The 245,131-nt window shown below is 37.2% G+C and overlaps 37 protein-coding genes and 1 long non-coding RNA gene across 67 annotated transcripts in view; 13 read left to right on the top strand and 25 right to left on the bottom strand.

The window, feature by feature from the left end:
• Positions 1–1,580: 1,580 nt before the first annotated feature.
• On the top strand, positions 1,581–23,033 carry LOC140771934 (protein ENHANCED DOWNY MILDEW 2-like). Of its 4 annotated transcripts, none has more exons than XM_073113774.1 (19): positions 1,581–1,710; positions 2,034–2,465; positions 2,539–2,635; positions 8,447–8,491; positions 8,612–8,769; positions 9,434–9,530; positions 9,620–9,718; positions 13,770–14,017; positions 14,120–14,209; positions 14,307–14,753; positions 15,166–15,310; positions 15,407–15,508; positions 17,199–17,291; positions 17,877–17,918; positions 19,598–19,708; positions 20,821–20,892; positions 20,994–21,112; positions 21,281–21,344; positions 21,440–23,033. In XM_073113774.1, the coding sequence occupies exons 2-19, from the start codon at positions 2,056–2,058 to the stop codon at positions 22,583–22,585; spliced, it is 3,585 nt and encodes a 1,194-aa protein (XP_072969875.1). In that variant the 5' UTR covers positions 1,581–1,710; positions 2,034–2,055; the 3' UTR covers positions 22,586–23,033. The 4 variants fall into 4 exon arrangements, with proteins under 4 accessions (XP_072969875.1, XP_072969877.1, XP_072969876.1 ...); XM_073113776.1 differs by having other exon boundaries at positions 1,593–1,612; XM_073113775.1 differs by having other exon boundaries at positions 1,594–1,805.
• Positions 23,034–24,256: 1,223 nt separating this feature from the next.
• On the bottom strand, positions 24,257–29,838 carry LOC140772705 (protein FLUORESCENT IN BLUE LIGHT, chloroplastic-like). The gene is made up of 5 exons (XM_073114903.1): positions 29,720–29,838; positions 28,406–28,620; positions 26,871–27,030; positions 25,474–25,794; positions 24,257–24,653 (listed from the first exon to the last, which is right to left on the bottom strand). The coding sequence occupies exons 1-5, from the start codon at positions 29,826–29,828 to the stop codon at positions 24,451–24,453; spliced, it is 1,008 nt and encodes a 335-aa protein (XP_072971004.1). The 5' UTR covers positions 29,829–29,838; the 3' UTR covers positions 24,257–24,450.
• A 676-nt stretch (positions 29,839–30,514) lies between these two features.
• On the top strand, positions 30,515–33,895 carry LOC140772737 (cell division protein FtsZ homolog 1, chloroplastic-like). Of its 2 annotated transcripts, none has more exons than XM_073114949.1 (6): positions 30,515–30,867; positions 31,369–31,468; positions 31,714–31,943; positions 32,312–32,479; positions 32,554–32,861; positions 33,261–33,394. In XM_073114949.1, the coding sequence occupies exons 1-5, from the start codon at positions 30,592–30,594 to the stop codon at positions 32,857–32,859; spliced, it is 1,080 nt and encodes a 359-aa protein (XP_072971050.1). In that variant the 5' UTR covers positions 30,515–30,591; the 3' UTR covers positions 32,860–32,861; positions 33,261–33,394. The 2 variants fall into 2 exon arrangements, with proteins under 2 accessions (XP_072971050.1, XP_072971049.1); XM_073114948.1 differs by having other exon boundaries at positions 30,518–30,867; positions 32,554–32,787; positions 33,261–33,895.
• A 488-nt stretch (positions 33,896–34,383) lies between these two features.
• LOC140771873 (serine/threonine-protein phosphatase PP-X isozyme 2) lies at positions 34,384–40,907 on the top strand. 3 transcript variants are annotated; one of them, XR_012106230.1, is made up of 9 exons: positions 34,384–34,608; positions 35,369–35,521; positions 38,122–38,184; positions 38,252–38,337; positions 38,410–38,485; positions 38,566–38,834; positions 39,766–39,844; positions 39,925–40,390; positions 40,486–40,907. XR_012106230.1 is itself a non-coding variant. In XM_073113651.1 (8 exons), the coding sequence occupies exons 1-8, from the start codon at positions 34,468–34,470 to the stop codon at positions 39,973–39,975; spliced, it is 918 nt and encodes a 305-aa protein (XP_072969752.1). In that variant the 5' UTR covers positions 34,384–34,467; the 3' UTR covers positions 39,976–40,428. The 3 variants fall into 3 exon arrangements, 2 of the variants coding, with proteins under 2 accessions (XP_072969752.1, XP_072969753.1); XM_073113651.1 differs by lacking the exon at positions 40,486–40,907 and having other exon boundaries at positions 39,925–40,428; XM_073113652.1 differs by lacking the exon at positions 40,486–40,907 and having other exon boundaries at positions 34,472–34,612; positions 39,925–40,428.
• Positions 40,908–41,535: 628 nt separating this feature from the next.
• On the bottom strand, positions 41,536–43,109 carry LOC140772068 (umecyanin-like). Its single transcript, XM_073113953.1, has 3 exons — positions 42,929–43,109; positions 41,678–41,934; positions 41,536–41,568 (listed from the first exon to the last, which is right to left on the bottom strand). Exons 1-3 carry the CDS (start codon positions 43,107–43,109, stop codon positions 41,536–41,538), a joined length of 471 nt encoding a protein of 156 aa, XP_072970054.1.
• Positions 43,110–45,784: 2,675 nt separating this feature from the next.
• LOC140771876 (uncharacterized) lies at positions 45,785–49,454 on the bottom strand. Its single transcript, XM_073113658.1, has 6 exons — positions 47,556–49,454; positions 47,341–47,460; positions 46,770–46,886; positions 46,592–46,681; positions 46,368–46,475; positions 45,785–46,259 (listed from the first exon to the last, which is right to left on the bottom strand). The coding sequence occupies exons 1-6, from the start codon at positions 48,765–48,767 to the stop codon at positions 46,188–46,190; spliced, it is 1,719 nt and encodes a 572-aa protein (XP_072969759.1). The 5' UTR covers positions 48,768–49,454; the 3' UTR covers positions 45,785–46,187.
• A 115-nt stretch (positions 49,455–49,569) lies between these two features.
• Positions 49,570–58,846, bottom strand: LOC140771877 (sodium/hydrogen exchanger 6-like). 2 transcript variants are annotated; one of them, XM_073113659.1, is made up of 22 exons: positions 58,526–58,846; positions 57,442–57,493; positions 57,020–57,079; positions 56,874–56,898; positions 56,698–56,783; positions 56,500–56,611; positions 55,628–55,690; positions 55,513–55,532; positions 55,330–55,427; positions 54,521–54,549; positions 53,795–53,826; positions 53,652–53,699; positions 53,507–53,567; positions 53,307–53,404; positions 53,081–53,156; positions 52,957–52,976; positions 52,180–52,277; positions 51,993–52,102; positions 51,136–51,216; positions 50,838–50,935; positions 50,678–50,757; positions 49,570–49,868 (listed from the first exon to the last, which is right to left on the bottom strand). In XM_073113659.1, the coding sequence occupies exons 1-22, from the start codon at positions 58,710–58,712 to the stop codon at positions 49,822–49,824; spliced, it is 1,581 nt and encodes a 526-aa protein (XP_072969760.1). In that variant the 5' UTR covers positions 58,713–58,846; the 3' UTR covers positions 49,570–49,821. The 2 variants fall into 2 exon arrangements, with proteins under 2 accessions (XP_072969760.1, XP_072969761.1); XM_073113660.1 differs by having other exon boundaries at positions 49,570–49,865.
• A 701-nt stretch (positions 58,847–59,547) lies between these two features.
• Positions 59,548–63,324, top strand: LOC140771575 (grpE protein homolog 2, mitochondrial-like). Of its 4 annotated transcripts, none has more exons than XM_073113127.1 (6): positions 59,548–59,788; positions 60,940–61,153; positions 61,250–61,431; positions 61,537–61,704; positions 62,480–62,608; positions 62,852–63,324. In XM_073113127.1, exons 1-6 carry the CDS (start codon positions 59,642–59,644, stop codon positions 62,945–62,947), a joined length of 936 nt encoding a protein of 311 aa, XP_072969228.1. In that variant the 5' UTR covers positions 59,548–59,641; the 3' UTR covers positions 62,948–63,324. The 4 variants fall into 4 exon arrangements, with proteins under 4 accessions (XP_072969228.1, XP_072969227.1, XP_072969226.1 ...); XM_073113126.1 differs by having other exon boundaries at positions 61,244–61,431; XM_073113125.1 differs by having other exon boundaries at positions 60,952–61,431.
• Positions 63,325–64,001: 677 nt separating this feature from the next.
• LOC140771768 (uncharacterized) lies at positions 64,002–67,412 on the bottom strand. Its single transcript, XM_073113440.1, has 3 exons — positions 67,084–67,412; positions 65,391–65,531; positions 64,002–64,456 (listed from the first exon to the last, which is right to left on the bottom strand). Exons 1-3 carry the CDS (start codon positions 67,336–67,338, stop codon positions 64,208–64,210), a joined length of 645 nt encoding a protein of 214 aa, XP_072969541.1. The 5' UTR covers positions 67,339–67,412; the 3' UTR covers positions 64,002–64,207.
• Positions 67,413–67,793: 381 nt separating this feature from the next.
• LOC140771767 (uncharacterized) lies at positions 67,794–76,810 on the bottom strand. 3 transcript variants are annotated; one of them, XM_073113438.1, is made up of 13 exons: positions 76,441–76,810; positions 75,726–76,318; positions 75,392–75,552; positions 74,680–74,740; positions 74,443–74,508; positions 74,223–74,308; positions 72,962–73,001; positions 70,485–70,697; positions 69,512–69,577; positions 69,324–69,403; positions 69,122–69,244; positions 68,884–69,044; positions 67,794–68,210 (listed from the first exon to the last, which is right to left on the bottom strand). In XM_073113438.1, exons 1-11 carry the CDS (start codon positions 76,661–76,663, stop codon positions 69,142–69,144), a joined length of 1,692 nt encoding a protein of 563 aa, XP_072969539.1. In that variant the 5' UTR covers positions 76,664–76,810; the 3' UTR covers positions 67,794–68,210; positions 68,884–69,044; positions 69,122–69,141. The 3 variants fall into 3 exon arrangements, with proteins under 3 accessions (XP_072969539.1, XP_072969537.1, XP_072969540.1); XM_073113436.1 differs by having other exon boundaries at positions 67,795–68,210; positions 72,962–73,004; XM_073113439.1 differs by lacking the exons at positions 67,794–68,210; positions 68,884–69,044; positions 69,122–69,244 and adding an exon at positions 70,148–70,231 and having other exon boundaries at positions 69,339–69,403; positions 72,962–73,004.
• A 527-nt stretch (positions 76,811–77,337) lies between these two features.
• Positions 77,338–92,530, bottom strand: LOC140772142 (vacuolar protein sorting-associated protein 51 homolog). Its single transcript, XM_073114059.1, has 21 exons — positions 92,247–92,530; positions 90,026–90,165; positions 89,570–89,624; positions 89,385–89,492; positions 88,503–88,601; positions 88,300–88,377; positions 87,163–87,240; positions 86,497–86,571; positions 85,597–85,697; positions 85,412–85,479; positions 83,806–83,879; positions 82,373–82,439; positions 81,410–81,525; positions 80,818–81,084; positions 80,567–80,683; positions 80,274–80,345; positions 80,105–80,155; positions 79,708–79,938; positions 78,689–78,865; positions 77,960–78,075; positions 77,338–77,655 (listed from the first exon to the last, which is right to left on the bottom strand). Coding segments are annotated over exons 1-21 (2,268 nt in total). The 5' UTR covers positions 92,424–92,530; the 3' UTR covers positions 77,338–77,654.
• Positions 92,531–99,455: 6,925 nt separating this feature from the next.
• Positions 99,456–103,891, top strand: LOC140772468 (brassinosteroid LRR receptor kinase BRL1-like). 2 transcript variants are annotated; one of them, XM_073114556.1, is made up of 2 exons: positions 99,456–99,708; positions 99,946–103,891. In XM_073114556.1, exon 2 carries the CDS (start codon positions 100,056–100,058, stop codon positions 103,593–103,595), a length of 3,540 nt encoding a protein of 1,179 aa, XP_072970657.1. In that variant the 5' UTR covers positions 99,456–99,708; positions 99,946–100,055; the 3' UTR covers positions 103,596–103,891. The 2 variants fall into 2 exon arrangements, with proteins under 2 accessions (XP_072970657.1, XP_072970656.1); XM_073114555.1 differs by having other exon boundaries at positions 99,456–99,858.
• Positions 103,892–105,294: 1,403 nt separating this feature from the next.
• LOC140772239 (chlorophyll a-b binding protein 8, chloroplastic-like) lies at positions 105,295–106,646 on the bottom strand. Its single transcript, XM_073114213.1, has 3 exons — positions 106,420–106,646; positions 106,136–106,197; positions 105,295–106,021 (listed from the first exon to the last, which is right to left on the bottom strand). Exons 1-3 carry the CDS (start codon positions 106,570–106,572, stop codon positions 105,406–105,408), a joined length of 831 nt encoding a protein of 276 aa, XP_072970314.1. The 5' UTR covers positions 106,573–106,646; the 3' UTR covers positions 105,295–105,405.
• Positions 106,647–107,538: 892 nt separating this feature from the next.
• LOC140771883 (uncharacterized) lies at positions 107,539–108,856 on the top strand. Its single transcript, XM_073113674.1, has 2 exons — positions 107,539–107,780; positions 107,890–108,856. The coding sequence occupies exons 1-2, from the start codon at positions 107,745–107,747 to the stop codon at positions 108,472–108,474; spliced, it is 621 nt and encodes a 206-aa protein (XP_072969775.1). The 5' UTR covers positions 107,539–107,744; the 3' UTR covers positions 108,475–108,856.
• On the bottom strand, positions 108,738–111,236 carry LOC140771884 (ubiquitin-conjugating enzyme E2 28-like). The gene is made up of 3 exons (XM_073113675.1): positions 111,078–111,236; positions 109,902–110,125; positions 108,738–109,181 (listed from the first exon to the last, which is right to left on the bottom strand). The coding sequence occupies exons 2-3, from the start codon at positions 110,115–110,117 to the stop codon at positions 108,951–108,953; spliced, it is 447 nt and encodes a 148-aa protein (XP_072969776.1). The 5' UTR covers positions 110,118–110,125; positions 111,078–111,236; the 3' UTR covers positions 108,738–108,950.
• Positions 111,237–112,692: 1,456 nt separating this feature from the next.
• LOC140771674 (phosphatidylinositol/phosphatidylcholine transfer protein SFH13-like) lies at positions 112,693–119,862 on the bottom strand. Of its 3 annotated transcripts, none has more exons than XM_073113270.1 (14): positions 119,710–119,862; positions 119,088–119,148; positions 118,655–118,973; positions 118,323–118,422; positions 117,446–117,712; positions 117,247–117,324; positions 117,067–117,168; positions 116,941–116,990; positions 116,751–116,850; positions 116,016–116,114; positions 114,663–114,828; positions 113,683–114,053; positions 113,377–113,451; positions 112,693–112,994 (listed from the first exon to the last, which is right to left on the bottom strand). In XM_073113270.1, the coding sequence occupies exons 2-14, from the start codon at positions 119,092–119,094 to the stop codon at positions 112,971–112,973; spliced, it is 1,758 nt and encodes a 585-aa protein (XP_072969371.1). In that variant the 5' UTR covers positions 119,095–119,148; positions 119,710–119,862; the 3' UTR covers positions 112,693–112,970. The 3 variants fall into 3 exon arrangements, with proteins under 3 accessions (XP_072969371.1, XP_072969372.1, XP_072969374.1); XM_073113271.1 differs by having other exon boundaries at positions 119,088–119,165; positions 119,710–119,853; XM_073113273.1 differs by having other exon boundaries at positions 119,088–119,174; positions 119,710–119,843.
• Positions 119,863–120,880: 1,018 nt separating this feature from the next.
• Positions 120,881–123,982, top strand: LOC140772030 (uncharacterized protein At3g52155, chloroplastic). Of its 3 annotated transcripts, XR_012106246.1 has the most exons (6): positions 120,881–121,192; positions 121,775–121,874; positions 122,744–122,923; positions 123,094–123,211; positions 123,304–123,581; positions 123,757–123,982. XR_012106246.1 is itself a non-coding variant. In XM_073113911.1 (5 exons), exons 1-5 carry the CDS (start codon positions 120,925–120,927, stop codon positions 123,358–123,360), a joined length of 723 nt encoding a protein of 240 aa, XP_072970012.1. In that variant the 5' UTR covers positions 120,881–120,924; the 3' UTR covers positions 123,361–123,982. The 3 variants fall into 3 exon arrangements, 2 of the variants coding, with proteins under 2 accessions (XP_072970012.1, XP_072970015.1); XM_073113911.1 differs by having other exon boundaries at positions 123,304–123,982; XM_073113914.1 differs by lacking the exon at positions 120,881–121,192 and having other exon boundaries at positions 121,228–121,874; positions 123,304–123,982.
• A 1,032-nt stretch (positions 123,983–125,014) lies between these two features.
• On the bottom strand, positions 125,015–126,855 carry LOC140771676 (uncharacterized). Its single transcript, XM_073113275.1, has 4 exons — positions 126,719–126,855; positions 125,870–126,098; positions 125,473–125,683; positions 125,015–125,238 (listed from the first exon to the last, which is right to left on the bottom strand). The coding sequence occupies exons 2-4, from the start codon at positions 126,023–126,025 to the stop codon at positions 125,207–125,209; spliced, it is 399 nt and encodes a 132-aa protein (XP_072969376.1). The 5' UTR covers positions 126,026–126,098; positions 126,719–126,855; the 3' UTR covers positions 125,015–125,206.
• Positions 126,856–127,309: 454 nt separating this feature from the next.
• Positions 127,310–131,573, top strand: LOC140771675 (probable calcium-binding protein CML21). The gene is made up of 5 exons (XM_073113274.1): positions 127,310–127,529; positions 128,949–129,163; positions 129,711–129,910; positions 130,384–130,558; positions 131,232–131,573. Exons 2-5 carry the CDS (start codon positions 128,968–128,970, stop codon positions 131,333–131,335), a joined length of 675 nt encoding a protein of 224 aa, XP_072969375.1. The 5' UTR covers positions 127,310–127,529; positions 128,949–128,967; the 3' UTR covers positions 131,336–131,573.
• A 678-nt stretch (positions 131,574–132,251) lies between these two features.
• LOC140771753 (myb family transcription factor PHL7-like) lies at positions 132,252–137,651 on the bottom strand. Its single transcript, XM_073113409.1, has 7 exons — positions 137,389–137,651; positions 136,607–136,821; positions 135,411–135,487; positions 135,287–135,329; positions 135,103–135,160; positions 134,222–134,291; positions 132,252–132,931 (listed from the first exon to the last, which is right to left on the bottom strand). Exons 2-7 carry the CDS (start codon positions 136,809–136,811, stop codon positions 132,389–132,391), a joined length of 996 nt encoding a protein of 331 aa, XP_072969510.1. The 5' UTR covers positions 136,812–136,821; positions 137,389–137,651; the 3' UTR covers positions 132,252–132,388.
• A 924-nt stretch (positions 137,652–138,575) lies between these two features.
• Positions 138,576–143,280, bottom strand: LOC140771754 (protein PHR1-LIKE 2-like). Its single transcript, XM_073113410.1, has 7 exons — positions 143,124–143,280; positions 142,835–143,004; positions 141,164–141,240; positions 140,995–141,049; positions 140,289–140,358; positions 140,081–140,150; positions 138,576–139,124 (listed from the first exon to the last, which is right to left on the bottom strand). Coding segments are annotated over exons 1-7 (744 nt in total). The 5' UTR covers positions 143,126–143,280; the 3' UTR covers positions 138,576–138,824.
• A 2,353-nt stretch (positions 143,281–145,633) lies between these two features.
• LOC140772648 (APO protein 1, chloroplastic-like) lies at positions 145,634–150,329 on the top strand. Its single transcript, XM_073114815.1, has 3 exons — positions 145,634–146,096; positions 148,332–148,633; positions 149,328–150,329. Exons 1-3 carry the CDS (start codon positions 145,884–145,886, stop codon positions 150,160–150,162), a joined length of 1,350 nt encoding a protein of 449 aa, XP_072970916.1. The 5' UTR covers positions 145,634–145,883; the 3' UTR covers positions 150,163–150,329.
• A 205-nt stretch (positions 150,330–150,534) lies between these two features.
• On the bottom strand, positions 150,535–156,856 carry LOC140771629 (ADP-ribosylation factor GTPase-activating protein AGD12-like). 3 transcript variants are annotated; one of them, XM_073113191.1, is made up of 9 exons: positions 156,714–156,856; positions 156,063–156,130; positions 155,596–155,683; positions 153,406–153,481; positions 152,226–152,389; positions 152,019–152,148; positions 151,704–151,820; positions 151,483–151,578; positions 150,535–151,004 (listed from the first exon to the last, which is right to left on the bottom strand). In XM_073113191.1, the coding sequence occupies exons 2-9, from the start codon at positions 156,088–156,090 to the stop codon at positions 150,723–150,725; spliced, it is 981 nt and encodes a 326-aa protein (XP_072969292.1). In that variant the 5' UTR covers positions 156,091–156,130; positions 156,714–156,856; the 3' UTR covers positions 150,535–150,722. The 3 variants fall into 3 exon arrangements, with proteins under 3 accessions (XP_072969292.1, XP_072969293.1, XP_072969294.1); XM_073113192.1 differs by having other exon boundaries at positions 155,596–155,680; XM_073113193.1 differs by lacking the exons at positions 156,063–156,130; positions 156,714–156,856 and having other exon boundaries at positions 153,406–153,501; positions 155,596–155,680.
• A 1,689-nt stretch (positions 156,857–158,545) lies between these two features.
• Positions 158,546–161,846, top strand: LOC140771644 (E3 ubiquitin-protein ligase WAV3-like). 2 transcript variants are annotated; one of them, XM_073113215.1, is made up of 3 exons: positions 158,546–158,940; positions 159,509–159,592; positions 160,271–161,846. In XM_073113215.1, exons 1-3 carry the CDS (start codon positions 158,839–158,841, stop codon positions 161,645–161,647), a joined length of 1,563 nt encoding a protein of 520 aa, XP_072969316.1. In that variant the 5' UTR covers positions 158,546–158,838; the 3' UTR covers positions 161,648–161,846. The 2 variants fall into 2 exon arrangements, with proteins under 2 accessions (XP_072969316.1, XP_072969315.1); XM_073113214.1 differs by having other exon boundaries at positions 159,494–159,592.
• Positions 161,847–161,958: 112 nt separating this feature from the next.
• Positions 161,959–167,021, bottom strand: LOC140771645 (THO complex subunit 3). Its single transcript, XM_073113216.1, has 11 exons — positions 166,785–167,021; positions 166,524–166,619; positions 165,677–165,806; positions 164,986–165,077; positions 164,342–164,410; positions 163,834–163,891; positions 163,594–163,693; positions 162,985–163,071; positions 162,737–162,815; positions 162,505–162,637; positions 161,959–162,199 (listed from the first exon to the last, which is right to left on the bottom strand). The coding sequence occupies exons 1-11, from the start codon at positions 166,848–166,850 to the stop codon at positions 162,165–162,167; spliced, it is 945 nt and encodes a 314-aa protein (XP_072969317.1). The 5' UTR covers positions 166,851–167,021; the 3' UTR covers positions 161,959–162,164.
• Positions 167,022–167,560: 539 nt separating this feature from the next.
• On the top strand, positions 167,561–174,185 carry LOC140771646 (KH domain-containing protein At5g56140-like). 2 transcript variants are annotated; one of them, XM_073113217.1, is made up of 7 exons: positions 167,561–168,422; positions 168,969–169,054; positions 170,456–170,604; positions 171,263–171,382; positions 171,459–171,575; positions 173,245–173,388; positions 173,595–174,185. In XM_073113217.1, exons 1-7 carry the CDS (start codon positions 168,325–168,327, stop codon positions 173,739–173,741), a joined length of 861 nt encoding a protein of 286 aa, XP_072969318.1. In that variant the 5' UTR covers positions 167,561–168,324; the 3' UTR covers positions 173,742–174,185. The 2 variants fall into 2 exon arrangements, with proteins under 2 accessions (XP_072969318.1, XP_072969319.1); XM_073113218.1 differs by lacking the exon at positions 170,456–170,604 and having other exon boundaries at positions 167,563–168,422; positions 171,270–171,382.
• Positions 174,186–176,974: 2,789 nt separating this feature from the next.
• LOC140772687 (probable galactinol--sucrose galactosyltransferase 2) lies at positions 176,975–181,715 on the bottom strand. The gene is made up of 14 exons (XM_073114875.1): positions 181,326–181,715; positions 180,480–180,739; positions 180,222–180,312; positions 180,078–180,126; positions 179,873–179,964; positions 179,544–179,651; positions 179,313–179,438; positions 178,800–179,210; positions 178,567–178,708; positions 178,407–178,474; positions 178,174–178,308; positions 177,869–178,089; positions 177,541–177,629; positions 176,975–177,378 (listed from the first exon to the last, which is right to left on the bottom strand). The coding sequence occupies exons 1-14, from the start codon at positions 181,634–181,636 to the stop codon at positions 177,100–177,102; spliced, it is 2,382 nt and encodes a 793-aa protein (XP_072970976.1). The 5' UTR covers positions 181,637–181,715; the 3' UTR covers positions 176,975–177,099.
• Positions 181,716–182,012: 297 nt separating this feature from the next.
• LOC140772276 (subtilisin-like protease SBT5.3) lies at positions 182,013–185,911 on the bottom strand. Its single transcript, XM_073114265.1, has 11 exons — positions 185,710–185,911; positions 185,518–185,627; positions 185,325–185,422; positions 185,084–185,239; positions 184,887–184,995; positions 184,227–184,758; positions 184,033–184,130; positions 183,692–183,940; positions 182,981–183,095; positions 182,672–182,885; positions 182,013–182,591 (listed from the first exon to the last, which is right to left on the bottom strand). Exons 1-11 carry the CDS (start codon positions 185,788–185,790, stop codon positions 182,050–182,052), a joined length of 2,304 nt encoding a protein of 767 aa, XP_072970366.1. The 5' UTR covers positions 185,791–185,911; the 3' UTR covers positions 182,013–182,049.
• A 1,818-nt stretch (positions 185,912–187,729) lies between these two features.
• LOC140772084 (subtilisin-like protease SBT5.3) lies at positions 187,730–193,625 on the bottom strand. The gene is made up of 11 exons (XM_073113972.1): positions 193,476–193,625; positions 193,232–193,344; positions 193,031–193,128; positions 192,792–192,956; positions 191,847–191,955; positions 189,567–190,098; positions 189,397–189,494; positions 189,035–189,280; positions 188,832–188,946; positions 188,525–188,738; positions 187,730–188,433 (listed from the first exon to the last, which is right to left on the bottom strand). The coding sequence occupies exons 1-11, from the start codon at positions 193,557–193,559 to the stop codon at positions 187,880–187,882; spliced, it is 2,328 nt and encodes a 775-aa protein (XP_072970073.1). The 5' UTR covers positions 193,560–193,625; the 3' UTR covers positions 187,730–187,879.
• A 3,367-nt stretch (positions 193,626–196,992) lies between these two features.
• Positions 196,993–198,097, top strand: LOC140772666 (uncharacterized). Its single transcript, XR_012106323.1, has 2 exons — positions 196,993–197,528; positions 197,809–198,097. It is a non-coding gene; the product is annotated as an uncharacterized lncRNA (long non-coding RNA).
• A 2,022-nt stretch (positions 198,098–200,119) lies between these two features.
• Positions 200,120–203,320, bottom strand: LOC140772665 (glucan endo-1,3-beta-glucosidase 5). Of its 2 annotated transcripts, none has more exons than XM_073114840.1 (2): positions 202,843–203,320; positions 200,120–201,397 (listed from the first exon to the last, which is right to left on the bottom strand). In XM_073114840.1, exons 1-2 carry the CDS (start codon positions 203,184–203,186, stop codon positions 200,284–200,286), a joined length of 1,458 nt encoding a protein of 485 aa, XP_072970941.1. In that variant the 5' UTR covers positions 203,187–203,320; the 3' UTR covers positions 200,120–200,283. The 2 variants fall into 2 exon arrangements, with proteins under 2 accessions (XP_072970941.1, XP_072970942.1); XM_073114841.1 differs by having other exon boundaries at positions 200,120–201,383; positions 202,843–203,078.
• Positions 203,321–205,262: 1,942 nt separating this feature from the next.
• Positions 205,263–206,205, top strand: LOC140772384 (heavy metal-associated isoprenylated plant protein 16-like). 2 transcript variants are annotated; one of them, XM_073114436.1, is made up of 3 exons: positions 205,263–205,357; positions 205,440–205,527; positions 205,889–206,205. In XM_073114436.1, exons 1-3 carry the CDS (start codon positions 205,349–205,351, stop codon positions 206,143–206,145), a joined length of 354 nt encoding a protein of 117 aa, XP_072970537.1. In that variant the 5' UTR covers positions 205,263–205,348; the 3' UTR covers positions 206,146–206,205. The 2 variants fall into 2 exon arrangements, with proteins under 2 accessions (XP_072970537.1, XP_072970538.1); XM_073114437.1 differs by having other exon boundaries at positions 205,279–205,357; positions 205,440–205,518.
• Positions 206,206–209,805: 3,600 nt separating this feature from the next.
• On the bottom strand, positions 209,806–213,099 carry LOC140772551 (sufE-like protein 1, chloroplastic/mitochondrial). The gene is made up of 3 exons (XM_073114677.1): positions 211,877–213,099; positions 210,259–210,320; positions 209,806–210,140 (listed from the first exon to the last, which is right to left on the bottom strand). The coding sequence occupies exon 1, from the start codon at positions 213,004–213,006 to the stop codon at positions 211,909–211,911; it is 1,098 nt and encodes a 365-aa protein (XP_072970778.1). The 5' UTR covers positions 213,007–213,099; the 3' UTR covers positions 209,806–210,140; positions 210,259–210,320; positions 211,877–211,908.
• A 1,309-nt stretch (positions 213,100–214,408) lies between these two features.
• On the bottom strand, positions 214,409–216,385 carry LOC140772723 (fructose-bisphosphate aldolase, cytoplasmic isozyme 1). The gene is made up of 3 exons (XM_073114929.1): positions 216,232–216,385; positions 215,057–215,739; positions 214,409–214,945 (listed from the first exon to the last, which is right to left on the bottom strand). The coding sequence occupies exons 1-3, from the start codon at positions 216,257–216,259 to the stop codon at positions 214,583–214,585; spliced, it is 1,074 nt and encodes a 357-aa protein (XP_072971030.1). The 5' UTR covers positions 216,260–216,385; the 3' UTR covers positions 214,409–214,582.
• A 1,788-nt stretch (positions 216,386–218,173) lies between these two features.
• On the bottom strand, positions 218,174–224,840 carry LOC140772701 (disease resistance protein RPM1-like). Of its 3 annotated transcripts, none has more exons than XM_073114899.1 (5): positions 224,724–224,840; positions 224,567–224,651; positions 219,162–222,018; positions 218,548–218,604; positions 218,174–218,449 (listed from the first exon to the last, which is right to left on the bottom strand). In XM_073114899.1, the coding sequence occupies exon 3, from the start codon at positions 221,938–221,940 to the stop codon at positions 219,178–219,180; it is 2,763 nt and encodes a 920-aa protein (XP_072971000.1). In that variant the 5' UTR covers positions 221,941–222,018; positions 224,567–224,651; positions 224,724–224,840; the 3' UTR covers positions 218,174–218,449; positions 218,548–218,604; positions 219,162–219,177. The 3 variants fall into 3 exon arrangements, with proteins under 3 accessions (XP_072971000.1, XP_072970998.1, XP_072970999.1); XM_073114897.1 differs by having other exon boundaries at positions 218,548–218,589; positions 224,724–224,839; XM_073114898.1 differs by lacking the exons at positions 224,567–224,651; positions 224,724–224,840 and adding an exon at positions 222,438–222,815 and having other exon boundaries at positions 218,548–218,589.
• Positions 224,841–225,575: 735 nt separating this feature from the next.
• Positions 225,576–228,363, bottom strand: LOC140771672 (disease resistance protein RPM1-like). Its single transcript, XM_073113262.1, has 2 exons — positions 226,027–228,363; positions 225,576–225,844 (listed from the first exon to the last, which is right to left on the bottom strand). The coding sequence occupies exons 1-2, from the start codon at positions 228,337–228,339 to the stop codon at positions 225,842–225,844; spliced, it is 2,316 nt and encodes a 771-aa protein (XP_072969363.1). The 5' UTR covers positions 228,340–228,363; the 3' UTR covers positions 225,576–225,841.
• Positions 228,364–236,396: 8,033 nt separating this feature from the next.
• On the bottom strand, positions 236,397–240,242 carry LOC140771669 (disease resistance protein RPM1-like). 2 transcript variants are annotated; one of them, XM_073113256.1, is made up of 3 exons: positions 240,102–240,242; positions 236,842–239,696; positions 236,397–236,609 (listed from the first exon to the last, which is right to left on the bottom strand). In XM_073113256.1, the coding sequence occupies exon 2, from the start codon at positions 239,615–239,617 to the stop codon at positions 236,864–236,866; it is 2,754 nt and encodes a 917-aa protein (XP_072969357.1). In that variant the 5' UTR covers positions 239,618–239,696; positions 240,102–240,242; the 3' UTR covers positions 236,397–236,609; positions 236,842–236,863. The 2 variants fall into 2 exon arrangements, with proteins under 2 accessions (XP_072969357.1, XP_072969358.1); XM_073113257.1 differs by having other exon boundaries at positions 236,863–239,696.
• Positions 240,243–241,635: 1,393 nt separating this feature from the next.
• LOC140771677 (disease resistance protein RPM1-like) overlaps positions 241,636–245,131 on the bottom strand; it is a 3,873-nt gene continuing 377 nt past the window's right edge. Inside the window, exons 2-5 of one of the 4 annotated variants that reach the window (XM_073113279.1) lie at positions 243,093–244,974; positions 242,907–243,015; positions 242,120–242,800; positions 241,636–241,879 (exon numbers count right to left, since the gene is read on the bottom strand). In XM_073113279.1, coding sequence (XP_072969380.1) covers positions 242,142–242,800; positions 242,907–243,015; positions 243,093–244,892 — 2,568 coding nt within the window. In that variant the 5' untranslated portion in view covers positions 244,893–244,974 and the 3' untranslated portion in view covers positions 241,636–241,879; positions 242,120–242,141. Of the gene's footprint in view, positions 241,880–242,119; positions 245,028–245,131 lie in introns of all 4 variants that reach the window. The other 3 variants (XM_073113277.1, XM_073113276.1, XM_073113278.1) reach the window with 3 other exon arrangements.

Here is a 245,131-nt window from a genome sequence, read left to right as displayed (position 1 = left end):
ACTGCCTAGAAATGGACTCATACTTTGTAGTTTTCAGCATATTGAAACTTCCGGCAGTCAGGTCTAATGCCTTTGAGGTTGAAGATGTTGTTATTAGCATATTACTGATACTGCTTTTGGAATGTTAAACATGCACAAAAGGCCTTTTCTTTTGACAGGTGATGCCATTGCCCTATATGTACATCAAATTCCCTCATCCTGATGAAGGTCTAGAAATAATTGAGTTTGCCATTCTTGTCCTTAATTTTCTACAGAAATTTGAGACAAGTAAATTCTGAAATTATATTCCACTTTCTACGCTCACAATCAGCTCATGTTTTATTTTATTACGACTTGCGTGCTCTGATCGGTAGTACTTTTTGCATGTTAGGAATCTTTCGTGAATCTTAGACTATAAGATGTGTCCCGGTGAAGATTTAGAAATAATTGAATTTCCATTTTCCCTCTTCTTATGGAGAAAGTGCATTGCATCTTCTTTTACTCTTTGCTTTCATATTTCATTTTATTATGATATATGCATGTCCCTGAGAAAAAAGTTCTTCGACGGCATCTTGAATCCTTTCATTGATCTTACTGTATCATGTCTACTATCATCTATTTCCTCCAAGGCATGTTTGGAATCTTCAGTGTCTGTTCATTGAGTGGAGTTTCTCGTTACTAGAACTATTTGATATTTATCAAAAAGAAAGAACTATTTGATAGGTTTTCTGGTTGACTATTGGATGCGGAAGCCATAAAAAATCTGTACTAAATTTCCACTGCAATCAGGAGAATATCAACAGAGTGAAAGAATTTGATGTGTAGATTTTGATTTGTGGGCTTCCATGCTTTAATTCAGAAACAAATTTGATTTGCAGGACACAAATAATTTTCCCGGATTTTGTGATGTAGCAAAGCTAGAGAATGCCTTTTCTAGTGCAAAGTTGGAACATTTAAAAAAAAAAATAATTCCAGAAATGAAGTAAGCTTACTTGCTGGAGTAATATATCTTATTTCCAGATTGAGTTTTATGTTCGACATACTTTAACTATAAATTTAGTGTAGATTAATCACTTATGAAGGCATACATGATACCTATTGCTAAACCCGATCGAAGCCTAATATTAAAGGATACCTGATCGAAGCATAATATGAAAGAATATTTTAACTTACTAGGTTCGCTCCTTGTTGGAGTTTTTTTACAATTTAATTATATTTAGTTTTTTAATTTAGCATATAAAACTAGAGAGTATGTATTTTTTATATATACATATTTTATCATGAGTTACGTATGCGATGAGAAAATAATAATATTGTTTGCAAATTGCAAGCAATCTGGGTTGTGGTCCAAATTTAGAATGAGATTTATAAAGTAACTCACCCTGTTCAAACAAACCTATGTATTTTGGCCTAAATAATTGAAGTACGAGGTTCAAGCTGCAAAAGAGTGAGAATGTAATTTCTAGGTAGTTATATTGTTGAAATGCAGGGATTAGAATGTCATTATACTGGAAAAGTCTGCCAACTTCCCGAAGATCCGAAACCGAATCCTAATAATAAAATAGTCGAATAAATCCATTTTAAAGTACCCTCTCGAGTTCCCGCTGCAGAGTTTTTAGGGTTGGGGTGCCACGTAAACCCATTTCTATTGCTCTTGGTGTTAAGATTTATCCTTCGAATTTACTTTCCTTATTCCGGTTTCAAGATCTGGGCTAAGTGTTTTGGCGCTTGGTATGCTCCTTCTTGTTATTTTTGGTGGAGATATGTTCAATCTTTCTTTGTGCATCTCTTGGGGTTCTCGAATCGCTGTTATCGTTTTGCTTCAAGTATGCTCATTGTCGCCGTCCCTTTTCCAAGTTTGAATAATTTGAAATCATTTTCTTTGTGAAATTTTGTTTTCGTTTGGGCATTCTTAGCGCTGTTCGGGTTGCACAAATTTCCGTTTATGTTTAAAGGTTGCCCATTGATTCTAGGGATTGTAGGAAGTGAGCCTATTTTGAGTGACTTATTTGATGGTTTTGAGCGGTTCTTTAATGTTTTTTTTTTTTCGTCAGGTTCTTGATTACAGGGTAAACAATGGCGATGTCAGATGATGAGGCGGAGGTTATGCCGCAAGCGGTGACAAATTACTATTTTGTTGATAGAGAAGAGTCACCCATCTCATTCGCCGTCTTGCCCATCCTCTTGGATGGAGAGGAGAAACTGGGTGATCCCAAGAAAAATGTTTTCTTGCATGGAACCGCTGATGGAGGCCTCCAGAAAGTTTATAAGGAGGTTACCGCGTGGAAGTTGGAGTTTCAAGGTGAGCAGCCTGAAATCGCTGCGCTCTCGAAGGACAACAAATGGATAGGTCTACTGAAGCCCCGGAAGAGCTATGAGGACACAATTTGGACGATTATGATCACGGTGCATATGCTTCACTTTCTGAAGAGGAATCCAGAAGCATCAGAAAAGAGATTATGGGATCATCTCCGCAGAGTTCGCAGGTGGGAATCTATTTTCCTTTTTCAAATGTCATGTGATTCTTTGAAGTTCATGAAGTTGTTGCTAATTTTGCAGTAAATTTGAAATTGGACCTTCAGAGGATGACTTAAGGGATCATCTCTCACTCATTAGGCTGTTTGTGGACAGAGATGAGACTTTAACAAAATGCCAGGTATGAATGATCTTACAAGTTTGGAAGTTTCTGATGCAATATTTATTTTGCGAATACACGTTAGCAATTGATTATCTCAATAACTGATGCCATAAGCAAGAAAACAGAAAAAGTAAAAAATAGTAAACAACATTCCTTTTAAGTTATAACAGGTGGGTGCTGATTAGAGATTATACAGCAGCAACACTGGAAGAATCTCTTTCGGTTGCTCAAGAACTATAATTTGTTGACCTATTTAGATCTAGAACACTTGTCAAGTGCCCTTTCTTGTTGCCATCAAAACCTCACTTTTGATGAACTTTGCCCCACTAGCATAACAATTTTCATTTGAATCTATACTTTTAAGAGTAGACAGAAGACAAAATGTCTTCTTTAGGTGAGCACGTTATCACAAACTAAGTCTTTGAGATGGACCAAGACTGCGCGACACCCAACTTTCAGATTGTAAAGTTAAGTAAGCCATTCGCTTTACAAGTGTTGCATTTGTTTGGATTGCGACAAAGCAAAGACAAGCAAAATATATGATTCGATGGAAATGTTGCGATTTTGTATTAATAGGAAAGGAAGTCATAAGATTTGCTAATGACAAGAAATTTAAATGGGCATGGCAGCCTTCAGGAGCGTAATGAACACCATTGAACCGGTGACACTTTGGTTGTGAAGCTAGCTCATTTAATGTTTCTCGATAGTTCTCCTATACTACTAAGTATAAGTATCCCTAGTTCTATGACTCGGGGAAGGGGAGATCAAATGTTTTGTGGGGCGTTGCATTTTGAAAGTAAGTCTTATTTGAGTTTTGACCCATGGTTTTGAAAGACATGTGCGGGGCGGCATATGGGCACACCCAAAACTAGTGTTGCGATCCCAAGGTGACTTCACAAGGTGCTCTTGAAGGAAGCATAAGACACTCAAAAATAGGCAAAAGACATGGGGTTGGCAACCTATTTACATAATTAAAAGCAGTAATACAATCGGACCTACATTACGAACAAAACGGTCCTAACAAACTCCCCACTTAAATCTCGACATCCTCGTCGAGGTCTTCTTTGGTTGCTACCAAGTGACGCTCAAATATCATCTTGACGTGCTTATTGCCTTGCTAAGTTATTCTTTTTGTATGCTTGAACTTTGTCTTTTTCATGCCGCTGAGCTTCTTCAAATTCCTAACTAGTTTCAGACATTGGAAGTTTCTTCCATTTGACCAAGTATTCGGTCCCTTTGGCTCCATTGGGCAAAGTCCGCTCTTTGTCCGCTAAGATGGTGTCAATATGCTTATCAAGCGACGCTGTAGTAGGGTTTGGCTAGTTCGACGCATTACGGAGAAGGATCTTTGCAATCGGCACGAAATGGTTTTAGGCAACTCACATAAATGATCGAATAGATTTTAAGCCAAGCCGGGAGTTGCACTAGGTAGAACACATTGCATACTTTATTGATGATAGGAAAGGGGCCTTCATATTTGCAAGCAAGTCCGTTATGCACTTTGCTAAAGAACTTGAGTAATGCTGGTTGGAGCTCGACCAGCACCAAATCACCTTTTTTAAAGTCTCAAGGCCTTCGATTCTTGTCCGCTCACTTCATCTTTTGTGTTGTTCTCTCAAGATAGGCTTTCACAGTCAACGTATTCTGATGCCACTCTTTGACAAGGTGATATGCTAAAGGGCTGCTGCCTCTGTAATCCACCACCAAAGTATGCGGTGTGGAAGGTTGTTGTCCCGTTATAACTTTGAAGGGGCTTTTGGTGGATGCAAATTTCCGCTGCAAGTTGTATGAGAATTGGGCGATGTCAAGTAACTTGACCCAATCTTGTGATTGGCACTGGCAAAGTGCTACAAGTATTGCTCAAGAATAGCGTTTATTCTTTCGGTTTGGCCATCGATTTAGTGATGAAGGCTTGTGGAGAAGAATTGTTTTGATCCTAAGAGTTCGAACAACTCCGGTCCAAAATCAACCTAAGAATTGAGAATCCCTATCGCTCACAATGTTTTGTTGAACTTCCCTATACTTGACCACATGCCTTAGGAATAAACGAGCTGCTTCTTCAGCGGTGCAATGCAGCGGAGCTAGTATAAATGTCGAATACTTCGAAAACCGATCCACCGCAACCAAAATTTGAGCCAATGTCTCTCACTTTTGGCAAGCTCGCGATGAAATCCAAAGAGACTTTCCCATGGCCTCTTAGGAATGGGGAACGACTCCAACAACCCACAAGGCTTCGTATGCTCCACTTTGTCTTGTTGGCAAATGAGACAAGTGCGCACATAATTTTTGACATCTTCCCCTATCTTTGGCCAACAATAAGCTCTTTCCATAAGAGCTAAGGTACGATTTATGCCTAGGTGACCCACCTATAAGGTGTCATGACACTTTTTGAGCAGTTCTCTTTGCAGATTGTTTGCCCGTGGCACATACACATGGTTTCTTTTTGTTATGATGAGTCCTTCTTGGATCCAAAACTGTTGCGTATTCCCTTTGTCTATAAGCTTCTTGAGGGTCTTTGCCATTAGATTGCTTCACATTCCCTCGTGAATCTTTTTCTGAAGTGATGCTTGTACTTGGCTTACACTCTCGTTTGCTACCGCTTTGAGAGCAGCAAGTTCGGCCTTGCGGTTTAATGCATCTACAACTTGGTTGGTTCATCCTAGTTTGTATTTAAGATCATGTCAAATTTCGACAAAGAGTCTTACCATCTTGCTTGCTTTGGAGAGAGCTTCTTTTGAGTTTGAAAAATGCTCAAGGCAACATTATTGGTTTTCATAACAATTTAGACCCAGGGAGATAATGCCTCAAAACACCAAGGCAATGAATGATTGCCATCATCTCCTTTTCGTGCATTGTATATCTTTGCTCCATATTGTTTAGCTTGTGACTTTCATAAGCAATCGGATGTCCTTGCACAAGAACTTCTTCAACGGCGCAACTCTCTGCGGTGCACGAGTTGGTGGCTTTGTCCTCGGCTCTTATTCGATCTTATGGTCCATCGCTCACCGATGAGGCAAGGTCTTTAGCAACTCAAGTGGCATCATGTGCCCAAGTTCTTTTAAAACCTTTCGGACCCCAAAAGGAATTAGACTGTTCTCCAAAGGATCCGCCTCAAGCTTCAATGCTGCCAAAAATGTTTGTTCACCCTTCACCCTTCTTGACACCCTTCTTCAATTGAAGTGTTGAAAGTTGCTTTGCCTCCTTCGCCATCAGAACGACATAAGGGAACTCATCCCTTATCATGCAAAGAGCATTAAGGAAAGGCATCAGCACTCTTCTTGCCGTCTGTAGAAATTCCACACCAAGAATGACTTGGAATTTGCTTTGCCTCTCTAAGACCCAACCGTAATTTAAACTCTTTTCACTTGCCTGACAACCGATTGAGACTTTGAATTCACCACCTTCATTCAACTTGAGTCCTTTGCAAGGGCCAACTCAAGGCGACGTGCTTCATGGTCAACGATAAAGTTGTGAGTGGCACCAATGTCAACCAATGCATTGGTCGAATTTCAATTGAGCTCGATGTTGATGAACATTAGCTTAGTAGGTTTTTGGTCTTTTGGAGGTAGGGGGTCTTTACTTCTCCCCTACTTGAGCCTTGATGATTATTTAGAAGTTGCAATGCCCCAACTTGAGGGCCATTTGTTGACTTCTCGTCATCGCTATCCGAACTTTGCTCTTGAGCTTGCACCACAAGCCCTTTTTGGGACTTGTTCAATATCACACTCTTTTGCGTCGATCCTTTCTTGTTACTTTGCATTTCCCCTTTACCTTTTGACCTCTTGGGTTTTGCATTGTTCGTTGAAGGTTTCCTTTTGGGGTTTTCGGGGGTTAAATAATCTATCAAGTACTCCGCTGCAGCTTGGGCCGCCACTAAGTCTGGAATGTCCTAACATGGCAACTCCGTTTGTGCCCAAGCTTGTCTTTTTTCAACTTGTTCCTGATGTCCAACATGAGCGTCGAGAATTGCTTGGCATACTCTTGAATTGAACCTGTCTGCATGAGGTGTTGCAAACTTCGTCTTGCGATGAACTCCATGTTTTTGGGGAGAAATTGTACATTCAGCTCATATTTCAAATTCCAAGTGTTGATGTTGTAGCGGCCACCTTGGATGTCCTTGTTACGAGTCTACAACCAAAGCTTGGCATCTCCATCAAGGTACATCATTGCAAAAGTGACTTTGGTTTCTTTTGAGTTCTTTCGCGTTACTTAGAAGTTTTGCTCAACATCGAAAAGGAAGTTCTCCAACTCTTTGGCATCCATTGCACTCTTGTAGCAGCACGGTTCCTACACTCCAACTATTCTAGAATGACCCTTTGCTTGTGTAGCAAGTTGCATGGTGCTCATGGCTCGCGTGAGCACCGTCACCTTTGCGGAGAGGTCTGCTAGCTGCTCTTTTAGATGCTGGATAGCTTTCTTCATGCTGTTTGCAACGTTTCGATCCTGTCGTCCATGTGCTGATAGTTTTCCAAGTGATCTAGCCTATCACCAAGAGTGTATATTGATGCAACATTGGCATCAAGTTGCAAAATTTGTGCCTCCATATCATCAAGTTGTTTCCTATTGCTTTGATGCCTATCACAATTGCTCAAATATGGCTCGGTGATCAACACTGGCACTGCTGCTGCTCTTTTGCTCAAATCTTATGCATTTGCCATTTGACTTGTCTTTCCATCTTGCTTATGTCGCCCCATTTCGCAAGGGTGTCGCTCTTGTCAATCTGCTCTGATATTACTTGTCATGGACTAAGTCTTTGAGATGGACCAAGATCACGCGATACCCAACTTTCAAGTTGTAAAGTTAAGTCAGTCGTTCACTTTTTGTACATATATATAGAAGTTTAAGCAGATGTTTGCAAGGCCAAGATTTGAAGTTTGTTCTGAAATTTATTTGAACCCCTTAAATTTGTCTTTTCAACATTAAATATAAAACAATATCAAGTGCAAATCAAAGTGTACAGTTGGACGTGCTGGTGGAACTTTATGCTTTATCTTGATAGTTCCTGAACAGTGTTGTACAGTTTGCATTTATAAATGAAATAACATGTTTGCCACCTCCTTTCTTCTTGATATTTCTTGGTAAATCAAAATTTTAAATCAGCAATCCTCTAAAGTTAATATACAAAAATTGCTTCTCACTTTCTTGCAATGTTGTCAGTTACTGCAACTTTTACTATTTTTTAGATTTCTTGGATATTTTTGAAGTAATATTTGTTTGAAACTGGAAGTTTCTTAAACAATGTAACTGAAACTAGATCCAATCTATACTCGTAAATTTTAACTTCTCTCTCATCCTCTATTTGTGCAGCTTTCTTACTGACATCTGTTGATGTATCACTTGTTCTTTTAATTTGCAATAGTAGATGAATACATAATTTGATTATTGGAAAAGGAAAAATGGAAACACAACTTTGTCCTTGTTCTGGACCTTATTTGTTGTTTCACTTTTTGTAATTATCCATGTTTTCAATTTTTTAGTCTTTGGTAGTTTTATGCTTAAATAATATTTAGTTATTTCCAGTGGTTCTTCACTCTTAAATGACATGCATGACATTTTCTTAACAATTAAAGGATGCCTCTGATCTTATCATGCTTGGTACACAATTTTTGTGATTGATTTTCACACATTTTGAGCAAGGGATGATTAATTATTATTTTGGTATGTTGTGATCATTACTCTATTGGTTATATATCACCTACCTTTTTTACTTTGACTTTGGCTAGCGAGTCCTGATTCTGTACAATACCATTTTGACATAACTTTGGTAATATAATATTGGGTATGATCAGTAGGCTCAATACAATTTTACTTCTGACTGTTGTTTGGCAGCTTTTGTTGGGTTTTCTTGAGAAGCCAAGGAGGAAATTTGTTGAGGTCAGAGTTACTGTTTCCAATTGCTTAAGAGAGATGTTCTCGGAAGATTTCAAATAAGATATATCTAATATATTAAACTTCTGGTAGTTATCTAGAATTCACTGAAGTGATGTTTATCAGGCTACTTCAAATCTTCTCGACATAAAACAATCATTTATTGCTGATGAGAATGAAGTGGATGACATAGTGGAAGATGATGCTGGGGATGAATCTGAGGAAGAGTCTGATTTGTTTGATTCAGTTTGTGCTATTTGCGACAATGGTGGGGAGATTTTATGGTATGTTCTTTTATTCTGGACTAAACTGCCCAAACTATTACTCTGCCTCTTTGTCTCTCTCTCTCCCTTCCCCTAGTGATCTCCCCTGTTTCCATATTTGCATGTACAAGCCATTTAGCTAGAGCTAGTGAGGCTTATATCAATTTTATCCATGGAAATTCAAGATGGTTCGAGGTAAATAGAGTTTGAATATCCGATATAGCTTGGTTTTAGTAGTTTTGGCTGAAACAACCAAAAACATTGAAGCCACCAAAAATGGTGGCTGTTACCACTGAAAACATATGTTGGAAAGCACTGAAACTGACTGAAACCAATAGGAACACAGCACAAACCAGTGAGTTTACCAGTTTCAGAGTGGATTTTCAGAACCATGATTTTATACTTCAGTAGTGTGATCTGTTAATCTGAGCCTCCACCCTCGTCCTCTGAATTACCAATTTTTGACGTTTGAAGGTGCAGGATTTACAGGTGTCTGGTGCATATTTTCTTTTGCATGCTGATCTGCTGATCTCAGTACGGTAAATTGTTGATAATGAGTGGGAAATAGCTATCCTAACCCTAATCATGCAAAGTTGGTTATGATAATTGTCATGATATAGTAATATATGTCTTCTCTAATCTCTATTTCCTTTAATGAGGTCTTTATTCATGAAATTGTATGTAGCTGCGAGGGGATGTGCATGAGGTCATTCCACGCAACCAGAAGGGCTGGTGAGGAATCAGATTGTAGGTCCCTTGGTTACACTAACTCACAAGTAGAGGTACTTTCTAATTAACCTGAGCAACCTTGGTACATGCTGTCATATCTTTTTTTTAGATTTACTTATCCTTGTACTGTAATGTTTTGCAGGTAATGCAAACCTTTCTCTGTAAGAATTGTGAATATAAACAGCATCAATGCTTTGCCTGTGGAAAGATGGGCTCATCTGATAAGTCAGCTGGTGCTGAGGTATGATAGCTTGGTGCAAATTTGCATTGCCAATAGCTCTGTTTCATATTAGCTCTTCTATATTTTTTTCCCCATCTTGCGACTGTTCTTATTGAGATGGTTGTGCACTATAATGCTTACCCAACAAAGAGGACACAATCATTTCATATGCATGCTAGTGCTAGTTAGATGAAAAATAGGATTATGAACTTTTGATTAGAGTGGAAAGTGATTTTAGATTTGTCGGCTGTTATTAACAAATGTTTGTAAATTGAAACCAATCTAGCAATTTTTGGTGTTTGTTTTTTTTTTCTTATTGATCATGATCCCAATGGCTATAAGGCTAGATAAATGGGTTAGTCATCTCTGATATATAGGTTGAACAATTGGACTAATTGTCACAAAAAATAAGTAACAACGAGCTAACCATGCATAATAAGCATGCCAATAAAAAATCCACCAAGTCTCAACTCCAATATGTGGGGGTACCAATGTTTTGAAAAGCGGCTATAGGTGGCGTGCGGTTACCCTAGTGCCTAGTGCCTAGGTGGAAGGAGAGCGCCAAGGTGGATGACAAGACGGTATAGTATTTTTAATATAAAAAATTAAAAATAATTATGTATGATATAATATATATTAGATGTCAATTTTATTAGACTAATTGTCTAGTTCACATTTATCAAATTAATTAGTTTCACACTATTAAGCTTTTATACAACAAATAAGTTTAGATAGCATCCTATTAGGATAGCAAGCTCAGTAATTAGAGAAGAATGTGAGGGCCTTTTCTCTAATGGCAAGATAGAATGGACCATCAATCACTTACTCACTCAACATCATTTCTCTCTCCTCAGCCTAGCTAAAGAAATTGGAGATTAGACCAAGAGCTCAAGCTTGAGAGAGAGAGACACCGGTGAGCCAACCACCCCACCCCTAGCCTTGCCCTTGTGTGCTACTCTCCTTAGTGTAGCCCTCGTGCATCGCTCGCTGTCATGTGACACAAGCTATCATGCCACACATGTCGTCATGCGTTAGTCACCATCATGTGATGCTCGCCGACATATGCTGCTTGTTGCCCGTCGTTTGCGGTCCATCGATGAGAGAGGAAGGATGGAGAGAGATCAGAGATTTAGGGCTTGTTGGAGATTGAATGCAGAAGAAAGGTATTCTTTTTGTTAACTAGTTTTGCCCGATCCGTTCTCTCCATGCGACTTGCAAATCCCACCAAGTCATCCTGCCATGTGAAATAAGCTCACTAGGTGACAAATTGATCCGCCAAGGAACAATAAATGCCTAGTATGGGAGCATACTAGGAGGTTAGCGGGGCGGCCCGTGTGTTGCTCCACCAAGGCAGCCGCTAAAAATGCTTTTTAAAACTCCAGAAGAAATCAAACTCATGACCTCTGCTATAAGTTAATAATATTTGGGTAAGATTTTTCTTTTTTGTTTGTGGGGGGCGAGGGGTTGTAAGGAATGACATTTCTTTTTGTGAACGAGAAAAGTTCTCTATCATTTTCTTACAGATTAGGGTGGCACTTGAATATCCCATCTCCTTAAACCTAAGGAGATGGAAAATGGAAAAAGACAACTAGTTTGATGCTATTAATTTTTAGTTTTTGACTAAACTAGCCATATATATTTTACTTGTCTAGTATAGTTCAAAACTTAAATAGGAGACTAGGTATATTTAGAAATCACTAGTCCAGTCAGGGACTTTCAAATGTAAGTCGCTGACTGGATTAATGATTTGTATGAAAATTTTAAATCCTCTAAAAAAATTACTTAGCGTGAGAAATTTTTTTACATAAATCAACGATTCAGTCATTCTTATATTTGGAAGTTGCTGTATTGGAAAACGATTTATATAGAAATTTCTCTCCAAAATTTTGGCAAAATTTTTAAAAGATTTGAAATTTCTATACAAGTCACTTACCTAGTTAACTTATATTTGGAAATTGCTGATTGGATCACCTGTTTTCAAACACATATAATTTCGTATTTAAGTTTTGGAATGAAGTAAACGTGTAAAATAAATTAGGGGTAGACATAAAATAGTCAGAAACTTATTATTGTTATTTTTGGCATCTTTCTTGTCTTTGAACACTATGAATATAGACATATAGTGAGTAAAATGCTAAAAAAGACTTACATAGGGATGTGGAGAAATATTAATATGGAGTCATCTATTGAAAGCTGACACTGCCAAACTCACTTGTTTTATATTATTTTTAAACCCAACCTATTAAAATAAAATTTCTTATTGATAGGTTTGTAAATGAGCTAAGCCTAAGCAAGTTGTCTTCTGCTCGAGCTTTTGAAACCAATTTCAAGCCTAGAATTTTGTCTCGGCTTGGGTTAGCTGTATTCAAGTTGAGTCCACTGCAATCGAGTTCGACCCAAGCCTGAACCCATTTTGAAGCTTTAAACAAGGCTACCATTTGGGTCATCAGTACTACCCCTTTCTTGTTGACCTCCAAAGGGGACACATCACAGTCGGTGGCTCAGTCAACTCCTTTATCGCCGGCCTCTTCTAGTTCAATACCAATGAGCTCCACTTTTATAGTCCTTGATCATTATCATTGTATCTCCCTCTCAACTTCAACCAGAAATATAATGGAAGATAGGACCACACACAAAATTGCAAGGCCCTAGTGATGGGATCCATCAAGGAAATCATCATAAAATAAGGCTACTAATAAGGATTGGGAGCCGCTTAGGAGGCGGTGACTGTGGAGGTGGTGATAGACGAAGGTGGTGGCTGCAGATTGTAGGTGTGGAGATGGCCCGCTATAGAGGTGGTAGCTACGGAGGTGGTTGCTGTAGTGGTGGTGGCTGATGGAGGTGGTAGTTGCAGAGGTGGTGGAGGATTTAGGGTGACTATGGATTTGGGATAAGGGTGCTTGCCAGAGAGGATTTAGGAAAGGGGTGGCTTTGGGACATTTAGATTGGGGTTTGTTTATATTTATATAAATTAATATAAACATATACAGATATTTGAGCTTATTGAGTTGAGCTTGAGAGAGCCGACTTGAGCTCAAGCTTGGCTCGAAATCAATTTCGAGCCTCAGTTGAGCGAGCTTGAGCTGCTCGCTTATTTTGATAGGCCTAGTTCACCAGAACCTATACCTCTCTGTCATATTCCTCCTTCCCCTTGTAACTTCCGGCCTCAACTGTGGCTTAGACTCAGCTCAACTATATTCAAGCGGAGCCCAAGCCTTAGTTGAGTGAGCTTGTGCTGCTCGTTTATTTTGACAGGCTTAGTTATTCGTTTTCAGCTCTCTTTCTAACTCCTTTATTCGTTCACCAGAACCTATTCTTCTGTCATATTCCTCCTTCCCCTTGTAACTTCCGGCCCAATGTAGGTGGCCACCGAAAGGACCAAGAGGGAAGAGAACTTAGGTAACACAAGGTGTGTATAGTTTTTCTTATTCCAGCGTTTTTCTCTTGATCTCCTTCAATCTTCTACTTTTAATTTTTTGTGACTATAGAGCATATAAAATGATCCTCATTGTCAGTATAATCATGCTAAGGGAGTAAGGTAACTGCTATTTTCCTGATCTTTCTCTGAATTTTCCAGAATACTTATTCAGTTATTCTTATTTTGTACATTTTAAAAGATCAGAACCTGGAACCACTGAAAGCAGAAGCAACAACTGAAATTTTAGAACTTTTGATTTTTCTGGGATCAGAACAAAAATAAAGAAACGAAAGTTTGCACCTTGAAAACAGTATGCATAATTTTGAAAGGCACTTTTCTTTGGATGAATGGTGTATGTAACACGTGCAAGATTATTTCTTTTCAGATTCCTTGGTTGTGTGGAATTTCAACTGGGCTTTCACTTTTGAGACTGTGCCTCTGTATCTGAATACTTCAGTATTTGCTCCACACAAATAGGGAACTTGATGCATTGACCTTGAAGTATGATAAAGTGGAATGGCATCTATTTCTCACCTTAAAATATAATATTTTAATTTAGTGTTGACTTTTGGTATTTGTAGTAAGTTTCCAGTTTGTAACTCACTTTTCTTTTGCCTTGATCTTTATGGTATTTTCACCATCTTGTCTTTTTAGGTATTTCGATGCGTCAATGCCACTTGTGGCCATTTTTACCACCCGAAGTGTGTTGCAGAACTACTCTACCCTGACAATAAAAATGAAGAATCAGAATATGAGAAAAAGATCTCTTCTGGGATGCCCTTTACTTGTCCTGTACATAAATGTGTTATATGTAAAAGGGGAGAGGACAAAGAGGTATTTGACTTACAGTTTGCAATGTGTAGAAGGTGTCCCAAGTCATACCACAGAAAATGCCTGCCGAGGTACTTCCTAGTTCTAAACATCTAAGAAGCATTCTCTTTTTTTTTACTTTCACAAATCTATATGGCTTCTCTAACTATTTACCTTTATTCTGAATTACAAAGGAGGATTTCCTTCAAAGAGATAGAAGATGAAGGTATTGTACAAAGAGCTTGGGAAGATCTACTTCCCAATCGTATTTTGATATACTGCCTGTATGTTTCATCCTCTACTTCTTATTTGTTGGCTTCATAATTCATCTATGTTTAAATTAATTCTTATTCTTTAGTAACTTCTTGATAATTTTGCCAGGAAACATAAAATTGATGAAGATCTTGGTACTCCAACTAGAAACCATATTGTCTTTCCTGGCGTTCCTGAAAAGAATAATGCTTTACATGAACAGAAAAAGAAAATTAAGACTTTGGTGAATAAGAGAAGACAAGTTTCTGATGACTTGCCTAGTGATCGCACCTCGATTAAATCAGTGAAGGAAGGAAAACTTAGCTGTGTAGAAGAAAGTCAACTAATGGAAAGAAGTTTCAGAGGTGTACCTGAAGAGATGGTTGCCTTATGGAATAAAGTAAAGCCTTTTAAGGAGAAGCTACCTTCTGTGCATAAAACTGAAAGAACTGTTGCTGAAAGTTATAGAAAGCCTATGAAAGAAAAAGGGAAACCTTTAACACACACTGTTTCTTCTTCTGTGGGGAAGATGTTGTGCAGCTCATTTCCTATTATAGATGCTGAAACAGAAAAGAGGTAAGGGATTCTTCTTTCCAGTGTTGGTTTGTTGCACATGCATTTCTTTAGATGCTTACTATGCTGATTGAAGCTGTTGGCATCTAACCTGAATATCCTTTGTTTCCTTTCCTTTTACATGAATTTTTGTATGAGCTGCATGACTTTTCTTTTCAAGGATACTCTATATCTCTATTCATAGCAAGAGGAAATTTTAATTATGTGTAAGTTGTCTACTGGATTTTAACTATTAATGAAGCCCTTTGCAAGTTGAGGAAAAATTTGTGTCATAGTGCGCTAAGGTAATGAAGCTTGTTTAAGATTTAGATTGGACTTCTGTTGCTTCTTTGTTTGTTTTGAATGCTATGGCACTGTTATATTTGGTTAGATTCATGACACTGGTTGAATTTTTCATGTTTGTGTTGGGTTGCAGAATCATTTCTTTAATGGAAAAGGAATCATCTTCTTTGACCTTAGAAGACATCACGAAAAATCACACAATACCCTCAACGCATGCATACTCAGCAAAGCATATTGACAAGGCTATCACACGTGGAAAGATTGAGGGTTCTGTTGAGGTACTAAATCAATAACAATTGTGATACACAGCTGTATTTGATTAAAACAAAGTGAAGTGAAATTGTTGGACCAAACCTAATTGAATGTTTTCTTAGGCTGTACAAACAGCTTTGCAGAAAGTAGATGATGGGGCCACTGTTGAGGATGCCAAAGCGGTCTGTGAACCTGAGATTTTGAAGCAGTTGATCAAGTGGAGTGTAAGGACAAATATTTATTCCCTAAGTTAGAGCTTTTGTTTGACTTTTTTCTTGATCTTTCTTTTAAAGTTGTCTTTTACATTTCTTATAGCTCTTTTCCTTCCCGTGTTAAGTTATTCTGGGCAAGTGGTGAAGTTATTTTCTGCTGTCTGATTCTGTTTACAATTTGCAAAAGGTTGGAATGATTGTTGAATAGTTTTTTTTTCCATACACAATAGTTTAAATTTGAATGCCTACATAGGTTTGAGCAACTCTGTTAATGCTTATTGCTTGGCAGTTTGTCATACAGGCTCTCATTGCCCAACCAAAAATTATTTAATTAGAGGTCTCTAAATGGACAATGTTATTTTGAGGGGAGAAGTAATTTTTTTGAGCAACTTCAGAGTGTGGGTTTCGGTTAGGCTAGGTTGTGGACCTCTCCTTTCAGTAATTTGTATACTTGTAAAGTATCAGAGACCAAAGTTTTAAGTGCCATAGCACTGTTCCTTGCCACCGAAGAGCTTACAAGGTATGTCTTGCAGCGCTCTGCCAAAGTATGGCTGGCCAGGTTGAGTTATCTACATGCGTGACTGAGAGGGAGACATGAGGGAGGGAGGGAGGGAGAGAAACTATAGATGGATTGTCTGGTCTGGAAGAGAACCTATAGATGGATTGTCTGGTCTGGGGTCATAGCAAATTAGATATGATGTCAGGCAGCATGGCCCTATCCAGTTAAGAGTAACATATTAAGTGGTACTGCAACGCATTAATACCCAATTATAGGATGCTAAGTTGAGTTTGTTCTTGGCTAGAACTTCATGGTCAGCCCATAGCAGCCAAATTGCTGAAGTTTCTAACCTAAACCTAGTCCTCAAATGAAACCATTTGAAACTCTAGCCAGGAGTAGATAAGAGTCTAAAGTGGTTGGTAGGGGTGGGACATAGATGGCAGAAAATTGGTTGGCCAGCAATAGACAGCAGATCTGATGCTTGATGGGATGGATTTTCTTCTCTAGTTACTTAATGTGCAGAGGAACAAAGAGGATTTCATTTTGGGTAGGCACATTATATGTTAGGTCAGCACATCCTTGTTGTCTGACAATTAAATCACTGGCCAGTTAAACCACTGGCAGAGATTCCTCACCCATGTCAATGTCGCTGTGCCGCTATTTCACTAGTATGATCTGCCTCTAGCCTTACCAGTTGGTGAGGCCAGCACAATCAATCCTTGTTTTAAAGCTTGAAATATGGCAAGCTAGTTTGGCCATCTTCTTCAAAGTAGACTTTATAGTTTATATAATGATGTAAGGGACTGTAAGGCTTTGCTTTGCACCTAAGTAGTGATGTTTCAGTCCATGCAAATAGCTTATCTACTAATAAGGGTAATCTGTATACAGTTTGTCCTCGCAATACTTCTGCATCGGCAGTAGCCTCGTGCACTACTATGCATTCGTCTATGATAAAAGTACTTCAATAACGTGTAATTTTATATTTGTAATTTTAATATACATGATCTCCCTATCTTACTTTCTTTTCCAGAATCAAAAGTTACTTTTTGAGGTAAACTGAAAAACTGATATATATATTTATATATTAAATTCAAATTAAGTAGCAAATTTACTGCAAAAAGAACATGTTTTGTATTTTTTTTCTTTTTACTCTACCTAGAGCATCAGCGGTTAGTACTCTCATTAATTGAATTAAATTTGTAGAATAAGCTGAGAGTGTATCTTGCACCTTTCCTCCATGGCATGCGCTATACTTCCTTTGGTCGCCATTTCACAAAGGTGGACAAGCTTACGGAGGTAATCAGCATGTGTAACAATGCAGATTCACATTTGCATTTACTATAAAAGTTTATTTGCATGTTCTGCAGTTATTTAGCATTTTTATTGTCATTCCATTTTCTTCATTTTGATCTGACATTGTTGATAATTTTTTTTAAATGTAATAAATGAACTTGATAATTCATGGTTCTTACATACATAAGTTGAAGAAATTTTTGTTATTCTTCTGCTGATAAAAACATTTTATTATGAAAAGTTCTTTAATTGGGAAAAAACATATTCCAAATAATTTATAAGCAACATAGCTGAGAGCATAATGCTCTCTTTTTGATCATTGTGGCCTCATGGGTATGAAAGAAATTAGAAGTTTGTCATGGTCTTATTTAGCACAAAATTACTTATTTGCTGATTTTGGGAGTTCTCTGAGATAAGGTAGACCGGCTTTAAAGAGACTATGCCAGCTAAATTTATGGTTGATGAATACTCCATAATTTCTGGGGTCTGTAGACATCCTGTCTTTCATTATAAAATACAGTCTACTTATATCATCATATATCACTGCTTCACCAATAGGTCACTAATATCACTTAATCGACTGTGTAGATTGTCAATAAGCTCCAGTGGTACGTGCAAGCAGGTGACACGGTGAGGACCTTCTATTACTCTCTTTAATTTGATGAGCATGGTTATACTTCTAGATGCTTCACCGTTAGATATTAGCGTATTTTCTAATGTCCATCTTGTTGAAATATACTTGTGTAATGGGACTCACCTATCATGTAAATGCTGCATATTATCAAGCTTATCCAAGTACAGGTAGCTGGGGAATATAATAACGGGTCACTTTCTTAATTATCATGCCAGCTATTTCATGTGTATCTATGGATATCTTTCTCAACTTAAAATAGTTTTTGAAAATGGTATACAATTGTAGAGTAACTTGGCATCATTAACCATTTAGCATATGTTTAATCATACTGCTAAGGTGTGATTTGCTTAGTTGTAAGTAAATCTTTCTATAACATGTTTCCTGGGAGATCTAATACAGTAGGCTATAAAGATGTTTAAGTTGTGACTTCAGCTCTCACCAGAAACTAAGCCAGACATATTTAGTACTGTTTGTGTTTTGACCAGTTATATAAAATTTTAGAGTTAAGAAGATTCTGGATCCAATACATGCATTTAAAATATTACCTGATCGAGACCTGCTGTGACCTGATTTTTTTTTGAATTAATGCAAAAAATTATGTTTATGTTCTTATACCAAGATATCAACACTCTGATCCAGTAACTGTTGTATTACATACATTTTGTCAATACACTGTCTCTTTTATACAGAATCATCCATTATATATATGATGCATATTGAGTTGACTATTTTTTAAATCCTTCATGTGTACAATTATAGATTCACAAACTCATTCACTAGTCATTGAATTTGAAATTTGATTATATGGTATTTTCTTGGACAATATTTTGGCAACAATGCTGCTTATTGTATTTGGCAAGTTCACAATCAGTTAGAATCAAACAATATGCGATAATATTTCTCCTAGTTCCTTATAATAGGCACTTGAAGTGATTAAGGACATTAGTCTGAAGTAAGGATTTTCGTGCCAGTGGCACGGGATATGCCGACCTTGGTTCGACATGGTACGTATTGCTCACATGTGTTGTTGGCACACCTAATATGCTTGATATATTAAAGAACAATTTCTAAACCTTTTTAGAGCTTTAAAATAAGTTTCAAAGGCTATATATTATTGTAACATATGCAATTAAACTGTAGTCTCAAGCTTTCCTCAATTTTTCTTGGGACCTTTTTGTTGGGACAAATAATTTGGGGAAAACCGAAACTGTCTTTTTTTTTCTAAAATTTGAAGCATAATTTATGTAGATCAAGCACCAAAAATGTGAAGAGGTATCAAAAGGGATGATAGAGAAATCCAAAATTAGGTTTATTTAAAATAAGATATGCTTAATTCTAATGGCACACATCAATGAGTGGCCATGAATGAATATCGAGATACTACCCCCATATTAGTGCTGATAATTCACCAGCATGATATTAAAATATAAATTTACACCTCTAAGCTTGCTCATTCACTGTTTTATACCTCTAATTATTTCTGTTAGTTTTTCTATGCAGTATTTTATGCTTCAACCATAGCAGAATATTAGTTCAAGTTTTCTAACCCTTCTAGTTTTATATGTTATATATCCCTTGATAGTGAACAGGCTTTTAGTGAGGACTTTAAAATTGTTTTTCTTGCTTCATATCTCAGACTCAGTTCTTTACTACTAATATTTATATTTATTTTCAGATAGTTGACTTCTGTTGTGGTGCCAATGATTTTAGTCAAATAATGAAAGAAACACTTGATGCCGCTGGAAAGAGAACCAATTTTAAGAATTATGATCTCATTCAGCCGAAGGTAACATTTGCGGCATATAAGAGCAATTTAATTCATAATTCTTTTTCTTCAAATCATCTTTTCCCACAATTATTCAATTGTTGCCATGTTGCAAAGTAAGTTGGTAGAAGCAGCCCGCCTCATTCCAAGAGCAATAATGTCAAGGCAATGAAAGACGTGTCCGGTTGTGGGCCTTCTGGATAGAGTTGTTCCCGTAGTGCAATAATCTATCTATCTATCTATCTGTAGAGATCTTTCCCATTTTCTTGCTGTTGTGCAATCTCACTTCCCCACAGTCTAGATGTTCCTTGTTCAGTTATTATTAGATCAAACATATAGTTGGTGTGGCCATGTTGGCAGTGATGATGACAACAGATGCATATTCAAGTTGTTTATGCTGGTTCCACTCATTTACATTTACCAGAAGTATACATCTATTTCTTTCTAAAATATTACCTGGTCTCTCCTGTTTTTTGGTTCTGCTGTGCTCATTTCAATGTACTGGAAGTGTACACATATTTCTTTCTAAAATGTTACCTGCTCTGTTCCAATTTTCTGTTTTAGATAATTGTATATTGAAGCTTAGACCTATATGAAAATGAGTTAAATTTTAAAGCAGAGCAGAATGATTAGAGGACAAAAACAATATACTTAATATTGACAACTCTGAGAAATGCCAGCAACAATCACCTTGAATATTTTGTCTAGCCTGCTTCAGGCTTCAGATACTGTCGGATAACAGTCAGCTGTTATTGTCGTGTTTGCTCTACCATACTCTGTATTTGACTATTTGTTCAACTAGTTAAAAATATCTGAGACAGAGCTCTGATAACAACACTGAAAGGGTTCTTGCAGTAGCACCATTTCAGAGAAAGCTGTGCCACATGTAAGTATTCCAGATATAAATCATAGTCTTCCAATGTCTCAAGTTCTGTGGTAACCCAAGCACTTGGTTTTAGAGAGTCAGGAAATGAAGTCATGGATAATTACTTTTAGTTACTGAACTTTCAGACAGGTTGCTTTCTATGTTAACTTCTTTCTGGTTCCATAAAGAGAACTTGCTCTGGTATTTGCATTTGTTCAGTTATGCGAGCATTAACATTTAGACATGAGTTAAGTGTAATCTTTTGCAGAATGATTTCAATTTTGAAAAGAGAGACTGGATGAAGGTTCAGCCCAAGGAACTACCTACAGGATCACAACTTGTATGAATCCGAGGCTGATTGTGATCTTTAAATTTTTTCGCATTTAAAACCCTGTGCTGGGATCTCATTTATCTTGTTAATCTGATAATTTTCTTGGGCAGATCATGGGCCTCAATCCACCATTTGGTGTCAAAGCAGCTCTTGCAAACAAGTTTATTGACAAAGCTTTAACATTTAAGCCAAAGCTAATTATTCTTATTGTTCCCAAGGAGACTCAAAGGTATAATCGTTGCTTATCTATGTAAATTCTGACCTTTCATTTTATAGATGTGGATCTTTTCTTTGATTCCTTGTTTCTTAGAATGTGGCACATTAGAAGTCTTAATTGTTGCTTTACCCTTTATCTCGTTTCTTGTATAAAATTGTCCTGTTTCCGGTGTCCTACCAGACTAGACAAGAAGAGGCAACCGTATGATTTAATCTGGGAGGATGGCGAAAGCCTCTCAGGAAAGGTAAAATAATTTAAAATTTTTATGCAATTCTGATCAGTCTTTGTCAAAGAATCTCGGTTACTGGAGGCTAATAAGTTTCTTTTTTCTGCCTCCAGTCCTTTTACTTACCTGGTTCTATCGATGTCGATGACAAGCAAATGGAGCAGTGGAATTTGAAGCCTCCACTGCTGTATCTGTGGAGCCGGTCTGACTGGACATCGAGGCACAAGGCCATAGCTGCGAAACATGGTCATATTTCCATGAAGCAGAGTGATCAAACCCAAGAAGATGCTCTTCCTAGAGAGGAACATATGAAGATGGATTATGAGCAAAGAGATGCCACTCTGAAAGAGAGTAGGAAGGAGGATAACAAGAATGCTGAGCCTCATAAGAAGAGAAAAGCCCCAGAAATTCTGAAGTTTAGGTCCCATAAGAGAATCAAATCTAAGGGAACAACAGAGTCATCCGAAATAAGAAGAGCTGATTCATCATCCGACATGAGCATCTCTTCATCTGATACTAGGGATCCTAGAGACCAGTCTATGGGTCATCCCGTATCAGAACCAATTGAAAAACCATTGGAGAGTGTGGGCTACCAAGGTAGCTATTCAAGGTTTGGCACAGAATCAGGGCTGATTCCAATAATCAGGCCTAGTGGTCTTAGGGAGGGCATTGATGAGATGGACAGGAGCTACAACGCTCCCTCGATCCGAGAAGACTACATCAGCAATCCCCACGACTGGTCTGCTGGAGGAAGTAACAGCAGAGATAACACAGTGTTGAGCTTGGAGCCACGACACTCAGATGACATAAGAGGCGGAAGCATTGACCCTTTCCGCAGGAGCCCCTATTTTGATGATTCAGATGCGTATGGGAGACCATCGAGACCAGATCTGCTAATGGAACAAAGATTATATAGTGCACAAGGCGAAGAAGATGGTTACGTACGAAGAAACAGTTATTCAGTTGAAGTTCCTGATACTAGATTTAGGCAGCCTAGTAGTATTCCTTCATCGTCCTATGGATTACCAACTTCAAGCGCAGGAACATCAGCCATTGACAGGTATGCTCCACGTCTTGACGAAACCAACTATACAGGAGCTGCAAATCTTGCTCCAGGTGCACCTCATCAAGGAGCAAGTGGCATGTATGACATGCCTGGGATGAGAAGAGATATGCCTCCTGAAACCATGGGCTTTGGACCCAGGCTGCCACATCCGTATCCACGTCCTGGCTCATCTGGTGGATGGCTCAATCAGTGACTCGTTGACTGGTGAAGTTGCATCTCTATGATGTCAATATCACACCATCCCCGGTACATCGAATTGGTCAATCTGCTGAGTAGTGTAATTGAGCTGCTCATTGTTGAGAATGAATGATCACGGTGCAGTGCAAGGAAGAGCAAGCTTGTACTAGCTGATATCATATGTTATCTTGCTGGCCAGCATGAATAGGTGGATGGAAGTTGTCTCGATTACCTTCGTCTGTCCTCTTCCATGTGTAAATAATCTCCAGGCTTGGATGGATTACTCTAGCCCTTAACTGGCCTTTTGCATGTAATATTTGCATATCATCCACCTGAAAGTTTGCCTTAAAGAATATCTAGACGTTACTTCAGAGGAATGTTAACAAGTCGATTGTTGGTTGTATAGAGTTGTCATTTCTCTCTCGCTGTCTTAATTTAGTTGCTTTTCAGTTTATCCAAAATTTTTTGAGGAAAAGTTTGGATGATAAGGTGATGTTTTGGTTGCTTTTTCCATTTTTCTTGGAAGCTGTTCCAATTAAATCTGTTTTTAGATTCGAATTCGGTAATCCTCATACAAAATACTCGTCCAAGATGAGCCCTTCATCAGCGCTCATTATATTTTGGCCCAAAGTAGAAGGCCTATAGTATCCGAAGGCCAATTCTTAGTTGTAATATTGGAAGGACACAAAGTATTGCTTGGAAGACACTCTATTTTGTGGGATAGAGTGCTGCAGAATTGCTAATAGAGCTAGGGACTCAAGCAACCCTCGTTGAGCAAGCTGGAGTCTCAACCTGTTGATGGAGCTGCTTGCAACCTTCTTTCACCTCTGAGCAGCCTTAAGACCTGCCAATGACTGGTGCTACCCACCATGCTCTGTGTGCAGCTTTATGGGAGCTATTGGAGTGTTGCTTGAAACCTGTGAGCAAGCTTGTGAAACTGCTGGCAGACCAGCAACTTGCTAAGACTGGAGTGCAGCCTTACAGACTTTTGAGACATCCCACAGTGCCTTGGGTAGTTCTCTACTCATTACCCCCTTTTACAACTTATATTACACTGCTGCTCATGTGATAATCAACCTAATGCCAGCTTTGAATGAGCTGAGAGCTAGACTAGGAGTGACCGAAGAGCAAACTTAGTGTAGGCATTGTGTAAGCTAAAAATTGAATAGTAGAAAGAGTGTGATATTCTCCACTTTCGCTGTCTCTATATTCTCTATTATTGCTGCTGCACCTTGGTTCAGGAGAAGGCACAGAGAAGCTCAGTGTTGTTCTTTTAGAAATATGGTGCTAATTGAGGACTCCCTGCCGCAGTGGGAAACACGTGAGCCGTATACATAGCTTTTACAGTGGTGCTACCAAAGCTTTGTAACCCTTTTAGGGATGCTTGTTTCCAGGACTTAGGAATTTCAAATGCCAACTCAATAGGTGACATAACTGAGCTCCGTGAAGCACATTAACATGATAACTAGAGTAACTTACAGTGAGAACTTCATTTTCAGCGAGTATATGACAATATAAAGCTAGGTAGATCAGAGGCTGGATAAAAGAACATTTGAATGGTTGCCTGCTTTTAAGGAAAATAGCTATGAAACGGCCGATGCATGCAGAGCTTTTTTTTGCTAGAGACTCGATTGTAAGTCAAGACAGTTCAAGCATGTTGAGCCATATGACGATACAATTGTGAAAATTACTCAGAACAGGGGATTATTTCATGCAAAGAAATAGAATTGAAGAGATTCGGAAGAGTTTACATACAAAAAAATCTATCTTTATGCATATCCGTCAGTTTCTTAAGTCCAAGTAGGAACCCCAATGCTGCACTAACTTCTAACAAATAGATGACACAGAGATAAAAAGAAACACAGGAGATCTTGAATTCTGTCAGTCACTTTCTAATCGCGCTATGTATTCGTCGTAAAACTTTCCTGCTTGCTCAAGTTCGCCGAGCTCAGTGTAGCAGTCAGCGATTGCTCCATAAGCTTCTGTCATGCCAGAATCCTCATCAACCCTTTTGGATATTTTCAACACCATAGAGTGGTATTTTATGGCTTCCCTGTACTTACCCTGTCTCTGTAGAGATGCCCCTGAAAAAATTTGAAAAGCAGTTATCAATGAAGGCTTCTCATATTTGTAAATCAGCTCCTTTGTTGTGTGAAGCAATGGTTGCTGATCTCCTGACTCCAGGAAACTAATCAAATCTTATCACAGTGAGCTGATAATTTTTCTCTATGCATTTCTTAATTGTATATCCTTGTAAGTGGCTTAGCGAAACAGGTCTCTTATAGCTGTTTTATTGATGCCAAATGTACCCATTATTCAAAACTCAGATGGCACCAAAAAGGATCCCATAATCTGATTGAAGTGGAACATTAGGAGATAGATCATCAGATGCAAGAGATTAGTTCAACTGCAGTTACAATTTACAAATGAAGATTGACATAATGTTTCCCATCATCTAAAAGTAAAAGGCATGTGTCATGTATCATAAGTTTCTACAATTGTAAAATTTTTTTGGCCTTAATAATGCAACAACTAAACCATATGTAACTTAATCATGTTAGTGAACATGTGAATGTTCATCTAGGCAAGATCAGCGATGCATGATGAGTCAAATTCAGTCCCCTCATGTTGAGGATGATCCGCAAGTGTATCTTATAGCTTGTTAACAATTCTACAGAGAAACAAGTGCATGACTATAGGCTTTAAAGGGCCTTGGGAATACCAGTGTCTCCGAGAAAAACAAAAACTTCGAGGAGATTATAAATAACATAGTTAATCTGAAATAGGAGAGAAATCAACTAATTAATTTGAAATATGAAAGAATTCAACCAGTACTTTCAGTGTCAGATTCAATTTAGTAGGACTTCATAAGAATGAAGCACTGCATAAAGAGAGGAAACCGACCTAATCCTCGTGCTGCCTTCTTCTCCTCAACATGATCTCCCAAAGCTTTTGCGAGCTCAAGAGCTGCCTTAAACTCTGGATGTGCTTTTTCTGGTGCTTGGTTTCTCAGATGATTTTTCCCAGTTCTCAAGTATGTCATTAGTTGCTCCTTCCTAGGATCAACAATGACTTCTGATTCTGTTGTCTGACTGCCAATAGGTGCATAGCTCAAATTAGGAGCATAAGACTCTATCTTGGCTTGTCTTCTTAATGCAGCATTTATCTGGCGTAGCTGCTCATTCAGCCGTTTAAGTTCCCCTCTTCTTTGTCGTGCAAGCAGCCCTATTAATGAAAAAACAGTTGATATTGCAGTCACTTGGCGGGGATCAAAGAGTAACAACAAAAAAAAAAAAAACAATAATTTTGCAAATCATGAAAAAAAAAAGTTAAGAGGAAATGAAAGGAACATTGACAGATCACATGGAAGCAACAGCAGTATATAGAACACCATATTGACTGCCAAATACGAAATAAGTGCAGGAAAGATCTGAAAATTTTTATTAGAAAATCAAAAAGAAAGTGTACAACCAACTAATAACATTCAAGCAGATTGTCTTCTAATCGACTAGGAAAAGGAAAAAATAAACTGAAGTCATACCTAAGTTCAACAAGTATGCATAAAAGGGAAAGAAAATTCATTGCGAGTTAAAGCAGTTGGGTCTAACCTTTTATTAGAAAATGAGTGTAAGGGCCTTGTAATTGCTTGCATTAGCAAGAAAGCGCACAGAGTATAATGAAATGAATCTAGAACCAGGTCTTTTTGTATTGAAGTGGTTAGGATAAAGACATGAAGTCATGCTATGGGAAAGCACATTCATGCATCTGAATCTTAGAAACTCATCAACTGCATGTTTAATTGCAAGTCAAAGAAAAGAATTGTATTTAACAACTAGAGAAGAAATAGGAGTTGTGATTCCATCATAGGATATGCCTGTCTAGCATTACAGCCATTCTAAAAAGGAGAAAGGATATATATCTACTACCATTTGCAACGGCAACTATCATTCTTGATTGCAACTAAATTACCACAAATAAATGGTCACAGTATTCCAGGAATAGGGGAAGAATGGTCTAGAAAGTGGGAATTAATGAACTTGTTCTTTGAAATGCTATGTGAAGTTAGAAACACTCTACAGATGGCCAGAGAATGTAAGCTCCCTGGCCCAGTCCACATAAGATGCAATCCGATGCATTTATTCCATAAAAGCCCTCTTCGTAGAATTTTCATTGCTAGCATTGACAACCTCAATTTGTTAACTTACAAAGAATAAAAAAAGTGGGAGAGTTTCTAATTTTTCATGTAGTGTAAATCTATCTTGACTAGTAACAGATGGTATTGACAGTGACAGTCATTTTACCCCCAACAGTAGCTCCTATCATCGCAATTGTGAACAACAACGGCATGTTGCCTAATGAGTTATCAGATTCACATGTCTCTGCCAGTGCTTTAGAAGGTAGACTCAGCATCCATAAATATGCAAGAATAGATGCTTTCTCAAAGTTGATTGACACCGATTTCTGCAGGAAACATAGAAACGAAATTAAACATTTTATAACTTCACAAATTGAGGTCACAAAAGACCTGCATTATCTAAACGAGATTAGACATCTGAATTCAAAGTGCAAATGGAAAGTCAAGTCACCAGAAAAATGCAATAATTAGAAATTATTCTTAAAGGGCACCAGTTTTCATTCTAAAGAGTGCCATTTTTGGTTGTCATGGTTTCTTGAAACAATCTATCTAGCAGTTGAGCTAATCAGCTAAGTCCATGTGCATCTTGGAGTTCCCAGATCTGCATTGGTGGGCGGATCTCATGCACTATAATGTCCATTTTAATTCTCCATAAAGTTGAAAATTAGGATTTTGGGGATCTTTATCTATGATAAATTTGGTATTATGTGCAAAATTGTGTTCATATTGCTGCATTATGTAGAATTATCATTCCTATTATCTTATGTTTCTACCTTTTGTCAAATAACACAAACTGGTAAGTTATGCTACCTGGATGTAGGTTAAATTCAAGTGATAGATCTATCAATGATTCCAAGTTTGGAAGGAACCCAAATTCCTCTACTCAGGAGTCAAGTTAGAGTTTAACTAAAAAGGCCTTTAACTAGTCAAACAACGTGGTTACATGCAGGTTTCAACTCAATTGAAGTACTAGTGTGCAGCGAAGGGTGGCCCCTGTTTCCTTTTTTCTTTTCCCTTTTTGTCTGGTAGACTTATTTGATCAAGGGCTAATCATCAGTTTGAATGCTCTGCACCACTTATATTTTGCAATGCAAATTTTTATTACATAGCAATATCAATTGCATTTTTATTGCACCTTAAACGTTAAAAAGAGGTTCTCTATTGCCCTTATGAATCATATAAACTTGTGACTAGGCTTATTGACTTTTAAGTCAGTCACAAGGAAATTTGCAAACTTAATCTCTGTTCATATCCCTAGAAACATACAGCAGATTGGTACTTCAATGTAGGTCCAGCATTATGTAGACAATAATGTCCTGTATAAATTAAGGAACCAAAATCCATCTCCTTGATTTGAGGTCCAAATCTCCAGTGTGTTGCATGACATGGTTACTCACCGTATCAATCTCTAAGGACCTTCTTGGTTTTCAATTTTGAGAACAAATAAATACAAAAAGGAATTAGCATATGGATTAAATGGGTAAAGGTTTTACTTACATGCTATTTATGAGAAAACTATTAAAAGTTACAAGAAAAAAATTGAATGACTTAGGAAGCTTCTTCTTGGAAATTTTTAAGCTTTATCTCTAAATTGCAAAAAGGAATTCATAAACACAAGAAAAGGATGAAAGATTTCAAGTATCAACTTCTTTGTCCAAGAAGCACCACAATGAAAATGGAACAAGGGACTCACCATCATACCTGATGATCAGATAAACATTCAATGAGGGTATGCCAATATTCAGGTGGCTCCTCAACTTTGTTGCGAGTCCCATCTGAATTATCTGTCTGGAATTCATCACTCTTATGACTACTAAAGTCAGCCATTGACAATTTGCATCTTTTGGATGAAGGCTGTGGACAATTTGAAAATCTTGCAGCTCTTTCCAATATTAACGCAGAAAGCACCACCTTATCTGCCAATTGACATCCCTGACATTAGATTAAGAATGACTTTTCTGTTCCTATATAATAAACTATCAAGATCAGTCCAAATTATGAAGAATGAAGTCAGAGATACTCAATAAAAGATATCAGCAGACAGCTTTATAGTATGTAAAAGACTCTATACTTGGATTCTAAATATAAGTAAATACTAAGACGATATACAGATATACATGGTTTCAAAATAAAACCAGCATGGTCCTAATTCCAAGTACTTCAAAACTTGAGAAATTACTTATAAAAAACTAGAAGGGCTGAAATTTGATATTAGTCTGTTAGTAACTTCTCATACTTGTGTATGTAGTTTGAGGTGCAAACTTATTCTCATAAGAGCAAACAGATTTCAATTTGTTACTTCCTGATCTTCTGAATAAAAATAATATCAGTCTTCATCACCATAAAGTTAGACTAATAACACTCTTTGTTCCTTTTCTCTTTGGACCTTGATCCAAATGTGCCAAAATAAGGTTACATCACTTCACTCATATCCCTTAGCAGGCGGAAGACAACAAAATTTAATATTTTGCAACTTCAACAATGTGGAAGAAAATAACTAAATTGACACTTCAGCTCAGGGACATGGGAAGAATTAGGCCAAAAAAGTAATCCATTAAAATTATAACTCTATTAACGAGTACAAGGTAGATGCATTTCGAGATAGTTCACGTATGGAAACTTAGGTCCAAAATTGGGAAACTATATGTAGATGACCATGTATATGTGTGAACGTACACAAAGCATAGTAAAACCCAAATGCAAGTAAACATATCAGCAAAGAGAGCCCAAACACGAAAAAAGAGTAATACTTCCTAAGAGCTTCTTTAAGATTTACCAACATAGATAGGGGGGATGCACAACAGTATCTTGAGCTAAAAACCAGATAAAGAACAAATTTTTACTCATAAAAGAGCTCTCCAACACATAATTTTGCTAAAAGAAATTTCACCTTCAGTATTTGAACTTTGGACACGAAATAAAACATTACTGGGTTTTACTATTCTCACCATCTTGCCAAAAAACCGAAGAATTAAGCGTGAAAAGAAGACCAGAAACTCCCCAAAAGCCACCTACCTGAGGCCCGAACTCTGCCATAATCTCGCCGGAGAACCTCGCTGGAACTTGGCCGCATCGACAGCGCCGTCGCCGGCGCCGTCGCGGAACAATGAAGTGGAATCGCCATGACATCCAACGAAAGGATAGAGTTGTGGATTGATTTCTCCACTTTATACTATACGGGCTATGCACCTCGAAAATTTCAAAATACCCCTCGAAGAACAGAAAATTGCACCGGTGTAAAGCTGTAGAGAAAGAATATTACAATATATTAATTGCATATTTTTACCGGTGCATATGACTTAATATCAATTACACCCCAATAATAGAAAACGTACAATATAAAGATAATTCAGGGGGCAATTAATATGATTAAAATTTAATATGCTATGAAATTATGAATCATAATTTAGGGGTGAAAATCTAGTTAGCCTATAATACTAAGTTTAATTATTAAATAAATATAAATTTTAATGAAAAGGGTGATATAGGTAGTAAAATTTAAATAGGAGAGCTCTGTTTTGCTTCCTTTGACTAGAAATATATTGTCACATTATATTATTATTGCTTCCATCATGTTGTTAGCATTATAATAAGAGAGCCCTAATCCCATTAAACTAATATGAAACTATCGAAAGATTTAAATTAAGCAACTTTAAACCTCATCATTAGATAAATTATTTTGAACATAGATATGAGTTTTGGAGGAGTGAGATAAGAATAATGAAAATGTAGGGTGTAAAACGCAATAAAGAAGTAACGGCGTTAGGAGGAGGACGAACCCTCTGAGAGAGAGGACGAATCCTAAAAGAGACAGATAAAGGTAAAGCCCTTCCAAAACCCTAATAAAGAACACTTCAGATCCCTCATTTTTTCTTTTGTTCGCAGCAATGGCTTCCTATTCTTCTCCTTATCCACCTTCTTCTTCCCTCCAGCTTTCGAGCTCGACTCGTTTGAGCTCTCCTCTCTCAGCCGGAACCCATTTATCCTTATGTCGGTTCTCGTCGGCCGGCAGGAGGACGGCTTCTCGTCGGCGGTGGGGCCGCGTGTCGGTCCATTGCTCCTTCTCGCCCTTCGCGCCGATAGATTCGGCCAAAATTAAGGTGGTGGGAGTCGGCGGCGGCGGCAACAATGCCGTCAATCGAATGATCGGGAGCGGGCTGCAGGTTGGTTGGGGTTGAGAAAATTCGATTTGGTTTTGTTTTTCTTATTCTCGTTTGTTCTGTTCTTGCTGTCAAAATGCGATCTTTCGTGTTTTCTTTTCTCTTTCTAGGTTTAATGGTATAGTAAGTAATGATAACGAAGAATGCTAGTCAATGTAGAGTTGATTCCGTCAAATAGTTCTGTTTGGCTTGTTGTTTTTATTGAGAAATAGATGTGGCTAGTCCTTAATCATGTCTTTTATCTCCTTTTTTTCTTGTCTCCTTGCTCTAGAGCAGAGACAAGCGCAGGTAAATAGATTTAGGCAGTTCAATTCTCCGCTCCACGAGATAGTAAGATGAGTATTTACAGGAATGGAGGATTTGCTCAGTTTATATTTTGGTGGATCAAAGAAGTCGCTCTGTTGTCTTTGAACCATGGCGTAGCTTTTCTCTGGTTTCAATTGCTGTAGTGATAATGTTTTTCTCGATTAATCAAATAATAATGTTGATGGTGTTTATTATTAGGGTGTCGAGTTTTATGCAATAAACACGGATTCTCAGGCATTGCTGCATTCACAAGCAGAACACCCTCTACAAATTGGAGAACTTTTGACTCGTGGGCTTGGTCAGGCATTCCTTACCTTATCTTTGATATTTAATAGATGACATGGTAGGTTAATTGCATATAACTTGGCTGTTCTTATCATTTCACTTGAGTAGTAATAGCTATTACAAAGCACATAAGCAGGTGACAAGGGCAGTATAACAAGTGAATACCCTTCAGTGCGGGGAGACAATACGAACATGTTTTACTTACAGAGTTCATGCTCCTTGATTAGATTCGTTGAATTTTTTTTCTTAGCAATGCAGGTACTGGTGGAAATCCTCTTCTTGGTGAACAAGCTGCTGAGGAATCAAAAGAAGCTATATCAAATGCACTCAAGGATTCAGATCTCGTCTTTATAACAGCTGGTATGGGTGGAGGTACGGGTTCTGGTGCTGCTCCAGTTGTTGCCCAGATATCAAGGGAAGCTGGTTATCTGACTGTTGGTGTGGTCACCTACCCCTTCAGCTTTGAAGGTCGTAAACGATCTTTACAGGCAGGTGTCACTATGTTTATATTATTTCTTAATTGTCCAAATAATTGATCATAAGTTGTATGAGTTATAGTAAACATTGACCGGATGGTGCCAAGAACGATGACTAATTCCCTTGCTTATGGATAAGTGCACAAATATGAAATATTGTTTTCGCTAATAGAGGCCAGACTATAGAATGACATATTTAGTTTTATGAATTACATAAGCTAATCTCGATCTATATGTTCAGACATATACGTCGAAAGAAATTCAACTGATTGAGGAGATTTTAAATGTCTTAATCTAAGTTGGAACCTTGTTCTGCCTCATGCCACGAATATACTTTTATGTCCTTTTATTAACTTCATTTTATACTTTTTCTGTTGCAGGCACTAGAAGCAATAGAAAAGTTGCAAAAGAATGTTGATACTCTTATAGTGATTCCAAATGATCGATTGTTGGATGTTGTTGATGAACACACACCTCTTCAGGATGCATTTCTCTTTGCTGATGATGTCCTACGCCAGGGGGTGCAAGGAATATCAGATATCATAACAGTGAGTGGTGTTCCACAACTTATTTCTTGGTTCGGGATAATTATTTAAACAAAGTTGATGGTTATGTTTGGCAGATTCCTGGACTTGTAAATGTGGATTTTGCTGATGTTAAAGCTGTTATGAAAAACTCTGGAACTGCCATGCTTGGAGTCGGTGTTTCTTCCAGCAAGAACCGCGCACAAGAAGCTGCTGAACAAGCTACACTTGCGCCTCTGATTGGATCTTCCATTGAGTCAGCTACTGGAGTTGTCTACAATATAACTGGTGGAAAGGATATTACCTTGCAAGAAGTAAACAAGGTGTCACAGGTGCAATACTTTAACACTTCAAAATTGGGGCTTTGGGATGACAGTTTCTTTTTCTTATTTCTGTGGATATAAAGGTAGTTAAAAAAAACTAAATCAATCCTTGTGGTATGCAATTTTTAGAATCCTGTGATTTCATTTCTGTCATAGAGAAACATGTTGCTTTACGACTTTTGAGAACTGCATGGTTTTATTCTAGTTGTAGATAGCTAATTAGAAGAGCAAAATTGCTGACCAAAAGGACCTATTTGATTTCATAGCAAACCACAGTGATCCCAATTAAAAACAAAAACAATGAAACTTTAGGACATATTTCTACAAGATTGCATAAAACAGGGATCTCTGGTAATAATGGAAGAACGGGAAGTACTGAAAAATTGCAAACCACAGGAACTGTTTTAATATGTCTCTTACTACTAGGTATCATCTTGAGACCATGCATAATAGGAACTTGCACCTGTTCATTGTATTTGCAGGTTGTGACAAGCCTCGCAGATCCTTCTGCAAACATAATCTTCGGAGCTGTTGTGGATGATCGCTACACCGGCGAGATTCATGTGACGATCATTGCGACAGGCTTCTCTCAGTCGTTTCAGAAGATCCTCTTGACAGACCCAAAGGCAAGCAAGATTGTGGAAGCCCAAGAAACCAAAGCTGGTAGTTCGGCGGCCTCTTCTAGGCCCCGAAGGCTGTTCTTCTGATCACATCAGCTGACGACCCACGCCCTTTTCGCATCACACTGTTTCTGACTATCTCTTTAGGTGTTCCATTCTTCTGTTCTTACACTTGGAAGAGTAAAAGAACAAAAGAACTCCACTATTCTGTCAATTTTCTTTTCATATTGTTCCTCCCTATATATCTGTCAGTTGGTTCATTGATTGCATCCTTCTTGTTAATATCAGGTGATCTAGAGTACAATTTGCCACTTTAAGACCATGGATTGGAGATTGTAATATACAAAATCTGGTGATCTGAATTGCCTACACAAAAAAAGAAATTCTAAGCCCAGATCTTTGTTGCCCTTATAATTTACTAGTGGTGGTGTGGAATGATTTGATGGATTGGAAGACGAAGTTTTGTAATTTCTCTCCTAGTGCTGCGAACTCCGAGCCACATACTTTTCGTAGATAATGTAACAGTAGCGAGGACTTGGATCTTTCACGAATCTTTCTATACGTATGATGAAATTGGCAAGCCCCATGATTAATAAGAGGCTATTTCGCTTGAAACCTAATATTTTCCATAATTTATGGGTGTGTTTATTGGATTCAATCGTTCTCCAAATGATTCGATCGAGGTCTTTAAAATTATTATTGATGACTAAGATTTTTTATATATTGAAATATATATATATATATAAAATTAGAACTTAAACCATCGGAGAAAATAATATCAATTTTGATTTATTTCATGCTATTAATCACATTGGGTGGGTTCAAATGCAAAAGAATAAATAAATAAATAAAAGAAAAGAAAAGAATCTATAATAAAGAAAAGAAGCGGCGGTGGGTATGATCACCGCTTCTAAATTGGATACCGTTACCTCCCCGTAAGCATACCTTACAAGCCCCGGTATATGTTCCCCTGCACCTCCCGTAGGCGGAGAGGTGCACTGGTATAGTGGTATCTCCTCTCTGCCTTTCGAGCTCGAGAGAGAGGAAGGAGGGAGAGGGAGGGAGGGAGATGTCGGATTTGGACCGTCAGATCGAGCAGCTGAAGCGATGCGAGCCGTTAAAGGAGTCGGAGGTGAAGGCTCTCTGCCTCAAGGCTATGGAGATCTTGGTCGAGGAGAGCAACGTCCAAAGAGTCGATGCCCCCGTCACCGTAAGTACGGCCGAACCCATTTTCGATAATTTCTGATGGATTTCCCTCTCTCTCTCTCTCTCTCTCTTTCTCGGTCTTGTGACCTCGTGATTTAGGTTCTAGTTGGAACCCCTTCAAATCGGTTAGATTCCTCTGAGTTCTGTTCGTCGAGTACGATTTGCTTGAAAAGGTTGTACTTTTTTCTGGTTTTCGACTATTTGATGGGGTTATCTTTCTACCTTGGGAGGTTGAGAAGTTCTTTCATTTGAAGTGTCTGCCCTAATTTTGCTTTGCCTTTATCTTTGCCTAATTTAGGGTTTAGGTGCTCCTCACTCAGGATCCCCAAGGAAGGGTTTTCAAGTTTTAGTGGTACGGAAGGTACTGGATTTGTTGATCTAGTTAGTAACAGGAAGATGGTCTAGAGGATGATCTTTTCGTCCATAATAGATAGCCCCATCCATATGTTGTTATAGTGAATAACTTAATGTTATTTATGACTCCTGGTTATTAGCTTTTTTGCTATTGTATATTTTGCTTTTCTTTTTGTGATCAAGGTATGCCAACCATTTTAACCTTTTATTGCTTGAACTTTGAATCCGAAAATGTGTGGATAACTCCCAACTGACCCTAAAATTTGCTTAGAAACCTGAACTGGTAATCTGGGGGAATTAAATCAACTAATGTGATATTTAATCAACATATATATATTTTTTTCTAGTATGATTATGAAATGAAGATTAGCATCTTCACTGCTAATGAGTCTTTGACCTGTTATATTCAGATATGTGGAGACATTCACGGGCAATTCTATGACATGAAAGAGTTGTTCAAAGTTGGAGGCGACTGTCCAAAGACTAATTACTTGTTTCTAGGGGATTTTGTAGACCGCGGATTTTATTCAGTCGAAACATTTTTGCTTCTATTAGCCTTGAAGGTAAACGCCCTTAAAACATTGTGTTTCTTTTGCCTTTTCATGTCTTTCAGATTACTGGTAGGTATTTTCTTCCATGGAGGTTGACATCAGACTTTATTTTCTTGTATATCATTGGTGCAAATTGATGAATGTTATACCGACTGGTATCCTTGCTTATTTGCTGATGAGTTTTATCTTATTCTTTACATGTGAATATAGTCCCTTTTCAAATCCCAACATATTTAATAAGTTGTATAGTTTAAGACAATTTTGGCACTGAATACTGATGAAGGAATTAAAAATATTGTTTATTTAGGAAACACTGGGATAACCTAGAGAACCCAAAATAACTATAAGAAGAGTACTTCTTGCAGTGCAAACATGGATAAGGCACTCAATGACTCAACTCTTTAAGGTTTTGTATTCTTACCAATAAAAGGATATTGTTATGCGATGCATGATATATTTCTGGTACTATTGTAAGGCATCTCAACTTATCAAGGACTTAAATTCTCATCAGCAAAACAAAAAAAAAAAAGTGTTGATCAAATTCACCAACAAAGAATGTGTTGATCAAATAAAAGGCCGGTGCCCTATTGCACACTTGCTAGTGCAGGGTTTGGTATGGAAGATGCCTGCATCTTACCCATATTACTGAAAAGGTAAAATTCATTGATCAAATGCATAATAGAATTATGATGCTCATATTATACAAGTTAAATATCTCTTAGATGCATTAGTAACTCTGCAGTGTACATAAGTTTTCTTCTTTAGGTTTCTAAATGGAGTTACAAAATCCAATTAAATCTTCTAAGAAACTTAAACATTATTAGGTAGAGCAGCCTTAAACTAAATGAAGAGAAGTTTAGCTCAATATTAAATTGACTGTTCAAACAATCAATTTTGGTTGTCCTTGGAGAATAGAGAAGGCTGAAATGTTGCTATTATTTTGGTTTGAATGTGATATTTTCAACCACACTATTTCTTTAATAAAAAAACATTCAAAGTAATTTAAAAATAAAAAAAAAACTGGAATTTAGAAAATGATGTTACAAGATCATAAATAACTTTATTACTCACCTGGGATGGCGGAGACATCCTCATCAACCTGCCCTTCATTGTTGATAGTAGATGCTACTCCCACAACATTCTACTTTTGGTTGAAGATTTGTTAAAAGTTTCTCTGGCAGAGCCTTTCCGGAAGTTAGAAGAAAGCTTTTTGAGCGTATTTTCTGAATTTCCCTTCATTCTAAGTTTGTTTGATCATCGTAATCGCTTCTTCCACTTTGTCATATCTTCCATCGTGGACTTCTGCTTTGTCTTTAATTTCAGTGATTTGCTATACGATTCACATACTATGGTAAGGTGCTTAATTTGATGATCAAGATGTATATATTTGATGAATGAAGCCTTGAGTAAAATACCAGATCTTCTTTTAGGAGAGTCAGAGTTCTGCAGTGGTAAGTATGAATCCTTTTCCACATATTGACATTTATATACAGCAAGTTGGTTAATTAATAATTATTATTGATTCTTATTAAGGCCTTTGAGCTTTTATTAATTTTAGCTAGTGACATCTTAGATTATCAACACTGGCAAGTAGATTCTCATCAAGTTCGTTTTTAAATTAACGTCAGCATATCCACTTAAATGCATACATTGTAAAGAACTGTTCCCTTTTAATTGATTATGCTTGTATTAATATTCAAAAGAATTTGTTAGTGACATCAATTTAACTATTTAAGTTTGAGAAGATATTCTCTTCAAGGTCTTTAGTTTCGGCTGATCTCGATCCCACCCTAAAACTAGTCTATTGATTTGTTTATGTGGAATATCTTGAAACTCTTGCTTTTAAGAAATATAGAAAGAGAGGGAGAGAGAAAGAGAGAATAGAAGGGAGGAGAGTAAAAAAGAAAGGGAGAGAGTGAGGAGAGTGAGAGAGAGTGCTACAGAGAGAGGGAGGGAGGGAGGGAGGGAGAGGGAGCCGGATTCGCGTCGAAGGAGTTTGCTGAATGTCAACAGAGGCTGGATTTGCTTTGGAGAAAGGAAGAGAGATGTTAGTGTGTTAGTACAGAGAGAGAGAGAGAGAGAGAGAGAGAGAGAGAGGTGTTAGTGGGGTGACTCAAGTTCTCAAAGGGGAAAGAGAGTAAAGGATAATTACTTTTTATTCCTCTTAATGTTCAAATGTGTGGGTGCCATTTTTCTGTTTTATCTACTATTTTTTTCCTGAAATTTGAGAAATTTTTCTACATTTTCTAATATTTTGTGAAGTTATAATTAGAAAAGTCTGATAGCGAAACAGCCGACTAATCCCACCGACATGGCCTATATATGCCTCTTTTTCTTGATGGCCAATCCCGATACAGGAACTCAAAACCTTGTTTCTCTTTTGCTTGAAGTCCCGTTCATTTAGCCCTTATATGTCATAAACCACTGATTGATATTGGATGGACTTTGTTCCAGTCCCACATAGTACATTCAATTTTCTATTGTTTATTCATGGACAACATGCTATTTTTTGTGAAAGCAAACCTTACTAAATTACCCGGGTTGATGTTTATGTTTGTACCAGCATCTATTTCCTATTCGCTTAAGTCAGCTCCTACGATTAAATTTTGCAGGTTAGATATCCAGATCGTATAACTTTAATACGAGGAAACCATGAGAGCAGGCAGATCACACAGGTCAGGATCATAAAGTTAGTGTGTTGGGGATTTGATCTTTCCTAGATAATTATGTGCTTTTTACCAGGTTTATGGATTCTATGATGAGTGTCTTCGCAAATATGGCTCAGTCAATGTCTGGAGATACTGCACAGATATATTTGATTATTTAAGGTATTTTCTTGTAGTTAATTTTGTGTGAATCTCTCTTTTGAAAAGTGTACATGATTCTATGTTTCCTTGCAGTTTGTCAGCACTCATAGAGAACAAAATCTTTAGTGTCCATGGGGGTCTATCTCCTAATATTACTACACTGGATCAGGCAAGTTGTGTTGTTACCTTATTTTTGGTAAATAACTTTCTACTTCTTCATAATCAGTATGGATACAATATATCCAACAGATTAGATTTATAGATCGCAAGCAAGAGGTACCTCATGATGGGCCCATGTGTGACCTACTATGGTCTGATCCTGAAGATGTTGTTGATGGTTGGGGTCTAAGTCCTCGTGGTGCGGGCTACCTCTTTGGTGGTAATGTGGTTACCTCATTTAACCACTCAAATAACATAGATTACATATGCCGTGCTCATCAGCTAGTTATGGAGGGATACAAGTGGATGTTTAACAACCAAATAGTTACTGTCTGGTCTGCCCCAAATTATTGCTACAGGTACTTTGTACATCCTTGAAAATTATGTACTGCTATTTCTGGTAAATGTTGAAGTGCAGCTACTTCATAGTTTTGTACACAAAATTGAAGCAGTCGTTTGTCTTTGTAGGCAATTGGTCAAACATGATTTGGGTACCTTGTGAATCTTTTATTTAATGACCGACCACATTTTGTAGTTTAAATGGGCCCCCCTAATGCAGGTCACACTGTTTTACAGTTCTTGTGATCCATCTGGTCCTATGCATTGGCATACATGATTGAATAGATGGAACATATGCCAATTGCCAAGTCCTCTCTCAAAACACTACATCCTACTCTGGAGCTACAGATTTATTCCCTTTAAGTTATATAGTGATAAGCCTGCAGAAACCTAGAGAGGATCTTTTCACATTGATGTGACTCTATGTCTAATCATCCATATACCTGCTGCATTTTTATCAATTTAGCACTTAGAATATAGTCGTACAAAACATTTAAATTGATTGAGATGGAAGAATCTAAAAATTATTCAATACTCAGTGAAGGTTGGTACTATCAATTTGAAAGCTATATGATTTTGCTAGTTAGTTTGCTTCATTCCTTGCATGTGTAAGTCTTTCCATCCAAATCTTGCATTGGTGTCAGCCTTATTGGCCAGCACATCCTTGAAGACTGTAACCTATTGGCATTTTTGCTTACTATGGTAGGTAAATTAAAATCAAGCATCACTTGCTTGAGATGTCGTGCTGAGGGATACAGCTCTATACTTGGATAGTTCCATAAATATCATATAAGTTTACTATAGGCAGGGTCTATGTTTGAATGTAGCATATGGTAGCAAATGATATGCCTGATTTGAATGTACATCAGTGGTGAGATTATATCTCTTTATTCATTTGCACTTCTGCTGAAATAATCTCATTCCTTTTTCAAAATTGTGACCGAGTTTCAGATGTGGTAATGTGGCTGCTATCCTTGAGCTGGATGAGAACCTGAATAAGCAATTCCGAGTGTTTGAAGCAGCACCACATGTTAGTAATTGCTTCTCCTTTGCAACCTTAGTTATTTCCTTCTGTGATCATGTCGACAGCCATTCCTTTTTTTATTGCAGGAAGCAAGAGGTGTTCCTGCAAAGAGGCCACCCCCTGATTACTTCCTCTGAGATCAACCATTGGACATCTACGCCTATCCTTATGTTTGCACTCGGTGGGACACGAACTCCTCAGATTTTGGCACGACAAAATTAAGCACATGGAAGCATCTTTGGAGTATGGCAACATGTGATTTTGGGATGTAAATTTGTTTGGATTGGTATTTGTTCATCACCTTCCTTGATCTGCTAAGGAGGTGATTATAGTATATTACCTCTCTGATAGCTCCCATTCTGTGCGTATGCACTTATCCGAAGGAAAGTGAGGAAGTGTTTAAGAGGAAGCCATATTTGTTTACACTGGAAGTCGACACTACATGCTGTAAAGTTCGGATTGGCATTATTAGTGTTACTTGCAACATTGCAGACATTTGCAACCAATGACTGTTGAGATTGGGCATGAGAAGTTATCATCCTTGTAGAAGCTGTAAGTTGATTTGTAGCCTGTGACAACATCTGTCCATCCTCAAATGCATCTGTATCTTATTTTTCCATGGGTCTAAAAGTAAAAAAATGGTGCAGATGCGATGCTGAGGAGTGCTCAATGCCTTCCAAGATCTTCCTCAAGAAACAATCTTGAAATCATTATATGGACTATAAGCTTTTTCTCATTGATAAAAAATAGTCGTACCGTCTCTTATAGATTTCAGTTATTAGGTAGCATACTTTTCTCTGCTGTTTGTTCTGATGATGGAAAGTGGAAGCTAAACTGTGAGAAGATCATTTAGCTTTGCAACATTCAAATTTAGCGTTCATCATGCACATATACTTTCTTTAGACAGATTGCATTAGTATGTTCTACAGATTGCAGAGGTAGTTTATGGTCTTCATGAGCTTCTAGTTACTAGCTAGCATATCTGTATAATTGACTGAAACAAACCTCTACTTTGTATGGGCCTTCACATTTTTGTAATACTAATTTCTGTTCTTAATGACAATGGTTATCATTTTTTAAATCAAGTTTTGAGTATTGAAGTCTTGTTCATGTGTCATTCAAATGGATAGAATTTATATTGTATAACGGCACCTGGGTTCGAATATTAGTGGGATATGATCAAGTTCAAAGCTCTCTCTCTCCCAAAAAGAAAAAAAAGTTGTCTGGTTTTGTGTGGAAACACTCATCATTCAAATTAACTGAAACAATGGTTGAAATGGCTTAAAAAGTATTAACTCCATGAACCATTATATAGGACAATTCCGTGCTGAAAAAGAAATAAATCTTGATGCATTATAGAACACCTCTACCATGTCTGCAGAACATAAATATATAAAGATAATTTCATTTTGGTAAATGTCATTCTCGGCCTGGCATAGTATGGTCAGGTAGGTGTAAATTTTGGAGTCTGGCATGCCCACATTCACACAATTTCATATCTTGCTGGAAGCCATCACTATTGCACACATAATTTTCAACCAACACAATATATCTTGTCTACAAGGCATTGAGTAGCAAACAACTGAAGCTATACTTTTATCAACTCAAATTTTCGAACAAGGTGCATTTGCGAGTTCTCTAATATGATAAAATGCAAATATTTTTTTTATATTTTACAACCCATAGAGCTAAAAAGTTCAGAAAGACATGGAATGGAAGTTGCTAGGAAACTGAGAAATGCAACAAAGAAGGTGATTCCATAAGCTAAAGTGGTCGCGAGCTGATGAAACAAATCAAAGCTACAATGAGCCAGATCAAGCAAGATGACTCGAGACGAACTGAGATCGAAGGCATAGGCCCAGTTGCCACCACTTGATCAACCTTGATCTTTCTGTTCCCTGCACCGTGGCCAGCCACTTCCACATGTAATCTGAGTCCATTTCGGCAATTTTCGAGCCTACTGCTTGCAAAATAACGTGTTCCCTCTGCATCAAGTTTCACCTTATCAAGCCCTCCAGTGTACATCCTGATCGGATTGCTTAGATCACATGACTGTAACTCCTCCTTGCTTCGAAGCTCAATTATTCCCTCATTTGCTGCAGAATATGCAAACCCTTCCAAAAGAAACTAAATGATAAGGAAGAGTTGAAGCCTCATTTTGGAGAATCTACTGAATTATACATCTGATAAAACTTTGTTTAGGAGAAAAAGATCAGGTGTGGCTCAAAATTGACATAAAAAATATGAGTCTTAGCATGAGAACTTGACATATTCTCAGATTTTAGTTTATGAACTGATCTAATGCTCAAGTACTAATAATGTACTTAAACTACGGAAATAGGGTATATTTAGAAACTAGATTGAGCATGGCTAGACTTGATCAATGAGCCTTAGCATGAGAACTTGACGTGATATCGATTTTAGCTCATGAACTATTGAACTCAAGCTGATCTGAAGCTCATGGTTTACAATAGTAGCCAAGATCAACTAATTGACCACTTCAACCAAGACGAAGCATCTAAATCGAGCAAAGTACAGCTCAACTCAGTATTACAAAGAAGGATTTTGAGCCAAGTCCTCAGTTAACATGAATCAATGATATATAAACAATTTTAGGGTAATGATATTTAGTTATTTACAGAGAATAAATACAGAGTAAAACATCCCTCCAAGGAAAATCTTATGGGGATAAATCAAAGGCATAAATAGTCAATTAACTTATAAGGGCTATGTATTAGCTCTGCTGTAATTAAAAAAAAAACAAACATTTTGCAAAGACTTCTTTTCTTTTTCCCTTTCTTTCTTGGAATTAGAATTTAATCAAACTGAGATGATAAGGTCATCATCTGAAAGATCTACAGCCAGCTCAAGTTTTGCCAAGCACATCCAGCAAAAATAGTCACTTGAACTTTCACATAGATATAGTTAGCAACATGACTCTGTTCAGCCCAAATTAACTAGATACAATCTAAACTCATCCTATCCACATTAATATATCACTCTAAAAAGAAATGCTATGCAAGCTTTCAAAAGCAAGAAATACTAAGAAGTTGCAGAGAGTTAAAAGAAGAAATATAAAAGAAATCTCACAGATGCTATCTCCCACCCTGAAGACCCTGCCCATGGCCCAAGCAGCAACATTGGAAGAAGCATCCCAACCTTGATCACCACCAACCACATGGTGCACTACTTTTGATTCTCCAAATGCCCCACTAGCTAATAGCATTAGACCAACAAGAGCACCAACAAAGGTTCCTAAGAAACTAGCCATATTCTATTCTATAGAGTGGTGAGTATGCCAACTGAGATAGAATGTGGAGGAAAGAATGAAGAGAAAACAACCTCTTCTCCTATCTCCCTTACTCCAACCCTTCTAACCAAACAGTCCTTAAATAAGAAGAGGGAAGGAATGGTAGTTCACTGTTTGTTATGGCAAACCAAACCCTAGTAGATGTCCAAGAAGTTTGTGGGTTAGGTAGGAGCAGTGCCAGTACTAATTAGTGTACTCCCTTTTGATGTAGTTATGTATTCACATTTATATTATGAAAAAGCTTGTTGCTAAAAAGAGACTCCATCACTTTCCATTTATTTTCTTTTGTTTAACCTATAAAATTTAGCCAACAAACTCAAACTATTTCTCTTTATACTTGTCCAAGGAAATAGAATCCAAGGCTTGATGATGAAAAATAGAAGCTAAAACTATGTGTACACCATTAGATTTAGGGTTTCTTCCTGAATAAATGATCTTAAAGAGGAGTATATCTTGTAGTTTCATGCTGAAACTTCTCTATCAGTACAAAACAAAGTTCCTTACATTGTCTCTGAATAAAATAAGAAGCTACAATCCGACAAGAACATCGTAGAATGCACATGAAAAATGTATAGTGGAAGAATCTTATCTTACATTAAGGAAAATATGTGTACTACTACTATATTTCACCTAATCCTCAACAGTTTTAAGTTCTTCCACCAATGTGTTGTGAGTGAACCAGTCCGATTATTTAAACCAAAATTAATTTGATTCTGGTAAAATTTGACATTCTGTTTTCTTCTATATGGATTATTTATAGTTTGTAGATTATTTTTTACTCTGAACCCGTAGTCTAAGTGTGAAAAAAAAGGTTGTGCAGATTGAATAGTAGTAAAATCATATTTATATCCTTTTTTCTTTCATTTAAATATGGATTCGGATACAAATAGTATATCGAGTTTATCTCTATTCGTTTTCTAAATGCATAAAAATCTGTGATATAATTACTGAAGTTTATAGGCAATTAGTTAATTTATGTGGAAATTAGATTAGAGATTTATATAAAAGAATAAAAAATATTTCATATTATTATTTTTATAATATTCTAAACTAAATGATATATAGATATTGAACCGAATATTTTAAACTAATTTAATCTGGCCTGTTCTCACTTCTACTGTATGATACCGATAGATAGTAAAATTAGCCTCTTAGATAATTAAGTTCGATAAGTAGGCCAACTCTCTCAATTCGCCATGTTCATTCTCGAAAGAAAATTCTTTAGAAATTCAAAATCTTAACCTCTTAATTAGTAAGATAGAACTCTAACTACTCGGTGATAGCGGAATGCAGTGACAGAGCTGGAGTGAGGAAGAGTGAATACTCACATTGTTATTAGGAAAATTACATCATATAAGTGGAAGATCTCATCCATATTGTTTGACTCTTAATCACTATATAATTTAGTCTAATCTTCCATTGCCTTATTATCTACATGATACATCTCAAAATCCAACAACTTCACTATGATTGCAGAGATTTCCTACTCATAAATGACTCGGAACCAAGGCTAAAACAACACCTAAACCAGTCCATTGGCATTCCTAGGCATTTGTTAAATTTAACAATGCACAAGTGAAGCTCATGGAGAAGCTTTTGCAATTTAATTGTATTTGATATTCGATTTAACATATAAATTCAGTGCATATATTTTTTATACTCGATGCGCATTTTGTTATAATAGAGTTCATATAATTTACGTATTTAATACGTCAGAGTATATTATTATAAAAAAAATCAAATGTACTTAAATTACAAAAGTTTTGGCGCATGAACCTCAAAGGGAGGATGCATGATTATTTAATATTTATTTGTCCAAAATTAAGCATAATATACATATCAGTTGCACAAAAGAATGAGAAGAAGAAAGAAACAAAAGGCACCTCATAATTCCTTAATTCATTAAGAACTAACTGTGTTAGGTTAATAAAAGAAAAAAACAATCTCTAGGTCTTATTTTTGTACCAAATTATAATACAGTCATAGGTGCAGTTATTAATACAAATTATTAATACTGTTATAGACAATGCATATGAATGCCATACTCCTTATGTATGCATCATTATCATTTTACATTTTGTGCAAAATTATAACCAAGGAGAGGTTGCACCAAAAAAAGAGTGGGCATTCTTCTCATGGCAAATTATTATCTGACACACACCTAGCAAATTATTATTGAATTATTGGCAAAAATGAACATTCAAAACAAAATTTCTAAACAAGCATTATAGAGCATAATCAGCAGTATATGAATTATTGACAAATTAGAGGTTGCTCCAAAAAAAATATCTAAACAAGCATTATAGAGCATTATAGAGCATAACCAAGGAGAGGTTGCTCCAAGAAAAGTGGGCAATCTTCTCATGGCAAATTATTATCTGACACACACCTAGCAAATCATTATTGAATTATTGGCAAAGATGAACATTCAAAACAAATAAACAAGCATTATATATGACAAAAGTCATGTATTCATAATAGAATTCTCTATTTGACATGATTCCATAATTCCTTCATCTCCATTGAATAGAAACTTCTGTAATCATCAATGAAAGATTTTGATCATCAGGGATGAAAAATATTTTCCAAGTTATTTGAACTCATCTAGTCCAGATCCAACAGTAGTGAACAGAGGATGGAGCAACATCACAGATATTCTCAGTAAGATAGGAACTATTTATACAAGAATACTGATTAGTAGCATTATCTTCTTTTATTTTCTGTGGAAGAAGCTGCTCATGAGAAATAAATCTGAACAAAAAAGTAGCAGCATCCTACAAAGAATTTTCAATCTCAACTTGCAACTGCCACTTTCTATAAATTTTACTGAAATGAGGAAAAGGATGTTAAAGAATGATTTCACTTCTTCGCTGCTCAGATAATTCAGCATGCTGAAGAGACTCATATCTTTCTGTAAATTTTACTGAAATGAGGAAAAGGATGTCAAAGAATGATTCACTTCTTCACTGCTCAGATAATTCAGCATGTGAATCAGAATGATTCACTGATTCACTTCTTCCCTTTATTTCATGCTGCTTCTCAATTTTGGCTTCCTGTTTCCTGCTGTTTTTTAATTTGGATTAGCTGGCTTCTTAAACTGCACTCCTTCACCTATAGGATCAAAAAATTGCAGTAATTAGTTTGAATGATGGTAAAGAGTCAAAAATAGTGATTTTTTTAAAAAAAAGAGAGTATATATGATTCAAGTGAAAAAATTACCTGCAAATTTTGTGCCTCAGACAAGAGATTTCCGCATTCTTCAATCAGAGCTCTTTCTCTAGTAACAGTTCTTGCAAGATCGGTGGCTCTATCTTCAATTCCTTCAGCCTTCATAACAAGATGATCAGTGGATTTAGTATGATATTTGACAAGTTACATAGTTGTTCATTATAAATATGCCCATTTGATAACGTGCATATTTCATGTATCCACACTGTTCTCACCGTTGGTAAGAAAGGTTGAACAGAAGACGACAATGACTCCAGCATATGGACGGCAGAATCAAGAACTACTTTGATCTCCCTGACATCTGCCTGCAAATAAAATTTGTATATTTTCTATATTTTAGCATCGCATGCAAAAGAAAAACCATATAGTGTATAGATTGAAGACGAGTCTTACCTTTACATTCCCAATTATTGGAAGACGAAGAGAAGCATCTTGTAGAGCCTTTGTCGCCCCAGAAAGAGAACTTGAATAGTCCCCCTCAAGAATGGTCCATTCATCCAAATATGGCATCTACAATAAAAATATATAAGTTCATCTAACTGAATTTTTCTGGGCACATAAACCTCCAAAATGAGAATATCGCAAACAATCTCAAAGTATAAACATTTGCCAACACGTCTCGTATATATTTGTGATACGCTACTGAAATCTTGCAATTTAGAGAAACTTTAAAGTACTTCCAGGACCCATTGAATTTCGTTATTAACTAATCCCTCTAAACTCTTATTTGTTTCACATTGTGGTTCCAGTCCTTCAGAATAATTCAGTTAGCCATTGATCCAGTTAGGTGCTTTTTACAACAGAAATTGCTGAATCATATCCTATCTAGAACTTAAGAGATCAGATAGAATTCGGTAAAAGAAGAGCTCAATATAATTCAACAGACGGAACTCACTGATGCATTTTCACTAAATTACAAGAATAAGAATGAACAAATAAAAATAAATAAAAGAATCATCCTTACTTGCACATCAAGGATTGAACATAATCTCTCTCTTCTTTTCCACTGCTCAAGTTCAATTCTCTTCTCTTTAACAGACTCGCGCAATTCTGGAAGTTTATCTGAGAGGCCATATAGTGATTTCTGGAGACGACACGAGTTATTATGCTTAATTCAAGAATGATATCCAAAACTAAATTATTTGTTTCAGTTACTAAAGAGTCCATGGGAATACTAACCTCAGCAGCAAGGCTCCGAGCTTTCTCTGCTGCCTGTGCTTTTGCATTCACAAATCTCCATTGAACATAGCAATTATCCAGCAGTCTGAGCATATGAATATCCTCTTGCCGGCTTGGTGCCTTCTTTCCCTTCTTCACATCCACACCTGACTTGGCAGCATTTGGCGGTTGTGGAGGCCTTGAAAAGGCAAGGGGCTTATTTACAGCCTTGTTCGGATTAAGCAAATGCGGTTGGCAATTCAATAAGGCCGAGTTCAAAGAGCGGTAGCATAAAGGATTAGATGCTCTAGAAGAGGAACAAGAGTCATCACTGCCATCAGCTACCCGTCTCGCCGACATCGTTGGCAGGAGCTCTGCTGCTGGCATTGATGAACGAACATCCAAAGCCGGTCGCCCCCTGGAACTGGACGGACCCAGAAGTGGAGGGCTATCGCAGAGCCTGCCCTGACCACTGACAGTACAAGTCTCCACATCAGAGAACTCTGCTGCCGCCGAAGAGCACTCCGACGCAGCATCTGTACACTCTTCCGACTGAAAGGAATTAACTCGGGCAGGTGTTGCGGGTCTCGCACGCCCTCTTCGTAAACCTATTGGTCTTGGCGTACTCCCAATTCTATAAGAGTTAGTCCTATCCACGATAGAATTCATCGGAGTCCCGGGCCTTGGCCTCCGTTTGACGTCAAAAACCGATTTTGGGTCCTCCGGTAGCTGCGATTGTTCCCCGGTATTTTCACCAAACAGCTTGAGGGCAGCTCTCCGCCGCTGAGTTGCAGCAGGATTAGGCCGAATCCCAATTGATCCAGGGGTCTCCAAGACGCGACGGACTGAACCAACATGATGGTTCTCGTCAGCGAAGGATTCACTCTCAGAGTCGGTGGCGTCCGGCGACGAAGGGACAGAGGGGGTGCGGCGTGGCTTTGGGTGGGAATTCTTGGGAAGAGAAGGGAGAGCTGAGAATCTTGGAGAAGAGGAGGAGGAGGTGAATTGGTTTTCGGGATGGAAAGAGGGGGAAGAAGAAGGAGAAGAAATGGGTGTGGAGAGGTAGCGGGAGCTGACCTCCCTGGCCCGGCGGCGAAGGCGCTTCGATGCGGTGGTTGGAATGGGAGGAGGCGGAGGAGGAGGAAATGGGGTAGATGCCGGCGCCGTTGGAGCGAGGCTTTCCGGCGGTAGATGTGGTGATGGAGGAGGCGAGGAGAAGGGTTTGGTTTCCATTAGGGGTTTTGGTGGAATCGTGATGAAGGAGAGATGGGAGACGAGAATGGTGTTTGGAGAAGAGGGGAGAGAGAGAGAGAGAGAAGTAGCCGTTGGGGGGAGGGGGAGGCGAGGGTCGCGCAACGGCTAGTTTTCCTGTTAGGACAGGGGTTTAAAGAGGGGAGGGAGTTCGGGATAACTAACGGTCGAAAAATAGAGTCGGGAAACCGACAGGAATAGTAGGATTCTGGATTTGTGATGGATCGGGTTAACTTGGGCCCGGATCCGTTTCAATTTTAGCGAGTTTTGCTCTGATTGGATGATGCTCATTAGGATCCGATCCATGACCATTAATGATCCACGAGCTTATTGGTCAGATTTTAAAATCAACAGTAAAGAATAAATAATCATGCAGCGATGTTTTTTTTTCGTTTTTCTTTTCCCACTGAGAAAAGATTGGGAATTAAACCCAGATTGAAATCAATTGAGCTAATAAAAATTGGAGTACAAAAGATTAGAGATGATAAGAGAGGCGTATTACTGTTTTTTTTTCCACTGAGGGAGTGGATCTAACTATAAACTTATTGCAGCAAAAAATTGACCTGAAACAAAGCACTTCATCTATTGGCACTGTAGAAAAGATCGAATATGACCCTAATCGTTCTTCTCGGATCACTCTAGTACGATGGATCGATGGGGTGCAGCTACGCCGCCAGAGGAAATGCAAGATGATGTGGAGGACACGTTCAGAGTCAGACAACAAGGTAAAGATAATATGAGAACTGAAGAAAAATGCATTTTATGGTAACAAGAAAATGATTCGTATAGGCTGATATCATGATATATATATATATATATACAGAAGATGGATGTCCAATAGTCTCAACAGTCCATGCTGATGGCTGTAATCATCTCTAAAGCAAATTCCATGTAATATACAATCTACCATCCTACCACATTGATCTGTGTGACTAGAATTAGGTATATGTCTAATTACGGTTTTATATTCCATGAAGAGGCTGATGAACTTAAGGTGACTCTGGAGATCCCCTGATGGTTTAGTCAAGGCATCTCCTTAATGCCGGAATCCTCCTCTCCTGCTATTTTGAGGTAGATCATCTGCTATATAAAAGAGAGAGAGAGAGAGTTTAGAATTACGATAATCTGCAAAGGAAATAACGAAATGCAATCCAAAAGAGCCCATGTCCATATTAACAAGCCTTCTTTTGTAAGAGTAAAAGATTGTAATCATCCAATCTTTTCTCAACAATGAGGGTCAGCTAGAGCATGACTCAATGATGATAATGGGCAATGGAAAGAATTGATGGAATTTTACAGCCAGGCATCAGCCTTCTATAAATTGGTTGTTGGAGCAAAACGATACAATTTGTCTAAAAAGCTACAAAGACAACTGATGGATATATAAAATGACATCTTCTAAACATGGAAACATTGTGGCAAGGGAAAAATATGACATTTAGTCCCCAACTGTTTCGAGCCTGCTTAAGAAAATGTTAGTCGTGATGTAGCAATCAATGCAAGCATAGATTGATGTACTAGTTGGTCATGAAGTGAATGCAATGGCACTTCAACATATCCCTCCAATAAATGGTCACAAATGTCTTATATGAAATTAAAAAAAAAAACTGAAGAAAACTGCCAAAAGAGTATTGGACTATGATGCACCACATAAGAACCCAGTCAAACGTTGTTATGTTTCCCTTCAATTAAGGGATATCTACATTGGCATGGCATAGGAGCTGGGATTGTCTATATACATTGATCAGTGCCAGCCATGATAAATGCATCTTCAGAGTGTAACCAAACTAGAAGCAAACAGGTATATAAGGGACAAATCAAATCCATGTTAGGATCCATTACATGGCATCATGAATAAGTTGAAAGCATGAGTAAAAAGTATAGTTCCTTACCAAAATCCTCTTCATCCTCATTTTGACTAGTGAAAAATGGAGTCAAATAATTTTTATCCAATGCAGTGAAAGATGAAGTGCTGCACCATTAATAAGAAAAATTAAGCAATTATAAGAAAATGAAGTATATGGAGCCAGAAATGAGACTGTTGAATAAAACCTTTTGTGGAACTCTTTAAGTTTCATCTTTAATCTGCTCCCAGATGAAGTGCCCACTTCATATGATGGGGCAATGTAGCCATTATTTTCTTCATAGTTCTGCAAGCATGTGAAATGATATGAAAATTACAGGCTAAATTCTTCACACAAGTACCTATAGAAGATCACCCCACTGACATGTAAAGATAGAAGCAAAGAATACAATATAAACATATGACAACAAAACTCTATAATTTGTCAAAAAACAGAAGAATATAAATAGAAAAATAATAAATTTGTTCCATCTTCTCAGGACTTACATCAATTGGGATATTTTGGTTATCACCAACAACTTCGAGAGCTTCGAGCATGGTACCTGTCGAGCCTCCAATTAATAGCACCTGTATGGCCATTGAATGAAAAGAAAATACTTCAAGCAATGGAATTTTTTTTTCTAATAGTAAATGTCAGCAGTCAGCTCATCTTACTAAACAAGTTGCCCGATAAAATTTCTTTAGTGGTAGATATCTAGATTGGATGATCAATATCATTATCTCATTCAACATGTATAAAGCACCTCACGTACTAATATTATGACATGAATCAAAATAATTTTTTGTGTTACAGAAATATTCCATAAGTCCCTGTGTCCTTAGATAATAATGAATGGAAATACAATTTCGATGTCCTATCACATCCTTCACGAATAAAATACAAGAAACCAGAAAATACTAACCCATCTCTCCCTTCCTCCATACAGGTTTAAAAAACCTCGCATACTAATATTTTCCTATAGCCCTCCTCCCCCTCTCATTCCAGCAGTTAAAGCCATCTGACACCACTCATAATGCTATAAAAAGTAGAAACCAAATAATAAACCAGATCTTAAGCCTGAACAACACTTGCTACACTTGCTAGCTTTCCCAGTCCTTTTTTAATCAGGACCACTATGTGTGCCAGGAGTTCACAGCAATGCAAATTTGCTATAAGTGATATACATTTTTACATTAATAAATCCACTAAACAAATATATTTCACAAGTAGGGCTTCGAGAAGGAAAATGTAGGACCACTATATGTGGCAAGAAAAATGTGATGATGTTACCTTATTATGTGTTTTTGCATTTTTGGGTGTTTATAAACAACTAAAATCAAACATCAATAGTAAGACGACCAACCGTTAGGACAACTATTGCTGTGGTAGCTGTGAATATAGTCTTTCCATGCCCTTCAGGAAGTTCATGTACTGATTGGAGAGCAAGAGCAAAAGCCATTGCCCCTCTAAGTCCTGTTAGCACATAAAATAACAATTAAAAAAGTTATTTAACCATGATCCTTCAGTTAAGAGTAGTCAAATGTACTCACCACTGTACCAAAGTGCCTTCTGATGTTTTAGAGGTATCTTGCGGTTTGCTGGTCGAACCAAATTGACCAAGTAAGCACAGGAAAACACATTCGCTGCCCTATAAAGTGAAAAAGAAAACAAACCAACGCAAGCATAAATGTTAATAGGAAATTCATAAGCAACAAAAGTTTCTTTACAGAGAGAGAAGAAATCAAAACCATACACACAATGAAACTGAAACACGTCTTTTGTAGCAAAGTAAAAGATGTCACAGAAGAAGGTGTCATATGCTAGTAATATTCTAACTCACATAAGTTATGCACACAATCAAAATCATAAACACAATGAAGTATGTCTTTTGTAGGAAAGTAAAAGAAGTCACAAAACGAAAAAAGGTGTCATATGCTTGTAATATTCTAACTCACATAAGTCATGCACATATTCTTTTTTTCCTAAATGCAGAATACAAAAGGTAATTCCTACTTGAGTAGATTGAGTATAATTTCAAACTAATACTCCTAAATTTCAACAAGACATCTTTCAAAACCCAAAATGTAAAAACTCATAATAAAACTCATTTTCTAGGGCAGTGCCCAAAGTTCCTAACTCCTAAACATATAGAAAGTTGGAAAGGCAAGTCTTTCCTGATGAGTTTGTATAATAAACCAACTTAGAGAAAACTCACTAAGCCAAAATAATGATAACTATGATGGCCTCTGTATATCAAGACATGAAAAGGATAATGTAGCTTGACAAGCAACAAACACTAGAAAAGTTATAGGGGAAAATGTGCATACCTCGCAACTACTATGAACAGCTGTTTTTCAATTAAAAAATTGAGTCAAGGAACAATTCTAATGCCATAATGCAATTTTAAAAGCTTAAAACAATGTCTACAAAATTAAAGATTTCAAAGGATACAATTGAGAAGAAGATAAAGCCGATGTGTGACCAGCTATGCTGTTCCATGGCAATATCGAAACCCATATATATAAACCTGCAAGTAAAATAACATAGTGAGAACAAGGAATAATGAAGGTGGCAGCTAAGTAAACTATTGTCGCTGACTAAGAGGAAATAATTAAAGTGTTAATACATGAATTTAGAAATCATGAATGAATGATTCAAGATGTACATGTTAGCTTACACAAATGTTTCTGCCAACGACGATATTAAGTGGAAAAAAGCAGCAGCAAACCGCTGAGAATTTTCTGACAAATTGGAGAAAGTGTAATGCTTCATGACCTGAAAACAACAAAAGGAAAAGAATACGAGGATATGAACTGACAAAGGACTTTAATGAAATACCATTATCTATAGCAGTATCAAGTACACAGATGAACTTACAATCCCAGTGAATAATATAGAAACAATTCCAGATAAGCCAAGTCCTTCTGCTAACATGTACCTACAAAGAAGATAGAGTGATGAATAAGTCATGACTGCCCATTTAAACTAAATGCAGGAGGTACTAATCCAGAATTTTTCTTACGAGAAGTAAGGAAAGAGAACAAACAAGCAGCACTCCAAGTTCTGAAGACTGAAAGAAAAAATCACGTCAGAAATTTTAGCAGTTCCACTATCATATCAGTCAGTAAAGAAATTAAGGTTAGGAGACAAGTTAATAATACTTACTTATCAACATCCAATCCAGCATACTTAAAAAGGTATGAAGTGGTTAAGGATTCTCAGGATGTATGAAGGGTGGCAAAAAATGCAAGCTCAGCAGTACACAAGCAACAAAACCAAAGCATACAGAAAAGAATTACAAATTGAAAACATCATCCACATGTTGAGACATGTCTACTTTACACATGGTATTTCCATCCTCTTGACACAAAACAATCCAGTGGTTAGGTTAAATCTGTCTGAAGAATGTATAACAAGAACATGGTAACACATAAAAATAAAACATCTGAAGTTCACAGCCTATGGCCTCCCTACATACAAAACACAAGAAGGTCAATTGGTTATGTTAAAATACTTCAGGTTAGGAACTTATAGCTATGACAAAATTTCTTCCATCAAAAGCATCTTATGACTAAGAGGACTGCACAAAAAAAATCTAAAAAAGGTGACTTCCTCTTAAGACTAAATATTGTAGATTGCAAGTAACTATTTAAATATTTAATCTTTTCAGATGTCTACAGAATCCAGCACCTTTATGAATTCAGTCTACTTTCTTTCTAGGTCAATTGTGCACCTTCGTATCGAAAGAAATCCAGTTGGAAAAAAAAAAGAAGATCAGCAAGGTCTATAATAAAATAGTTTTCCTTCCAGAACAGCAGAAAAGAATGCTCATGGAATAAACAGATTCCTTCAAATTGAAATTATGACAAGAGATGACTTTCAAAAGGATATCAAAGCAGAAATGAATCCAACTCCAACACCTGTAAAATAGGAAATTACATAGCTTTAGTCACACATAAGATCAAGGCAAGTCCTTTGAGTGCAATATTTCAGAAACATAGCTAACTAAGGTGCAGAAGATAAAAATAGCTTGAGGTAAATCTATCACATTTAAATTGAAACATATCAGATTATCTTGACACACTATTATACAGAAAAGATAATCACTAAATGTAAAATGCATAAAAGAAACTGCTTCTGTCATGAACGAATAACAAAGTAAACAAAAATCATTTGCAAATAAAGAATAATAGTTAAATGTTTACCAATATCTACCAATAATTAAATTTGGCAGCATATAATTCTGAATATGTTGTAACTTGTAACCTCATTGTTATATTTGTATATATCCTACAAGCTTGGACGGATGCCAAGGGAAGCTCAATGAAAGTAATCATAACATTCTTAGCAATGACAGGTTCGAGTTTCCTAATAACACATATATTTGATAAAAGATGACTGTGTTGGCCACGACCTCTATGTCTAATGACAGCAGCCTAGCATAAAATTATTGCACATGTTCATCACACATCACTTACCAGAGGTTCTTTTCTTTTATTTATACAACAAGTAATGCAGCAAAAAAAAAGAGAGTATATACTGGCAATTGATTAAAAAGCGTTATGTGATCATGTAAAAAATGAAAATATCATTTCCAAGAATCCGATTCATCTCCAAATTGAGGAGGAAGATTTAGCTCATGATGAAACTGAATTGCAAATTCCATTCATGACAAATTTCAGTTAAAGTTAGGCACCAACCTGAAGACAACGAGCCAACAAATGTCTCAAGAAATTGTACAATAACCATAAAAAAATTCTCTCCAGATGAAGCATGACTTCTCACTGATGACATTGTCCTGGAGTAAAACATTAATGTATCTTAAGAGAAAAGACAATGTGGAGCATCGAAGAGCAAGCTCAAGCAGATAAGCACAAACAAACCTGTACAAGGAAATTGCCATCTGCATTTGCCAACAAGGAAAAAAGGCAAATGATTAGCATCTAATATCAACGGAGTTCAGAATTTGCTGGTTTTTCTAAAAGAAAATATACATACAGCATCATTTAAGACAGATTCACCAAACACCAAAGCATACAGGTTCATGTCACTTCCAAGTTCCTGCATAAGCAAGGGTGAGAAATCTATTGTCCAAACAATTAAGTAGAATTAGGCTTCTCAATGACTACCATAATAACAATGGATAGGCATAGAAAGGCTACAAAACTAATCTATGAAGGATACTGCATTATACGGTTGCATCAGGCATGGGCGCATGGCAAATCAAGTTAGATTCAGCAAGTCCTTTAAATAAATACAATATATTACAATACATGGGTTTGAAGAGAGATGAGAAACAAAGGTGATAACCAGGCAGCATTAACAAGAACAACTAGAGTTCAAAATCTTTATCTTCAATGGAATACAAGAAATTCTAAAAAATTGCAACTGGATAAGCTGCCTAGTTAGCAATTGCCAAGGTGATAATCTAGAGCTAGTCCTACAAAGTTTCATCATTTCTATGCTGACTTTGCATCAAAGAATTTACAGACATTTAAACTTTGAGCCAACAGAAAATGTCTTCCCACTAATGAGGCTCCTGGGCCAGGGCAAATATGGAGTCTAAGGAGGGTACATGTAGACAACCTAACCCATTGCCAAAAAGGTTGCTTCATTGTCTTGACTGCACACCAAAGTTGATGTTCACAGTCTTTGCCAGAATACTAAGTTACAAACTCTAAATCTAAACTATGGGACCTATTTAGTATAAGAAATTTTGGTATAACAATCGTGTAGGTAAATGTTGGTGAAAAAAAAAAATCTTATTTGCGAAATGTAAAAGGAAATAATGTACTCTAGTTGAATCAATGAATCAAATCATTATGCCCTTGCAAACAATTAGACAATATAAGGGGAGAATATATGCACACCTGGAAAATGGATAATACTGTTACAGGATCAGTTGCTGAAATAAGAGCGCCAAACATAAGGCATTCAAACAGAGGCAGTTTATACATGAGAAATGTCAAACCACCAAGGTACCTGCAACAGTATTAAAAATTATTTGATACAAGGATTTTCTTTTTCTGTTTGCAATTAACCGGGGAAAACATATAGAGCATGCTTACACTAGAAGGCCTGTCACAATTGAAGCAATAAATGTCCCAAAAATAGCAAATGTGACAATTGCTCCAAAGTTTGAAAAAAATGGTTTCTGAAAAAAAAATTTGGAGAATATGTTAAGTGGAAACCCATTGCAAGAAGAACAACTTAGAGGAAAGTGATTCATATCTGGAGTACTTACCGGTGCTAAGCTAAATCCTGACTGGGTAAGGTAAAGTTAAGAAAAGCAAATCAAATACAACACATCTCCACTAAAGGGTCAATAATATAATAGCTGAATGATGTAAATATGATAGCTTAGACATGTAAAAGACTAAAAGAGGATATAATATGATTGGAGGTAACAAGAATAGGAAGAAGAACTCTTCATGGAAATTGAACCACGTCCTGAAGAAAAAGAAAAGAATCAAGGTCAGAAGACAAATCATCAGGGCAGGTGTTAAATATATAGAGTCATTTCATTTACATTTTACAATTCACGAAATTCAAAAATAAGTTCATCGTTCTCTAATATCACAATTTTCCAGGGAAGTTTCTATTTCTTATGTATGCAAGCAAGTTAGGTCAGGAGGCAATATGCCCTATAATTTCCAAAAGTTTACACATTTATTAATCAAAAAGTATATTTCAGTATGAAAATAAAAGTCATCATCCACTGGCTTGAGCTCTTTCGATAAATAGATTACGATATCAGTCCTATATCAGAAACACGCATCCACATAAAGAAAGGAGGTTTAAGCAATACAAACCTAGTACTTGTTTCTGTATTTGAAATGTTAGCAAGGCCACCAACAATTAGACCTGCAATATAAAACCAATGAGTCTTTCATGTTTATCTTTCTTTTTTACAAAATTACTTGTGCTTTTCCAAGTTTACAAAACTCCAGCATATTGATTGTGGTACAACCTTAAAAACATGAAGAAGTTATCTCATGATTTGCCAACTAAAAGTTGGAATTTACAAAAAGATGCAAACACGTTCTCTAGCACACATTTCAAAGAATTAAAGAATTAGTCATGAAAAGGCATTTTCCAAAGTTGTAAGTATGACGGATCATTAAAAGTATGTGCCGCAACCATTCTTTTTGGATGCCCCATTAAGTCGCAACCTCTGAATCCAGAACTGATCAAGCTTTAATAATTACACTTGTAAATTAGACATAATCGACCAAGAGAGAGACCTGACAATTGTTAAGAAGATAATGGGTCTTTCATATTCTCATTTGGGGTTGTTGATTCACCTAAAAGCTCCTGTTAGTTACGCTATATTGAACCCCCTAACCTACCAGTCCTAAGAAGACATACTGCCTTTACATCTTCATGAATCTATATGAAAAAGGGTGCACCGTTACTATGTTAAAGTCCACATTTAAAAGCTTCCAATATCTCCTACTATCCTGGACTGATAAAGATGTCGTAACTGTCAGATACCCAAAAGGACTTTCCGATCAAAATTATTAGGTTATGTACAAACGGAAAAGAATAATGAAATAAGGAATGGCAAAGCGATGCATACGATCGCATCATCATTTACCTTCCGTTTAAAAAGACGCTTTTTCCTTCTTAAAGTTCCATAATTCACCAGAGAATACTTTCAAGACTAATTTGTAAATGAAATGATATAAGAAAACTACTAATTGCACAACTTCTTCCAACTCTCTCATGTCAGAGACCACACAAAAAAGAAGTAACCGTGCGCGATCTTGCACTCATCCACCAGATATTTCGCCTTCGATCAAACAAATCGATGGCTCCAATGATCCACACCTCAACAAGCAGGATCAAGAACAAAACTAGTCAACGAACAATCGCGATGATGAGGGGATTATTTACCGATGAGGAGGGAGGCACTGGCCTCGGGGAGGTAGTAGAACTTGTGGCGGCGGAGCACGTGTCCAAGGACGAAGGAGAGAACGAGCATAGAGATCTGTAGCAGGACCCCCACCCCCGCCGCCTGCTGCTCCTTCCCCGGCGGTGGTGCCACCATCTCCGGAGGCGGTGCCGTCATGTTAAACTCCATCTCCTCCCCTCTCCCCCGCCCTCGAAACCCTAATCCTCTCCTCTCTTGTGCTTCTTCTGCTACTTCTTCCTCTATTCCTCTATTCTTCTTCTTATTCGAGGAGCCTTCCAGACCCTCTCGTTTCGCCTTCGGAAATGCCTAAGAATTGAAGCAAAACGGACGATCCTATACGAGCGCGGTAGTTGATTTTACCTGACGAGGTAGCGCATAGAAAAGTCCTATGCGTGCATTTTGACCTCAACAGTGCATCTCAACCGTCCAACTATATCAAAATCTTGATCTCGCCTTTAATTATGTATGTATTTATGGAGTTTTTGACCAAACTACACCCTTTAAATTTATTACCAAATGAGAACTAATTAACTGTAGCCCTAAGAAAAATATTAAATTAATTAATATTTTTAAAAATATTAATTAGTTCAGTATATTATTGCTAGATAATTATTTTTCTTAACTATTAAAAAATTAAATTAAAAAAATTTATATACATAAAATACTGGGCTACAGTAAATTAAACTATTTGATAATAAATTAATGGTATGGTGTGTTTAAAATACGGGAAAAAGGGGAAAAGGAGTCAAATTTTGGGATTTGACCTAGCCCAACAAAATTGAAGGCCAGATTGGAATTTTTCCAACCCTGGCTCAAACCTAGCAATTCTATAAACCCCTTTCACCCTTAAACCCTTATTCGCAAGACAAAATTACCCTCATATTTTGCTGCAGTATACACGAAAACCATACTTATTCACCATCATCTCTGAGGGCAAAATGGTCTTTATGTAAGAAATTTCTCCGTGATGGGTTTCTATTTCTCCTCTTCCAGAAGCTCCTTTCTCGCCTCTTCTATTCGTTCTTCTCACCACTGCTTAAGCCTGTGTTCGATTTCTCTCTCTATTCCTTAATCTTTTCTGGTTTCGATCGAAGAAGATGATAGGTTCTAGGGTTTTCTCTCGCATTTCGAGGAGCGGCATCACCAGCCGCTTGCTCTCGGCTTCGTCTCGGCCGGAGGCGTTCGGGAATCTCTCGAGTGGCTTCCGTTCGCTGACCGAGTCCACTCCATGCTTCCCAATCAAGGTGAGATTTTTACGGTACCTTTGGGTTTTTAATGTCGTATTGGGAACTGGGTGTTGATAAAAATCTGTTTTTTCTTTTTATTTTTTATGTACTTTATATGGTATTTATCGACTGTTGATAGGCTTGATGCTGAATTCTAGTTGTCCGACGTGAAGTTGGCTTATTCTTCAAACTCTCCTGGAGGCGCTTATTGGATTTCTGTAGCATTTTGTTTAGGTTATATGGGTTTATAAATTGGGGCTACAGTTTTTCCTATGCAAGTGGAAAAAATAAACTCACGTTTTAAATTAAGTATCAGATGTTAGCTTTATAGCAGTTTTATTGGCCAAGAATTAAATGAGTTTGTGCTTTTGCTTTTATTTTTATCCCAAAGCTAAACATAGTTCGACTGTTATTATTCGTGTGCACATAAATTTTCCTGTCTCTGTATTGAACGGATTAACTCCGTAGTTGTTCTATTAGACTGTTTTTTTCTGTTGTGCATATGAATACATTTATTTTCTTCTCAATTCGATAGTTTCTACTAGGCCTATGGGAAAACAAATTGATTGGGTATCAAGAAAGCATGAGCTTCTTACAAAGGAAACCATATTGAATCATAAGAAATCTGATCGCAAGCTTTAAGTATTTAGCAGATTCTTGTATCTAGTGTATCTCTATCTGAAATAAGATCAAAATCTGATGAATGTGCTACATGAGATTAACAGAAGGAGGACGCTGGATATAGAAAAGAGGAACTAACCATTTGCCTTTTCATTTTCTCAGTTGATTTTGTCCTAAAAGCATAAGGGAAGTGTTTCCACCAATTCTGCAAAGATGCCCAATAAGTTTTTCTTTACTGTCCTGCTGGCTTGCTCAATGTAAGTAGTTGGATCCCGAAAGGCAAAGGAATTGAAAATAGTAGTAAAAGAGGCAAAATTTAAGAGAGGGATAAGAAGGGAATGGTATATATATATAAACACACACACACATACAGCCAGTCTTACATTAGTTCTCTTGTTGACATAAATGCTTCACCAATTCATTGTTTCAATTGCCTTCACATCAGACAATTTGGTTGTTTTCCTTATGTTTTGGATTGGGTGGGTATGGTGAAAGTGCATGCCAATTATTTTTCTTCTTATTATTATCATTTCTTTCTGATTAAGCAGGTCCCTTGTCAGTCAAACCAGGTTTTCGGACAATTAGGTCTAGCAAATACTTCCTTTCAAAGATTTGGGTTCTCATCTTCAGCATCTCCTCAACCGACTGAAAAGGAAGGGAACCAATCCGTGGAGCATGAAACTTGCTCGGAAGAAGGAACTGGCACTGAATCTTCCAAGACCAGTAGTAGTTCTACTGGTTCAGACAACGTACCAGATGCAGGTCATTTTTCAGAATCCAAGGATTCCAAGACCCACTCTGATAAAAGGAGGAGGAGAAGAGGTACTAAACGAACTGCATTTTCTGATTCAGATACAGAGGCTGAGCTATCAATGGAGGATCTGGTGAAACTAGTTGCTGAGAAGGAAGAATTACTGAAGTTGAAGCACAAGGAGATTGAAAAAATGCAAGATAAGGTTCTCCGCAGCTATGCAGAAATGGAGAATGTTATAGACAGGACTAGACGTGAGGCAGAAAACTCGAAAAAGTATGCAATACAGGTACAATCATCAAGTCTTCTCTTTTCTGCATCAGGTTTTCATCTACGTATTTCCTTCTCTTCTTCTAATAAGTTCACATCTTATGGATTTCTCCATTGCTTACAGAGCTTTGCTAAGAACTTGCTAGATGTTGCTGATAATCTGGGAAGAGCTTCATCTGTAGTCAAGGAAAGCTTTTCAAAAATTGATGCATCTAAAGACTCTGTCGGAGCTGTGCCACTTCTAAAGACTCTACTTGAGGGTGTTGAAATGACCGAAAAGCAACTTGCAGAGGTAATTTTTATTTCTCTCTGTTTAAGGCATGGTTTAGATTTTTAAAATTGTGAGAAGAATTACTTTCATAGTGAAATTAATATGATTCCATAAGTAGAAGTTTGATATGTGTTTTATTATATGTCATGCCAATTTCCTTTCTTTAAGTATGATAGTTAGTAGTTGGAGTAATGCTGTTGGTCACATCCACAAAGTTGACTGTTGGTGATGATCCATGCTTACACATATAAAGAGTAAGTTAGAGCCCTTGGCATGTAATAGATGAAACATGAATTGTACGAGATAAATAGGCAATTAATTGGTTGATTGTTGGAGATGCAACAAGAGGTTTTTCAGTTGGAATTAAGTTGGTGTTACATTTGGTATGTTAGTCTGGAACTGTAGAACTTCCCATTTGGTGTTTGTAATGCCTATTTTCTGTGCTGACTCTATCCTGTTACCATTTGGCCAATCACAAATGTAGGTGGCATAGAGGATGTGTGCTCAAAAATCCTAATGAATTGAATGAAATGGCTATTGAAGTGTTAAATCTTGTTTCACAGTTTTAACACAATTTTTTTAGTCTAGCCTTGTATGTGTAGTGTGTGAATTTATTGGTCAAATTGTGACCTTCCTCAGAAAATAATGATGATAAAAGAATTAAGAATATCGACTGTAATGAGACACATTCTTTCTATTTCATCTCAGCAGCTGTGGCCTTTTATTGCCTGTCTTCATCTTTCAAGGAATCATTGGTGTTGTCTATAATCCTAGAACTGTTTCTTTCTTCTTTCAGGTATTTAGGAAGTTTGGGGTGGAAAAGTTTGACCCTATGAATGAGAATTTTGATCCGCATAGGCATCATGCAGTTTTCCAAATTCCTGATGCTTCAAAACCTCCTGGTACTGTAGCAGCTGTTGTTAAGGTACATATTTGCTGATTTTCTTCTTCTTCTCTTTTTTTAAATTGATAAAGGAACTTATATATCTTTTTGGTTCTTTCTTTCCCAAAACCTTGCATATGCAACTCTGCTCTCCTCATCCTAGATATTATCTGAAACGACTTCCAAGTTCTAACTTAGTTTTAAACCCACTATCAAAATCGCACCTTTGTTTTGAGGTGTAAACATCGTGTAAATCCCGATCGTTATGGTCTCCTTGCATTGCAGGTGGGGTATATGCTTTATGACCGCGTCCTGCGACCAGCGGAAGTTGGTGTAACTGAAGGTCTAAACAATGATGCAGATCAAAACTCTACCAAATGAGTTGTAGATGGGCAGCAAAGTTTTCCTAGAACATGCTAATGATGGTTTCTGCAATAGGGGTTGAATTGGTTGTAGTTCAACTTCACATGACCACTTGGACAGCCTGGGAAAAAAAAATCTTGGTCCTTCTGTTCCAAGAATACTTGATTGACATTGTCATTGACAAAGATGCTACAAATGTTGCAGCTGATATGATATTATTTTTTTGCTGGAAATGGATCTAGAAAATGAGTTGTATGTTTGAATATATTCACATTGAGAAGAACCATTACATTTGGGTTGATTATTCACTTTTATTCGGTATATAACAAACTTCCCTGATGGGTATCGGTACTTGAAATAATAATAATCTGTCAGCAAACATGCTTCTATTGAAACTAGAATCAATGCAAGCTCCATACTCTGGCTTGATACTAACAGCTTGCCAGAAATAGGTAAAAAGTACTATGTATGTTATGTCTCTTTAATTCAGTAGCCTATCTCCCTTCATTGGTGCGAACTAAATAGGTTTACTTTTTGAATTAATATTAATTGTCTCTTTGTGAAGCAATAGAATTCTATTTTTATCCTTTGGTACAGAAGAATATTTGGCACAAGTTATGTAAAAGTAGAAATTATCAGGTTAAATTTATGCTTTCCGGCCATGTAATGTGTTTAAGAACACGATTATGTTAGTGATACTTGAATATTATATTTGAATAATCATGCCAAGCAAAGCAAACTGAATCGCTTATTAGCGTCTCAAGAGGTTTAGAGAATATATGTTCTTAAACTTTTACATTTGAATATTTCTCAATTATGGGATCTAATGTCGTCAGACAGCTGAAATTGATTAAGGGGTTAAAAGAGAAGGATGAGACAGCTAAGAGGGAAGTGAAATGGACGTGGCTTACTCAAGCTTTCACTCAACAACAATTTAAGACATCCCAAACCACAAGCAACTTGCAATCTACATAGTTTGACAAAAAACAAATATGCTAATAGATCAGAAAAACACTACCTTCCAGTTGGGGCCTACTTCTGAAACATTCTGCAACAACTGGTCTCCCCAAAATAAAAAGAACTGAATGGAGACTATGAATTGGTCTTACAAAAATTTGAGAAAAGGTCAATACATTGCTTGAATGCATTAATATGAGATAATGCTCAATCTTGAGGTTTTCCCAAATATGCAGAACAGATTATAGAGCATCAATCAAGTTACACCAATATGCCTCTTGGAAGAGGTTAAAAAATTAAAACAAAGATGAAACAGTTTGATTACATTCTCATTTCAAGGTCAGGGGTTACGGCTTTCCTCTTCAATCTATTTTCAGTTTCCGAGTTTGTCGAATTATTCATTTCTACGTTCTCAACTGAACCTACTTTGTCCAATTGACCACTGCCTTCGCCTTGCTTTCCCATATTAAGATCACCATCAGCGTCACCATCAGGATCTTTCAAACCCAAGTTCAAATTTAACTCAGTTCCATTGCCATCTTTGTCGGGATCTCTTGCCATGCTTGAAACCTGCAAAAGGAACGATCTTAAGGTTTCACTCAGATTTCAGAAAAATGGATAGCTCAGGATTGCATGTGCTTGAAAGACAAATTCAAAGAAATGATATCAGATCATCACAAGTTTCGGTTAGTTGTACAAATAACAAAAAGAGCTTGCCAAGCAAAAGCAAATCTTGTCTAACAATACAAAACATCCAGGAATGGAACTAATCAGACAGTTCCAGGACTGTACAAAAAACAGTGGCAGTTAGGAGATTACTAAAGATTGTAAAAGAAAATGAACAAGCAGATATTGAAGGTCTATGGAAGGAGCACAATTTAGGTCCAAGTAAAATCTGTGCCGGTTCATCTGGACAATTGCCAACACATAAAAATTGTGTCGCACAGATCGCATAATATTGGGAGATATGGGCCCTCTTTACTAATGGCACATGCAATGCTGATTGTCTGAGCAATGTCCATGATATGCTGGGGAGTATTTGAAGGTCCCAGACCAATCATTATCAGTTTCACTTTCACCTGGATCGAAACCAGAAACCTATGAAAGTGTTCTCAGAAGAGCAATATAAGCTGATGCTGATGTTTAAGAGACACTCATATCATCAATGCTCCATTATGGATGAGAAAAGTAGTGAAACAATAAGTAGGCAAAGAATGCCAAATATAAATGACAACATGTTGGGTGAAGTCAACAACCATACCATCTTTGTCTTTTACATTAATGTCCAGCAACCAAACGGATACCCATAAAGTCCCCTAATTAAAATTTGTTAGCTCTGGTAGTCCTTTTTAAGACTATTCAATCAAGAAGAATATACTGAAATTAAATTAAATAGAAATAACTGCTGATGTAAAGAAAAGGATGAATAGAACATATGTTTGATCGTTGCAAATTCAACAAGTAGATCAAAAGGCAGAGTTTCTGTAGAGAGAAATTCAATTACCTGAACTTCTTCCATTAAGACATCATCCTTTTTACCATTAGAAGACTCAGTTGGAGTGGAAGATGGATCAGCATCATTAGGCTTACTCTCGTCTTCAGTCTTGACAGCAGCCTCTTGATTTTGCTCTTCGATAACAGAAACCTGTTTTGACAATAAGAACAGCAAACATGTAAAAAGATTGATACAAAAAAAGATAAGGAAATCTGACTCAATGACAAAACGTGATTGTTTTTACTGTACTCGTTACTTAGGGGGAGGGGGGACTATGAATATCTTAAATCGCTTCAGCTACAAAGATGGATTTCCCTTGTCTACTTCCTATGTCACAAAGAATAGATACTTATACTGGGTCAAAAACATCCACACAAGATTTAGATGTTTGTATCTATCTTCTATCCCACATCTTTAACTACAATCAATTATCTGCATCATCATTCAATCCTTTTCCTGCATATATAATTAAGCTAATACAGCGGGATTCTTTGACAGGAAAATAACAAGGAGCGTTAAAAAAATTCTGAAAAACTGGAGGGCATTGGAAAATTGCATATAAGGCAAGAAAAAGGGCAGCAATAAAAAACTTGTGAACAAGTTTTTCCATATAGGGAATCATTCTACCTGAAAAAAAAAATTACTTCATAATGTAAAGTCGCAACATTAATCTAGAACTAAACAAACTCTACATCCAAGTGACATTATAAGTTCTGATGACAGAAGTTATAAACACAAGTTCTGCAAGAACCAAACAATACTGGAATGAGGAGAGGAGGCTAAATATAAAAGCACACATCTAGAACACAAAGAAAAAAATACCTAATTTTCTGTAAGAAAAACTATAATCAATCAAAATTAGGTAATGAGGTGTCCAGCCTATATTTTAGTAAAGATTGGGAAGTGCAAAAGACATTATACATCATAAAAGCCCTAAACTAATGAGTCCCCCCTTCCATCTTTGTTGAATCTTGGCAATCTATTGTTGTCAGGACAAACTTGATCTTTATAGATTCCACAAATATCATACTACATAATTATTCTCATCAACCTAGATATCAATAACAAACAAGTCAGATCCCAAAATGAACTCAGCAGTGAAATACCGGAATGAATGAGAAAACCAGCAAACTTCCCGCAAGCCAATAATACCACCAAAATCCAAACATATATTTACTAGAAAATGACAACATTTCACCGGAAATAGTTATATATCCACTATTTAACCATTTCCGAAAAGCGAATAGATCAAAACCCTAAGAACACTACAAAATTAACCACCAGACAAGACCCAGAGTGCTGAGACACTCATTTGCCAGATGCCTATCAGAAGAGAACAAAATAAATAAGCGAACTTTCCGATCCAATTCAAGAGAAAAGAGAAAAGGGAGAGATTGATCATGAAGAGGTTGCTGTAACGGGTAGGCTAAAACCAAAATTAAATCCGCGCACAAATATCCTCCGGTAAGTGAGAAAAAAACAAAACAAAACCTAACATTCAAACTCCCCGACCATAAGCCAGCCAAATAAAAATCAGATCTTTACACCAAAATCATACATTAACCACCAAACAAGACCCAAATCAGAAGAATGTAACACACTCACTTACCCAATATCCCCCAAAAATCTATCTCTCCAAAACCAAGTCAAGAACAAAAAAAGAAAAAGAAAAGAGAGAGCAAAGCAAGAATGTCTCACTTACCGGGATGTAGCGGTACTTTCTCTTCTGGGGTTCCTCGGAATTTGCGGCTCCGTTGCCGTTCTCCGGCGCCCACTTGTAGAGCAGGAGGTGGGAGCGATTGTTATTGGTCGAGTTGGAGTTTGTGGTGTTGTTGTTCGAGTTGGGGTTCGAGAGGGGTACCCACGTCTTTTTCCACTTCCTCACCGGCCCCGTAAAGACGGTGGCCGGGCCATACCGGGTCGACGACCGGCCCAGCCGGGCGCCGACTCCCTCCATGGGGGAACGATGTAGGAGAAACAGTGAGGAGAGAAAGAAGAGAGAAAAAGAGACCAACTTTGCTTTGGGTATCTCCAGTCGAGGATCTACTTGTAAAATAATTGCTAATTTTATATATTTGCGCATAACACCCTATTTAAGCGAATTTGCGATTCAAGTCCTACACCTTCACCCAATTTCTTTTTTGCCAACCTTTTCTTGTAGTTTTTGTAAAAAAGATTCACTAACTTTAGTTTTTTTTTTTTTTCTTGCATTTTTAAACTTATTGGAAGATCCGAGTTCCTTTTCAGGTAAGTGTATTAAATTAAAAATGATCTCATTATATTTAAAAGCAAAACTGTCAAATAGTTCTAACTAGATATATGGATGAGTCTTGTATTCATAACCAAACATAACAATCTCATAGGTAGATGCTACATTCACATATGACATCACTGCTGTTCATATATGTAAGAACCTATCCATCATCCAGTTTGGAGAAGCTATAAGTATACATTAACCAAAACAACAGTTAGAATGATTCAATCACTTAAATACAAATCCCAATCTTGTAGCTTCGCACTTAAATGGCGAAAACAATTAATTGCAATGTCTGCATCTCTAGAAATTTATGTTGTCATTACCTATAAATGCTAAAACACAAACCTAATGGCACATCACAAAGTACAATAACTGATTCACAAAAAAATTGACAGAAAAAATATTCAAATAAATCACAAATATTCCAATGGGCTTAGTGTTCAAGTTTCGTGATCCATCCTGCTGTCATGCTCATCCTAGAGCAACAGTGTTGCGCTATTATTTGGTTAGCAGTCACATGCATATCTGCAGCGGAAATAATTCGAAGCATGATGCTCCATGGAACACAGATGCTGCAAATTGTGTAATATATACATGTCAGTCATTATTAAGTATTAGTACTAGAAGGATGAAACAGATTGAAATTTTTTTCTCAAGTAAGCGATCAAAACTATGCATCTAAGCAGTAGTTTTACTAAGAATAAAAAAGTTCGCTAAATATCTTGTGATTCTCTGGAAATAGGAAGCTGGTCAACTTGAACGAATGAAGATAAGGAGATAACGTGGTAGTGCCCAAATTGAATTCAATAAGCAAATACTTTTAAAATTATTTTAATATGAAGAGCTAATATGGAACAGGATATAGCTTTTGAACCCGAACAGTGGCAAAATTCCATGAGGAGGCATGGAGAACATGGTTAAGCTAACTTAGCATCTAATAGTAATACAACATACAAATCAATATTCTACATTTTGTAACTTGGTGTTACATTTTTAGATCAATCAATTGGGATGATTGGTTAAGAAAATATGAAATCGTATTTTAAGTCAAGCAAGTTTTTATCAAAGTGCCCAATGAGGACACAAATGATAGTTGCTGGCCTCTCAGTTGCCCGCCGATCACTGAAATTTGCTTTGATAATAAAGAAGGCTACAGTAGTTGATCTACACTATCATGATCGGGAAGATGAACAATACTTAATCTACAACACCACCATAACATGTAAAGATGCACTAAGAACTTACATAGCCTGGATAGAAAGTCAGCAACATAATCTTAGGCTATAGTACTGAAATCTGCATATTGATATCCATATAAATGTAATGTAGCGGCAGCAGCACGGGAAAATATACTTGAGTTCAAGATTATGAACAACTGCAAAAAAGCTGTCTTGCTTGAATATAACCTGAAATTAAGTGACTGATTAATGAAACATGTATACAGGAAAAACGGAAAAGATGTTTCTGAAAACTAGTTTTGTACCTCTTCAGTCTATTTATAGCCTATTTTTTCATCAAGTGACGATAGCTTCGCCCACGTATTATTCGTTGCCATATATATGATATAGATTCTGGAAGGCTCATCTGCATCTTTTGCTGAACAAGCCTAGAGACAAGCAGAAAATTGTAAATGAACACAATCTGGAACCATAGAGAGCATAGCTTTAGCAAACATAGTAACTAACCATCTGACAAGACATCTCTCAATACCACGAGTGACCGGCCGAATATAGGATGGATCTCGTTGTGCGTAAAGCAAACCAACCTAACAGAGAAATAACCTGTAACTTTATCTAAAATTCTAAAAGTACATTTAGTAAAAGGAATGGTCCAGAGAAAAATAACACATGCAACTGATTAAAACAAATGGTACCTCCAACATTGCTACTGCTGCAGGATCATCCAGTATTTCAAGGCTATAATCAGCTAGATAATTTACCTAGACAATAAATAGGTATAAGTTATGAGATCTTGGGTCCACAATTAATTTGTAGAACGTACCAAGTTAATAGTTAGTTGATCGTTTCTCTCTCAAGTATCAACTACATAATTTCTATATAATTTCTATATAATAGGATGAAAGGCGAACATGATCTTTTATCCAGTATGAAAGTTGGTACTAATCAATGCAAACTAAAAAAGTATAGGTCAGCTACAAATTAGAGCACCTGTAAAAGCTTAAGATCCTATTAATGATGGTTCAGGATTATTCTAGATTGATTGGACAATGACAACCCTTCACCTTGACATATTATATAAAATAATAAATAACATGCTTTCTAGCAACTTGGCTGCTATTTCTACAAGCCTGAGGCAGAATACTTCAAATCCTTAATCTTAATCATATGTAAAAAAAAAAACATTTAGAAAACACAACTTCAAAGAAAGTAAGAGGAAAACAAGCGACCCGAGGAGCATAATCTGCTAAATGAACAACCCAAAATACATGCCAGCAGAAACAAAAGCTACAAAAGTTTTGCCAATCATATAGGATTTGTTTTACTCCTACCTTTAAAGATATGGATGTTCTCAGTAGAAGGGAGGGGCATCATGAGTTCATGGAAGCACTACCCAATAGTCCTGATAAAGTAGCCTGAACATAAATTCCCAAAGTATGGCCTACTGAGTACCACTTGATAGTTACTTCTTTCCTCATGTTCTCCAAATAAAGAAGGAAAAAAAGGAAAATCTATGCTAGGACATAGACACTAGCTCTAGAAAATTAAAGCACAAGAAGAAAGCTTATTGACCAAATCTTAGCTATGTCATAATAAGACCATCATAATGCCACCTAGTTGGACAGTAGAAATGAAATACAATGAAATTATGAGAAGAATAACTATTACCCCAAACTCAGTATTTATGAAAGATTGAACAAAGTCCATGAGTTGAAATTTTGCCCACTTTAGAGATGAAACAGGGCTGTCAGAATGAGGCGGGTGTCTCCAAGGAGCACCAAAATGTAATCGACCTTCTGGAATTTTCCTCTCACGCGCATCAGAAGCAAACTTTTCCAAAATAGCTAATGCTGACTCCATAGCAGGGTTCAACACGGCCACCTAAAGAAGAAGAAAGAATGGGAAATATATGAAGTTTCTTTTTCTTTTGCATCTGGAACGTGCATATAACCAATTAAGAGTATTGGAGAACTAGTATCTTCCTCCAGAAGCACAAAATTATGAGCATGATATTTTCCACTGTTGATCACGACTTTGTTTGACTATTAACATGCAAGTACTCCATGACAACAAAGAAATGACAATACTTGATCAGGGAACTTGTTTTACTAATAAGAAATTCTTAGGCCAACAAAAGCTTCAGCAATAAAGGTCAAACCTTTCATCTAAAGTTCTAACAGTTCAAGTTTATATTATTAAGTGGTAACTAGGTGCAACAAATCAAATCGTAGCCTCAAAAAGAGAATTGATAAAAGTTAACAGAGCATTAGCTTTCTTTTGATGTAATTAAACTATGAAGAGTCGCTATGATCCGAGAAAAAAAAAACGTCAATTGTCAAATGTGGCTTATCTGATGTAAAAGCATTTATTAGAACATGTACTTTTACAAACTTCAATTTAATACCAAATAAAACCAACTTTTCAAAGATATAGATCCGATACAAACTGGAATAGATTGGATCGTATCATGAGGATACTGAGCTCGACGAATCAAGTCTATTTATTTTTTAATTGATTTATGTTTATCTTTTATGTAAACTCTTAAGACAAATTTAGTTAAGTCATGTAAGCTATTTAGGCAAGTTTAATTAAAAAATATAAGCCACTAAGATAAATCCAATTAAATCGTGTAAATCTCTAAAGCAAATCTTAGTTCGAGTCGTATAAGCGTTTAAAACTAAGTCTGAATAAAACTCATTAAACTCAGCCTCTATATACAGAGGGGCTGTGCTTCTTTGTTTAATAATCTAACTATCCAATGAAGAATTAAAAATCATATTTTAGCCTTGAGTTTATTTTAGAAATAAGAATGAGATGCAAAATTAATTATGACCGTTTATTTTCCTAGAAGTATATCTAACTTAGAATCCTAATTCTACCTTCAAACCATAGCCGTCATTCTCCACCATGAGCCACCTACCATACGACCGTTCACCACCACTCTTAGTTGTCCGCTACCCTCCAACGACCGCCACAACATCGAATATTTATCAATCTGCACTGTTCTAATCTTTCTCCACTATTTTAATTATATCTTTTTATTCAGACCTCCGATTTACGTGAAATTAAAACTATTAGAACCATACCTTCTGAGACTACTACCACATAATTATTTTTAATTTTCTCATGCTCAGATCGGTCCAGATTTGGTTCATAACAGTGGTAACAGAGCCGACATTTCTCGAACGATGGTGAACACATGATCCAAAGCTAACTCAGGAGAGATCGCGGCCATAGAGGACCAGAAACTTATCTCCATCCCTTTGGAGATTTCCTATAGCACTACCAGCAATTGCCGTCAACGAGCCACCGACATAGGCAAAGACAATATTTAAAAAAAATTGATCGAATTGAAGGAGAATCAAAGGAGATACAAACTGCCATCAAGCACTCAATCCATACCTTAGCTGAGGTTTGGCTAGCCACCCTCTACCCTCTGCACTACTAGTGTTGTCGGCCATAGCGAAACCAACCTCCCTACGGCATGAAAATCCAAACAATGAGGAAGGAAAAGTGTTGGACCAAACTACAATCAAAGCACCACCTCCAGCTACAGCGGAGCTCCTGCCATCTCTACAAACCGTTTCCACCACCAACGCACAACACCAGAGCATCCCCTGCAACAGCCCCATTGTCATCTTTCCATAACCACAATCCTCTACCACAGATCATCCTATTATACGATTGTCCACCACCACCCTTGGCTGTCAGCAACCCTCCAACGACCACCGCAACGCCGATATTTACCAATCTGCCCCATTATGACTTTCCTCCACTATTTTATTTATATATTTTCATCTCGACTTTTGATTTACGGAAACTAAAACCGTTAGAACTCTAACTTCTAAACTACTACCATATAAATGTTTATTATTTTTTACGTTCAGATCGGTCCAAATCTAGTTCGTAACAAGATCAGAGCATCAAAGTCGATCAAATGACAAAAGAAGGTTGCATAAACCTAAACAAAAATTAAGAAAGTATACTATTCCAATAATCCAAGAATAACATTTTTCTTACCATATTGGACGGCAAAGGTAAAAATATTTAATCCAAGTAATCAGACCTGATAGTCCTCATTAATAAAGAAGAGACTATTTCAAATATAAACAATATTAAAGTACTTTGTTTATGTGAAAACTTACTTGCAAATATGCAAGGTAGGCATCAATAGTGTCCTCAAAGCTACTGTGACACAAAGAGAGAATTTTAACATATTGCAAGTAGCATTAAATACAGGTTACAAAGCAAAATATAATGGACATCAAATTGGAAGATAGAAAACTTGATTAAAAAATTTATTATATTAAATATAACTTTATATCACAAGAACATCAAGTGGATACCTAAACTCACAAAGTTCTATGCAAATTCAGGGTAGCATTGATTGAACTTTTACGAGGTCCATCAAATCAAATGAACCAAAAATTAACCACAATGAGCCCACATCCTATTCTAATAAATGGTAAATTTTGAAAGAAAATTGAAACATCAAGTGGGCACACATACTCAAAGTAGTCTCATACAAACTTGGAAAGCCTGAAAGAACTTTTATGAGATAATCAGGTGGTCTCACTTAAGAATAAACAAGATTCAAATCCCCACTAACTCACTTGTCATTGAAGATTGTAATCAGATTCACTACCAAACAGGATTTGTAATTGAGATAAGTTGGGCTTCTTGATCCTCATCCAACTCTTTCTTATCCATGAGAGCAACACTAGTGGGCAGATGGAGGGAATACCTCATTTGTGAATCCATTGATGAAACAGAAAGTATCTCCTAACAGATGATGGCAACTTGGAATACAAAACGGCTACAACTAATACTGCTTACTGTATCCAACTGGTGTTAACTTGAATGCTTTAGCATTCTTTCATTACCTTACAACACCTTACAACAGAAAATATCTTCCATTGAAAAAGAATAGATAAGCTAACTTAAGGTTCCAAATTCATTAACACTATCATTAGCATATTACAGATTTACAGATAGTAATGTTTTGTGCATAAAATAGAGACATATACCTATTACATTAAGAGATGCCGCTTATGACTAAAGTCACTAAACACATGGAATGAAAACAAAAATTTAATGCAGAATAAAGAAAAGTGATTTCTCTACCTTTCTCCCATCAGGTGGTTTACAACAATCAGAAATTAGAAATAAGTAGAATTTCACAGTATCAATTATTTGTCCTTCCATAATTTTGAAGCTTTTGTTCATTAAAAAAAAGAAGCAAGTTTCCCGCAACCACATTTTTGCTGCTCCATGTACTACTAAATCTAAATAAGAATGAAGTGAGGCCCAATATTTTAGGAACTTATAAAGGGCATTCATATTGAAAAGTCAAAAACTCAGCAGTGACAAAAATATGAGGGAGAGAACAGTGGAAAAGCTACTTACTCCGCATAATTCTTGCTTTGCTTAAGCATATAGAGCTCAGAGAGTTGTCGAGGGTTAGGGCCAAGAACCTCATCTATAACTTTCCACTACAACTTCAATAAACATCATCACAAAATTATTGCATGGAAGTTTGCAAATAAAAAATGCCTAGGACGAGCATCAATTACTACACGCTGACTCAGAAAAGGGAAAAACATCAAAAAGTGATTAACAAGAGTACCTCTTGCTCACTGAACAGATCAGGAACCATATGCAGTTTAGCTTCCTGATGTGTCCAACCAAATGTCTTCAAACCATCAAGTTAAGAAGAAAAAGAATGATCATTAGTGCTATTTTGCACAAATGCAATAAAAGGTCAATTACCCAACTACTAGGTCAAGAAAGTATGAAAGTATCATCTGCTCTAATGAAAGTACCTAAGAAATATAAAAGTTCAAAAATATTATAACAAGTATACCTCCCGTGAGATAAAAATATCTGGAAACCCAAAATCAACAAATGCCTGATAAGAGTAGTAACTGCAAAAGTTCGAACAAGCAGAATTAGTTCATCCAAAGGTAAGGAAGCTCCACAAACGCACAAAGAAACCTAGTGCATTAACAGAAAGTTTTGCTCCTTACAGGAACACATTAGAAAATGATACCGGATTTCAAGCAAATACTAAATAATATCAAATCTTGGAATACAAATGCAATATCAGCTACTCTTTCTGATTTCTGATGGTGGAAAGGCAAGACAGGTTACAGCAGTCTAATAGGGATCCAATATGCAATGAACATGTAAATACATCATCATTGCAACCAAGTCAATGTAAAAGACTATTCAATAAAGTATGATGGACAGCACCCCAGTTCCTCCGGGACATCAATTAATTCTCATTATCAGACGATGAGTGGCATACAAACAATTAAGGAATATGGGAAACAACGCAAATCCATGTTTTACACATCATTGACCTTGATTTGAACTTTAAGCAGGGAAAATATGCACAGGTTTGAATAAACATTTAACCTCAGAGTAACTTGTCACATGATCAACCAAACCTCAAAAGCAGTGGTGGGTAAGGCAGATCATTTTGACTCTTCCCAAAAGGCAAACATGCATATCAATTGCATGAAAAAGAAAATATGTAATCCGCATGAATGATACAAACCACCTACAGAAGTTACCTGTCTGAAGTTGCAAGAATGACAGGCAAGCATTTTTCATTCGCACCAAGAGCTATCACTCTCCATATCAAACTGTCATGGTACACTGCAGCAGGCACAATCGAATCATCTGCTGAAGTTGCTTTCCGCAAGACATCAATGTTATTCAAAATCAGCTTTGGCTGCAAAAATTAATCAAACAGTATTTGATCATCATCCTTTTTAATAGGAGAGCCACAAATTGGTGACTTTTACGATGATGACTAGAAGCAGATCGATAAATCAAGCTGCAAGAACAAACCTATACATAATGGAAACAAACAAAGGCTAATTTAGTTTATTTTCTTCAAGAGACCTGAAAGAAGTCGATCTGTGCGGCCTCTGAGAGGATCTCGAGCAAGAGGCAGGGCCAATCAGTAGCCAAATTGGCCAAAGACCTCGAGAACCCTCCCGTCCTATTCAGATGCCTCACCGCCTCCTTCCTCCACTCCTGCTGCATCCCAAGGACATCCTTTGCGAGCCTCAGCGCCACAGCGGCCTCCCTCATGTATGCCACCTCCTCCCTGGAGTACTTCTTCTCATCAATCTCCACACCAGGGACGTGGCTCAAGCGGGAGACCACAGCCTTGACCCAGAGGGAGCTCGCTGGAGCCTTCTCGTCCCTCCTCGAGAGGCGGCCAGAGCCGATGACCCGGCGGAGGGCAGTGTCGAGGCCAGACCATTTGTTCAGGGCGGTAAAGACGTCACGAGAGCCGATGGCGCCAAGGCGGACGGCGTGGTCGACAAGGGCCTCAAGAGAAAGCTCGAGGCGATTGCGGAGAGTGGCAAGGTCGGCAGTGGCGCAGGAGGAGGAGGAAACGAAGGACCAGGGAGGCGTGGCCGAGGGGTCGGCGGCGAAGTCGACGTAAGCGGTGACGTGGGGACCCTTGTTCCACTCCGGAAGAAGACCTAGGAAGCAGACAGAAGGAGGTCACGAAGTGCCACTGTCTTAGGTTGATATGAAACTAGCAGTATTATAGAGAGAGAGAGAGAGAGAGAGAGAGAGAGAGAGAGAGAGAGAGAGGACGAACGGTGGAGGAGAATGGAAGTCTTTCCGACGCCGCGGGGGCCGTGGAAGAGGAGGGGCTGGTGGACGCGGTGGTGATGCGCGTGATTATTGAGTACAGTCTCCAGGAGCGGACGCGGGATGATCCGCCAAGTAGAGACGGAGGAGGCCGCGACGGCGCCGTCCACCACCGTTGTTCTCGCCGCCCTGGCAGCCGCCGCCACCGCCACCGCCGCAGGGCGGGGCATCACCCTGGTGGGAAGGAAAACCCTAGACGTTTGATTCGATCGAGCTGCGGAGAGTGGGAATGGGGAGGAGTGTAGGCGAATTGTTACCCATTCGGAGAAGGGGAGAGTTCGTTTCGTCGAGAGAGATTTTTATCTGGGGTTTAGGGGCCGCCGTTAATAAGTTATTAGGAAGGAGAGCCTTTTTAGTAAAAAGCCACGTCCCAATCAAACGCATGTATGTTTCTAACTCCCGTTAAACGAACCCATCTATCACTTTAGTAATTTATTTATAACACGAATAAATGTGTTGTTCATAAGATAAAATAAATACATTTATAATCCGAATAAATTTACTTATATAAAACTGAATAATATATATATATATATCTCGATAAACCCGATTATGATCTGAATGATCTATTTAAATAGATAGATTCGTGTTTAATCTATTAACTTAAACTTAACCTGATTGCCCCTCAAGATGCATCTGAATCTTTATAATCTACAAGTGGTCACTCCTCTGTACTTTATTAGTTGGAGAAGAATAAGGTGGGAAAATGGATTAAGAAGCCCTCTGACCATCATCTCTAGGAGAGATAAGTCTGCCAACTTGATAGCAGAGCTGAAGTGGCCCAGCCTAACAGGATTTTTCTTAGCACAATCATTCTTTTCTAAATCTAAAAAGATTGTAAAAGAGTTTGTTGTTTCCACGAATGCTAGGCAAATCTCTGCTGAGCTAAAGAATGATACATCTTATTATGGTGTTGGTTGCAATTAAAGTAGCAAAATGGAGAGTACATAAATGTGATAATATACAACATTAAAACCTCCCTATCCCTTAACAACAAAGATCCAGTCTCTGCAGGTTTAATAATCCTCTAGCTCTCTGCTCCTCAAGAAGCTCGATATTCTCTGTTTAAGATGCAGAAAACAATGAAATCGATAAGGTAATGTGACATGTTTCAGATGACAAATGAACCGAAAGCCGTCAGATCCCCATCAGATCCACATGTCTGCAAAACAACAGCAGAATGCTGTTAGCTACTCAGAAATAAAAACCAAGAATATTGTTATATAAGTATCTCCGTGAGGGGTAAAACTATGAGCGATTACTGTTACACTGAGTATGTGAAGATATTTGGAGGTATCTTCATCTGGAGAGGAGCTATACTAGAATTATTGAATAGATGCCGCTCATGTTTCACGTTCAGTTTAGCTGAGCTAGATTTTACTTATTGCAGCATAAGCTATAAATAAGTTAAGTTTGAAAACGTGAACAGTAATTGATAATGTGTAGAGCATATTGGTCCTAGTTACCATGGATTTGTATTCTGCTCCTTGTTCCTGGCTAGCTTAGCATTGATGAGCTTGTCTAGTATTGGAGGCTCCAAGGGAATTGGATCAAGACACCTCTCATGAGCAGCACTGTTCACCTGCAGCAGACAACAGAGCATTTAATCCAATCCCAGATATCTTTAAAGATACAATTACTCATCGATCTAAAGAAGTGAAGTATTTCAAGTTTTTAACATGTCAAAAAGAAGAAGAAAATCAATGGTGCAATAAAAACCATCCCGAAGTTAATTAACCGCCACATTGACAATATGCAAAGAAGAAAGATAAACCTAAAATATATTTGGGATGTCTTGAGGTTAGACAGAAGAATATATCATAGCCAGGAATGCTTAGGTAAAGAGAGTAACAGGGTTCTGATTGACTGAAGCCTAAAGCTAGAATATTTAAGACCCCGGATCCAGTTAAAACTATCAAAATATTCAAAATTAAATAATCAGCAAAAAATATAAACAAGGTCTGGTAGATTCCTAGTAGTAAGTAATAACAACTATATCTGATAGTAGACCTATTCTGAACTTGGGCCTTATATTTTCAGGAAGAACGAAAACTACCTTTGAATAAACAAACTGACAAGAAAAACCAGAAAACAATTTGCCATCCAGTTCTTAAGAAGTAAAATAATATTTTTACAAGGTAGGTAGATCAAACAAAATAGTGGATGCTCAATACGGAGAAAATAGTGTCCTCTACCTCTTTTAGTAAGAAGTCTATTGCTGCTTCATCATCAACAAACTCTTTCAAGGGGCCTTTCAGGAACTCAATATCCAACTGAATCTGCTGGAATCCACTTCGGTTGAAAGTCTGGAGACGTACAAATTCTTGCAAGCTTTTTAAGCAGAGTTTTAATATGGTTGATATAACAGACTCCTGTAAGTCATGAATGAAGAATATATTAACATAACTCTAACTTGCATCTTGTAAACCAACTCTACTTTTGGAAAAGCTTTAAGTATCATTCAAGCGATCTATTCTTGGAACATGTTACATCAATTTGATTTTGCTAATAAAACGATAGTAATACCTGTTGGCCTTGGTTATATCTAACATTATATCAATTATTAAATAGCAAAAGCTTGCATTTTCCAGAAGAGCCAAAAAGGTTAACACATCTTTCGCTGATGACATTCACAGGATTGGGTCATCAACCATAAAAAAAGCAATTAAAAGGAGAAACAACTAATGGATTCTGAACACAATCTGTCAAGTGTTTCCTTCTATAGAAGATTTATATTAATTATGAGGCTCCTTTTTCCATGGAAACCACCTCTCTAATTACAGGTTAAGATTACTTTCATCTTGCCTTCCCCAGACATTGACAGTAGCCTAAGACGCATCAGGACACTCTTTAAGTTTCTTTTATTAAGCAATGCAACAATATAAACCTTTTTCTTTAATTCACTATGAGTAGTAGGTTGCCAGAAGTAGTAAATTACATTTGAATTCCTGGTAGTGAAACAATTGCTACTCTTCCTCACTCCACTACCAGCCAATTTCTGATTAAATTTGAAGAAGGAATACCTTTTCTAAAGAGTACACCTAATGCTCTCGTGTTCATATTAAAATAGGATGAAAAAAAGCAAAAAACTTTTCATTGAGTCCAGGTTTTATCGTATCATTACAGAGTGTAAAAGGACTTGCATTACTACATTTCTTTTGTTATCTCATGTATACCAAAAAAAAAGTTGTAGGGAGGGGCACAAAATTTTCACCTGTGTGTATTCAACTTTTGTGAATATCTCCATTTTCTGCTCAAACAACTTAGCCAGATGGCTTTCTAGAAATTGACTTCTAGCACGCTGTGTATTCGACCGGCTTAATTTATCTTCACGCATTGGATTGCTACGAGAAGAACCAGTGCTACCTGTGCTGTCAGAGTGGCGATGCCTCCTAACTAAACCACGAGGTAGAATCTGTCTTGCTTCAATTCCTACAGCTTCCAACTGTGAAACAGAAATCAAATGGGATTGGTAGGGAAACACATGCATCTGCTAATAACCAGTGTGTGGCTGCATTGCACTTCCTTGCAGTGCCATGACAATATGGCATACTGTAACTAATTGCAAGAAAAAGTAATAATTCAAAGATAAATAACATTGGTGAACAAACCTCTTGAAGAAGAAGGTCAACGAACATGTGAACTTCTCGTGGCTCCTTGTGCTATTTTTAGTGCAAATGATTAAAAGAATTGCATGAGCTTAACTGGAAAAGGAAAATCACCAGCACCAATAGACTTAGGAGACTATAAAATTACTTATGGCAGAAAAAAGCTGCACACCTTTATCCAGTTTGGTGTAGTGAACCTTTTCTTGAGGATTACAGATATCTTTTGAGTCCTCATATTAATGTACTGTTCCAAGAAATATAAGGCCAATCAGATATAAATATAAACCTGGCTTATTTACTATAGAAACATTTTCTCAAGACTACTTCCATATCAAACAAACAAAGCAGCAAGAGAAGTTCCTTCAAAATTCATTTAAAGCAAAGAGAACCATAGCTACTACTAAATTTGAGTCAGATATATCAATGGGAGAACAAAGCAAAGAAACAGGTACAAATTATACATACAAGATGCAAGAAATTCTCCCCAGCTGAACGAAATAGTCGGCAGATTTCTCCAGGTACAAATGCCGGTCCATTTTCATAGCCACGAACACTGCCTCCAGAAAAGGAAGCAGCTATTTCCTGACAAAATTAATGTAAATTAACAAATCGCAATTTCTTCTCAAGTCATTTGCTTAAGATGAAATTAAAGTAGGACTAAGATATTTAGAATTCATTGAGAATTCCTAAACATGAAACAGAATGTTTTCTTGTACCTCTGTGATTCTAGGAATCGCACTTTGCTCTATGAATACTGAAAGTTGGGCCAGAACAAGAGCAAGTCCTGTTGGCACTTTGTCCATTTGTACCGAGTCTAATGTGATTGAATCCTGATTGACAGCGCCTGTTTTCCCAGAAAGCAGACGAAAATGCCCATCGAGTTTCTGAAAGAAGTCTTGGAAACCTTCTTGTACCCAATCAGTAATCAAGTCTTTCAGTTTTGCAAGCAACTCTAGATTGTTCTCAAGTAGTTGACGGAAATCCTATAAAGAAACATCAACCATAAATTAAGACCAATGAGAGAAGGAAGAACCATAATAAAGTTAAAACTGATGTAGTAGGTTTGGTGGCTCTAGGTATGAGAATAGTCATGAATGCGAGGATAACCCAATAGTAAGTCAAAAAATCTGATCTCATCATTTTTTAGCTCAAATCAAAATTTTGCTAGCCACAAATCAAACAAAATTCAAGAAAAGATAATTCTTTAATATGCATCATGTATATGATCTTGTGAAAAGAAGATTCTATCAGCATTCAGCAATGAGAGAATAAAATTTTGACCACAACCAAATTAAATCTTTGTCTTACCAACAAGAGATCCATGCTGCCCTCAATAACCATTTTTTTGCTGGTTTCCAAGGTGATTTGTAATGGCGACTCTTCTATCCCTTCATTTGACTGAGGTTGGATCCTGACAAGTGCATCTGATAATTCAAATGGTGTTAGTCAGTAAACAAAGAACATTAACTAATAAAATATCACTCCCTCCTTGGTCATGCTACTGGTGGCACAACAACCTATAGCATGTGGTACAGGTTCTATCTGTATGGAATCTATGGATGTTGTGCCAAACCTGGAGGTAAGAATTATAAATTTGCTTTCACAGGTACAAAGAGTAATATATGATGACTTAGATTCTTTCGGTATTTGTCATGGGGTTCTCTCCATGGGCACAATGGAACTTAAGTTAAACGGGAAGTGTGCAAAAATATCAAGTGAAACTGGAGTGAAATGTAAAAGTGTTCTTAAGGATTCAACAACAAAACAAGGAAAGCTATATTAAGACTTTTGTTTGAAACTTGCGAACCTATATTCATTTGCGACATTATTAACTCTTTAACGGAAGATTGAAAATTCAATGTCAACGAAATGCTTCAATGTGCACTCAATCATTAGTCCCTATTAAATGGCATAATTGTTCGGTACTACTAAAGTTCTTCTCCAATGTTTAAATACTCAATCTTGAAAAATTCATTGGCACTAGACCAAGGACAATGCTGGAGTTTATGCCCAATTGACATTTTTTTCTTTTCCAAAATATGCACATTTATCCCAAATGAAAAGTCCACAACATCAGTAAGAGAAAATAATGACCCATTTTAAATCCACAAAAAGAAACTTAATAATCTACAAATATCCAGCCTCTCCAGTATGGTACACATGAAAAAAGGTAACATTAGCAGTCAACAGGGCAGTATACCTTCAGTAGTATGTTTTTGTTAGCCAACAACTTGTAGATAAATTGATGCATTAATGTAGTACAAAATTTACCTGAGATTTCAAGCTGAAGATGAGAAAAAGCATTTGAGATATATTGCCTGATAATGCTTCTAGTGGCCTGGAGAGCATATAAGATATATTAGCATAACAAGATCAGAGTTTAGCCTTTTGTATAAAAGTAAGAAATCGAAGAGATTAGTTTCTGCAATGGATGTAAGAGGAAGAAATCTGGGTCTTATAATTACCTAAGTACACAAGGTTTACAATTTCAGTGGTACGTTTGACCTTAGATATTGGTGTGTTGTCTAAAAAGTTGAAAACCAAAAGACATTTGAGCACAGGATAACTCCCCCAGCCCTTGAACTTTCGTTCTCACTCACCCAACAACATGCATATCTTGCCTCATAATCATTGAACTAATTTTCAGGCTTTTGCTGCTCCAATTCAATGATAATCTATAGACATCTTAAACCAGTAAAAGATGACTTTACTTTCCTAAATAAATCCTAAGAAAAAGATATTTTAGAGGACAATTTGGTGCATACAGAGCAAGTTCCATCCTGTTACTCTGCCCAAGGGGCCTACCTTTGGAGTTAAGTAGAGAAAACCATAGAGAATCAGAAACTGTAAGTATGAAAATGTTGATCAAACTCTTAGTAAAGGACAAGTAAATATTCATTAATCATATACACAGTTGTATATGGGATAAGAACGTTCATATGTAAAACCAAGCTATAAGATGAGAAAACAGAATTGCTAAAAGCATCATCTCTTGCAAAAATTTAAAAAAAAAAAAAGCCTTTCAGTTTATTATGTGCACCTTTGCTTGCAAAAGCTATATAATCTGAAAAAATTATTCTAGATGTAAGTTTGCTAAAAAGACATAAAGCTTGCAGTTTCTCTGGATGATTCCTAATATCATCATGCATCTAAATAAAGAACCACTTTTTCTTAGATTCAATGAAATATAACTTGTTATTCTGATTCTATAGAACAAAGTAACATAGTCTAAAATAACCCTAATATTGACATCCAGTAATTATATTCACAATCTGATCTGATATTACACATTATAAATCTATGATGCGACCCCGATCTTACTGATATGGACTGAGACTAATTAAGTTAGACAAGTGAATAACATTTTATATAGAGCCCATCTTTCTTTTCAACAATGAACCCTTTCTTGAAGTACTTTGTAGTTTGTACCACAAATGTTAACTAAAATTGACATCATTCATGAAGGATGCAAATGAGGTAACACTTCTATAAATTTCCCTGATTGGTTAAACCTATCAAGATTTGAGAACATACCAAAAAGATAAAATAACTCAGTAAGATCTTAAAGAGTAATTAAAAGAAGTTTTATAACTTAAGATAATTGCAAGGTTACTTCAGAACAAAACAATAATAAGTCTATTCTTTGGGTCATGGTATAACAATTCATATCATTATGAATTAAAGAAGAAAAGTGTAAATAGAACCTCCAAAGAAAGAACCGGCAGAGCAGCCTCCGCAAGAACTTCATCCAAGGTGGTTATGTCTTCCCAAATTAGACCTGAAACCAGCAATTTCATAAGAGTGTGGCTTATAGCAAGAGGCACCCACTTTCCATTATGAAAATTAAAGAGTTTAAATAGCCCTTATAATCTTACACGATGAGACAATATTTCCATAATTTTACAGGTCAAAGACTACAGTAGCGCTTAGGCACTTTCATACTTCTTAGTTCTTACTTGTAATCTCACACAACAAAAAGGTCAACCAAGTAGGGAAATTTTGTTACATGATTTACACCTCTAGGTCTCTAACTACATTTCATTTAATTCTTCAGTTCTAGATCATTTTCCACCAGGACAGCTTCAATTATGCTTTCAACTCCACCTAAATCAGAAATTCGGATTATAATTACTATCTTATGCTTGATTTATCTAAGGTTCCTGGTATTCTAGCCTTTAAGTTTAGCAAGTGAAGAATCCTGGTCCTGCTCTTTTGACTTCTAAACGTATCTGCATTGAACTCATCAACTATGAAGTCATAAATTTGAATTACTTTCTAAATACTATTCTATCATTATTTAGTAACCATAGTTACCGATCTTCCTGTTCAGTGTTTAATTGGCTTTCCTTCAGGTACTCCATAGCCACAGGATTGAAAAAAAAGTCAACATAAAAAAGACTTGGGGCTAATACAACTTGACAATAGTGTTTTAGGTCATTTAAAATCTAAAAATATGCCAGTAGAAGGATCATTTTCAATGCTTGAACAACAAATGTTCTATGACAATTCATTAGCTCATAGAATTAGAATTCTGAAAAATTGAAGGAAATATATATTAGTTTTAGCATATTAATGTTAATAAAATACTTTAGAGTATTTTTTTCCTAACATTTCAATGCTTATTACTCCAATGACATTGAATTTTCCCAGTGCTATTTAATCCTAGTCTGGATTCTGAAAGTTTGAGTGCTTAATCCAGCCCAAGGATTTCACAAGTAAACTTAGAAGACTTAACAGACTAAAAGTATAGAGATATATTTCCAGAGTACTATCATCATCCCCCTCTCATTAATAAAAAAAATGGAAAAAAAAGAAGGGGAAAGAAAAAGAAGAACTCTATCTATAGTGATCACCATTTTCTTGACCAAGGTACATAAAAGAAGTTCAGCAATTACTTGGGGCTAGGTTATGTATCCACTCTAGTTCAGACATTCTAAATTTCTATTGGAGGTTACAGTTCAGCTCAGACTATTATAAGGGAAGAAGTATTTGTTGGGTTTAGTGACACAGACTTTGACACAATCAGCTTTTTAACGGATTAAACTTTGGAAAAGGCTGGAAGGTCATTTGTATGGTAGCATGTATCTAGACTCTAGAGTAACCTTACCAAAGCTGGGGATGGCAATACTCAAAAGAAAATATAATTAACCAGTAAACAGTAGTTAAAAGAATCTTGGCAAGAGGAAACAGGAATATATTAAGAGTATCTCTTTGCATTTCAGAAGCATGTTATCAATAAAACAAGCGAAACAATAGTAAAAAAGCAAAAACATAATATAATACAACTGTCATTATATGTGAAGTTCTTACGCAGCATCATCAGTAGATCAGCTGATGGCATTCTTTTCTTCAAATTCTGTCGGATAGTTTCATAACGCCTTCAAATACATTGATCGTCAGAAGATAAACTCTACTAATGAATAGGAAAAAAACAAGAGAACTCTTCTGAAGGTGAATTTGAAGTTAAATATCTGCCAAATAACAATTTGATTTACCTGGAAAACAAGGCCTGTGCAAGTTCAACGAGTCGCTTTTCCGAATCAGGAAATATTATAAGATAAGAACGGAAGGTCTTTGAAATATCACCAATGGAAGCCTAAGTTCAAAAGCCATTCATGGAAACTAGATCACTAAGAAGACCTCAGCCAAGAAAAGGAGAAAAAGAAAGAAACATAAAAGGAGTCGATGCATCGTGAAGTATCATGGACCAACTTCTTCAGGAAATCAGGACAAGCTTAGTAACAATTTATTACTGAATCTGAAGTACAAGATTGAACATTGATCATAAAGAACAATAGGTGCAACCAAAACAGATTAGCAGACAAAAGATGAAAACTTCACTGCAATATGGCAAAAGAATGGAGCACCCATGACGTCATAACAAAGAACTTTGACATAGCCTAGAATCATATCTTAATTTAATACTTGATGCCAAAGACAAACTAACAATCAGAACATGCAATACATATAGAGGAGGAGGAGGAAGGAGAGGGAATTTGTCAAGAAAAAACTGTTGTTTTGGTTATATAATAAAGTTTTGTGTGATCACTCTTCAAAATATTAAAAAGATTTATCATCCATCCAAACAAACTAAAACATGAGTTCAATGCAGGTACCTGAAAACCACCAAAGAAAACCTTCTCTATTTTTCTATTGAGATTCTGGAAAAATATAATAGGATACCAGAAAAATTCAGCATATAAGCATCTCTAAGTACCAAAGGGTTTGTACTTGAGAATGATAGCAGCAAAGAAAGTAAAGCATCAAGCAAATGAATTTCAAAAACATAGATGAAAATTTAATGCATGTTTGCCGCAGGATGTAAAGAATATATAGAGTTTGATAGGTTTCCTATATAGATAGATGGTTGCTTGCGGGCTCATTCTGAAGCTTACCTCTTTAGATTCATCCTGGTATTTCAATAGACAGTCCTCTAACTTCTCAAGTAGGTTTGTCTTTAGGTTGTCAACCTGTCAAGATGTTTAAAAAAAAAAAAAAAGAATTCAGTACAGAATGGAAGGAGTAATTCTACTTGAAGAGCTTTCGACTGTGCTGAGTTATTCTATTATATGTGATGCAGGACGACCAAGAGAGCACATCATAATCCATGGAAATGTAAGCACATTTATGTGCTATATAGTTGTAATCATCTTTTTGTCATGCCCAGCAGCCCATGATTACGTATCCATCATATGTTCCGTGATTTAATCTAAAGCTCTAGATGCCCAAAGCATTACATATTTAAATTTACTTAAAACCGTACCTTGTCCAGACCTTTATAACAGGAGTTATAGTTAAAATGGTTCTCTTGTATTATTCACTTTAGGCGACAACCTACTTGATTTTGATTCTCAAAGAGACTATTTTGCAGAAAGATAATATGCTACCTATATTGGAGAGAGCATAGACTCGGATAAATCTTTACAGTCCTGTATGAACAGCTCACAGGCAATGGCATATCATTTCACATAACTCAAAAGGCAAAAATTTATAAAAAAAATTATATAGTTTCAACTGAACTAATTAAAGAAATCAATTGTGAAAAAGGGTAAAATACCAACAGGGAAGTTCAGTTGTTTCAGAAGCACCACAGCTTCAGCTCTTGCTTCGATGTGTTCAGAATCTGAATAGAGCTTTGCCTGAAGAATCAATTGAGTTCAGTCATGCAAGAATATCTAACACAAACTTTAATTTCACATTAATAAAGGAACATGTATCCAGAGATGAAAAGCTCTTCCACTGAAAAAGAAAAATGCTACATAAATGAAAGCCAGCAGCAACAATAAAGAACAAACTTTAGGTAGCGGTACAAGATAAGCTCCCTGAAGAACAAGCTGCTGAACTCAGCTCTATTCTGGCTGGATTTGAGCTTGCTTGTTTTAGAGCCAAGCTCAAACTAACCTCGGCTTGCTCAAGCCAACCTCTGCTTCAAAGGGAAATTCACTGAACTCAATATCATTTAAGATGAACTAGCATGCTACATTACTGATTTCCTTTGCCGGAGAAAGATTTCGTCATAAGGATCATCATAAAGCAGGCAATATTATTGTGATTGACTTTGTCAAGAAAGGAAAAAATATGTTAGTCTAATAGAGGGTGCAGCCGATTATTTCCAGTAGTCGAGGGAGTCAAATTGTGGTGAAAACTGAAAACTTCTGAGGATTGTTGAGTGACACTAAGGGGGCAATATAGTGTTATCCTTATCTTCCTATGATTTATATATCTTCATCAACAAGAATCTCTCTGAACTAGTTCAGTAGTGTGTGGAGGTTTTACACTTACAGCTGCAATAGAAATCCTATTTCTTGTGGCAACTAAGCTGAGTATGAGCTCAGCTCTGAATAGCACAAGCTCAAGGCCCTTGACTAACTAGCTCAACCTTGCTTTTTATTATTATCAAGATGTCCAGACCCTAGCTTAGCCCGATTGGCTCGGCTCAATTACACCCCTATCTTCAGATCCTGAATTTTCATGTGTAGCATAGCTGGAAATTATTGTACAACTAAATGTCACATTAGCAACATATGAGCATAACAAGACTGCAGCAAAAAAGGAAAGATGCAAACCAAGTAGAACCATTAAAAAAAAAAGTGGATATAATACAATATATTGCAGATGGCTAGTGATGCATAGAAAATGATAATAGAAGTGTAGCCAAAATTGCCCAAGTAAATAAGAACCCAGTTAAATAGAATTACCTGAAGGTTCTGAATGACTATATTTATTGCCTCTTCAGATGCTCTCTTACAATCTTGGAAAGACGAATCACCATATGCCTATTAAATAAAATGCAAATTTGACTCCACGTGAAATTATATTAAGCTATTAGGCACAAGGAATTAAGTGAGTGATCATAAAAATCAAAGGGGGCAAATTAGAAAAAAAGAAACAAGATATTCACCTCAAAAATTGGCTTAGCTCCAGTAAAAAACCTCACTGCATCTGCATATGCTTCTGCCTTGATGCATTTGTTAAGTCTAGTAGGAAGATCATAAATGAACTACAGTTCGCAAAATCACAATTCACTAGATTAGAATAAGAATGCATGAAGGGCTGTAAATTCTTCTGATAGACCAAAAGATATGAGAAAATAATTAACCACCAGTAAATTATATTAAACTATAAAAATAAAAAACTTGAATACTTCAGTAATGCTAGCCTCTCAATAAATAACTCAAAATCAAAATAGAAGCAAGTGAAGGGCAACAGGATAAATCTTACAAAAGCAATTCATAGTAGTAAACAAGGAAATAATGGAGTTAATCAAGCATTTGTGTGTCTATAATCAATGGAAAAGATGATAATCTTAAATTGCTTCCTGAAGCTACAGTAAAAACGAGAAATTAGGAGCAATACTGCTGTACTATGCCATGCAACTCTGGAAAATGAATAGTGGTGTTTGTGGCAAGAGAATAAGCTAGCCTCAATGCAATGAGATTTAAAGAAAGGTGATTTAAGTCATATCTAGAGTGCTAATCCCTCTGTTCTAACCCAAGTGCAAAAACATTTCCAAGAATGAAATTTTGTAAATCATAAACAAAGAAAGTTAATTCAAGGTTGCCTTTACCACTTAGTTGAATACAGATACATCAATTAATTCAAAAAAAACTTGGGAGATATCAAAATGATTCACTTTCTAAACATAACATAAATTTGGTCAAATAAAGTAGGTCAAATAAAGTAGGTCAAATAAGGTAGTAAAAATGACAGATTTAACAAGTTTGCCACAAAATGAAGGCAAAAGTATCACAATAAAGCAACATCAAAAGGTTAACTTTCTTACTTGAACTTTCCGTAGAAGATTTCGAGTACGATGCAGTTTCTCTATATGATCCCTTTTCTCAAATAAAGATGTATTTACTGTGTCGCTTTTGGATTGGACAGATGTTATCTGTGGCAAGCATGAAAATTGGGATGAGCAAAACGGAAGCAGTTGACAACAGAGCAGGAAGTTAAAATTAGGCATACCTTGGCAAGAAGTTGCTCCATGTTTGTCTCCATTCCAACAATGTTATTTTTCATCCTACAACAAATGCAGAAGACTAGCATTTTCAGATTTTCTAAATCCATTTTCTTCATATATGGAAAGATAAATTTGATCGCATTGGAATATATTTTAAAGCAAAGAAATATTATATCCCAGAAACAGTAGCCATTTATGGGTGGGAGGGTGGGGACATCTAAATCTAAACTATTCAGAATTACTAGTCATCAACTCATTAGCTATGAGAACAATCAGGTTTCACACTAGATTTTCGGTACTAAGAAAGAGGGTTACCATTTTCATTAGGTCTGGAATATGAGTTCTGTATTTGTATACTCAGTTCTAAGAAGCAAAGACACAATTATAAACTATGAAGTATGTGCCAGATAATGGTAAATATGAAGGAATTATAGTGTCATTTGTGGAAAATATAATAACACCTTTTAATTGTATCTGTGGCACTGATAAACTTGTTATAATTTTCATAGACAAGCATTTGCAAATCAGTATCAAGGTTCTTGATCTCAGCTGCCATTTGAACATGTTTTTGGAGGAGCCCCTCTAGATTTGACTTTTGAATCTACAAAATTGCAAATAGAATCATACTCCTGCTCAAACACAACTTTCAGATTACCAAATTTGGGGCACAATCACAAACAAAGTAAAGCACATTACTGTGTATGTAAAGAAGTAAGCAAAGATACAAATGAACTTGTAAAGTTGTAATACCCGGCAAACTTTCTTATATGGCTTTTGACCAAGTAAATGATTTTCAAAAAAAAAAAAAGCGTCAAAAGAACACAATTAATAAAATAATGTCAGCAGCAGGCAATGTAGTGCAGCAGCTACCAATAAATTCCTACAAAAGTATTCAAGTCAGCAAAGTCATAAAAAATATCACAATTCTTTTCCTAAAAAAAACAGTGTTCTGGTGTATTACAGTCCCCAAATTGACCAAAGAAACAAACCGTTGAAAATGATACTTCTACTAATGCTGCCAAGGTTTGGGCTAGGCTCGACGGGTCATTGCCAATGAATCTTGAATTCACCTATTCCCTATGTGTTCAATTAGACATCTTGAGAACATTGGGTCTCTAATCGCGCACCTCTGTTGCTTTCTCTATTTGGTGATTGTGGTAAAATCAGAAGACCATTTCGTTATATTGATATGAACAAAGATGAGTAAAAGCATGACTAGAAATCACACTGCTTTTGTAATATTTAATTTCTCCTTTAATCATCTCATACAACACTAGTAACAATGAAAAAATGACAACTGGAGTTGGTTAATTAGGGACCCAGTATATAATTGATTTTCCTAAATATAACAAATAGATCTAATATTGTTGCCATGGAAATAATTTTGGTATAACACTTCTCTAAAACATTTGGTTCTATATGCTTTTTCAAGTTAGCCATTTTTAGGAGCACACTATATCATTAAACTTAATCTCTCTATCAAAGTACTGACTCATTGGATCTAGTGTGGGCATATGTCAAATAGAGTCAATTCAACGATAGAAGTGCACAAGTCCAAAATCTGTCAAAAACCTACTTGTAGGAGTGCATGACACTTAGGCTATTTTCATCCTTAATTTGAATCATTAACAATCTTCATTCTTAGAGCACAGTTTTTGCTGGTGATTTAGTGTCACAATTAGATGGACTCTAGAGATAAAATAATACAATAATGATGAATTTGGGTTGCAATGAAACTTACTTTTATCTTATACTTCTAATTATCTCCATCCAATAAAATTCCTTGTTTAGAGAATAGTGAAGGTAAGTGTTAACATGACTTACATGACTTCAATCTTACTTGACCAACTATGAGTGGTTCACTTTAACTTGTTCAAGATCTAGGGCTTGAAACCCGTCATGTTCAAACAGTGATACTTGGGAAGAAATTTTCCAAATCTGAATGCAAGGCATACACAACAATGTAAAACTCAAGACATCTGAGTATACACAATGATAACTCCTTCAAAATAAGTTAATAACAATGGCATGACCGACCTAACCAAGAACCTAATGAAAACGGCACAAAGAATTCAAAAACTCATCACTGCTCCAATAGAATCTTAAGGTCGGTTCCTTTAAATGTCCCCTTCATACTAGTAAATTGGCATACATAGCTCTACACAATATAACACATTAGAAATTAAGGTGATCTTTTCATTGTATTTATTATTGTAATTCTAGTCTGCATTAATAAATCGGCCTTTGTTGCTTGCAAAATGTACACTGATGAACTAAATAATCAGTCTTGCCAGTTGCCACATAATGGAGGAATGAAATTTTAGATGGCTGCGACGCCCCCTGTTACTTTCTCTTAACAGCTATGCTCGTCATAAACTACTTTCTTTTCTCTCTCTTTAAGCTATCAAAATGGAAACTGTAAACAAAAATCCTTAACAATCAGGTGACTGATTACATCACGGTCGCTAACCCTCGCATGATGATGCTCCAAGATTCAATCGCCAAACAAGAAAAGGATGATACTCGAAATAAGAATATCAGATTTAACGAATCTAGAAGAAGGAGCCTGACGAGATCTCGATGATTTCGTGTTGGCTAGATTAAGAAACGGCGAGATGAGCAAAGATCCGATCCAAATCTAACAAAATAGGAGAGAGAAAGTAGAGAATAGAGATCTCGCACCAGGAGGCTCATGTAGACATCTGAATCGAATGAGGGAGAGTTGATGGAATCGAGCGAGGCGCCGCCGCCACCACCTCCGCCGCCGCCGGCGGAGGCGTCGGTGTTGTAAAAGCTGGCCAGGAGATCGCGTGTCCTCCTCGCCTTCTCATCTAGATGAGTGACTCCGGCCGCCGCCATTGCCTTCTGCTTCTCTCCTCCTCGTTGTTGTTCTTCCCCTCCCTCTCTCGCCTCTTTCGCCTCCTGAGCTCTACGGTGAGACGGCGAACGGAAATTTCTTTTCAACGGTTTTTTTGCAGATATATCCTTCAGATAAAATATTTTTCACATAAGTCTTGAACTAAGTTAAAATAGCATAAATGCCCATAAAGGACCTTTTCTTATTTAGCACCCTACATTATATGTGTATCTCTTCTTACACCCTATCCTGTCTTTCCAATATTATTTTTTCTCTTTTTTCGAAAAATCATCTCTTTTTATTATTTACAAATAGAGCCCTATCTTTCCTAACCAACTGTTTAAGAGGTATAATTTCATCTCCAAAATAACTTGGAGACAAAATAAAATACTAATTTCTCATAAAATAATATCAATCAAGCGTCTAAAACACCAAAATTATATTTAAGACAAATTCAAAATTAAAAAGATGAAACATGAGTAATCTAGGAAACCTAAAAAAAATATTATTCAAAATTAATAAAATAAGATTTGTCTTTATTAGTAATGACAAAAGAGGGGCTTTATTTATATATAGTCAAAATGTACGGTGTTAACGGTGATTCCCTTTTTTTATTTTTAACTCCACGGTAATTTAATTTTTCAAATAACACCTTCCGGTGGAGTGCTTTAAGATGCTTATTAGTGAATATGAATTGCTAAAAGACTTCTCACACCAATCAAATGGGCTTATCATTGAGCCATTAGAGGCCCAGATGCAGGCCCATGGCAACATTAATGGGCTGGGTTGGATCGGGCTCAATTCAGGCCCACGATTTGGAGCGTAAGCCCAATCCGGTCGAATCGATCCAACCGAAGCTAGCCCAAAGTCATTTTGCAACATTTCTAAAAACCGACCGGATACATAATAGGTTGGACAACTGAGCGAACTATCTCATAGAAGCAGCTCAAATCCGATCACAGGACACCCAGCGCAATTCAGACACTCCGAACTCCTTTGTTTAAGACTGTGATTTAGTATATATAACTGGGTTCAACCCAAATAGATCTGCCGGGTCCTCTGTTCCTTTGTATTGGCACACATCTGACGGCAACCATTATTCTAAACAAATTTGTAGTTAAAAAAAAAGCCTTATCAAATCAATCTCTCTTTAGAAGAAGAAGATGAAGGAGAGAAAAATCTACTTTGAATGGTGGGTCCCATTGAATACTTTTTGAGGATTTCAAACATTGAAGCTTTTACGCAACAAAATAGCAAGCATGTGGATGTACATATATTGTCTTATAACGACTTTATGTTAGTGTGCAAAGAAATTGATGGACACTTTGCTGACTAAGGCTAAAGAAAGCCTTCCAAGAACTTTAGTACAACTGCCACCCCTTTTTTTCCTTGCACAAAAATGACAACAAATCCAAGAAGAAATCTAAGTGAAGCTCTCTAATAATCTCTCTTAGGCTCCATTTGGTTGAAGAGATAAGATAGAGATCCCTTATTTTATAGTTTGTGCCAAAACAACATCAATTCTAATATAATTAATACTATATAGTTAGCATTCCCATAGTACTTAGTTTAACTTCTTGTGTTCTTATTCCAACTTAGAGTTTGATAAAAAATGAGTAAAACACTATATATGAATTACCTTATTCTCCGACTAAATGAATCAAATATTAAATTATCATATTTTCAAAATTTTTAGGTATATTTAGAAAATTATCATCTCTAATTAGTTCATAAAAAGTACTTTTCTACGGTTTATATATTTAACTAAAATGCTCTTTTTTTCGTTAACAAACTATGTAAAATAAATTATACCTCTTCTTGGCGGGGATTCTGCTCAACAAATTGAATAATTTTAATTACGCTGGAGAAGCGAATAAAAGGCTATAGAATTAGACCTAATTTTATTAGGACGATCGAATGTACATTATTGATATATTACTCTCGAGAGCTGGCTCAATGCAATAAAATTAAGTTTTTAATTGGTGAGGAAAAAAAATTATGCTACCAAAAAATTTGTATATACTACTATCATCATCACTTGACCTTAAAAAGACATAGTATATGATAACAAATTAATACAACGAAAGTAAGTGACTAGGTATTTGACTTTCTAAGTACTAAGTATTAAGTATTAATACTTAGTCCTAGTAGACTAATAACCAAAAGACTACATGGAGTAGAGCAACAAAACTTTAGCATTAAGTAATGATATTATTATTAATTAAACAACTTCCTAATCCACTCTGCCGTCCGTGAACCCATGCGACACCAATGAACGGCCCAGAGAATTCGATTGAAAATATTAAATTAATTAGTCACTTTCATTTGTTTAATTAATACTCCATTAGTAGTTAATTGCAACAATGTTATCCAAATTGGAATAAGATTAGGATATTTATAAGACTATCTATACAAGCAACAAGCAACTACTAAGCTTAGTTGCTTCCCACTCTTTCTACCTATTTCTCTTTGGACTTCATAAGTCATGACCCCCCACCTCTACCCTCCTTAGAGATTTTAATTTTAATCTTCTAGTTGATATAATGCCATCATCTATTCATATAGATAGGCTAGAAATTTTAAAAAATAATCAAAAAATCAATATGAAAAATAATCAAAAAATAAGGACAAAATTTGCCGTCGGATTCGATAATTCTTTTTTTTTCCTTTTAAATTATGGTCTAATTATTCTTGTGAGAAAATAGCATTAGTATTCAACATTACTATCTAAATTGATTGGCTAGCTAATAATCTTTTGATACCTTCCATGAAGCATCTTCCATGAAAAATGTAGTAAAATATTTGATCACAGAGGAGTAGCAAAGGGGAAAAGTTAATCCCTAATACTAGCCATTGGAGAAACCAAGAACCCTAATTAATAAACAAACAACAAATTATTATTATTTTTATTAATTTGGATTTTTACCCACTTATTCTATTAAGTTAAAATAGAGGTAGATTGGCCCATGCCCTAAACTCATTCAAGCAAGAGCTCAAACATTCATGCCCATATTCATTTACTTTCATGGAAATGTCATGAGAAGCACCAACATTTATGCCAACCTCACACAAGTACATCCTACCCAAGAAGGGGAAAATAAAATATATTAATATGTATACAAAGCCATATTGCATGCATTTATGCACTTTGGTGCTAGACCTAATAAGATACATTTGTACATCTCATTGGGAAATCCCCTCCCTTTAATTCACATATCCACTCTTCTATAGTCTTGTCTACCTTATTAAAACAAAGCTCATAGGTTAATGTGATTCTAGGGTTTATAAAAACTTTTAAAAAAAAAAACCTCTAGTAGAGGATCCTCGTCTGTAAAACCATGGTTCCAAGTATCAGAGTCGTAATATGCTGTTCAAATCTCTAACCCAGTTATAAGGGGTCTGTCTTCGTGGCCGGGAAGCTGGATGTTATAACCTCGAGAATATTAGCTAAGGATTAAATGATATATATGGACTTTTAAGGGGAATAATAGTGAGTGTGAGTGGTTAAGCATGCATTCCTAATTACAAAAATAAAAATTAATTAAGGATGGAAGGTGTAGATAATTACAGTATTAATTCTTGAGTCTAATCATGCACACGAATACTGGCGTTGGTCGCCATCGATCTCGTCCTACGAGGACGACGTGGAGACCAAAATTTATTTATTTATTATATATAATTTTTTAATAAAGAGAAATAAAAAATTATTTATCAATTGATGGTTGGTGAGAGGGATTACGGATCTAAGCGTGGAGTGCTCGATTAGCTTTGTGAGATCATATTTCTCTTCGTTGAATATTTGATGAAAAAATAAAAAGGTTTTTTAATTAAATTCCATAGTTTAATAATTTTATGATCAATAATATTTTTGCGTTAGTTTGACCAAGAATTCTTTGTTTATTTTATATATGCGGATAAAATTATTAAAATATCCTTCAGAGATGATATTAATTATAAGATTTGAAAAAAAGAAAAATAAAAGACGGTATGAAATTTCTCTAATTTAAAAAAAAAAGAAAAGAAATTAACGAGCTTAATCAGAGAAATTAGGGTTAGATTTATTTTTATTATTATTATTAATTATGGGTGAGAGAGGATGCTTTAAAAGTTTTGCACGTATATATATATAAAGAGAGAGGTTGGATGAGAATTAGTTGGGGGAGTTAAAAACTCGAAAGGAGGAGACGACACGTGTGCATCTGACAGGTTCGTTACACACGGCCGGCTCGCTTGGATACGCGCTCGTGCGGGGATGCCGGACCCACACGTGCCGTACCGTCCGGGGCCTATTTCCCTTTCTTTTTCTTTTTTCTTTTCTGTGACCAAAATGCCCTTCACTTAAAAGATTACTTCTAGATCCATCTTTTTCTTTCTCTTTTCTAAAAAAAATATTAATTATCCGCCATAGTTACAAAGAGTGCTACTAACTAACGATAGCTGCCAAAAGAGTAACCAACGGGGTGATAGGTATGATCCCATCCTAGGTAACCCGAAGCCCATATTTCTACCTGAGCTAGCAAGCCAATCCGCAGAAGTTTTGACTTCAAGATAAATATGAAAAATAGAAATGAAGTCACCGACAATAGAGGATATACGCTAGGGGTGCTGGTTGAACCCCATTGAATATATTAACTAGAAGCTGAAAGTCACTTTCGATTTAAAGATGTCATATATAAAGCAAACGGACATAAAGAGTCTCTCTGAGAGCGAAGGTTTCAGCAGTAAGCGAAGAACTATCTTCAAACTATCACTATTTTCTTCGTACTTTTTTTAATAATTAAAATTATTTCCTTTTTTTCATTCATAAATCATCGTGTGTAAGTTACTTGTGTAACTAATTACTATTTTTAATAATTCAAGAAGTATAAGTGTTATAAAAAAAATATTAAAAGAGGAAAGTGAAAAATTGTGATAGTTCAAAACGTTTAGTTAAGAAAAAAATAATTATTGCAATTTATTCTAGACCATAGAAAAGTTAAGTAGAAATTAAATTTGAAATATATGAGAAAAAAATTAAAATTGGATCAAATATTATAAGGATAAACTGTAATTTGTCCATTTATTTTACAAAAGTAAATTAATCGACTACCAACCAATGTACCTCAAAGAATAAATAAAGAGGATTTATATGAGAAAGGAGCTAATAATTCAAGGGCCTACATGCACCTAATATTTAATAAGAAAAAAAGAAGATTTGATCTATCTAATTACTAACCACCCTCTTAAATTGCTTGCTTTTTAGAATTATTTGATGTATATTGTGAGGATAATTTAAGATACAATTTTCCAATTTTCTTGTTTGTTTATTATTGTTGGTTAAGTGTCATTAGCTCATTATAGCTATCTTTATCAGCTTAATATCAATTGACTTAGTCCAAGTATGAGCCACCATTTTATGTAGCAATGAATATGTTGGATATTGTATTGATATATATATATACATATTATTTATATAAGTATTCTATTGTTTTTAAATGTTAGTAGTTATAAAAGGCTTGTAGAAGAATGATACTAAAGTGTGCACAAAATATTAGTAATAGTATTATTTTACATTTGTGCTAAAAAAAAGTCTCCTTCAACTATAAATCAGATTATATTTTATGGGGATAGTTAAGGTTTTTCACGTCCTAGTTAATGATTCGCTATCGGTTACAACTTGAATCTGAATCAAATATCCGTACTTCGTCATCTGACTTATCCTCTTCGCGTAGCATTCAGACCAAATATCTCTATAAAATTATAATATAAGGATAGTTAAGTTTTTTGGCGTCCTAATTAATAGTTGCTACCGGTTATAATTTGATGAGAGCTGTTTAATATCTAAATTATAATTTTCTCTAAAAAGTATTTTCCTTAAATCCAATATACTAGGGGAAGAGGACAGCAAGGGCATTATCTAATTAACCCGGGGTATATTCGGAATATAGAAAATCCAACGCACGAACTCCCGTGAGGGTGAGGATAACCACTACGGGACGATTTGAACGGGGCCCCTATTCAAAATCGGCGGTTTATTTCCGAGGATTCCGCTATTTGTCGGCTAGCAATGAAACAAAAATAATTAAATAAATCCTTTTTTCATATATAATTTCCAATTTTTTTTAAAAAAATTGGAATTATTATTTTAATTTGCTAAATACCAAGAAATATCCAAAATAATTCAAATTAGGCCAATATCTCCCCCCCTCCCAACTCAAATTCCAAATTCAAAAAATATTTTAAAATCACATCATATTTGGAGAAGGTATTCTATCTTATTAGTAAAGGCTACAAGCTATCATGCACACCAGTTCAAATAATACCCTTGACTTCTTACCTCCTCTTTGTAGTCAAAAGTGACTTCCCTAGATCAAGCTCTAGGGCATGTTTATATCTATCAACCTTCTAAAAATTCAAGCTTATTAGTGTAGTTGGAATAAAACATCAGTTTAATAATGACATTAATTTTTCTTGTCAAATATGCATATTGGGAAAGATGCTTGCTTCCTTCTAAGTACAATGTAATCAGTACATCTGAGAACATGAAGGCAAGTATGAAACGCAATGAGAACATGAAAGGGGAAATAAGTTTGGCGTTTGGGTGATGGATAAATAGTTCTTATTCTATGAAATTATGCAATTTGTAAACCCTAATCTGCTCTTATTGCTTGAGAACTAAGTTAGTACTCTAATCAACATGATTTAGATTAATATTTCTTGGGGTACATGCCAAGGAATTGTTGCAATTAAAAATTCATTAGGAAAAGGGGGAAAATATATAAATATATAAATTGAGGAGGGTTAGAAAAGGGGGAGAGGTGTGGGAAGAAGAGATTTGATTTTTAATTTTAATTTTGGGAAGGGAGAGGCCAAAAAGGTCGACTCGGGAGAATCAAATCCCGAGTTTGACTGGACTCGGGAATTGAGACAGAGAGGAGAAAAGGAAAAGTTGGGAGTTTTTTTTTTTACTTTTTTTTTCTTGTAATTAAACTACTAAAATTCGTCCTTTTTGGTTAATCGAAGTAAGATGCAAACAAACCCCTCCAAACCCCGATAATTAATTAATTGGAGCAAAAAGAAATCGCAGTCACTCTCCATTTCTTCTTCTTCTTCTTCTCCTTCTTCTTCTTCTTCCACTTGGGCTTTTGGTCTGCACTTACCTCGCCTCCACGGCTCCACCTCCTCCAATCTCTCTCTCTAAATCCCTTCTTCCTTCAAACCCACCTCGAAAAATCTCTTTTGGAGAAGATATAGGAGGTACCCTCTTGGCTTTTCTTCACAAAGATCGTCCGGGATGGTAGCCCAAAGGTTGGAAAGTTAATTTTGGATTCGAAGCTACTGGCTTTGGTTTGGTTTCCTTCGAAAAATTTGATCTTTTGATCTGGGTCTTCCTTGGTTTTTATCTCTGGTTTGGGATTAGCTCAGCTGGGTTTCGAGCACAATTTAGCGAACTATTTTGTCAGTAATCTCTAATTCTTTTTCTTCTTATCCTTCGATATGTGTATGATGTCTAGGAATTCATAGGAGACTACGTTTTCATTTCAGGTGTTCGAAATGTGAAAACCGTGAAGAAAAAAGATAGTGGAGAGCGGTGGTTCTAAAAGCGACTCATTTGATCCCCCTCTGTTCTTGGATTCCTTTACAAGCTTGAAGCAATGGAGAACTTCTTTCTAAACTTCTTGCTATTGGTGATGCTCTTATCTTCTTCTCTTCCTCCTTTTATGGCGGCAACGGCCGACGAGGCTTCGGCCTTGATCTCCTTCAAGCGCTCGTCGGTGGACGTCGATCCGAAGGGCTTCTTGGAGAGCTGGGGAAGTAATTCCAGCAGCCCGTGCTCGTGGCCAGGGGTCATCTGCTCGTCCGCCGACGGCCAAGTTCGCAGCTTGAATCTAAGCAACATGAGCCTAGTTGGCCGCCTCCGGCTTGACGATCTCATGTCGTTGCCCAATCTTCGGGAAGTTGATCTCCATGGCAACTTCTTCTACGGCAATCTATCATATAGTAGCCAGGCGGCCGCCTCTGCTAGTTGCGGCTTCCAGACTTTGGACTTGTCGGCCAACCGCTTCAATGAGACCATCCCCCAAGAGTTCTTGGCGTCCTGCGCGAACTTGGTCTCGCTCAATTTGTCGAGGAATTCGATCCCCGGTGGAATTTTCCCTTTTGGGTCATCTCTCCAGGTGCTCGATTTGTCCCGCAACCAGTTGATGGATTACGGGCTGCTGAATTACTCACTGTCAAATTGCCACAGCTTGACTTACCTCAACTTCTCCACTAACATGCTCACAGGGAGGTTGGGAGAAGTTTCATCCTGTATTAATCTCATGGTTCTTGATCTTTCCCACAATAACCTCTCCGGTGATTTCTCGGGCTATGGTTTCGGGGTTTGCAGGAATATGACGGCGCTCGACTTGTCCTACAATGGCCTCTATGGCCGTGGGTTACCTCCAAGCTTGGCCAACTGCTGGCGGTTGGAGAGTATTGACCTCGGGGGCAATAAATTCACTGGCGAGATCCCGTTATTTTGGCGCAGCTTCAGCAATTTGAAGAGCCTATCTTTGGCTAACAACCAGTTTTCTGGCGCAATCCCACCGGAATTAGGCCAGACATGTGGGACCATCAGCAAGCTTGACCTCTCCGGCAATGAACTCACCGGTGGACTGCCATCGACTTTTATCTCGTGCTCCTCTCTTCAGATTCTTGACCTTGGAGATAACCAGCTCTCGGGCGATTTTATCAAGCAGGTCGCTAGTACTCTTCCTTCTCTGAGAGTTCTGCAACTTCCTTTCAATAATATCAGTGGTCCGAATCCATTAACAGTGCTGACCAACTGCACGTTGCTCGAAGTGATTGATCTTAGCTCCAATGAGTTAACCGGCAATATTCCTGCTAGTTTATGCTCGTCTTTGCCTTCCCTTCAGAAACTTCTGCTGCCCAACAATTTTCTGTCAGGTTCAGTGCCTCCGGAGCTTAGCAACTGTTCTAATCTCCAATCAATTGATCTTAGTTTCAATTACTTGGGTGGCTCTATACCCACGAAAATCTGGTTGCTGCCGAAGCTAGTAGATTTGGTCATTTGGGCTAATAATCTCTCAGGTGAGATACCTGATATCCTGTGTTCAAATGGTGCAAGCTTAGAAACACTTGTTATCAGCTACAACATTATTGGTGGAAGCATCCCTGCTTCATTGACCAAGTGTGTGAATCTTATATGGGTGTCTCTCGCTGGCAACCATTTTGTTGGGAATATTCCCAGGGGGTTTGCCAATCTTGAGAGCCTTGCGATCCTCCAGTTGCACAAAAATTCGCTCTCTGGTGAGATCCCAGCAGAGCTTGGCAGCTGCAAGAGTCTTATTTGGCTTGATCTCAACAGCAATAACTTCACAGGTCCCTTACCTCCGTCACTCGCCTCTCAGGCTGGATTAGTACCTCCTGGCATTGTGTCAGGAAAGCAATTTGCATTCTTGAGGAACGAGGCTGGGAACATTTGCCCTGGAGCTGGTGTGCTATTTGAATTCTTTGGCATCCGTCCGGAGAGGCTAGCGAACTTTCCATTGGTGCATTCATGCCCCTCCACAAGAATATACACTGGCACTACAGTCTACACATTTGTGAGTAATGGAAGCATGATCTTCTTGGACCTCTCCTATAATGGTCTCTCAGGGACAATTCCAGATACCTTCGGATACATGGCTTACCTCCAAGTTCTGAACTTGGGGCACAATGAACTCTCAGGGATGATACCTGATAGCTTTGGTGGATTGAAATCAATTGGGGCACTTGATCTCTCCCACAATCATCTCACTGGTTTTATCCCTGGGGCTCTTGGAACACTCAATTTTCTTGCTGACTTTGATGTCTCTAACAACAACCTCACTGGCCCAATCCCGACCACAGGTCAGCTTACAACTTTCTCTGCATCACGATATGAGAACAACTCCGGCCTCTGTGGTGTCCCTCTTCCCCCTTGTGGGCGTAATTCTGGCAACAGCGGCTCCAATTATATTGCCAATAGAAGAAGGAAGTTTGTTGGTTGGAGCATACTGATTGGTGTAGCTCTTTCTCTAATCATCATATTATCACTCATATTAGCTCTCTACAAAATGAAAAAGAATCAAAAGACTGTAGAACTGAGAGCTGGATATGTTGAGAGCCTTCCGACCTCTGGAACTGCTAGTTGGAAGCTATCAGGTGTTCTTGAGCCACTCAGTATTAATGTTGCTACATTTGAGAAGCCATTGAGGAAGCTGACATTCGCCCATCTCCTTGAGGCCACTAATGGTTTCAGTGCAGAAAGTTTGATAGGATCTGGTGGATTTGGAGATGTATACAAGGCTCGACTCAAGGATGGAAGCGTAGTGGCTATCAAGAAGCTGATCCATGTCACGGGCCAAGGGGATAGGGAATTCACCGCTGAGATGGAAACAATTGGCAAGATCAAGCACCGTAATCTTGTACCACTGTTGGGCTACTGCAAGATTGGTGATGAAAGGCTCCTTGTGTATGAATACATGAAATTCGGAAGCTTGGATATAATCCTTCATGACAAAGGCAAAACAACTGGCACAAAGCTAGACTGGGCAGCGAGGAAAAAGATTGCAATTGGGTCGGCAAGAGGGCTCGCTTTCCTTCACCACAGCTGTATTCCGCACATCATACACAGGGACATGAAATCAAGCAATGTTCTTCTGGACGAGAATCTAGAGGCCCGAGTTTCTGACTTTGGAATGGCAAGACTCATGAATGCTCTTGACACCCATCTCAGTGTCAGTACTCTTGCAGGTACACCAGGATATGTGCCACCTGAGTACTACCAGAGCTTCCGTTGCACAACAAAGGGTGATGTATATAGCTATGGAGTCGTTTTGTTGGAGCTTCTCTCAGGGAAGAAGCCCATTGACCCACAAGAGTTTGGTGACAACAACCTTGTTGGTTGGGCGAAGCAAATGGTGAAGGAGAACAGAAGTAATGAGATTTTTGACCCTGAGCTGATGTGGAATATATCAGGCGATGCAGAGGTATTCCAGTATCTCAAGATTGCGTTTGAGTGCTTGGATGACCGACCCCTCCGAAGGCCAACCATGATTCAGGTGATGGCAATGTTTAAAGAGCTTCAGATCGACTCGGATAGTGATTTTCTTGATGGCTTCTCAATAGGCCGTTCTGTCATTGATGAATCAGTGGAGAAAGCACCTTAATGTTTCAACTTCGTACAGATTTTGTTGCAATAGACTGAGGAGCGATGGGTCACTACCATCTCATCTCAACGAGTTGTAGTAGCTTTACTGCATCGGAAAACAGCATTTTGTTTACTGTAAATAGCACACCAATGTTTAGGAAAAAGCCTTTCTTTTCCATGGAAGAGATCGGAAGGTATCTTAGCATTGAGTTCTTGAGCCATCATACTCAAACTTCTCTTCTGTGTTGTAATACACCACACTTTTTCTGTTGCTTGTAATGAGTTCATCATCTTGTTGACTGATGAAATTTTGTATTTCTTCTCTTCTGTTTCTTTTTCAATCAAAGCTGAATGTTGTCATTCACCTCTTTTATTCTTGTAGAAGGTCTACAAGAAAAAGATTCTACACTTGTCCCGAAACAGTTCCATTGCATCATTGCTTAGTGTCATCTACAATGGTGAATTATCTTAATTTTGAAAGTTACAGTCATAACTGAAGATTCACTTCCACTGTTTTTCTGAAACATTCTTTTTTTATTTAATCAATGATCTCTTGAACTGCATCAAAATTTTATATCTATTGTTAGAAGAAGATAGTAATATTTGTTATTCTTCTCTGATTCTCTCAGCTCATGGACAAGCAGAACCTCTGTTAAGCAGGCCCAACAAGAAAGTGCCCTCACATCTGTAAGTTTTTTCATTTTTTTTTTCCTAACTGCTTCTTTCTGTAGGCAAACATTACACCAACCATAGCACTCAGCAAACACTAGTTTTGTCTTGTGTAGTTGTAGAATCTACCCACTGAAGTACAAACAACATAAAACATAGCTACTAACTCATAGACTATGTGAGTCACCTGGTTGTTGTAATTGACATGATTTTCTTAAGATTCAAGCAAGGAGTAGGAAGAGGAACTATCACCTGTCTTGAATTTCTTGCATGATGACAGGATAATGATTTAGTCGAAGAAATTCGACATCAGGTAGCTAAGCTGTTTACGCTGCCCTGACGACGACGACGACTATGCCATTGCGCACGTGTGCTCACGACGTACGTGCGATTGCAGAGGATCCAAAAAGAAAAAAGACAAGAATGAGGTACCTTTCTTGTTTCAACCCTCAAAAAGGGTATCCCAGTGCTTGGTCATGCAAGTGGTTAGTTGGCAATTTAACAAGATTAGATTGCAAATCTATACACGTCTAGAGGAGGCAGTTTGTGGGGGTTGACAGGAACTTTTAAAGGCTAAGAACACTGCTTTCAAATGGTCCCCATCTTAGACTAAGTCTACATCTTTTCATCCATCCTATGTGAAAAAATAATGAGTTCAAAGAGAAAGAGACCTCCTCAATGAGAAAGAAATGATAAGGACTTGTCATCTCCTGAAGAGTCTCTTTTCTCATCAAACCTAATCTTCTATGTGAAAAAGGAAGTAATCCTTTAAAATGTTTCCCACATTATTGGTGCTTCATTTTGTGGGTCTTAGGATTGAACTATAGGTAAGTGCTGTCATATTGATGACACTTTTAAGGAACTCCACTTCTCTAGCTGCAATCAGGCCTACTTGTTATTTGCTTATTATACTTTTATTTGAAAAATCTTTGTTAATTCCTACTTTGTTAGAGAAATGTGGTTTTATTTATTTTTACATTCTAATATTCCTCTTAGCTTCGGACATTTATTTTTACATTGTAACACACTCACTTCTGTAAAAACTTAAGTTATTATAGAACGATAGTTTTATTTATTTTTATATTTTTTTCAAATCTTCACAAAATGTTAGAAAAGGGAGATGAGATGACACCACCATCAAACCACAAAGAACCCTAACCCTAGTGGAACTTGAGGCTTGTCATGATGTTGTTACTCACTGGGTCAGCCAAGTGGTCCAACAAGTTCTGGAATGGCCCTACACCAGTCACCAATCCTTGGATGAAATACCCCAAGATGGCCAACATGGCCAACCTCCCATTCTTCACCTCTTTTAGCTTCAACTCCTTCATGGACTTCTCATCCTTGCCAAACCCTAGTGGGTTAAAGAATGGCCCACCAGGGTAAGCAGGATCCCCTGATCCACCTAAGAACTTCTCCAGCCCAAGAAAGTATTGCTGGCCCATGGACCCAGGCTTGGCCCAATCCTGATACCTCCGGTGCTCGGCGAAGCCCATTAGGGCTAATTCTAGCACAAATAGAGTGTATGAATCAGCCCAGTAGTTGTAAGTCCCTGCAGGGGGGATCACACCAGTTTTGAACCATGGAAGTGCAGTCTCAGATGGAATTAGGCCAAGTTTGCCGAAGATCTCAGGGGCGATCGCACCGGCTGCGCCGAGCATCGCGAACCGACCGTTGATGATCTCGCCGTAGGCCAGCCATTTGGGCTCAATGAAGCCTCCAGTGCCCTCAGGGTCTGAGAGGCCCAAGGGATCAAAGCCATAATCACCAGGCAAGCTGTAATTGATTAATATTATAATTAGCATGAGATATATGAATTTTGCATGGCAATGCTGTATACTTTTTATATAATTCTTTTGTGGTTTTATTATGATTACTATTATTTATTACCTTCCATCTAAGTAGGAGAGGGACTGTTTGGATGCAAACCATAGCTGCCTCTCTGCTCCTTGCTGAGAAGAAACAAAAATTTGAGATATATAAACTTGGAATAATGCAATTTTATGTTCAAGATATATATATATATATATATATATATATATATACAAATAAGTGAAACCAAGAAAAGTTACATACTCCCAAGTTCAAAACTATTTTCAAAACACCCTCCATTCAGAAAATGAAACATAGTTATATATATATATATATATTGAAAAGAAAAAAGAAAGACAAACCTTGACAGGGGGTGTGGAGGAGGCTGCTCTGACTACAAATGAAGCCTTTCTTGTTGATCCAAAAGATCTAGCAGCAGTAGAAGAATGGAATGGCCTCCCTCCTAAGAGTTGCCTCCCTGCCTCCATTGATGAGAGAAGAGCTTGGGTTGCCATTTGCTTTCCCAACTCTTCCTCTCTCTCCCCCTTTGGTTGCTTGTGTGTTCTCCTCCAACAAAGTTAGTTTGAAGATCTTGTAATGAGAGTGTTAGGGGGAGAGTGGGGACAAGGAAATCTAAATCACTTGTGAGATAGATCCTTGGAAGGTTGGCACCCAGTTAAAGTGTGACACATGGCAATGTTTGGCTAGATAAGAATGACCCAATACTTGTGGCCTTAGATTGGAGCACATCTACAGCCATGAGGTTTAATTTTTAGGTGGTCAGAAACTATATAATAGATTTTATTTTCTATCTATGTATATCTCTCTAAGGTTTTTTTATTTTTATTTTTTTATTTATCATTTTAGATTTTAGATTTATATGTATATCCTTGAGGTTACTTCTCCACAACTATAAGTTTAAAGAAATTTGTAGTTTAACATATGAAAAAAAAAACATATATATCCATTACAGAAAATATATAGGTAAATTAAAACATAAGGTATTTATATCTTGTTATAGTTAATGTAATAAAATCTGTTTGAAAGATATCTAAGTAAAAAATAATGGGGCTGATGCTGTTTAAGAGTTCTAATATTTGATTCTAATTTAGGGCACCGTTAAGGTTACACTTCCCTCTCTTCGAAAAAAAAAATTTTGAGACGTAATATTTAACAAAACTAAATATTTTAAAAGATATAAGCAATATCATATTTAGGATGTATACATGTAAATAATAAATGTTAGAAGGATATAGATGCAAAAATAATCCTATATATAACCTCCATTTGCTTGTATATACATCTCTAAAATTTGTATTTGTGTGAATACTCTTCAAATTCTATCATTTTTGCATAAATGTCCTACTTATTTTCTGATAACTATAATTATATATATATCAAGAATGTAAAAGGTATATACATAAATAAGAGATCTTAGAAAGGTATACATGTAAAAAACCCCCCAAATAAATTATTTACAACGACGTGTTACGGTTATAGAAGAAAGGTAAAAAAAAAGAGAGAGAGAGAAAAAGGACAAGCACTATATGGAAAGGAGAAATCTACGTTCCATATGTGACTCTTTACCTTATTCGAATCGGTTTCCTCGATTTCTTTTTCTTTTATATCGAGAGATTGGTGCAGATTGATGCTTTGGCTACAAAGGCAGTACGTTTGATCTTTGGACATGGATGAATTTTCTTCTTCTTGGAGTTACCATGAGGTACTCTCTCTCTCTCTCTCTCTCTAAATATCATAATGTTTCATGATTGTATTATAAACTATAATGCTATTATCTAACTATGATTACGAATCTCCCTTCAAATTTGAAGGAAAATATTGAGTTGAAGCAGAAGCTTCTCAGCCTTTCCGTGGAGTTAGAAACCTTGCGAGCCAATGCAGATCGTGAGATTAGCAAGAAGGAGCAGTTAATAGATGAGTTAGTCAACCTTCTAAGAACAACCATGCAGGAAAGAGACGAAGCTAAGTTTTGCTTGCAGCTCTTACAGTCATACTACCAACCTGATCAAAGTTCATCAGTGTATCAACCAGGCAGTTATTGCTCACATATTTGCTCTCCAGAGATGTCCTCCATTGTTGACATTATTGCTTTGCCGGAGCTGCCAAGCATGACCATGGCTGGTTCCGTCAGTTTGATTGCTTCGCAGCAGCCACCGGGACCGGTAGGGTTGGCGTTGGGCACTGTGGGAGATGTTTTTGATCAACTGGCTGCTAGAAAACCTCTGGCAGAAAGAGGGAAGTTGTTGCAGGCTGTGATGGAAGCAGGGCCACTACTGGAGAGTGTTATGATAGCTGGGCCACTCCCGAGATGGCATAATCCACCGCCGGCGTTGATCGGAGGTGGCAGCTATCAAACATTGCCACAGGAACCTAGAGGGTTTGGTTGTATGAACTGAGCTTTAAATTGGATAAAGCTTGATCACCTGTGAACAGACTGATAGTTCTCTAAACTGGAAAATTCTTTGTTTTTCTTCTGTTTGAATATACTGCCTTGATATGTAGCAATTCAGATTACAGCAGGTTGAATGTTTAGAAGTCTTAATGCTTCACTAATTTCAGAGCAAAACACAAACCACCAAAAACTTGGGCCTCTTGGAGGCAAACTTAACAACAAATGCATGCAAAATTTTCCTAGTGTTCATGTGTTGAAGAGGCAAAATTCCAAAGCTTGATGGCAAATATAACTGCTTAGAGAAGGAACAAAATCTAGGTTTCACACCAAGTTCACAGTGCTCCAGTCCCAAGGTAGTATACATAAATAAGACATGCCATGACAAATTTTCACCTCATCAGGCAAGAGTAAGCTATTGTGCCTTAGTACTTAAAATACCACGCTCTCTACATTGCATTGCAGTTTCAGAACAGGGGATTGTCAACCCATGGCATACTTCTGAGTCCAAGCTCGGGCTGTCTCCTCATAGCGGGATCTCTGCGTCTTGTAGACATGGGCAATCTCGGGGACAAGTGGGTCATCTGGGTTGGGGTCGGTGAGGAGAGAGCAGATGGAGAGCAGGACCTTTGAGATGGTCAATGCTGGACTCCATTGCTCCTTGAGAATGTCGAGGCAGATGCTACCATTGGAGTTAATGTTGGGATGGTAAACCTACATGGTTCAACATTGCAATGTCACTATTCATAATTAAGAAAGCATATTACTTTACATTGTACTATGTTTTAATAACTTTTATAGACACTATTTATAAGTAAGAAAGCAGATCACCGTAAATTGCACTAAAAGCAACAGTACAGCCGGTCCTTTTCTCCATTATGAATGGGTGTAATCCATCTCGAAAGCATGTAAATCCCCTATGAACTTACCATGTCTTGAGACTGCATCTCAGAGGATGAAACTCAATAATAGTCACCATCACATTGAATTAGAAGATAAAAATGTCGATCCAGCTCTAGGCTAACACAGATGGAAAAACTTATCGCACAGTCTTCATCATTGCATTTTTGATAAGAGGTACTTTTGGGGCAGGATAAATATGCATTCGTAGTTCGGTTTATGTTTCCTCACTCAGATTTATGTAATACAGCTATTCTCTATCTCTACCACTGTCATGGGAAACAGTATAACCATCAAAAGTGGGACTTTTCGTGGAAGTTTACTAAAACTAGACTGTTGTACTACTCTTTTAGAATTCGGTTTAATTCTTCTTAGTGATTTGCTATTCAAAAGGCATCCCAGATTTCAAATCAATTTAAAGATTGAAGATACTAGTTTACTGTTGTGTTCGGGTGCTTACAATTGAAGACAATGGTTGGTCGATAAAGATAACTATAAAATAAAATAGAAGACAAGATCTGTTTGTCCTCGTACCTTAGTCTGGAAGTTGACCTTAGGAGGCTTAAATGGATAGTCAGGAGGAAAATGAATTTTCACAAAGAACAATCCTCCAGTATAAGGGCTGTCAGAAGGACCCATGATCGTTGCTTGCCAGTGAAATAAATCTTCCCCAACAGGTCCAGCACTGCATGAGGTAGGTGGATCTTTTTGCAAATCCAAGAGTTCCTTTTGAATTCGTTTGCTTGCCATATCACCTCCTGATTAAAACACAACGACAGCGTAATAAGGAAGATTAAAAGAGGTCATGGAGAACACATTAACAATGAATAAATCAGAATAATATCAAAGCAAAGAACTTTCTGAGCATCCAAAATATATATTTTGTTAGATGGCATGCTAAAACAGCTAAAATAAAGATGAACAAAGAATCATGCAAAGGACATATAGAGATACACCAAAAAGGATAAACGATCATTGTGAAAGTACAGTGATAAGGAAATTCCTAAGTCCTAATGTGATACCTTGGCACCTTTTTGATGGTACATATCTAAATTTCCAAATAATGACTACTAATACCAATAATTACAGAACTAGATTGCAATCTATAGTTCAACAACCCTTCTTTTGCCTAAAATTCACTCCTTTGACTATATCCTAATTCAGACCCTAGCGAAACATCCTAAGTAAATACATCATCAAAGATATAATTTACTCAGTCAAATATATCAACTAAATTTAGGATCAATCCAAACATGATCTTATCCAATTAATGCCTTTATATGGGTAGGTCCAGTTAAAAAAAGAAACATATACGAATATCTCAAAAGCCAAAACCTTTAAGAGACGTGAAAAATCTGGAACCCCATTAGAATCTCCCAAAAAAGTGATCGAATTCTACCTACAAATTTTAAATCCAAATAATGCAAAGAGAAAGGGTTGCACCCAAATAATAACACATATCATAAAAAGCTCCCACCTTTACGCCCAAATCCATCACAAAACAAACAGTAAATAGAAGGACACCAATCTAACACTGGCTCCTCTACAAACACCCAAGATCTTAACCAAATCCAAACAAAATGAGTGCGATCCCCAAGAAAAACAACCTGATCTAAGCAAAAGCTCATCAAACCATACAAAATAAGAAATATTCCAAAAAAAATCGAGAAAAAAGCCTAAGAACCCCATCGAAGGGTGTTATTAGCTTACAAATCGCAAGAATCCAGTCGAGGAGACCGCGGATGGAGCGAGATCTCTCTCCCCCGAAGAGAGAGAGAGAGTGGTTTACCCAAAACTAGAAGACTAGTAGAGTGGTAGAGAAAGAGAGGAGGGTAGAATTGGAAGCGGGAAAAGATATATAGAGAAGACCCTGGATCCGGTCACCTCCCGGTACGTAAATAAAGGAAACGGTGACCACCAAGCCACCAAGTTTGACCGTTGACTTTTTTTGTGGCTATCAAATTATCAATATATATATATATATATATGTAAATATAATTTGTGGTCGATCAATAAATAAATAAATAAATTATGTGGTCAGAAAATTTATGCCTGATTTAATTAATATAATCTTGATGCCATTCACACCTGCTGTGTATCAGGAGCTTTTTTCACCAAACTGCTGCTGCAATATAAAATTATTTTCTAATTAATTAATTATAATAAACTAAAATATACAAAATTTAAATTACAATAATATGAAAATATAAAATATATAAATATATAATTAAATAACATAATAATTCGAATTTTTATATAAGTTTTTATAAATCAATATCTTTAAAAGTGTTTTATACATAAATAATGATTAAAAAAATTCATTGTCTTAAATAAGAAATTAATTAATCTAACAACGATTTTATAGTATATATATATGATCAGTTTGGTAAAAAAAACCCTATATCAAGAGTAATATTTTTTAAAAATAAATAATAATTATAAATATAAAAATATTGGATAGAAAATAAGAGGAGAGAGAGAGAGAGGAGATACTACTTAGACTAGTATTAATTAAATTTATGGAATTAATTCAACATTTCAGAAGATCACATGAAAATCTATCACCGATCTCTCAAGCAAAAATCATAACATCTCTCTATCTACTATATTTTTCAAACTATTTGTTACAAAGTTCTTCCCAACTACATACTTCATTAGTACATTGCGTGGAGAATTAATAATAATTTTGGCCGAGATTGGTCAAAAATTCCAGGAGAAGTCTATAATAAAACAATCTAATAGGAATTCTTGTTTGCTGGGCAATTGGGAGTTTTGACCAAAATGATATATTTTAAAACTTATTTATTAAAGCGTTTTTTAAATAAGGAGCTCCCGAGGCTACATATATTTTAATTTTAAGTTTGAATAATCTATTCTAATAGATAAATTAAACAATTAGAATTATTCCCGTGTGTCAGACGTGCAAACTAGTCTGGAAGACTTCAAACTTTGGCTACCATTCCTTCTCCTCCTTGTTTCACTCCAAAAATTCTACTTTTCTTATAATATGTCCTTATTATCATGTGGAATTATAAAAAGATTTTACGACTTTTCTAATTATAATGCAAAGAAAATTAGTATAAATACGAGGAAAAATATTTATATATAAATTAATTATTCTCCTGACAGAGTTATCAGTCTACCTGAAACTTTTTTCTCCATACTTGGCTACTTTGTTAGCAATAATTAAATTTCTAACTCTCGTTTGGAGATGAATTAGCCAGCCCAGCCCACAGACTATCAATAAGAGAAGAAATGTTTCCTTTTTCTATCTTTACCACTATAAACTTCATACAAATGAATATAAAGAGAGAACAAAAGCAAATAAAATATTGAAATAATATGATTCTTTTCTTTCTTTCTTTATATATATATGTGTATGTATATGTATATATAATGATCTCAATGCTCATCGGGGATCTAAACTTATGACCACTGTCATAGATTAGCAGAATATAAATCTTTAGATTTGAGATATGCATTTTAAAAGATATTTTCTCTTTGAAAAAGAGAGAGAAGCTAAAAGGAAAATAGTACTCTGCAGTGACACTGCTCTGCATCTCGTCTATCTACAGCAGCGACAGCTTGACATACTTCGCATAATTAGCTGCAACAAAATCTTCGTCTCTGGAAAAAGAGAAAAAAGAAAAGTTATTGGGTTAGGCAATAAAAATTGAAGGCGAAGTAAATGTATTCTTCAAGGAAGCCAGGAGAAGAGCACAAGCATGAATCTACTTGAATAATGAGAAGGTACAATTAGTCTCTTAAAGAATGAAAGTAGAGGAAGAACATCATGTGAGCTATAATGAGCTGAGAAGAAGATATCAAAGTGTAGTTTAGCACCTCAAATGTAGTAGAATTAGCATCATGTTCTTGCAGAGTTTCAAAGGCAACAGATACTTATATTACGAAGATCATGAAACTAGCTTTCTTGTTAGTTGATAGAATAAGAGAACTCTTTAATTTTTGAGAACAACTTTTCTACTTGAATAAAAGAGTAGGGAATTACATTGAAATTTAAAAAGCGTAGTGATTCTAATGACTCTCCAATTTCCAATTGCTTCTTCACCATAGCTTGCAACACCTGAAACACAAAAATAAAAGAAAGATAAACTCGACGGTAGATACAATAAATCTACAAGACCGGTGAAATATTATACTGAAGTTTTGATCAAGAGCGGGAAGCATATTTCTTTATGTTTTGCTTCTACTGAACTTGTGATTTTGTGATACATAAATTAATGCCGAAACTGCCTCATGATGGCTTACAGTCCTTCAATATCACAGAGGTCAAATGTAAGCAGAAGAACATTACCTCCTTAGTCTTCTCAAGATCACGGTCAATAGCTTTTATCCTACTCCAAGATTCCAAGAGCATACGCTCTTTCTCAATAGGAATGTCCACAGGCCTAACACTCAACTCATCTAGCTTCATCTCAAGACTTTGGAGGCGCTCTAGAACAGGACTGAGATTAGTTTCATTGATAGTTTCTACAGATGGATGCTCATTGAAATTAGGAACAAGCGTATCTGAGCGTCGGATGTCGCATATCTTTTCCTCTTGTCTGTAGCTTGGAATGTGAAAGAAGGTTAGTACTCCAGCCAGAAGAAAATTTAATACTCTCGCAAGAAGCCAAAAAAATCCTTTTTCTGAATCCTCCTTATGACCTCCAGTTAGCAAAGTACCTGGAAAGAGTAAAATTCTATAATAATTTATTATGGAAACTGCATGACAAATGGGGGGATAATAACTGTAGAATGAATCTACCTACTTGAAAACATATGAGCAGCCCCTTTTCTTTACAGATATGAAACGAGCGCATATACTATTATCTTACCGAAGTAGTAATATATAGAGCAGCAAGAGGACCATTGTGATATGAAAAGTCCAGAATAAAAGAAAAGGATGTTCTTTTATTCAATTTCCATCTGGAATAAGTTTAATTAGCTAATAACAAGTCTATAAATAATTTCTGATGACCACAAGACACTAGTATGGGTGCAACGGTTGTTATATGCAAAAACAAACACATAAAAATGCCAAACTACAGTTAAATTTCTAGTCATTAAATGTGCACTTCCAGAGAAATGAATATTTGCGATTGACAATCAGTTCAAGCTTAGAAAAGATGCAACAAGTACAAAGTCCTCTAACAAACGATTTAGCTTAAGCAGCGATCAGTTGTCTACACTTAATGAGAATAGGGAAGTGAACGTTAAAAATGCAAGTCGAACCAATGTATCTGGATCAAATCTGTTTAGAAAGAAGCTTTATGAGTACACATAAAAATGTACCCGATGAATTTGCTGTTGTACTGCCATGCAAAGGCTGCACTTGATCTATGATATCGGAACATGTGCTATTAGATCTCAGTTCTCTACTTCCATAATCAACAGTCTTGTCAACCACAACAAAATGATCATCACAACTGCAGTCAAGCGTAGAATCTTTTGCTCTAACCTGTATAAATGGTAAAATCAGTAGTCAGTCATTAAGGTACACTCATGATATCAAATCTTGTACCTTGTCTCTTCAGAATTATCCTCATTTAAATTTCTCTCAACCTATTATAGTACTATCTGTAGGGGGTGACAACTGTAAACAGACCCTTATGGCGGCCACCTCCACTGACTGGATGAAGGCAGCAGCACTAGTGACTTAGCGAGAGCCAATTTGCAGATGGTCACCCCTTTATGACTAGTGATATTAATTGATAGGTTCCGACCCGACAAAACCCTATCAATCAATACCACAACAAGATAATAGTGAAAACGAAGAAGAAAACAAAACCTAGCCCCCTGGCTAAACTTGAGGGAGAAGAGCTAAGAGAAGAAAATACTTTTATTGCTTTCACATAAAACAACTTATATATAGTCTCTCAATCAAACTAGTCACCTAAGGAAAAAAATAAGTCAAACCCTAATTAAACTTTGAAATAAATCAACTAGGCGTCTAGCGGGCATTTAAACGGCCTGGGAATGCATTCGAACATATCGAAAATTTTCCTAGGCGAACTGGACCGGCGTTCGAATGCAAGGATGGTCGTTAGAATGCTTCTAGTGGCCTTTTTGCTCTCAAACATTGGCATTTGAATGCCAGGAAGGCCGTTCAAACGCTCGGTTCAAGATTTGTCCGCTTTGACAAATCTTCTCCTGCGGCTAGACATCGTCTCCTTTGATACTTAGACTAGAATGGAGTGATTAGACATCTATTTCTATCATAAGCCTATTATTAGTTAGCCAAATGCAGCTGCCTATTACTAGGTAGCCAAATGCAGAATCCATGATAAGAAAGCGATAAGCCCTCAAAAGAACAAAATAGTTTGCGACTTAAGTGGATCCACAAAGGATTAATCTTCTTCACTTTATTTGCTTGCTTCCTATTAGCTCATGAATGTGTCACTTTTGATATGGTTATCTTTAATTTTAAAAAATATTTTATTCCCTGACCTACCACAGTCAAGAATACTATATCTTAAAAAGTGACTCTGCCTAACCATATATTCATCTTAAATCAATGAGATGATGAAAGATCAAAGGTGAGCGTGGTTCCAAAATTCTTCCCATGTCCATATGTCACCAGGAAGGAAAAGGGAAAATAATCTAAATTCAGATTTACAATAAGAAAGAAAGTAAGAAAAAACTCACTTCTTTTTGAATTGGAGCTGAGTGACTATGTTCAACTGTCCCTTTAATATCACAAGTTCCTTGTCCAGATTCAATTCTTAATATATCGCTGCTTCTTATCTGTCATTCCAGAGCAGGAAAAATATCAAAACATGCTATTAAGCAAAGACGACATAATTATATAGGTGCAAAAGTAGAAAGATGAACAAAGATTGGCAGTAAAGCAAGGGCCAAAATTATGAACCTTGCCTTCAAAAGGTGTGGACTCAAGAATGTATTCCTTCTTTCTTCTATATTTGATAGTCATGTAGCATGCCTCAGAGTTTTTGCTTGAGAATCATGTGCAAGTTATAAATGAAGAAAATGAAGGACAATAGAAGTATGAATTCTACTGCTTGTTTTATTTGGTCAAAAGAAAGTCTAAATATATTTGACTGTAGGAACTACTTTGTGACTGCACATATCCTCCATCAAACTGTAATTAAATGAACCTCTCTGGATACATTATGTTAAGCATTGCTATACGCTACTTACGCATTATCGATGACTAATTTATCTAGTTTGAACCATATTATGCTCCTTTGTTATATCCCCTAATTTCTTAAACTGAACCACCATTTGGTATTGCCAGAATTCTTGATTAAACCTCACTTAGTAAAAAGTAGGGATGCAATGAGATGAAAATTATTATATGATCAACTTTTGTATGCAATGAGATGAAAATTATTATATGATCAATTTAGGAAGAAATTTTACCTTCATGATATTAGGATCTTTCCATGGTCCTTTATCGGACATGAGACAACCTCCCTCGGCAGCACAGGTGCATGAGCCACCCAAGAAGTCTGGAAGTTGGCTGAAATACTTAAAAGAATCATTCTGAGAATTCTGACAACAAGAAACTGACTGATAGTATGTTTGAGATGGAAAAGGGAAAAAAAGAGACCTTGAGTCTATGGCTTCAAGAAGTCTTTTGTGAAATTTTGTTCCTAATACCTGCATAATGATATCTCATATAAACCTATCATATGACTCTGGAAGGTAAGTAATCATTCTTATAGAGTGCACTCACATGAATTTTTGATGTGGTCTTTGGGTCTAGAAAACCCTTTACGGTGTTCCAAAGTAGCTTGAAACCACTACCAGAATTAACAATGAACATCTGATGTAGAGTCTGCATAGATACAGTTGTGAGCTGTCACATGATTACACACATGAACAGAAGAATAAGTGATTAGTTAAACTTAAGCACCTCAGGGTAATAATTGCTATCTATCTTCTGCATGGCAAGCAACAACTCTCTAGCTGTCTTGCTGAAGTTCTTCAGACCCTGCATTATGATTGACATGAGAAACAAGCGACATTGTAAATTGCATAATAAAAGGCTAATCTGATTTGGATTCCTCATTGCATTGGAAAATTTTTGGGTAAGATTAGGGGCAATATTCTACCACACCATCCACATCCAGAATTGTGGTTGTTGAATCAATGTGTCTTTTCGCTGCAATTGAACATGCAGGAAACCTGTCACGAAGGGATCTCTCAAACTCCTGCACATGATACTTTATGTAGCGCTCCACTGTAGTGATTTTTGCAAGCTTATCTGGTTCAACCTTCCCAAGCCTCTCTATGTACACAGGTCTTCCTTCTTTGTCAACTCCATGGTAACCCTGAGGATAGTAGCGCAACACTTCTTCCAACTCTTCGAACTTAAAATCCTGGTAATCAATAGCATTGTCTCTCTCATTGATGATATTTGATCTCCATCTAAGGCGGAATAACATTCTCTAGAAAAGTTATAAGATGCACATAATCTAGCAATCAAACTCTAGTGAACCTAAGAACTAGACAACATGTTGAAGAGGTCAAGGGTAAAAAAACTTTGATTCAAGTCATTCGTTTTACCAGTTTACTTTGACACATATCTAAGATACCTAAATTGGAAACAAAAAATGTTCTTATTCTAGCATAGAGCTCATGGAGTGCCGAGATAGGCAAATGTAAACAAGATAAATTTCCCTCAAAAAATGCATGAAGGCCATAGAGATAAAGGTCTTCCTCAAAAACCAATAAGGAAATGATAGTGGATGCTGTTACTAGGAATTAATTCAAGACAATTGATAAAAATTTTGATGCATCTCAGCAACTGCCTTGGTTGGAAATATTTAACCATTCTTCTTACTACCATTGTAAAATCATTAATTACCATGATATTTGCTCTACAACCATTTTTTATAAGTGTTATAACTTTTCACCTTTGAAATGTACCAGACTAGTCTTCCTCTATGCATGTAAAATTAATCAACCAGTATGATTAGATAGCCTCACCTCCAAAATTGTATCAATTCCAAATTCTTTTCTCCATTGCAGCATCTCAGCCCACATCTGAGTTGCTCTATCAATATCAAATTCCCTAGCTTTTAGAAACCTGAAGAAATAGATCAATTGACAGGAAAGTTTAAGTGATCTATTATCCATATGACTAAAGGCTAAAAACAAGTAGGAAAGTACAGAAAAGGATTTCCATCCATCTAGTGATGAAGAAAACCTAGATACCCTTCAATGTAGCAACTAGAATATTTCACATTGAACTCCTTGCTTGAAATCAAATATTGACAATAAGCTTGACAGAGTAGTAAATACAACATAACTATACAAACCTGAGCAGCATATGGTAATCATTGTGCTTATCAGGCAACAAGTTCCAAGAGATGAGCTCTTGCTGGAAGGTATATACTGCCCTCTCTTCTTCCTCATCCCTTACATCTTCAATTGAAGCAAAAGAAGTCATATAATCTACTTTCCTCTTCCCACATTTCTTAAGAGAACGGGTTAGCTTGCTAGACGCATTCAACGCCTTCTTCTTGAGAGACCCAATTGACAATCTTCTCTTTTCGTCCTCCGAATCCTCCATATATGTCGCATCTTTCCACTCATCATATGCAACCATCCCTTGCAGACTCTTTGAACGGCGACGGACTTTGTTAAGGCAAAGGATCACCAAGACACACAGCATCTGTTAAGCTTATGCATGGACAGCACTAACAACAACAAAAGTGCAGCAAAATTGAAAATATTAAGCAAATAACCTACCTGACATCTCCTCTCAGCACAAACCAGAGCTTGTAAGATGTCAACCTTCAAAAGAGACTAACTGCAGTGGAGACCAATCTACAAAAGCTTTAATGATACAACATACAACAGGATTAAAAGGAAAAAGGAAGGTGCAAAAGCTTCAATTATTGCTTCCACAATACAATAAGAACAATACAAAAATTGCTATAAGATCAAAACTTTAGTTACAACAAGTACTGCTTTCGTCATAGAATAAGCACCAACGAGACAATGGACAGTGCATCAAACTTCTAGTTTGTTGATACATTCAATTCTATTCTTTTTAATTAATAAATCAGCACTCCCCATCTCCAAAAACCTATTGCATGGAGAAATATTTCCATACAAACCTCCACAATCAAAATTTTAATCCTACAGTAGGGTAAAGATCAATAAAACAATCTTCTAAAGGACTAGCTTCCAAATATCTCAAACAATAATATGCATGAATTCTATCAAATATCTCTGAAAGCCACTCCAAACCTAGCTCTGTATCGCTCCAAAAGCACAAGAAATGGAATCAATAAGCGATTTTAACGCCACCCACAGCTCAAATACTCATCGCAGATAAAAAAACGAGATCATCTCTTAAGAAATTTACCCTCGTTTCCGATCCTATCCGAAAAAATCTGCTATCAGAGAGACAACAAGAGGAAAGAAAAGGGAGGAAGAGTAGAAGAGAGGAGAAGCTTCAAAGATGCGAACGAGAAGGGCGAGGGGCAACGACATCATGGCAGAATCTCTCGTCGGAAATTTGACACGTGTCTCGACACAGAATACGAGCGGTTCGACTGCTATTCTTATTCTACTCAATCCGAGTAGAGTAGAATTACGGTTAATTACGCTGAAACCCCTCGATTTTATTTAGACAAAGTGAGTGTAACTAACGTGGCATAGTTACGCAGTGACCGACTATACTCATATAAGTTAACGAAGTCATTAATTTACCCATAACGATCAAAATAAAATAAAATAAAATAAAATAAAATAATTAAATTAAAATCATCCATCTCCTCCACCAAATCCGAATTTATTCTTTTATCTCCAACTTACTCGCATTCTACGCCCTCTCGGCAATGCAACGGTTGAGGCCATTCATAAGCCTCGAGACTAGTTTGCTAAAAGGCAAACTCATCGCCTCGGCTCTTGCCCTCACCCTCATCATCATGCTCTTGTCCTCGACCCTCACTCTCACCGTAACAGTGAAGCTCGATTGGTGCAAAATTGTTATAATTCGACAGCAGGGAGGAGATGTCGACAACAATGATATCAGCAATGTCAGCTTATGGGGGGATGTCGGTGATGGTGAAGGAGGGGTTTAGCGAGGAAGATGATAAATTAATCTTAATTATATATATATATATAATCTTAATTTAATAATATGATAATATAAAATTATATTTAATCTCTATTAATTTGGTTGAAATGACATCTAAGTCATTTTGAAATTAATTAACTGCTATATAAGCTTCCTCGAATTTTTTTACGGTACACTAACAGAAGAATAATATTAAAATTTTTCTAAAGTTTATAAGTGATATTGTAATTTAAAAAAATTTAGGAGATTCGAGTGTATTTAAGCGGTGTCAGAGTAATTAATCCGGAGAATTATAAATAAAAAGTTTTGTTTGCATATCACCAATAACATTCTAATATTATTGCAACAACGTTTTTTTTTCTTTTTTTCTTGTTTTCATGAAAATAAAAATAAAGGACTTAGGTGAGGGTATAAATGCAAAATAGAACCTTAAAAATAAGCCTTACATCTCATCCCCTCTCGGAGTACTAAACCGAGCTCCTCCTCTCTGGTGTGGAGATGAGATCTCCTCTCTGCTGCTGTGGAGCCCCCCAAATCTCCACTCCTTCCTCCTCCTCCTCCTCCTCCCACTTCTCTCTCTTCCCCTGTCCGAACCCTCGAAGACGCATGGCATCCCCTTCTCACTTCTCCGTCTCCGTCTCCGTCTCCACCGCCTCCACCTCCGCCGTCGAGGCCGACGCCAAAGCCTCCGCCGCTGTCGTCCCCCGCCGCCGCCTCATACTCCTCCGCCACGCAGACAGCACCTTTCCAGACCGCTTCACGAAGGGTACTCGTCGCATTCCCTTGTCACTTCATCATGTGGGTCCGATCTCCTTCTAGTGTTTGAGATTTAGTCATTCATGAAATCGCGATGAAGTTACCAGGCCAGTTATGTGCTTTTATGTGGTATTCTTGGTTCCTTTGGAGCAATTCGAATTCGGTTTGCGTCAAAATTTGATCTTTTTCGATGTTTTCTTAGCAGATTGGAAGTGTATATGTTGAGTGTTTTCTATTTAGTTTGTTCCTTCGTGGAAATAAAATATGGTCGTCAGATCGAGTCGGTATCCTTAGGTAGTGTTATTTCTTCATTTGATCTCTGTTCAATTGTTGTGATTTCCTGGTACAACCTTTGCTTGCATTTTGTTTTAGGCATGGAACAGATTTGACTCGGTTAGTGTTAAAGTTGTGGAACAGATTTGGTTTGGTTAGTTCACGAGGAATGCTCCTCGCATTAGTGGGTTTCTTGTTAGTCTCGTTTCCCAACCCCTGAGAATTCGCTGTGATGCTGTTTTAGTAAATCAAGTAAAAGAGTTATGCAAAGGAGAAAGTTTTGTTCATCCCATGGTGATTTTCTTGATTGTTATGTTAGATCATGATCGACCATTGAGCAAAGTTGGGCGAAATGATGCAATTAATGTTTCTCGCAAGCTTCAACAGATGGGCTGGATACCTGAGATAATCCTATCCAGGTTCGGATCTGAGATTTTAATTTATGGAAGTTTACAGTCACCCTTTGCTTTGGTAAAATAGGAACCATGGTCCAGTTTTGATGGATCTGACTCACAAATTGTTTATACTAAATGATGGGCATAACCTAACTTCTTTTACAGTATTTATGATTGATGACCTGAAATTTCAAATACAAAAAACAATCTCTTTGCAAGGTTAATAGCATATAGTAAAGAATTACTCAAAATGAATGACTTCTCTTCTTTGTTGGCAAAAAATACCATTTATTGTTATATGTACCTTTCCTTAGAAAGGCAATTAAAAGAGAACAGATATTGGGTACATTCTGCAATTTTTAAGTGAAGGCGTGCCTGTAGTTAGTAATCAGAATGTAGGAAAAAATGGAAAAAACCACAGGTGTAGGAAGTGAAGTATCACTTTCGTCGTTCAGTTTGTAGTATTGTTGATTCCTTGCTATACTGAAATCCAATATTTGTTATCTAGGAGTGTGTTTCACCAATACAAAGAGTAACATTTTGAATGAAGTTATTGTTGTGTTGCCTTGGAGTTCCCTTTTCTATTTCTCATACGAACTGTTATAGACATTTATTAAATATCTATAGATTCATTCTACGTACTATATCAATTCAGAAGAAAAAACTGACATGCAATGATGCATTGGTAGAATTGACAAATGTACTAGACAGTGAGATACAGTTCTAATGACATTCCAAATCAACAGAGATTGCACAGACTAATGGCCAGTAATACAAACTGTTTAGTACCCTACATCACATACTTGACGGTGTGCCCTCTCCCAGATAATCAAGGATAAGTAGGAAGAAGGATCTTGAGAGCCTCAAGTTTTTTTACTCTTTAATTATTGCAGTGATGCCACTCGGACAAAGGAAACTCTTCTTATTCTGCAAGAACACGCACAAGGATTTTCTCAAGCTGAGGTATATTTTATCCCTAGCTTCTACTCGATCGCAGCAATGGATGGCCAGACTGCTGATCACTTGCAAAAGGCAATTTGTGAGTATTCAAGGGACGATGTCCTTACTGTGATGTAAGTGCTATACTAGCTCTATGGTTGGTCATCTGACTAAGCCAACCTATTTCCTACACCTATAATTTGCTTTCTTCACAATACTTCCAACTGCTGTTCTTTGAAAGTCTAAATGATGTGCTTATTTTTTCATCAGCTTCTTATGTCTTATGGTTATGGTAATTGTACAGGTGCATGGGACATAACAGGGGCTGGGAGGAAGCAGCCTCTATGTTCTCTGGTGCTACAATAGAATTGAAGACATGCAATGCTGCATTGCTTGAAGCTGCAGGAAAATCATGGGATGAGGTTAGTTGTAATTTGTGAACCTCTCGTATAGAAGTTAGTTCCTTGACTACTCCCATCACCATTGTAAAAGTAAAACTTGTTTATCTGTGCAGGCCTTCTCCTTGGCTGGTCATGGAGGTTGGAAGCTCCACGGGATCCTGAAGCCTTGATTCTCTAAACTGAAACCAGTTTCAATTTTGGTTTGCTGAGGTTTTTTTGTTACCTTTGCTGTCTTCATTTAGATTATGAATATGGACAATCGTTCATAGTTCATAGGAGGCTGATGCCTTAGCCTACAAATTCTCATACCAAAATGTTGCCACCTCCTGAGTCTTGTCTCTGACGACGAGACATGCATACGACAATGCCCAAGTTGGAGAATGTGCACTAGGTAATTGGCTGCACTGCCGAGCCTTGTCTAATTTTCTACAAAGTAATTGTTATGAAAGCAAAAAAATTTTACTTAGATTATATGCTACAACCCTGCAGATTTTAGATATGTAGTATTTATTTACTTGAATATCAAGACCAACAATACCAGAGTACCTGAATTATTTTGTATGCAGCTTGATCAACCAAACCATATGATGGCAATCGCACTAGATAATTACTTCGATTGATATATTTAATATCTTGAGTAGAGTCCACTGGATGAAATATAGCAGTTTATGAAGTTCGTCATCCTATCATCAGCTAGTGCCCCTTGACCTGCACGTTGAATATTTTGTTAATTGTCAGAGACCAGACCTATTGCAAGATCGACAGGGAGAAGAAGTGAAGCATATACTTTTGAACCAATTTCTACGAGGTTCTTAAGCATCAAATTTCAAGGAATCTCATTTATGCGTACATCTTCTCCGGGAACACCTTCAACAATGAATGCCAATGTGTTTGTCCCTTGACTGCATTAGTAAAACTTGTTTCCAATCCTGATCTGAGAAGTATAATTTGTAACTCTCAAATAATGAGAACTTGTAGTTTTAATTATAGCTCATGAAACATGATCTTAAAACAGTGAAAACGCTGCCCTCTAACCCATTCAGCATGTTCAAATTCTTTTCTATTGATGTGTCTTGCAAATTGCACCTTAATTTTCTTTAACCAAGTTCACTTATGGAATAAGAATATATTTACAATAAATTTTTTTATATTGGTATAGCAAAATAAATAACTACTTGGGTCTATACTAATATAATGATACATATTTTTGTCTCCTCTCATTTTTATCTAATATTTTATATTTATTGATTATTTATTGTACTCTTAACAAGTCATTGCTTTAATTAACTATCATTTCAATCTCTTTTTTCTTTTTTTCTCCTCTCTTTTCCTTATCCATTCATTATAAATAGTATTTTAATCGTTTGCTAAATTATTGTTTTAATTTCATGCCACGTCAACTATAATTATTACATATTATATTAATATATAACTATACACTAGAATAATTTATATTGGTATAAGTTCTCTTATGCTATATGAAAAATTAAAATAAATATATTAGTATTGGTTTTATTCCACAGGTGAAGCTAGGTCTCCAACATGACTCAGTTAAGAAGTTATAAGATTTATTTAATTGAGTGAAGTAAAGCCTAGGAACTTGAATTTTCTTTTGCTTACTAATGACCATTTATAAATTGGAAATCATTAGGTTTTATGACTTTGACAGGAGCAAAATACTTAGAAAAAAAAATTCCTTACCACCTTGTGCAAATAATTGTTTTACCAGATCTGTACACTAGGTTCACATCTCTAGTCGCAAAGCTTAAATTCCACAAAGAGTTCAAGAAATGGTACTTGTTCTTGCAGCCAAGGGCAAGAAAATGCCTAGATGAAGGAAATCAACATTGATTACTACAATAGTTTTACAAGACAGTCTAAGCACTGTTTAGGGACTAAGCATCAGAAGGGCAATGAGTTCAATAACTTGGTCTTAATAACAGCCGCTAGTACGCTTGTTACTTGTTATACCAAACAGGGTGAAGACATCATGATCTCAAGTAAATCAATTGACTTTTACTTAACACTCTTATCCTTTACTTGTGGCCCTGCAAAAGAAAAAGAAAAGTTCAAGAAGTCAAATTGAAGCAGAAAGGTTTTAACTATGAATCTATGATGCTTGATTGATTCAACTACCAAGTAATCAACTTCAGTAGGGTTTTATTGTGCAAAAACAGGCAAGAAATAGAGAGCTTGAATGAAGAGTATTTTGAGACAGGAAGGTGGTGGTGGAAAAATAAATTAAACTTCGACGAAAAGGCTACTTAGGATGCAATCCATACTTGATATAAGGGCTTTGGGCCTATCCTTGAACAGGATCTTGTGGCGAATAACACCTATTACTTCCAATTCTACTCCACTGGAAACTCTGGAATTAGAAACAATCTCCTGCCCATCCACTGCTTTCTTTTTCTTTAGCACCAACAAAGGTTTCTTCAAGGCCACTTTTGTGCCGGAGAGTTCATGGTAGCCAACAGTGAAAGTATAGTTTACCTGAAGAACACCAAATCAACCAAATGAGGCTACTCTCAGTAAGAAAAGGAACTGAGCGAAAAACTTAAAGCATACAAATTATGCTAAGAATGTAGCATAAAACAAATATCAACTGCACAGTAGATTATCAAATGGGGGGATCCTGGAATCTCTCAGCGTGGTGTTGATTTGTGAGGATGTACCAACCTGCGAAGAGGAAGAGGAGCAGCAAAGCTGGCCGATTTCAAGACCCTGGATCTGATTCCCGATGGCCGCCTGAGATTCTACAACACCCTGGAGCTCAACAATTGCCCATTCCGGGCATTTCCCCTCACTGCAGTTACACTTGATCTTAATCTGCATAACTTCCTTATCTGCCCAGAGATAGTATGATGCTACACAACCAGGATTCCAATCCCCAACCTTTTATGGTGTTCTGCTCATAATAGAAATGGAATAGCGGTATATTTTAGTCTTAAGGAAACAAATAAGAAAGGGATTAATGCCCCGTACTCTTCTTATTCTTATGTTTGATTAAAGGACACCACTAATTTTCCATCAATTCTATCCAATAAATCAGATCCAAGAAGATATACCCATCGGAAAATTGTTGACAAAATGACCAACAAAAGTGGTCTGCTCCATTTCACAAGCATAGCATGCTGGCTTCCAGATCATTACATCAGATTATGTTACTAGTTTGCAAATTCATATGCTAGAATTGAATTTAAACTGCGAATGTAGTACCAACTAGTAAATCTTGCCCTAGAACATGATAACTAATTTAGCTTCTTATCTATGCACGCATCTGGAAATGATCAAACTGTGAGCTTTGCATGTATAGCTCTCAAAATGAAATCTTTTTTCTTTATTTCAAGCACGAAAACTGGTAGCGGCGTTGCAATGATCACACACGAGTGTGTATAAAAACCCTAGAGATGGAAGCAGAAATGTCACGAAGAAGAGCGAGAAATCCACAAATTTCCAAGTCGATAGACTAAAGATTTGGCACGGAATCGAGTAAGGAAGCAATTAACTGGAAAAACGAAAATGTACCAAGACGATCGAGGAGAGGATCAAAGGCAGCAATCGCAACTCTCTCTCTCTCTCTCTCTCTCTCTCTCTCTTTCGGTGATAAATTGGCGGCGAGAGAGAATACTTTACTATAGTCGCATTTAGATACGTTTTAATGAACCCAAATTTAGTTGATATAAGATTAGATTAAAAAGGTTCTCAAGGGTATTTTAGTAACATCGTACATGACAAAACAGAGAAGTCGGGTACAAATAACTTAAAGTCAGGGTGTTAACCGAAAAAATATTAAAGGCAAGGTGTTATTTGCAAATTTCTCTTATGGCAAGCAAAAGAAAATTCCTTTATAAATAAATATAATGTGATTAACTAACACAGATGCGATATCTATTAAATATCTATTAAATATTTTTATTAACAAATAAAAAAATGAGGAGCATTTAACCGATGTTTCTATATCGCCAAGAAATATCCTAAAAGTCGGGGGGGTGTACATGCTTTAAGATTGGTGCTCCTACGTGGTGAGAAACCCACCGTTCATCGACGTGGGGCCCCACCACCTCAACGTGGGGAAGTTTTGAAAACGAAGCCATCCCCACCGTCCCCACTTCTCGCCAGCTTTAGCCTGAGAAAGCGATCACCATCCCCCCCCCTCTTCCTCTTTCATCCCGTCCCTCACAGCCTTCTCGCAAACCTAGACTTCGTCTTTCCGATCGAATCGGAGAGCTTGAAGAAAACCCGTTCCGCCGACTGTTAGCATCTCCTTCTCTAACCATCTATTCGCGCGGCTTCTCGGGTTTCTTTGATGCCTGCCTGAGGCGCCGGGGAGGACCAGGCAAGTGTCCCCTTTTGCCTCCTTTTGGGCTCAGATGGGATCTTTGCGATCCAAATTTTCGTGGGTCTTTCTTGGTTTGCGATTTCTAAGCATGAAGATGTTTGGGTTTTCATGTCCTCGTTTTGCTGTTGCTAACCGTGTCGCTCTAGATCACAAAGGGATTTCTTGAAGGGCTCACGATTGGGATTTTTTTTTTTTTTGGCCTAGAGTTCTGTTCCAAACAATTGATGCTTTATTTGTATTGTCGGGCATTTAATAGAACGCGTTTATGGCAATTTCTCGGAAATATGGAAATTTCTCGGCTATCGCACCTCCCTATCGCCTGCCTCCAACTGCCTTTCTATTGCACCTGCCGTTAACTCCTGTTTACCTTCCTTTCGGAGAGTGCCTTACTCAAAAGTAATAGACTGATTAGATGTTTGGGAGGAGATATCTTTCATATGAGATGTTACCATTGAGTAGGCTATTTTTCCCCCCTTACATCAATATTTGGTGTTTTAGTTTTTCTTCTTGTTTATTACCTGAATGCAATATAGTACTGAATGCTTTATATTACCTTCAATTTTGGGTTGGATGAACATGGTGAACTATTTTGCGTACGTAGCATAACAAGAACTTCAGTATTTCTGTCTCTTCTTTGTATATCAGATGGTTGAGGCAATTTACTTTCCCTTTTTATGCTTTAAGAAGTTTCTGTTTTTATCTACAAACAATGACTTCCCTCCCCCTGCTCTTAGTATTATTTTTTTTGTCAAATATGTTCTTTTTAATTGAGCCTGCGTGGTTTACCAGGACTGACTCAATACCAGAAGTCAGTAGAAGAATATATGTATAATATTTAATTATTCATACTTGTTTAATTTGCTAGGGACTGCATAGTAGCTTGTGAAAGCTAGCTTTCTTAGCCATTGTATGAATTCTTGTCTGCAAAGAGCTTCAGGACTTGACAGACTGTTGCACATGTGCCTTTTAAGTTTTAAAAGTTGAGATTTTATTTACTTATTTTCCTTTTTCTTTCTTATGTCAATTAATTTGATGTCCCTTCTTGGAACTAACTACTATACTCTGATAAAGAGAACAATATTGAAGGCAACTGGATATTATATTATTCACTTTGTGCACTGATGAAGATCAATGTTGGAAGTAAACTAACTTTACTTGGTTTTTACATGTTAGACTTATTTAGGTACACAAAGTTAATCTATTCCCTTTAATGTGGTCTAATAGTTTTTTTCAAAAAATTCATTTCTTGGCTTTTCAATCTTGTAGGCAAAGTTCAGTTTACATTGACTGTTTGATAACATATATCTACATTTTCATGTTATACTAGGAATAGCTCTAAATAAGTATATCTATTTCCCTTGCTCATTACTTTTGTTAATTTTGAGAAAGTATATTTGGTTGGCATCCTGTGTGCAGTGTTTCTTGATCCACTAAAATGGGTGGTGCACTTGGGAGGAGTGAGACACTGAAACGTAGCTCACCAGAGTCAAAGCTTGAGGCAAAGATGGTTGAAGCTATGCAGAAAAGGGCCTCCCGAGGAACTTCCATGAAATCATTCAATAGCATTATCATGAAGTTTCCTAAAATTGACGAGAGCTTAAGAAATTGCAAGACAATCTTTGAGCAATTTGGTTAGTCATCTTTCCAATTTTATACTACCTGATCTGAAGCAAGAAAGGAATTACCTCTTGTAGGCTATCTACTTGTAAACTAGGGAGCTCTGTTTAGAAAAAAAAAAGCTGATGTGGAGCTAAACATGCTATCCCTAGGGAGAAGGTTGCCTATATATTTTCAAAGAATGTTCTTGCGAACTGTAGGCAGGTGAAAGTAGTTTGTATTTTTGAATTGTGGTATACTTATACTGGCACGTGCTGGACTAATTTTAAATTTTAAGTGCTGTTACAAGTCATGGTTGGAGAACTTTTCAGACAATTAGACAATACAGTGAATCATTTAGAGAAAAATAATTGCCTATGGTATCAACCATATTCTGAAACAGGGTCAGATTAAATCCCAGCATTGACTTTCATAATCTGATTGATATAAAAGATTTAGTTTCATTAACTGAGTAGAGAATATCAATTAAATTCCAATGGTCCACGTCTGATCTTCTCTTTGTGATGCATGAGCCATGTTATTTCATGTTTCAGCTGACTTCTTACTCTCTTACCTCTCCAGATGAAGATTCCAATGGTGCAATAGACCCAGAAGAACTGAAACGGTGCTTCCAGAAGCTTGAAATTTCATTTACAGAGGATGAGATCCATGATCTCTTTGAGGCATGTGATATAAATGAGAGCATGGGAATGAAATTCAATGAATTTATCGTACTTCTTTGCCTTGTATATCTTCTCAAGGAACCAGCTTCTGGACAAGCAGTATCCTTCTGGATTTACATCTTGATGTACTATATTACAGCATTAACCAACAATATAGAAGTTCTGAGACAGATAATTTAGAACCTAAAATAAAAACTATTTTGTGTATTAATAATTTCAAGAAAATGGCTAAGTAACGATATTTCACCTCAGCTTAATTATCTGAAAAGTACACCAGTGGGTTATGTGCTTTAAGTTCTCACGTAAACGGAGAGCAATTTTCCACAAACAGAACTCATCAGAATATTGGTTTATATGCTGAATTCCACAAAGGAAAATTGCTGTTCGATTGAAGTTTACGCTGGATTGAGAATTAAAATTGGAAGGGTGTTATCTTTGCCTTGACTTTTCTATGCATCTTGATGTTTTGAGTCAATTTGAATTGGTCATGTCATTCTTTCTTCTTTTATTCTTTATATGAGAGTTTTTTCTTTTTTGGTATCTTTTTTTGCATTTCCATGATGTACTTCTAGAGATCACAGATGGGATTGCCAAATCTTGAGTCAACTTTTGAGACACTGGTTGACGCGTTTGTCTTCTTGGACAAGAATAAGGATGGATACGTAAGTAAGAGTGAGATGGTGCATGCAATAAATGAGACTACTTCAGGGGAGCGCTCTTCGGGACGCATCGCAATGAAAAGATTCGGTCAGTTGTTTCCTTATTCTCTTTTTTCATAGATGTAAGCCAAAAGTTGTGACAGAAAGAAAAGCTCCTGTGTTGAAAGCATATATGCATCCACATTAAAGTGATTGTCAATTTTTGTTATGAGCTTATGATAATGCTGTAGTGTAATTAATCTACCTGCCAAGCTGTGGTCACTAAGGATCATCAGAAGCTCTTTTCATGAAAAAGTTCTTCTCTTGCCTGATTTTGATTTAGTCAAGAATGCTCAACAGTTTCTGTAAAAGTTAATGCTGATGAATAGTTACCTATTATCCTGTGGGGCCTTCTGAACTTGGGCTCCAGCAAACCTTAATCATTTGAAAAAGCTTGGAGTAGGATGCTCATGATTGTTGAAGTCTCATTAATGTCTCAATTCTAATTAATGTTTGCCAATGATAATGTCACTTAATAGCCTGAATGTTGGCCTGCCAAATATTAATTTCGTACATGATATCTACTATAGGATTGTGAAATTGGAAATTACTACTTAATCAAGCTTCATTTAAAAGTGTAATACCTTTCAAACTTAAAAGGTTCACCCCATCTTGCCTGCCCTTTTGATTATTGAAGCTAATTTAACAAGTCGATGAACTGAGTATTTTCTGTTATATTGTTTAATAAAATAACCCAGTTTTTCTTTCCTTCATTGCAATAGAGGAGATGGACTGGGACAAGAATGGAACAGTGACCTTCAAGGAGTTCCTTTTTGCTTTTACTCGCTGGGTGGGGATCGATGATATTGAAGACGATGAGGAATGAGGTCCTGTCACAAATATTTGGTGCTTGGCGAAACGACAACCCCATGAACCAAATTGTGCCTGTGAATGTATTCTGTATCACTTGTCAAATAATGGCGTCTGGAGATCCAAAAATTTAGATCACCTTGTTGGCCTTGGTTATGTATACATCAATAGAGTGAGCTAAGCTATAATTTTCATGTTGTAAGAACTGGAAAGAACAAAATACTAATGAAAGATCTCCTGCTCATACAAGTGCACTTTTCTCTGATCAAATGCTCCAGTCGCATGAATAATACCTGACAGAGGGTTGTAAAGATGAAACTTCTGGTGTTTTATTTTTCTCCATCTTAGCTTAATTTGTACCGTGTACAGCATATAGGTACTTCAAAATATGCTTGTAGTAATGCTAGGATTTTAGCCACAAGGGCAGCTCAGCTGCTGGCTCAGGAACTACTGGATTTTGTGCCAGAGTTTTTAAGGTAGCATCTGCTTCTCGTAATGGACATTAATTACTCTATAAAAAGTTAATTGCCACTTTCTTATATGAAGGTAAAAACAGGGGCTCTAATAGCTAAATATCATTTATACTTCAAGCTTTTCCTTGCTTACTCTTTGATTTGAGTTCAGTTCTGCGATCAGTAATTTAAAAAGAATCTCAAATGACAGAGCCTTCAGCCCACCCATCCATCTATCGTATCTAAACCTAGATCTTCATATCACCTAGCCAAGTCCTTCCACAACTACCTGGTTTTCAATCACCACCAATACCTAAAATCTAGCTTAGATCAGCCGATCTAGTCTCTCAATCATGTGTCCTTGTGCACCCCATGATCCCAGCAGCGAAAGCAACCGAGGGAAGCCCAATTTGTGCAAGACAGACTAATGAGGAAAAAGTTTACTTCATACATGTGAATGCATACATGCATTTCATGATATGGGTCTTTAAAACCTTTACAGAAATAAATATAATGTGACAATCTTTTGTAACTCCTCTTCCTGACAGCATTTATTTGCAAGGAAGGTTAGCAGGCCATCCTCTAATGACAACTACGTGTAAATCATGTAAATCTGATCATATATTTTTCTCTGAACCATTTTCAAAACTATCACTGTCTAACGAATTAAGGTGACCCCTACCAGTGGGAAACATTGAGTACTGCTGCTTAAAATCAGAACCTGAGCTTGACTCCAGGATATGATTGGCAAGAACCAAATCAGTCATTCCATTCCCTGCACCGCTTGTGGCACGCAACCTCTTGCTTGCCCTTTCATGCTTTGGGCTCTCAGAAGGGGAGCCGGCACGACAGCTGGAGTCCGGTGTTAGCGGCTCGCAGTGGGAAGAGAAAGAGTCATCATGAGAAAGGCTTTTAAATAGTCCACTTGTGCCTTCATTGTCACCATTGATGTGCTTGTCTTGGATAGGAGACTCAGACGCTGGAGCTGGTGTAGCAGGATCAGTCTTTTCGGAATTAGCACAATGTTCACCTGATGTTGGACCAGAATTTCCTGTTCCAGGTGTCTCAGTTGCTACCCCGTCAGTGCGCTGCTGCTCTTCAATTATCTTTTTCAGATACTTGCCTTGGGCTTCTATCCTCAACTGCAGCTGCCTTTGCACCTGCAAAACAGATTTGAAAGCTCATATCATGTGTAGATACTTCATTGCAAACTCTCATGATACTCTTAGAGACCCCGATATAGAATGCACATTGCAGTAACACACAGGTTACTGAGAAGCATTTTGCAGAAGATTAAAAGCGATTATCATTTATTAATATGATAAAGTGGTAATGTAATATTGTTTCCATGCAGTCTTGTTGACAAGAACATGCAGCCCTTTAGGGAAAATGAAGTTCTCACTCTATCCAAGTGTTGATAAATGAGAATACCAATGATGAATAATTATCTTGATAGAGAATTAAAAAGCTTATGAGAGATATTGCTTGTTGATTTATTAATAAATATCAACTACATCCAGAAAAGGAAAAGTAAAAATATGAAACAGAAAAATAAAGGATAAAACTGCCAAAAACTAGCTTGACAGGAAAAGACTCCTTCGAGCAATTCAAAGTTTCTGGTTTCATTTGAGCTTGGGACACCACAGCAAAAAACACAAACATGAAGCTATATTTGCTAAACTGTCATGGTAAGACAATTGCATATCTTTTTCTCAATGAGTTCCACCTTACTAGGCAATCATGGAGCAACGCAGGTGGATGAACCACCTGTTCACAAAAGCAGGGAAGTATATTGGGCATGAGGCAAACCGCAAATGAGAGCTGTGACTGTTGGCCCATGAAAAAAGGTAATTTAGGAGGTAGATAACAGCCCAACCATTCAAATGCTGATTTTTGGCTTCAAGTTACATGCTATCCTATGTAACAATCCATGCTCTATGCATACTGTGAGTCCAAGGAGTTGGCTAATGTTTCTCTATCCCAATGTTTTTGTCCTAGGTGGGTGAAAAGTGTTCAAAAGTTGAGTGCAGTTAAGCAACCTTCCCTAGCTCTGCCCCCCTCCGCACTAAGGGAAGTGATAATATTGCACTATTAGTATCTCGCAGTTCTTGCCAACAGCTTTGAGACTCCTCTTCAGCAGTGGAATTTGGGAGCTCAGTTGCCAGTAAAACTCAATCATCTATCTTTCTCCTGAGTGACACTATTTACCACTTACCAGTCCACAAGTGATTAATATTTCATTTCAAGATTATTATGCTTGAGCAACCTCCAGACAGTTCTCTCAAGCTAGTCCTTTTCAAGAGTAAGCCTGGCACATCTTGATGATGATTCCCACGGTTTATTGTTGTTGATATTGTAATTGTTCATAGATTATCACATTTAAGTAGCAAATGTAAGAATTTAAGATTGCCGTCTAATTAGGAAGTGCTAAAGCACAATAGTGAACTTGCCTCTAATTGTTCACATAGACGCTTTTGCACCTCCATCTGCAATTTTAGAGCTTCGCTAATCTGCATTCCACTGGTACAAAGAAAAAAATAAGGATAATGTTGTAACGGAAAATTGAAGAAAGAACCAAATCACCGGTTCATTTATGGTTGTGCTAGCATTAATGGTGAAAAGATACTAAGGCAATTTAAATGGGGAAAAGAGAACCTAGTAAAAGCCAAATTACAAACACAAGCATATGTACACTAAATATATAATAAAAAATATTAGGTACACCATACACAGTGTAAGTTCATGACATAAACAAGGAGCTGACAAATTTCAAGAAGAAATCAGTGCTTTAGATAGGTATAAGCATATGCATAAATACACTAATATATAGTTAAAAAAAAATTAGGTCCACACTGTAAGTTCATGACATAGAAAACAAGGAGCTGAAAATTTTCAAGAAGAAACCAGCGCTTTAGATAAGTAAACATATATTTAAAAAAAATTATACCTACCAAATGCAAAATGTGAAATAGAAATGGACAGCGAATGTAAGTGCTAAATACCAATAAAGAAATGCTTGTCATGTTTTATGGAAAATTAATCCTAAATGTCAGGATGTCATATAAGAGAAACTACATTTTAACAGAATATTAGTAATGTTGCAAGCACAATGAAAGAAAATAGAAGCATGGCAAAGAGAAGTAAATAATAGCTTGTAACATGATGCAGATTCCAAATATTATGTGAGCAAAGGTAGTGACATCAAATATTGTAACAATCGGAACCATAATAAAGTAAATATGAAGTCCTATCGGGAGTTAGAAAATTTATGCAAATCTGAGTACTTTATCATCCAAAATGATGTAATAAGGAGATAATACTTAATACTTACGAAGAGCTTTCAAGTCCCGAGAGCATATCCTTAGAATCTTTCTTTTCACCATTTGTTCCTATAAGGTTGAAACCCTAATCAGTTTGAAGCTTCCCCTTCTATCCTCATATAAAAGAGGAAGATCTATCTATTTACCAAATTAATTGTTCAAATTTTCATGTAGTAAGACATCTAATGATCTTACCTTCAGTTAAAGACTCGGGAATGCATTTCGCAAGCCGATATTTCTGGATAGAGAAGAAACTGGATTACCTGTAGGAAGAATATTGTGATGGAAATATTAAAACAGGATATGTCAATTCAAGTACCTGTAAGTGGCTTTTGACATGGTATATTGTCAGTCCTGGTACACCCATGATTCTGAGAACTCCTTTGGGAGTAGCTCCTGTGAAATTCAATGACATTAAGTGACAATGATACTATTCTTATAGCAATTTTGCTAACTACTGACCGAGTCGTTAGATAAAATCTGAAGTTCATATACTTGAAAGGAAATCAGTCAAGCATCATAAGGAGCTCTCGTGCTTAATTACTTTGTCATTGGTACGGGTTACTTGTGGATTCTTCAGGTAGGAAAAAGTATTTCTCAAACAGATGCAGCCCTTAAAGTGAAGAGCATTAGAAGGTAGCTGCAAATACAGAATCTGGGATATTGTTTTGAAGCCAAAGGAGTTTGCTTCCAACTATTATGGCCAGCTCTAATAATTTGTTACTAACAGATATAGAATTGCATAGTGTTTTCTAATATGGCATAGGTGCTTCAAGCCCTTCTATAGGAATGAATTACTTCAAATATAATAAGCATCTACTTTACGTACATAAGTAAAGCTTGACTTTATACAGAATAAATCAAATGTAACATCAAGTGAAAATATCAAGCAATTATTTACTCATTACACCATCTGTTTTAATTCTACAAATATCAAAACCCCAACTACTTGATCTTGGCTTTGTGAGCCTTACTCAGTTATTCCCTCTCATAATCTAGGTCACAGAAGTCAGAGAAAAAGTGGAAATCAAAATCAAACACGGCAAAAGTAATAGTATACTTGGTTCTTCTCAAAGGATACAAGGGGGAAGGGTCCCCATAAAAACCAGAAACATCACATTGACCCCATTATCTGAAATCCTACATATTGAGAATTATGTGCCATCTTATTTCCCTTGCGACGTACTTGTAATATCCTATAGCTCCTACTTCCTAGCTTTATATGCATTTGCATTGCATTATTATTATCTTATTATTTTAGATTCTTCTATTGTCAAAGTTCTGAATAATGCCATAAGCCCGTGAACATGCCATCTCGACCATTCTTTTGAAACATCTCCTGTTCCAAGACATCATACGCAAACCTACAAGTACCTCTCTCCTTTCTTTACTTAATAACATAGAAATTTAAGTAATTTAGGAACATAGGAAAAAGAACACATAAAAGATTGTCCGCACAAGCACTTTGACTATTCAAAAATAAACTGTATAAGCAACTACTGGTTAAGAACTTACTATCAGGTCCGCCAAGTTGTGTTACAGCATCAACAAATTGTTCATGAAGCTCATCAGTCCACCGTAAACGCTGCCTTGCAGCCAAATTATTGCTCCCTCCATTATTTGGGCCCATACAATTATCAGTTAATTCTATTTGCTGATTATGAGAAATGGAATTGCTCTGATTTGGGGCTAGAGTAGAAATAGGTTTCGGTTGATACATTTGTCACGACCTGAGAATAGATGCTATCAGTTAAGCATCAATCAAAAGATCGAGAAAACAGAATGATTTTTGCCAAAGAGAAGCACTATATCTAATTACAAGAAGACTGATATAAGATAAAAGCTTATGGAGTTACGGATAAGTTTCCAGAGTACTGCTCCTTTGGATTATTAATAACTAATTAAACTGCCATACAGAGTATCCAATAACTAATTAAACTGCCATCAGAGTATCCTAAAACTAATATTAATTACCAGTGCAAAACCTAGTCTTGATCAGGCCTTCAATTATAAGTACCCAGGTTCTCTCATTACTACATCATACAAATCTTTTAGCGCGAGTTGATCAAAGAATTCTCATAAAACCTAAAAAAGTAGACAGAATTCCAACACTCCACAAAATGAAACACCAGGAATCAAACTCCCCAAAACCTTTCCAATAAAGTCCCTTTTTGTAATCAATTAACTAAGAAATGACACCTGGGTTTTGTTCCAAACTAATCGTATCCCATTCCCCAAACCCAATAAATCAACAGATTCACTCCAACGACGAAATAATCGAGCAAAAGGAGACATACCCAGATCGGGAAAACGGCGAAATCCTCCGAATCCAACTCGCCGGAGGACGAAGGATCCAGAAGCTCGAATTCCGGCCTTCTACTGTGAGGAAAAGGCCGGATTTTGACTAGCCCCCCGACTGTAAAAATCCGATCTTTTCGCAGAAAATTGACTAGCTATCGCAATTCAATTTTGGATTTCGCTTCTTTTAATCTCTCACGCCTCAAAGATTCGTCGCCCTTTTGGCCAATTAACCTTTTCCAAATCGTTTCTCTCGAAGTACACGGAAATGGGGAAAGCTTGTCGTTGAAGTGATTATATCCAATGCCTTTCTTACTCTAGGCTGTCTAACTGGGGTACGTGGCACCTTCTTATTTGCCTAAAAAATACACGAGTTACAGTTTGTGGCTTGACCATCGCCACGTTTTCCATTTGTAACTAGTCTCCCTTCCAAGTTTGAAATTAATCACCTCTTGCATGTGAATAGACGCTTCTATGTGCGGGCATTTGGTACGTCTAAATATCAAATCCTAAGTACGAATAAATTCTAACTCAAATAAGAATCTGGCAAGGTTTAATTTAATAACCCAAAAGTTTTACTAACACATACTTATATATTCATCACATTTATTACAAATCAAAACCCTTCTATTCAATCTAACTCGGAAGCATGTTAGGATGCATTAGCTTGGATCTTTAGCGGAATATTCTTGTGAGGGCGAGAAACCCATTAGGACAAACATGGAGAAAAATCAAGATTTGGCTGGTAGTGGTGGGTTAATTGGTGGATTGAGAATTAATTAATTGGGATTAAGGTGGTGGATCGGCCTTTTTTAACTATAGTTTCCCTTTTAAAGATGAAGGAATCTTTCGGTTAGTATCAGTGTGGTCCTTGTGCCCCAACTACTAGTACTTTAATAGAGTTTCTGACTTGTTAACTGAAGGTTGTTAGTGAGATTAATTTTTTCGGATCGCGATATTCACAATAATTGAATTGGGGAAAATATTTGGTCTTCATGATTCTAAGTTCAATATCTCATGAGTGACTTCCATTTAGTTGAAGAGTTATCCATCCCTATCTTGATGTTTTAATCAGCAAGAATCTGTTCATCATTCCCTGTCTTCAGTGTAAGATTATGTCAGATGATACTTAGCAAGTAAAGAAACTCTGATCTCGTGATAAAAACTCATACAATAAGAATGCAAATTGATCAGACTCAATCTATTAGATATCCTTCATATCCATATATTCAGAGCTTAATCAGTAGAGTGTGAGATTACATTCAAAGGTCAAGGTAACTGAAAGAGGCCTAAGAATAAAAACACCATGTTCACCAAAATATATTACAGGAGAATGCGCGAGGCCCTAAGAGATGGTTCTTTTCCTGATTTTGATCATTAGCAAGCTTGCTTCTTCTTTGAGTTTGTGTCCAATTCTAGTTTTTACCAAGATTGTTCAGCATGACTTGCGCTTTAGTTCGGGTGGTTTGAAGAATTGGTTATGAACAGCTAAAGAAGATTTGCCTCCTGGACTATGCAAGCTGATTGATCCCACAGATAGCTGGTGGAAGATAGATGGGCTCAGGGGATCCGAGGGGGAGCACATTACCCCAGATGCCATGTCAGAAAAGCTGTGATCAGGCATGTCGAGACCACTTGATGCAATTTGCTCCGAAGCAATTTTATATGCCTTCTCCAACAAAGAATCAATGTACTTGTGGAATGCTTCCATCCTAATCTGAACATGCTTCTGAACCTGATGAAAAAAGGAGAAGAAAGTTTTAGTCGAGTCTGAGTAATGATTTTTTGGAGGAACGAGAGTGGAAAATGAGTTGATAGAAGTCAGAAACTAAGCACCTCCAGTTGTAATATTTAATTCAAATTGTAACTTTGGCAAAAAGCCCAAATATCAGTTCTTTACCAAAAGTTTGTTGGCCGTCTCTAGTGCTAGGACTAGTGCAAAATTACTTCAACTTGTTTACGGATGGCTTCTATGAGGTTCATCTGAAACCCACTCTGTGCAACTCTTACTGTCATCATAAATCACTGAGTCCACAAGTTAACCTTTGTTATTGGAAGCCAACTCAATAGATAATAGGGAAAAGCTACCTAGAGTTTCAAATGTTCAACATGAATAACCATTATTTATCATCCAAGTATCTTTTCCGAAACACATGGTTTCAGCTGGAGCACAAATCAAAGATAAGAAACGTCCACAAATTTGAGATTTTCATGCGTGACCATCTAAGTGAACTAACTATAAATTGGTGCTAAATTCTGAATAAAATAAAAACCAGGAATCAATGGTCCTTATCATAAAACATATAAATCTATTTGCAGATAGAATGATATACCTTCTTCACTGCAAGTTAGGTTCTTTCAACCCATGAATAAGCACTCCAAAAGGTCCTCTAGACATTAAACTAGTCTATATAAGAGAGAAAGATGGCAACTTCTGATTTAGGGTTTTATCTTCAGTTCTTCAGTTCAAAGGTGAGCAAAAATAAGATAACCCCTATCACTTTATATAACAATGAAAGAATATTAAATTATCACACGGAATGATTTTGTCTTAGGACAACATTAAATTAGTAGGAAACTTTAAATTTGTAGGAAACTTGGATGATACTACATCATAATGTCATGCGGAACTAAAAGAAGATTGAGAATGAAACAGCAAAGAACAAATGATAATTGAAAAAGGTAAGTTACCTCCACTTGTTCATGCAGTCTTCGTTGCACTTCCATTTGGGCTCTCAGTGCCTCTTTGACTTCTTGACCTCTACAACAGCATCCCATGACGAGTTAATATTTCTTTTACCATATATTTGTATATAGGAGAATATGGCCCCTAAAATTACTTTTCCATGTTGAAATTTTTATTATGAAAGATGTGAACTAGCTAAAAATATTGTCTTACTCATTTGCATCAGTAGAAGGGACTCTTGGAGACAAATTTGTGCCACTTTGTCCTTCTAACATGTAAGGAGCTGAAATTCCAACACATAAATCAACAGGAAAGGATTAATAGAATGTTTAAGAAAGAACTCCAGTACATTTTATCATACAGAGTGAGAAAAACATAGTACTTCTATAGTACGTTTTAATAGAAGGAAAACAATTGGTCAAGCTCACAATCTCAGTAGATGGTTATATGATTTAATTCAGCTGATTCTGACTGGTCAACCAAGCAAAGAGATTATTGAGTGGCACGAATGTACTATATCTCGACACACTACATCGAACCTTATCTTCAGTTATAAACATAGAATACAGAACATGAACACTGTTGACCGATGTATCTACTGAATCAAGAATTACGGTTTGCTTAATAGATGGTTGCTATGTGATCCAGTCCTTGAAACACAGGAGCCCAATCATGTGGCCCTGCCAGTGCATTGAAAGTGATTAAGCAGCCAGCCTTATATCACCCATCATGCACTGGTGAGATTATGACTATATAGTATATAGTTATGTACTGCTCAAATGGAACTGGATCATCCAGCTCCTGCCTTGAAATAAACATACTTTAATATCTTTCAGGTAAATTACTAAATTTAGGAATATAAGAAAGCAAGTAAAGGGATTTCCATTAACAAGGAGAGGGTAAGTTTTGTTAAATTTACCATCTTTAGATTGCTCTATCATCTCTTTGCCCGATTGCTTGCCTAATCTGTATTTCTGAGAAAAATACCACAAATGATAGATTAAGCACACAATATGATAAAAGCTTGCCATGTGAGAACAAATTAAGAGGTCTAACACATTTATAGATTGCAAAGGAATCATATATACCTGAAGATGACTCTTCAAGTGAAAAAGAGTGAGTCCCTTTACGCCCATTGTTCGCATGATAGTTTTTGGTGTTGCTTCTGCAAGACAAAGTAGATTAATAATCCACAAGCCACAAAGCAACGAGTTGCTTATAAAGTCAATCATGCAAGTGGATATTCCAACATAGACATATGAAATGAAAAATGCTGCCTGAATAATTGGAAAACAGACAAGTAAATGACAATGCAAACTTGTAGGAGACAAAAGTTTGAGCATATCACTCTAGTATAAGACAGTAGAATGAAATTTATGAGTTCCTCATGGAAAAGAAGTTGCCTTTACAGCTTGGAGATTAAGACAAAGAACTGTCAATGACAAATTCAACATATAAGTAGGAACAGATCCATGTGATTTTATCAAACAATAATATTTGTTTCTAGCTGTTTGCTCATGTATAAAGTTAAACAACTATTTTGAGATACACAGAAAATGATGAAACACATACAATAAAAAGAAAAGAAATCTTTCTTGATTAGCATATAATCAAACTCTAAAAAGTAATAGATTCATGCACGAGGTTAGCTTGAATGGGCTATTATTTATAGAGAAATTATATCAGATAAAAAAGATAATGACAGTAAGACTTAATTCTTATTCCCCTAAACTTTTCTCATAAGCAAATATTTTGGTCCTATTTAACAAGTTTTTTTTTCCCATAAAATAGTTACTTGAGTCCTACTTAACAATAAGGTAAGTAGCACATTGACTGTCATCCTCAATTATAAATCCACCAGAAGAAAGAAATAATTGCTACTTCTGCACATTGGAGAGACCAATTTCTATGTGATGGGTGACATGAATGACGAGCTTTGCAAGTGTATTGGAGTTAATGCATGATCAATTGGATATTTGTAATGCCACCATAACAAGCAAAAAATAAAGTCTGATGATTCCCATAGAAAAGGATATCAAATGGTGCATTAGAAGAAAAGCATATCCTGGGTTAAGCAAGTAGCCACTGTATTTGCATATGGGATATAGCGATAATTTGTGTTCACTTGGAAGGAAAGAAGATTAATTTTGACTGGTAAAATCAGCTGATTGTTATATGTATTCAAGACGAGGATGCCATTAAAAACAATAGCATGAAATAGTTTCTAGCCTGCAAATCTTGAGATCTCTACTAAATAAACAATTGGATCTGAGACCTTTCATCCAATGGCAACTTGTTTTCAGGAGGAACCAATCAGCAGCTGGTCATGCCAAAAATTCTTCCTATTTATGGATAAATATTTAATAGTGGGTATTACTCAAAATATTGCTAAATGCGAGAATGAATATGATTACTACACACCTTCAATAGACAAATACTACCAAATAAAAGAGTTAAATACGAAATCAACAACCAGGGAAGATCAGTAATGTCATCAGAGATACACTTCGTTAATTATAATCGAACTATAGATATATCCACAAAGATCCTCATATTACGACAGAACTAGAGCATAATACTTAAAAATCAACTTCAATTCAAAGACCCAAATGAATAAACAATCCCAAAACAAATCCAAGTTACCAAATTTACAAAAAGACAAGAATTAGCACCACAAAACCACCAACAAATCACAAAGCAAGAACTACTAAATTCACAAAACCGAGGATTAATGGCGAGGAGTGCCAAAAGGGACGAACTTTCCGGGCCCCCGAGCTGCGCGACAGCGTCGACGAAGCGATCATGGAGGTCGGCGGTCCACCGGAGGCGTGGCTTTGGGTCCGCCGTGAGTACGAGGCTCGGCCCATGAGAGTCCTCCCCGGGAGGAATGGAAGCTTCTTGGCGATGGATCAAGCCCGAGAACATCCTCCTTTTGAGGAAAAGGTGGAGACCCAGAACCCAAAAGGCGGCGATCGATTGGAAAGGAAGGATTAGAAGGAAAAAAAAGGAAAAAGAAAAGGAAGTAGGCCCAAACGAAACACAACTCACATGAGCTGGGAGCACAACCAAGTGGGTTTCTGTTAATAATATCTTTCTTTAATTCCTCCCTCCATTCTCCACCTCCTCTCTTGAGTTTGAGTCTTCTTGACCCATGAGGGGAGAGAGAGAAGGGAAAGGTAGTGGCTGTTTGGCCCTTAGCTTTCTATAATGTGAGGTTGGGATTTGGCTCTTCCTGTGGAACTACAGCAGAGAAAAAGTTGAGACTGTTGGAATTTCCTTTTTTTCTTTTAAAAAAAAAGAAATTATATATACCGTGCTATATTAATAAATTAAATCTTATAATTTAAGGAATATGTACATAAAATATCCTCCTATTATTAGATCTATTATAAAATTAGCTAAAGATTTATACTATACTAACTAAATTCAACTCAATTAAATCTAACTAAACTAAATCTAACTTAAAGAGCATGTTAGTTATTTAGAAATAAATATATCTAATTACGAAATATTTTTGCAGTGTTAGCTTAGGATATTTTCTATATGTATTCATTATAATTGGCTCGATTTGCAAATATAAGACGTAAATCATAATCTTATTAATAAGTTTCTTTTTTTTAAATAATTTTTATGGTGTTTTAAGGTTTATTTTGATATATTATTTATTTAATAGGTTATTTTTTTCTTTCATGAAATACTAAATAGGTTTTCACATTGCAAATTATCCTCATTTGTATTTTTTTTATTATAGAATTACTTAATCACACTGTTTTTAGATTAAAATACCTTTGCCTTAGTTTTCTTTGGTAGATAGTAAAGAGGGTTAATTTTTCATTCAATATATTAGGACTTCTACCTATGTCTAAAACCCGTATATTTTAATATATTAAAAATAATACCGATCAAAATTCAAATTAAAAAGATACCCATAAATCACACTGACATAATGCATTTTCATTATTTACAAAATGTGCCTTTTGTTCTTAGATTTTACCTCGGTTAATAAATGTATTGTACAACTCTCTCAACTTGGGATGAGAAAAAAGGATAAAAACTTATGGGTATTTTATGCAAATCATCTAATGGCAGATGCATAATTCAAAACATTGAGACATAGTGAATGATTCATGTCTGTATATATATATCAGTTCCATAAAATGAATGAGAAGGAAAACATATATATATATATATATGATGATGATGATAAGCCTCCTCTCCTGTAGGTTGGAGAGCTTTCAAGGTCAATGAGACATCATCTCAGAACCTGCATAAAGAGCTTTTTTTCTCAGAAAAATGGTTGAATGAAGCAAAGAATATGATTGATTAAAATCCCCATTTGAAGGTAAAACAGAAAACACAGAGATATAATAGGAATTGATTGATCCTCTCAATGTCTTGTTAGATGCAATCATGCAATGCATCACTCGAGTAGGGACTCTCTAATGGCCGTCACTGTGATTCTTCTTCTATGCCAAATATGACCCATGATCATTAGGATCATGATTATTATTTTTCTGATGTCTTGTCAAGATAGACAGGTAGATTTGGATGCCTTTTTAGCTACTGGTAAGATGCTTTTCTTATGATTTTTAATATTTCTTCAGATTGATATCTTCAATATGCTCTCTTAATCTCCTCGGTAAAGAATGAATGTTGAGGTTGGATGAGGATACGAGTATTTTAATGAGGGATTGTTTGGTTAAAGGATAAATTATTAACGCCATAGTTAACTAATACTATAGTTAACATTCCCGAATACCTCACTTCTTAATTGTTATTTCTCTATTTTAATTTAGACTTGGAATAAGAGAGAACTCCCTCTATTCTAGTATTATAGTCAAACACAAACAATATAACTCTCTCTTTTAAATTATAAATAAAAAAATAAAAGAATTTTATAAATTAGACTTTGTGTTTTAACTATTTTATGATTCATATATCTGAAAATTTTATAACTCGACTCCTTATTTTTTATAATAATTTTTATTTAATATTTTGAGTTAATTTGGATGGTATCGGCAAAGAAATATTATGTTATAATATACTAAATAATTTAGTAAATACCTAAAATAACCTGTGTCTTCTTCATCATTTCCTATCCTTCCGTCTCCGTTATTTTCACCACCTCATTATGCTCGAGCCCGAGGTTTTGATTCATAAATTAGGACTCGGTCAGGACCCTCGGTTTGCTCGATTTACTCTGGCGAACTCTTGGTCAAACAAAGATAGGCAGAAAAGGAGGAGAAAGAAGAAGAGTGAAAAGTTAAGGAAATGTGACGATGAGAATGACGACGAGAGAAGGTGATTAAAAGAATATGATTGATGGGTAAAAAGGACAGGAGATAATGATAGAATATTTTAGTAATTTAGTTAATATTAGTTAGTTAAAATAATACTAAAATATTAAAATAAAAATTATAGAAAAATATAAGAGTTCGAATAACAAAATATTCAAAGACTAGAGCGTATGATTTATAATTTTTTTTAAAAAATAAATAAATAAATATAACACTATCCATGAATTATGATATTCTAACCCAAAAATCACTGTTTGGCTTAGCGCACCATTTCGATCCCAACCCCGACTCATCGTAGATCCCAACCCAAATGAATCTCTCCTCTCCTTTCATCTCGATTAAATCTCTTCTTCTATTCTTCTCTTGTCTCCTCCACCGTCGCCGTTCTATCTTCGTCGTCGCCGCATCGGCGAGTGCTTAGCCTTCTCTTCTTCGCCTACCCTAACTTTATGTGGCTGTGTGTCCCCCTTCTCAAAGGTGGAAGCCACTCCCATCACTTGAATCGAGAGCAATGGCAGCTGCTTGCAATGGAGTAATCGCGCACTTCTCCTCCTCTGCTCCCCGTTCCCGTCCTCACTTAAGAAATCCGCGCGGCTTCGATCCGGAGCACGTAAGCCGCTCTTTCCTTGGTTTTTCCAAGAGAAATTTGACGGCAAGCGTGCCCTTCTCCTTGAAGCGCGACGGGCAATCAGAGGAAACCAGCAAGGATGCACTTCTCTCTTCGGTCAGCATCCAGTTCTCCTTTTCGTTCTTCAAGTTTCCTTTTCTTTTCAATTTGTTGTATTTGTTTATGTTCATAGTTTTCTGGTGTGAATTTCTTAATGATTTATTGTGAAGCACCGGAAGAAGTCACCTGGGAAAGTTCCCAGAAAGAAGGGAAAAGCCACTTGAGTGTTCGCGAATTTGTCACAACTATATTTATATATACTTATTGATTCAATATCTGTGCTTGGAATTTGACCTGGACCCATCTAACGAAATGGGGAGTTACTGCATCTGGGTTCAAAATCAGGATTTGTTAGTTCACCAACAAGCTTTAATTTTGACATGCACTTTCCGTAAGGTTGATAATTCTTGGTTTTGAAACCAGATTGTGTTTTGATCAAGTTTTCAGCTTATAATCTATTATTTTAATGTTACGAAACAAGATTGAAATAAGAAAATGTCATGGTGGTTTACCTCCTTAAATCTTTTTTATATTTCAGGGTGATAACTGTATCTCCTCTGTTTGCCTTTTTCTCCTTGTCAATTTCTTTGTTTTGAACTTATAAGTGATAATCTTTGTGTTATTCTAGAGAGCTCACTGCATAATGCAATATTTCTAATCACCATATTCAACTTTTGTCGTAGAATATTGAAGTTGTGTCAATTTATGCACAACTTCTTCAGATTAATTTTGACAAGTATGAATCTATCTTATGCAGAGTGGCCATTGACGGTCCTCAGTGGTTTGCTAGTTCCTATTTGATTTGAGAATTATCAGGAAATATGGTTAATCTTAACTATAGTTGCATGTACAAGTCCCTGCAATCCTCCTCCTTCAAGATGTCATTTCTTTATTGTTCTTAATTTGCTTATCTTAACCAATCATCTTGGGATTTTTCTTCTTGTTTTCAGGATAGAAGATGTTAAGCACATGTCTTTCTTATACTTTTCTATATTTCACATATTAATTATATGTAATCAGATGTATTATTTTCTTTTTCTTTTCCATTTACTATAGTACAATGTCCTGTTTAAAGACCTACCTTATAAGTTAAGACTGCATCCTTGGGCTTATAAGAAGATGAACTTGTGATTACCAACGGAAAACCGCACATACATTGCACATGTCGACTTGCAGTGTTACTGCTTGATACTAGGAGTCTATGATTGTTCAACTCAATCATCTTAGTAAAGCAAGGCTCTTAGCCTCTTACTAGTTCTTCAACACAAGTAATCTATCTTAGCTACAAGCAGCTCTGATGATGTTACAATTTCCAAGCAAAGGGAGGACGACCTTCAAAACCAGCTTCATGGTCTTGGGGTTGCAGTTGCAATACTGAAGCAAATAAAACATATTCTTATAGTGTCTTCCCTGTTGCTAAGTCGCTTCTAGTTTTGGTTGACAAATTAATTCCAAGTGCAGCATCATAAGTCGTGAATTTAGTATGTTGATTTGGACAGCAATCTGCATGCCCTGTATAAACATCTATGTGAATATATGGTTTCCAAATTATGGTTCTCTCGTTTTGTTTATTGAATTAAGAGAAATGATCCTTAAGAAGTGAATTACACTTATCCTTTCGTCAGTTGTAATAGCCTAAATGCTAATAGACATTCTGATTGTCTATGGTTCTGTGACTTACTTTGCTTTGCTGATTTCCGAATTATTTTGACATATTTTCGTTGTCTTTGGTACTGGTAACGTGTCTTTAGATTTGTAGATCCACTCTTTTAGTGTACTTGCATCTACTTTATTTTCTCTATAACTTTGTAAGTAATAAATAAATGGTACATAGAAACCAAGGGCATTTTTTGTCATTGTTGTGAACAATTCACAATCTACACTTCATTTCTACCAACTATACAGTTTTCAATTTCTTTTTTTTTAATTTCTTATCTATGATACTTATCACAATACAATATTATGCAATATTATGAAATACAACTAACCGAACACTTATTTATCAAATACATCATTATGAAATACAACCAACCAAATATGTGTTATCAAATACAATGTTATGAAATACAATCAATCAAATAATCTATTTATTTATCTAGATATAATATCTAGAGAAACATGTATCTCTAAAAACAGAAAACCAAAAGGCCCCTTAGCTATCTTGGCTAGCTTGTATTGGCATTTATTATTTATCTACTATGCTTTCTCTTTCTCATTCATTGCAGTCAGGATATCAACCTCTTCAATATGTTGGAGGAGCAAACACTAAGAATTTCTTTTTGTGTTTGTTAGGATACTTCTCATTCTTCTGTGATCAAAAAGTATGAAAGGCACACCCAAAATGTTGACCTCCCACCTATACTGCCCAAAAACAAAAAGAAGCCTTATGCTATTCCACTGAAGAAGATGCAGCGAGCTGCAAAGCGAGACAAAAAGCTTGCAGAAATGGGAATAGAGAAACCCCTTGAACCCCCAAAGAATGGTTTGCTGGTACCTGATCTCGTTCCTGTTGCTTATGAGGTGATGGACTACTGGAAAGTGCTGATTAGAGGCCTCTCACAGCTCCTTAATGTTGTTACAGTTCATGGTTGCAGGTAACTGGAAATAATCTTAAAATAAGTTGTATCCTACTTGTTTTGTTCAGCATTCCCTTCTTTAGCTTAACATGTCAAAAGTTGTGTGTCATGTAATGAGGCAAGTTAAAGTTGAGTTACTTCATGTAGGATAACTTCGAGATAATTTTTTTTTCTCTCTCAAGGACTAGTCAAGCAATCAGCAACTTTATTTCCCCTCATATTGAAACTCAATGCTTTAAAGCATACGTAAGTGAAACAGTTTTGACTTTAGAGTTGATTAATAAATATCTTCCTTCATTACATATATGTAAGCTGAATCTTCAACTTCCCTTTTTCTTCAAGTTACAATTTGTTTCTAGTTACATGGAACTTTTGTTTGATCACCACCTTATGCATTTATATGGAAGTTGAACTGATAAATTTTGATTACTTGTTTCATTGGTTTTTTATGGTAACACGTGTCAAATAACTAATATCAAATGTGACAACTTGCAAAACTACAAACTTCATAACTGTTGAACTGATAATTACAAATGTATATAAAATATTTAAACATGGTATACTACATTTTATTACATAGGTAAATAACTGTAAGTGAAAAAAAAGAAAAGGCTAAGGTGGTCTTACTTAGAGACATATTTTCTCTGCACATCAATTTGTTGCATTGAACTTGGATTCTACTGTTATTTGCTGACTGGTTTATAATTTACAGCAAATGCCCTGAAATCCATGTTGGTCCTGTTGGCCATGAGATTCAGGACTGTCATGGAACTGGAAGCGAGCAACGCAGAAGCTACCACTCCTGGGTTAGAGGTTCTATCAATGATGTCCTCATCCCCATTGAATCATACCACGTTTTCGATCCATTTGGTCGACGCGTCAAGCATGAGACTCGGTTCAACTATGACAGAATCCCAGCAGTTGTAGAGCTATGCATTCAAGCAGGTGTTGATTTGCCAGAATACCCTTCAAGACGAAGGACGGCCCCCATCCGCATGCTAGGGAAGAAGGTGATTGACAGAGGTGGATTTGTAGAGGAGCCTAAGCCATATCGATCAGAAGATTGCATGGCCCTTCTCGCTGAGCTTGACACCTTTGAAGTCTTAAAAGGTCAGTCACCTCAACCATCAGACAGGAGGAGGCTTGCAGAGAGGACTCTCAAAGCATACAGCACTGTAAGGCGTGGTGTGAGGCAGCTAATGAGGAAGTATACAGTGAAGGCCTGTGGTTATTGTTCGGAGGTCCACGTTGGCCCATGGGGGCATGATGTAAAACTCTGCGGGGCTTTCAAGCACCAATGGAGAGATGGTAAGCATGGGTGGCAGGATGCTACCATCGATGAGGTGATTCCCCCGAACTACGTGTGGCACGTCAGGGATCCAAATGGACCACCCCTTACATCTTCCCTCAAGAGTTTCTATGGTAAGGCTCCTGCAGTTGTGGAGTTGTGTGTTCAGGCAGGGGCTGAGATACCTGAGAGCTACAAACCTATGATGCGAATGGATATTGTGGTTCCTGACTGCGACGAAACTCGTTTGGTAGCATAAGATGGATTGTATATTTCAGCTTCTCATGGCTTTATAGCTCAACAAAAATTTGATCATTTCAAATGGCAAATGTAAAAGACCTGAGAATATATACATTGCCAAATTTGAATATTACTGCTGTACATACTTCTTTCCTACTACTGTAAGTGATCATTCTGTTATAATCGAATTTCCTTGTTCTTCTACCTTTTTAGTTCACTTATAAAATTCACTAGTTATTAAGAGCCAAGACAGTAGTGATAAGTAGCTCCCCATATCCGATGCCGCCAAAAATTTATTTAAGCTATCATAGGTTTCATTAAAGCAAAGAGCAATGAAAGAACCTTTTCTTAGAAAAAAGAGAGATGAGAAAACCAACAAGTCAAAACAATATAAACTCATCAACAAACTCTAGGATCCATTGCAAAAACATAGTCATCGTAGAGAAATAAGGACACTACATTAATAACATGAAACAACAAAGGATAAAACTAGAAAGAGCATCCAATTTCAGGAGGCTCCCACCAGACAAAAAAGATCCGAGTCTAACAAATCACAACAGAGAAAACGTTTGGAACTTTTCACTGATTCAGAGGAATCCATTCCAGTTCCAAGTCTACTTCCCCGGACTCGACATTCTGTAGCTTTAAGGATACCTCTTGTCTAACTTTGCCATCAACGATGTTGATGGGGCTATCTTCGATTAGGGCATTGTCGTGCGACTGCAACCATTTCCCAATCTGCATATTAGCAAGAAGTTCTGGGTCACCGAATGCCATTGCAGATGTGATCATCGGTTGGAGATCAACCTCAGCTTCACCCATTATATCATCTGCCGAGAGCATATCATGATCAAATACTTCCTGCTTGAGGGCAAAAGGAAAATGAGATACTATCACACCATATATACTCCATAAAATAATTAAAGAGAAATAGCAAGTTATTATATGACCAATGAAATCTGATAAGCACTACAAATTAATCTTCAATTACCTTGCAATCAAGGACCCAATCTGCATTTCTACCCTTTCACCTACTAAATCATGGCCACCAGTTCAACTGAGTATATACTAGATTCATTCTAAAATAATGGTGATTGTTATTTTGCATCGAAAGAACTTTCAATAAACACTGAATATTATTATCCTTCTGTCACAGTAAATTTTATCAAGAGTAAGATATGTAGGTATCAATAGGAATCAACTAATTTCTCACCCTTAGACCAAACTAATCAAAACATTGCATTTAAGTCGGTTATACAGCACCATAGCATCTCTCAATGAAAAGTATCTCATGCATGTAATATGTATAATTATATAAAAAGTGTTCATATAGACTCACCAATTTGAGAGGGCCATATTGTTCAGGAACTGATAGCTTAAGCACCTCATTCCAAACTGGATTTAAATTGCTTTTAATAACAGCAGTCCGTGCTCTCTGCGCAAAGCTAATCTTACCAAAGTTAAAGCACAAAGATAACAAAGTGAAGAATGGATCCAAGTGCCACCTTCTCAAGAAACTCAATTCCCTGAAGAAAAAAGATGTTAAAAAAATTTACTTACCTGTTGACCAAGAGTCAGTACGACATAAGGATCACTTGTTAGCATGTCCCTGACAGCTAATTTTTTTCCTTTTACCACTTTGACCTCAAGTATTCCAATAAATTCTACCATTCCGGCCTGTGGAGAAAACATCATATGGTCTAACACCTAAGGAAATATTATGGTGAAATAGTAATTCACCTAAGACTCACTAAGCACTTTCAGCCAACAGATCAATAAGTTGCATCAGAGAAATTACTCTATAACAAGAACAAGTAGAAACTTTTGAAACAAGTCAGTATAATAAAACTTCAATAAGAAGGGAAATTATCTTACTGCACTCTTGAAACTGCATGAATCTAAAGAGCTGTCCATATCCTTTCCAGAATCACAAGACTGGAAAGGGCTCTTTGAAGAAACAATGCGTAGACTTGGTTTTAGAAACTCTTGCAATTCGTACTTTGACCTATGGAATTGTAAAAGTTGCTCTTCATGAGTAATCAATTTATCATGTGAGATGAATGATGTGTAGATCAAAGATACCTGATGAACATTGCTCGCACCTCATGACTTGAGTCTGCATTAGGCTTGTAATATCCTTCTGGAAGAAAGGCCTCATAAATTGCATTGGCATAAGAGTTTCCACCAACCTCTACCATTGAGTCAATTTCTTCATCAGTCCATTCATCTAATGTCACTGACAGAACCTGAAGTTGGACAGTAGTTAACGAGATTCTTCAGAGTGATTAGTTCAAGGCTTTTAACAATCATCAGCACCGTCATCATCTAGTCTTGTCATATGAAGTATACCTAAAAAGAGAGATGATGTTGTCTAAAACCACAGAAAATTTCCAAACAGTTGCCTGCAGAAACCATCTATATATTGGACTCATACAGGACCAGGAGAAATTTATGTGATGCAGCATTGTAGGGTCTTGCTTAAATGTGTTAGGTCAGTTATAGGAGAGAATCCTATTTTATTGGTCGCAAAGAACAGAGAAACAACATTTCAGATTCCACTTGAAATTGAAAGAGAAGGAAGAAGATCCAAACTTTGAGGCAGTTTGTGCATTCATCTCCAAAGAGAATGAAAGTGAAAGAATCCAATGAAACACAGCCAGCATACAAGTACATACTTGGTTGCCTTCTTGAATTATAGTTGGACAAAGTTGGAGAAAGAATAATATATCGAAAGCGGCAAATGACATGATTGAAGGACAGTCCTAGATACCAAACTGTGATCATGTTCTTAACTTGACACTACTTCCATAGAAGATAATGTAAGCTTGACCAAGGTTTGTACAGACTTACAAGATTAAGAAAGACAGGTATAGACTATAGACCATAGTTCATTATATTTTCATCTATGTAAAATGTACATGCATAAATCAAATATAGGCATGTTCACTGGTCAAGTTCTTATGCTTGCAATTTTAACGCTTGGACCGTGATACAGCCATGTCACATGTGTGTGAGCAAATACTGGTCTTTTGGTTTAACGAAAGCATATATGTGAGAAAAGATTTTACACTGGGAGGAGATACAAGGTTGTATCCTATATAACAAGCTTCTGAAAAATTCAAAACTGGATAATTTCAACTCTTACTAGCAGAAAATCAACATGAAGAGAAGAAGCATGCATTTTCAATGATCTATCTAATGAATGATAGCCGGACAAGAACATAAAAATTAAAGATGGTGACATAAGTTGAAACAAAATGACCTTTGAGATATGTGTACCAAGACTTCTGTGAACACCACAACATTTTAAGCATATAAATACCCCAATATTAGCTGACCTGTAAAGATAAACAACAAACTGTTCACAAGATAAGATATTTAATATAAACCTGTGGGTTCGCTATGAAAAGCAAAGTCTACTACTTCTGATAAAGTGTTCAGGTATATACATAAATCAAAGAAATGCAATATCAAATTCTGGGACGAAAATAAATCATGGAGTAGAAAGGAACCGGTGCTACTGACTCAAACTCAAAGTTTCAAGCTGAGTGGGATCTAATTGCTATGAGCATTTCTGCATTTTCTGTCCTATTCCATGCTTTATGGGTATACTTACTACATTGTTGTTCTGTCGATATTTTTCTACAAATTCAGATAGTACCCCAGAATAAAGGGAAGCTATAATTGGTAAGATGAAGACTAAACAAAAAATCTCCTTAAGCAGATGAAGCTAAAATTGTTATTGCCATGATTCAAATTACTAAATAATAAATCCTGGTTTCATATTTCTGAAGTTACTAATGCCAAGCTCACATGACTTTAGTTATAGTTCGAGGTTTCTATGAGCAATATGGCATATTCTACCAGGCATGGCAAATGACATTTATTTCTTGACGAGGTCCCTAAAAGAAGTATTTGCACTACAGTACTTGACAACACAAGTTATGCCCATGAGTTTTGATGATAATCTTCCTGAATGTTCTATGCTTTAGGAATTTCGATGTTTCAGGTTAGGTTATCTTAGTAAACCAAAATCATAGACTTACGTCCTTATAGGGACCAAAGAATGAACTTTACCTAGTCAACTTCTATACTGCTGTCATATGCCTTTTGAAAAAAGAAATACTTACTAGAAGATGTATTTCAATTAGAACGACAAGCAATAACTAAATATAATATGCAAGAGCACATACAAACACTAAGTTTTTACATAGATTAACTCCTTATCAAACAAGGATAAAAATAACCAAAGATTCCCTCTCCAATATCAAACTAAGCACTAAAATGATCGGTTGTTACAAAACACTTATAGATAGTCTGTTATTACCCACAACAATCTCTAAAATGATTTACTTGACTCCCTCTTAGTGCATTGTTTTCCGTGTTTAGTATCTAATCTTAGTAACCTTTAAGATTGAAGGCCTGTCTCTATGACTCTTCATAAAAGTAGCATACATAATCAAAGTAGTAGAATTCCACCATGATGTGGATTGACCTCACGATTTCCTTCTCCCCAGCTTCTCTCTGAATATCCACCAAGATGTTTAATAGCCTCTAGGAGTGGTGCCCTATTTCCATCAAGATATCCATTTTCTAGTCCCAAAAGATAGGTTGCAGGAAATCCTAAACTAGATCAGAAAAGGTCAACTTTCGCTGCTGCATTCGGATAACCCAAATCTCATTTGAATGCTTGAGTGATCTATCTTTCATTGTGCATGCTACATTCCGACAATTAACCTATTGGTCATCTTTGCTCCCAAAAAAATTTGTTCCTTCATCGTGCATGTGACATTAGGACAATATTCCTACGCTCAAAGATTTTAAAATCCACACGAAAACAGAATCTCCAAGGCACATGCCGTTCGAAGGCCATCAAGGTTGTTTGAACACGTGACCTATAACTCACTTATTAAACTAAATCTTCTACAGTTTGATTGCCAACAAGGAGGATGTTGTGCTGCAGTTCTAACAATATAAGTCTAGAAACATTACATCACGATTCACAAAAAACTGTCTTATGACAAATTTGTCAATTACAAAAACTACCGGTCCACCACCTTTCATGTATTCTTGTCATCAACCAATACTGCAATTCTCAGAAAAAGGAAGTTGATACATTTAACAAGGAAGAAATGTTGATTGATAAACAACCATGGCTTCGGGAAGGAATTGGACCATTGGAATAGTTGTCTCATATATCCGAAAGTACCAAACTGTATTCTCCATGTTGCATAGGCAACAGAAAGTAATCATGAGAAACCAGAGCAGGTCACGAACATTAATGCAGTCTTGTTAGATAAGTTTTCATACATACAGAATAAAAAATAATCTGCAAATATGAGAACGAAGAAGAAAATGCATCCATTAATCCATTATAGACATGGTGATAATTTTAAATCTGAAGTTTGCAAACTATGAATCTGTATCAAGTTGGCAATAGGTGTGCACTTACGCCCATTTGGGATCTGGGGCACCACAGTCTGCACAAATTCGGTTATCACTTTTTGACAATAGCTCCTTCAATTTTCTTGTCTTACCTGCTAGAAGAGCAAAAGAATTTGTCAGAAGGGCATCTGAAAATGTAAGAATCTAAGAGAGCCACAAACCTTATGAGAAGATGCATTTGCTTTAAGGGTATTCTATGTAAGCCAAATATATCTTAAGTATATATATTCATACTCTGTACTCTGTAGAAGTACTTTTTTATATGCTTAAACATATTACTTGCTTCTTTTGTGCTGAAAAGAAGTTCAAACAAGCTTTTAATCCTGATTCTGCTCGTTGGAAAAAAGAATTGCTTCCTAAAACTTTGCAATTTCAATCGAGTTTTCACTTGTTTTCTATTAACATTTGATATAACAACATAACAATAACCGCTAGCAGGAAAACATTAAATGACGAGAAAGACCCCTCTTTTACCTGAGGAAGACAGTTCATGACGACTCATATTTTCTCACAACACTCTGATCATCCAAGAAAATCTTTATCTGCATAAGAAAATGCCAAACAAGTGCGTTATAAGTACCTAAACTAATGTGCTTTCTAATCCCTAATGGTGAACTCACCAGCTAAATATGGGAGGAAAGGAAAAGGAAAAAGAAAATGATGGTAAAATTCTATTGTCCCAGGATGCTCAAGAACCCTAACTACAAAAAATAATCTTCATGAACAAAGCACAGCCATTTAAATTGCTTAAAAGAAACCAAATCTCAAGCACTGACATGAAATAAATTTGATTGAAACAGCATACCTTACTAGGTACATTTGAACATATCTTCAAGAATGATTAGTTAAATGCATTTCAATCTATGTAACTAAGAACTTATAATCGGCAAATAGATGGATTTCTCAAATTGGAACTACCAAAATTTAATCGACAAAATCTGCCCAAAACTACTGGGATCAACCAAAAATTGAATCTTTACTAAATACAGGAGAATCCTATCAAGGAAGGGGTGTCTAAATCACAACAATTGCACTCTCGACTTCAAAAGATTAACTGAATACAATCAAAAGACTCAAATCTTTTTGGTATGAGAGAATAAATAATTGAGTCGAATCGGATCTTACCACGATTTCGTTTCTCGTTCTCAGATCCAAAGAAGCGATTTGGGGCGTCGATTGTTCATTAAAAGCTAATATCCGAGGTTTAATGCGAGAGATTAACCCCACGCATGTATGCAAGCTCGTACGCGTTGTCTTAGCTAACATATATGCGGCTATCCGCATATTTATCTGTTGCAACTGCTTGTCATTTTCTGACAGGTGCCCGGGTGGCAGAGCTGTCAAAATAAACAAGTAGTTTGGCCTCGGCTCAGCCCGGCTAGAGCTGAAACAAGCTTGATCGGGAGCCGGCTCATTTAGGTTTAACTCAAAAGAAAGCCTAGTCTTAACTCCTAAGTCTCAATTCCTCCAAATGTGGCCGCTCAAGTCTCCTTAGCTCTTTCTTTATCCTCACTCGCTCGGTCGCTTCAATCCTTCTCCTCCTTCAGCAAGTTGGTTCTTCCTCCTCCTCCTCTTCCTAAATCTATCACCGCATTGTGCTCGTCTTTCTCCTCAAGCCACCACCTTATTGTCATCCTTTTCTTATAGCTAATTTGTGGTTCGGCTCAGTCTCGATCTGGCTTGGTCCAACTCAGTTTGAATAAAGTTTGATAATAGACTTAATTTAGACTTGAGGTTAGCTCGAGTTAAACTGAGTCGAGACCCATTCCGACCATTAGGAAGTCACTGTGCTAGGTTGGTTGAGTGAATAAGAATTTTTTACCGAATTAAGCCTGTACACCTAAAGAATAAAAAAAGGTGAATGAGATGGAAACTTATTTTAGTCATTATATATATATATATATAATTATAGTTATTTATATTTATATGAGAATTTTATAAAATATATTTTATATTTTACTTATTTTATAATTCACATTCATCTTAAGAATTTTATAACTCCCCTTCTTTTATTTTTTATTTTCCTATATTTCTTATTTAATACCGTAAATTAACTTATATAATACCCCAAAAAATATTCTGTTATAATATATATATAATAATTTATAAATAGCAAAATGTATAATAATTATCTAGTAAATTAATAAAAAATTAATTAGATAATTATTAAAAGGAGACGACTAAAAGGACCTTCAATCAAAGCAAAAGCAAGGATAGATAAAAGGAGGAGAATGGACTTAATAATAAATTTAAGACCCGATCATTAATCTAGAGCGACTAGCGACCTACTCATCTGGTAGGATCTTCAAAAAGCTGCTGATGTGAGAATACCAGATAACACCTTGGCTTTCGGATAAATTAATCACATTGCCCCATAAAGCTTGTAGTCAAACCAACTGTACGTGCCTTTTAACACAAAGAACCCTATAAAATACATAACTAATCCACATATTAAAACTCACCTAATTCTTGGATCCTTTAGAACGTAATAATTCCTCGGCTCTTTCCTGCCGGCAAAGTGGCCGTCAAAAATAAAAAAAGAAAAAAATAAGAAAGTCCTCGCCGGGGCCCACCTGGTGGACTTCCGATTACATGCCACGTGGAATCCAACGGGCTTTGCCGTCTTAAATTTCAAACGTAACGGCTTCTTTAAACGGCTCGGAGTGGTCCTCCTGGTAGAAGAATAGATACTGCTGTTTTTATATTCGTCGAGAATATTTTTCAGAATATAAATAAATAGGCGAGTTACTCAAAAACTCATGTAACATTCAAGATCCCAATTATACTTGGGTCTTAAGTGTCACAATCACATCATATTTGGTGGAAATAATCCATCAACTACTACTACTACTACTACTACTACATTCTCATTAATCATTGTCCTTTTTAATTTTTTTAATTTTCCCTTCTCTCCGCAGCTTCTAATGGCAGTACTCCTTTTGCCATAAAGCAAAAGGTAGAACTCCACCTCTTCTACATCCCACTCTAGCCTTGTAAGTGGTAACAAATGCTTGGGATCTCCAGAGTGGCCCAAACCCCAAGCCATTCAAGCCACAAAGTCTTTAGTTGGTCTCTCCTCAGTTAAAGAGAAAGCAAAAGTGGGGCCTTTGTCTGGAAGCAGAAGACTAAAGTAAAGAACAGAGAGAAAGAGGGACAGAGAGAGGCAGAGAGTATTTTGTAGACCATAAGACAGCAGCAAGAGGAGGAGGAGAAGGGAGAAAGAGATTTTAGCAGACTTTGGTGATTAGAAATGGGAGGAGGGGTTTCAAGATGGAGGAGAGCAGCCAAAACGATTGGATTCCCCTGTGCTTCCTTCTCCAATGGGGCTTCTTCTACTTGCCCACCTAAAACTGTAAGCTTTCATTCCTTCTCTTTCTCCTCTCTCTGTCTCTCTTCCCCCCTTCAATTCTCCTCCATTTTCTTCTTCTTCTTCTTCTTCTTCTTCTTCTTCTCATCTCCCGGAACTTTCTTGTAGTTTATTTTTCTTGTAAAAGATCAAGTTCTGTGAACTGGGTTCTTCTTAAATATCAACATAGTTGGCTAAAAGATCAAAAAAAAATTCTCCATCCATCCCCTGGCTAATTTGAATCCATTACCTTTTTGAACTCCTCCTCTTGGAATCATTAACTTTCTATTCTCTGACTAAATTAAGCACTTCTCTTTCAGAGCATTGTTTTGATGTACATTTGCCAACTGCTAACACTTGTCTGCATCTCCTTCTGCTTTCTTTGTCTTGTCATTCCATCTACTATCCAAACAAATAAAAACCTCATCTTTTCTTTTTAAAGATAGTAACTAGTGGACCTCCCCACTTTAAGAAGAGGGTCATTTTGCAAAATATACCCAAAAAGTGTATGCGGTAATGTGCAGAAAAACCCTTGTGCCTTTTGTGTTTTATATTGCAGACTGCTGTGATGCAGATATCGTGCCCCGCGGTGAATTTAACACCCGATAACACGAAAGCAAGCAGGGAAAAGCAAGAGTCCACTACTGTGGCTGACAAGGTACAGCTTTTTGACTTTTTCTTCTTTTTCTTTTTATTTTATTATTTTATTTCTTGCTTTTATCAAACAATGTGAAGTAGCTAGGAGGCTAAAAGCAAAAAATTAATCTAATTAAAACTACATCACCCTAAGTTGGTGCAAAGAGAGAAAAAATTGGTGCAACTTTCAAATAAAATCTCATTATAATAACAAAAAACTACAGACAAATTCGTATCATGTGAAATTGTTAATATGTTCAAAATTTAAACTTTCTTGTCCAAAATCTTGAAGAGACTCACTATGTTTAAGTACTTTTGAATTCATATTATAATAGCATTTGTTTAAAATAGTTTGTGAGTGGTTGGAGAAAGGCATGTTATATATAACGCCGAGATGGCCGGTCGGTGGGAGAGAATATGAAAGAGAAACATAATTTGGTAGTTTGGCCTTCATAAATCATAAGTATTCATTTGGTGGAGCTACCTTTGGACTCTAATCAATTAATCCATTTTAATGTGCCAACATTTTCCACATTATCAATCATTTAAACCTACTTGTCTCTTACTTGCTAATCTTTGTCTCATCTTTGTAAAAGTAGTAACTTGAGATTCCAATAAATTATTAGAACATAATGATATTTCTTATGATTTAGTGTAAGAAAGCAAACCTTCTAATGCTTGTCGTTGTAATATTTTGAAGAACGTCTGTGCTATATGCTTGGAGCCCCTCAGCTGCGGTGGCGGCGACGGCGACGGTAATAGCGAGGGCGGCGGCAGATCTACACTTTTCACAGCTCAATGCTCGCATTCTTTCCACTTCCTCTGCATCTCTTCGAACGTTCGGCATGGCAATGAAACATGCCCGATATGTCGAGCCCAGTGGGCCGAGCTCCCGCGAGAACTCAAGGCGCCGCCGTCTCACCGGCAGTCGGATCCGATCCTACGCATAATTGATGACTCCATTGCCACCTCTCGCGTCAACCGCCGTTCCTCTGTCAGCACCACCCGCTACGACGATGATGACCCGGTCGAGCCCGCCACCACGACCGGGCTAATCCATCCTTGCCTCCAGTTCAGTCTCATTACGACGCCGACGTCGGCGTCTAGTCATCATCATCACCGTCGTCATCTTCTTGGACAGTATCCATGTGTGCATATGATGCCACTGCATCACCAGTGCCAATTCACTAGCTCACCTGTGATGGTACGCACTTCTCCACCAAATGGGCAGCCCAGAGCTTGGCTCTCCGTGAGGCTCTCGCCGCAACGGGCCATGGACGTCGTCCTAGTTGCAAGCCCGAATGGCCCTCACATGAGGCTTCTGAAGCACTCCATGGCACTGGTCGTCTTCTTCATGCGTGCCGTCGATCGATTATCCATCGTTATCTGCTCCGCCACCGCCACCCGTGCCTTCCCCTTACGGCGGATGTCGTCCCACGGGAAGCGGGCGGCTCTACAAGTCATCGATCGCCTCTCTTTCCTTGTCGGAGCTGATCCGATGGAAGGGATACAGAAGGCTGTAAAGATACTAGAGGACCGGACGCATCGCAATTCTGTGTCATGCATTCTCCATTTATCCGATGCACCGACTCGAGCTGATGTCGGTGGAGACTTGCATTTTCCGGTCACAGTCCACCGGTTCCACGTCGGATTTGGGTTCGGGATGACAAACGGATTTGTCATGCACGAGTTTGAAGAGTTCTTGGCAAGATTGATTGAAGGCGTTGTGAGAGACACCCAACTGAGGATAGGAGATCAAGTGGGCCTGGTGAGGTTGGGAGAGTTACGGGGTGGGGAAGAGAGGAGGATTGCGGTTGATTTAGTTGGCGACTGTGGATTCGTTAAAGTTGGTTATAGCTATGTGGAAGGAGGAACAGAAGCTCAACTGAGGACAGGAGAAGTGGTGGTGGAATTTGGAGAGAAGGGTGGGAGGATCCACGGGGAGAGTGGGAATGATGAGAGGGATCTTAGCGTCGGAGGAAGGAGAAGCAGCTGCGTCGAACAATGGGATTATCTTGATCCATTCATGGCGAGAAGATGGGCGAAACACCTGCAAGGCTACAAGGCGCAAGGATGAAGAGTTTAAATTACCAAATCCTCGGTGTATTTTTTGTTTGTTAGTTTCCATCCTGATGTGTTGTTTTCTCACTTCCAGATTGTTTTCTAAGTTTTTCTTCTTGCTTCTCTGAATTCAATTATTCGGGTGTGGATCAGTTGAACTTATCAACTAAGTTATTGGACAGTGTCAGCTTCTTGGACTGATTGGAGACTTGGAGTATGCTAACTTTGTTTATCAGTTTGTGTATCAATGAGTAAAAGAAACAATGTTGTAACGCCTGGTACATGGATGATATAAACAGTCTACACATACAAAGAATCAGAAGCTCATTCATAGAATGGAAAACTGCCATTAATAGTTATAATTCAGTAATAGAAGAGAACTTCTAGGAAACTCAACAGTTTCAGGGCTCTCAGGTTCAGCAATTCCCAACTCTAGAAAGATTCGAGAGTACATCGAGTGGGAACTACTTTGCGAAGCTGCTGGCTGACTATTATGCGGTTCTCCCTGACTACCCCACAGTTCTCCGCAGCTTTCATGTGCTCTCGAAACCGAATATTCGAAATACACCTGCAAGATCCATTTAGCTTTCAGTCTTACTAGAAAATAGCTCGTAAAGAAAGCAAATTTCACAATACAACATTCCAAGTTACTGAAGATTATCCCCCAACCCCTCAATGGTCTCGGTCAATGGTGTGCATAAACCAATTGGTTTTATTGTTAGTATAAATTATAGAAAGCTGAGGACTTGAAACACTAGTCTTTTTATTCTGAGAATGCAAACAGAGATGATATAAAATAATCCAACTATATTTTACTGTATCTCTCATCAAGAGTATGGAAAAATACAGAACAAGATAAATGCTAAAGTATACCTTCATCAGCCTGATATTTGTTCTTGTCATCTCCTGCGTAAGCTAGAAGGTTGTACCTGGGATTCCACTCGACACTGTTCATTGCTGCCTTACTTGGTATTTGATGGACTGATCGCCCAGTTTGAACATTGGCCTAATGGTAGAAGGTAAGTAATCAAAGGTGCTCGAGAAGAATGAATCTTAAATTCCAAGAAAATTGGCAGTTAGACACTGTTGAACAAGGATGACATACAATATCAATAAAAGGATCTTCACTGGCTGAAGCAATATATTCTCCTGTGCAATTGAAACTAATTGTTCTCACGGGCCATCTGAAATGTGGCAATCAAAACAAATTATATGTTAGAGAACTTCATGTAGTAAAGCTTAAACTGTAATTTCAAAGCAGAAAAAGAGGAAATGTCTCCCTTGATCTTTTCTCGACCAATTTTATTGTATAAAACAAAATAGAAGTTTACAAGGATGGTCTGAGAAGCATACTCAAGTTTTGTGAATGTTTTGATGCACAACATCTCTTTGACATTCCAGAGGCTGACTAGCGAATCAGCACTTCCAACAGCAAAGTACCTGGAATTGAAGAAGAAGAAGAAGTCTGTTACCTCCTTGTAAGATTTATAATCATAACTTCTTGCACATGTCACTTCCATTGGTTCAAGAATAGGAGGCAACGTCTGTTGGTTAGTATAAATGAACGAGTTAGCAAGGATCATCCAATTATTTAGCAAGGGTCACCCAATTATTTGATCTTTTGCCATTTTAATGATATAATTGTGAAATATATGATCTAGAAGCTGGAAAGTCACAACCGCGACATTAATATAATGTCTAAAAAACGACAGAGGAATATGTATCCTCTGATGGCATGCATAACTTAGTTCAAAGTTTAAGAGGACCCAAACTTCCCATGCTTCATAACTGCAAATTGCCTTGAGCCTGTGACTAACATATGGTACTTCAGAAGTAATGAGGAAGTTGTGTAAAATAAGAAACAGATCAGCACCACATCAACAAATTTAAGGTTTTATTTTGGTTAGTGGATGAACCTACTGAAAGCAAGATAAATCCACATGAAGGAGAATGAAAGCAAACCTTCCTAGGGGATCCATTGCGATGCAATAGCAGCCTGCTGTGTGAGCAATCAAATTGTGACGCAACTTAAGGGATGGATATGCCAACACCTCAACAGTACCTGCATGAACCGAAGAAAAACACAGCAAGTAGTTCAGGATATATATCACATGAACCTACATAATAAAGGCTTCTTAAATTTCCTGCAATATACTTGAGCTATATTATAAATTAAATAGGTAGATTGAAGACAATTCTCACCATTTCCTGTAGTGATGAAAAATAAGTCTCCAGTTTTATTCCATGCTATCTCATTAATCTGAAGAACAGAATTATTTTAGAAGCATCGCAGCATAAAGCATTTATAAAAAGTAATCCTGAAGAGAAACAACTAAGTACTTATGTATCCACTGTAAAATTTAGAAAACAGGTAATTTGTTTAATAATGAATATCTGGTGAATGGATGTTCAACTGTTCCCAATGCCTTATTATCAGAATAGAATTCAAGGCAATATTAGGAAAAGAAAAAAGAAACACTGTTACCTATTATGCAAGAATTGTAAGCCATTAAATCAAACCACAAAATTTATGTGCTTCATTTGAGAATTTAACAGCACAAATAATGGTCACATTTGATTTCTGACAACCTAAGGAAAATACATGGAATCCTAATAATTAAAAGCAAGTAACAGAATAAATAGCATATTTTCATTCGATATTAGGGAAGAGCTCTTGGCCATCTCACAAATATCTTGGACTGTTAATTACCTCGTAATTGAACTTTTGTCTATGAATAGGCCTAAATTTACGGACATCCAGTATTGTTAACTCGTCCTCCTACAAGAAGATAAATCCATAACAAATAGATCAACAAGATAGGATATGGTAACCCAAAAGAAACATAAATAGGAAAGGACGGAAAACATCAAAATGGAGGTGAAGAAGAACAAAATTTCAAGAAATACCATCGCAAGGTTTGTTATCTTTGCTTGGACCAATCTCTAACTTCTAGTAACAATATTCTGAATTGAATTTCTTCTCTTAAAAAAGCTAGGTGTATATTAGAATTAAAGATGAGTATGGATATTACTAGAAATAGAAGAGCAGATAATTAAGATTCATTTATGCAATTAAGACTACAGTGAAAACAATTTTATCATAAGTTTCAGCAGAACAGCATGAATAAGAAAATAAACCATTTGAATCAGGATGGTGTAGCTATGACGAGAAGATACCCATGGAACAGAGGTTATTGATAAGTCATGACTTATTGACCCTTCTCATTCCTTCCCCTCATTACTTTATGCCTAACACCATATTCTTTCCTCTCAGTTTCTCGATTGCACAAAATGGAAATATCGAAAGAGATTATTGTAGGAGCCCTTATGAGTAATTTTGAGTCTTTAACATACCTTGTTGCCTACAGCTATGTGAGTACCATCATGTTTGTATGTGATGTTGATATTTTCTCCACTAAGTTCAACATTTTGAGTACATTTTCCACCTAGAGAAAACAGAGATATTAGTAGAAAAAGAGGCTTTATCAAAAAGTTAGCTAATTCTTTTCTTCTGGGTCTCGATATTCATTAAGTGAAGCAAGTGTCTCAATTGTAAACAAATCTCCCATCTCCACTATAAATATAGTATCTTTAGAAAAATGGAAAAAGAAAAGTTGTAATGCCATGTTTAATGAAGTGCACATAAAACATGTTAGCACTCCAAAAATGTTACAACTGTACAAGTACTGACGAAGAATGAAAGCTGAACCAAACAGTAACATTCTATGTTCCTCTTTGATAAGAATAGAAGGATCACAAACATTAAGAGTCAAGTACAAGAGGATTCAATAACTGCCTAGCAGCACAACAAAGGAATTGGTTTGGAGATATGTAGGCAGTTGTTGTCTAGAATGCTAACATGAAAATCCTGAATTTAGTGGAAAGGAATAGGGAACATAGAAGCCCATGATTGCAAAAACAAAGCCACAAAGCAAAAGATAAGAGTTTACTTAAGATGAAATCATGAAAATATGTCTGGCCATGTAAATGATTAAGAAAACTTGGTCGGAACAAGACCGTGTTCAGCAAGGGCATATCTTCTTACTTCGAGCATCCCAAAGACGAACTGTCTTATCCCCTGCTGCAGTTGCAACTATATCAGGGTGTTTTGGGTCCCAACATAGTTGATCTACACTATCTGTATGACCTTTCAGTTCGACATCCTTAACCTTGCCCTGCATCCAATCACATTTATCATTAGCATGAACAGACATGTCAATAGTTATATATGGGCAGGGTGAAGAAAGATTTAAATATATGAATTGCCTCTTTTTCTCACATGTAAGATATGTTACAGCACGCTAATCTATGTAGTCCAGATGATATTTCTTCAATTTGAAAGTTCAAGTAACAGAAAAAAAAATGATTCATCATTCATGTGGTTAGCTAGGGCATGGTAAAAATCGAGCTGAATCAAGAGATAGTAAGCATGTACCAAAACTTGGCTGCCAGATTGCCGTCAACACTGAGATCAGTTAAAAGATTACGCTCCTCTTGGTAATGCTTATATTGCTGTGTACCTCTGTCTAAAAGATATTAAACTTGGTTGTAGGAACTTAAAGGTGAAGGATATGATATCAAAGTATCTGTGTATTAGTATTAAAAAACTACATTTGGTGCATAGGGGGAACTTGTTACTTATTCCTTGCAATCTCCCCCTGCAACACCTTTCCTTTGAGAAGGAAAAAAGATGAAATTATTTCTGGGAACTTTCATCGATAAACCCACAAAAAAGTTGTTAATTTATTCAGTTGATAAGCCAGAAAATTTCGTCTACCTCTCTAGTATATTTATATCAGATCCAGATCAAAGAATATAAAAAGTGGGATTCAACTTTCAAACCCAAAAAAGGAACACAAGAAGAAGAGCAACAATAAGACAGAGCAAATTACATGGCCATGAGGATCAATATTCCAGACGCGAGCAGTGTGATCGACGGAGCCAGAAGCAAGCTTCGTGCCCGAACAATTCCAAGCCACCGAATGCACCTAGACCATCAGAACACCAAAGCTATCACCATGGGAAACCCAGATGATCCCTTGCATCAAGAAATGGGAGAAAGGGTGGAAATAAGAAATGCCCGCTAAATATTTAAGCCCTTGTAGCATCCAACTGAAAGGAAAAATTGGATCTTTTTAGCTCTTTTAAGGCACCTTCTTCTTGTGCCCCTGGTACTCCCGCGAGCCCAGGTTTTTGAAGCTAATCGCCTTATCTTCCATGCGCTTCTCTTCTTCTTCTCCTTCTTCTCCTCCTCCTCCTAAACCCCTAAATTTGGGATTCAAGTCCAACCTAATTTTGTTTTCTACGAACTCCTGCCCGACCCGTTAACCCAATAAAATCTTTTCTTTTGCGAGAAAAACCCAGTTCAAGACTTTACTATATATGATGGAATTCTTGGAAGAGTTCTTCTGGGAACTTTTATATTTATACAAAAAAAAAAAAAAAAAACAAGCAACCAAATATTAGTTTCGCATTCAAATTTCTTGATTTGGAAGACAAATTTTGAACTTCCATATTTGCATTTATACCCCTCAAATTCAGATATTTCTTGACGAACAATTCTGGTACACATGCTTCTTCTTTTTTAATGAAAAGCCCATGGGTTGATAGTTTCATTAATTTCAATCATGTTTAAGAGGTAAGAGAAGAAGATATTTTGAAAGAGTATCAAGCCCAAAAAACTGTACAAAATCTAAATGAGATAACGACTATCTCACGTCACGTGGGACTGCTGGTCAACTAACTTTAGTTTCACCTCGATTTCGGATCTTGAAGTAGTGTAGCTATAAAGACCTTGATAAAAACTAAATAGAAAACATAATTAAGAAAACAAAAAGCTCGACGACCACCAAATATTAACTTTGATGTTATTTGTCGGAGTGGACATAAAGGAGGAAGGACAAGTAGGATGGTGGGTAGCAAGTAGCAATAGGTAGTAGTAAGAGGCGACGACGAGCAACAACAAATTGAGTGGTAGAATAGAGTAGAGATGGAGGAAGAGAGGGCAAGCCGAACGGCAATAGGTAGACTATGACAACAGGGAGGAGGAAGGCAAGGCGAATGGCAAACATCAGTGAGTAGCAAAGAAAATCTTGATAAAGAGAGATCGAGTCAAAGAAGACAACTATTATAGATAGGGAGAAGACGATGGTAGACATGGAGAGGACTGCTAGGAATGTGGGTAAAAAAAGAAAAAAAAAAACTGTAGACAAGAGAGAGGAGGAGAAGAAGAAGAAATGAAAAATAAATTGAAGAGGAGGGAGAAATTCTCGAGAAGACTCTCGAGGAGGAGGGGAGAAATAACCTGCACCAAGTCCTAGCCCAGCCTGAGTGACTTCATAGTGGGCGACAAACAAACAGAGAACTTAGCTCGATCTAGAACTGACTCTGCCTGTTTACTGATCATCTTGATCTACGCACACGAAGATAGTAATTTTTATTAGAAATTTAACTTAAAATGCTCAAAATATTTTCTTTTTAACCGCGCACCCCACGGTGATGTAAAATTTGCACTCCCCTTCTCTCTTTACTCTCTTCTCTCAGTATTAAAATGCCTTTTATCTCTCTTTTCCATCGGCGCCTCCTCTTCCATCGAACTACCCCAGATAGCTCTGTTGGGTCGTCCAGATCTCGCCGGAATTCCCCTCCGATTGCCGGGATAAGCCGGAATACTGCGCTGATCTCACCGGTGCCATGTCTTCCGGTAGATATATGGCCTACTCGCCTTCCCCCTCCACCACCCCTCATTCTCCTCATCTCTCCGGCATCCGCTCCCTCTCGGAGCAGGAGAAGTAGGCCTCTTTTCTTCAGAGTTTGTTTCTTGATCAAATTTTTCTTAAAGTTTGTGTTTTAATGTCAATTGATCAATAGGATCTTGCGATTGTTCTGCTGTAACCGCGATTGTGTGGTCCTTGGATTCGTAATGCTTAAAGTTTGGATCTTAGGGATGTGGTGCTGAATTCTGTTTAGAGATATGTGTTTGATTCATCTGCTTGAGTGCTTGTTTGGATGGAGACATTTTAGAAGGCTATTGGTGGAGTTTGATGATTTTCATTTTTCTTATAACCTCATACCAGCGTGTTTTTTTGACTAAATTTTGTAAGAGGTTTTGAGATTCTATCTTTTTAGTGCTCAGACACTTATACTGCATTAACTCTACTATTAACTTTTGATCGTGCATAGTTCATTGATTCCAAATTCCTTCTCCCCAAGATCTGTTTTTTGATGGGATCAAACTTTGGTTAGATGAGAATTATTGGATTTTACTAGTTATGGTACCATGTTTAAGCTGCTTGTCAGAAACCAGGTATACTTAGGAGTTGGATAAATCTTTGCAGGTACTTGTCGGAACTGCTGGTAGAACGTCAAAAACTCAATCCATTTGTGCCAGTACTTCCGCATAGCTATCGGTTGCTGAACCAGGGTATATCTTCCAACACTTTATCTAATGGGAGCTCACTATTCCATAATCTATTCTTTTAATTGGTGTAGTACTTGACAATATTCAATAACTTCAGGGGAATTAGGCATCACATAAAGGAGAAATTAAAAGTGAATATATCTTCCATTAGCTATATATTTGCATGAGCATTTACACCAAGTGTTTGCAACTTGTTCTACAAGTACAAGGACATGATGGGATATTTATTGGTAAACTACATCCAGAGACACTCATCCTTCAATTAATTCAGAGAGGAGACTGCAGTTTGTATTCTATGGCTCTAAAGTGGCTCATGATTCTCCACCCACTTGAAACCAACCTTATCCTCAATTTATAAGCATACAAGAAATATGTCTTAGCTATCTTATTTTGCGTCATCATGAGTCAAAGCATAAGAGTCCATCATATTATTTCGGTCTAAATATGATCTTATCTTGGAAATCAGATGGTCCGAACTCTTTAAGATGCACATATTTAAAATTTTAGCCAATTAGACATAAATTTCAATTTGAATACTGTCCAATATTTGATTGCTTGAAGCACTGGTATGCAACTTCCAAACACGGTGTTATATATTTAGATTCTGTAGGATCGCAATGTGTTAGCTAGCTTGGCAGTTGTGTAACATGTGGTGATATGCAAAGGGTGTGGAACATGGAGTAGTTGCTCGCTTCTTTCGTATTGCATAAATGCATACATTAAATTTAACATCGTATCTATTAGACGAGCGCTCTTATGACCAGAGGAACTATTAGATATTGCTTATATATATATATATATATATATATATATATATATATATATATATTTGTACGTGTATATTGCCTGGATACCTTGGAGTTTAACACCAGCATTTTTGAAGAATGGAATTTTACTGGATGGTGGATTGGGGACTTCATTATTCGTCCAGACAACATATGTCTAGTTTGTTTCCAATTTCCTGTCTTTGTGTGTCTGTCTCAGGTCATATAATCGATAGTGATGGATTTATCAAAAGTCAAGAATCTTGTTTTACTACCAAAACTGATAGTTACTATGCCCATTATGAGGGATAGGTATTAAGAATATGAACTATATTTTCTAAGTTAATTTGATTTTAATTTATCTGGTGGATATTTTTAGGTTGTGTTTGAGCCCCTTTTCTATTTATTAATGATGTTAAATACTTCAACTTGAACAAAAGTTTTTTCTTTTGCCAACCAGTAGCTTAATTACTATGTTTAAATGCCATTCGAGTTTATGTTTTTCTTTAGTTATGCATCCAGACTCGGGCAATAGTGGGTTTAGCTATTTAGTTGACCCATGCGTGTCCTTTAATGCTGACTAATTTCTTCGCAAGGCTAACTGGCACATATTATGCTTGATATTGAAACTGTGGAGCAGAAATCTTGCGTGTAACCACGCTGTTGGGGAATGCATCTGTTTTAGATCAAACTGGGCTTGAACATGGTAGTCCCCTTATCAGTGGAGGATTATTTCCAAATGGAGGACCAGCTGATATTAATGGGTGGCCATCATCATTTCAATCAGAAGTACGGATACTAACCATTAACATAACTATCTTTTGATCTAATTTTTTTATCAAGCGAAGCATTTACAACTGTTTAATTGTGTTCTAACTTGGTCTTAGCTTTTCTGATATTGAAATTCTTGTTTGTGTGCTTGTATTATGAGACAGTTTGCCAGCAATGCGCAATATGAAACTAAATTCTCGTGTAAGTTAGTTGATTCACTTTTCTAACTGGTGTTGCTGAATGACACACTTATAATTGGAAAGATGGCGTAGCATTGAGTTTCTTTTGTCTGTCTTGCTCACATTATTCTCTAATTATATTTCTGTCAGAGTATTTGTCAAAAGTATACAATTATCCAATTTATCAATTTAAGTCTTACCTCTTTCTTACTGTTATTTAGGGAAGTGCTTAAATTTTAGTTCAGCACTTCTGGGAGTATATATATAGTCCTTTTTTCTGCATCTTATCTGATTTCATATTTGAATGTGAGCATTCCACTAGATTGTTCTTGCACTGTCTGTTATTGTTATTCCAATTTTCAGTGAGAATGTGATTGTACAAGTCTATCCATACAATTACAACATTTTGGCGATCTCAGTGTGAAGACTCGCACTAGATTGTGTTCACTTCTAGTGTTTTGCTGTATATTACAATATCTAATATTCTTAACTTGCAGAGGCCAGGTATTTTCCAGCCTTCATCATCACATAACTGGCTTGAGCCGGAAGGCAACTCTTTAGGTTTTATAATGAAGAAAACGATCAGAATTGAAATCCCAGTGGATAAATACCCTAATGTACGTCATGACCTTTACTTTTGGCTATTTTTTAAATTATTTCTGAAGATTTATTTTCTTTCAAGTTGTTCTACAGTACAACTTTGTGGGGCGGCTCCTTGGGCCTAGAGGTAACTCACTCAAACGAGTTGAAGCAAGTACTGACTGTCGTGTCCTAATTCGAGGGCGGGGCAGCATTAAAGATCCAACTCGGGTAACAAGTCTACTTTGATCTTTGGTTGCATTTTCATCTAAACATTGTATGTACAACACCATGGAACTTGAACCGTACACTAACAAGTTTAGGTGTCTGACCATTTAAAAGTTAATTTGATATTATGACTTTTCACTTCTTCGGATATATCAGACAATCAGTAATACTAATTCCTATAGGTCACATAGACATGATCAAATGGCCCAGCCCGCCCGTGCCCGGCCCGACCCGGCCCGGTTTGGACCGGGCTAAGCCCGGCCCGGACCCGGTTTAGGCCCGGCCCGGCCCGAGCCCGAACTACCCATGGGCGGCACGGGCCAGCTCTTTGCCCGCCCGACCCGGCCCGAAAGCCCGCCCGTTTGGCCCGCAACTAGGCCCGCCCGTCTGCTACAGTACTTTGCCCTTCTGCTACAGTAATGTTACCACTGCTACAGTAAAAATATTTTGGTATTATACCGTTTTGCATTATTTTAAGCACACATTTAAAAAATTAATTTTTTTTAATTTTTTTAAAATAGAGGAATATAAATATATATTTTTTAAAATAAGCTAATAGTTAAAAAAATTCTAAAAATAGCTAAAATATGGGTTGGGCTGAGTGATTGGTGGGTCGGGCCGGCCCGGCCCGACCGGTTAGCCCGATCTCTCACGGGCCAACGGGCGGTAACGGGCTAGACTATTCTAGCCCGGCCCGAACCCGGCCCGGCCCGAGTGATTGGTGGGTCGGGCCATGGACAAATACTTAAGCCCGGTTGGCCCGAAAAGCTCGGCCCGAACCCGGCCCGGCCCGCCCGATGATCCTGTCTAAGGTCACAGAAGAGAACTCTTGCTTAAAGCAGATGATTGCATCCCCAGGGTCATTTCCACTATGTAGAGAACAAAGTTTACATGACTCTAGTTTTGAGATTTCTAAACAGTGCTAAGAACCCTTTGAATCAAATTATGGTGTCTTTAATCAACTAGATTTGGAGAGCTATGAGTCATGCATTTAGTTTGATACGTGATTGTGAGCTTATCTTTTTGTATCATTCCGTTGGAGCATGGCCAAATTGTTAGGGGGGTCGTCCTAAAAGATTAGCTCATATGGTTATGGTAGCAATATGAAAACATTTCTATATTTGGAGATAGGGAATCCAATCCATGTTGCTAACAAAATTCATGACTTCCTCACTGTAGAGGAGACCACAAACAAGGAAAGGGATGTTAGTCCACTTTCCTTTTTACATAGCTGGAGTAGTTTAAGATTTTCCTTGTCCAACTTATGTAAAAGGATTGGCATATTTGGAAGATCAGAAAAGCTCCCATTTGGAGATTCAGTTTATAGTTGGATGGTCTATGGAGGCAAATAAGGAGAGCTAAATCTTTGTCAGTTGTCGTTGCATAAACGAGTCATAAAGTTGAAGTGTTAGCATAACTGATACCTTATAAGTGTTGGACTGGAAAGGCCTAATAATGAATATGGGTCCATCTGCTGGCAAATGAAGTTTGCTAAATCACAATAACTTGTAAATCTGTATAGATGTGTACGCTATGTTCTTGTTCTTATCTGCACCTTAACCTTTTTTTTTTAAAAAAAATTCATCTTGTAATTCTTCTAAAAAAAGTACGGTTTTCCCTTATCAACAATGGTGTGATCATAATCACTTCCATTCATATTGTAATTTTATAGGAAGAAATGATGAGAGGGAAACCAGGTTATGAACACCTCAATGAGCCCCTCCATGTAGTGGTAGAGGCGGAGCTTCCGGTTGAAATTATTGACACTCGCTTGATGCAAGCACGTGAGATCCTTGAAGATCTGTTGAAGCCTATGGTATGCATTCATCATATCATAAATCTCAACTTCATCATTTTACTTATCTCAAATCTCATGAAGATCTGTTGAAGCCTATGGTGTGCATTCATCATATCATAAATCTCAACTTCATCATTTTTCTTATCTAAAATCTCATGATCTACTTAATGTTGCTAAAATGTACATTTCGAATAACATGTTACTTACTCATTGTTCCATTTCAGAATGAATCACTAGATTTCTTCAAGAAGCAACAACTCCGGGAGCTTGCTATCCTCAATGGCACTCTCCGTGAAGATGGTTCACAAAACTCTGGTTCTGTCTCCCCTTTCCACAACCTCGGAATGAAGCGAGCCAAGACAAAGGGTTAATTGGAGATTAACTGGCTGATCTCTTACTGGAGTCTATCTGTTCATGCCTTGTGAGAACCAATTCCTGTTGTGGGTAAGCTTGGTCTGAAGTGTGGGCATGGTCTGAAGTGTGTGCTGTTCTGCTATTGGGTTTGTTTAATGATGTTGTGGCTGTGCAAAGTGAGCCAACTCAGATGTGGAATCTGCTTGTCTTTGTTGTGCCTTGCCAAGCAAGAAGCTACTAAGCAAGATACAATATGTATCCTTTTACTCGATAGAACAATAGCCTTGTATTAAACAGTTTTGATACTATATGGGGATTTGTATAGAGAACTAGGTTTGTGCATACAACTGAGTGTGAGACAATAGTCCCCCAAAGCATGTCTAAGTAGGGGTGTCCTATATGTATGGAGTTGAGGTCCTGTTTAATCTTCTATCTAGTGATTTCATCTTTGTTTATGTTGATGAATTGATCTGCTGATTGCCTACTGACTGTGGTACGTACCACTATATTACTATGATATATTACAGCTTTATGCTTTTCATTGTAATGCCATATATTTGCATTACTTTTGAGTGAATTTGGTCATCTGGATAATACTGACTTATTCTGCAGCTTGTTCAAGGTTGGAAAAATAATGCCAAAACTAAGATTCAAAAGCAATAATCTTAGCAATTTTTGGCCTTAGTTTTCGGCAAGTTATTAGTCGCTTCGCGCCACTATTTAACTTTTTTATGTTAAAAATTAGCAATTTCTATAAGAGGCTGGTTTGAGAATAAGTCTCCCCACCATAAAATTATAGGGTTGGGTTGTTAAGTTCACTTGAATCAGAGACTCAATAATTGGCAACTAATACACTAGCATATTAACCTATCACGGTCGCAAAATACAAAGGGAAGAGGTTGGTCTTTCATTGTATCAAATGGTAGGTTTGGTCGGTGGGCACCCATTACTTTTGGCAGTTGGGACTGGGGAGTACTCCTCTCCTCATCTTTTAGTATACTTTTCAATAGTAACATATGGAGTTGGTTCCAAATCCTAAAGATTGGAAAATTGAGGACATGTGAAACTGATTCATAATTTCTCATCTTAAATTCCAGAACAAACTGTTAATGAATTCTCATTATTTTACCTCCTCTTCTTCATTCTATGATTGCAAAAGATAGGGAAGTATAACATCAACTCAATTTACATTACAAGATATAATGATATAACAGAAGAACATTAAAGAAAGAAAGGGTCAACTTGCCTCTCTCTCAGACTAGTTTCTACAAGCACAATCTTTTTCAGAGGATCAACTTGCCTCTCTTCTTGAAGCCTATTAAGAATCTAAACATAGATAAGTGCCACAAGCACATGAGCCACTGCCACAGCCCTCCCTGCCGGCAAACTCCGGCCAACTTCCCTTGTTTTGCCTCCCTGAGCAGCCTGGATCGTCGTCAGACTCAAAGATGATCATGGAAATAATCCAAAGCGATACGATGATCACGCAGTACATCACGTCTCCGCCGCAGTAGGACTCGAAAGAATTGCCATGATCTCTCTTTCTGATGCTTTTCTTCGCTTCTCCCTTTTGTAGTGTGAGAGCTTTTTATCTCTATCCACATGAACTTGAGAGAAGTGCATACATATATACATATATATAAGCTTTGGAGAGGAAGTTGCCCACATGAAGTATGCATTTAATAATGGACTAATAAGATATATTGACTTTGTAATCTAATTGTAGTGATTAAGAGGTTATCTAATCCAACATATATGTCTTGGCGTGGTCAAAACAAGGGAGATGAAAGCCAGGTGGTATTATAAGTTTATAACTGGATCATATCACCCTACCTTATAATAATTTTGTGATCCACAACTGAAACTTCTTCTTTCCATCATGCAATTAATGATAAATTCCTCTTGGAATCATTAATTAGCTCTTAAATTTTCTGGCCTTGGCTTTTGATACAAGTCAATAGCTTGTGAAACTGTTAACCTTGTATACTGTAGTAGTAATTTATGCAATTTGATAAGCTTTGGGTACTATTGAGGTAGATTCTATGTAGCTATCTTTATTATAAAGTTAGGTATGAATGAAAAGCTTGGATAGAGGCAGACACAACTTTTAAAGTATTCCTTTATTAGAGTAGTTGGAAGAAGCCTTTCTCATATAAGGACTGCTTGGAATTGACCTAGTAAAGTTGATACTTTATCTGTTTATTCTCTATGTCTCTCTCTCCAGTAGAATTGGGGGAAAAGAGCATTATGAAAGGAGAAGATGCTTTTGTTCTTGATGGTATTAAACAAAAAGTGAGAAAGAATTAATTGAGTCAATGCAACATTTCAATTGCATGGTTGGTCTATCACAGCCAAAGGTTTCTTACTCTGGTTGAGAAATTTCCAATATAAGTCTTTTTTATAGGGTTTATTATTGTTTAAGATTAGGTACCACAAAGAATTCTATATTGCTACACTTTTCCTGTGGTATTCTTCTACTATTCAGCTAGTTAAATTTCTTGGTGCATGAGTGATAGAAATATCAAAAAATTATTAAGAATATTAAAAAAAATTCTTAGCAGTACTCTTGATCCAACTGTTGGCTTAGCAGAGCTCATGTATTTGCAGAAGTCTAGTACTCTGAAATCCATTGTAAATGCTCATTGAAACTGTTCAAGAATATTTCTTTTCCTACCAAATCATAGAAGAAGGCAAACACATAGATACTTCTAATAGTTGGTGGCTGGGAATCAAGATAAAGCTTGAATATCCAATAACAACTTGATATAAAAAAACCTGCAAAAGAGTACATATCATTGTACTTTAATTATTTTTAGAAAATGGTTCTCCTTGGAACAAATGTGGCGACATATCATTGTTACTAGTTTAGAATCATCAATGTGCTTTAATTATTTTTGCACCGTGGTTTGGAAAACTTTGCCGAAAAAGTAGTATCCTTTAGAGTTGCAGAGATGTTGGTCAGAAGTTAGTGAAAAGAGATGAAGAGGTTAAATAATGAGAAATGCAAAGAACTAGTTTAATCAATTTTCTGAAATAAAGGATTAAGAACACTCAAACTTGTAGGAATGCTGTAAGCTCAAAAGAACTTTAATAAAGATGAGAGGAAGAATGATCATTCGCTTCCACTTCATATTGGCATATATATAAATTCCCACTTGGATGTAATGTAACCATGCCATCCTTTTACAATGTTTGGTAATTCTTTTTCTTTTTCTTGAATCTCGATCATGTCAGGAGTCAGGAGAGACTATTGGGTCACAAGAATATTTAACTACGAAACTGTTTTCATATGACACATTTCTGATAGTTCCTATTTCAGATGTCATTACACAGAATATACTGCAAAAATGGTGAAGCATTTCCAGAAACATTGTCTCAAAATAAAATCTCTATTTCCCAAGAATCAATTCCTAGAGGAATCATTAATGTCAGCAAATTATTTTCAGCACTGAACTCGAACTCCTTGTCTCTTGAGTTGAGATTGCAACTTTCAGGCCTTCTACTTGAATATGCTCCAAAAAGCCCAGTTCCTCTTCCTTTGATGATTAACCTTGATCTCGGATATGCAGAGAAGTTGATAGCTTCAACAGCTCCACCAGAATTATACATTTTGATTAAGCCGATGGGTGCGAATTGTACATCTTGATCATAAGCCTGGTCACACAAATGTAAGTTGTATCTGTTCTCAGTATTAGCAATATGATGGTAAATCTGCATTTATGTGCTAATGATTTAGAACTTCTGAATTAATATACTTGAATGAATAATTTCCATCTTTATATGTTCAATTAATACATGAAAGCATGATCTTCTAACCTTAATAGGAGATACAGTAAAAACTTGACATTGCAGAACTTTCAGAGTGACACTCCATGAGTCATTCTTCGGTAGTCTCGAGAGAGTACCTGTTGGAATGTGACATCAGATGCCAGATATAAGCAGGAGGAATATAATCTTTTTACTTAGTACTTCTCTTCAGCAAAGACTCACATGTCATTGTTAATTTGCTATCAGAGAAAATAAGAAAAGGCAAAAATTAGGAAGAATTTGATTTGCAAATTATTGGGTAGGTGATTACACGAAAAAACTGCCCTACAGATAAGTGAACATTGAAATCCATCCAAGAAAGAATTGATAAGATTACCAGCACTGTAGGAATAAACTGCGCAATGACCAGTCCAGTTATCTCCTGCAACCTCTTCTAGATACTCGATATCGCTTGGTTGAATTCTTCCAGTGAGATTTATCACTTCAGAGCTCGGAGTACTGCCACTACTATCAAGGCATGGCCAGGTGCCTGCTCCTTGGCAATTGAAGATGCCTATAACTCCATTACACTCGTTAAGATTCCATATCTTCAGAAGACTGCTCAGAAGAAAAAGATTTAGAGATAGCATGATAAACAAACATAAAGATGTTTAAGCCAAACTCAAAAGTCTCAATCACTACCTTTTACCATCCATTACTGGGTCATTGAATAAGCAATCCCGAGTAGGCCTTCCAGGGTATTTAGCTCGAAGAATCGATCCATCAGAAAGTACAAGTTTCTTAAGTAGCTCAAAATCATGGTGATTAGGTTTGTCACTGTAAGATATAGATAGTTATATATTATATTATGCCGGAGAACTACTAAATTTCAGTTCAGGAACTCCTGAAGAGCAACTGTGATGTTCTTTACTTACCTGATGTAGATTCCACACCCACCCAAAGCTCTTGCTGCTGCATGGAATTCTGCAGCATAGTGAAGACTCTGAAATCAAGTAAAGGTGAATTTCTAACCCGATGAGATGAATTAAAATAGTTTCAGAAGAACAAAGATTATCAAAACAGGAAACAACTTACATAGAACATATCCCAATCAGGGACGACAACCTCTCCAAAAAAGATGCTGTTGAATGCAACAGCAGCAATATGCAGTGTCTGTGATGATTGGTTTCTGGGCATGTAGTCATCTGATACTCTGGTAATTGCACTCACTTTTGAACTGAAAAGAAATGTAACGAGCTGAAATATTCATCAGTCGAAGGCTTATCATATCAGAGTAATTTTAGGAACCTATTTTTGTGTCTTATCACCTGTATACTGAGTCGTTGTTCTGACCCATGCAGCAAATAATGCTGTTATCCTGAAAATTTTTGGAGATGGACTTTTCGAGTGCCTGTTGGAACCGACGTGTCAAGGACACTCGCCCGCCATGACCCATTCCAAGTGTTTCTAGTATATTTTGCACATCTACTTTGACTCCGTCTACTTTCTGTGACACAAGATAGCTATGGTAATCATCATAGAATTCAAATATTTTCTCTGGGTTTATCATGCCAACACCATATTTCTCCATGCAATCCATTGTTAAATCTCTGGAGTGTGAAAGATTTCCGGGGGACTGGAGAGGGTAAACTATCTTTGATTCATACTTTCTCGTTTCCAGGGCTTCTGGATGAACTCCTCCCCAGTATCCCATTAGCGCATGCCATACGTAGACATACCTATATATATATATATATATATGTTAATTTGAAACAAAGTTGAATTACTCTACTCTTGTTAGAATTGTCTTTTGAATGAACTTGGAGAAAGAATATACATACTTAAGTCCAAAAGTATTCTTTATAGTTGTAATGAAATCTTTGAGGGATTTCATTTCTACATCCGGAGCAGCATTGATATTTCTGAACTTGCTGTTTTCTCTTACACTGACTAACCTGGCTCCATACCTAAGAAGTTATAGATGCCATAAGATAAATGGACCAACCTTTTTTTTACATGTAGAATTATTTGTTACCTCGCGATGAAGAAAAAATTGATTATAGGCTACGTACTGAGATCCTTCAACTGATGGTTCACCCTCTTTCTGGAATTCATTTGCTGTGTCTTGCCAACCGTCGTCTATTATCAGAAATCTTGGAGGGGTTCCACCTTGAGATAAGCTATGCCGATAAAAAATGACGAATGGTATCAAATTGATAGAAATGCAGAGATCTAATATAGTCATATGGAATAATATAGATGCATAAATTAGCACCATTACTAATACACTTTGAATTGACAGACCGATGAATATGCACAGAACCTAACTTAGACAGGAAATATTCATGACAACCAGATTGAAGGTAGTTAGAATATAGGATATCAGACAAGAGCTTGATACCTTTTAAGACCATCCATAATCCCTTGAGGATTCACATCAAAGTAAAAAGCATCCCAAGTGCACCAACCAAAATAGTCTAACATTCCAGGCTTCTGTTTCAATATAAAAGAAAGAGGACATTCTCATTATTCTTTCAATAAAAGCTCATTTAACAGCTTGCTGGAATTTGGAGTTGGAAAGCTGATAGACTAGAACCTCTACTTGCCTTTTTATGAGAGCGCACTGAAAAGGTTCCTCTGTGTTCTTCCAATAGTCTGCGATGATTAAAAATCATCAAAAACTCAAAATTATGTAGCTTTAAAGAAGGAAGCAGCTACTTGTGATAATAAATATCTGAAATCAAGCCTACTTCATTGATTCCTTCATCAGATCAAATGGATTCTTTCCATAATTCATGAATACTGCCTCTAGGAACTTAGATTCTCGCAACGCGGGATCACCTACAGGGATATAAATAATTACAAGATCATAGGCAGCAAAAATACAAAACTCTTAGATTGATCAAACCACCAACAGAGACTAGGAGGTGTGTTAGCTCCTAGCTTCTGTCTTCAGAGACTCAAATATAAAACTCTAGCAATAAGAGGATGGTTTGTAAGATATCTACCACTTTCAATACAGAACTCCAGCTCATCTGAAGAGTTCCCTTGCAAACTGCTCCTAAAGGAACCATCTAGCACAGGCAACATGAGCATGTAAAGTACGTTATCGTCGGAAGATTCAGGACCTTGTTCGAGAGCACCTTTATCTTCCCTTGCTTCTAAAAGTAGCATTTGGGTCTCCTTTGGAATAACACTAGCAGAATTGCCCATCCGAGGTATCATCCACCAGATCTTGAATCTAAATAGGCAAACAAGTCTATGATCCCTGTTAAGACAACACATTCAAAGAGAATTTTGTTCAGAACTTTGTTCTTCACTGGAAGTCAAGTAGAAGAAAAATTCTCCTGCTTTTAGATAGCAAGTTGTTGATCCACATTTATATCTTTTCTTTCTAAATAGCAAGTTCGTGAAAAAATTATGTTAATGAAAGCATAGGCTACGACCAATTAAAATTAGGTCCAAGGATAGCAAGATTTCCTTTTGAAAGCCAAAAAAGGACTAGAAATATCTCTGAGAAACTGTATTTAGCTCCAAAATTTTGAGTTTAATCCATTCTTTGCCCCAATTTGCGATATATTTTCAAATAAACTCACAAGAAAATATCCCTAGATTAGTTAGTCCTATCGAGCAAAATTACGCCAATGCCTCAAGCTTAATCGCTCGAAACCGCCACATCACTCCGAGGAGAGAGGGAATTTTAGGAATTTCACAATTCAAGTGTGTCACAAAATATTCCTCTGTTTGATGATTTCGATCCCACTATATTAATTGTTGTTAAGTCTGACGCACATTTCTTGGTGAATAAGTTAAAAATGTAGGGTGTAAAACGTTAAATAAGCTCAGAGCATTACTGAAGGACGCCGAGCTTGAAGACATGGCGACAGTCCTCGCCGTCTGCGACCGCCCCGAGGAACGCGGCGGACCCGCTACCGACCAAGCTCGACAGCGTGACGTTCTCCGGCACGGAGGTGAGCGCCGCCCTCCCTTCGATGCTCAAGACCCCTTCTTTGATCGACGGGCTCGTGGCCAAGCGCATCGAAGCCCTCCATATTCTTGGGAATTTAAGGAACCCATTTCTCGAAACGGGCCGAGTAGGAGATCGGAGGAGGAAGGAGGAGGGATTGGGTCGAAGGGAGGTGGAGATTGGCGAAGAGGAGATCATGGCCTCGTTATGTTCTCTCTCTCTCTCTCTATCTATCTCTCTCTCTCCCCCCGATTTGAATGTATTTCGACCGTTAGAATTGCCGCGAAAACGAGAGGAGAGAGCAGATAAGAATTTAGAGAGAGAGGTTGCGGGAGACATTTGTGGCCAATCACAACCTGAGCAAGATCTTTTGATCTGGGGACCAGTACGAACGTGCTTATTATATATGGTGGATTAAAAAAAAAAATAGGGACACGTGGGAGCCTTTGATTGGTGTCAGACAAGTTTCGTACATGTTATACAAGGGTAAGATGGTCATTTACGGTGAAAGATTTTTATTATTTTTAGATGTTTGAGTCCGTAAAAGAACATTGAAATATCTGCTTCAAAATAAAGGATATTTAATAAATGTAATCAAATGCATTGCGATCTCATGCAATTGCATTCACAACGAGAGGGCTTCTCACAAAATGCTTGCCATCAGACCATGTCAGTCTTCCGAACACAAATCCTCTCCCAGATCTTTCCTCCTGTGTTTTAAAATTCACTGTGAACACCTTCTCCTCTCCAACCTTGTCAAACTTGAGGATCGTCGGGTTAACAGCGACGGTTATCCCGAAGGGAGCCACCACCGTGGCCTTGTACAAACCGGGCTGCCCGACGTTCTTCACGGTGCGCGTAACGGTCAACGACCCGTTGAGTGTCGGCACCGAGATTGAAGGGTAGTTCAAGTCCTCAAGCCTGACATGCTTTGATGGGCATGTGAAGGACTCGTGGGTTAAATTTCGAAGTGCAGATGAATTGTAGCCTAGAGTGCACAAGAAGTTCAGGTAGTCGGCGAATGTCGTGTCGTAGACTAGACCGGGATTGACGGCGCGGTTAGGTCTCAGGTAGCCTGAGCCAGTGGCAAATGGGGTGGCTTTGACCTTGGCATAGTCCTTAATTGATGCTCCAGTGTTGTCTCTAGTTCTTGCTGCAGAATGAGAATTACAATCAGATGTCATTTGACATGGAAAAATTATATCTGATCATTAACAGATATCTTCTATCTACCTGTTGTCATGATAGCAGATCTGATCGCCGCGGGGCTCCAATCGGGGTGGATCACCTTGAGGAGGCCCGAGACGCCAGAGACATGAGGGCAGGCCATCGACGTGCCTGACATCAGAGCATACGGGACGCGGCGTTTGTCGAAATCCTTGCCGGTAGGGCTAATTGCTTCAGTGAAGGCAGCAATTATTTCCACACCTGGAGCAGTGATGTCCGGCTGAAAGATAAGCAGTGGCAAGAGTCAAGAATCAGAAGCTAATTTAGTACATTAGAGTGCTAGATAGTTGATAGCATCTTATTGCAATTGGAAACCTTCAGGATTTCTGGTGACAAGAAACTAGGCCCTTGAGATGAGAACTCAGCCATCATTGGTGCAGGTTTTTTGCCAACTTTTGTTACTCCTGGTGAAATAGAGCCTAAAGGATGCCTGAATCAAACAAGCAATATAAGTTTACCAAGTTGTTCTTAGTTTTAATGCAGAACTAGCCTGTCTCTTATTCAGAAAAGAACAATTTCGTCGAAATTCTGTATAATAAGATTGCATGATTTGCAACAAATGTGAGATGCAAGCAATGTATATAAGCCCTTTTTGGTTTTTAACTTTTACTGATGGATATTACAACAAGAGCTTACTAATGGATAGTCAGTGGTCTAACTATTTGCTCTCAAAGAACAACAGTAGGATAAAAGAATGCAAACTTTTTCAATTCAGAACTAGCCTATCTCTTATTCCGAAAAGAATCATTTTGTCGAAAAATGTATAACAATGAGATTTCAGCAGACCTTGTTAAATGTGGAACACATCTCTAACTAAGGCAACTGTCCTAAATGAAACAAGACACAAGAGCAAATCAGAATGTTTAACCTACAAAGACAACACACGAGAGATACTTGTGATATGCATGTGTGGCATCTAAAAGTCAATATGTTAGCAACTTAGCTGATAGCCATAAATTTGATCAATTTGTGTACAGAAAAAGTAGAGCTAACTAGTTCTGTTCTCATAGAGTAACAAGAGCTTACTTTGTATGATTCATATATGAGCCAAGAACGAAACCATCTCTGTAACTGATCATAGTAGATGGGAGAATATGAGGGTCTGCAATTAAGGTGCTCCCTGATTCGTCATCATTCACCAGGATCATACCGATGCCGCCAGCTTGAAGAACAGCCATGCCCTTATCCAATCTACTAATTTCTCCTCCGCGTTTGCATATAACTATCTTACCATTAACCTTCCTAGGATCAAGGGAGCTCGTATTGCACCAGCCACTGTAAATTGTATCAGGAAAAGAGCGAATTAGCTCATAACTCACAACTACGACTTAAAACAGTAATGTTCATAAATATGTCGAAGTCCTTACGCTATTTCTGCAGTAACATTTGCGGCAGGGGCATCAAAAGCATTGATCAAAGGATATAATTTATTTTGTGGTAGGACGTTTTGTTGCAGACTTGTTCCCTGGATGAAACACAATGAAGTAATCAAACCATTACAGAATTGGTGTCTTCTTTCTATCAGAAAACTACTTGCCATTGAACAATATGTTATACTAACCTTTATTTGCTTCTTATTGCCAAGAGTAAGGTATGTTACAAATTCCCTGTCCGTGGTGCTAGCCCCCACAGTTGTGACCCATGGTGCGTAATTAGTGACCGTCGAAAGATCAGGCCCTGAATTGCCTGCTGAGCACACAACCGTGATTCCTCTTGCGGTGGCGTGCAACGATCCTAATGCGACGGAGTCTTCCAAGTAGTTGCCAGACAGAAATAGAGGATCTACTCCAAGGGACACCGAGATCACATCGACACCGTCATGGATGGCAGCCTCGAATCCTGCAAGTATATCAGCGTCTGCGCATGAATCAGCCCAGCATACCTTGTAGGTGGCCACCCGAGCATCAGGAGAACCACCCTTCGCTGTGCCATTGGCAGCACCGAACATCTGAGCCCCAGGGACGAACCGGCCTGCGGCTGTGGAGAGTGTGTGCGAGCCATGCCCATCTACGTCTCGTGCTGTGTTGCTAAGCGTAATGTTTGGGTACCATGACCGAATGCCTTTGTTGAAGTACCTTGCACCAATTAGCTTCCTGAATCAATCAAAGGATAAGATCACAATTTGCTATAGTCCTCATATGATAACATCTAGTACTCATTCTTGAAGAGAAAAGTGATACAATTGTAGAAAAAATTAGCAGTAGAATTAACAAAGAGAGACCTGTTGCAAGGAACACCCGCCCTTGTATTGTTCTCACAATATCCTCTCCATCTTTTAGGAACTGGTCCCATTCCTTCATCATTAAAGCTTTTGGATTCAGGCCAAACACCTTCAATACAAAACAAGAGTGCAAGCTGAATCAATATTTACATGAACATACCAACTATAAACTTGAGATTGATATTGAATTAGCCTACCGGTATCGAGGTTTGCGATAATTACATCCGCACCGAACTTTGCGTTCGTCCAGATGGGGTATTTATTAGCCATCTCCACCGCGAGGAACTCCCACGAGTGTGTCGTGTGCAATTTACTCAACTTGTTCTCAAATACTGATACAACTCCAGGATGCTCTGCAGACCAAAATTGAAGCCTATCTTCATTGCCAGAAGCAAAACTCTGAACGTTTAGCATCAGAAGGTCTTAAAAGTGTCTTACTTGCTAATTCACGCGCTTCTTCCTCTTCCAAGATCGCTGCGAAGCCATTGATGTTCTTCGTGTAGGAGTAAACTATCGCATCTTGCGCCTTCTCCTTACTGTTAATGGCATATTTCAGAAGAAGAAGAAGAAGAAAAAAAATATACAAGTTTTTATAAAAAAAGAAAAGAAAATTCTGGCAAAAATTTCTCACCTTCCAATACAGGATCCTAAGAGGTCATAATGAGAATGCTTTGCCTGCTCATAGACTTCCAAAGAGACCTCAGGGCCATGAGAATGTGCTCCCAGATATACAATGTATGACTACAATCATACAAACAACCATAAGCATAACTTTACAACAACAAAAAAAAAAACAGAGGCTAAGGATTAGCACATTGCTTGCCTTCTTCGCGGCAAAGACCGGCTTCTGTGCGAGGGCGAAGAGCAAAATGGTGATGCAGAGAAGAACATTCTTAGCCCCCATGTTTGTATAACTTTGCTACTAAGTATCACTCCGAATGCATAATAATATACATAAGATCAATGAATATATAGCATTGGGGGAGAAATAATCACAACAAATATTGGTTGACAGATGATAAGAATTTGTGTAAATATAGTCGGGATGATTCTTCTTGGCGTAAACAAATTAACAAATCCAGCTAACGAAGAGAAATGAGGTTAAGAAAATGGACGAGGAAGAGAGAGCGAGAGGCGAATAAACCGCGGGAGAATCTTTAAACCGTTAGACTGCTTCCTCCCGGTCTTTTCGGGAGTTTGATTTGTGGACAGGAACCGGTCACGTGAGGGGAACCCCTCCTGTCACGTGCCCAAGAATGGGAATTGTTTAAATAACACCCTTTGCTTTAATGTTTTTGTAATTAACACTTCTTCTTTTTTTTCTAAAGTTTTACTTAAGTAGGTAACCGACGTAACTGAATTATAACCTCCAAATAGTCGAATTTAACTGAATAAAATACTATCAGTTTATATAAAAAAGATATAATAAAAAAAGTGAATAAAAAATAAAAGGATATTTACATTGACACCCCTCTACACCCGACCGTGACAGGAACACCAAATAACAATTATACCCCTAATAGCTTGATAAGCTTATCAATTTAACCTGCAAAATAATTTAAAATTAGAAATTACTTAAATACCCTCAACTAACTTATATAGTTTCTTTTATGACCCCTAGCAAACCCAACTGGCTATCATCGAAACCGTGCCTCCCACTCTCTCCCTCCATCTCTCTCCCTCTCTCTCGTTCTTAGATCTCCAATGAAGAAGTAGTCACGGCTCCGACGAGTGCGCCAAGGACGCTGCAGCTCTGGCCAACGACGAGCTCGAGCAAGCTCTTCGACAAGGCCGGCCCCGGACGCCGGAGGAGGGCGGCGGCGGTATGCGCCAGAAGGATCGCGGAGAGAGCCGCTGCAGCCGGAGGTATAATGAAATCAAAAGCCAATGCACCTGACATTTTAAATTGGAAGAACCTAATACATTCAGAGAAGATATCTAATTTTGGAGCTCAAGTGTCATGAATGCCGTGAGAACCAGCAAACTATTTCATATTTTCATATGCATGAAATGGGCAGTAAACCGTGGAGCTTCCAAGAATATCACATCTGTATTCATGTATGTATGAATACATGAACTTCATTGGTATATATACCAACTAGAATCAGAGGGCTATCAGCTGAATTGTTTCTTGGTATGCTCAGGCATAAAGTGGAAGATCAGCACCCAATCCAGCTATTTGAATAATGAAAGCTTGTTCATCGTTCTAAGCTCTTATAGAGAGGGTATATTTGTCCATTAATATTAATATTGGATCAAAATCAAATTAAGCTCTTTGCCACCTGTTGATATAGTCTGACATTACTGCTACGTAAGTTGATTCGCTCAATTTTATTGACGGTAAGCTAACGGAAGGATGACATTGAAATTTTTTTAAATTTAATAGAGATAATATAATCTAAAAAAATTCTAGAGTTGTCCATAGAACCAAGTATAGTAAATGGGGTCTCAGTGTAATTAATCCAGATAAAAATACTCATATCTTTTTTTAGGGTTACACATATTTTATCATCGTATACTTACGCTACAAACGACTTTATCATCATATATTTTATAAACTATTTTCTCAAACATATGTTAGTAAATGTAGTTGAAAGGTTGTTTTTGTACTTGTATTTGTAGAATTAAAAAAAGCAAAGCCTGATATAAAATTTATGGACAAAAAATAATTGTCAGATTTCAAATAGCAAATAGTTAATCATAAGAATCATTGAAAATTCGTAACCGATACTTTTCTCATAATTTATTTTATAATCTTAATCTACCATTACAGTCACAGACTTGGTAAACAGCATAATGAAATAGATTCAGCATTCTGCTTCATATGAAAAAAATAAAAAGCATCACAACAATCTCATGTGAGATTTTTATTAACAGCTTAAAATGAACTATGTAAGTAATGTCATTCAAATCTAACGCCTTTCTATCTCCAAATGAATCAAACCACCAATTATTTCTACAAAGGGAATTACAAATTCAAACTTAGACATGGACTAGAGCCTCCATGTGTAAGTCCTCACCCCCAAAGGACTTCTCACATGATGCTTTCCGTCAGACCACACTAAGCCTCCAAAAACATAATCTTTTCCCGTGCCGTAATCTTCTTCCACCTCTAGTCTGACTCTGAACTTCTTCTCCTCACCTACCTTATCGAATGTTAGAGTTGATGGCTTCACTGTCACCTTAACTCCTCTAGGCGGTCTTACACGGACCGTGTACGTTCCTGGTGATCCTACATTCTTTACAGTGCGGATTATCGTCGTTGAATTTGAAAGATTAGGGATCATAATCGACGGATAATTTAGATCTTGAAGCTCTACCCGCTTCGATGGGCATTGATATGGATAGATATTAAACGTTGCAATTTGAGTAGAATTATAGCCGAGAGAGCACAAGAAGTTCAAGTAATCGACTGTCTTTAGGTCATAGACTAAACCCGGATCCATGGCGCGGTTTGGCCAGACATGACCTGATCCATAGCTGAATGGAGTGGCCTTGATGAAGGATGAATTTGACATAGGTTGTTTCTTATTATCCTGAGTTCGTGCTGCAAATTAAAATAAGAAAAAAAATTAAGAATCATATATCGTTATTCTTTTTTTTCAACTTAAACTTTTAGAGCAGATGTTAATGCTCACCGCTGGTCATGATAGCGGATTTGATTGCTGAAGGGCTCCAGTCAGGGTGCAGAGTCCTGAGAAGTCCGACGACGCCGGAGATATGAGGGCACGACATGGAAGTACCGGAGATCGAGTTGAATTTTACACGTCGAGTGTCGAACATGAGGCTAGTCGGCGCCGCAGCTCCGCTGAACGCAGCGATGACACTAACTCCTGGGGCAGTGATATCCGGCTGCAATGCAGTAAAAGTAAGTTTCAGATTCAATTTTTTTTTAAAAAAAAAAAGAGAAGAGATTTGAATAGAAGAACATAAATATATAGTAACCTTTAGGATCTCAGGGTTGACTGTGTTTGGACCTTGGGATGAGAAAGCTGCCATGAAGGGTGCTGGCTTTATGCCAAACTCTGTTGTTGCTTTTGTAATGTAACCAAGTGGTGATCTATAAATTGAAATTGTTGGAAACTAAGAAGACCGACTCAAATAACTAGCGATACTACATCAGTGAGGATGGAATGAAGAATGCTTACATAGTAGACTCGAGATAAGAGAAAAGAACAAGTCCATCAGAATAGGAGATGTGGGTGGCCGGCAGGACATGCGCGTCGGCGATGATCTCGTTGCCGGTGGTATGATCGTTGGCGAGGACCATGCCGACGCCGCCGGCCTGGCGGACCGCCTCGCCTTTTTCGACCCTCGCAGTAATTCCTCGCAGGCAGACGACAATCTTCCCTCTAACTTTCTCCGGGTCTAGAGACCTTAGATAGCACAATTCACTGCAGCAACAAGGGGGAAAATTGGATTCTCTCTTTGGTTTAAGATCAGTAAAACAAACAACTGTTAGATTCAAACAAGAATAAAATTTTAGTTGTTGGCATTATTTTTCGCATACGCATCGTGCTCCGAAGAGTTCGCGGCCTTGGCTTCTTTGGAGTTGATCATTGGATAGAGCTTGTTACTTGGTAGCCTTGTAGGAGAAAGGCTCTCTCCCTGTAAGCATAGAAGATAATTTAACAGAGAATTATGAATTCAAACACTTTAAAATTGATATAAGAAACCAACCTTAAGTCTCTTGTTGTTAAACAAAACGTAGGCTGGAAACTCCCTGTCCATTGTGCTAGCTCCGACTGTAAAGATCCATGGAGCCGTGTTTGAGACCGAGCCAGGCTGCGGCCCCGAATTGCCGGCCGAGCACACGACGGTGATGCCATTCTTAACGGCGTGGAACGACCCGATCGCAAGGCCGTCCAAGAAGTAATCCGTCGGGTTCCCGCCGAGGGACACCGATAGAACGTCGACGCCGTCATGTATGGCGGTGTCGAAGGCGGCGATGATGTCCGCGTCATAGCATTCGCTACCGTTGACAGGCGGCCAGCACACCTTGTACGCCGCAACTCTAGCCCGCGGTGACCCGCCCTTGGCCGTGCCGTTGCCGTAGTTGAAAACGTTAGCTCCGGGCACAAACCCGCCAGCCGCCGTGGAGAGGGTGTGCGTCCCATGACCTTCGGCGTCGCGTGGCGTCTCGAAGGTGGCGTTCAGCGGGCCGACGGCCGATTGGTAGCCCTTGTTGAAGTACCTTGCTCCGATAAGCTTCCTATATAACATCAAAGAATTCAATGTTATTAAACACTCATCATTTGGTATGATATCTATTGGGTACAGAATGAATGAAACAGTACCACCTAATTGGAGGGAAACCGTTGTTTAAATTCTAAAGACGACTTTATTTGGATTTAATATCATTTTAGTGAGTTCAAAGGTATTTATCACTAAAGTGGTGCTTGACTGTTCGTGTGAAATTAGTTTCAGTGTTCTTAAATATGCCGAAACTTTTGACATTTGAAGAAAAATGTACACATAAAAACACTATGTTGACTAGAAAGAAAATGTTGAAATTTTCCCACTAAAAACTCCTTAGACTTTTTTAATTTAATACTATTTTAGTGAAAAATATATTTTTAAATAACGGGTTTAAAATATTTATAAATTTAGACCTGTACATATAAGTTGTTCTCTTTTTTATGCGAGCAAAGAAACCTAAATTCACAAATACTTAAAAAATATAAAATTGTCAATTAAAAAAACTATTAAATATAGAAAGTTAAATTTTAACGGTTTTAATTAGGACAGTTACACACGTTTTAACTAATTAAATATGTGAGGAGAGAGAAATCTAGATCTAAAATACTTTGAGTTGACTACTTAAATGAAAAGAACTGAAGTGGGAAACGCATGTCCCAAGTGAGATCTAGTGAAAATTAATTTGGCCAGTTAGAGGCTGGCAAATACTTCCCATAGCTTTGATCATCTATTTCAGTGCAAATCACACTGGGATGCTGAATGGGGGCCACATAGAAACAATATGATGGCGTTATATTTACATGAGAGATGCATTCATTGCATTGTGGCTCCCAAAGCTAGAACAATTTATATTGAGGGACTTTGTGGATCTCAAGAGGTACATACAATTAATGACTAAAGAAGCAATCGCCATTGGACAGTTAGGATCAAGACAAAAGATTTTAATTTTCCCAGAAAATAAATAAATGCAATTGTACACTTCTATAATTGTGAGCCTAATTAATTTGACAGGGATAAGGCAGTCTATGGACAGACAGACAGAACTTTCTTCCTTTCTTGGCTGACCATTGATAAGGATCCTTAGATATCACAATATCTTAAAACAATGAACCAAGTTGATTTCAAAGATGATCTCTATTAGCAAAAGTCTTGCATTAGTTGTCTATGATAATTTAGATAAAACTAAAGCATTTATAGTTGTCCATAATTCAACAGTGTTCTATCTTTCTGGAGGTAAGACTTCCATGTGTCTGCAAGATTCATCTGCTATTGACTTTGGCTTCTTGAGCATATGCATCAAACTTATGACATCACATTCCTTTTGTCCTCAGATTACAGAGTTCTTTGTACTAAAGTTTCATTTCTATTTAATAATAAAATCATGTCAGCAAACAATTGAGAACATACAAGGCTCTTAGAAAAAAAAAATCAAGATGCTTTTCTGATTAGGTGGTCTACCTAAGTTTTACAAAATAGTTTAGTAGCAAGATATAATAATGCAGCATCGAACAAATTGCACAGTTTATTTTAATCAACCATTAATCTAATAATTGCTTTAAGTTATCAGTGAGAAGAAAAAAGATTGCATCTACTGTATGTGATCTACATTTACTCACTCTAGAAAGTAGTAGAGAAGAGAGAGAGAGAGAGAGAGAGAGAGAGAGAGAGAGAGAGAGAGAGAGAGAGAGCTTCATGTATTAAAAAGGTGTGTGCTTTGTGTGCCCACATTGTTTTTAGAGGTAGAGGGAGTGCATAGTAGACCTGTTGCAAGAAAATCCTTTATCGCTGTTATTTTGGCAGATTCCTCTCCACTTTGATGGAATTGGCCCCATTTCATCATCCTTAAAGCTCTCAGATTCTGGCCAAACACCTACATATCCACAGACACATGCAATAAAGAGGTCAGCAAAAGTTAGATCAGGATATAGCAAGGAATCCAGAGGGAGGAAAAGGAAAGGATTGAATAGGTTGGCTAGTCAATGGTCCTTGTCATCATGCAATGTCTCTCAGTTGATTCCTTTCAGAACAGCCAAATTGTCTGAAGTCAACAGATGCCCATGATCTCAATTGGATAATTGGAGCATGCACATGAAGATTTTTTTTTTCTCTTTTGGAAAGAGGCCTAGCAGAGTTCATAATCCACAATTAGATTAAATTACTGAACCCAAAATAGTCAGAAAAGAGCAAAGCATCTCAACTTTCTCATTAACTCCTCTAAAACTTTCTATGCTTCTAGACTTGACAACATCAAGTAAAGCAATTGGAAGAATCAACACTAAATGCCATGGAATGTTGGATTTAGCGGAAGAATCAGACCAAAGTATCTGATGAGAATTTTAACTAAAAAAGTAGAAACAGGAAGAAATAAAGGAGCTGTGAGCACTGCAGAGGCCTCTCTATTCTATCATATCTAATGTGGTTGATGTATCCTAATTATTGAAGAAGTTTTGTCAGTAGCTTGGAATAAATCTTATTTCACAGTAACCAGATTATTGCTTGAAATTGATCAATAACCCAGTAAGACTATTGCAGAAAGCAACACATCAACCACAACTCACTCCATCCTACTATTGAGCGACGCAGTACCTTGAACTTAGTCAAGAATTCCTTTGATGCCAATAGAAACAAGTGGGCTATGACCTGACTGTCTACTGTAGCTCTGTTAGGAATTCAAAGGTTATATTATAATGCTATAGAAATAAGTACCAGTATCAAGATTTCCTATGATCGTATCCTCGCCAAATCTCGCCTTCGTCCACAACGACTCGGCTGGAATCCTTCCATCCCTCTCGAGGCCGAGAAATTGCCAGGATCTTGTTGTGTGGAGCTTATATCCTCTATTGGGAAACACTGACACAACTCCAGGATGCTCTGCAATAAAATCCTCAAATTAGAACAGCAAGAGAGACACCAAATAGTCAAAACAGTGGAGTTAGATGCATCACTTGAGATTTCCATTGCCTTCTCCTCTTCGATGGTCGCCGCAAATCCATTGATGCACCTTGTGTAGGAGTAAAAGATTGCATCTTTGGCCTCCTCCTTACTGGAGTTGATCCTCAAATCAGTAAATAATATTTGCAGCAAAGAAGGAAGTAAAGAGATTAAAACAAAAAACCAAAAAAGAGGAAACTTTGCTGATGTCTCACTCTCCCAAAACCGAACCCAAGAGCTCATAATGGGATTCCGTTACTCTCTGAACGACATCTGAATAGTCCTCCTTGGCGATATCAGAATGCCCACCAAGGTAAACCACATAGGACTGCACGAGAAAAATGAAGCAAAAAAATAAAAGGACCCAGATGAGCTTCTTAGCTGAAATCCTGAAAAAGGTTCATAAAAATGCAATCTTTGGAGGAAGTGAAGCAAGAGAAGCCATTAACAAGCGATTGCCTTTTTGGCAGCAAAGGTGGGCCTTTGCAATAGAAGGGAGAAGAGGAAGGTGCTGAGCAAAGAGTAGGAGCTCCTCTTCCCCATCTCTCTCTCTCTCTCTCTCTCTCTCTCTCTCTCTCTCTCTCTCTCTCTCTCTAGAGACTAGGAGAGAAGCCCGTAGAGTATCGCACCTGGTGTTCCCTATCTTATAGGTTTGAGAGAGAAGCTTCTCATGATCCGGCTCCGATTTCAAAGCAGCTAACATCTCTCTACTTTGTGATAGATAAAATGTGATAATCCATATAATAATTAATTAAATCCAAGATTTAGATACGAATTCGGATAGATTATTAGGCGGATAAATACATATGAATATTTTTTTTAATACAGATGGAATAAATTAAGAGACAATTAACAAAATATTAAGAATTCCAAAAAATATTGTTTCTGTATGTCAAGTACATACAAATTTAATAAAATCGATCTCCATATATAATATGAACCATTGCTATAATAATATCAATATTTACTATTTAAATAAATAAATTAAAAACATAATATATGGATTATAGTGCACTAGAGAAGATATCTTATGAAATTCTGGCTTCAGATGGTGGGGAAAAACTTGATGATAATTTTTTTATTTTTGGATTAATAATGAGCTGAGATCTCAGCTAATGATATATCCGGTGCCAATTAACTGAGACAAAAATAGAATCCAACTCTCGATCAACATATTGAGAGGAGAGGACAGAGGACCGTGGCAATTAAGGGGATACTTTAAAATTGCTACATAATTTTGTCATCCTTAAAAGAAAAGTTGATGATAATATTTCTGTACCACTAACATCTATATCCACGTCTACATCCCTGAGGGGTATGGGTTCTCTGCAAACTAGTTGTATGGAATTTCATGCAATTTTTTTTTTTTTTTTGATGTTAAGGAGCTGTTTTTAGTTATGTATTACTAAGCTACCGACCCATTAGCTGCGTCGGAAGCAATGAGTTTATAAAATTCTGGGGGGGGCGTGTCCTAATCAGTTGTAGCAACTAGAACCGGAGGACACACTGGCCCTAGCCGTTGCCCAGTTAGCTACAACATTACATTCTCTCCCTATGTGTACAAACCTAGTTTCCAAACATTCCTTTCCTAGCCTAAGGCATTCATGCACCATGTTTTGATGCGCCAAGAACTATTCTCCACGCTCTGCATGCATTTGATAGCCTCCTGGCAGTCTGACTCTATGATCACTCTCCATTATCTACAGAGCACCCTCAAACCCACTTGGATCGCCCACAATTCTGTTTCCAGCGCCGAGTTCCCCGGGCACGGTTCCCACATTGCCTGAATAAAGTCACCTTTGTTGTCTCGGAAGATTGCCGCTGCACCGCCTTAGCTCGCTCCCGCTGGAAACGCCCCATTTGTGTTAACTTTTATCCATCCTTACTGCAATCTAATACGTGACATAATTAAAAAACCATCATATATTTTCTCTTTATTATTTATAAAATTTGTTTATAATACCTTGTTTTTTTAATGATTTTACACTCTCTATTTTTAGCCCTATGATTTTGTGAATATGTGCAGAAAAATATCATGAGTTAGATTTGGGCTAACACTGTGAGAATATTCAATTAAGTAGAGATATTTTATTTTTAAAATAATTAAAATGTCATTAAGTATGATTTGGCTGAGAATATTTTTATAATTTTCTTAGTAAATTTAATTTAATTTAGAGGTTTAGTTAAGTTTAATTAACTAATCTAATTGCAAGGTGTTTCTGCATATATTCGCCAAGGTTCAATAAATAGTGAAAAATATATGGTGTAAATCGGTAAAAGATAGGGTGTCATATGCAAATTTTTCTTATTATTATTATAAACACTCTACTCTATTTATACTTGTTATTCGACTCTTGCATTTTACTTTTATTACATTAGAAATGAATGTCCATTGTATTTTTAACAGACAATTATCATATAAATAAATTAAAATAAGTTTCGATATAAAATAACCTTCTTAATATTCTTGAGTAAGTTTTTCAATATTGAAGTAAAGATAAAAGGAGTGTCTAGATTTTTTTTTTTTTTTAAAAGTAACATAATATTCTATATTCCATTAGATATTGTTAGGTTAAAAATAGTTTAGTATGTTTTTAAGGCTTTAAAAGGAAAATGTAAGAGTGGAATATAATAGGATGTGTATATATATATATATATATATTAGATCCACTTAGGTACTTCTATCAAATTAAAATTAAATCCTATATGAAAAGGTTGACCATTGTTCTAATAGGATCAATTTATTTTTAAATAATCATCTAAAAGTTATTACAAGATAATATTGAAAATTTGATCAAGCTCTTCCTCCATGTTCATCAAAGGGGAAAACCATTAATTCTTGAAGCAATGAAGCTATCCCTAGATGACTCTGCCACTTCCAATAAGAAGCTTAGATTGATTTGCCTTTTTCTTCCCTCTTCCATGGCTGCAAGTTATTACTGAGATGGTCATACCATACCAATCTATTTTGATCCTTATAAAGTTTTGATTAAATTTTCATCCAAAATTAATCCTATGTATCATCTTCGAATAAGACTATATATTTATGTGGGGGTTAATTTTATCTCACATAACTTCTAGGTATTCCTCTCATTTAATGCAGTCAAAGCTGTCCATGTTGTGGAAAAAAAGAGGCTAAACTCTTGATTCTCATAGATAAAGTAAATGGTATTCATAGAGTAAATGCTATTGTTTGGGGTTTGGGTTTGCCTTCTTGGGAGATTGATCCTGATCTCCATCAAATATGGTTGTTTCTAAGTTCTCAAATAATATATTGCCACTGGAGTCCATTGCAAGCATTGTGCACATGGAACAAGTTGTCCTCCATATGCTACTATCTTCAAGTCAGTGCAAGTGGTGAAGAGTTATACTATGACTAATGAAACTGATATGATCTTCTATGGCTGTGGCCAAATAAAAGTAAAGAAGGAAGTATATATAAAGACACTGAAATGTGCATCAATCAAGGGCTGTGGAGCCCTACCAAAGTGGTCAAACATTACTTTCAATTTGAAGTTATTTAAGTTTTTCAATGCAATGCATGTAAAATAATATCGATTTTAGACGATAATAATACGATAAGTATATTGAATGGATGTATATTTATAATCTTTGTTAGTTGAATTCCGATCGATATCATTTAATATGTATTGAAAATGTTATTAAATTCTTTATAATTTTGTCTCTAATAGGTATTTTTAAATTTGATATGTGATTTAGTCAAATATTTATAAGTAGAATAAAGTGACACAGATGAAGCTATAAGGTTAAACTAATCATAGATTAGTTAAATATAATTTTTCATAGGTAATAAATTGTGTGGTAGTGGCACACCTCCATAAAATATGGAATAAAAGTGGGAAAATGGGATTTAAATCCATGATCTCTGAAAATAATTGGCTCAGATACTATGTTAAAAATCAGTTGACCTTAAAAAGGTTAAGACAATGGATCCACGAAGCATATTTAATCTAGCAAATAAACACTATCAAGAAAACGGCCCCATTCTTGCCCAATCTAATTGACTAGTTGATTAACTCTATGAATAGTTAAATTGGACAGTGGGTTGATGGTGAATTATAAATTCTCTTGTTATGGGTTACCAAACTTTCAATTCCTACTTCAGTCAGCTCCTGACTCTTCCATGATACATCTGTAATAATTTCTTCAAGGAATCCTTTGTCATGAGCCCTCTTTTTCTAAGTTGCCATTTTGGACTCTTCCATTGTCTTGCTGTTCTTCCTTTGTCACTGCATTATCTAAAAGACAAAAAGAAGGTCATACCAACTCATGAGACTTAAGAGAAAACAGGGGGTTTCTTTGCATGTGATACAATGCATAGAGATTAGTCCCTTGAAATAAAACTGATTAGTGTTCTTGGAGGAGAGAACTAAGAGAAGGCAATGAGGATCACACCTTTTGCATTTATTGCTTTGATCATGGTTGCGGTGTTCGCCGTCGGGTCTGCGACTGCGAGACTGGAGGCCATGGAGCATGAAATCCACCCACAAGGTTAGTGATTGTAGAAATGAAGAGTCAATCTGCAAATTACTTAAAAGGAGGTAGGAAAAAATAGTTTTTCTAATTATGAACCTTGCTTGAAGCACTAGAACATATGCATAGAAATTTTAATCCCTAATAAGTATCAAGTACTAAATAAGAAGGCCAATTAGATATTAATAAGAATGCAAGATGAAGGTAACAAGTAGCCTTTAATCTGTGCTTGCATAACAATAGATTTTATTTACTTGCTTTTCTCTTTCTTCTGATTCTTTCTGAATATTTGCTGCAGGATGCAGGTGCTGCTGGTTTGTTCTCAGGCCTTTGATCCACTGTGGCAAAGTTTGCTGTGGAGATGATTGCTGCATATAAACAGTACAAGAATTTAATTTCCTTCCTAATAATTGAATTCTATCAAATTCTGAGATAGACTTGTGCAACATGAATGTTGTATGAGATCATTGTTCTACAGATATTTGTTCCTGTTCTTCTTCACCCTCAATTCATTGATGTAATAGATGTGATACTCTTCCCATAAATAAGAGAAAGGAAGGTTACAGTTAATGCAAAATTAGCTTGAAGTGCTCCATGTTTTGTGTTTGGTACTATTACAAAATTAGCTTGAAGTGCTCTAGGGTAAAAAACTGCGGGTCCTATTTTAGAATAAACCAAACACTATTTTAAATGTAATAGTACAAGAACAACTTATGGACGAATCGTCGATATCTATGATTATATCTATAATGATTTCGTTCAGCTCTCCCTTCTCCGTGCTTGATATCCAACCTCTATGATTCTCGAGATTGATTCCTTGAGACAAAGTTCGTCAAGATACAAAGTAGCCAAGATATATAGAAAATATTTTAGTACCTTTCTTCGCAGTCTCCCAAAACTCCGGTCAGTGATCTCTTCAAAGATAACTTAGTGTAAGGTTAAAAACCCTCGATTTCTTCTTCTAACTCAACAAAAACTGCACCATGCCTGTGCGTTTGAATGCCCTGAAGTGAGTTTGAAATGGGCGTGAATCACTTTCTTACATCATCCGTTCTGGAAAAAATGAATAGAAACTAATTTTAACCAACTGCCCTCATCATACTTATTGAGAACCACTATCTAACATCTGCACAAAACTTCATATATATTTTCCCATTGCGAACCGCTGCCAAAGAATTAAATTCTTGACTTGAAATTCAGTCTTCCACATAAATACTTTTCATAAAAACTTCATCCAACTTCTCCAGATGTGTGTTAATAATCAAATATAAAACCTTACATAGATGATTCAAGTTCAACTGTTTATTAACATAATCAAAAGATTTATCATCACAGCAGTCATTAATTTTCTCCTCTCAAGGTTGAGATTGAAAGGAAGTAGTTGGCTAGGCATTTAAGTTGGGACATGTCATAGCAATTAGATATTCCTGGGCTTATTCAGGTTGAAGACTAGTCAACAATTTAGAGTAGCTAGCATTGAATGCATCTCACAACAGACACCAAGTAGGTATCTTGCAAACTTTCAATTCTTGTGATGTGGCAACTTAGCTCTCCTCTGATGTCTTCCCTTAAAGATAAGAAGGAAGACTTCGCCTATTCTCTTTCTCAACAGTCAGATGTCAGCGACCAACAAGAGATGAAAGCAAGAGTAGTGAGTCCAACAAAGGGGCTGTAACATGTCATACTTCCATCTCTTTCCACTCATGACATGAAGAAACATTTGAATGTTCTGGATTCATGAGCATTATTGTCCTATATAATGGTTAGAGCAGTGTACATATTCCACAACTAAACATCTTGGCTCTCAAAGAAAGAGAACCATGAGAAGGAAAACTCTGCTAGCTCTCATCACTTGGCTCATGGTGGCGGCGTTCTTCGTCACCACCACGACTGCATCACTGCGTATATATCTCTTATACTTCTAATATGTGTTAATGGAATATAATTGACTTCAGGGTAAAAATAGTTTCGGTGCAGGAATTTAAATACAATAGTTTCCAGGCCTCAGAAAAAGTAGGTTGCCGTACTCCAACAATTCTTTGTTTCAATCCTTTCAATCTTACTACAATAGAAGTGAAATATACTAGCTTCTAGGCTATACTGGCTATAATCTTTCCTTGATAGAGGAAGAACAGAAAAAATTCTAGATTATTGTCCACAAGAAGATATATAAGAATCATTAATGGCTACCTTCAGAATTAGTTCTCTGGGGAAATTCAACCATAAAACATAATCCAAAATTTTAGAGGAATTTTGCTTGTTTAGGCAGTGCTTGTCGTTTGTTTTGTCATGTAATTGTTGAACAGAAAGAATATAAAGGTCACCTTTCTTGTTTGCTGAAGCTTGCAGGTGCTGCTGGCTGATTCACAAACCTCAACCAACATGCGGGCACGCCTGCTGCGGGTGGGATAATTGCTGCCCTCCAACACCACCACCACCACCGATGGGATAAAGTTCGGAACTTTGGAGTCCTGAGACAGCAGTTGTAAGGAACTGGGAAGGAACAATGGATAGTTTTGTATGCCAGCATATAATAGTAGCTAGTATTTGCCAATAAATACCCTGTTCCTCCACTGTCCATGTATATAATTCTCTCAATGCTAAACAAATTTGATGATAAAAGTATAATTCAGATGCAGGAGTATAACAAAATGACATAAATGAATCCATTTACAAGTAGTAAGAACTCTCTTTCTATCTCTACTTCTATAACTGAAGTACATGCAGCTTCGACAAGAGCACCAAATATGCCAAACAAGGAAGCTGTTTTAAATTACAAGGAACCCAAGATCTTAAGGTACATAAATACCCACAAGGTCACAATCCAAAACCCACAGAAGAACCCACAACCAACGCATGAACAACTACTATCAGTGACTCCAACAAGAAAGCGACAGTCACCAATTGAAGGGTCAAGGTAAGTTATCATCCCGAGCCCATCAAAATCGCAGCTCTTTGCATCCTGCTTCTGTAGCTGATAATAGCTGTTGAAGGCATAAGAAATATTACCCTTCTCCCCAATAGCATTGCATGATCCTCCATAGTAGAGAGTGGTGCAATCTGCCATACTGCAAGCCAGCTTTATATGATTCCCGACACCATCAAGATTTTGAAATGGGTTGGCGACACACCACCTTGGTGGAAGATATTGAACATTTTTGGCGTTCTTCAACCCTCCGTTCCCTAAACCAAGGTTCAAGGGATACTTGGCCTGACCATCAAAAGAAAAAATGCCCCAGTGCCTCTCAAAATTACCAGGAAGTACATTCTTTTGCTCTTCATCGAGAAGACCGAACAGATACATATCCACTGGAGGAACTCCTGGTCTGAGAGGGGTTCCTTTATTGCTCAGAACATGGTTGATAAGACCTTGGTTGAAAGCCCTTGCAGCACTTAGGTTTGCACTTGGTGCTCCATCAGTTGGCCAACCCACCTCCCCAATTGCAATAGGGATCTGTCCATATCCAATTCTGCTCAGAGCAGCCACTAATGTGTCAAAGTTGCCATCAAAGGCGTTGTAGTATACATTTTGGCCATCTACAACAGGGTGAGAAGAGCCCTCAAAGAAGGCATAATCTTGTGGAAAATCTGAACTCTGATATAGACTAAGGAAAGGATAGATGTTGACGACAAATGGAGACCCATTGGAGTTCAGAAATGAGACGATCTGGGTCATTATTTGAGTAAGCTCAGTTCTAAACATCCCTTGAGATGGAAGAGAAGCAGACTGATATGCATCAGCATTGCAAGGGACCACTAACTTTATGTAGCCTGCTAGATTTACTTTCGCTAGTGATTGCTGAAGGTTGGCCATTGCTGGAAGAACAAAGGACTGAAATTGACCCTGGTAGCTTGAGAGGAAAGGCTCATTGCCTACAGCAATATATCTGTTTTTATATGATGGTAATGATGAGCATCATAAAACATGTACCAAAATAAAACTTCAATAAGCAACTAAACAAGAAAGTAGAAGATGAGAAATAGTAAATCTCAAAAACTTTCTCAAATACAACAAATATAATTTCAGAAGCAATGATCAATAATCCTAGATTCTCATTATTGTAGTTGTGTGGACTGCACAAAAGAAAATGACGAAGGGATATCATAATAAAGCAGTGGACAAATATCTTATACATATCTTTAGAAAGTAAACGTACTTTGGATGAAACAGAATAATGTGATAAAGCAGATTGTTAGTTGTACTCAGCAAGAGGCTTTCAAATACTAGCCACAACCATATAGTTATCCATATCCATTTTAACTCCTCATTACACTGGAATTATAGAAAACACCCTATCCACAGGATATCATGCAAAACCCAGAAATTGTTTATTCTATCTTTCCATTGGTCATTTGTAACATTATTCCAACTCATACAAAAAGGACATCATACACCAAGAGATTGAGAAGTAAGACCAAAATGTGGAACATAAGAAAAGGGGAAAAAAACATGTTATCATCCCATTTTCCAATATCAAATGTATTAACTTAGACGTGTGACAACTTGTAATTTGATAAAGCAGCTTTTTTCTAAAAGTGGATATATATATAAAACAGTAAGATGCACTTACTGAAACATATAAGAAAAAGTACTTTCATTTTGGCATCAGAGTTTAACATCCCAAACTCTGGATATTTTTCTATAAGGAGGGATCTAACTTTTCCACTGATTTAAGTGAACCACACAATGTTTGTAGGTGACAAAAATTGGCAACTTTCATGTGAATCAAGTTAATCCCCTCGAGTTGAATGGTTCCACCAGCTGAATACAGAAATTCAAAGAAATCAAGTCAAGATTTCTTCCTTTCGTGGCAACTCATGACAAAGTTAAAATTAAACCCGAACAACTCCCTATCTCATTTTTATAGTATTTTTAACTAATTAATGACGTGTTTAAAAGAGAAACAACAATGTGTAGGAACTGGAAAACCTTTATATCTCATATTCCGGAATAAGTGCTTCAATGAAACTTATACACTCCATTATTAATTATATTTTCTTTTACTCACAGCAATTTACTGTTTTGTTCTAAAATAAGTATCTCGTATTAAATGAACAATAAGAAAGATCCAAAGATCCCCACAGATCTTTGGGCAACACTGACTTGCAGCATCAAAAATGCTATATCTGCACATGGTGTATAGGATAACTCCATATACATCTGAATCACGTAATTGCTTATCCACTGAAATTGGAAAGAACTAGTGAAAGCATATCACATCCTAAAGAACAACATCAGCCATGGATGCTTAACCTACTACTGCATCATAGCTCAAAAAGGGAAATTTGACCCACAAAAGTAAAGAACTCACTCAAATTAGTGCCAACTTACCTAATATTGACACCTCCTTTGACCATATATCTCGTAATATTCTGAGAAACCCAAACATCAGAAGCAGCAGCGGAAGAGGCCAAAGTCCCCAAAATGTCATTCGGCATCCCCACCATCACCTCAATGCCGCTCCCCATCAGTGCCCTTAAGACGGCCGGATCGGTATCGAACAGCTTCACTTTCCCAATCTTGTTCTCCTTCAAGAGATCTACCACTACGAAGGGCGAGATCTTGTGGGAAGACAAGGTCCCCCAGTTCACCCCAATGGCCGAATCCACAAAAAGATCGCATCTTTGAAGGACCAACAAGAAAATAAGGGATAAAACCAAGTGAGTCTTCGCCATTTCGTCCCAAACTACGATCTTTAAAAGAGATTTGAAGGGCTCATGGGGAACCAAGGAGCATTGCGGTGGATTTAGGGAGGTGGGATGGTGGTTGCGGCCATAGAGGGTGGGGGAGAGTGGTAGGAGCACCAGTGTCAGTAACTATGAAAAAGGAAATGGGATTCCATCTTTCACCTTATAGTATGAAATTCCTACTACTCCAATAAAATTAAGCTGTCTATAAAGATGTCACTTTTTCATTGATGATATTACCATTTGGCGGAACTGAGCTTTGAGGAGATAAAAATTTTGTTGCAGTAAATTTAAATAGGCTTTTCTTGAAAACGACAAGGTAACCTGCGTGTCTAGAATATATATTATTCTGTTCTAATACTTTTTTTAACTCAGTGGGAATCGTGAAAGGTAGAATTTCTTCTCTTTTTTTCTTCTTTTTTTTTCCTTTTCTTTGGGGGGAAAGATGGATTTGAAGGGGTAGATGCAATCAGATATTATCATTTCAAATTTACTTGTTTCCAACTCTAAATAAATCCTTATCTATACTTTTAATTTATACATTTAAAAATAGTTTACAGATGATAATGCTATGGAACAAGAACAAAGATAGCTTTCGTGTTTATTATCAATGATGTAATGGTGATATGCAAACAATGGACATTTGAGCGAGTATGTCCATTTCTTAGGAGGTATATAGTCAAGTTTGGGACCTATCAGGATTCAGGAGGTATATGTGCAAAATTATGACAAGAATTTAATGTCTGAAATTACTAGATCCCTTGCTCAACAATATGAGCATATGGTCACTATTTCAATCTGGTTTCTTTAGTAAAACATCCATCAAAAGACTAAAACTTTGATTCGCTATGGATATGATAAAGTGTGTTTATAACTTTGTAGAGTATATAGGACTAGAATCAGTATCTCAGATCTGAAACTAGAATTTGCATCTTTGTGATTTCTTGTGGAGCTCTGACAGTAGAATCTAACAATACTAATTCAGACTATATTTCCCAACCATACGAAGAAAGAAGGATGATGTTTAACATCAATCACGTTAGGATCAAACTAATAAATGTCCGAGAATGTTCATCAAAGGAAATATATATATATATATATATATATATATATATAATTTAAATCAGACGTGTAAACTAGGAAGCCCCATTCTTGAATCCAGAGTTAGGAAGTAAATTTTTGTTCAAATTGCTAACTATCCACCAGATCCCCGCACTCCACCGTCATAAGTCATCTCACAATCACATTTGGAGACTGAAGAGAAATTATTGTCCTCTAATCCGAGAACCTCCTTTTCTCCAAGTGTAGAAACTTAATATTTTCTACATGCCCAAAATTGCACAACCTTAAATAGAAACAAAAACGGAGAAGATAACCTCACAATAAAGCACCCAAATAATTACAATACATATAAATCATAATCTTCACCTCAAGAGATAATAATCAAGGTATAAACCTAATAAGGCCAAGTCTTCACAAATAGAAAATTATCAAATTTACAAGACAAGTTTACAAGAGAGGTAGGAGATATAATAGAAGGTCACTAACTTTTTATCTAGCAAAACTCCAAGATGGATTTTCTTTCTTCCCTTGCTCTCTAAGATGACGCCAAAATAAAGAAGATAACTAAAGTTCTCTCGACATACAATGACTTACTTTTATATGACTAAAAAAACTCATACATAATAAGATAAAATATTATTCTCAAAATGCTCCTAATAAGTATGAGAACTATCAAAATAATCTTGGTAGTAACACACCAATTAATTAGATGAAATAGTAGGATAAAAATGATAACTAAGTTTGACACTAACTTTTAATAAAAACTTGACTCACTTAATGCTTCTCCAGTGACAGGAAGGACATTTGATCCCTCTTGTTCAAGAAAATCACTACCATGTATGAGAATGTAGCTTTCCTGTCTATTGATGCAATAGTGGATTAAGAGCAGTGAAAGAAGGGTTTAGAAGACTAACAAGACTACAAGTCCATGCCCACGTGGAAATTATGTCTGAAACTAGCGTTTTATGTTTCAAAAGAAAACTAGACCACTGATTTGAGTCTCTGCTCTTCTAGTGTGCCTATATATTGGCAGAATCACTTCTTAGTCTTTAGAGGAGACTTAAGAATAACAAAGGATCCAACTCCTGATGGCCAAGGTAGGTGTTTGAACTTTGAACACTGGCTCTATCAAATTTGGTGAGCTGAGATGGTCTAAATTCTTGGTTGATTCACTTCCAGCAAAAGATTGTTCTGAAGCTCTACATGGAGGACAAGAAGAAGCGCACAAAGGCCCTCAGAACTGCTGTCGGCGTCTCGGGTAATCGATGTCTGAATCTCCTCTGATTTATCTTACAAGCAATTGAGCAGTATCTGACATGCTTGTAATCTCCTACTCTACTTCCAACTTTGGTTCTTAGCAACTATTGATTCAAGCCACTACTACCCATCAACTGTAACAAGTTACTTTGTCATATAACTGAATAATACTTCAACTAGTTCTTCTCTCTACCATCAACCTTCTGACTGTCTTTTAATAGAACTTGTTGATAATATTAATCGCATAGCATCTTGCCATCTTTTACTCTGTTCGTTCTTTTACTAGCTTTAATTTCCATTGTGGAGCTTTCAGATAAGAAAACATCGGCAGATGAAAAGTAATAAAAATTGTGTTGACTATCTATGTATAGGTGTTGAATCTGCATCACTGGAGGAGGACAAAATTGTGGTGGTCGGTGAGGGGATTGACTCGATCGAGCTAACAATGATGCTTCGAAAACGAATGGGCTACGCCGACTTGGTTAGCGTCACTTCAGCTGATGAGAAAGATGATCAGAAGAAAAAACAAGAAGAAACAATACTTTCCTATCAATTTGGTGCCATAAAACCACTCCCTGTTGTAATTCATGAGCCTGGCTATGATCATAATAGTTGTATCATTATGTAAAACGTATGTAGCTTTCTTTCTAAATTATAGATTCTGAGGGGTTTATTTGTGTTCATATGATTGGGAAATTATGCTTCATAATTTTGTTCACCTAACGTATCTAGATTTGATGCATGGGTTCTAACAATATGAAGGATGATGAATAGTACTGGATGAACAGTGTCGATGAATATACTAAGGCTTTAGATCAAATCCTAAGAAATCTTTTTATTATTATTAGAGAATCCGAAGCTTTGAAGAGATCAAACTTGTACCTTTGGGAGAAACAATTTTTATTTTAAGATCTCACCTTCACCGCATGTTCTATATCGAGAGTCACTGAGGTTAGAAACTGATCACACGAAGATAAACAATTTTATTTATTATTATATTGACAACGTGAGATAGATATGTTTCCCTCAAGTTTTGTTGGAAATAACGAGTTACAAACTAAAAAACTATTAAGTGGTGCACAGCAGTGACAGGTTGCAGCCTGTTAGCTAAAAGCAATTAATATGCATGCATTAGTGAATCTCCATATGATAAGATAAAAATGACCTATTTTTTTTATCATGCATGAGAAAGACCTCAGCATAGTCTTTTTTCTCAAGCACTGCTAATAATGCTTGCCTATCACTTGATTACATAGAAAAAAAATGAGCTCTGATTTGGATGCTCATCTCAATCTATGTCTAATTTCTTTTGCCATAGTTGCAAACTTATTGCCATGATTTCATGTTACTAGATAATTTGCACAGAGAGAGAGAGAAAGAAGAAGTCTCATAATTAAGATGTGGAAGTAGAAACTAATTCCTTCAAATTTAACTGGTGGATGAGATTAGGCAGAAAAGGATTATTTTTAAGCTCCAAAATGGAGGACGAGAAGAAGAGTAAAAAGGCATCTCTTGAAATCATTCAGAAGCGTAATCTTTGATATGATAATTAATTTCCTACTCTATTTCCAACTTTGGTTTCTCAATCATCTCTCAAAAGTACTCGTCTATTAATTATATCTTCTTAGGAACTACTGGTTCCAGCTACCTACTCATCTCCAATTGTAACGAGTTCATATGACTGATCTCGACTATTTTCATTTGAGGGGAAAACCTGAAGATGGATATCAGTAGAATATTTACTAATTGGTTACAGCCGGAGACACAAATAAAAAAATGGGGAATAGAGAGATTTATATCAGACAATAATAGAACATAATATCGAGCATAGGATAAGAAAATAAAAGTACTCATGCACAAAGAGTAGGCCTTGAAAAGTGAAAACAAGCCTCCAACTTTGTCATAATCTGCAGCAAAAGTCTTTAATTAATCTTAGTCTTGGCGAGAATAAATGCATAAAGGGTCAGTCAGTCTTTGTGGCTTCATCTAGACCAAGATCCTAGAGAAGACAGAGAAAATCCCAAATGGACAGAGAAGCCTCCATGAACAACGTGCAAACAAAGGAGGGAAGAGAAGGGCCTCCCGTCATGAACTTGGTTCCATGAAGGGGACGTATACACAAATTTCTTCACACATCTTTCAAGAACTGACTTGAATTTGACTTTTCAAAAAGCACGAGCCACAATCTAATCACTGTTCTTTTGTTCCCACGTTATTGTAACTCGTGTTTACTTGGTTTCAAGGTTATATTGCAGATAACTTGATTGATATCACATGAACAAAGTAATTAAAACTTTAAGAAGTTAGAAAGCTAGTTGGTAGCAAATTATCACTGCAGATTTTTAGATATCTAACCTTAAACTTCAAATCCAAAATATTGGAACTAATCAGAGTAATGGCCCTATAACTAGAGGACACTGGACACCTCATGGAAGTCAGATCAAATAGATCTAAGGCATAGAAGATCCAGCTACTAAGATAGGAACAGTTTGGACTTTCATTCTTCTTTTTCTTTTTTCAGTTTTCTCTTTTATTGCAACTAATAGAATGAATGAATCTTATGTCAATTCTTTTTATATTATTCTCTTCCTTCTCTTTCCCATACAGCAAAAGGTGGTCATGAGAGTGCAGATGGAAGACCAAACGAAGCTTACCAAAGTATTACAAGCTGTTGCTGGACATCATGGTATTCTCAAGATAAGCTTTTAAGAGAACTCCAATTGGCTCATAGCCAACATCACACACTTAGCTGATCATATTTACATAACTAATGTTTCAACAAGTTCAATTACTGTAACATGTTAATATTTATTATTGCTTAGTACAATATTCACAGAGTTGGAAAGAAAGGGAAAAAATGTTCCTATAGTGGCTTTTGTGATAGGTGTGACTAATTTGGCAGTAGAAGGAGATGACAGAGATCTACTCGTCATCATCGGTGAAGGACTTGATCCAGTTGCGCCAGTGCTAATTCTCAGGAAGCTGGCTTGTTTCCCGGAGCTACTCTGCGTGGCCGTCGTCGAGGCAAAGAAAGAAGAGGAGAAGAAGCCTGATGAGCCAGTGAGAATTGTGCAATACAATATGTATGAGGTTCATGATTGCAGATATGAGCCTTTATGTTGCTTCATGTGAGCTCCATCTGCAGATATATTGGATGCATTTGGAGATAGGCTATGTATAAGTATAAAACTCTGGTAAATTGTAGTATATATTATGGTAAGAGAAGAAGTACAACAACAATTTATGAATGTTTCTTGGAGAAAGTCCTCTCTGTTTGGAACTGTGGCTATAAGAAAGGAAAGAGAAAATGCAGAATTTTGTGGTTTTCATTCTTCAATAAACAGAATAATAAAGATCACCTCACATAAATGGGCAAACTTGAGCATGGAGTAAGATTCATTCAAACTTGAAGTATGTCAGAAGGATTCACAAGAATCTGTGGATAAGTCTTACATGAATGATAAATTGGCAAATAAACTGGTTATTGGGTTGTATTCTGCAATGATGCTGTCATTGATCAGAAAAGGAGTTGTAAATGAATGATACTTGGCATGACTTCATGCAATAAACGAAATAGGATGATTGTTTTGATCATCACATCACTTCACTTCCTACAAGCTAACATGCAAACAGTACAAAAAGAGAGTTCTACCAACAAAAACATAGAATTCAAGTACAAAACAGGGCCTGCATGACTCCCTTGATGCCAACTAAGAAGTGCATCAAGTCCTTTGACAGGCTTCTTTAGATGGCATTCAGGGAGCCAGGCAGACCACCATGGAAGCCATTTTATGTCAACTGGACAAGTCGAGCTACATTAACTCTACTTACCTTCTTCTCTAGAGTAACTAGAAGGGAACCCACAAATCCAAACAAACACAATTTGGTATCTAGGTTCTCTCTAGCATTTCTACTCTTATTGCTCTTCATAAAGGGAAGGTGGGAGGAAGATCAGGGCAATGTGTGGTAGATATCAGTCCTCTCTTACAGAGGACTTCAAGCATTAAGTCATCTGCAATAAAAGTTTCTGGAGTAGAGCCAAAGGGCACCCTATTATTGTAGGCAGAGATCTTTGGATTCTTCCCTTCTTGTAGATGGTGAAGAAAATTATAAACACATGATATTTATGGTACTTGGAGCTTAACTGTGACAGATATTTGGACCAGTGTACATCCAACTACAAGCATCAGATTTATGGTAGTAATCTCGTGATAAGATTGTAGAATGAACCTTGCACTGTTCTAATCTAAATTAGAAGCCAGAGAGCTAAACACATATCAAACCTCTGCAGCACTGACACTTGAATCCAATGAAAACTGGTTATCAAAATGTGTACATTACATTCAACATTTTTAGCATTTTATCCGTAGCTTTACAGACTAAGACCGTCATCTAAAGAGAAGTTTATGAGCTTCTAGATGGAAAAACTATGAAAAAAGAATAAAATCTTCTGAAGGTTTCTGTTCATAGTCTTCTTTTCTCCTCCTCTCACCATGCTTTCTATTGCCAAATGATGCGACAATTCAACAACTTTAGCCCCTGCTTGTTCCTAGAGCTTATTGAACTCTCCTGTTTCTTTGGTGAGGCTCATTTCACAGGATGAATGGAAGAGGGCCAAGTTCACTACAAAAAACAACAATGGAGCACTACATTATGCACAAGCTTGAGCATACTCTTTTTGCCTTCTCCAAGGTGTATAAGATATAGAAAAAGAGAGTCCTAATTCTCTAGTTTTCATCACCTGTGAGAATTACATCAGTTGCGCAAGTTCTCATGGTAATATCATTTTCCAAAGATCACAGCCTGCAAAGCCCAAGACAGAAAAATAATTGAGGAAGACAGCTTTATAGAAGGGCAGAAAAAATGCCTTGCAAGAAAAGGAGAACTGTATCCTTTCCCACAAACTGAATCTTAACCAACATGCTCTCAAGAAAAGGAGAATGAAAAATATCATCTTAACCAACATGCTCTCAAGAAAAGGAGAATGAAAAATATCATCTTAACCAACATGCTCTCAAGTATCCTTTCCCACAAATTAGGGTCTAGAACAAAGCTTGTATATGGAAATAGAGATAAATTAAACAGTTCCTTTCCCAAAAAAAAATGCAACTCTTTGCATGACTGAAGTACAAAACCAGAAAGAAATCAAGATTTAGCTTTTCGAACCAGTTATACCTTTGAAGTTTGAACATCTGTGCTACAATCATCAGAACAACAAAGAGAATGGTACCGTTTTGCCTCACTAAAATTGGGACTCCAAACGTAACTATTTTTTTTTTTATAAGAACAACAAATTTCTCTAGCTAGAAACTGTACATGTTTTCAGGAACTTACGACTCGCATCAGGACTAATAGTCTCGAATCTCAATCCCATCCTCATATCACATAAGATAAGATAGCAAGATAAACTCATCATGGATAACACAATGCTTAGATTTCAAATTTCTAACTTGATCATGTCATCAACATATTAAACCACATGCAATTAATGATTTGTCTGAAGATTTTACCTTTACATATTCGTTTTTCAGTAGCAGGCTTCTAGATTTTTATAAAATCAACCTCTAAAATCTAATGTAAGAGGTAAAAGTCCATATACCCATAAAATAACCATTCATAAAACCAATCTTGACTGATCGATTCATGATCCAAATCAATCTGATCTCTTACATAGTTTACAACCCAATTTCCATCTTGACTGATCAATTGGACATCATCTATGTTTTATAGCCTAAGAAACAAGTACTACTGTTGTTGCACTAGATCTTCTTTGCTAGCAATAACGTAAATTTCTTGCCTTCATCTCCAAAAGAGTTTGTATTAGCTTCCATCTAGGTTCTACACTCAAATTAAAAGAACCATCCATGGTTGCCAATGAAGAAGATTCGTATATTTAGATTCAATTTCTCTCAGTAGTATGAACTGGGCATCATCAACAGCTTCGCCATTGACAGAGACTCCAATAGTTTGGTTATGCAAAAAGAAAGCAACACATACAAAAGCTTGATCCTGTTCAAGCTAGAAGCAGTACCCAAGTGTCCAATAGAGAGGACTTCCAATCCATCAAGAAAGAGAATAATGATAGACAGAAGAAACTAGAAGATTATAACCGCCAAATAATAAGCAAATAGCGTGACAAACAGTTGAAGCTAAATATTACAAGAATGAACCAAACAACCAAATTGGGGCACCATACTGACAATTATTAAACCAGACAAAATTAGAACTCTAGAATTTTGATATCACTAACTGTATACCAGAAAGAGAGTAAGAAAATGTATCGTATGCAGAGACCCTCGAGGCTTTAATCTCTCATTAGATTTATAAAATGAAGAAAAAGGAAAAGGAGACAAAAGAACCTTGTGATGTCAACTTCAACTCTAACTCTAGACTAGACTTCAGATGGAGTCTTTGCTTCAATGGAGAGTGCATGCAAACCACTATTCAACTCCTCTTGTAATAGATCATAAACAAGCCTGTGCCTCTTCAACAAGCTCTTCCCTTCGAACTCCTTAGAAACCACTCTCAAATTGAAATGGGTTTCTCCTCCACTGTTTCCTGCTACCCCAGCATGACCTGCGTGGACATGCGATATGTCCTCGATCTGCAACTCCGTCGGCGATAACCCCTTCTCCAGTCTCTCTCTTATCCTCTTCTCCCTCCCACCAACCCAACCATTCGGTTTCACAGGATTGGCATCGTTTAAATCCTCCAAACTATCATCCTCCACAGGAACAGAAAAATCCTTACCCAAAGAAATTTCGCCAATTCCATCAGTTTTCCCATCCAAGGTCAAATTCTCCCCTGCCAAGACTCCGCCTTTATCATCCAAAACGCCAAACTCCCCCGAATCGCCGGCGACGGCGTCGAGCTGGAGGGCCTTCTGCTGCATGAGCTTGAGCATATTGAGCATCCCACTATTCCTCGACGGCGTAAGGCTCTGCCGAAGGCCAAGGAGGTCTATAAACTCCGCCGGGACCCGAGCAATCACCTTCGCCGGCTCTCCCGACAGCCCAAAAACGAGAAGCGCGGCGAGACCCTTGGTGAGCGCCGAATCCGAGTCCGCCTCGAATCGCACGCAACCGCCGCCGTCATCCCCTGAGTCCCGGAACGCGCGGACCCAGACCTGGGACACGCAGCCCCTGACCTTGTTGGCCTCGACCTTGTGCTCGGGCGCGAGAGGGGGCAACCGGGTGCCGTAATGGAGGAGCTGCTGGTACTTGGCCTTGGTGTCGTCGACGGACTGGAAGAGGGAGATGATCTCTTGGAGCTTTGCGGGGAGGACGGAGTAATCGAGGTTAGAGGGATGGTCTTGGAGCTGGGCTTTGATGGGTTGTGGACGGGGAAGGGAGGATTTGGTTAGCGATTGGAAGGAGATGGGGGAGGAGAAAAGGAGGGGTTTTGGGGCGAGGAGAGGGTTGACGAAGGAGGGAGGTTTGAAGAGAGGGTTGGGGGAGAAGAGGCGGAGAGAGGAGGAGAGCGAAGTCATGAGAGAGATGGAGAGCGAAGAGAGAGAAAGGTGCTTGTTTTAGTTGATTAGAAGGGGCAAGAGAGAAGGGTGAAGGGAGGAGGAGCGAGTATATGGGAGGTATCAAATTTTTGTGAATAAAGTAATCAAGGCCACAAAATTAAAGTTGGAAATTCTAGAGGGTTCCCATAATTTTTTTTTAAAAAATTTATATAAATTACACTTATCTATTTTATATAATTTAAAAAAAAAAGTTATAATATGATTTTTTTTCTATAATTTTTATTTAAGATTTCGACATAAATTGACTATCGACCAAATAATTAAAATATATCTATCATTCCTCTTATTTCTGATATACCTCTAGCATATTTTTCACCTACCTTTTTATTTTTCTAGTTGCCACATTTTCTTATCTTTCTCTCTTTCCCATTTTTTTTCTTCTCTTATTTTGGAAGAGAAAAAAAAAAGAAGAAGACATAAATAATTTAAGTATTTATAAATTATTTTATATATTATAACGGAATATTTTTTTAAATACTGTTTAAGTTATTTTAAGGTGTTAATTAAAATTTATAGAGAAAAATAAATATTAGATTATAAAATTCTAAAAAGATAAATTATGAATCATAAAATAGATAAAATATATGTCACTATTTAATGGTAAAATTTATCATAAGTTTTATATTTCTCATTTTATTGACGTGCGATTGATCTTAATATACTAGAATACATTTTTGAAATTTAAGATGAAAATTAAAAAAAAAAAACCGATGAGGGATATTTTAAGCTCTTTTTTTTATCAAAATCAATCGTATATTTTCTATTTTGTCCGCTGTTATTAGTTTAACGTTAACTAATAATAACTTTTTATAATATTAATAAAATATAGGATTTGAACTATAAATATGGTCGGTGCGAGTGATAATAAAGATAAAATTTAGTTTGCTTCTAATAATGTTCCAAATATTTTTATTCTTATATAAGTTCTTATCTTATCCTTGTAACCTTGTTACACTATATATTGAAGCAAGACTAATAGACTAGCATGTAGTTATGTACAAAAGGTGAAATAAACATTATACTAAAACTAATATACCTTTTAGCCTACACCTCAAATTGGAGGTAGATTAAACATCTCTTTGTAACTACATTTTAACAAAATAAAACTTCAAAGAAGACTCCATCTTAACTGAGATCTGCAGCAAAATAATTTTGAATGTGGGATATGTCAGAATCATAGATAAAATAATGAGGATATGACAGTGGAGACTTCCATCTCATACTAAAACCTCATGTATTACGACACTCTTTTAATTATATAATTTAAGTTTCTTATAGTTCTTAAGAATTAACTAATAAATATTAGTATGATGACCAAGTTCATTTGAATTCTATTTGAATAAAATCCTTATAATTAAAGTTAGTATGATGACCAAGTCAAGGAGGCTAAATTCATATTGCCATATACATTTATAACACCAATTGAATCTATAGCATAGACGAGTAATATCAGCTCAAGACACAAAAAGAAATGAACTTATAGCATAGACGAGTACACGCCATGCATGCAACCAAACCCCATGCAGCCATCGATCTAATACTTGTAGCCTTTCACGTACAAGCTCTCCGACGCCGCCGCATCCACACTGCCAGCGGCGTACTTCCCCAGCGTGGCCTCGGAGTTGGCCTTGCACCTCACCAGGAACGCCTCCTGCGCCGCGCCCACGCTCTCCTTCTTCCCGCCCCACTTCTTGATCGTGCTCTGCTGCAGGGCCCTCCCGAAGGAGAAGGACAGCGTCCATGGCTTCAGCACCTCCAGCTTGTTCATGGCGTTGAGATTCTGGGTGGCCTCCTCCTCGCTCTGCCCGCCGGAGAGGAAGACGATGCCAGGGACCGCGGGAGGGACGGTGCGGCGGAGAGCGGTCACCGTGTACTCTGCGATCACCTCCGCCCCGACCTGAAAAATTTACGTCTTGACGTCTGATTAGTATGTAATGAGGGATCCTCAAGAAAAATTTCACATAATTATCACTAAATTCTTTTCAAATATCGCCTCCTCGATCCTCACCTTTGGGCTATCGGATCCAGGGGTGACCATGTTGGGCTTCAAGAGAGTCCCCTCCAGGAGCACATGGTGATCATTCAAGGCCTTGTAGACGGCGGCGAGCACCGCCTCCGTCACCGCCGCACACTTCTTAATGTCGTGGCTGCCGTCGGTGAGGATCTCCGGCTCGACGATCGGCACTAGCCCGTTCTCCTGGCATATGATTGCATACCTCGCCAGCCCCTGAGCATTCTGCTGTATGGCCAGCTCAGAGGGCTCATTGGGCCCAATCTTGAGCACCGCCCGCCACTTTGCGAATCGAGCCCCCGCCTTGTAGTACTGCTGGCAACGCGCCCCCAACGAGTCGAAGCCCTGGGTGGTCGTCTCGGAGTTTGTGCCGGCGAGCTCGACGGTCCCCTTGTCGACTTTGATCCCCGGGACCACAGAATTATCGGTGAGCACATCGACGAACGGCTTGCCGCCTGACGTCTTCTGGTATAGAGTTTCCTCGAATAGGATGACACCCGATAAGTACGTCAGGGCGTTCGGGGCGGTGAAGAGCAGCTCCCGGAGCGCCTGTCGGTTGGCCTCGATGTTCTCTACATTGATGCTTGCGAGGCGCTTCCCGATCGTCCCCGTGCTCTCGTCGGCGGCGAGGATGCCTTTCCCAGGGGTGGCAATGTACTTGGCGGTCTTGATTAGCTCATCTACGGAAGAGTGTAACATTTTGTTAGCCAGCACAAGGCGGCAACAATGGACCAATTCAACAATATTCGGATCCGGGTAGTGGTTTTCATAAATGGATCGGGTATTGGCCAACCCAATAAGTCTTGTATTTTAGTTATGGATTTACCATCATATTCAAGTGTAAAAATATAATGAAAAATATAGTATTTTTTTGTCTCACTATAATTTGGAACAAAATGGATGGGGTTTTCAATCCGAACCAAAATTTGCCATTTTTAATTTGTACTAATTGATGATAAAAATTACTCACCATTAACCTCTCCTAAATTATAATTTTATCTTTCAAAGAAGTGCACTATATTTGAGCTATAAAATAAAATTAGAAGTTAATTAGTTAACACACTCACAAGCATATCCTCCTCATTATTGACTACTCTCACAAACAAAACATGGAAATGAACTGAAAAATAAAAGTATGAAGATGTATAACAATCTATAGTAAGACCACTTACCTGCATATTTTCCTATGAAGGCAGACATGGCTGGTAATACCTAAAGAAAATGGAGAGAGAGGGGGAAAATTAAAGAGGAGGTTGGAAGAAAAGATTGAGTAATTGAGCTCAAAACAAAAAGGCATTTAGATGAGGAAGCTTTTATAAGCCCAACAAGAAGGAATATATCCATGGAATCTCCTACCTCTCACTGCCACGTGCCGAGATCGTGGCCCTCCGAGGTTTATCAGATTTGGATAGGGAAAGAGTGGTACCACTCGAGTGGAAGCTGTGCATGGGCTTATCTTCCCATGGAGGTGCATGTACGTAGATAGAGGATTGAGTGGAATGGGAAATTTGGGATTTTTGGAGGTTGCTCCAATAAAAATCCAATGCGTGTGAGACTTAGATGAGATCAAACACCCACTCCCCCGTGCTCGGCTTGACCCGTTTTGGTTTGGATAGGCCCAGCCCGAGCCCAAACTACCTATGGGTGGCACGGGCCAGCTCTTTACCCGCCCGCCCGTGCCCGAAAGCCCGTCCGTTTGGCCTGCAACTAGGCTCGCCCGTTCTGCTACAGTATTTACCCGTTTTGTTATAGTAAAAACCAACTAAATTTTTGGTACAGTACTGTTTTACATTGTTTTTTAAGAACATATTTAAATTTGTTTAATTTATTATTATTATTATTTTTAAATAGAGGAACATAAATATTTTTTTAAAAAATAAGCTAATAGTAAAAAAATTCTAATAATAGCTAAAATGTGGGTTGGCCCGAATGATTGGTGGGTCAGGCTGACCTGGCCCAACCGGCTAGTCCGATCTCTCATGGGTCGATGGGCGGTAATGGGCTAGACTATTCTAGCCCGGCCCGAACCCGACCCGGCCCGTGTGATTGATGGGTCGGGCCATGAACAAATACTTAAATCCGATTGGCTCAAAAAGCCCGACCCGAACCTGACCCAGCCCACTTGATGATCATGTCTAGTGAGACTGTGAGTCCTTCGTACTCATGTTTTTGGTATGTGCTTGTCCCAAGAACGATAAATTTTATATTTTATATTTTGATACTCAAAGAGATCTCTGTTTGGATATCATATTGACTTATCAACTATTTTAAAATTTTAAACTCATAAAAAGTAATAATTTTTATATTTTATACTCTGACAATATGCACACTAATTAAATCTCTTTATTCTCAATTCTATTGATAAGATGGATAGAATAACTTCCCTGTTGTTAATCTGAATATGCTACTGATTAAAGGATGAAGCCAATAAAATTTCAATCCAAGAGCATAAAAAGACATTCACATTTCTGTTCCTATATTTGATTCAATGTCTCTGCCTTTCAATCTTGCTTTATAATCGAGTAAAATGTAGAATCTCTATCCCAGTTCACATGTTCTAAAGTAAGTCTCGTTATTCTAGTATAGTAACTAAACAACAACTTAGTTTCTTCTGCTATATTAATTTATTATTTTATTTTCTCTAATTCTATATAACTTTTAAAAATTAATTTAATAACTTATCTTTACTATTTTGCTCCTAAATTAGACACCATCTAATTACTGCTACTACTTTACATTCATTTACATTTAATGAAAGGTATTTTCATCATTTGATTTAAAATATTATCAATCACCGATATAAATTCACTTATTTTTATTATTTTGATATTAACTTTATATCATAATTATTACTCTTTATATTAGTATTAACTTAAATAATAGAATAACTTATACTGATATTAACTTATCTTCTTCTAGTATTAAAAATTAAATTATTTCTTCTAAAATTAACTTTATTCCACAAGTGAATTAGCCTTCTAATGTAAACTGGGAAGCATATTCCAAATTTCGAACACTAATAATAGTTTTGTGTGTAGCATAATATGATAGGTATCTCACTTTTGCATAAGCAAAAAAAGCTCTGACAAGAAACAATGTGGTGATAAACAGACAATGACCATAACTAGAATCATACATAGATAACAAAGGGAAATATTCCTCACATACATAATGTATCTATACAACAAATGGAACAGATTATTCATTGGTCCACATATTACACAAAAGTACTTATTTGTGACAATTTTATCATGAGTTCGTGAAACAAGACATACAAATAGATAGCTAAGTAAACAAGCCAAGTACGGTGGCGAGATTGACTCCACGAGACATACTTTTTCAGTGCATGCTCCATGAGAGCTCCAGATTACTCCCCTGAGATCAAGGCTTCTGTGATACAAGAAGAAAGGCAATGATAAGTAAGTAAATACCAACAAGTGTACCATATTGATGTCCATAAGTGGACAAATAGTAGAGGATACACTTACTTGATGTACTTACTTTCCTCCTGGAAACCATGGCAATGGTTGCTGAAACATCAATGATTTGATTAAAGTGTGAACATCATAATTAAATATATCAGAAGCGAGAAAGAGAAAAATTCTGGAACTACTAAAGCTTGTAACTATATGATTCTACATGGATTCAGAAAAACTGGTCTACATGTCGAGTCCAAAAAAGAAGAGGAAAACTCTACAAGAATCTGTAAACATATATGTTGAAATGAGGAGAAGAGTAATCACAGGAAACAATGAGGTTCTACGGGATAAACATATATTTTGAACCATTATGAATAAGTTAAATGTAGAGAAAATTACTACGTACGCGGAGGTTAATCTCAACCTCAGTTTCAGGTCAATGGACTGGAACAACAGACCTGGTTGTTAGTTTTGCTGCAGCGAAAATTATGAGCAGTTGAAACTCTACAAGAATCTATAACTTTCACGAGTAAGGATAACAAATCTCCATGAGTAATTGAATCCAGAATATTTCTTTCATCTGCTTGACTGAAAAATCAGTGAATTTTTATAATATTTGTCTGACATGCAAGTGCGATGAAAATTTTCTTTCATGTATATTATTGGAAATATATGAAGCTTACCTATGAGAGAATCAGATTAATGAAGATGAAGAATGGAGGGGATGTGCTCAACGTGCTTCCAATCAATTGTTGTTAGCCTCGTTATAAACGCATCTGGCATATCCCTTAGGTGCATCTTTTGGATTGATTTAAGGTATCTAATACCTTCCGGTACTGTCCCCAGATTCTGTAATCCAATAAGGTGCAGATGCTGTAGGCTCGTCATTGTGCCATCCTGTATGTGAATCCAAACAAGTTGCAGCATATCAGCTAAATACAGGTGCTTAAGCTTAGGGAACCATCCTGCGAGAAAGGCCAACACTACTTTGCCGTCATACACCCTGTAAAGGTGAAGATCAACAAGATTAGACATGATAGACAAGGCAGGAAGCGGATCTTCTCGTAGTCCAGACCACCCCATTCTTAAGTCCCCAAGCTTTCCAAAGCTGCTAAACATCGAGGGTACCACCCCTTCCTCCAACCTGCCTTTTAAGTACAAAGATTGCAGACTTGGTAGAGGTTCTAAAGTTTCCAGATTAAGAATTACATCTGGGGTACTTGCAACAAGGCCAAATCTACTGAGGTGTGGCATCTTTGTGAGGGAGGCCCACAGTGCTCCACAATAGCTTCGTTCCATCTTCACGATAGAGAGATTTCTTAGCAGCGTCAAGTTTCCAATCTTCTGAACTAAAACTTTTCTGGCTTCTATATGTGATAAAATTTGTAAACTTTTTAAACTGCATATATCATCGGAAACTGATGCACCACTAAAGCAATAAAAAGTTCTACACTGCCAGTCATAATAACAGGACACAAACAGGTGCCTTAGCATCTGTAGCACGGTAATTTCATTCGGCAACTTCTCTACAGAAGTTGCCCTGAGATCCAATGTTTGTAGGTTCAGAAGCTTCCCCAACGAACTAGGGATATTCTTCACTTTAGTATAGCTTAAATCCAGATAATGCAAATTAAATAAGTCAGCCACTACATCGGGCACCTTATCAATATTGGCTGATTTAAGAGAGAGAACTCTTAATAATCTGAAGTTGGATGAAACATTTTGTATGCAAGAAGATGATAATTGCTTGTCAAACAACAAAAAGGAGCGAAGCTGTCGTGAACCTATGCTAGGTTGTAAGGTTTCACTACCTTTATGAACGGATACACGCCGAGCTTCATCTCCCAATTTTACTACCTCTGGGTTGTCATGTACAATACCAAACATCTCTTTTCTCGATCTTGTTAGAGTTACTTCTCTAACAATATCATGAATTTGAAGAATTTCAATCCTACCAGACTCATTCCTTTCCACCACTTGTAGCAAACACCTATGCACGAGTTCCCTAAGGCAGACTTCAGCCACTTCCTCCATCGTTATCTCTGGTCCCCTCTCCTCAATGAATCCTTCAGCTATCCATAGTCTAATTAACTCTTCTCTTTGAATCATATAATCTTCAGGGAATAGGCCACAGTATAGGAAGCAATTCTTCAGATAGCTTGGTAGAACGATGAAGCTGAGATTTAAAACCCTATTTGCCACCCAATTCAGCTCTGGGTTATTTTCTAGTTGCCAATTAAGTTGCTTGCAGAATGATCTCCACTCTTGTTCCTCCTTTTCTTTGTAGGAGAGCAGACTGCCAATAGCTATTATAGCTAGTGGCAAGCCTTGGCACTTCTCCACAATCTTGTCGGCCCAATTCTTGAGACTTGCAGGACATCTCTTTCCATCTAGTCTCTCAAAGGCCTTTTTACAGAAGAGATCCCATGCTTCCTCTTTTGAAAGAGTTGTTAGCTTCATTTTACGGTCTTCGTCTGCTAATGAGGCCACGTCTTCACTCCGAGTTGTAATGACTACTCTACTTCCGCAATTGTTTTCTACGAATGTACGTTTTAAAAGTGACCATGCTTCCTTGTTCCACACGTCATCCAAGACAATCAAGTACTTTCTTCCCTGCAGATGGCTTTGAAGTGTCTCCACCAATTTGGTATGATCCATGGTGTCAATGTCATTTGGAATTGCCTGATTCTTTTCCAAGAGTTTCTTCGCTATTCTTCTTAATAAATCATCAACCTGAAAGCTTTGAGAGACCGATACCCATGCACTACACTCAAAGTGTCTTTTAGTTGTTTCATCTTTGTAAATGCTTCTTGCAAGAGTTGTTTTACCCAAGCCCCCCATGCCACAGATGGATATAATTGCACGACCTTGCTTCCCATCTGTCAACCACTCAATCAGATTTTGGGTTTCCTTTCCAAAACCTACAATTTCATCTTCACTAGTAAAGTAAGGGGATTCTGATACATGCTGCTCCCCGTGAGCATAATTATTTAGGTTGCTACTTCCTCCTCTTTCAGTAATTGAAATGCTATATCTATTTTTCATACTTGTGAGGTTCTGAAGACGGGCTTCGAGTTGTTTAAGCTGATCTGCAATATTGCGCAATGCAACATTATTCCTGGAATAAGGAAAGGTTTTCCTTAAAAAGCTCATCTTCCTGCTTGTCTGTTGTTTCCCAGTGAGATATGCATACTCATCGATGGCATCCTCAACCTCGTATGCTACCTTTCTTAATTGTTCCAACCAGGCCTCAAAGGTTTTATTATTGGCTTTACATACATCTGCATGACTTATGTAGGCTTGCATCACCACAAACTCACTCTCAATATTCTTCATTCTGTTGTCTACTTCTGTAAGAACGGATATGTCTTTTACTAGCTTGGAGGTTATTGTAGACGTTGCTGATTCAGCCAGGGAAGCACCAATCTTTTTTAGCACAAGAAACACCAAAGCTTCTGCCATATTTGCTCTCCTAATTTCAGATTCTTTTTTCTTTAGGAGCTCAGAATACTAAAAAAAAATTGCTTCAGCACTGTTGCACTGCAATTATTTGAATGGGAAGAATCAGTTGAGTGGAGTATGACACTTGCATCCTCGAATCTAGGACACAAGAAATCTTCTTAAGCCAAGTCAAGATTTATGCAGTCAATTTATACTAAACAATAACTAGAATTGTGCATGTGATGGGAGGTGTGAGATGATAGGGATTGTGAAATAATAGCAGATGAAGGAGTAAATAATCAAAGAAGAACGTAAACAGAGAAGATTGCAACTTAAATCACAAAGCTTTACTTGGTAGTTCATAGAAAAATTCATATAGATTCAAATAGAAGATCCAGATAAGTCCAGTTACACTATGAACTACCAAGAAACCATCAAATCATCATTAGAATATATCTAGAAAACTATTAATTGACACAAGGTAGACATTGCATCTAAAACATATGTATTGGAAGTACCCAGATGGATGTCAGCTTTCTAATAGTTGATCAGAAACCATTACATCTCAGTTCCTTCTACAATGGGTGCTGAAGCTGCGCTGGAACTGATAAGACTCTAAAGTAGTACTCAACTTCAAGCGAGATTTTCTTCTTTCTTTTCATCATGCCATGGATGGCATAGGAACAACGCCAAACATCTTATCTTTTTTTCACGGAAAAGAATGAAATGCATCAAAAGACAACGATAACCAAAGCTTGGGAGAAGAATGACTGATAAACATCCACATTAATTTGCCCAATTTGGGAGTGGTACATGGCAGTTGTCGTGGGACCATTACGACCTACATTTATTGTGCTATCAATAATTTATATATACTTTATTTTTAAGGGGAAACTGTATTTTATTCTCACGCTAAAATTCATCTCACACCCTCTAATTTTGATTGAGGTAATTTAATCTCCTATTATTATATTTAAATTAAAACTATTATTTTTTAATTGTATTTAATCAATTTATAGGTCAAATTTGAAAATACTTTAGAAACAAAGCTATAGATAATTGAATAAAATTTTCAATATATTAAAATAATACTAATCGAATTTTAGATAATAATTTTTTTATCATATCTTTATTATTTGATAGCCCTACATTAAAGTCATCTAGTGTACTAGAAAGAGTTCCGGGGGTGTAAATGAGCCGAGCTTGAGCGAGCTGGGCTCAGCTCGAGAGCTGCCAAATGCTGTGCTGTCTATTGTGCCAAGCCAAGGTTGGCTTGCTTCGTGTTTCTATAGATATAATTTAAGGGCATTTTACAAATTACACATTATTATTTATTTTGTTATTTCGTAGGATTTTGTAATTGACTCTCTTTTTTCTATAATTTTTTTTAACACCATAGGATTATTTAACTAATTGATATTAATTAAATTATTTAACTAATTTTATTCTCACGCTAAAATTCATCTCACACCCTCTAATTTTGATTGCGGTAATTTAATCTCCTATAATTATATTTAAATTAAAACTATTATTTTTTAATTGTATTTAATCAATTTATAGGTCAAATTTGAAAATACTTTAGAAACAAAGGTATAGATAATTGAATAATTTTTTCAATATATTAAAATAATACTAATTGAATTTCAGATAATAATTTTTTTTATCATATCTTTATTATTTGAAAGCCCTACATTAAAGTCATCTAGTGTACTAGAAAGAGTTCCGGCTGTGCTGTCTATTGTGCCAAGCCAAGGTTGGCTTGCTTCGTGTTTCTATAGATATAATTTAAAGGCATTTTACAAATTACACATTATTATTTATTTTGTTATTTCGTACCTTATTTTTGAGGATTTTGTAATTGACTCTCTTTTTTCTATAATTTTTTTAACACCATAGGATTATTTAACTAATTAATATTAATTAAATTACTATCCGTCCATCATCTTCCTTCATTTTCCCTCAGCCATCTCCTGTTTTTCTTTCTTCTTTATCTTTCCTTTTCTCCTCTTCTACGTATCATCGCCCCGAGGGTTCACAAGAGAAGATCAAGGAAGCCAAGCATCTCAATCGACTTTATATTAAGAATGAAAACCTCCGGCTTAGACATGAAGATGTGGTGAGGATGATGGAATAGATGTGAGAGAATGAGAAGATGAAGGAGACATGAGTAATTAAGATGTTTTATAAATGATTCAGTGTATTATAATAGAATATTCTTTTGTTGGTATCATTCTGTTCGTTGTAATTATGTTAAGTTAACCCAAGATATTAAATAAAAATTATAAGAAAAAATAAAAGATCAGATTATAAAATTCTTAAAGACCGAGTATAATTTGCAAAATAGATAAGATACATTCCCTAAATTCAATAAGCAGAGTATATCCAGAAAAAATTATGGCAAACGAGCTGCGGTTTAACAATAGCCGAAAGAAAAACCATCGCAAATTAGAAAATTTCAGTAGAAACCATGAAATTAAGTCGAACCAAAGAAAAATTATTGTAAATGATGGTTTTTTGCTCATCAAAAGTCTATCGGAAACAATAGCCTTTGTAGGGCATTTAGGGAAAGGTCAGAGACTTAATACTTTGTTTAGATAGCCTGTGAGACAATCACTCACTCTAATGAGGAAATAATAATAAATCATACCAGATGAAGATCAGCTTTCCAAGGTTTGAAGAACAGAAGCCATAGTATCTCACAGTTCCTTCTACATGGGTGCTGATTGCTGAAGCTGCGGTGTAATAGGTAAGACCGTGAAGTACTACTCAACTTGAACAGTGAATTGCTAAAAAGAACAGCATACCTCTTAACTTTTAGGAAAAAGGATCAAACGCCTCAAAGATGATGCCATCTTGATAGCTTTGGAGCAACAAGGTAGGAGGAGTTCTTTATTATAAATATTAAACAAAAGAGTTAGAATATACTTTTTGTGAAACAATGGAGACTGTGTTTTTCCGTAAGAAATATAGCTAGCAATTTGTTCTTTATTATTCTGCATATTTTATTAGAACAAGCTTGTGTATAGGAAATCATGTCTAGGATTTTTAATTTGTTAGGACTGTTATTGTTAATTACCAACTATTCAAAAAAAAAAAAGGGAGAGAGAGATGAAGAAGACTGTTTAATTGGACTATGCCTCTCATATAATAAGGAATTATTCAATTTTGCAGTGTGGTTGCATGGTCCCTCGTGCCAAATTTAACTTGCAATATTTGGAAGACCCCGCAACAACCGCCAGCCTAGATTGACTAACTCTTGGCACGCAATGGGAATATAATATGACGACCCACTTGCTATGAGAGTCCTCTCATTATATAAAAAGACAGCTTGGGAAGAATATTAAGCAATGAATTATTTGATAGTATGTCTCCCATTTGATGTCTTGTGGAACATGTAGAGCAAGTATTCGAGCTAATATTGCAAGTAGTTAAATTCTTTCCTAACAAAAATACTTGCAGAATCATTCATTTGATAGAGTAGTTCATTTATATGCTGGCTAATTTTAAGGTAGCACTGGAAGGTCAACTTTGGCAAAAGTCTAGATGAACTTTTATATGCTTGCTAGTTTTATACTCATCATAATATATCGAAAAAAGCATGATAAGAAACAATGCGGTGGCGAAGATAACAGAGATTGAAACATTACTCAAATTAATGTAAAAAAGAGAAGAAAATGGAACAGATTATTCATTTTTTCACAGATTACATAGAGTACTTATTTGTAACAACTGTAATTGAGTTCTCTGCTCTTATTGGTGGCATTAAGTAGACTGATAAAAATCACACAACAGATAACACAGTAAATAAGCCAAATACAGTAGACAGGCGAATCCACACACATATAATGCTATCATTAGGTGTTTTCCAGCGCATGCTAGCTCCACAAGAGCTCCAGATTGCTCATTGAGACCAAGCCAATGCTCACTGAAACAATATCAAAAGAAGAAAGACAGAAAATTATGGAACTACTAGAGCTCGTAATTATATATATATATATATATGTATAAATGATGGAAAAATCAGTAAATTGCTATGATCTTTGTCTGATGCGCATGTGCAATGAAAATTTTATTTCATGTATATCATTGGGAAAATATGAAACGTACCTGTGTGAGAATTAGATCATAGTTTGTTATGTTGGGAATGTGGTCAACGATCTCCCGATCACTTCCTGCTAGCCTCTCTGTGAACACTGCTGCCATATCCCTTAAGTACATATCTTCGATAGATTTAAGGTATTTAATACCTTCGGGTACCATCCTCAGATTCTTTAATCCAGTAAGCTCTAGAGTCTGTAGGCTCTTCATTGCACCATCCTCTATGTTAATCCAAGCAAGTTGTTGCATATCAGCTAAACACAGGTACTTAAGCTTAGGGAAATATCCTGCGAGAAAGGCCAAACGCTGTCCATCATACACCGCCCAAAGATTAAGTGTAACAAGGTTAGACATGATAGACAAGGCAACAATCGGATCTTCTCGTAGTCCAGACCACCCCATTACTAACTCCCTAAGATTTCCAAATCTGCTAAATATGGATGACACCACGCCTTCCTCCAATCTCCCTCTCAACTTTAGTTTTTGCAGATGTGGTAGAGGTTTTAACTTTTCCAGATTAAGAATTTCATCTTGGTTACTTGCGAAAAGGCCCACGCTACTGAGGCGTGGCATCTTTGAGAGGGAGGCCCACAGTGCTTCACAGTAGCTTCGTCGCACCTTCATGATATAGAGGGTTCTTAGCTGTGTCAAGCTTCCAATCTTCTGAACTAAAACTCTGCTGGGTTCTATACCATATAAAATTTGCAAACATCTTAAACTGCATATATCATCGGAAACTGATGCACCACCGAAGCATTCAAAAGTTGTACACTCCCAGTCATAATGATGGGACACAAACAGGTGCCTTAGCTTCTGTAACATGGTAATTTCGTTCGGCAACTTCTCTACACAAGTTGCCCTGAGATCCAACGTTTGTAGGTTCAGAAGCTTCCCCAACAATGTGGGGATATTCTTCACTTTGGTATGTCCTAAATCCAGATAGTGCAAATTAAATAAGTCAGCCACCACATTGGGCACCCTATCAATATTGGCAGATCTAAGAGAGAGAACCCTTAATAATTTGAAGTTGGACGAAACATCGTGTATGGAACTAGATGATAATTGCTTGTCAAACGACAAAAAGGAGCGAAGCCGTCGTGAACTTACGCTAGGTTGCAAGGTTTCACTGCCTTTATGAATGGATACACGCCGAGCTTCTTCTCCCAATTCTATTACCTCTGGATTGTCATATGCAATACCAAACATCACTTTCCTTGATCTTGTTAGAGTTATTTCTCTAACAACATCATGAATTTGAAACACTTTAGCCCTTCCCAAGTCATTCCTTTCCACTACTTGTAACAAACACCTATGCACGAGTTCCTTAAGGTAGTCTTCAGCCACTTCCTCCATCGTTATCCCTGGCCCCTTCTCCTCAATGAATCCTTCAGCTATGCATAGCCTGATTAACCGTTTTCTCGTAATAATATCATCTTCAGGGAATAGGCCACAGTATAGGAAGCAATTCTTCAGATAGCTTGGTAGATCGATGAAGCTGAGATTTAGAACCCTATTTGCCACCCAATTCAGCTCTGGGTTATTTTCTAGTTGCCAATTAAGATGCTCGCAGAATGATCTCCACTCTTGTTCCTCCTTTTCTCTGTAGGAGAGGAGACTGCCAATAGCTATTATAGCTAGTGGCAAGCCTTGGCACTTCTCCACAATCTTGTCGGCCCAATTCTTGAGACTTTCAGGGCATCTTTCTCCATCTAGTCTCACAAAGGCTTTTTTACAGAAGAGATCCCATGCTTCCTTCTCTGATAGAGTTCTTGGCTTCACTATACGGTTGTCCTCTGCTAATGAGGCCACACCTTCAATCCGAGTTGTAATGACTACTCTACTTCCGCAATTGTTTTCTACGACTGTATCTTTTAAACATGTCCAGGCATCTCTGTTCCACACGTCATCCAAGACAATGAGGTACCTTCTTCCCTGCAGATGGCTTTTAATTGTCTCCATCAATTTGTTTTGATCCTTGGTGTCAATGTCTTTTGAAGTTGTCTGACTTTCTTCGAAGAGTTTCTTTGCTATTCTTCTCAATAAATCATCAACCTGAAAATTTTGGGACACAGATACCCATGCACAGCAGCCAAAGTGCCTTTTAGTTGTTTCATTTTTGTAAATGCTTCTTGCAAGAGTTGTTTTACCCAATCCCCCCATGCCATAGATGGAAATAATTGCACGACCTTGCTTCCCATCTGTCAACAACTTAATCAGATCTGCCCACCAAAGCCTGGCTCGGTGGTTTAGGCCTGAGACACGGGGGGCTGTGTGCTTTGTGTGAGGTGCATGATGAAACCATAGATCATTTGTTCTTCTCATGCAGATACAGCATCGAGTGCTGGGATGAACTGCAGGCCTGCATGGGGGGGCTAGTGGCACCGGTGGAGGAGAGCTGGCTGACTACGACCTGGAGTGCAAGCCAAGCGGAAGATGGGAAAGTGAAGGCCTACATCGCTTCATTGTTGTGGTTTATATGGAAGCAAAGAAATACGGTCACCTTCGGTGGGGGGAGAGATAGACCTAAGATAACCGTGGGAAGGGCGATGATAATGGCCAAAGAATATGCCAGGGAGGAGACGGTAGCGAAGGCGGTCATGAGTAGGGCGAAGGCCAAATGGCAAGCGCCGGAGGCCGGCTGGCTAAAGCTTAATACTGATGGGTCCTTCGTTGCAGACAGCTATCAAGGGGGTGTTGGCATGGTCCTCAGGGATGAGACTGGCAAAGTGCTCCAGTTGGCATGGGAGCAGTGTCCGAATGAGAATGCATTACATGCGGAAGCGTGGGCGGTCAGATTCGGTCTCCGGTCGGTGGGCAAGGTGTGCCGGTTAGCACTGGAAGTCGACTCCCGGGAGCTCGCTGGAATCCTGCGGAGAGAGAAAGCTCCTCCGTGGTGCATTAGGAACATCATGGACGAATGCCATGGCCTACTTAGTGAGTGTAGGGAGTGGACTGTACTAGCTGTTTTCAGAGAGGCAAATAGGGTGGCCGACTGGGCGGCTTGCCGGGGGAAGGAGGCAGGGGCCCTGGGTGGGCTGGACCCAGCCAGGCCTCTTCCCTCGGATCTTTGTACCATCTTGTGCCCGGACAATCCGGGTTAGCCTGCTAGCCCGGATCCGGCTTGCTGAATATCATATTATTTCAATAAAAAAAAAAAAACAACTTAATCAGATCTTGGGTTTCTTTCCCAAAACCTACAATTTCATCTTCACTAGTAAGGTATGAAGATTCTGATACATGCTGCTCCCCATGAGCATAATTAGTTAGGTTGCTACCTCCTCCTCTTTCAGTTATTGAAATGTCATATCTTTTTTTCATATTTGTGAGGTTCTGAAGACGGGCTTCGATTTTTTTAAGCTGATCTGCGATATCGCGCAATGCAACATTATTCTTGGAATAAGGAAAGGTTTTCCTAAAAAACCTCGTCTTCCTGTTTGCCTGTTGTCGCCCAGTGAGATATGCATACTCATCGATGGTGTCCTCAACCTCGTATGCTACCTTTCTTAAAAGTTCCAACCAGGCCTCAAAGGTTTTCTTATTGCCTTTATGTACATCTGCTTGACTTAAATAGGCTTTCATAACCACAAATTCACTCTCAATATTCTTTATACTGCTGTCAACTTCTCTCACAACGGATATGTCTTCTACTAGCTTGGAGGTTATTCTAGACGTTGCTGATTCAGCCAAGGAAGCACCAATCTTGTTTAGCACAAGAAACACCAAAGCTTCTGCCATACTTGCTCTCCTATTTTCAGATTTTTTTTTTTTTAGGAGCTCGAATGCTAAAAAAAAATTGCTGCAGCACTGTTATACTGCAATTATATGAAAAGCAAGAGTTAGTCGAGTGGAGTATGACACTCGAATCCTTAGAATCTAGGATACAAGAAATCTTCTTAAGCCAAGTCAAGATTTATGCAGTCAATTTGTACTAAACAACAACTAGAATTGTGCATGTGATGGGAGGTGGAGGTCTGAGGTGATAGGAAATTTGAATTAATAAATCACAAAGAAGAAAGTCATCATAGAAGATTGCAACTAATATCACACAGCTTTACTTGGTAGTGTATATATAAAAAAATCATGGAAATTCAAATAGAAGATCCAGATAAGGTCAGTTAGACTATAAACTACCAAAAAAGTCAACAAATCATCATTCTAGAAAACTATTAATTGACACAAGGCAGACGTTGCATCTAAAACTGACGTATTGGAAGTACCAGATGAAGATCAGCTCTCTAATGGTCGATCAGAAACCATAACATCTCAGTTCCTTCTACAAGGGTGCTGAAGCTGCGCTGGAACAGGTAACACTCTAAAGTAGTACTCAACTTCAAGTGTGATTTCCTTTCTGTTTTTCATTATGCCATGGATGGCATAGGAACAACACTATACCTCTTATCTTTTTGACGGAAAAGAATCAGATGCCTCAAAAAATTAAGACAATTGCATCTAATCTGCCACTAACGTAGTAATTGGCATTCTTAATCATGACAGCTAATAAATTCCCTCTTTGCATGACAGTTGGTACAGTAATTTCAGGTATGATTAGATCTGCTTTAAATATATTTCTTGTATGGAATAGGAATGTTACCTCATCTGCGTCTATAAATTGTAAATTGTAATCTATAAATACATATAGACTAGTGAGTGCATACTTCCCCTTTATAAAGCTTGGGAGAAGAAACGTGACCAGTGGCCTTCCAGGTATCGCTTGACATGACAAAGAGTAATAAAATCTGCAATAATTTGGGAGTGGTACATGAAGTGACATTCGTTGTGGGACCTATTTTTCTATGAAAAACAATTACGAATCAAATTATGAGCGATCCTGAAGTACGAAAATTATAAAAATTTAAATAGTTGTGGTTTTGTGAGTTAAAATTCTAATGACTCTGGTTTCATCTAAATGAGAGATCGAGATAAAAAGTAAAAAAAATAAAACAGTGGAGATAGGTTAAAACGTATAGAACGGTAAAGGTTAAAACGTATAGAACGGTAAATATCTGACGTTGCGACGGTCATCGAAGAGTGATGGACGGCCGTAAGGTAGGGTGGCTGCTGGAAAAATATGGTGACTATGAATTGAAAGCTTTGGAGATTCTACGACTATGATCTATTTGTAGAAAGATAAATGTAATATAACAGCTAAAATAAAAGATAAATACGATAAGAAATATTTGGCTAAACTCAGATTCAATGATCTTATCAAACACATGTCCACTCCTATTTATAGGAGTAAAAATTCCTAGCGGATTGATCCACATGCGGATTATCCGACTTATTTAAAATTTAAAACTTTAAGATAAAGCTAAATAACTAACTTGACTCGACTCGACTTGACTCAACTTAACCCATATGACGGAATCGTAATAGTTCACCATGCTTCCAACACCTTGTTCTCAAGATGACTAGTCTTTTACATTCTTGTACTCATACAACTTGTCGTGCCAATCAGTGGATTCAAGTTCGTCTTTATCGAGTCTGCCTAAGAACATGACATGAGCTGGTTGGCGCTTGCATTTATGACCGAGGGTAAATCGATCATCATAGTAAAAAACACAAGCCTTTTCTTTGGCACTCTTCCAAGTCATTGGATATAAAGTAGCATGACATCATCTGTCAGTTAGGCTGAACCATCGATGCAAGCTAAGTTGGGGCAATTGCCATCTCTAATGGGTCATGGGCTTGGGCTGTCTTTCTTCTCTCCTTCTTGCGGATCTGGTTTAACTAATCCAACTTGGACTCCATCAAAACAGTTAAGAAGAAGGCCTCATCAGAAGTTGTGGGCCTTAAAGCCTTGACCTCAGCCTAAATGGTAGGCTTGAGCCCACTAATGAAAGTACTCTTTAGGGCCAAATCAGACTAGCTAGTGACTCAGTTGCATATCCGCTCGAATTTCTCCCAGTAAGCTCGAACAGTTGTTGACTAAGTTAGCTTAGACGATAGGGCTTGAAAGTCCTCGTACTGGGTCGGACCGAATCGAGCACAAATAGCATCCGCAAAGTCCTTCAAAGACTTGAATAGTCGAGTCCGCTCAACCGACTAGTATCACCTGGTATCACCTAATTATCACGCCCTCCAAGTGGAATGAGGCTAGCTGGATCTTTTGGTGGTCGGGAATGCCATGATACGTGAAAAACTACTCCGCTAGATATGTCCAATCTAGCGGGTCTCCTTTAGATAATTTTGAAAAATCAAGCTTGACGGTCCGAGCTTGGATCCCAAAATGTGGTCTGTCATTGCTAGTGAAGTGACCTCGTGGTCGAGGCTAGTCACGTGGGTCATAGGCTCATGGGTTCTGCTCATGACGCACCCGGGCTACATGTAGGTTTAGCTCAGTCTGATGACGCGGGCCCACCGGGTCATTTCACCATTCATCTTTGAGCTCGTACTTGTGCTCGGGGTCATGTTCATGGGTTCCAAGCTCGGCGGTGAAAACCAATTATCGAGCTCGAGTTCGAGTGGCTGCAACGGCGGCCATGGCACATCGCTGGCGAGTCCACTAGCGCCTGGCGGTAATGGAAGAAGCTTGTGGCCCCACTACATGGGAGCACTGGCGGCAAGAAGCCATGGAGGAGCTGTCTCGATGTAGGGGCAGCTTCTCGCGATTGTGGCTGTCGGGTTCGAACACTTGACGATTGTCAATGGCCACCACTGGCCTGTAGTCAGCCTGATGAAGCTAACCATGGTCATCGGTGGTTGTGGGAGTGCCAGACCCGCGGCCACCAATGGTGGGTTTGTTGCAGCGAGAACCGATGTTGTCGGCAGTCTTCCAGCGATTGTTGCCATGAACGGAGGTCACGTCTCGGGTGCGGTTGGTCCGATGAAGCGAGTGGATGTGGCGGTTGGGGCCGGTGGGGGATGGATCTCCGGTGGTGGAAAGCTAGGGTTTTCGGCCCTAGCTTCCACCACAGGTGAGGAAGATGGTCAAGGCCTTTGCACTGGCGGCATCTCCGTTATGACAAGAGCGACAGTGCGTGCCTGTGATGGTGGAGGGGCCTCCACCGTGGCAGGAGGAGTTGTGTTGCGATTTGGGCCTCCCCTCCACCTCTCTCAATAATGGAGTTTTCTAGCCGCAGTTGGACAGATTTCATCATGGCCAGTAGCGCTAGCGACACAGGTTGGTTGAGGATGACTAGTACGACTTCTATCAAGGTCTAGATCAAGTCCTTGAGAGTGATTTTGATCTCCTTCGCGTTCTCCTTCGACTCAACCGAAAATTCTTTAAAAAATGCCTTTGCTCATGCTGGTGGCTCATCGTTGACATTTGCTCATGGTGGAGGGGATGCCAGAGATACTCTCACCGGAATAGAGATGAGTTCCTAACCCTTCATGGTCTCTCCTTCCTCGTTCGTCTTGGATTGCGTGTTAACCATCGTCCGAGGAACGTCGGCTTTGATATCAATGTTAACAACCAGATTTAAAGTGATCCGAATGTAAGGCAATTATAAAAATTTAGGTGGTGGTGGCCTCATGAGTTAGGGTTCTAATGGCCATAGTTTTACCTAAATTGGAGTCGAGATGAAAAATAAAAAATAAAACAGTGGAGGTAGATTAGAATGGGGTCGGAAGGTGGTAGATGGCCAAGGGTGGTGGTAGATAGCCGTAGGGTTGGATGGCTGTTGAAGTAAGGTGGTGTCTAGGGTTTGAAAATTTTGAAGGTTCTACGGCTATGATCTACTCTTAGAAAGATAAAAGCAATATAACAGCTAAAGTAAAAGATAAAGATGATAAAAATATTTGGCTAAATTCAGACTCATTCCATGATCTTATTAAACACATGTTCACTCCTATTTATTGGAGTAAAAATTACTAGCAAATGAATCCACATGCGGATTATCCAATTTTTTTAAAAATTTAAAATATTAAGATAAAGCTAAATAACTAACTTGACTGGTCTCGGACTTAACTGATCTCGAACTTGACTCAACTTAACCCACATAGTCGAATCGAATTGTAACCCACATAGTCGAATCGAATCGTAACAGAAACTATATTTTATTCTCACACCAAAATTTATTTCACACCCACTAATTTCAATTGAGGTAATCTACTTTTATTGGTTATATTTAAATTAAAATCATTATTTTTTATTTTATTTTTATATTGATCAACCTACATGTCGATTAATACCGATCAAATTTCACATGATAAGTATACTAAATATATATATATATATATATATATATATTGTTATTAAAAATTCAATTTATATTATTTTAGATACAATGAAAAGTTTATTTGATTTTCTATAATATGTCTCTAATAAGTATATTTAAATAGACCTCAAATATGATGAAAAAAAATAACAAGTTTTAATTTTAATATAACCATAAGATGTAAAATGATACAAATAACACTATAAGAGAGCTGAAATAAATTTAAGCCTAACTATAGATTGTAAAATATATATTTTCTTTCTTTCTTTCTTTTATCGGGGAACAACTACACCAAGATGTTCAAAGATGTAAAGAAAATAAATATTTCAAAAAAATGTGGTGATGAACAGAAATGACCATAACTTAAATCATACGTAGATAACAAAGATGAAAATATTCCTCACGTAATGTATCTAGAAAACAAATGGAACAGATTAGTCATTAGTCCACATATTACATAAAGTACTTTGTTGTGACAATTTTATCATGTGTTCATTAAACAAGCCATACAATAAATAACTCAATTATATAAAAGCCAAATACGACGGCAAGATCGAGAACGCTCCACGTACAAATAATGCTGACATGAGATACTTTTCAGTGCATGCTCCATGAGAGCTCCAGATTACTCACTGAGATCAACACTTACTGTGATACAAAACGAAGTGCAACGATAGGTATATAACAAGTGTACCATATTGATGTCCATAAGTTGGCAAATAGTAGAGGATACACTTACTTGATGTACTTACTTTCCTTCTAGAAACCATGGCAATGGTTGCCGAAACATCAACACTTTGGTTAAAGTGTGAACATCATAATTAAATATATCAGAAGCGAGAAAGAGGAAAATTCTGCAACTACTAGAGCTTGTAACTTTATGATTCTAGATGGATTGTCTACCTGTCGAGTCAAAAAAGAAGAGGAACACTGCATATCCAGCAAATGTTTAATCCAAAAGGGCATACAAAGTGAATAATTTGTTATACATAGTAAAAATGAGGAGAAGAGTAATCACAGGAAACCATTATGAATAAGTTAAATGAAGAGGAAACTACTACGTATGCGGATGTTAATCGCAACCTCAGTTTCAGGTCAATGGACAGAAAAGCAGCGCTGGTGGTTAGTTTTGCTGCATCGAAAATTATGAGCAGTAGAAACTCTACAAGAATCTATAACTTTCACGAGTAAGAATAACAAATCTCCATGAACAATTGAATCCAAAATATTTCTTTCATCTGCCTGACTGAAAAATCAGTGAATTTTACAATATTTGTTTGACATGTAAGTGCGATGAAAATTTTCTTTCATGTATATATTATTGGAAAATATGAAGCTTACCTACGGGAGAATTAGATTTTGGCGATGAACAATGTGGGGGATGTGCTTAACATGCTTCCGATCAATTCCAATCAATAAATTATTTTATAGTATTTCTCTCTTTTGATGTCTCGTGGAACATGTAAATTTGAGCTAATATTGCAAGTAGTTAAATTCTTTCCTGAAATTATTATTATTATTATTTTGTTGAGTCTACTGATTATCTAACAAAAATACTAGCAAATGAGTATCATAAATCCTTTTTGTTGTGCAAATACCTCAATGGGTGAAAGAAGTGGAAGAAAAACCTTACCTCCAAATACTAAAATTGAAATAGTAATGGGAAGACCAATAGAAGTTTAGAAAAACTCTAATATGGTGCTAATAATGATAAAATAACAATAAACAAGTTCTAATCACGTATTAGGCATTCTAATGCAAGTAATTACAAATATGAAAGCAATAGAGACAACAGAAAAAAAAGGGAGACAAGATTTATGTAATTCGGCGATATGCCTACATTCACTGTCGGAGCAATATTCTTCACTATACAAAAATCTCTCAATTATAAAGAGTTTAGTAACTCTAATTACTCTTAATATAATGATGGCTCAATCTCATAAATATTCTCTCAACTACTCAAGCTCTAAAAACTCATTTTAGTATTTATAGGGTTGGCTCAAAATTGAGCTTTTCTGTGGGGCGTTTAAACGGCCGCAGGGCACGCTCAATAAAAATACTGCTGAACCCAAACTGCTGTTCAAACACAAGGGTTCAGCAAAATACAGCTAAAAAACATTATAAGAAGCAATGCGGTGGCAAAGATAACAGAGATTGAAACATTGCTAAAATTAATGTAGAAAAGAGAAGAAAATTGAACAAACTATTCATTTTTCCACATATTACATAGAGTACTTATTTGTAACAATTGTAATTGAGTTCTTTGCTCTTATTGGTGGCATAAAGTAGACTGATAAAAATCACACAACAGATAACGCAGCAAACAAGCCAGATACAGACGAATCCACACACATATAATGCTGACATGAGGTATTTTTCAGCGCATAATCCACAAGAGCTCCAGATTACTCATTGAGATCAAGGCAATACTCACTGAAACATGAACTCTTTATTAGAATTTAAAGGGTGAAGTAATGAACATCAAAAGCAATATAAAAAGAAGAAAGACAGAAAATTATGGAACTAATAGAGCTCGTAATTTTATATATATATATATATATATATATATATATGATGGAAAAATCAGTAAATTGCTATGATCTTTGTCTGATGCGCATGTGCACTGAAAATTTTCTTTCAATCCTTGGAAAAATATGAAACGTACCTATAAGAGAATTAGATCAACCTTAATAAACAATGTTGGGAATGTGGTGAACGATCTCCCGATCACTTCCTTCTAGCCTCTCTATGAACGCTTTTGGCATATCCCTTAGGTACATATCTTGGATTGATTTAAGGTATTTAACACCTTCGGGTACCATCTTCAGATTCTGTAATCCGGTAAGCTCCAGAGTCTGTAGGCTCTTCATTGCACCATCCTCTACGTTAATCCAAGCAAGTTGTTGCATACCAGCTAAACACAGGTACTTAAGCATAGGGAACCATCCTGTTTGAAAGGCCAAAACCTGTCCATCATACACCATGCAAAGATTAAGTGTAACAAGGTTAGACATGATAGACAAGGCAGCAATCGGATCTTCCCGTAGTCCAGACCACCCCATTACTAACTCTCTAAGATTTCCAAAGCTGCTAAATATGGAGGGCAACACCACTTCCTCCAACCTCCCTCTCAACTTTAGTTTTTGCAGATTTGGTAGAGGTTTTAACTTTTCCAGATTAAGAATTTCATCTAGGTTACTTGCAGCAAGGCCCAAGCTACTGAGGAGTGGCATCTTTGCGAGGGAGTCCCACAGTTCTTCACAATAGTCTCGTCGCACCTTCATGATATAGAGGGTTCTTAGCTGTGTCAAGCTTCCAATCTTCTGAACTAGAACTCTGCTGGATTCTATACCATATAAAGTTTGTAAACTTCTTAAACTGCTTATATCATCGGAAACTGATGCACCATGGAAGCAATCAAAAGTTGTACACTCCCAGTCATAATGATGGGACGCCAACAGGTGCCTTAGCTTCTGTAACATGGAAATTTCATTCGGCAACTTCTCTACAGAAGTTGCCCTGATATCCAATGTTTGTAGGTTCAGAAGCTTCCTCAACGATGTGGGGATATTCTTCACTTTGGTATGTCCTAAATCCAGATAGTGCAAATTAAATAAGTCAGCCACAACATCGGGCACCCTATCAATATTGGCAGATCTAAGAGAGAGAACCCTTAACAATCTGAAGCTGGATGAAACAGTTTGTATGCAAGAAGACGATAATTTCCCACCAAAGAACAAAAAGGAGCGAAGCCGTCGTGAACTTACGCTAGGTTGCAAGGTTTTAGTGCCTTTCTGAATGGATACACGCCGATCTTCATCTCCCAACTTTATTACCTCTTGATTGTTATATGCAATTCCAAACATCTCTTTCCTCAATCTTGCTAGAGTTACTTCTCTAACAATATCATGAATTTGAAGCAGTTTAACCCTTCCAAAGTCATTCCTTTCCACTACTTGTAACAAACACCTATGCACGAGTTCCTTAAGGTAGTCTTCAGCCACTTCCTCCATCGTCATCCCTGATCCCCTCTCCTCAATGAATCCTTCAGCTATCCATAGCCTGATTAACCATTTTCTCGTAATAATATGATGTTCAGGGAATAGGCCACAGTATAGGAAGCAATTCTTCAGATAGCTTGGTAGATCAATGAAGCTGAGATTTAGAACCCTATTTGCCACCCCATTCAGCTCTCGGTTATTTTCTAGTTGCCAATTAAGATGCTCGCAGAATGATCTCCACTCTTGTTCCTCCTTTTTTCTGTAGGAGAGGAGACTGCCAATAGCTATTATAGCTAGTGGCAAGCCTTGGCACTTCTTCACAATCTTGTCGGCCCAATTCTTGAGACTTTCAGGGCATCTTTCTCCATCTAGTCTCACAAAGGCCTTTTTACAGAAGAGATCCCATGCTTCCTTCTCCGATAGAGTTCTTAGCTTCTTTATACAGTCGTCCTCTGCTAATGAGGCCACATCTTCACTCCGAGTTGTAATGACTACTCTACTTCCGCAATTGTTTTCTACGAATGTACGTTCTAAAAGTGACCATGCTTCTTTGTTCCATACGTCATCCAAGACAATCAAGTACTTTCTTCCCTGCAGATGGCTTTTAACTGTCTCCACCAATTTGGTATGATCCTTGGTGTCAATGTCTTTTGAAATTGCCTGATTTTTTTCGAAGAATTTCTTTGCTATTCTTCTCAATAAATCATCAACATGGAAATTTTGGGAGACAGATACCCATGCACGGCAGCCAAAGTGCCTTTTAGTTGTTTCATTTTTGTAAATGCTTCTTGCAAGAGTTGTTTTACCCAATCCCCCCATGCCATAGATGGAAATAATTGCACGACCTTGCTTCCCATCTGTCAACAACTTAATCAGATCTTGGGTTTCTTTCCCAAAACCTACAATTTCATCTTCACTAGTAAGGTATGAAGATTCTGATACATGCTGCTCCCCATGAGCATAATTAGTTAGGTTGCTACCTCCTCCTCTTTCAGTTATTGAAATGTCATATCTTTTTTTCATATTTGTGAGGTTCTGAAGACGGGCTTCGATTTTTTTAAGCTGATCTGCGATATCGCGCAATGCAACATTATTCTTGGAATAAGGAAAGGTTTTCCTAAAAAACCTCGTCTTCCTGTTTGCCTGTTGTCGCCCAGTGAGATATGCATACTCATCGATGGTGTCCTCAACCTCGTATGCTACCTTTCTTAAAAGTTCCAACCAGGCCTCAAAGGTTTTCTTATTGCCTTTATGTACATCTGCTTGACTTAAATAGGCTTTCATAACCACAAATTCACTCTCAATATTCTTTATACTGCTGTCAACTTCTCTCACAACGGATATGTCTTCTACTAGCTTGGAGGTTATTCTAGACGTTGCTGATTCAGCCAAGGAAGCACCAATCTTGTTTAGCACAAGAAACACCGAAGCTTCCGCCATATTTGCTCTCCTATTTTCAGATTTTTTTTTTTTTTAAGGAGCTCGAATGCTAAAAAGAAATTGCTTCAGCACTGTTATACTGCAATTATATGAAAAGCGAGAGTTAGTCGAGTGGAGTATGACACTCGAATCCTTAGAATCTAGGATACAAGAAATCTTCTTAAGCCAAGTCAAGATTTATGCAGTCAATTTGTACTAAACAACAACTAGAATACGTACATGTGATAGGAGGTGGAGGTGTGAGGTGATAGGAAATTTGCAATAATAAATCACAAAGAAGAAAGTCATCATAGAATAGTGCAACTAAAATCACACAGCTTTACTTGGTAGTTTATAAAAGACATCATGGAGACTCAAATAAAAGATCCAGATAAGTTCAGTTAGACTACAAACTACCAAAATAAAATCAACAAATCATCATTCTAGAAAACTATTAAATGACACAAGGCAGACGTTGCATCTAAAACTGACGTATTGGAAGTACCAGATGAAGGTCAGCTCTCTAATGGTCGATCAGAAACCATAACATCTCAGTTCCTTCTACAAGGGTGCTGAAGCTGCGCTGGAACAGGTAACACTCTAAAGTAGTACTCAACTTCAAGTGTGATTTCCTTTCTGCTTTTCATTATGCCATGGATGGCATAGGAACAACGCTATACCTCTTATCTTTTTGACGGAAAAGAATCAGATGCCTCAAAAGATTAAGACAATTGCATCTAATCTGCCACTAACGTAGTTATTGGCGTTCTTAATCATGACAGCTAATAAATTCCCTCTTTGCATTACAGTTGGTACAGTAATTTCAAGCATGATTAGATCTGCTTTAAATATATTTCTTGTATGGAATAGGAATGTCACCTTATATGCTTCTATAAATTGTAAATTGTAATATATAAATACATATAGATGATCAATAGAAAGAATGGAGTGCAACCTCATCAACTAGTAAGTGCATACTTCCCCTATATAAAGCTTGGGAGAACAAACGTGACCAGTGGCCTCCCAGGTATCGCTTGACATGACAGAGTAATAAAGATCCACGATAATTTGGGTTCGACGTGACATTCGTCCTGAGACCAATTACAACCTACAATTATTATAGTCGGAGATTCTTGTATGCTATCAAACATTTATATCTATGTTTTCTTTTAGAGGAAACTATATCTTATTCTCAAGCTAAAATTTATTTCACACCCTCTAATTTCAATCACAGTAATTTACTTTCTTTAGTTATATTCAAATTAAATTTTTTTTTTAATATTTGATCAACGTACAGGTCAATTAATAGTGATTGAACTTTAGATAATACATATATATATATATATATATACATATATATTTCACCATGCAAAAATTTCCTAATTATAAAAAGTTTAGCAATTCTAATCACTCTCAATACAATGATGCCTCAACCTCATAAATGTTCTCTCAACTACTCAAGCCCTAAAGATTCATTTTAGTATTTATAGGGCTGGCTCAAAATGAGGCTTTTCCGTGGGGCGTTCGAGAGCGTCTAGTAAAAACACTACTGAACCTAAACTTGCGTTCGAACGCAAAGGCCCTGTTCGAACGCCTGCATCACATTTGCTCTCGAGTTGAGATTTGTGTTCGAACGCAACTAGGCCGTTCGAACGCCTGCATCAAGTTTGCTCTTATGTTAAGATTTGCGTTCGAATACGGCTACGCCGTTCAAACGCCTACATCACGCAGCCTCTATCTGAAAGCCACGTTGGAATGCTCTTAGGGGCGTTCAAACGTACTGGCACAAAATACTGAAAACTTGCTGAACTAAATTTGAGCCAAATTTAACACTCTTCTACTTATCATTCATCTGATAGAGTAGTTTATTTATATTGAAGGTTAACTTTGGCAAAAGTCTAGATGAACTTTTATATGCTTGCTAGTTTTATGCTCAGCATAATACAGCAAAAAAGCATGATAAGAAACAATGTGGTGGCGAAGATAACAGAGATTGAAACATTGCTCAAATTAATGTAGAAAAGAGAAGAAAATTGAACAAACTATTCATTTTTCCACAGATTACATAGAGTACTTATTTGTAACAACTGTAATTGAGTTCTTTGCTCTTATTGGTGGCATAAAGTAGACTGATTAAAATCACACAACAGATAACGCAGTAAACAAGCCAAATACGGTGGACAGACGAACCTACAGACATATAATGCTAACATTAGGTGTTTTCCAGCGCATGCTAGCTCCACAAGAGCTCCAGATTACTCATTGAGATCAAGGCAATGCTCACTGAAACATGAACGCTTTATTAGAATTTAAAGGGTGAAGTAATGAACATCAAAAACAATAATAAAAAAAAAAAGACAAAGGAAAATTATGGAACTATTAGAGCTCGTAATTATATATATATATATATATATATATCAACTAAATGATGGAAAATCAGTAAGTTGCTATGATCTTCGTCTGATGCGCATATGCAATGAAAATTTTCTTTCATGTATATCATTGGAAAAATATGAAACGTACCTATGAGCGAATTATATCAACCTTAATAAACAATGTTGGGAATGTGGACAACGATCTCCCGATCAGTTCCTTCTAGCCTCTCTATGAACGCTGTTGGCATATCCCTTAGGTACATATCTTTGATTGATTTAAGGTATTTAACACCTTCGGGTACCATCTTCAGATTCTGTAATCCAGTAAGCTCCAGAGTCTGTAGGCTCTTCATTGCACCATCCTCTACGTTAATCCAAGCAAGTTGCAGCATATCAGCTAAACACAGGTACTTAAGCTTAGGGAACCATCCTGTGAGAAAGGCCAAACCCTGTCCATCATACACCATGCAAAGATTAAGTGTAACAAGGTTAGACATGATAGACAAGGCAGCAATCGGATCTTCTCGTAGTCCAGACCACCCCATTACTAACTCTCTAAGATTTCCAAAGCTGCTAAATATGGAGGGCACAACCCCTTCCTCCAACCTCCCTCTCAACTTTAGTTTTTGCAGATTTGGTAGAGGTTTTAAATTTTCCAGATTAAGAATTTCATCTGTCCTACTGGCAAAAAGGCCCAAGGTATGAAGACGGGGGATCTTCGTGAGGGAGGCCCATAGTGCTTCGCAATAGCTTCGTTGCACCTTCAGTATATAGAGGGTTCTTATCTTCGTCAAGCTTCCAATCTTGCGGACTAAAACTCTGCTGGATTCTACACCATATAAAGTTTGTAAATTTCTTAAACTGCATATATCATCCGGAACTGATACACCACTAAAGCAATTAAAAGTTCTAAATTCCCAGTCATTATGACGAACCAGAAACAGATGTCTTAGCTTTTGTATCATGGTAATGTCCTTTGGCAACATCTCTACCGAAGTTTGCCTGAGATCCAACGTCTGTAGGTTCAATAGCTTCCCCAACGACCTGGGGATATTCTTCACTTTAGTATATGATACATCTAGATAGTGCAAATTAACTAAGTTAGCCACTGCATTGGGTACCTTATCAATATTGGCGTATCTAAGAGAGAGAACCCTTAATAATCTGAAGTTGGATGAAACGTTGTGTATGCAAGAAGACGACAATTGCTTGTCAAACAACATGAAAGAGCGAAGTTGTCGTGAACTTATGCTGGGTTGCAAGGTTTCACTACCTTTATGAATGGATACACGCCGAGCTTCATCTCCCAACTTTATTACCTCTTGATTGTCATATGCAATTCCAAACATCTCTTTCCTCGATCTTGTTAGAGTTATTTCCCTAACAACATCATGAATTCGAAGATATTTAACCCTTCCAAAATCATTCCTTTCCGCCACTTGCAACATAGACCGATGAATGAGTTCTTTAAGGTAGACTTCAGCCACATTCTCCATCGTCATCCCTGATCCCCTCTCCTCAATGAATCCTTCAGCTATCCACAGCCTAATTAACCGTTTCCTCGTAATCATGTCATGTTCAGGGAATAGGCCACAGTATAGGAAGCAGTTCTTCAGATAGCTAGGTAGATCAATGAAGCTTAGATTTAAAACCCTTGCCACCCAATTCAGCTCTGGGTTATTTTCTAGTTGCCAATTAAGTTGCTTGTAGAATAATCTCCACTCCTCTTCCTTCTCTTCTCTATAGGCGAGGAGACTGCCAATAGCTACAATAGTTAGTGGCAAGCCTCGGCACTTGTCCACAATCTTCTCGGCCCAATTCTTGAGACTTGCAGGACATCTCTTTCCATCTAGTCTCTCAAAGGCCTTTTTACAGAAGAGATCCCATGCTTCCTCTTTTGATAGAGTTGTTAGCTTCATTTTACGGTCTTCGTCTGCTAATGAGGCCACGTCTTCGCTCCGAGTTGTAATGACTACTCTACTTCCGCAATTGTTTTCTACGAATGTACGTTTTAAAAGTGACCATGCTTCTTTGTTCCACACGTCATCCAAGACAATGAAATACCTTCTTCCCTGCAGATGGCTTTGAAGTGTCTCCACCAATTTGGTATGATCCATGGTGTCAATGTCATTTGGAATTGCCTGATTCTTTTCCAAGAGTTTCTTTGCTACTCTTCTTAATAAATCATCAACCTGAAAGCTTTGAGAGACCGATACCCATGCACGATACCCAAAGTGTCTTTTAGTTGTTTCATTTTTGTAAATGCTACTTGCAAGAGTTGTTTTACCCAATCCCCCCATGCCACAGATGGAAATAATCGCACGACCTTGCTTCCCATCTGTCAACCACTCAATCAGATTTTGGGTTTCCTTTCCAAAACCTACAATTTCATCTTCACTTGTAAAGTAAGGGGATTCTGATACATGCTGCTCCCCGTGAGCATAATTATTTAGGTTGCTACTTCCTCCTCTTTCAGTAATTGAAATGCTATATCTATTTTTTATACTTGTGAGGTTCTGAAGACGGGCTTCGAGTTGTTTAAGCTGATCTGCAATATTGCGCAATGCAACATTATTCTTGGAATAAGGAAAGGTTTTCCTTAAAAATCTCAACTTCCTGCTTGTCTGTTGTTGCCCAGTGAGATATGCATACTCATCGATGGTGTCCTCAACCTCGTATGCTACCTTTCTTAATTGTTCCAACCAGGCCTCAAAAGTTTTATTATTGGCTTTATGTACATCTGCTTGACTTATATAGGCTTGCATGACCACAAACTCACTCTCAATATTCTTCATTCTGCTGTCAACTTCTCTAAGAAGTGATATGTCTTTTACTAGCTTGGAGGTTATTGTAGACGTTGCTGAATCAGCCAAGGAAGCACCGATCTTTTTTAGCACGAGAAACACCAAAGCTTCAGCCATACTTGCTCTCCTGATTTCAATTTTTTCTTTTCTTTAGGAGCTCAAATACTAAAAAGAAGAAAATTGCTTCAGCACTATTACACTGCAATTATTTGAATGGGAAGAATCAGTTGAGTGGAGTATGACACTTGCATTCTTGAATCTAGGATACAAGAAATCTTCTTAAGCCAAGTCAAGACTTATGCAGTCAATTTGTACTAAACGACCACTAGAATTATGCGTGTGATGGGAGGTGAGGT

Source organism: Typha angustifolia, chromosome 12 (assembly GCF_048772165.1).
Source record: "Typha angustifolia cultivar Huaian chromosome 12, ASM4877216v1, whole genome shotgun sequence".
Classification (NCBI taxonomy): Eukaryota; Viridiplantae; Streptophyta; class Magnoliopsida; order Poales; family Typhaceae; genus Typha; species Typha angustifolia.
This window is presented reverse-complemented; position numbering and strand designations above follow the sequence as displayed.

Excerpts from the sequence above, each read along its gene's own strand:
- LOC140771676 (XM_073113275.1), bottom strand. The coding sequence starts at position 126,025 with ATGCAGATTAAGATCAAGTGTAACTGCAGTGAGGGGAAATGCCCGGAA. Across the intron at positions 125,684-125,869 it reads GCTCCTCTTCCTCTTCGCAG|GTAAACTATACTTTCACTGT; the intron begins GTTGGTACATCC and ends GGTGTTCTTCAG. Across the intron at positions 125,239-125,472 it reads GCCCAAAGCCCTTATATCAA|GGCCACAAGTAAAGGATAAG; the intron begins GTATGGATTGCA and ends TTTCTTTTGCAG.
- LOC140771675 (XM_073113274.1), top strand. The coding sequence starts at position 128,968 with ATGGGTGGTGCACTTGGGAGGAGTGAGACACTGAAACGTAGCTCACCA. Across the intron at positions 129,911-130,383 it reads AACCAGCTTCTGGACAAGCA|AGATCACAGATGGGATTGCC; the intron begins GTATCCTTCTGG and ends ATGTACTTCTAG. Across the intron at positions 130,559-131,231 it reads CATCGCAATGAAAAGATTCG|AGGAGATGGACTGGGACAAG; the intron begins GTCAGTTGTTTC and ends TCATTGCAATAG.
- LOC140771674 (XM_073113270.1), bottom strand. Across the intron at positions 117,325-117,445 it reads TTCTGGATGTGGATGGTGTG|GGTCTGAAGAACTTCAGCAA; the intron begins GTAGAATATTGC and ends ATCATAATGCAG. Across the intron at positions 116,115-116,750 it reads AAGATCCTAATATCATGAAG|ATAAGAAGCAGCGATATATT; the intron begins GTAAAATTTCTT and ends CTGGAATGACAG.
- LOC140772737 (XM_073114948.1), top strand. The coding sequence starts at position 30,592 with ATGGCTTCCTATTCTTCTCCTTATCCACCTTCTTCTTCCCTCCAGCTT. Across the intron at positions 30,868-31,368 it reads TGATCGGGAGCGGGCTGCAG|GGTGTCGAGTTTTATGCAAT; the intron begins GTTGGTTGGGGT and ends GTTTATTATTAG. Across the intron at positions 32,788-33,260 it reads AAGTAAACAAGGTGTCACAG|GTTGTGACAAGCCTCGCAGA; the intron begins GTGCAATACTTT and ends TTGTATTTGCAG.
- LOC140771754 (XM_073113410.1), bottom strand. Across the intron at positions 141,241-142,834 it reads GCAGCTCGGGGGCCCGGAAA|AAGCAACACCAAAAACTATC; the intron begins GTTCGTCCCTTT and ends TTTGTCTTGCAG. Across the intron at positions 139,125-140,080 it reads GACTGCATGAACAAGTGGAG|GTTCAGAAGCATGTTCAGAT; the intron begins GTAACTTACCTT and ends TTTTTTCATCAG.
- LOC140772239 (XM_073114213.1), bottom strand. The coding sequence starts at position 106,572 with ATGGCAACCCAAGCTCTTCTCTCATCAATGGAGGCAGGGAGGCAACTC. Across the intron at positions 106,198-106,419 it reads CCTCCACACCCCCTGTCAAG|CAAGGAGCAGAGAGGCAGCT; the intron begins GTTTGTCTTTCT and ends GTTTCTTCTCAG. Across the intron at positions 106,022-106,135 it reads CTCTCCTACTTAGATGGAAG|CTTGCCTGGTGATTATGGCT; the intron begins GTAATAAATAAT and ends AATCAATTACAG.
- LOC140772068 (XM_073113953.1), bottom strand. The coding sequence starts at position 43,109 with ATGGCTAGTTTCTTAGGAACCTTTGTTGGTGCTCTTGTTGGTCTAATG. Across the intron at positions 41,935-42,928 it reads CAGGGTGGGAGATAGCATCT|CAAATGAGGGAATAATTGAG; the intron begins GTGAGATTTCTT and ends CATATTCTGCAG. Across the intron at positions 41,569-41,677 it reads GGCCTATGCCTTCGATCTCA|TTTCCTAGCAACTTCCATTC; the intron begins GTTCGTCTCGAG and ends TGCATTTCTCAG.
- LOC140771876 (XM_073113658.1), bottom strand. The coding sequence starts at position 48,767 with ATGGAAACCAAACCCTTCTCCTCGCCTCCTCCATCACCACATCTACCG. Across the intron at positions 47,461-47,555 it reads CTCGGAGCCTTGCTGCTGAG|AAATCACTATATGGCCTCTC; the intron begins GTTAGTATTCCC and ends TGTCGTCTCCAG. Across the intron at positions 46,682-46,769 it reads CAATAATTGGGAATGTAAAG|GCAGATGTCAGGGAGATCAA; the intron begins GTAAGACTCGTC and ends TTTTATTTGCAG.
- LOC140772687 (XM_073114875.1), bottom strand. The coding sequence starts at position 181,636 with ATGATCTCCTCTTCGCCAATCTCCACCTCCCTTCGACCCAATCCCTCC. Across the intron at positions 179,652-179,872 it reads ATTATGGATGGTCTTAAAAG|CTTATCTCAAGGTGGAACCC; the intron begins GTATCAAGCTCT and ends TTATCGGCATAG. Across the intron at positions 178,309-178,406 it reads GGGTGTGGAATCTACATCAG|TGACAAACCTAATCACCATG; the intron begins GTAAGTAAAGAA and ends TATATCTTACAG.
- LOC140771877 (XM_073113659.1), bottom strand. The coding sequence starts at position 58,712 with ATGGAGTTTAACATGACGGCACCGCCTCCGGAGATGGTGGCACCACCG. Across the intron at positions 56,784-56,873 it reads CAGGATTTAGCTTAGCACCG|AAACCATTTTTTTCAAACTT; the intron begins GTAAGTACTCCA and ends TTTTTTTTTCAG. Across the intron at positions 53,568-53,651 it reads GTTCTCTTTCCTTACTTCTC|GTACATGTTAGCAGAAGGAC; the intron begins GTAAGAAAAATT and ends TCTTCTTTGTAG.
- LOC140771768 (XM_073113440.1), bottom strand. The coding sequence starts at position 67,338 with ATGGAGGGAGTCGGCGCCCGGCTGGGCCGGTCGTCGACCCGGTATGGC. Across the intron at positions 65,532-67,083 it reads GAAAGTACCGCTACATCCCG|GTTTCTGTTATCGAAGAGCA; the intron begins GTAAGTGAGACA and ends TTGTCAAAACAG. Across the intron at positions 64,457-65,390 it reads TCTTAATGGAAGAAGTTCAG|GTTTCAAGCATGGCAAGAGA; the intron begins GTAATTGAATTT and ends TTCCTTTTGCAG.
- LOC140771873 (XM_073113651.1), top strand. The coding sequence starts at position 34,468 with ATGTCGGATTTGGACCGTCAGATCGAGCAGCTGAAGCGATGCGAGCCG. Across the intron at positions 35,522-38,121 it reads TGCTTCTATTAGCCTTGAAG|GTTAGATATCCAGATCGTAT; the intron begins GTAAACGCCCTT and ends TAAATTTTGCAG. Across the intron at positions 38,185-38,251 it reads AGAGCAGGCAGATCACACAG|GTTTATGGATTCTATGATGA; the intron begins GTCAGGATCATA and ends GCTTTTTACCAG.
- LOC140772084 (XM_073113972.1), bottom strand. The coding sequence starts at position 193,559 with ATGGGGAAGAGGAGCTCCTACTCTTTGCTCAGCACCTTCCTCTTCTCC. Across the intron at positions 193,345-193,475 it reads CCACCTTTGCTGCCAAAAAG|TCCTATGTGGTTTACCTTGG; the intron begins GCAATCGCTTGT and ends TTTCTCGTGCAG. Across the intron at positions 189,281-189,396 it reads AACTCTTCGGAGCACGATGC|TGAATTGTGCTATCTAAGGT; the intron begins GTATGCGAAAAA and ends TTGTTGCTGCAG.
- LOC140771645 (XM_073113216.1), bottom strand. The coding sequence starts at position 166,850 with ATGGAAGATAAGGCGATTAGCTTCAAAAACCTGGGCTCGCGGGAGTAC. Across the intron at positions 166,620-166,784 it reads ACCAGGGGCACAAGAAGAAG|GTGCATTCGGTGGCTTGGAA; the intron begins GTGCCTTAAAAG and ends CTGATGGTCTAG. Across the intron at positions 163,072-163,593 it reads GCAATGGATCCCCTAGGAAG|GTACTTTGCTGTTGGAAGTG; the intron begins GTTTGCTTTCAT and ends CTTCAATTCCAG.
- LOC140772030 (XM_073113911.1), top strand. The coding sequence starts at position 120,925 with ATGAGATCTCCTCTCTGCTGCTGTGGAGCCCCCCAAATCTCCACTCCT. Across the intron at positions 121,193-121,774 it reads TCCAGACCGCTTCACGAAGG|ATCATGATCGACCATTGAGC; the intron begins GTACTCGTCGCA and ends TTGTTATGTTAG. Across the intron at positions 121,875-122,743 it reads CCTGAGATAATCCTATCCAG|TGATGCCACTCGGACAAAGG; the intron begins GTTCGGATCTGA and ends TAATTATTGCAG.
- LOC140772551 (XM_073114677.1), bottom strand. The coding sequence starts at position 213,006 with ATGACTTCGCTCTCCTCCTCTCTCCGCCTCTTCTCCCCCAACCCTCTC.
- LOC140771669 (XM_073113256.1), bottom strand. The coding sequence starts at position 239,617 with ATGGCGGAAGCTTCGGTGTTTCTTGTGCTAAACAAGATTGGTGCTTCC.
- LOC140772384 (XM_073114436.1), top strand. Across the intron at positions 205,528-205,888 it reads CGGCGTCTCGGGTAATCGAT|GTGTTGAATCTGCATCACTG; the intron begins GTCTGAATCTCC and ends ATCTATGTATAG.
- LOC140772468 (XM_073114556.1), top strand. The coding sequence starts at position 100,056 with ATGGAGAACTTCTTTCTAAACTTCTTGCTATTGGTGATGCTCTTATCT.
- LOC140771883 (XM_073113674.1), top strand. The coding sequence starts at position 107,745 with ATGGATGAATTTTCTTCTTCTTGGAGTTACCATGAG. Across the intron at positions 107,781-107,889 it reads CTTCTTGGAGTTACCATGAG|GAAAATATTGAGTTGAAGCA; the intron begins GTACTCTCTCTC and ends TCAAATTTGAAG.
- LOC140772665 (XM_073114840.1), bottom strand. The coding sequence starts at position 203,186 with ATGGCGAAGACTCACTTGGTTTTATCCCTTATTTTCTTGTTGGTCCTT. Across the intron at positions 201,398-202,842 it reads AAAGGAGGTGTCAATATTAG|ATATATTGCTGTAGGCAATG; the intron begins GTAAGTTGGCAC and ends ATATAAAAACAG.
- LOC140771629 (XM_073113191.1), bottom strand. The coding sequence starts at position 156,090 with ATGAGTCGTCATGAACTGTCTTCCTCAG. Across the intron at positions 152,149-152,225 it reads GTGCGAGCAATGTTCATCAG|GTCAAAGTACGAATTGCAAG; the intron begins GTATCTTTGATC and ends ACAATTCCATAG. Across the intron at positions 151,579-151,703 it reads TACTGACTCTTGGTCAACAG|AGAGCACGGACTGCTGTTAT; the intron begins GTAAGTAAATTT and ends AGCTTTGCGCAG.
- LOC140772276 (XM_073114265.1), bottom strand. The coding sequence starts at position 185,790 with ATGGGGGCTAAGAATGTTCTTCTCTGCATCACCATTTTGCTCTTCGCC. Across the intron at positions 185,628-185,709 it reads CGGTCTTTGCCGCGAAGAAG|TCATACATTGTATATCTGGG; the intron begins GCAAGCAATGTG and ends GTATGATTGTAG. Across the intron at positions 184,759-184,886 it reads GCGGGTGTTCCTTGCAACAG|GAAGCTAATTGGTGCAAGGT; the intron begins GTCTCTCTTTGT and ends TGATTGATTCAG.
- LOC140771753 (XM_073113409.1), bottom strand. The coding sequence starts at position 136,811 with ATGTATCAACCGAAACCTATTTCTACTCTAGCCCCAAATCAGAGCAAT. Across the intron at positions 135,330-135,410 it reads ATGTCAAAAGCCACTTACAG|AAATATCGGCTTGCGAAATG; the intron begins GTACTTGAATTG and ends TTCTCTATCCAG. Across the intron at positions 135,161-135,286 it reads TCCCGAGTCTTTAACTGAAG|GAACAAATGGTGAAAAGAAA; the intron begins GTAAGATCATTA and ends TCAACCTTATAG.
- LOC140771644 (XM_073113214.1), top strand. The coding sequence starts at position 158,839 with ATGGGAGGAGGGGTTTCAAGATGGAGGAGAGCAGCCAAAACGATTGGA. Across the intron at positions 158,941-159,493 it reads CTACTTGCCCACCTAAAACT|ACTGCTGTGATGCAGATATC; the intron begins GTAAGCTTTCAT and ends TTTATATTGCAG. Across the intron at positions 159,593-160,270 it reads CCACTACTGTGGCTGACAAG|AACGTCTGTGCTATATGCTT; the intron begins GTACAGCTTTTT and ends AATATTTTGAAG.
- LOC140772723 (XM_073114929.1), bottom strand. The coding sequence starts at position 216,259 with ATGTCTGCCTTCATAGGAAAATATGCAG. Across the intron at positions 215,740-216,231 it reads CTTCATAGGAAAATATGCAG|ATGAGCTAATCAAGACCGCC; the intron begins GTAAGTGGTCTT and ends ACTCTTCCGTAG. Across the intron at positions 214,946-215,056 it reads CTGGATCCGATAGCCCAAAG|GTCGGGGCGGAGGTGATCGC; the intron begins GTGAGGATCGAG and ends TAAATTTTTCAG.
- LOC140771767 (XM_073113436.1), bottom strand. The coding sequence starts at position 76,663 with ATGCCCCGCCCTGCGGCGGTGGCGGTGGCGGCGGCTGCCAGGGCGGCG. Across the intron at positions 75,553-75,725 it reads CACAGATCGACTTCTTTCAG|CCAAAGCTGATTTTGAATAA; the intron begins GTCTCTTGAAGA and ends TAATTTTTGCAG. Across the intron at positions 70,698-72,961 it reads CCTACCTTGCATATTTGCAA|GTGGCCGTGTTGAACCCTGC; the intron begins GTAAGTTTTCAC and ends CTTCTTCTTTAG.
- LOC140771646 (XM_073113217.1), top strand. The coding sequence starts at position 168,325 with ATGTCTTCCGGTAGATATATGGCCTACTCGCCTTCCCCCTCCACCACC. Across the intron at positions 168,423-168,968 it reads TCCCTCTCGGAGCAGGAGAA|GTACTTGTCGGAACTGCTGG; the intron begins GTAGGCCTCTTT and ends AAATCTTTGCAG. Across the intron at positions 170,605-171,262 it reads CATCATCATTTCAATCAGAA|AGGCCAGGTATTTTCCAGCC; the intron begins GTACGGATACTA and ends CTTAACTTGCAG.
- LOC140772705 (XM_073114903.1), bottom strand. The coding sequence starts at position 29,828 with ATGGCGATTCCACTTCATTGTTCCGCGACGGCGCCGGCGACGGCGCTG. Across the intron at positions 28,621-29,719 it reads TGGCAGAGTTCGGGCCTCAG|ATAAGGTGGTGCTTTCTGCG; the intron begins GTAGGTGGCTTT and ends GTCAATTGGCAG. Across the intron at positions 27,031-28,405 it reads AATGTTTATCTGATCATCAG|AAATCGGTGTCAATCAACTT; the intron begins GTATGATGGTGA and ends TGTTTCCTGCAG.
- LOC140772648 (XM_073114815.1), top strand. The coding sequence starts at position 145,884 with ATGGCAGCTGCTTGCAATGGAGTAATCGCGCACTTCTCCTCCTCTGCT. Across the intron at positions 146,097-148,331 it reads AGGATGCACTTCTCTCTTCG|GATACTTCTCATTCTTCTGT; the intron begins GTCAGCATCCAG and ends TGTGTTTGTTAG. Across the intron at positions 148,634-149,327 it reads GTTACAGTTCATGGTTGCAG|CAAATGCCCTGAAATCCATG; the intron begins GTAACTGGAAAT and ends TATAATTTACAG.
- LOC140771934 (XM_073113774.1), top strand. The coding sequence starts at position 2,056 with ATGGCGATGTCAGATGATGAGGCGGAGGTTATGCCGCAAGCGGTGACA. Across the intron at positions 8,492-8,611 it reads CAAGGAGGAAATTTGTTGAG|GCTACTTCAAATCTTCTCGA; the intron begins GTCAGAGTTACT and ends GATGTTTATCAG. Across the intron at positions 8,770-9,433 it reads AATGGTGGGGAGATTTTATG|CTGCGAGGGGATGTGCATGA; the intron begins GTATGTTCTTTT and ends AATTGTATGTAG.
- LOC140771672 (XM_073113262.1), bottom strand. The coding sequence starts at position 228,339 with ATGAGAAGAACAAATGATCTATGGTTTCATCATGCACCTCACACAAAG.
- LOC140772701 (XM_073114899.1), bottom strand. The coding sequence starts at position 221,940 with ATGGCAGAAGCTTTGGTGTTTCTTGTGCTAAAAAAGATTGGTGCTTCC.
- LOC140771575 (XM_073113124.1), top strand. The coding sequence starts at position 59,642 with ATGATAGGTTCTAGGGTTTTCTCTCGCATTTCGAGGAGCGGCATCACC. Across the intron at positions 61,705-62,479 it reads CCGAAAAGCAACTTGCAGAG|GTATTTAGGAAGTTTGGGGT; the intron begins GTAATTTTTATT and ends TTCTTCTTTCAG. Across the intron at positions 62,609-62,851 it reads CTGTAGCAGCTGTTGTTAAG|GTGGGGTATATGCTTTATGA; the intron begins GTACATATTTGC and ends CTTGCATTGCAG.
- LOC140772142 (XM_073114059.1), bottom strand. The coding sequence starts at position 92,423 with ATGGCGGCGGCCGGAGTCACTCATCTAGATGAGAAGGCGAGGAGGACA. Across the intron at positions 88,602-89,384 it reads ATCTTCTACGGAAAGTTCAA|TTCATTTATGATCTTCCTAC; the intron begins GTAAGAAAGTTA and ends TGCGAACTGTAG. Across the intron at positions 88,378-88,502 it reads GAGCTAAGCCAATTTTTGAG|GCATATGGTGATTCGTCTTT; the intron begins GTGAATATCTTG and ends TTTATTTAATAG.
- LOC140771884 (XM_073113675.1), bottom strand. The coding sequence starts at position 110,117 with ATGGCAAGCAAACGAATTCAAAAGGAACTCTTGGATTTGCAAAAAGAT. Across the intron at positions 109,182-109,901 it reads AGGTCAACTTCCAGACTAAG|GTTTACCATCCCAACATTAA; the intron begins GTACGAGGACAA and ends TGAACCATGTAG.